Below are 288,358 nucleotides of genomic sequence, written 5' to 3' on the forward strand. Positions count from 1 at the left end.
CTGCCATATATCTGTCTGCCATCACCCATGTTATGGATCCCCTCTGTTTAAACCCACAAGTGCTTCTAACCTTTCTAACCCTTTTCAACTCTTTTGATCTTATAACTGAGTCTGAAGTCTCAACACTTCTCTTGTCCTCTACAGTATATCAACAACTTGCTCACTTGATCCTATGCCATCACCTCTACTTAAACAGTGTGTCCTTATCCTTACTCCAGTATTTGCTCATATATTCAATTCCTCACTAACTTCTGCTACTTTACATGACTCTCGTTCTCCTGTACTTAGCTTCTGCTTTTGATACTGTTGACCATTATATTCTAATGCAAATTCTCAATTCAATTGTTAACTGGGATCAAGCTACATCACAAGGATCAAGCTGAAACCAATCCTCTCCCCCGTTCATCTTAGCGTGGGCTGCCTGAGGGTTCTGTACTTGGTCCTCTGTTGTTCTCCTTCTACACTCTATTTAGGAGACCTAATATTTTAATTTGGCCTTAAATATCACCTGTGTGCTGATGACATCTAGATACATTTAGATACCCCTTCACTAACCACTGACATTCAGACCCAGATAGCAAACTGCCTACTGGCTATCTCCTCCTGGATGAACCAACGCCACCTCAAACTAAACTTGGCCAAAACTAATCTCATGGTCTTCCCACCCAAACCTAACCCATCTCTTCCGTTCACCATTGCTATTATGCATTATACACTATTATACATACATACATACATCAACTTAAGCTGTGCCTGTGTAAGCCTGCATTCTTCATTGCATGAACTTTACAGCACACGTGCTATTTGCGGATGTAAATGTCACTGATCATGTGTCAGAGGGAAAATGGCCGCTGGGTGTAAGCTGCTATTTGTTTGAGGAAAATGTGATTGTGCTGGCAGACAGAGAGGATATATGCATTACAAATGATGCCATTTAGGTGAGGGAGATATGCCTTTATATGGTTTATATACATTGTAGGAAAATGTAGGGTTTACATGTCCTTTAATGCACATTTGATTAACATTTTCAGCCATGTTGCAGCTAAACAAGGTCATCAAACTGCTCATGCCAAGCATAGAAGTAGTAATGTTTGGAAGCTAAGCGGTCAATGAAAAAAACAGCACTTTTCTATTTTTGTTCTGGCACAAACTTTGATTGATTGTAAGTTCAGATATCAAGCCAGAGAATGTACCAGGATCTGTACCAAATTTTCAGCAATACCCCTCAGAGTAAAAGCCAAAAGCCACATCTCAGCTTGAAGTCAGCTATAAGGATGGATCATGAGCTACTAAGCAGGAATAACTTCTCACTTTTCAATGAGCAAATACAAAACATCAGTGCAGTGTATCCATGTCTGTATCTGCAGAGTACAGAAATATGTATCATTTGAGGCCATGGATCTAATGTTCCCTTTAAAAAGATTTCTAATTAGATAAGATACATAAGAATGCACCAAAACACTTGGTCAATAGGCACTTTTTACAAAACTCAGAAAAAGCTCAAATCTTTGGGGCAAACTTAGATATTAGATGAGAGCTCACCACAGAAAAGGTGTATTTATCAAATGGTGAACTGTAACTTTTATCTATTGATTAATACACTTATAAAAATCCCATGGTAATGAATAGAAAGTGAGTGAAGGTCTAATCTAACATTTTGATAAATACACCGGGGCTGTTTTATTATTAAATCAATTTAAAAAAATGGGAGATGGCCTTCCCATAATTCAAAGCTTTCTGGATAATGGATTTCCAGATAAAGGATCCCTTACTTGTACTTTAAAGGCATACAAAACCATTAAATTTTTTGGTGTTACTAACCAGGCAGGTCTATAAAGAAGGGACAGTGTCCCTTTAAGATCATCCGTTCTATAATCCTTTGACAGCATTGGCGGTAAAGCAAAAAAGTGGCCGGACAGTGATAGGGAAACCAAAGAGGAGGAAAGGGAAGATAGGGGGTATAGATTTACATAGGTTCAGTGGGGAATGGAAGATTTCTCAGAACATTCTGCTACTACATGTTTCTAACCAAGACATTAAAGGCTGCACAAGCCTTATTACTAAGAAAGAAACATTAACATATTTTCTTTTACAAAGGGGAAGATATATGTAATTTCCATATTTGATAGGAAGTATGTGTTTTTATGAATTATATTCTGTGAAATATACTTTTCTGAGTAGTATATTTTGCAGCTATGTGATTCATTGCAAATGAAGTTTTATAAGACTCAGACACAAAAACAATATAGTGGCTATTTCAAAAACATACTTGTCTATAAATGTTTTATCATATTATCCTTTTTTTCTTTTTTTTTTCTTATATACTGAAATTATGATTGAGCTTCAATTTTTTTCATCCTTACTGTATGTTTGTACATTTAGGGGCAGATCTATCAAGTGTCGAATTGAAAATTCAAATTTGAATTTTTTTATGGTCAAAACTGTCAAATTCGACTAGGGAGTTATTCAAATTCGATTCAAGTTTTTTTAAAAAAAATTGCATTTGATTCTCTAGATTTATCATACTCAAATTTGACTATTCACCACCTAAAACCTGGCGAATTGTTGTTTAAGTCAATGGGAGAGGTTCAGGGATCAATTTGGAGTTGTTTGCAGCCTTCCTGACATTTCGGAGAAAGAAACTCGAATCGAGTTTTTAAGATTAGAACCGAATTCGACTTGAATTCTATTTGAGTTTTTGGGTCAATTCCATTCATCCGAGTTTAAAAAATTTGATTTTATTAAAAAACTCACCTGAATTCGAAACTCAAGCTTTTTCGGGGAAAAAAGCCCGGAGTGATTCAGGAAAAAAGTCAGAAAAATTTGCATGATTTGGGTTTTTGCTAGATTTATTGGGTTTTTTTCCAATTCAAATTAATTTGAGTTTTTTAAATAATAAATAAGGTCAAAAGTGGGGAACATTTTCTAGAAAATGTAAGTGATAAAGAAATTAGTAGATAATGAGATGCTAAAGTGTCAGCTTAGGGTTCTTTCACACGAGCGTTCTTACCTGCGTTCCCCTGCGGTGGATTTTTCATGTGTTCAACTGCAGGGAGTGCTGGAAGGAACAGAGCTCTGTATTTCTGGTTTGTTTGCACTCACTGAAGTGCAGGCCATCGCCAGAGAAATTCCTCTTTGTGATTATGAATTCTTGTACTCTAGGTAAACTGATGAATATTGGCTGGAGAAATTTCACTTGGCAAAAAGATGTGAATAATTGCCAATACTAAAAGAACATTTGTTTAATACGAAGTTAATTAACCAAAACCTGTTGTACTCTCTTTTTGTAAATTGGCCATGTTGTGGCAGATTTTAATTTTTCATGAATATACTCCAAATTTTGCCTTCCATTGGCAGTGCAGTGATGCACATAAACCCCAGGACAATATGTTTATGTCTCTACTTCTACATCTTGATAATAACGCTAGTTTCATGGCTCCCAATGCCTGCAGATACGATTTTGGGGCCGATTTATTAAACCGCAACTTTTTTGGATTGGGCTTTTTGATGCCAGAAATCCAAAAACGTTGCAGAAAAAAACTCAACTTTTTTGGGGATTTATGTGACAAAACTACAACATTGAAAATACTCCAGCAAAAACCTGTTGAAATCACGTAGAAGTCAATGGCTGTATCCCTTTTACAACTGGAAGATCTTCCTTTGAACCGTGGTTCTAGAGGTTTTCTAGTGTTTTTGACTTTTTGGCTTTTGTGCAACAAAATGAATGAAGTCATAGTTGCTCGACAATTGTCAAAAGTTTAAACTTTTCTGCAGCTTTTCCCGCCTGTGCTTTTATAAATTTCCTGACATTTAGAGAGTGAGTCTAGTCGTGGTTTCGAAAACCTCTAAAACCAATAAAATGAGACTGTTGATAAATAGGCCTCCGCGTATTGGTACTTTTAGGAGCTTTTAAGAAATATTTTATTTGCAGGGGCTGCAGACATAGCCTTAGATTATAAGTGAAAAATGTTTACTTTATGATATTAGCCCGTAAAGGGGTTATTCACCGTCAAGCAACTAGTTGTTTTCTGATAGATCACCAGAAATAAAGACTTTTTCCAATGACTTTCTAATTTCTATGTGTGACCGTTTTTCTAATATTGAAGTGTAACGTCATTTTTCACCTTCTAAAGCAGCTGTAAACTGTTCTAAATGGATACATTTAGTTGATACATTTCTTATCTTTATCCCTGCTGAGCAGAAAAAAAGTTTGGAAGGTGAACAACTACTAGATTAAAAAACAGCTGAAGTCAATGCATGTTACATACAGAACTGTAACTTCATTTTTGTTATTAGAAACTATGAAAGATGTATACAAATAGCATTCCTTACAGTTGCATAACTAGCGGCAGGTGCACATATTTTCTGGTTAGAAAGCGGCTGGTTAGACAGTTGTGGGCATGTATCGGATTTCTCAGAAGCAGTCTACAGCTAATGAGGTTACAGATCATAATGATGTTTGGGAAGTGACTGCCAGAATACAACAGGATTCCTAACAGGTACAGGTCTCAGCTCTATTCATATTACATGAGATATAAAACAGACATTTTGTTTCTATAATTACACAGGTCCACAGAATGTTGCTTATTGAGATAATGTGGTTATAGCATCTCTAACACTGAGCGACATTCAGTTCTGCCCCACTAAGTCATAATTACTAAGCAGGAAACTAAACAAAGAATGGCTGTTCATTTCCATTCAGATTCCTATACTGGCAAATATGCAGATATAATAGATATCATGTATACGATTTCCTGCTGCAAGTGCTAGAGCACTAAGAGGGTGCAAAATCATTTATTTACCAAGAAATTATGGAAGGCCATTCAAGTCGAAAAGCGTCCCTGTTCTTGATGAAGTCAATCAGTTTATGAAATAATGTTGAGTCTGTGCAGGAAAGTGTACTGTAAGTCCTGATGTTAAGGGGTGGGTCATTTTTAGCATATTATAGAGTGGCCAATTATAAGCAAATCAGCCCCTAAGCATTTTTAGGGGCTGATTTAAGACTTGTGCTGTCTTAAATCGGCCCCATATGATGTAGATATGAATATTCTGAGATAATTTGCAATTGGTCTTCATTATTTATTTTTTATAGTCTTTGAATTGTTTGCCTTCTTCTTCTGATGTTTTCAAATTTCTAAACGGGGGTCATGGACCACAGTAGGTAAGAACTATTGCGCTGGGAGGCTACAATTTTATTTTTATTGTTATATACTTTTTATAACTTATGTATCTATTCAGGTACTCTGCTATTTATATATCAGTCTCTCAATCAAACCACTCGCTGGCTGTTATGGTAAATTAGAGCAAAGCAACCAAATAGCTGCTGAAATACCAAACTGAAGAGCTGCTGAACAAAAAGTCAAATAATAAAAAATGAAGACCAATTGCAAATGATCTCAGAATATTTATCTCTACATCATATGGGGCCAATTTAAGACTGAGTCTTAAACCAGCCCCTAAAAGTTACCTCAAAGGTGAACATCCCCCTTAAAGACCATAGCACCTGTGGAAAAGATGATCCTTCAATCAATAATTTTCTGGAGCTTACTGACTGAAAAACAATAGGAAAATATGACTTCCTATAGCCTTTTTTTACTCTGTTTCTCAAATAATATCTAATCTTTTGCTTTCTACTCTGTTTCCTATGTATAAAGATTTCTTACCTTGGTAATCAAGTACGATGGGTTGTATAACATTACTTTGAATTGTTATACAGTTTATCTTCCTTTACAAATGAAAAGCTCCAAAAAAAATATTGAGGGCTTTAAAGTGCCACTGGCTAGAGCAAGAATGTGATCTGGGTACATGAATGTACACAATTCAGACTTCAAACTTTGATGAAAAAGCCAGCTATCTGTGGTGCTCACAGAGGTAGAGGAGGATGACATTTTTGATTGGAGAGGCTGCCAATAGAAGGCTTTTCATTGGAGGAAGTATTATAATATATGAATATCTAGGAGTAGAGCATCTTTATGGGGTGGCTATACTGTATTTTCACTGTTCTATATCTTCCTTGTTTTATTATTTTGGTTTAGATTAATGAATTTCTGGCTAATTCTTTGCAAATCTTTTGACCTGATTTATATTTTTTTCCTGGGAAAAAATTAGTTTCCTCTCACTTTTACACACTAGAGAAAAAAATGTTACCCCTTGTTAATCTGCTCCTTTATGAATTGTCAGGCTTCCGAAAATTTCTACCTTTGCAATCCTTCACTGCGTCCCCTTTCACCCTATGAGGGATAATGTAATTAAATTATTATCCCTCATAGGGTGATATTATTTTATTAGTGGTATTTGGATATTATATCATTAGTGGTATTTGGGTTGATCACAAATTAATCAGGCAGGGCAGATATAATGTACACAAATCCACTTAAGAGAATAAAAGTAAAGCAAACAAATGCATATTTCAGCAAATATGGGACAGATGTATTATATAGATGTATCCTTGCATTTAAAGAGGCTAAGAAAGTTACTCCTAAAAAAGAACAAGTAGGTGTAATTTGCTAATTATTTTCACAAAAAAATTAACTCAACATTGCAGTCATTTTAAAAAAAAGCTTGTTAACCAAACTGGTCTTAACAATTCAGTGGGGTGTTAGAGCTCAGCACATCTCCTGACATCTAACACCATGCAGCAAAGATTAACGTGATGAAACCAGTAGACTATATTGTTAAATGTAATTTTTCATTCTTTTTCCAAAACTGTTATTCCATAATGACTTTTATTACGTTCAGCTTAATGCGCAAAATCCAAAACTACCTGTCCCTGTTGTAAAAGTGTGGAACCCAGACAGACTGGTTTATAATTAGGCTTGGGTTGATACATCATGACCCTGCCTACTGCCATCATTAGCTCATCCTGCAACATCATTGCTCCTCCCCTGATGTCATCAACTACACTCCTGACATCAGCTGCCCCATCCCTGTCTGGACCCTTGTCCAGTGTTGGACTGGAATGCCAGGGGCCCACCAGAAAACCTTAGACCATGGGCCCACTTTCCAAACTATTATTTTTCCTCTCCTCACTTAACCTCTTTATTCTCCTAGTCTTTTATATCTACTTACTATATTAAGCCTAAGAAATAGGGAATGACCTATTGAAATAGGCCAAATGGTTAGAAGCAAGAGGCCCACTGACACCTGGGCACACCGGGAGTTTTCCTGGTATCCTGGTGGGCCAGTCCGACACTGCCCTTGTCAGAGAAAAGGTAACAACCCTAAATGTATCCCCTTTATCACTTTCAAATATTTCTTAGTAATAATCAAGTGGCTGAGGGTTTTCTTACATTGGTTGGATGGAAGAATGTTTTTTGTTGCTAAGGGTGGGGCAAATATGGAGACTTACTCGTCCAACAGGGTTGTACAAACCTTGAACCTTCGCATCGCAGAAAGATGAATATCTCAAGGCTGGGGATCCTTTGTCTGTGCCACGGTAGGTTCATTGTTTTTTTCCTCTGAATCCTGAGATTAACTTCACTATATATATATATATATATATATATATATATATATATATATATATATATATATATATATATATATATATATATATATATATATATATATATATATATATATATATATATATATATATTAATACTAACTCACTAACCTTCACTTTGTGTGACCTTGGCCTCGTGTAGTTGTGGGGCTATCTATTCTTTTACTAATGAAATTTGCTTTGTAGACTTTTTTCCCCTAAGGAATGATTGAAATTAGAAACCGTTAACCTCTCCTTTTTCATTATTTATGCACTAACATCAATCTTTTTCTGCAGTGAAGGGCTTTGTAACTTTCAATATAGTCGCGTGAGTTTAGGGACAAATTACTGATGGAGTCATCATGTAGAAAAACAGCGTATGATCCTTCAGCAGTAATCTGCAGCTAGTGAAAATCAATGTGTGCCGAAAGCATTGATACCAGAACTGCTTACTGTTTACATGGAATAAAATAATGTGAGAATCAAGTTACTCATGGGGAAAAAGAAAAAAGGTGAGCACAGCATATTGGCAGAGTAAGACATTCCGCCCCAAAGGGATATTAAATTGCGACATTAAATGCGAGAAACAAGAATAACTCTATAACCATCTATATACAATAAGTTATTGTATCTAGTATCATTTAAGTCTCATGACTCAGGGCTTCTGCATTATTTATCAGAAGACAGACTGATGACATAGGGTTAATATAGAAAGCAATACTTATAACATAGCAATGGAAAATAAACTTTTAGAAATTACCCACTTTTTTTTTTTTACAAAAAAGGAACACAATGTGCAATTTTTATTATCATTTTTTACACACAGCTTATCTGCTTCTGCAATACTGAAGGTCTATTTGCTCCATTCGGCAGAACTGTATTCAAAAGAGGCCCCTACATACCCATTAAAGCCAGTCCCATGTTGGGATTTCTCAACATAGGAGTACCCTAGTTAATTAGCAGCAAAATGAGCAAGCAAATTCAGAATAGGAGGCTGAGTAGGCACATTGGAGTAAGTTGCAGAGGAGTATGTATGGATGCAATCACAGGGCGCTTTAAATTTGAGTTCTTTGCAGTTGTGCTTGCATTCATAAGCAAGATCTGTCAAATGCTGTCTTTCCACCTTATCATAAGGACACAGCAAACAAAGCAGCAGTGTTCCACTGACACTTCTGCAAGATGAATACTAAAACCCTGAGCTCCTTGTATTTCAGGCACATCTGCCATGTTTCTGTTTATAGATAAGAATATCTTTTGGTTTTGGCTCTAGCTACTATAAACTACAAAATATAAAGACCTAAAACAGGGCATTCCAGTGTTGCAATGAGACATAACCAAGTGAGTTCCAATGTGACACACATACACTAAATAAACATAAGGCAGATATTATATCCTATGTTTTTAATGTTCGACTTATAAAGCACATTCTGTGTATGTGCACAAGTTACTCAACAGCTCTGGTTCACATCTGCATGATTAAATGCTCCTTGCATTGTAAGATTTATGTGCTCCTTTTAGAATTATTGACTTATTAATAGATGGAAGATGGTTTGGGAGACTTATCAGCATATTTTCATTTAATTAATGTCTGATCTAGCTGTACACTGGTTTGCATTTCTAGGCCCAGACTGCATTAACAACACATTCAAATAGAGCAAGCATTAACTATTCTGATGCTGAACCAGCTGAATGTGTAGCTATTTTAGTTACTGAGATTGCCATTCGGTGCTACACGGAATTAAGTTAAAATTAACACTGAATGCCCCAAGGAATAACTTGCATCCTTCAGGTTTATGATAAAGGGACCCATTCGGCTCAAGCAATCATCAAGAAAACCCAACATGAATTTCATTGAATGACACTGGTTTCAAGCCGAAAAAAACAGTCAGTTTCCATACGTTTTACCAAACAGATTTTCTTACGAAGAACAAGATAATTGTTCAAGCTGAAAAGCATGAGCAATCATAAATAGGCCCAAAATGTTTCAGTGGTGTGCAGCCAGGAGAAGCAATAGCAAGGGGCAAAACACAACTTTCAATAGCAATTACATTTACATTATTATTTTTTTTTTATCATCTGAGTAGAGTTTTCCCTTTGAGATATAGGATTTACTAAACAAATACAGGGGTGAACAAATCGGAGTAAAGCAACAGGTAAACAGTCAAGACATGAATGGTAAAAGCAAGACAAAGAAAAAAGCAGGTTAAAGTGGAAAGAAAACTAAAAATCACAATAAAGTATAATTCTAAGCAAAATTTCCAATCAGAATTAATTACGTTAGTGTAATGGTCATGGTGGGCTTGGAACAGGTTTTTTTTTCTTCTAAATTAACATCAAGTATATTTGCGGTGGGTTATTTAATAAAATATTATCTCATTATTTTAATAAAAAAAAAACACGAGCAAACTCCCATAGCCAATTGGTTTGTGGAAAAACCCTAAAAAATCATATGAAAATCGTATTGTATGATTTTTTTGGACCTTTTTCCTCGAATTGTATGATTTTTTACCAGAAAATGATCAGTTTTTCAGGCTAAACCCAACAAAGACCACAATAACTTCTAAATAGGTTAGGGACCTCTGCCATTGATTTATACACAACTTCGGCAGGTCTGAGATGGCGGATTTTCAGATTCGGGATTTTTGCAGCGTCGAGCTTTAATACATCTCAAGTTTAAAAAAGAAAATAAATAAATATTTGCGTTTTGCCCTAAAAAGACCAACCAGATAAATTCAAGGTTTAGTAAATAACCCTCTTAATCTTACTCTTATTTTGACATGTATTTGCATGTTTAGTATAACATTCCAAAAATAACAATAATTGAAAAAGAAAGAAAGAAAATGTAAGAAGGTAAAACCTAAATCAGAGCTAGAGCTGTTTGGTATAACAATAGTATTTCAACAATTAAAGTACACAGTTTTACTTATAGTTCATACCATGTTTCTATATTGAAATTGAATGTTTAAAAAGTGGAGAAAACATTTTTATTTCTATACTGATTTTTCTTTATAATGATTGTCCTAAAATCTCACACAGACTTAACACAGATACACAAACTCATTCTTCTGCTCACTATTTTCTATGGCACATTCTCATTTACTCTTTCAGTGGTTGACTCACATTCCTACTCTTATTTTTACTTATTCACAAATGCATTCTCTTACTCACAATACAAAACCCATTATCTCCCATTTCCAATAACTTCTTAAATACACAGTAAAATATTAAGACTCATATAGCTATTTTAGATGTTGAAGCGGTTTAAACTAGGTGAGACTGCGATCATAAATTGCAGTGCCTTTCTTTGAAACAGTTCTTCAGTTCACTGACCCTTTTCCATTTCATTGGACCAGTGACCACATCGCTGTTATGCTGTTTAAAGCAAATGCAATAAATGAAGGGGTGTTCTTGATAACATGTTTTATTACATTGTTTTATTACATTGTTTTTACACTCAGGCTGATTACTCATAGGTCAAACTTGGGAACCCTTAGTGTAACGGTCTGTTGTCTCTGAGTGTTCATTTGCACAGATTCAATTGGTCATTAGCAATTCTTCACAAGCCAGCTTCATTTAGAGGCAGTTTATTGTGGCACGGTACAGAGGAATTAGTTATATATAGTAACAACAGTTGGCTACATTTTCCTACTCCATTTGTTAATTTGTAATAATAACTATTACAAGTATTAAAATCTAAAAAAAATTCTGTGATATAAATTGATTGCAAAAATATACATATATGTATAGATAGCCTACCAAAGCATATATTTAATATACATTTAACATTTCAGTTTCATGAAAAATAGCTGTGCTGTCATTACTGTTTAAGTTAACATTATACTTATACATTTAAATTCAGTATATTTAAAAATATATACAACTTGGTGTATTAATTAACAAAAATTACAACAGACTAGATGATCCCTATGTGTCTATACTGTTATCACAAATACAGAATACATTCAAAGTAAGGCTAATGTTGCACAGGGCTGAAACTTGGCCTGCTAAAAACACAGTCCGAGAATCAGCTCTTATGCTGTAATTATCCCATTATCCTCCATTGTGTTGGTCCAGGTGCAGGCACATCCAGCAGATTTTGGGGCCGATATGCAAGAGTTTTCATTTTAGCTCCAAAACCCACTGTGTGTGACTCCACCTTGGCCAAAGCCATGATCTCATTTTCTGCACAAAATACTAGGATTGGACATTACATACATAGTATTGTTTTTACAAGTTTCTTTATAAATCAGCTCATAGAGAATATTTACACAGTTGTGCTTTCATATTTTTAATTGAAAGGCAAAGAAGGGTACAAAGTAGGGTACAGGTATGGGACCTGTTATCAAGAATGCTCGAGACCTGGGAATTTCCAGGTAACCGATCCTTCCATAATTTGGATCCTCATACCTTAAGTCTACTAGAATATCATGTAAACGTTAAATAAACCCAATAGACTGGTTTTGCTTCCAATAAGGATTAATTCTATCTTAGTTTGGATCAAGTACAAGACTTTGTTTTAATATTACAGAGAAAAAGGAAATTATACAAAAAAATTGCATTATTTGTATAAAATAGAGTCTATGGGAGACTGCCTTTCTGTATTTCGGAGATTTCTGGATAACGGGTTTCCAGATAAGAGATCCCATACCTGTATTAGGTTTATGTTCATGAGGTTTTGAAAAGTCTCCTTTAGACAGAACTAATTATTGATTGTGATTTGTTAATTATTTAATACACAAAGCAAATATGCATGCTTAATACTGTAATCAATATTAGTGGGGAGTTAGATCACTTATCTTGATATAAATACTAGTATAGCTAAAGATATCTCTCACTGTACAATAATATTGGCAAAGTCTGCGTGTAGTTTAAAATGACACGCCTTTGCTAAGTGCAGTAACAGATAATAATCTGCTGTATTAAAGGTTTTTTAGTGAAATTAATAAGGATCATTTAATATCTTCAGAGCAGGGCGCAAAGCACAAAAATGGGCATAAACTGATGTGTATTTAGCACTTTACTACCTGCTCTGATAGCTTTGCCAAAGTTCTCTGCACCCCATGAATACAGTGCTGGCAGTGTTCGGCATGGCTGTATTTATGAGTGGCGGATAAGGGGAGGTACATAGGTTTCCTATTTCACCCCTGACTTGTGTGTCAGTTAGAAGTGCATGTTAGGGAGAGCTGGTGGGTGCAGGCTGCATCAGGGCCTTGTACTTCCTTGTACTTCCTGTCCTACGGCAGGGAATAAGGCCAGGGCTGCCTTGCCCCTGCCAAAGCTGCATTTTTTTGCACCTCAAGCCAGAGCAGAGTACAGCCAGACCCTTAACAGAATTGCTCTAAATGAACACTAACAGGCATGCTTTTAAACTCCTTAGTGATTTTACACTTCAGTCAGCCTCAGTTCCTGTCAAGAAGCACGGAAGTGACATCATTGTTAACATGGACGTGAAACCCTTCTACAGAAATCAAAAAGATGGAAGGAAGGCAGAGAAAACTCAACACAACTGCTGACTTGTGACTGCATTTATATACTCATACTTTCCTTATATCAGCGTAATTGGTCTAATGCAGGACTCTTATCTAAACTACCCGGATTGTGTTTACTACATTTTGCTCTATCTAGTAGAAGTAAATCTAGAGTAACTGGACTTGCTGAGTAATCATTGAAGATGTTTCACTACTCATCAGAGCAGCTTCTTCAGTTCAACTGACTGGTGTGGGAAGTCCGCGGCATATACACTCTTCCACTAATCCAATCACAATGGTGCAGTTTAACCAGGGTCAGACTGGCCTGCCGGGGCCCTGGGACAGAACCCGGTTAGATAATTTGTTATCACACTCACGGTACTGTGCAGTCTATGAGTGACACACCTGTGGTGGGCCCAACTAAAATCAGAAGTAATCGGGTAAATGATCGGCAGTGGGCCCACTGCCCGCATCTGACTCTCTGTCTCAGCCAATAGATCACGGATCCGTGGCCCATCACCTGACTGCAATTCAATGTAGCTCTCTCTCCAGCCTGCGTCAGAAGAGAACAAAACGGGCAACTCGAAAAACAGCAAAACAGCTGCAGCGTCAAATTACAGATTGGGTTATTTTAATATCCCGCCCACACATTTTGGGTCCTGTAGATGAGGTATGGGAAAAGGATTTCTTTATGCTGGGTTTAACTACACTTGAAAAACGTTGCTAGCTGCTTGCCAGCTTCCACCCCCCCCCCCCCATCACAGCACCAAGAAGACTAGTAAGAACTCCAGCTTTGTTTACTGCTCATTCTGCCTGTTTGTATTTACCTAGGGTTTAATTATTTCCTTGCTGTAATTTACTATTACCTCTGCTAACATTATTGTACAAAACAATAACTGTGTTCATAGGTATCATTTGTAAATCTGGGGGGTATTTTATATATATAAATTTAGTTCCAACGGCACTCTCCTCTCCAAATATCACGGCTGAGTGCTAAGCAGTAATAGTACAATCCAATATAAGAAAGCACTCACAGCTGCTTCCAATAGTTCAACATGAAAAAAGTTTATTCCACACTCACATCTAAACGCGTAGATGTGAGTGTGGAATAAACTTTTTTCACGGTGAACTATTGGAAATAGCTGTGAGTGCTTTTGTTTATTGGATTATATATGTAGTCCATAAAAGGAGCACTCTCAGGTCTTAAAAGAAAAATCAGAGTGTTTATTGTGGGCACAAAAACTGACGTTTCGGCTACGGCACCAGCCTTTCTCAAAGTGATTTAACAGTGCTGAAACAAAGGTTCATATACAGGAAATGACAAAAAAAGGGGCGTGTCAAGCATCGCAGCCTAGGGCGCCTGCCCGGCTTGGCCCGGCTCTGCTATGAATTTTGGGGGTATTTATACATGAATTTTGTATAGAATTGTCATTTGTTTTTACTTTGTATAGTTTTCATTTTATTTTCCCTACTTCTGACTCAAACCACTGCCTGGTTGTTAGGGTAATTTAGACCCTAGCAACCTGATTGGTGCTGACTTTTCAAACTGGAGAGTTGAACAAGATAATTGAATTCTATGTGAATGCTGTGTAGTTACCGTGATAGAATTACCATTGTGTCATGTAACTCAAAGAGGCAGGTGTTACTTTTTTTTACATTTTTACGCTTTGCTCCTTTTCATTCACGAAGAGATAATCGGGTAAAGGAATTTTAAAGAAATCCACATATCATTTTTCCACCAAATGATATATTTCATATTTTCATTATTAGTTTAAAGAAAAAAATAATCACAATAATCTGTATGGCTTCCCTTATACAGTACCAGTGGGTGTCTATTTATCTACAACAATAAAAATCAAAACAATTCAAGATTAAATACTATAAAAATTCCTCACTATTATACACATATATGCATTAAACAGGCAACAGAAAACTTAAGTTGTAGCTGAATCCAAGTCCCAGGTATTGGAGGTGGGAAATTACAAAAGATTGTCTCACTACATGATATTCTGTCCTGAAAAACTCCAAAATCAGTGACATTAGGGCCCACCCATAACCATCTACTGGATGCACTCCTGTATTCAAGGGCAATGGGAGACAGATGTAGTTGTATGTTACTCTTCAAATAGTAAAACAAAGATAGATTGCTTCATAAAATATACTTACATCTTAGTACTGCATGTGTTGCTAAAATCATATGTTTTGGAAGGCATTCTGCTAATTCTGTTATACTGTATGAATTTCAAATATTTCATTTTTTTTTCCAATTAACATAGTGGTGCATTCAAGCAATACAAAGGCTAAGAAAAGTTAGCGGCATAAACTATAAATACATAAACTTACTTCTTACTTTGTTACCTATTTATCTAAAGCATCAACACCCAGGTCATGTCCAAATCTAAAATCTTTACATATTATCAAAACAATCCTATTGGTCAGTGACACTCCTGGGAACAGGGGAATTCATTTTTTTCAAAATTATGTTTGTCTTTTTCTTATTTTTATAAATACCTATAATTTATTATTATAAAATCTCATTCTGCCTTCAGGCCTATATCACTTGCTCCTTAATATTATAGGCTTGAAGGGTTTATTTTGCGGTCTGTATGTTATAAAAAGAGATTGTCATTATTTGTTAAAACTGTGTAATCAGGCAAAGCAGTTCTTAATATGAAGGGGATACTCTCTATGCACTGTATATTAAAAAAGCACAGGAAATAGTTTAGGTAATTGAAAATGTACCTGTGTCTTAAATGTGTCAAATTAATACAGGTATGGGACCTGTTATGCAGAATGCTCTGAACCTGGGATTTTTTAGAAAATGGATCTTTACTTAATTTAGATCTACATTCATTAAGGCTACAAGAAAATCATTTAAACATTAAATAAACCCAACAGGCTGGTTTTGCTTCCAATAAGGATTAATTATATCTTAGTTGGGATCAAATACAAGGTACTGTTTTATTATTACATAGAAAAAGGAAATCATTTTTAAATATTTGTATTATTTCGATAAAATGGAGTCTATGGGAGATGGCTTTTAAAGGGATACTGTCATGGGAAAACATGTTTTTTTCAAAACGCATCCATTAATAGTGCTGCTCCAGCAGAATTCTGCACTGAAATCCATTTTTCAAAAGAGCAAACAGATTTGGTTATATTCAATTTTGAAATCTGACATGAGGCTAGACATATTGTCAGTTTCCCAGCTGCCCCCAGTCATGTGACTTTTGCTCTGATAAACTTTAGTCACACTCTTTACTACTGTACTGCAAGTTGAAGTGATATCAACCTCCCTTCCCTCCCCCCCCCAGCAGTCTAACAACAGAACAACGGGAAGGCAACGAGATAGCAGCTCCCTGGAAGATCTAAGAACAGCACTCAATAGTAAAAGCCAGGTCCCACTGAGACTGATTCAGTTACATTGAGTAGGAGAAATAACAGCCTGCCAGAAAGTAGTTCCATCCTAAGGTGCAGGCACAAGTCACATGACTGGGGCAGCTGGGAAACTGACAATATGTCTAGCCCCATGTCATATTCTTTTGAGAAATGGATTTCAGTGCAGAATTCTGCTGAAGCAGCACTATTAACTGCTGCGTTTTTGGAAAAAAACTTGTTTTCCCATGAGAGTATAAGTAATTCGGAGCTTTCTGGATAACGGATCCCATACCTTTAGACAAGTGTTAAAAATGTCATTGGCAAATTTCCTGCATTGTGCAATCATCTCCTTCTCTGATATATATATATATATATATATATATATATATATACACACATATATGATATATAATTATATATTTACAATTTAATAAGGAATATCTCTCAGTGATTAAAGAAGAGATTAAACACCTTATTATACAATTTTCCTGCTGATTTTCCCTGTTAAATTGCACAAAGACAAAAAAAAACGGCTTCACAAGGAACACGGCCTATAAAACGTATAGTGTTTAAATCCTTTGCTGCATTGCTATTTCACCTGCCAACAAGAATATTTTATTGGCAATATCTGAATGCATTTCGAAGCAGACACATTTTCCTTGGCACATACCTCATGCAGCATAGCAATATATTATATTCCCCTTTTGAACCATTATTTTGAAACAGAAAATTAGGTACAAAAAAAAACATTTGGCCAGCTGACAAGATAATCACACAGACTTGTGCTGTTCTGAGCCTCTCATGTGTGTCGTTGACTGGGTATTGTGGGTCTGTGGAGCGAGTTTCCTTCAATTATTTTCTTAAACCATATACTGTAGAGACCTGTAATAAGAAAACACACGGTCAAGCCAAGCATGTCACGTTGAAGATATCAGCAAAGAGGTGAAACTATTGGTTTCATCATGCAGTTTAGAATTGCTAATGATTAACTATTGAAATGTGACCTGGATAAGAACATATGTTGCCTTCCAACTGTACACTTTGTTTTAAATGTGAGAGTTCTGAATGTCTCTTGTGTCATTAACTGGCATTAAAGCTCATTTATTCATGATTTCCAAAATATTAACCCAAGAAAAAAAAGAGAGAGAGAGAGAGAATTCCAAGCAATGGTATCCAGTATAAGCAGCTTCACTAAACAGAAGTATTGAAAGCAGCACACCAGTACGATGTAAAAAAGAGAAAGGGTATAATATGTAGTATTAATAGATTGGAAAAACAAGTAGGGACCTTCCTTTGGCTCAACAAACTGGTTTCAAGTTTTTTTTTTTATAAACTGCTACAAGGCATTTAATATTAATATATTAATATTAACATAGCCCTGAGCCAAACCTGCTATCAAAGTAGTACGTTAATACTGGGCCCCATGTTTTTCTCCATATTCCCCTGGAATAGAGTGGCAAAGGTGATGTTCTTCAGGCAGCACAAAGGCCCTGTAGATATAATTGAGTTGTTACCTGGCACTAAAAGCAGTTGTGATATAACCCAACTTTATTTTTGAAAAGGTTTCAATTTCCACTTTAGTTAGTATTCGGGCAGAAGTTGTGTTGGTGTCTGTATGTATGGCTTTGGGATGGAGGCTGATGGATGCAGCAGAAAACTCATATCAATAATTACAATGTAATCTATAGACAATGATGTCAAGAACTCTATATACAGGCCAATGCTCAAACCATCGTTTAGCCTGAATCCCATGCAGTTGGCACATACTATAGAAGAACTACACTGATCTGACCACAGGCTGCATGGCATTATTGCTTGAGGCATGTATATATTCTATTTCCCAGTACACAGATGATCTCCCATATGAAGGATATACTGGTCAATAAAAATGTACCTCTGGAGGGAACCATAACCAGAGAGTGATCACATGGAATGAGTGCACAAGTCACAAACAGACTAAAGAATGTCCAGTCAATTAGTGGCGTAGAAAGTAAGCTTTTATCACATTAAATTATTCCATCTTTACAAACTGATGTGTCATATTTAAATATTGTTTTTATGACTGTGTATAGCATGGCTACTGAAATGACTAATAGAAGTGGAACCCTAGTCTTGACATATCCTGCCAATAATTATACCTATAAAATACTGCCAATGAGAAAATTCAGATAAAAATGCTCTTCCATTTATCATCGATTCTTAAGGGCATAATGACATAGCTCAATAAAAAGAAGCTAGAATTGGAAAGCTTTTTTATTGATTTACTAGCCCTTTGGTAATTGCATCACAGCACAGCCGAAGTGATATATTACTCACCTGAGACAAAAATACTGCCCTGTGGGATATTTAGGCCTCTAAATGGATACTTCTAGAAAAACATCTACTTAATGAAATATATAATAGCAGAGGAATGCAGATCATATATCAATGCCACACTGTGGCACTGATATGTGTGTATTTTTCTATTTGAAATGTGTTCTGGATATGTATGTATTAAAAAGGCATAATGGATCATGGTTTTATTTTTTTTTTGCTTTTGTCCCCTCAGCAAACTATTGGTCAGCCTAATATTTATGGAAATAGGGTAAGTGCAATACTTTGTGAACAGAGGAAACATCTAAATCCCACTTCATGAAGTTAAAATGTAGCCAGTCTTATTTTGCTGCTGGTTAGAGATCATGCTGGCTTTTCATCATACTATTAACTTTGTTTCTTGATGGGACCATTACTTGGAACATGGGGGTACATTTATCAAAGAGTGAAGTAAGAGATCACTTCAGTCCACTAGAGTGAAATACTGCCTCTCTCCATTCATTTTTTATGGGATTTTTTAAAGGTTTATTTATCAAAGGGTGAAATCCTAAACTGCAGACATTTAACCCTTTAATATAGCAGATCATTATCTGTTACTGCACTTAGCAAAGGCGTGTCATTTTATACTGCACGCAGACATTGCCAATATTATTGTACAGTGAGCGATATCATTAGCTATACTAGTATTTATATCAAGATAAGTGATCTAACTCCCCACTAATATTGATTACAGTATTAGGCATGAATATTTGCTTTGTGTATTAAATAATTAACTAATTACAATCAATAATTATTTCTGTCTAAAGGAGACTCTTCAAAACATCCTGAACGTAAATCTAATACAGGTATGGGATCTGTTATCCGGAAACCGTTATCCAGAATGTTCCGAATTAAAAAGGCCATCTCTCATAGGCTCTATTTTATCCAAAATATTCCAGATCTTTAAAAATGATTTCCTTTTTCTCTGTATTAATAAAACAGTACCTTGTACTTGATCCAAACTAAGATATAATTAATCCTTATTGTAAGCAAAACTAGGCTATTGGGTTAATTAATGTTTACATGAGTTTTTAGTAGACTTCAAATTATGGAAAAATCCATTATTCAGAAAACCCCAGGTCCCAAGCATTCAGGATAACAGGTCCCATACCTACACTAAGTTTTTCACGGTGGAATCACCCATTTCTCTATATTAGTGGTTCCCAAACTGCGGCCAATCCCCCTGGTGGGGCTCAGGCTGAAGGCCAGTTGAGGACAGATTTAAGGGGGAAATATTCTCCTTGATAGTCCTGGGATTCAAATCTTTAGGTCAGTTATTTGTGCGAGATCTAACAATTATTAATTTCCCTATATATTTTTGGATCTGTGACAGAATAGCTGATACCACAATATTTACATCTAATTTTTACCTTGCTATAAGTTTATTGGCAGCTCAAAGGTGGTCAAACTCAAAAAGGTCAAAACACTGCTCTAGGTGTAACATTTATTCCAACACCTCTAATAAACAGCATTAAGAACTATTTAAGCATGTTGAAAGCTGCCTATATGTTATGGTAACCATTTTACTGCTAATTGTATTATAACAGTTATCAGGAAAATAAAATATGAACAAACACAGGGTAGGAGCAGCCTGTTTTGGGTGTTTGCTGCAAACCTAGCATTCCTAATAAAGAACAAACATTGCCTGCACTGTAAAAACAAAAGGAGCTGCTTTTACAGAATGTGATCAGCTCATTTAGACTAAAGCTGGCCATACACTATAAGATCCTCTCGTTTCGCAAGGTTGCCAAACGAGAGGATCATCCCCGGATATGTCCAACAAAAGGTAGTCATTTTCAGGCTAATCGGATCGTTCAGCCTTATGGCCAAATTATCCAATTACAATGAAGGGCATACCAGTTGATGGCACGAGGAACGTATCAGATAGCCGATGCGGTCCTTGATCAAGCAAGAAAATCAAACCTGCTCGATTGAGATCTGGCCAATGTTTGGTCAGATATCAGTCTGGGAGGCCCGTTGGAGGGCCCCATACACTGGCAGATAAGCTGCCACATTGGTCTAAAGGACCCAAATCGGCCACCTTTAGGGTGGCCATACACATAGCAACCAATCAGATCTTTGATTTTGTTTTCTAGCATGTAATGGTGGCCATAGACGTATAGATCATCTCGTTTGGCAATGTCGGCAAATGAGCGGATCTCTTCCCGATATGCCCACATTGAAGTGGGCAATATTGGGCTGATCCGATCGGCGGTTGGATTGCGGGACCGCATACATGCATAGATGCGGCCGCAATCTGATGGGATTTTTTAACCTGGCCAGTTGAGATCTGCCCGACTTTCGGCCAGATATCGAACAGGGAAGCCGACTTGGTCATTCTGAGGCTTTTATTGACCCGTGTATGGGGGCCTTAAGTGACTGCTCATATCTGATTGGTTTCTATGGGGAACATCAGTGGTGATTTTTGTATCCAATGTTAATAGATACACCCCTTAGACTCACCAAAAACACATGTATCTGGTGAGTTAGTGTTGTGGCAATAACCTCACCATGATAATAAGAGCACTCCAAGTAACCCTTTGAAAAGGTGATTTAAAAGCCCAATTAAGGGAGTGGATATAAGAAATATTTTGTGAATAACCCCTGGAGTACAGTTAAGTCAATAACTAATAACTTTAAGGCTAATGGCACAGCTGTAAATCGGCTAAGATTAGGGCATCCACCAATAGTGAGTGACCGTACAAGAAAGAGACTAGTGGGGAAGGCTGACAAAGAATTGAACTTTGAAAGAGTTACACGCCTCATTGGCATACAACAACTTTTGCTGAATGCTTCACCAGTTGCAGCTTTATGGGAAAGTTGCAAAAAGTAATCCACTGTTAACTAAAACTCACATGACACTTTGCGAGGCACATCAGAGACTCTATGGTCCAATGAGACCAAAAATAAACCTTTTTTCATAAGCCCAACACTGAACATCATCATAAACACGATCTTCACCATGAAGCATGGTGGTGGCAGTATCCTATTGTAGTAACACATCTCTAGAGCAGTCCTGGAAGGCTTGTGAAAGTAAAAGGTGGAGTAAATGCAGCAAAATACATTGAAATAAGGAAGGAAGAACCAATACAGTCTACAAAAAAACCTGAACCTCGGGATACAAATTGTCCTCCAGCAAGACAATGACCCTAAGAACAACACCAAAACTACACAAAGGGCTTTTAAACAAATGCTTAGTCCATAGCCACAGTCCATATCTCAATTCAATAGAGAATTTGTGACTGGACTTAAAAAAGGCTGTTCTCACATGATCCCTATGCAACCAGAGGGAGCTTGAGAAAATCTGCCAACAGCAATGGAGGAAAACGGAAGTGTCCAGATGTGCAAAGCTAGAGACCTATCCACGCTCAATGCTCAAGAGGGGTTTTATACTTATGTAATCATTTATTTCGCATTTTTAATCATAATTAAATCACTTTGCAGAGATCTGTTTTCACTTTGACAAAAAAGAGTCAATTTCTGTTGATCAATATCAAAAAATAAATGTTCTATAGAAAGAAGACATGATTCTAAGGATGTGGATACTTTTATTGACTCTTTGTATCATTAATAAACAAGCACAGTACATTTCTTTTAATGGTGAAACCGCAGTCAACATTTTGTTTTTGTAGTCCCAAAACCTTTCCCAAGAGTGAATCAGACTTGAGAAAGTTAGAAATATGTATGAACACTGATGCTGACAAAAAAGAGAAGATAAAACCCACCATGGTTTCTGCGTATAACCAGCATCTTTGGCTGTCTTTCCACTCACTGCATAGCCATATGAAGAATGAACATTTCTCTTTTACATATATTCATACCACTAGATATGAATATTAAAAAATACTCATGATGCTTTTTAAGTGACTACGCTGGCAAAAAAGCAAATTTTTGGAGAAGATGTGTGTTTACTAGAAGGCTGGGAATTCAGCGGGCACATAATGTACTCTGAAAGCTTGCAGTGTTGTACTCGCCTCATGCTTGACAAATACAAAAAAAGGGTAAAAGGACAAGGCTAAATAATATTTTTTTTTGGCTTCTGTAGGTGGGAAAAGGACCATCTGGGATTAAAAATAAACTTGAGAACTACAAATGTAAACTGCAAACAGTATCATCCAGTGACCCAGCTGGAACAGATATTGATGAGAAGAGGATTCCTTTACTCACCAGGGAATGAACAGTTTTGTAACTCAGATTTATTGTTTTTATCCACAGTACTTACATGTTTACCTAGCATATATTAATGCGGACAAATGAACAGACTTTAAGTTTGCAGTTTTGGTCTCCAGTACTCAAATGGGATATTATTAGAGAGAGGGTCCAGAGAAGGGCAACTAAGCTGGTAAAAGATACGGAAATCTCAGTTATGAGGAAAGACTGGTCAGGATGGGGTTGTTTACTCTGAAGTAAAGGCGTTTAAAGGGAGATATGATAACTATGTATGCATTTATAAGGGGCTTTAGTTACCATACAAAGGGGCATCTATTCCAATTAGGAGAATGGAGGTTCCTAAATATTCGGCAAGGGTTTTTGCAGAGTTATTGAAAACAGCTCTTAAAGGGCACCTATCACAGCCAAACTCAAACACATATTAACAATCTGACCAGTACAACATAAACACGTTTAATCAAACTACATATATAGTTTTTGAAAAAAACTGCAGGTTTTAAAAAATCCCTTACTTTGTCAAATGGGTTCTTTCACTGAGGGAGTCCATACTGAGACTATAACAGAGACTATAATATGCAAATTTCACGAGCATGCTCAGATTGTAACACTGCTTTGAGTATTCTACCCAGAATGCCTTGTTTTAGTAAACTCCTCCACTAGAAGTATCAGGAGATTTCCCTATCTTGTCCCCTGCTGGTGATGTTATTTTGCAAATGAAGGGCACACACTAACCTCCAGCAGGTGGCAGCACTACTGAACACAGAGGTTTGGCTGATTTGAAAATAGCTTAGAAGGGTTGATAAGCAACAAGGAATTTCAACTGAGCATGTGCGAGATTTCAGAGCTGCAGTTGGCTGGGAAGATACAGGTAGGAGGAGCCAGTGAAATCCAAGATGCCTGCCTCAGCTAGAACTGCAGTGGAGATAGGGGAGATCTTGCAGAAGATATAGTGAGCTGATGATTTACATTATACAAACAATTCTAACTGTTTTAAAAATCAGATTTCTTGAACTTTCACATAGTGTATTTACTTGGGAAATGATTGGTGCCCTTTAATACAAAGTTGATCCGGGGACTGGAGGAATCTTTCAAATTAGAGAGGCTTAGGGTTGAATTAGAGAGGGCAGAAGGGTTGAACTTGATGGACGTGTGTCTTCTTTTCAACCTAACTTACTATGCTAATATATAAAGATTAAGGTTTTTCATAGGGTGTACACATAATAGTACAACAAAGTTGTGAAAACTCTGCCAGGATGTGTATTTTACTGTATTATTGTGCACATTTATTTGGAGTTAAAAGAAAAACGTAAGTGCTCAGTGTGACAAATACTGAGTGTGACCAAAAGCCCCTTCTACTGGTCCCATTTTATCCATGGCTAACTGACTAGTACACATTTAAACCAAGATGGTGTTTCTTCTTTGTTCTACTTTCCCGCCAAAAAGCTTTAAACAAAGGAGCTCCCAGGATAGCCCTCCAGAAGAGCTGGAAAACCCCCTCCAAGGTATTTCCCCCTCCCCTAATGATGCAGCAGGGCCCCTGCCAATCAGACCTGCTTGGGTGGGGTTAACCAGAAGCAAGGCCGGCCTCCCAGCCAATCAACCCTAGGGGGTGGGGAAAAGGCCAGATATACCAGAGGGGAGGGCTAGAGAGTTGTTGTTGTTCGTCTGGGGTGTAACCTGGCTGCGGCAGGTCACCCTCCTCTGCGGTTCCTTGGAGTTTATCCTAGCTGAGGCAAGAAGACTCCCTCCAACAGTTTGGATCTCCCTACCTCCCAGAGGACTGTTTATACCTGGATTCCCTTGAGGTATGGTTATTCTGTGGATTCACCCAAAGGCACTTTGCTCCTTACCCCTTTGAAATTGCCCAAAGGAACTCCTTGACTTTGGAGTTGGATTGGCCTGGAGGGCATGTGCATCTTGGAGTGGATTGCTCCAAGGGAGGCTCTTTATTTCGGACCAGGAGTGTTTTGGGACTTGGGGGAGTTCACATGCTAATGCCGTGTTCCTGATCTACTGTTTGTTGTATATCGGAAATAAACCCCTGTGTAAACCCCTCTTAAAGGTGTGGTATTTCCCGGTGTGTGCTAGTTGGTCATACGTCACACGTTACGTGACATTTCTGGTGGCAAGCGGTGCGGATAATGGAAACTAGCACATCAGGGAACTTCGCAAACCTTACAGCTCAGGAGATTACTGAGCTCAGGCTACCAACGCTACAAAGGCTCTGCCACACATGGGGTATTGACACAGTGGGAAAGCGGAGACAGGAACTCATAGAACTTCTCACACACCATTCTCTACCTACCCAGGAAGGTGATGCCCAGGGTGACCCAGAAACCCCGGAGGAGGGTGAAGAAAACTATAATTTGCACCAAGATGCAGCTGGGGAACCTGAGGACAACACCGTTTCCTTGTTTCAGAAACACCTTGCTGCTATTGGTCCAGGGCTGACCCCAGCAGAACGGCTAGAGGTATTGCGCCTAACTATACAGGGAAATCAGCCTAGGAACTTGAGTTCTGGGCCCACAGCAGGGCCAACCATTGCACGACAGCCAGTTGTGAAACTGACTCATGCTGCCTTCCCTGCCTTTGATGAGTCTAAGCAGAGCATAGACAGCTTCCTTCGCTCCTTTGAAGGTTTATGTGAGGACCACCAAGTTCCCCAGGATGAGTGGGTGCTTATTTTGGCTGGTAAACTCACTGGTAAAGCTAGCGAAGTCTATTTGGAAATTCCATACCCCCAGCGAGCAAATTATTGGAAAGTGCGTCAGATTCTCCTCGCCAGCTACGCCATCACTCCAGACTTCTACAGAAGAGCTTTCCGCACCCGGCGTAAAGCCTCCCAAGAAACTCACCAGGATTACGGGAATAAGTTGCAGAGGGATTTCCGCAACTGGGTACGGGGGAATAAAGTTAATTCCCTTGAGGATTTGTTCCAGTTGATGCTAAAAGAACAATTCTTCGAAAACTGCTCCCTTGAAGTGCGACAATGGGTTTGGGACCGTAAGCCTGGTACCTTGGAGGAGGCCACCCAGTTAGCAGATGAGTACCTGGAGAATCGTGTCCAGTCCCAGCCGCTTACCCTACCCCTGAGTCCTACAAACCACTCCTATGAGGCTGATCGTACCCATGCTCTACATGCCAGCCATGTGACAGTCAGGGCCCTTCCAGATTCTAAACCGATTAGGATTCCTCGGGCCTGTTTTATTTGTGGTTGTACTACTCACTTACAGGCAACATGCCCACGCAGACTCCCTAACCTGACCCCAATAAGACTGCCACCTGCCAAATCTGCAAATAATGTATCACAGGGGGTCACTGAGTGTCAAGTGCAGGATGCCCAAGAGACTGGTCCCCATATCTACAGGAAGCAACAAGTGAATATTGATGCATCAGACCTAAAAGAATTTAGAGTGTCAGCAGTCAACTTGTGTGCCCCAAAAAGGTGGGAGAACAACTGTGCACCCAGGAGAGGACACTGGGGTGTTCCACAGACAAGACTGGAACATCAAACAAAACTTATAACCCCTACTCCAATTCATAGTAACAGACACAAAGTCACCAATTCTCCAAACTGCAAAGTCTACATTGGAAACCTTGGCAAGCATGGCCATAAGACTATATTGGAGCAGGCATTGGGATATTATGGCCCTTTACGTAGTGTGTGGGTGGCCAGGAGCCCCCCGGGTTTCGCATTTGTGGAATTTGAACACCACAGAGATGCTGCTGATGCAGTTCAAGAACTAAATAAACGGACTTTGTGTGGGCGTCAAGTTAAGGTGGAATTTGCATCCATAGACAGACAAAGTAGCAATAAGGCTCCTCAATCCCCATGCAAATGGCTCCCAACACAAAGGAGAATATGGACTGAGAGAAACAACTATGTCACCCAAAGATTTCATTGAGCCAGTGGGGCCTTCAAAGTGCAGCCGGGACTCACCCTACAAAGGGGATCCCCAGCAATGCACTTACTCTGGGGGGGAAGAAATGTGACAAATACTGAGTGTGACCAAAAGCCCCTTCTACTGGTCCGATTTTATCCATGGCTAACTGACTAGTACACATTTAAACCAAGATGGTGTTTCTTCTTTGTTCTACTTTCCCGCCAAAAAGCTTTAAACAAAGGAGCTCCCAGGATAGCCCTCCAGAAGAGCTGGACAACCCCCTCCAAGGTATTTCCCCCTCCCCTAATGATGCAGCAGGGCCCCTGCCAATCAGACCTGCTTGGGTGGGGTTAACCAGAAGCAAGGCCGGCCTCCCAGCCAATCAACCCTAGGGGGTGGGGAAAAGGCCAGATATACCAGAGGGGAGGGCTAGAGAGTTGTTGTTGTTCGTCTGGGGTGTAACCTGGCTGCGGCAGGTCACCCTCCTCTGCGGTTCCTTGGAGTTTATCCTAGCTGAGGCAAGAAGACTCCCTCCAACAGTTTGGATCTCCCTACCTCCCAGAGGACTGTTTATACCTGGATCCCCTTGAGGTATGGTTATTCTGTGGATTCACCCAAAGGCACTTTGCTCCTTACCCCTTTGAAATTGCCCAAAGGAACTCCCTGACTTTGGATTTGGATTGGCCTGGAGGGCGTGTGCATCTTGGAGTGGATTGCTCCAAGGGAGGCTCTTTATTTCGGACCAGGAGTGTTTTGGGACTTGGGGGAGTTCACATGCTAATGCCGTGTTCCTGATCTACTGTTTGTTGTATATCGGAAATAAACCCCTGTGTAAACCCCTCTTAAAGGTGTGGTATTTCCCGGTGTGTGCTAGTTGGTCATACGTCACACGTTACGTGACACTCAGTAGCTGGAAAGTTATTATTAATGCATTTCATTTAACGATACATAGTAATCATTTGTAATGATTACTATCATTACTGGCCTATATAATAGTAATAAATATAGGCCAGTTGTAAAAAGACCCAATGACACAGTATTCCTTTATTTGGCTGCACAGCCCCTACATGGTAAAGCTAGTACTGTTCTGCAGTTACTGTGCTGTAACTGGTTGGACGCAATGTTCTGTCTACGCTGTATACTCATGCACACACATTTTGAGGCCAGCCCACACAACAAATAGTGGTGAAAACACAAAATTTCAGGGTAGGACTACACGGACATTTTCAGCGCGATCCGACATGCTGCGACAAATGGCATGTGACGGAAATAAGGTAAGAGATAGAAATGTCAGATGAAGTCTCAACGTTGATCCGACGCGATACGACTGACGGATGCAGACTAGGGATGTAGCGAACGTCGGAAAAAAAGTTCGCGAACATATTCGCGAACTTGCGCAAAAATGCGAGCGGTTCGCGAACGGTTCGCGAACCCCATAGACTTCAATGGGAAGGCGAACTTTAACATCTAGAAAAGACATTTCTGGCCAGAAAAATGATTTTAAAGTTGTTTAAAGGGTGCAACGACCTGGACAGTGGCATGCCAGAGGGGGATCAAGGGCAAAAATGTATCTGAAAAATCTGCCTGTGTGTGCTTGGAAGAGATAGTGTAGGGGGAGAGCTGTTAGTGATTTCAGGGACAGATGATAGTAAGTTTGCTGGCTAGTAATCTGCTTGATACTGCTCTGTATTGGAGGGACAGAAGTCTGCAGGGATTTGAGGGACATTTTAGCTTAGGTAGCTTTGCTGGCTAGTAATCTACTGTTCTCTTTAAACAACAGCCATACGTTGACCTTGTAGGCATTGTTTGCCCAGTTTTTTTGGACGCAGCCACTGAAGCACAGTTGCCAGAAAAAATATGCCATATAAATGCTGAAAATAGTAATTTTTCGCCATACGTTGACCTTGTAGACATTGTTTGCCCAGTTTTTTTGGACGCAGCCACTGAAGCACAGTTGCCAGAAAAAATATGCCATATAAATGCTGAAAATAGTCATTTTTTGCCATACGTTGACCTTGTAGGCATTGTTTGCCCAGTTTTTTTGGTCGCAGCCACTGAAGCACAGTTGCCAGAAAAAATATGCCATATAAATGCTGAAAATAGTCATTTTTTGCCATATACGTTGAGTCAACGTATGGCAAAAAATGACTATTTTCAGCATTTATATGGCATATTTTTTCTGGCCTCTGTGCTTCAGTGGCTGCGGCCAAAAAAACTGGGCAAACAATGCCTACAAGGTTAAAGTCGTTGACCTTGTAGGCATTGTTTGCCCAGTTTTTTTGGCCGCAGCCACTGAAGCACAGAGGCCAGAAAAATATGCCATATAAATGCTGAAAATAGTCATTTTTTTGGTCGCAGCCACTGAAGCACAGTTGACAGAAAAATTATGCCATATAAATGCAGAAAATATAAATTTTTTTGGTTGCAGCCACTGAAGCACAGAGGCCAGAAAAATTATGCCATATAAATGCAGAAAATATGCATTTTTTTGGTTGCAGCCACTGAAGCACAGAGGCCAGAAAAATTATGCCATATAAATGCAGAAAATATGCATTTTTTTGGACGCAGCCACTGAAGCACAGTTGCCAGAAAAAATATGCCATATAAATGCTGAAAATAGTCATTTTTTGCCATACGTTGACCTTGTAGACATTGTTTGCCCAGTTTTTTTGGTTGCAGCCACTGAAGCACAGAGGCCAGAAAAAATTAAACCAGTAGGGTTTGCACCCTAGTTTGTAACGGTGGCGGAGGGAGGAGGAGGAGGACGCTAAAGGACAGCTGTGTGTGGAGTCATGAGGCTTGAAGAGAAGGACAGCTGCATAGAAGTCAGAACAAGTCTTCCGGCGTGCAGTAACCCTCCGAGATCCACCCCTCATTCATTTTAATAAAGGTCAGGTAATCGACACTTTTGTGACCTAGGCGAGTTCTCTTCTCAGTTACAATCCCTCCTGCTGCACTGAAGGTCCTTTCTGAGAGCACACTTGAGGCTGGGCAAGACAAGAGGTTCATGGCAAATTGTGACAGCTCTGGCCACAGATCAAGCCTGCGCACCCAGTAGTCCAGGGGTTCATCGCTCCTCAGAGTGTCGATATCTGCAGTTAATGCCAGGTAGTCCGCTACCTGCCGGTCGAGGCGTTCTTTGAGGGTGGATCCAGAAGGGTTGTGGCGCTGCCTTGGACAGAAAAACATTTGCATGTCTGACGTTACAGACTGGCCAAAGGGCTTTGTCCTTGCAGGTGTGCTCGTGGCAGGATTACTGGCACCTCTGCCCCTGGAATGTTGATGAGTTCCTGAAGTGACATCACCCTTAAAAGCATTGTACAACATGTTTTGCAGGCTGGTTTGTAAATGCCGCATCTTTTCGGACTTGTGGTATGTTGGTAACATTTCTGACACTTTATGCTTGTACCGAGGGTCTAGTAGCGTTGCGACCCAGTACAGGTCCTTCTCCTTAAGCCTCTTGATACGGGGGTCCTTCAACAGGCATGACAGCATGAAAGACCCCATTCTCACAAGGTTGGATGCAGAGCTATCCATCTCCGCTTCCTCATTATCAAGGACTGCATCATCCACGGTCTCCTCCCCCCAGCCACGTACAAGACCAGGGGTCCCCAAAAGGTCACCACTAGCCCCCTGGGAAGCCTGCTCCTGTTGGTCCTCCTCCTCCTCCTCCTCCACAAAGCCACCTTCCTCCTCTGACTCCACTTCTGGCACCTCTCCCTGCGTTGCAGCAGGTGCCTGGGTTCGTTCTGGTGATTCCGACCAGAAATCGTGCGCTTCCAGCTCCTCGTCACGCTGGTCTACAGCCTCATCTGTCACTCGTCGCACGGCACGCTCCAGGAATAAAGCGAAGGGTATTAGGTCGCTGATGGTGCCTTCGGTGCGACTGACCATATTTGTCACCTCTTCAAAAGGTCGCATGAGCCTGCAGGCATCGCGCATAAGCACCCAGTAACGGGGGAAAAAAATCCCCAGCTGTGCAGATCCAGTCCTACCACCCAGTTCAAAAAGGTACTCGTTGACGGCCCTTTGTTGTTGCAGCAGACGTTCCAACATAAGGAGCGTTGAATTCCAGCGAGTCTGGCTGTCAGAAATCAAACGCCTGACTGGCATGTTGTAGCGCTGCTGAATGTCAGCAAGGCGTGCCATGGCTGTGTAGGAACGTCTGAAATGGGCCGACACCTTTCTGGACTGGGTGAGAACGTCCTGGAATCCTGGGTACTTGGAGACAAAACGTTGGACTATTAAATTTAACACATGTGCCATGCAGGGCACATGTGTTAAATTGCCTAGTCTCAACGCTGCCAACAGATTGCTTCCATTGTCACACACCACTTTTCCGATCTGCAGTTGGTGTGGGGTCAGCCACCGATCGGCCTGTGACTGCAGAGATGACAGGAGTACAGATCCGGTATGGTTTTTGCTTTCCAGGCACGTCATCCCCAAGACAGCGTGACAACGGCGTACCTGGCACGTCGAATAGCCTAGGGGGAGCTGGGGGTGCACAGGTGTGGAGGAGGAGAAGGAGGACCCAGCAGCAGAGTAAGAAGAAGAAGAAGACGAGGTAGAGAGCGATGGAGGAGTAGAGCTGGTGGCAGAACCGCGTGCAATCCGTGGCGGTGACACCAACTCCACTGTTGTTGTTGAGCTACCCATTCCCTGCTTCCCAGCCATTACCAAGTTCACCCAGTGGGCAGTGTAGGTGACATACCTGCCCTGACCATGCTTGGAGGACCATGCGTCAGTAGTCATATGGACCTTTGGCCCAACACTAAGTGACAGAGATGCGGTAACTTGGCTCTGCACATGTTGGTACAGGTGTGGTATTCCCTTTTTAGAAAAAAAATTGCGGCTGGGTACCTTCCACTGCGGTGTCCCAATTGCTACAAATTTGCGGAAGGCCTCAGAGTCCACCAGCTGGTATGGTAAAAGCTGGCGGGCTAAGAGTGCAGACAAGCCAGCTGTCAGACGCCGGGCAAGGGGGTGACAGTCAGACATTGGCTTCTTACGCTCAAACATGGCCTTCACAGAAACTTGGCTGGTGGCAGATGACTGGGAATGGGAACAGGTGGTCAAGGTGGAAGGCGGAGTGGAGGGTGGTTCAGACGGGTCAAGGAGAGCAGAGGTAGAGCAGTAAGATGCTGGACCAGAAGGAGTGTGGCTTTTAGTTTGCCTGTTGCCTTTGAGGTGTTGCTCCCAAAGTGCTTTGTGCTTGCCGCTCATGTGCCTTCGCATAGAAGTTGTACCTATGTGGCTGTTGGGCTTACCAAGGCTCAGTTTCTGACTGCACTCATTGCAAATTACAATGCTTTTGTCAGAGGCACACACATTAAAAAAATCCCACACTGCTGACTTTTTGGAAGTGTGCGATCTGGCGGTAACAGTAGAAGTTGGCGGCATTGGCGGCAATGGCGGGTGCGTTGGCCGGCTGAACACAGGTGCCGATACATGTTGTTGCCCTACTGATCCCTGCGGGCTGTCCTCCCTGCTTCTTCTAAGTCTTATTCTCCTACTGCCTCTCTGACTCTCCGTCTCTCCATCTGAACTACCCTCCTCTTGCTCTCTTCTACTAGGCACCCACAAAACATCAATCTCCTCATCATCATTCTCCTCAGATGCATCAATTTCTTCTGACACATCACAGAAGGAAGCAGCAGCGGGGACCTCCTCCTCATCACTCATTATGTCCATCTCTATCGTGTTCTCTGCCAGAATTAAATCTGGTGTAAGGTCCTCATCTCCTTCATCTTCTTCTGGCAATAATGGTTGCGCATTACTCAGTTCAAGAAACTCATGGGAAAATAACTCCTCTGACCCCAGTGAAGAAGGGGCACCGGTGGTGGAGGAAGTGTTACGTGGGGTGGCCATAGCAGTGGAGGATGAGGAGGATGTTGTGGTAAAGTTAGAAACGGTAGAGGATGGGGTGTGCTGTGTAAGCCAGTCAACTACCTCTTCAGCATTTTGGGAGTTCAGGGTCATTGGCTTTTTAAAACTGGGCAATTTGCTAGGGCCACAGGATTGCATAGCAGCACGGCCCCTAGCACGGCCTCTGCGTGGCGGCCTGCCTTTGCCTGGCATTATTTTTAAAAAAACAACAACAACAACAAAAACTCAGTTGGTTTTTCTGGAAACGATAATACACACAGCTAGATGGCGGGTTGAAGAAAACACTGTGCAAATAATGCCTACAAGGTCAACGTATACACTACTACAGCGGTGGATACGGATTACGTAAAATATATTATGGCTGCTTGAAAAAAGTCACTCCGGTGTTTTTTCTGGAGACGGTAATATTATGGATATTTAGACAGAATGTGAACAAGGTCACACAGCTAGATGGCGGGTTGAAGAAAACAGTGTGCAAATAATGCCTACAAGGTCAACGTATACACTACTACAGCGGTGGATACGGATTACGTAAAATATATGAATGCTGCTTGAAAAAAAGTAACTCAAGTGGTTTTTCTAGAGACGATAATATTATCAATATTTAGACAAAATGTGAACAAGCTCACACAGCTAGATGGCGGGTTGAAGAAAACACTGTGCAAATAATGCCTACAAGGTCAACGTATACACTACTACAGCGGTGGATACGGATTACGTAAAATATATTATGGCTGCTTGAAAAAAGTCACTCCGGTGTTTTTTCTGGAGACGGTAATATTATGGATATTTAGACAGAATGTGAACAAGGTCACACAGCTAGATGGCGGGTTGAAGAAAACAGTGTGCAAATAATGCCTACAGGGCAAATAATGCCTAAAAGGTCAACTTATACACTACTACAGCGGTAGTAAAATAAAAAAAAGTAAAATAAAAAAAAAATGAATATTAAAAAAAAAAAATTAAAGTTGGTGCTGCTGAACTACTAGGAGCAGCAGATTAGCACACCAGTCCCACTCCCCAACACTGCTAGACTAATAGCACTGGGCTCTTATAGTAGTAGTAGTAGTAGTAGTAAAACAACAAAAAAATAAATAAAAGCAGTCCTTACAAGGACTACTGTTATTGCAGCAGTCAGCAGATGAGATCAGAAGCAGGACAGCTGCCCACTGCAGCTACATACAGAGCACTGCAGTAGAAGGTAGATTACTAGCCAGCAAAGCTACCTAAGCTTAAATGTCCCTCAAACCCCTGCAGACTTCTGTCCCTCCAATAACAGAGCAGTATCAAAACGATTACTAGCCAGCAAACTTTCAACTGTCCCTGAAATCACTAACAGGCAGCAGCTCTCTCCCTACACTATCTCTTCAGCACACACAGGCAGAGTGAAAAAACGCTGCAGGGCTTCGGTTTTTATAGGGAAGGGGAGTGGTCCAGGGGAGAGCTTCCTGATTGGCTGCCATGTACCTGCTGGTCTGGGGTGAGAGGGCAAAAAAAAGCGCCAACAATGGCGAACCCAAAATGGCGAACGTCGCGCGACGTTCGCGAACTTCCGGCGAGCGCGAACACCCGATGTTCGCGCGAACAAGTTCGCCGGCGAACAGTTCGCGACATCTCTAATGCAGACGCAGTGTCGTGTCAACGCTGCGACTTCAGCCGAATTTCTATCTCTTACCTTATTTCCATCACATGCCATTTGTCGCAGCGTGCCGAAAATGTCCGTGTAGTCCTACCCTTATTCACACCTCTGCACACAGTTTTTAAAAATGCACACACAAATTTAAATTGTGCACACAGGCCTCTGTAGAGGTCGAAACGTCAGTCTCCTTTGTGAATAAAATTTTTTAGTTTTCCTAAGTCCTGAGAGTGCGGACCTTATTCTGTATGATATTGTATCTAATTTTTGGACACTGCACCCAGGCATATTTGAAGTTTGTGACGTGAGTGCCGACTCCTCCATGGACTGTATATATATATATATATATATATATATATATATATATATATATATATATATATATATATATATATATATAGTTGTGAGGGAAGTTTGAGTAGGTGTGTACTCCTGATACAGAAAGAAACTACTTGACTTGGCTTGACTTGGAGGTATTCTCCAATAATTAAAATTCCACTAACCTTAAGGACATCATTATAAGGTAAGTACTATTTTCCCTGTATTGACAGAAACATTTACAGAGGTTGACATTTACCTTGTAGAATTACATTACCTTTTTAAGTCTTGCAGCGCCAGCACCTGAGCGAATAGCGTCCATTAAGGCTTCCCTTGCATTTACAGAGTTAGCTTTAGTGGCAGGAGACACAGTAGCAGATAAATTGAGCACAGGTGGTGGCGGTGGAGGAGGCATTAATGGTGGAGGTGGAATTGATTGCAGCTGATTGTGTACTTTTTCTGCCTCCTTGAAAGACGGTTCTGCATTTCTTACAGACTGAAGCTCATTTAATACAGCAGATGAAGTCTGAAAAACAGGTACATTTATAGAAGCATTAAAATGCATGCATATATTGTTATACAGAGCAATTCATGCTGTATACATAATAATAAAATACATGATTTGTCTCCCTTATGGCTGAACCATAACTTTTTGTTAATATTCATCTAATAAGTTGAAAATAAATTGACCGACTCATTACTATTATGGCTTTGTAACTTCAGTTATGTATTGTGTTAGAGCTTTGGTTGAGCAATAAAGAAGCTACCAGACCCAGGGTCCAGCATGGGATAAAAACCCATATTCTGTTCAAGTATATTTCTGCACAATGTCTTCTTTAAAAGAAGGTCTTTTTCTGAGATGTAGTATAAAATAGCTAAAGGCAAGAATCATTGATTTTGCTAAGTTGTTTATTACTTAGCTAATGTAGACAATCAATCTACATTAGATGGAAACTGTTGGTACTGCAATGATGCCATTTTAGTTTATGGACCAAGTCCATGTTTTATCTACTCAAATGCTCAAAATTGTTTAAGGCATTTACTTCATCGTTGACTTTATTTTAGTAATAATTAACTAAAACTATTCCTCATACACAGCCCCGCTGATTTGGGCCCAGTTAGGCTAGGGCCAGATGAGGCAGATATCAGCTGCTATAATCGACCAGAGAATCCGCTCGTCTGCTGATCAAAGTGCCTGTACCCATAAATATTGCCTTAGCATGGTTGCAGGCAGACACAGTGCATTTTTGTGCTGAAATTTGAGATTTTGCATTTTACACCAAAATCCTCTGCATCTGTCTGCACATGACCGTTGGCAATGTTTCTGGGTGCAGGCACTTCAAAGAAACAGAGTAGTAGTGTAGAGGCAGATTCTCTGCCTTTGTTTCTCCATGGGTCGAGCTACAACGTGTGTGGCCCAAAGTCTTAGAAGGGTTTTGCCTCTGTAACGGATTTGTACTACAGATCAGAAAGTACAATACAGCTGAACCATACAGTCCCCCAGTATGTGGAGTAAGCTGTGCAACTTAAAATCAGCTGAAGACATCTTCTCAGATTTACAACTAAGTGATATGCATATGGAACCAATTAAGGCAGAAGATATGACTGCGTGGGATTTGAGTCTGGTGGACATGAAACGTTGGTACACTTTTCTGTACAATTTGTTAATAAAAAAAACACATGTACATGGAGTTCTGTCAGAACAGCACACTGTACTAGCAATCAGAAACCTATGTGCTATGTAATGGATTCCTGTACCTGTATTTTCCTCAGCTTTTCTTTTCCTTCTCCAGACTGAATGGCTTCCATTAAAGCACTGTGCAATGTTGTGTCTTTCTGGAATGGTTTCTGGACCACTTGACGTAACTTTGCTTTTGGTCCGAACACATCACCGTTGCTAGGATTGTCTGTGTCATCTGTTATTGTTGAAGGTACATCATTTCCTTTATCTTCCTTGATGGCAACAGACCTCAGTGGCTCTTTGTTGGATGTATAGGAATTGGATTGTTCCATTTTACCAGATTTTTCCCTCACAGCTTTTAAAAAGGAATTCGATGAGGATATAGTGTTTAAGCGGCCTTGAGATTCATGTGGAGCAGAATGAAACATGCTGGTTTTTTCAGGATTTCTTTCCAGTATGGTGATAGCTGTAGTTCCAACTCTGCTTTGTATTTCACTGAAACCCTGTTGCTCAGAAACTGAACTCTCTCTTTGAGCATATATTTGTGAATGATCATTAGATTTGTTGTTTTTTTCAGCTGCAGTTTTACTAGGGTTGCTACCAGCTGGAACATAGATACCACTAAACCTTTTCCTCAAGTCTGCTGTTGTTTCTTGTTTAATGGAGTCATTTGTTTCAAAAGATTTACTTCTTGATGGTTCTGTGTACTTAGAGATGGCAGATGCAACATATTGGCTGGATGTTCGTTTCTGAATATTCAAAAATGGCGGGTTTGATTTTACACTGTTTGTATGTTCTATAATAATCATCTTCTCTTGAGACCCAGGTATTGAGTGTAATTGTTTTAGATGCCCATTCTCTCTCTCTGTTATGGTATTAAGTGCCACTCCCTTTAAGGATGGATAATTTAAAGTGTCCATTTGTCCTTGTTGGTTTGGCTTATTGTTCTTTATAGATGGTTGCTCTTTGGTCTCCCCTCCTTTATTAATTACCTGAGATATATAATTTATTTTGCTGTCTGCTTCTTGCTGATTTGGCTTATTACTCTTGACAGATGAAAACTTTTTAGGAAATTGCTCTCTGACTTCTCCTGCCTGACTGTCCATAGAATTTGATCTCCAGAACTCTTTTGCCTTTTCAACAAGTGGTCCCTGTGGTTTATTGCTATGACTATTATTTAGATCCTTCTTAGATATGGAAGTATGAGGGCTTATTAGATTGCCAAAATCATCTATTTTGATAGCACTTGCTGAAAGAGAAGCTCCTCTGTCATACTTTTTTACATCAGGTTTGGGAGGAACAACAGTAAATGTTCTCATACCTGCTTTCGATTCATATGTTTGTTGCCTCCACAATACTGGTTTTGAAGGCTCTGCTCCTTTAGTGGTATTGTTAAGTGAAGCTGGTATTTGTTGTTTTTCAGTTTTATCTTTGTTTTCTATTAATCTTGTTTCAGAAAATTCAGCCTTCTTTGCTGATGCAAATTTGCTCCTTGGCATGGAGGAAGGAATGGTCTCAGTGGGCTTGCTCTCCCTATGGTTATACCCATTTTCAAGCTTGAAGGCAGTGGATGCATTTTGCTCTGGCTTTAATGCTCCTTGCTTAGTATAGTTGGTATGTAGTTCCACTCTTTGTGAATTGGATGTAACCTCATTTTCCATATCTGGAACTCCATCTATAATTGTTACTGGAACTTCAGTATATGTCATCGACTCTTGTTTATGAAAAGGACTTGACTGAGAATGAATATGATTTCTGTAAGCACTGTCCACATCATCCATGTCTGCAGTATACAAAAAAATGGAGCCAGTTAATACAGGTTTTTAAATCAAGACAATTATTATTTTACACCTATTTTAAACAGATAGTATAATTTACATCAAGATGACCAAGATGCTTACTGACAACCTTTATAGTGCTATCATTTAAACCAGACAGTCAGCAGGCACACTGTTTTCATGATACCAACACTAATACCACTACAATTCCCAACTAAGCACGAGGGATCATGCTACATTTTATTTACATTTTACTGGGCAATCTGAAATGCAAGTGCAAAACATATGTTATATGTTAGAATAAACACAGAGACCTTACATTTCAGTCATTAGTATGTGCAGGTACTACAAGTAGTGGATTATGTAGTGGATGGGATTTATTACAAACGTATAGGGGTTATTTATCGAGGGTTGAGCATTTGAAATTTGAGGTTTCTCCTACCTCGAATAAATTCACAACTAGAATGTTTGGATTTACAGATATACATGTGTTTGAAATAAGGAAGAACTGGATAGAACAATGGGATGTATTACAAATTTATAGGGGTTATTTAGCAAAGGTCAAGTTTGTGAGGTTTCTTCTACCTCTAATAAACTCACAACTTGAATGTCTGCTTATTATGAAAAAACCTAAATGTTAAAAAAAAATGATTAAATGCAATCATGGAAAAGCTCAAATACCTCAAATTTCTTGAGTTTATAGGATCAAAAACCTTGAATTTATTGAATTTTCAGATGCAAACCACTGAAAAACCCAGAAAAATCATGAAGGCAAAAAACATCTTCAAATGGTTAAAGGGACTTTTGCCATTGACTTCTACATGACCTTAACAGGTTTTAGCCAGAGTATTTTCAGATTGGGGCTTTCAGCAGCTTTGGGGCATAATAATTCTCGAAAAATTTTAGTTTTTTTTTATCCTGAAAAAATTTAGTTTGTTGGTGAAACTATCCTTGAAAAACTTTTGAGAAAATACAACTCGACCTTTGCTTAATAACCCCCATAATGTATTCTGCATATGGATGCTTCATTAGATAGACAGACAGATTCATAAATAGATAGATAAAATACATGTGTGTGTATTTTCCATTTGCAATTATGATGCTATGATCCTAGTTCCTTAATACATAAATCTGAAATCTTTAAATACCTTCAGAGTCATCATCTAGTTCTTCCAATGTTTTCTGGAACTGGGCCGAAATAAAAATATCTTCATCACCATTTCGAACCGATGTGACATCATCATCGTCATCTCTTCTGCATGGTTAGAAAGTTAAAAAATATTTCAAAACCTTTCTTTACAAAGATAAATAAAGATAACCAAGTAATTTCTGCACATAAAGTATAGTACTACAACAATCTTAAAAACAGCACGTGTATTTACTACTGTATATTGACAATAAATATTTTATAAAAATATATTTATGTTTAGTGCAATAGCAAGAATATGGGCTTCCCCCCCCCCTTTTTCTTAGTAGTTGTACCTTATTTGCTTTTACCCAGTTGAAAAGCTATAAATGTTGCTTTCTGTGGCTCAGCTCACCACTATTGCTGATAAAAACCATGGGCTTTATCTGAGTTCCCTAGAATTTGTCATTGCTGCGTGTAGGTGCAAAAAAGAAAGAATGGGTGGCAAAATTCTTAAAAAAAGATTCGTCTTCATCTAACTAAAGCAGATAATAAATCAGCTTCTTGTCATAAAAATACACATGGCCATTTAAACTCAGAACAGGCATGGGATGTAAACACAGACAGATCCCACAGCATAGTAATTAATATAATTATGTAACTGAAGAACGTACATGTTAGGAGGCAGCTACATGTCCTGGTTTGTTGAGAAAGCAGCTTGAAATAATACTCTTATGAAGAGTGTTATATCCAGAATGCTTAGGACCAGGGGTGCTCCACCAATAAGGCGAGTTGAGGCACTCTCCTCAGGCGGCAGCACCCCCTTGAATTTCCGCTTTTCAACCCAGAAATTCGGCTCTCCTAGTGCAGAGAGCACAATTGCGCTCTCTGCACTAGCGACGTGGAGCGACCCCTCAAGCGTGCTGTGGACCGACCCCCTCTGGGGTGAGTGCCATGGGGAGGGGTGGGGGCAGCACAAGGAAGGTCGCCTCAGGCTGCAAAATGACCAGGATTGCCCCTGCTTAGGACCTGGGGTTTTCCAGATAAGGAATCTTTCTATAATTTGGATCAACATAGTTTGTCTACTAAAAAATAATTTAATCACTAAATAAACCCAATAGGATTGTTTTGCCTCCACTAAGAATTAATTATATCTTAGTTGGGATCAAAAACAATGTACAGGTTGATTATTACAGAGAACAAGGAAATAGTTTTTTAAATTTGTATTATTTGTATAGGGATGTGAAAATCTTAGACACCCTTATACTTTACAGACAGGCACATCCCTAGTAATATGGACACCTCAGTGGGTCCTTGTGGGACCTTGTGCTTATGTAACCCCTGTAGTTCACACAGTGTACACCAGATGGCACTGTGCCAGAGTATAAAAGGTTTAGGAACCATGTGTTCTGGGTCCATTGCTTTAGCCCAACCAAGCAGGCTGGAAGGGAATGGGTAGTGTCGACCCTAGGCGCCTTGACGCTAGTAATTAGACAGCTATACTCGTTTTATAGATCGCTCTAGGAGTGATAGAGAGGTTATTTAGCTGAGCAGCTCAAGGCTCCTCCGAGGAGATTAGAGGGATTAAGATCCCAGGGTACAACACTGAGTGTTGAGATAGGGATGTCAGGAGTTTCCCTAGTCTGTCACTGGAAGATATCCTGAAAACTGGGCAATACCCATCACATGCTGTCAACTCCGAGGAGATTAGAGGGATTAAGATCCCAGGGTACAACACTGAGTGTTGAGATAGGGATGTCAGGAGTTTCCCTAGTCTGTCACTGGAAGATATCCTGAAAACTGGGCAATACCCATCACATGCTGTCAACTTACTCTCTGCTGTATATTCCCTAGCCTGTGGGGATTCAGCCTATATGTGCTGTGAGTATATGCTTCCTTTATGCTGCTGTGTATGTTCTATACTCCATTGTGGATCAATGTGCTAAATGATCTATGTGCTATTGTTCAATAAACACAGTTCTTGGTTCAAACGTTAAAGAACTACTGGCGCCCATCATTGTGCTATCGCACCCCGTTACAGTTACACTATACCCTTGCCTCCACCGCGTTGCGAGGGCTTACCACTGAGAAAGAGAGCTCATCTGTGGTCTCAGCCACAAAGGAAAGTAGCTAAAACTGCCCTGGCACAATTCAGTTTACTATAGCGCTACATTTGTTTAAAATGTAGTCTATGGGAGATAGCCGTCCTGTAATTTGGAGCTTTCTGCATAAGGGTGGTGGCATACGCTGCTGCTACTAATCTCTCCAAAATGCCTTAACACGCCTAGAATGTGAATCGCAGGCAGGATGGCACAGCTTTCCAAAGTCAGCCAAAGTTTCCTTGCAAGGCAACTTCGGGTGGCTTCGGAAAACAGAGCGATCCGAGTACCATCTGGCGATTCACATTTTAGCCAGCAGGAAGTCATTTTGGGGAGATTAGTTGACTGAAGAAGAGGAGATTTGTCACTGGGCAACTTATCTCCCCGAATCGCATCATGTGTCACTACCCTAACGGGTTTCCAGATAACAGATCCCATACCTGTATTAACATCAGACCAGTTACGTTATCTGGCCATTTGAACTGTACAGTATGTACAGTATGTACAGTATGCACAGTACATATGTACATTATATTTATGCCTTTCTGGTTCTGGCTCTGTAAAGAACATAGCAGAAGCAGCCAAAGACCTGGAATGGAACTTATTTCTGCTATATTGTTTGAAGAGTCAGAACCAGAGAACAGAAAGGGATAGACAAGCACTGCTTTCCATTGCAACTCCATGTACACATAACATTAAACTAACATTTAATGAATGTAAATTGGAAAGTTGCTTAGAATGAAACAGACACATTGCCTTTAAATATACAGAAGGAACACTAACTACGTCACATAATGCCTCAGATATTTCTAGCAATAATACTGTAAACCCATGTATTCATGGGTGCTAATTTTAATATGGTCTCACAAGATAATATAGGTGAATAAATTAATTTAATCTTGAGTCATGTAAATTAAATCAACACCTGCGCAAATATTTTCCAGGTGTAAATATTCTGGATTTGTTAAGAAATAATATAAATACATTTTACATTTATGAGTAATCAAATGACACTTTTGAATGGTTCAAATGGCTCCAATATTTCATCATTGTTCTGACTACCTGTGCTAAATGTATATAAAGGTGTGTTGGGACTGCATTGTACATTCCTTAACTGTGCACAGACATCTTTTCCACTTCAGGGTGTAAATCCATCTGCTGTAAATCACAGACAGATTTCTACCTGTCCCTGTTTTGTACCCCCCTCCAGGATGTTACTGCCACAAGTCATACAAATTCAATACCAGTAATGGAGAATCTCTAGGGTCAATTGCTTTGACAGCAGAGCCCATGGGAAGTCTACAGAAGCAGTGGGAATTCATGTAACTAGTCAAGAACTGAACATTATCATTTGCAGGTGTATAGGTTACTGATATTTTGCAGAAATTACTAATTAAAAACCCTTACTAGGTTTATTCTGATCCATATTATTATTCCCATGCTTTGAATGAAACTTTGTAACTTGTCTGTGCAAATGAGCAAAAACTTACTTACTCCTCAGTTTGCATGCCTGCAAAATGTAACTATAAGAATCTTTTTGGCTTCAGTATACAATAAAGGAATGGTTTAACATTCCAGCTTGTACATATCTTGACTTAAGATAGAACCACAGAAAAGCATGTTTTCCTTCTTAGAAGAACAGTTCTATGCAGTAATTATTTTTGACAGCTCAGCTTTAGTCTTTTCTGAGAAACGTTTCATTCTAAGGGGTGATCAGGTATTACAGCTTCACTGCTTCCCACCTCTGTTTACCATTGTCTATTCATCATTTATTTGGTATGTCATTATTATATGGTTTGTTATACCTTGCTTGTTGTCACAGCTAGATTTTGCTGGTTAAGGAACACTGTTATATACTGGATTTGAAAGGTGGGGAAGGAGGCCAACATACCTTCCCTTTGGTTACACAAATCCAAACCTTTACTTATGTAAATCTTTGACAGGGCGATGATCCATCATGCGTCGCTTGATTTCTCCTCCCTGGCTATCTCCTATAGAACACAGGGAGGAGAAATTGAGCACCGCACAATGGATCGTCGCCCTGTAGTCGTTATTGAAGAGGAGCGCATGCAGAGAATCGGTAAGTAATTTCTTAATAAAGGCTTTGTGATTTAAAAGTTAAAACTGTCTTGGTGGTTTTTTTTTTCGTTAAAAAGAAACGTCCTTTAAGAGTCAGATACATCGCACAGTGTACACTTTCCAAGTATCACTGATTATATAGTTTGTACCAATCAGTGGATTAGACTTTCAAGGCATATTTTCAAAGGGAGTTAAGCTCCTAGTGATCTGTGCTGGATAATCCGATAAAGGGTCAGATTCAATTCAGTGAGAAAAAGGTTTATCACGTGAAAACTCATGGACGAGCTTCAATTCGGGATGCAATTCTATTCAGAAAAACATCTCATGGTTAATCAGGTGAAAACTCTATTGAAGTCTATGGAAATAACTGGAACTGAATTTAGAGAATTTTTTTACTAGTCAAATTGAATCTCATCAATGAGTTTTCACATGATAAACATGAGATAACTTTTTCTCACTGAATTGAATCTGACCCTAAATCCGGGTTTTCATCTGATAATCCAAAAAAATCAAATCACAGTGAAAATTCGATTGTAGAATATGAATTGAGGCTCAGTTTTAGTGCTCTGATTTTTTCAAGATACATCGATTTATGAGTTTGGTTACCTGTTAGTTTTAGTAAAGTATGAACACACTGGACATAATTAGAACTATAAAGCAAATGCATTAAGGAATGTAGATCTATTATAAAAAAGCTTTCTTTGAGACATGAAGTTTCAAACAAATAAAACAAATTATGCAAATGTACATTTAAAAGCATACAAATTCAAAAATAAACATATTATTAGTGACTAAATGCTGTGGGACAACTGAATTTTCATTTCACAAATGGTTAGGCAATTATACTGTACTGAACTAAAAATAAGATGTATCCAGTTAAAAGCAAGAACGATTTCAGGTAACTACCAGCTAATTTAGCAAGTTTAAAATGGCTTGATAATATGCTGTGTTTAGTGGTGCATACCTTGGGAATGTTCCAAGCTTGGATTTATGCCACTGTTTATGGTCTACTCAATGCCAGATAAATGAACCTTTTTTTGGACTAGATTGAAGTGTCCATGCATAAAGATTATTGTACCATGCATGGGGCAGAAACAATACAAACTTTGGAGCTGCATCATTTAGCAACTATTGGTCTCAAAATAATAGTGAAAGTTTATTTGGAAAGAGATGCTAGGAAGATGGTACTGGTTAGACAATACTCAAGAATTCTCTTGAGGAAAACTGTTACCACTGGATATCTTCGAGACTACCATTTTAAGTAACAATGTGATATTTGTAATAAATGTGATAGATGATGTGGACCAGCTGGTTTAACAGGAATTTGGGGACAGAAGAAATTACATGGGATAACAGACACAGTGACACACAAAGGATAATTTGTAGTCCGACAGGATTTTGGGAAACATTAGAGACTTACAGGACATAAAGGGGCAGATTTATTAAGGTTCAAGTAGTGATTTCCACAAAAATGTGAGTTTTCGAGTTGTTTATTGAAAAAAATGTAAACATTTTTGAGATTTATTATACCCCAAACCCTGAAAATAGCGTGAATCCAAAAAATACACCATCTAAAATCTGTCAAGGTCATGTAGGATCCAAAATTGTAGAAAAAGAAACAGACCAGGATTCAGCAGCGCTTAGTCTGCAATCACCCTTTATCTGTGTTTTAATCACAACATGTTTCTGAAGCTAGTACCTTTTTCAAGTTGAAATATTGGGGCAAATTCACTAACCAGCTGAAAATTCGCCATCGCTGGCTTCACGCACATCGCAACACTTAGCCAGGAGTAAATTTGCCTGGACAACGCTAATTCACAAAGATCCAAAGTTGCGCACAGGGTACCAAACGCTGGTGAAGTTGCGCTAGCGAAAATACGCTCAGCATTTCGAAGTTACACTAGCGTTGGCTAATTTGCATACGGCGTGCAGTTAAATTACAATGGCCATATATGCTGCAGCAAATACATTACACTACACAAGGCCAGGGAACCTTAATAAAATTATTTAGAGGTATTATATTGCCCTACACATGAGCCCACAGTTTAGGTGCCATGTGTTAAATGTAGGGGGGAATGAGGGTACCCCAAAAAACTTTTTCGATCTTTTTCAGCCTATCACACTCTAAAAAGGAAAAGGCACCAGCGTTTTTTGGGACTTAGAAAAATTTTCCTCTTCCACACCAAAAGGACCGCTCCGAGCTTACCCTCCTTCTGGCTGCTCCAATCCCTCCTTGTAAGGTGCTCTGTCCGCAACGTCCCCACCGCCAAATTTCAATTCAGAGCCAAAAGAATGAACGGCACTCCATTTGAGGAGGAAGCAAGTTTTATTACAGGCTCCTACAAGGATCAAAAAGCCCTACACATTTCGGGATACAATCCCTTAATCTTGCCTATGATTAAGGGATTGTATCCCGAAACGCGTACGGCTTTTTGATCCTTGTAGGAGCCTGCAATAAAACTTGCTTCCTCCTCGAATGGAGTGCCGTCCATTCTTTTGGCTCTGATTAGAAAAATTTTCAATTTTTTTTTGAGGAACTCCTATCTACTGTATTGCACTTCGCTTGGTCTGAGGTGGCGAAGGCAAGTCTGGTGATAGAGGTAACGGTCAGTAAATCAAAAACTTAGTGAATTTGCAAAGTAACGCTCTTTGGCCAGAGCGAAAATTAGCCTGGTGCGAAGTTGCACCAGAGTCTCCTTGGCGATATTACGCCCAGTTAGTAAATCAGCAAAGTGCCGAAATGAAGTCGCACTGGTGAATTTTCGCCAGCGTTAGCCACTTCGCCCTTTAGTAAATTTCCCCCATGGACTAGCTCCCGAAACATGTCGTGATAAAACACTAATAAAGGGTGATTGCAGACTAAGCACTGCTGATTCCTTGTCTGTTTCTATTTCTTCAATTTTGGAAAGCTACACACGGTGTTACTTACAGTTTCAGTAATGGCAAAAGTGACTGATTTACTTGATGCAATTCACTTCTACTCACCCTCTTCTCCCTCTCCATGAAATGGTTTTGAATTACACACACCAATAAAATGTCAGTTGTCCATATTTGATTCCTTTGGCTTTCCAAAAGACATTACTCATTAACCAGTTTATTGATCCTTAGATTTTATCCTTGCAAACTATTTTGCTTTATTTCTTGACGTATGTGCTAAACTGCCAAGGACTTTGGTTTCTTTTCAAACCAATGATATAACATGTTCCTATATTTTGGCATAAGACGAAAGTTAGCTTTATGCATTCCACTGTGGGAAGAGGACTCTGCCCTGTTCACTGCTGGGCAATCTGTATAATGGTTCCTTTAGTTCCTGTTAATTCTACATCCTCCTCTGGATTAAATACACAGATACACAATACACTAGTTTTTCAAGGAGATATATTTATACATTTATAAGCAGTGTCTATAGGCAGCACTGCATTTACAATCATAAAGGAGTCCTTGTGTGTTTTAAAATCGCTGTTCTCATTTGTATGATAGTGACATTTAAACACCATCTGAAGCTGGCAACAATGCTACTTCGAGAGAATTTCAATACTTTTCCTCATATTATGGTGCATTTTTACAAATAACGGCAAAATATTAAATTTGCCATATTTTTGCCAAAATTAAAAACCTGCCATGACATCAGCAATTTACTAAAAGGCAATTGTGCCAAGTTTTGTTTTGTTATATACTTCACATTGGCAAACATCCAGTGGCAGTTTAATATGTGAGTCCCAAGGGCTACATTTTCCAGAGGCCCCCCTTATAGGCTACTCCCACTCCCATACCCCAGATGCATGCAGATCCAGCTCAGGTGCACTTATGCATGGGTTTGCAAGCATCTGGGCGCACATATGCGCCTTGCCTGCTTTCTACCTTTTCTCAGTCCCAGGTTAACCTCCAACCCAGTGCAAGTAAAAATAAATATTAAAAGTTTCAGAAGAATTTTAATAAAAAGGCTAGACAGGCCGCTGATCACTTTGGACCCCTAGGCTATAGTATAGGTAAGCCTTTGCATTAATCTGCAACTGCAAACAGTCTTTATACCAGGTGTAATTATGCAACTGTGAAACTTCAAAAAATGTATCAAGACAGTTTTTTCGCCTGAAGTAATCTAGACAAGTCCAGGCTGGTGAACTACAATTAAAAATATACATCAGCCCCACCTCATCATCTATATCATATTCTCCATTCTAATATCCTACGTACATCATTGCTTTATGGTGTAAATTTGATACTGTATTTCCCCACACAATCAAAAGTATTTACGCCAGCAATATTTCAACACATTATGCACATGCAATAGTGTAATAATGATTTTCAAAATATGCCTGCCATATTCATGTCAATTTTGGTAAAGTAAGACACTTATGAGCATGATTAAATTTTAGGAGAAAACATTTTTCACCTAATCCAGTTTTTCCCATAGACTTCACGTGATAAACCATAGAATAATGTTTTGGCATTTAACTCAGTCTGGCTCAATATAAGTCATGGTGGACCTTAAGGTAACACAAGGGGTTTGCACTGCTGCCTCACAATGCAGTTGTCTTATGTTTCGTTTCCATAGTCCAGGAAGTTGGCTTTTTTCAAACCCTTGTGTGTGCCACTGGTTGAGAAATTAGCCTGGAAGTTCTTCTGGTATATGAATTTATCTGAGCAATTAAACATTTTCTGAAAAGAGATGAATACTAGTATGATGGATACCAATAACTGTACTTTTAAAAAGCATCTCCAGACTTTTCTTATAACAATCAGACATTAAAGGGGTAGATAGTATCAAAATGTGAGTTTTTAGATAATAAAAAATAAAAACTCACCCATGTTCTATTCGTTCCAATGGAATTTGTAGAACTGTATTTATCAGATGGTGAGTTATAACTTTCACCAATTGATAAATAAAATTCAAAAAAAGCTTACGGCTCATTTTCTTTTTGTGTTTTTCTTTTTTTCTTTATTTTATTTTTCTGTATCTTTTCCCCTGCAAAGCAATATATTGTACCATGCATCTGTGTGTTGTGCATTATGATGTTTTTTATAAACAGTCCTACGGGAAAAGTGAGAATTGGTCAAAATAAAAAGAGAGTTGACAAAAAAAAAGCTCCTAGGAATGAATAGAATGCATGTGGGTTTTTATTTCATAAAAAGTTTTCATAAATCTGCCCCTAAATCTTCTGTGCATGAAAAACCTGTTTTTTATTGGTAAAAATATCCCTTGCACATGAGTAAAGGGTGAAAATTATAATGCACTTTAAGCAAAGTTAAGTATGAATTGGTCACTGGGCTCCCAATGTATTTGCCTTTCAGCTGGAGGTTTCCACTGTGACAAAGCATTAAACAAAAGGAACAAATGAACGAAATAGCTGAGATTTCTCTTGTTTAAGAATTTGTTTTGCTAAGGAATCTACAACTGTACTCAGCGTATTTATTTTTCCTTGAGCACAGCTTTATCCTTTCCTGACCTGCTTAAAAAAAACACTATAATTGGGCCTTTCGGCTAGCGTTTGGCAAAGCATTGCTAGCACATGATGTGGTATGTTCAGTACTTTAGAAATCGTACTTTATTTGTTTAGTTTCCTACCTACAGTTAATTAGCACTTCATAGTTAACCTCAAAAGAAAAAAGAACAAACTTTGAAATGCTGAAATATTCAGATTTATGTAGCTATAGGTCAAGAGCAAGAGCATGTTGTGCAGGTTAAGATGATATGATGTTCACTTCCTTTGCACAGTAAGCTTTTTCGGTTGTAATAAATAATACCAGAAACTTTACAGCTGTTTATCGCTGATATGTGTGGCCTGAACATGGCCCAGTAAGGACACGAAGTTCATGAGCACTATATTCTTCTAACAGAAAATTACTACATTTCTGTGATGCAAAATACAACCAAATGAGTTGCCATTTTCTGCCTAATGTTTGACGTTATTAGTAATAATTGGTTTTTTAGTTGCTAAAATAAGCTATTGAAAGTTCAAAATATAGGAAACCTTGTTTGCTAAAATATTCAATCAATTGCACTGGTGAAAAATCTACAGCATCAAGTCAGCAATTGTTTTTGAAGTCCCCTACACAAGGCCCCCTACCCTGCTCCCCTGAGCCTGACCTCATAAGTGCCAAATAGTGGGATTGGCAACCACCATTTATTGCCTTCTCACACTGGAATCTGATGTGGTTCTGGCTTGCAGTGCACATACTTGCAAAAGCCTTCCCACTTATCAGCGTGGTCTTTACCTAACTGTAGATGAGCAGCAATTTTTTTGTATAGTAGTAGCTTTCTCCTTAAAACCCAGTAATGCATACTAATATTGTTCAATGTTTTCTGGATGGAGAACTTATATACACTAACATTTACCAATGCAAGATAGGTCTTTAATTCTTAAGACTTTAGCCTGGGGTTCTTTAAGATCTCCTGGAGTATTACACGCCGTGCTCTTGGTGTAATCTCTGTTGGTCATCCACTCTTTGGGAGGGTAATATTGACATTTAATTACTATTATTTGTACACAATAGGCCTGACAGTGGACTGGTGGAGTCCAGACTCTTTAGAAATATTTTTGTAACCTTTTCCAGCCTGGTGAGGATGAATAAGTGTTTTTCAGAGATCATACAAAATCTCCTAAAATCAATCCATGACACACACACCTGTGCTGACAAGATCAGATTTGAATAGTGAAGATTTATTTTTCCCAGATTTTACCCAGATTTATTTTCTTTAAACAAAACAGGGACTCCAACACTCACATCTGATTATTATCCCATTAATGATAATCTAGATGCTCAAATACTTTTGCCAAACACAAATATGTAACTTTGGATCATTTTGCTCAGTAAATACATGTACAAGTAACATGATTTAGACTCATTTGTATAATTGGGTTCTCATTATCTAGAAATTGTGTTTTAAAGATTTTTGTCTACTATGCAATTGGTTATAATAATCATTGACTGTGTTATTTTCTTGCTAAGGCCATTTTTACCCCTCCCCATCTCTTTCTGTTTGTATCCGGTTTTAAATATGTATAAAGAAAAATACATTTGCCTACTCGTCTTTCAATATCAGACGTTACGTTTACTATTTCAGCCTTATAAGGAGTATCATCAGTTATTTACAAAACTAATTTTGTTGGTTTTGTTTAGAAAGTACCTATTTGAAACTGACATTGTTTATTGTTTAAAGGGATACTGTCATGGGAATTTTTTTTTTAAAAAAAATGAATCAGTTAATAGTGCTGCTCCAGCAGAATTCTGCACTGAAATCCATTTCTCAAAAGAGCAAACATATTTTTTTATATTCAATTTTGAAATCTGACATGCCCCAAGTCATGTGACTTGTGCTTTGATAAACTTCAATCACTCTTTACTGCTGTACTGCAAGTTAGAGTGATATCACCCCCTCCCTTTTTCCCCCCAGCAGCCTAACAAAAGAACAATGTGAAGGTAACCAGATAGCAGCTCCCTAACACAAGATAACAGCTGCCTGGTAGATCTAAGAACAGCACTCAATAGTAAAAACCCATGTCCCACTGAGACACATTCAGTTACATTGAGAAGGAAAAACAGCAGCCTGCCAGAAAGCATTTCTCTCCTAAAGTGCAGGCACAAGTCACATGACCAGGGGCAGCTGGGAAATTGACAAAATGTCTAGCCCCATGTCAGATTTCAAAATTGAATATAAAAAATCTGTTTGTTCTTTTGAGAAATGGATTTCAGTGCAGAATTCTGCTTGAGTAGCACTTTGAATACATAAAGTTTTACCAATGCCACAACCTAAAAGTCGTATCATAAATAGTGACCCCAACTAACAGTCAGTTAGGAATTACTTTATTTTCAAATAAATCAGTTACTGGTATACACACATCTAATCATGTGACCAATTCATCTCATCATGAAATAATGTATGGATTTGAGGACTATGATAAATTAATTCAGATTGCACCATTCATCTAATTCATGATTCCTTTAAAAAAGGAACTGTAGTTCAAAATAAGCATCACTTTAATAAAATTTAGAATATTGGGGTGGTTATGTAATTAAAGGCACTAAGTTTGCCCAGGGGGAGTAACCTATAGCAACCAATCATCAGGTAGAATTTCCTGGTCACAAGTTTAAAAGCAAACATCTCATTGGTTGCTATGGGTTACTGCTCCTGGGCAAATCTAGTGCCTTTTATTACATATGGGGCACAGAGTCCAATGTCCAGCTGTGGCAGAGAATTATTTGAAAGTCTCTCTTTTTTTATTTTGTAAATAGCTAATGTTTTTTCACACAGATCAAGCTCTTACATACCTTGTGTCGCTGCTGTAATGTAAAAAATTTGTACTGCACCACTAAACTAGCATTGCTGGATTCTCAGTTATCAGATCCAATAAGTAATTTTACTAATTATCACAGCTTTAGTCCATGTAGTCCATGTGCCTGAAGGCCTTGTCTTTGTGCTTAAAAAACATGGTCAAAGACAAGAAAAAATTATTGGCAGTCACTCAAAAATGACTACCAGAATGTATAGCATTTTTACAAGAAATTACCCCTCCCTCTTCTTTCATAAGATGAACAGTGTATGTTGTGCAGTAGATGCAACAATAAAGTATGCTATATCTTTAAACTGTATATTGGTCTATTTTGCAGGTAGAAGGCTCTCAATATCACTTCATTTAAAAACATCATTATTAAACCTTTTACTACTGAAATGTATGTTTTTACATGACATCCTGCAGAGCACTGTGTGAGCTGCTTGATGTCAAAGCAAAGTCTCAAAATCAGTTTATAGAACCTTACCTTGTCTGCATATTGCTTGATTTATTATTCTTGTGAATGTCTGTTCTCACAGATTCCTTTGCATTTTCCTGATTCAAGAGGCTTTCTCTGCTTTGGGTGCTATCACTTGGCAAATCCAGAGATGCACTGTCTGAAAGTGAGCTCACCACCCCTGAATCTTCTGTATAGCTACGTATGGATCCTGCTTCATCAGCTTCCATTGAGTCAACCGTTAAGATTTCCACAGAAGAAACACTGTTGAACCGCTTCAAACTTATATCACCTAAGAAAATTAAAAGAAAAGTTATATAATACAAAAGGAAAAACATATCTTATGTGACAACAGGAGACATAACATAGGTTCAAAATGTCCACTTTGGATTGGCTAGTATATATCACTGATTCCTGGTGGTAATATTTTAATTTCTGTAGGCTTTGCATATGGGCATTTTAGCTATTCGTTTTAACATACTTTTAATTATCCAGAAGACCAGAAAAGTATCCAAAAACTTGGAATTATAGTAGAGGAGTTTACAGAATGACAAGTCAATTAATCATTTGGCTAAGTGCAAAGTATTATTTTATTTATGACCACATTTGATTGATTCAAGGGATACTGTGGTGGGAAAAAATGTTTTTTCAAAACTACAAAATGCACCAGTTAATAGTGCTGCTCCAGCAGCATTCAGCAATGAAATCCATTTCTCAAAAGAGCAAACAGATTTTTTTATATTTAATCTTGAAATCTGACATGGGGCTAGACATATTGTCCATTTCCCAGCTGTCCCCAGTCATGTGATTTGTGCTCTGATAAACTTCAGTCACTCTTTACTGCTGTACTGCAAGTTGGAGCGATATCACCCTTTCCTGGGAAGGTTAGAAGCTCCCTAACACAAGCTAACAGCTGCATGGTAGAGCTAAGAACAACACTATAGTAAAATCCAGGTCCCACTGCAAGACTAAGACTGTGCACATTCTCAGTGCGGTCTGGGCTGCTTAGGGATCATCATAAACAAAGCTGCTTGAGTTCTGCATGGTTGGGAAGTAAGGCGGGGGCTCCCCCTGCTGTTCATAAGTATGATTGTTTCCCTGCTCAGCAGTTAGGGACCATCTGACAATTCCTATCCACAGCAGTAAATGAAGGGAGAATTTCACTGCATACAGTCAGGTTTCTTATAAAAATGTTACACATTTTTTAATTAAAGTATATTGGAGATAGGTTTCTTTTTCATTAAACAAAGTAAAAATGGGAATTTATTTTTTTGCCTTTACATGCCCTTTAAAAATGACATATACATTCATAGAGCCCCATTCCGAGTCCAGTACAAATCACTAGTACTGTCAGTACATATTATTATTATTATTATTAATAACAACAAAGCATGACTTAAAACTACAATCTACAGTTGCACACACCTAAGATTATAGATTTATCAGTCTTAGATATGGGCTTAGATTTGGAAAGTTCTACAAGTTCTGACATAATTAGTGGGACTCAAGAAAGATACCCTCTCACCCCACTCCTTTTTGTTATATGGTCTTATTACTTTTCTATTATAAAGAAACAATTCTTATAATTTTTTTAATTATAATTCTTGGATATATCAAGAGGAAACAATGATTTTACTTCAGGATGTCCAATTAAAGTATACTTTGCCCCAAATCACACTTCTACACATTATTCTATTTTAGACATTGCCTAAAAAATTAAAACATGATGACTAAACTCTAAAACTCTTCCACAAACACTTGGAAATGAAAAAAACATTATGTATAAAAAATGCTAAATATGCTTCAGTATATGAACAAATTCCATGTCCATTAAAATACTGAAGAAAGATGTGATTAACACCATTAGCATTGGTGAATTGACAGCAGCTCTATACAGAACTTCTGCATTATACACTAGAGATTTAGCAATACTACAGTTCAAACAACATTGGTTCAAATAACATAATTTTGAGAATATGTAAAATTAAAGGGGAACTCTGGCTTCCAAACCAAAATTTGAAACCAGAAACACCTAATATAACCATCACAGTTACCAGTTTCTTCAAAAAGTATGAATAAATATAATTTTTTTATGCTGAAATCCAGCTAACAGTTCTTCTCTTTCTGCATCATTTGAAATCCTGGCAGGGTAGGAGGGACTAAACACTGATGTCACAAATTGTAACAACTTCTCCACATCTTACAGACAGCATGCAGGAACTACATAGCCGACAATGCATTGCATTGTGATTTTCCGTTTCTTTGAAATCACGTGTGCAGGGAATTGTGGGGTTTGGAGAAGGCAGGCTAAGGACAGATGGCAGTTGATACAAAGTAACAGTAGTCAGCCAGCTCAGCAAAGTAGTCAGACAGATCAGCAGGAGAGCAGGGGGCTGCATATTTTAAACCATTAAAAATCATGAAAAGTCTGCATATTTTTAATTGATGTATATTGCAAAGTTGCTTGAAATTATGTTTACTTTTCAAAAAGCTTAAATTATATTTTTGTGGCATTCAACATTTGGTCAGAGCTCATATTAGCTCATAAAATTGCAGATACATGAAAACATATTTATCAGCCATTCAACCACAGTTCTATTAATATGAAGGTTGTTCACCCTACATTGTACCCTAGTTGACCTTTAGGCTGGGCTAGGCTTACACCTTATCTTGGATAGAAAATAGCTGTTTTTTTCCAGAATCTTAGTCAAGCCTGTGTAGTAGAAGATAAAAGTAAGCAGTGAAAACTAGAGCATCTAAAAGATGCTGGATGCCTTTTTTTTTTGTCTGAAATTATTCTAAAAGAAATCTCTCTGGGGCTCACAAAAAGTCACTCCTGCAGAATAATTTTTACTTTCTAACTAAGTTTCTAAGTTTGGCTTGAAGGAACTCAAATTTGAAGGTTTAGAGGAATTGTATGCAGTACTATTCTGTAAAATAGCTTATATATTGTAAAGCAGTACACAGAAGTGTATAGTAGGTATTTAACAAAGAAAATAACAAATTAAAGGAAAATTAAAAAACATATTTAAAGGAGAACTAAAGCCTAAAAATGAATATGGCTTAAAATGTCATATTTTATATAATGACCTTATTTCTAAAGTTTCAGCTTGTCAATAGCAGCAATGTTCCAGGATTTCAAACCTGTCACAAGGGGTCACCATCTTGGAAAGTGTCTGCAACACTCACATGCTCAGTTGTCTCTGAGCAGCTGTTGAGAAGCTAAGCTTAAGGGTCTTCGCAAATTATAATGCAGAAAATGAGGTTTGTCTGTTATATGAGTTGATGCTACAGGGCAGATTATTAAATTCCGATGTTAGTTGCACTGGTTTCTGTGCTTCCATGCAGTAATTATCTGTATTTATTACTAATCAGCCTTATATTACAACATTTGTAGCGATCCTTTTCCGTCTTCCTCTTATCTTCGCGTGGCTTTAACTAGAAATTCGGCTATTTCGTTCAACTGTGCATGCGTTTGCCATGGGAAATTTTGAAGATAGAAGACGCCAGAAGAGGATCGCTCCGTGGTGCTCATTGGTATAACCCCGGGCCGGTGCAGTTTTCTGCTGATAGGAGCACCAGCCCAGGGTTTCAGGTAAGTATATACAACCACTTGGGGGTGCCTAACATTTTGCAACCCCTAGTGTATGAAGCCTTTCCTTCTCCTTTAAGTTTGGCTTCTCTTTAAAGGAAAACTATACCCCCCAAACAATGTAGGTCTCTATAAAAAGATATTGCATAAAACAGCTCATATGTAAAATCCTGCTTCATGTAAATAAACCATTTTCATAATAATATACTTTTCTAGTAGTATGTGCCATTGGGTAATCATAAATAGAAAATTGCCATTTTAAAAAATAAGGGCCGCCCCCTGGGATCGTAGGATTCACTGTACTCACAAACAAACCAACAAACCATACATGTTAGGTCACATGAGCCAATTAACAGACAGAGTTGTGTCTTTTGCTTCCACATTTCTTCCTGTTACAGTTAGTGTTGTAGTATTTCTGGTCAGCTGATCTCTGAGGCAGCACACAGACCATCACGAAATGGTGGCTCAAGGCAAGAGATGTAAAAGGGCAATATTTACTTAAATATATATTCCAGTTTGGTAAGATTCTTTAATATGACACTTAATATGTTGTTTAAGTGTTCATTTTGGGGGTATAGTTTTCCTTTAAGAGATAGATATACTTTAGGGATTAGTTGAAACCATATGAAGTACCTTCCTAAAGACAAGTTAACCCCAAAATCTTCATCATTCATTGAATTTGCACGACTAAAGATGCATAGTGTGGTGGAAATGTGGTTATGTGGTAAGTGTGTATAAAGTCATGCTATCAGTTTTCAAGTAGGACTAGGTGCCCACGGGGCTACATAAAGGCACTTAACCTGTTTCTTTTACTGCATCCTTATTGTTATCCTTAATCACCACTATTACTCACAGTTGCAGATTGCTTGCATAGGGCAGAAACTCTTTTTCCCTTGAAGATCATTATCATCAGCCTAATTTATTTATGCCAGAGAAAATGTTATGTGTGCTATAAAGTGTACAGAGTGTGTAAAGTACAGACACGCAAGGTTGTTAGAAAAAATGTTAAATTCTTTTTCTGGCTGTTTGAAGGTAAAGTAATGTCAATTTTGGGCAGATGAAAGCAACATGATTTCACAAGAGATTGAATGTGGGTTGCAAAGGAGATCAGAGTCAAAAATCATTTATAAATACAATTCCTACCAATGCACTGAAAGGGGTTTGCATGGGTTTCTCTACCAGTAATTAAAAAACAGATTTATTACTATTACTACATATAGCTGAATGGACATTGTTAACTGTAACTCAAAACAGGAAAAACTGCAGCACCTCTTGTTTGAAAAATGTGAAAAATTTATTACAGTTGGTCAGTAACAGGACAAGTTTATCGCTGGACAGAGGGAGAGAGCAGCCCACACACGTCTGAGTCGCGTGACGTCATCACACAGCGCCAATTCAACTCACAGCAGCAGCCGCAATACAGGCAATACCAGAGAGGGAGAGGACAACATCGCAGGCCAAAACGCTGGGGGACCAGACCGCTTAACTACAGCAGTGAGGAGCTGTCAGGGGGCGAGTCAAGCACAGAGGCTTTTTTAGGAGAAGGCCCCCAGGACCACCGAGGCACCAGAGAAGAGGGGGCAAAAGGCACCAACGTTCTAAGAAACAGCCAAGCACAGAGACAGCAGCCTGGACGCACAGCACGCCAACAACCAAAACATTAGTACATAATATTTCCTCTTTTCCCCTTTCTGAACAGCAAATAACATTACTAAACAAAGGTTTATCATTTTGCCCAACCAATCGGTGTGATTCTTTCACCTTAGACATTGACATGGAGAGGTTTTTTAGAAGCCTAAGACTCAAGTCCTTCTTTAATACACCCAGGCCATTTGAATCCACCTATTGCAATACTGGGTTAGGACACTCTCAACTTAGTTTGAAAAAACTTGGCCTACGAAATAAAAGCACATTTGTTCCCCTACCAGGTGATAATGCTGTTGAAACATACATTAAGCTGGTCAAAAATGATATTGATTTGGTCAAAAAAAACAATATTGATACCATTCCTGCTAATATAAGGTATAATATGTCTAGGAATGAACAACGAGAATTACGTACTTTGATGAGCAAACCAGACATAATATTTAAACCAGCAGACAAAGGGGGCGCCCTAGTGGTAATGGATAAGGACCAATACATACAGGAGATTCTAAACCAGCTAAGTAACGAGGAGGTATATAAAAAAGTCAGCAAGGACCTCCTCCCTGAGATACAGAAACGCATAGCACAAATCATTGACCAAGGGGTAGAGGATGGCATAATTGAGACAGACACAAAAAAATTTCTGATAAAGGAACACCCTATGACACCAGTTTTTTACACGCTGCCCAAAATACATAAAGATCCCGCTCATCCACCGGGTAGGCCCATAGTGGCAGGCACAGATTCAGTATTTTCCCCTCTAGCAACCTATCTAGATAGGGTTTTACAGCCACTGGTGGTCAACACTAGATCATATCTAAAGGACAACATGCAACTGCTTAATCAACTGCATAATATCATTCTACCAAACACGGAGGTTCAATTGGTAAGTTTGGATGTAGGCAGTCTGTATACTTCAATATCACATGAGATGGGGATACAAGCAGTAAGTGACAGTCTCCAATATACTGATCACAGTGAGTCGGAACGATCTTTTCTGATTGATCTTTTAAAAATAGTGTTATATGAGAACTACTTTCTGTTTGGAGACTCATACTATATGCAATGCCGGGGCACAGCCATGGGGAGTAATGTGGCGCCAACCTATGCCAATCTGTACATGGCAAGCTTCGAGGAACAGTATGTATATCCAAATGTTTTGTTTTCTTCACACTGTATTTTCTATCGTCGCTATATAGACGATATCTTTATGATTTGGAATGGTGATAGGGACACCTTACGAGAATTTCACAACTGCCTCAATACAGCGGTACCCACAATCCGATTTACACTCGTCAAAAATGTGTCTCTTTCCTAGATTTGAACATATACATTGACAACAACCGTCTGGAGACAGACTGGTATAAAAAACCAACTGACCGTAACACATTACTACACTATAAAAGTTGTCACCCTCCAGCTCTTAAGAAATCTTTACCTAAGACACAATTAGCTCGAATCAAAAGGATTGTATCAGATCCAGAGCTATTACCCCTAAGAGCAGCTGAAATGATCGAACGCTTCAGTGATAGAGGATACCCCAAAGAGGCCCTCACTGAGAGCGATGAACACATGAAAAATATCCCAAGAGAAACTTTGCTTGAAAACAAAAACATACCCAAAACACAAAAGAGATTGGCTTTTGTAAGCCAATATACATCGGCCAGTAAACATATAGCCATGGTTTTACGCAAACACTGGCATATACTACAAAAATGCTCCCCAGACATTGAGGAGTTCACTTCTCCTCCACTGATGGCTTACAGGAGAGGGAGGAATATCAGAGACACCTTAGTAAAAGCAGATATTGGCCCAACTAAAAAAACAGGCCAGCAATACCTAGCTGATATTAAACCGGGAACTTTCCCTTGCTTAAATTGTGCACAGTGCAACAGTGTGACCAAAGGACAAAGCTTCACACATCCCCACACTGGGAAAAGATTCAGTATTAAGCAATTTTTTACATGTGAATCTACATATGTCATCTACTTAATCAAATGCCCATGTGGACTAGGATATGTGGGAGAAACAACCCAGAAAGTGAAAGACAGAATCTCAAAACATAAATCAACCATAAGATGCGAAGACCTGGAACTCCCTATACCTGCACACTTCCATACAGCAAAACATACACCAAGTCAGCTGAGATTTCAGATTATTGATGGTGTCCCCAAATTAAGAAGAGGGGGCGATCGGTTAAAAGTCCTCAAAAGAAAAGAAATGTACTGGATAAATAAATTGGGTACGCTTTGGCCCAAGGGCCTTAATAGGGAATATACACCTATGTGCTTTATTTAAGTTATAATACCCTTTCTATTCCACCTAGGTCAGACAACACCTTCTTTTGTTCTGATTGGTTTTAACCTTTTACTGTATGTTTACAATTTTCTGAACATGATTTTTGTCTTTTAAGGTTATCAACATTTATGAAGAATGGGTACATGATCCCGGACTGCATCGAGGAGATTCTATTTGATTCCATTTGGAACCATCCTCTCCGGGTAAAAGGTACTGCAGTCTCTATAACCTTATATATTGTTTTACTTTTATCACTAAGTGTCACTATTAAATTTCTGTCTTATAAGTACAACTAAATACCTAGTATGGAATTGGACTGACAAGACACACGGAAAATGCATAACGCTTGGACTTTACTGGACTTTCATGATGTCCTCACTTGATGGGTTAAACTTAATTGGGGGTGGGTCCTGATATTGTGCACTCCCCCAGTGTGGGGGATAAATGTTTGTATCACACACTATCAGGCAGGCTTGAGAAAGGGCAAGACAAGGCCCGAAACGTTGCCTGTTACTGACCAACTGTAATAAATTTTTCACATTTTTCAAAAAAAAAGCCTGTTACTGACCAACTGTAATAAATTTTTCACATTTTTCAAACAAGAGGTGCTGCAGTTTTTCCTGTTTTGCTGTATAATTGGCCTAAGGCAAGGGCCTATACACTGCTTTGCACTCTGCCCGAAAGGAACCTATACGAGGTGGTTGAAGCACACACACCTGTATACTTGGATTGTTAACTGTAACTAACATCATGAAGGACCAGGAATGATGGTGTAAACACATTAAATTTGATTCTCGACTCGTTGAGTTTTAGGTAGCACTGTGACTCCCAGGAGCAGATAGCAAAATGGAAATATTAAAAAATTATTTTTGCCATTGCAACACCTCCATGCATCAGAACAAGGATATTGTCTGAAGATAAAATCCTTTTTGAAATAATGCATTAAACTGCAGGCTTTAATATGACAAGGGTTTAATATTTTAAAAGAATGTGAAGACTAGACACAGGAAGTATAGATGAAAATATGCAGCAAAGATGTATTCTTTGCACACAATACTGTGTGCCCTCATATTTTACGGTCTATTTAAAGTAAATATAGTAAGATAAACCATATATTCAGCTTTCTACACAAAACAATAAGAATGTAGATCTGGAGGTGCCTCAGTCCTCATTTTTATACTGTTTATTTAGCTTCTCTGATACCCCATTGGAAGCTTTACCGATAAGGGAATCTAAAGTATTAAAGGTTCCTTTGTGCTCTACTATGCAAGAATAAACAAAGACATATTATTTATAATACAGAAGGGAGTGCTACGTCATGGTATTCAACTTAAATACAAACTTGAAACTCAACATATAAACCAATGTCACACCTTGTACCATAATCTGTGTACTTTAGTGTTCCAAAGATCTTAATCTTTAGTTTATATTCTACAGTTAAACTAACCTCTGAAACAAGAATTTTTAAAGCAATTATTTCCTCCAAATGTGCCATTTGACAGATAGGCAGCATGATACAAAAAGAGCCCTGAGAAGTTTGCAAAAGTAGTTAGAAAACAAACTTTATTTGGCCCTGTACCTAGTTACTGTTTGGAGAACAAAATCAGTGGCAGCAGAAGCTCATTATTTTGCTTCGCGTACACCAGTATATAGCTGTCTCAATATTGATTATGCCTCGTTGAATGAGAGTGGATAGATATAGTGCAGGCATAATGGAACCTTTTATTAGGTTTGTCCAACAAGATCAATCCTTCCTTGTTTCATCTGCACATACTGGGCCATACTCAAGATGAAAAACCTCCTAATTCAGTGCCAGATTTCCCTATAGACTTCAGTGGAATTTTCAGTTGATAAACCATGCATTTTATTCATTATATAAAAGATACCCTCAATACCTGATGGTAGTTTGCACTGCAAGTCTGCAGCAAATAATGACATGTATTTGTTAACCAGATAATTCATTTTATAGCATTTATGTGTTTATGGGGAGGGGGCAGGGAGTTATGTGAAGGATGTATAATCTCTGCAAAGCACTGCAGAAGAAGATAGAACTATGTAAATAAATAAGACTATTTATGGGCGACAGCAAAAGGTGCAACAGACTTGTGCCCATAGAATCACAGGCTAATCCCTATTTTAACGCTGAAAGCTGGAAGTGATGCATTCCATTCCCCACTAAGAAAAATTTAGTTGCAACTTGCATTGATTAACAAATGTATTTAAAGTATTGAAAACATTTGCGGAGCATGTAATGCTGCACTCGGCCACACTGATGTTGGAATTATGGGAAAAATGCTGTATTGTGGGTAAAAATGTACAGCTTTGAATTTGAATTCACTGTCTGCATTTGGCAGCGATGTATTCATGAGGGATAGGAAGGGGGAGGCACATAGGTTTTACCCATCCCATGCCAGACCTAACTTGTATATCATTCCCTAGGGCAATTATGGTAATAGGAACGCAACTGAATAAAGTAGCAACAAGAGCAATATCATATGTCTACAGCTGAATAAGGCAGCATAGGATTAAAGACATACAAAGGTAAGAATTACATTGGTGTACAATGCTGTATTATTCTAGATAAGTTCCAAGCAATAAAAAACACTATACATGCATTTTGCTCTCTGTTAGAGCATTATCAAAGGCTGAATCAGCTTAACACTGTGCAACATGACCAACTTTTTGTTCCATTGCTGCAAATTGTGTCCTGCAACATGTTGTACTGTATAAGATATACCGCATCATAAAAATCGACTTTACCTATACATCATTCTAGTCTCTTAAACAGTTCCTAAAGATTTTAATATCACTATTCTAATGATACTGTAAGGGACTATTTTTCTCCAAGGTCAACCCAGATATATTAACTAGTTGTTTAATGACCATGCCTATTTCAATGTACCAGTTACCAGAAATGTATCTTCTTGTAATATTCTGTTCCCTCAAAACACTTTATTGTTACTGATTAAAGGGATACTGTCATGGGAAAAAAAAAATTTTCAAAATGAATCAGTTAATAGTGCTGCGCCAGCAGAATTCTGCGCTGAAATCCATTTCTCAAAAGAGCAAACAGATTTTTTTATATTCAATTTTGAAATCTGTAGAGAGGGGCTAGACATATTGTCAATTTCCCAGCTGCTCCAAGTCATGTGACTTGTGCTCTGATAAACTTCAATCACTCTTTACTGCTGTACTGTAAGTTAGACTGATATCACCCCCTCCCAGTCCCTTTTCCCCCCCAGCAGCCTAACAAAAGAACAATGGGAAGGTAACCAGATAGCAGCTCCCTAACACAAGATAACAGCTGCCTGGTAGATCTAAGAACAGCATTCAATAGTAAAAACCCATGTCCCACTGAGACACATTCAGTTACATTGAGAAGGAAAAACAGCAGCCTGCCAGAAAGCATTTCTCTTCTAAAGTGCAGGCACAAGTCACATGACTGGGGGCAGCTGGGAAATTGACAAAATGTCTAGGCCCATGTCAGATTTCAAAATTGAATATAAAAAAATCTGTTTGCTCTTTTGAGAAATGGATTTCAGTGCAGAATTCTGCTGGAGTAGCACTATTAACTGTTGCGTTTTGAAAAAAACATGTTTTCCGATGACAGGATCGCTTTAAGGTTCATTTACAAAGATATGAATATAAATATAGCCTGCCCTGATGCCTTGTGCACAATTGAGAGCAAACTCCAAAGTACAAGGAACATGGGTGAATTATTTCTAGGATTTCCTTGTAAGGCTGCACCTACACACACAACTCACTTGGGTCCAGTGGATCCCACACTAGTGCTCTCAAAGTAATACCATCCTCACTACGAATACAAAAGGTGTCATAATTTGCAAGGCCTTCCCGTAATTTTGATCTTTATGGATATAGAGTCTCTGAATAAAGGACCTCATTACTGAATAATGAATAGAATTTAAACCTTTTGACTATATGACAAGCATATTTGATTTATGATCTATTTGGTTACCATATTGGTCCATGTTTTCTATCAAGTTAACAAAAGTAACATAATTATGCCTATTAGAAAAAAACCATATACTGGTATATGATCTATTATCCAGAATGCTTGGGACCTGTTTTTTTCCAAATCTGGGATCTTTGCCTAATTTGGTCATCATACCTTAGGTCTGCTAAAAATCATTTAAACATTAAATAAACCCAATAGGATTGTGAATCCACCACTATGGATATGCACATATATGGATTCATGCAGTTAAGTTAGGACCAAGTACAGGTCCTGTTTTATTTATCAGGTACTGATACAGAGAAAAACAAAAATTATTTTTAAACATTCTAAGATTTTTCTGGTTAAAATGGATTCTATGGATATATATATATATATATATATATATATATATATATATACTGTATATATTTTTTGTATATATAAATATAGCATATATTTATTCCATGATTTGTTCTTGATTCTATTATTTCAAAGCTGCTGGTGCGGGGGTGTACTTCAACAAAAGTACATCAGTGTTCTTTTTAGAGAAAACTTTTCAGCTGAGTATTTGCTGTGAAAAGCCTGGGTAAGAAAAGTTTTATCCCTATTAGCTGAGCATTGTAGACATTCACATTGCTGACATTAATTTCCTGACCCTCCTGCCCAACAGGAAAGTGTCATCAGCCTGTTGCCTTGCTTGAACTGTGGAAAATTAGGCAAAGGTACAAAACCACAGGATACGGCTTGCTTGTTGCTAAGTAGCAATCAACAAATTCTTTTAAAACGAGGACCATTGTATAAAGGTTTGAGCACTTTCGTCCCATTTACTTGGGAACAAGTTTTACTGAGTTGTACAACCATTTAAACTGTACTATAAAATGTGTTCATGTCTAAGCTTGTCTTTTGTACTGCAATCAACTACTGAACAAAAGCATTTTTACCTAGTCTGCTGTGTTTTTTGTCCACAATCCAAAAAGAATCTCCTAACTTGGGAAGGGAAAGGATTAATATTCCTTTATTTAAAGGAGACATTTTATATAACCTTCATATTCAGATATATTCGATTCGAATTTGAAAAAAAATTAGAAAATTCGAATATCGAAATTTATCATGTACTGTCTCTTTAAAAAATCGACTTCGACCATTCGCCATCTAAAACCTGCCGAAATGCTGTTTAAGCCTATGGGGGACCTCCTAGAACCTATTTGGAGTCAATTGGTGGACTTTGAAAAATCTAATTTTTTTGGGGGAAAAACTTTGAATCGAATTCGATCGAATGTGCTATTCCTTATATTTGTATGATTCGAATTCAGCTGAATACGGACCTATTCGATCGAAGTTTTTTCAATTCAAAATTTGACCCTTGATAAATATGCCCCTAATAGTAATGTAATAGTAACATTTTCTTTTATTTAAAGTACAACAGTATGCTCCTGTGTTCCACAGCAAATAGGCATCAATCACAAATGTACATTCCCAGCTGCACATAATCTATAGTCCATAATACATTGGCTAGATATAATGCTTATCATGATCCTGTTAGTGATAACTGGCTCACCTAATAAAAGGATGGGAAGAGGGGAACTCAGCAAAATATATTTATACATCAAACCTTTACAGTACAAATAAATATTTGTCTTTAACCATATTTTTCACCCTAGGGATGGTTTCAGGGTTTAAAATCTAGGCATGCATCAGAAGCACATTAATTATGACAGGACAACAGTAAATTAAGTGAGCATACAATGAAATGCCACATATAATTATTTAGGGATTTCTTTAAATGGAGGTCCAGTCACCTCCTTGTGTATATATATATATATATATATATATATATATATATATAAATAATATTATATATATATATATAACCATTATATTATTGCATGTATGGTGAGGTCCTTAAACTTTCAGTGCTAAGTGGCTGCAATATGGTAATCCGAGTCCCACATACAGCAGAATTCATTTCAGACCAAAAGACCCTTAATAAATCTAGACAACAAAAGTGGAGACGTTGGGCGTTTATAAAATTAACTTATTATAGTACTTAATAATCAGCAACTTATCCATGCATAAAACTGGATTAAAACATACACAAGATACTTACCATACAGTAAACAGGAACAGAAGAGCCATTAATCCCTGGATTTGCTTTGGAATTACAACTTCATGAACTTCATAAATAGCATCAATAATCCTTCCTCGGATCTTAAAAATAACACCTTTACAAAGTACTTAAAAGCCTAATGCGACAGAATTTCTAGTGTTCTCCTGTTTCCCAGGTCTCAAAATGAAATGCTGTTCTCTTTTCAAAGAAAGAACATAGCATAATTGTAGACTTTAACAACCTTTTAGATTATAAGAAATATCTTACCTGAAAGTGCTTATATAATGTTAAAATTTTCTGGATTTCTGCTGTTACTGTAGCTGGGCGAGGGGAGGGGTGTTTAAACACTGACTCCAGCTCGATACAAAGTTTCCTTGTTACATATAGAAGAGTGTAGGAAGGCTTAGACAACTTTCATTAGGCCATATTGCTTTATGACTGCACTTTGTACTTAATGAGATATGAGGTGACCTTTGGCCATTTACACCTGCAATTTGTCTTTACAACATGATACAGTTAGCTGGAGATTTTATATCTTACCTTTTGCACAATAGATAACCCATTATAGGTATAGTGCAGAGAGGTTATGGTATTTTAGTAAGGCTTTTCTGCTTTTCTGCTTTTCTGGCTATTAACACAAATCAGGTATTTGACTAGGGGCAGATTTATAATGGATCAAACTGGGGTATCCAAAAGAATTTCTGGTGGGTCAATCTGTTTTGTAATTGACTTTCATGACTTTTTCAGGTCAAGAAAGTATTAATGAACTGATACTTTTATCAAAACGAATACAGGAGGCAATTCATCAGAGTGTGTTCAACTGCTTTAAACAGCCAAACACATTCATTTTCAAGGGGTGTCAGTACCCCAGCACTGCTTTATAAATAAAGTTGTTTAATTTTGTTAAATGGCATATCAATGCCCTTCTTCTCACCCTGATATTTAGGTCTATGTTTTTCCAACGGTGTGGTAAACCCAAGGCCAAAACTCTTATTTGCTAATTTGTATACTGCCACAACTATACTAGGCAAGCTAATTTAACTGCTGCAAAAGTCTTTCATGTATCTGTAATAAATAAAATGATATCGCAGGCAGCCCTATAGTCATTTGGTAGATGCAGATATTTGCGTACCATTCTGGAGATCAAAGACTTGCAACTATAGGTGCTCAGAACACAGTAAATTAGCCCTTTTGTTTCTCCTGTATGATGCACACAAGGTTGTGCTTGACAGCAAATTGTCTTCTAGCAGGTAGGAACAGCTGAAGCTTCAAGGTGCATCCAAACTTAGTACTTATCAATTCAAGGTGCTCAACAGTGTACTGCACTCTACACCATGAGCTGATTTCTGGAAATTTTGTGAAAACCACACGTTTAACAAAGATTTGCAGTTTGCAGACTTTGTTTACCAGGACATATTTATATTTTTTTTTCTTTACCTTAGAGTGTGAGGCATTGGTGCTAAGATATTATTGCAAGGACAAAAATTTCAAAAACAACAAATAGAAGTCAACAATTATAATATGTGGTATTATAAATATGTGGGATATCTATGATATGATTAAGATTTTCTTGGGCAATTGAAATATATATTGAATATGTGGAGGAGTCGGTTCGGGATTCGTCCTTTTTCAGCAGGATTCGGATTCTGCCCGGCCAAACCAAATCCGACTCCTAATTTGCATATGCAAATTAGGGGCAGAAAATCACGTGACTTTGTCACAAAACAAGGAAGTAAAACTTTTTTTCCCCTTCTGTTGTCAGGGGCCTGAAGGCTCAGCCAGGAGTAGCGGACCAAGGAGGAAGCACCAGTTCAACAGTTCAAGGTACAAATAGGGATAAGGCAGAAGAGAAGTCGATATCAGGCAAATAGGTCGGTACAGGCAGCGAAGGTTCAATAAACGGTATCAGGCAAGGGTCAAACACAGGATCAAGAATACTAGAATACTAGGAAACGCACCCAGGAACACACAAAGGTAGAACCTATTATAGGGCAAAGACTAGAGTGTTCTGGCGCCAAAAATGGACGTGATGACATCATGACGCTGGCATTTTTGCGCTGGTGTACAATCCGGCGCTGGCGTTTCTTCGTGACGCTGTAGTTCTTGCGCAATCGTTTTTGTGCTGGCGCTGACGAACCACGAGGACGCCACCATCTTGCGGAAGGCGAGTCTTCTTCCTTACATCTGTTTGGCATTCCGGGATTCGGCCGAATCCAAAATAGTGGATTCGGTGCATCCCTAGTGTTTAGCAGCCAGCATGTAGGTATGTGAATAATACAACAAGTCCCTCTACCTACAGGTTAATATTAGTACTGATAATCGTATCTCGTAATGAAAGAGAGTTGAATGAAATACTGCATATACAGAGGAATGCTGAGGCTTTTCTATTCTAGTAATCTGGGAAAAAGAGTTTCACGTAACATGATTACTTTGCATGCCTTTTAGACTTGTAACATCCCATTTTGGACAGTAGAAGAGACACCCTGTCAGACACTAAAAAATGTAAGATGTTATTTGTTTCCTATGATGCAGAAAAAAATAACAGTAATATTACAAATCTTGTCAAGATGTACAATTTTGTCTTGTTAAAATATAATCACATGGAAAGAATTTCCCTCCAAACACTGCTATGGTGCATAGTAAAACCTAATAATAGCAGCTTTCATAAAATAACACATTTTCCTTTACAGTGCTACAGAAACTATTGTTGAAGAAGCATTGAATAAGACTACAAAGAGTGATTCAGGGCCAGGATAATCTTGCATAGTGATAAAAAAATGATCTTTTAAATAAGCTGAAAAACAGTAAAGTAACTAGGGGGCACAGGGCCCAGGTTCAGACCATGCAGACGGGCCCCCCACCCCCCTCTGGAAGAGATTTTTTTCAGCAGATTTGTGTTTGCATAAGGGGGTACAGACCCCTCCGCCATTGCTGAAAAAGTATCATACAAATGTATAAGGAGAGGTAATTCCCAATGAGATTTATCTGTTCTTGATATGGATATACTGGCAATTGTGAGTCAGCTATCTAAATGGGGTTTAGAATCGACTAGTTCTGTCTAGTTTGGAATTTTAGCAGCTATCTGGTCACTATGGTCCAAATTACCCCAGCAAGGTGTTTGAATAGATAAATAAAAAAAAAGTATCAATAACATTGTACCATCAGAGAATAATGGTGCATCACTTTTGGGGTCATTGAGATACAAAAAGGAGATGAAAAATCCAAAAACCATAACAAATTTAAGACCATTTCAAAAGTTGTTAAGAATAGGACATTCCATAACATACTAAAATTTACCTGAAAGGTGAGCATCCCGTTTAAGGGTTATTAAGACAGGCTTGTCTTTGAATTATTATCGGGAATCCACTGATGACATAACTGCATCACATAAAGCCCTTTGGAATTCTGATTGCTTGCAATGATCCTTACATGCCCTATAGCAGCTTCCTACTGACAGTTTCTAAAAATTAACCTATCTTACCAAACCTACATACACATATCATAAATGCCCTTTTACATCTTTTCCCTTTTAATGTTCTGTGTGCTCCCTTTAGAGATCATCTGAGAACTAAAGGTTCTGACTGTAACAGAAAGTGTCCATTCACTGGCTGATGTAACTTAGCATGTATGTGTGTCCTTGGTTTGTGTGTAAGCACATTCCCTTGTGTAAACCAGAGGGTGGAGCTTAGTACTTAAAATGGCAGTTTTTTATTTGAGGTAATCGAATGACATTTTTTTTAATGGAATTTTCTTTGTCAATATTTGAAACAGTGCCTTGCATATGGACTGTTTATATGATTTATTTTTTATAGAGATGTGCAATGTTTAGGAGTAGTTTTCCTTTAAAGGAGAACTAAAGCCTAACTAAAGAAGTAGGCTAGAAATGTTATACATTATGTTTTGGGCTTCTGTACCAACCCAAGGCCCCACAGTCCTTTAGCCCTTTTATCTGTGCTTCCAAAGATGGCCCAGAAGTTTTCCATCTTCATTTCTGCTGATTCACTGCACATGCTCTGTGACTTATCTGAGCATAGGGACACACAATATATAGTACACATAGAATATAAATGTCACAATATAAGGTTGAGTAGTAATTAATATAGATAATTACTACATGGCAGCACAGAAACAAGTGCAACTAGCATCATAATTTAATAATCAGCCCTGTAGCATATACTACAGGCCAACCTCGTTTTCTTCTTGATGATTTGCGATAACCCCTAACCTTAGCTTCTCAAAGAACACGGAGCATGTGACTGTCGCAGACACTTTCCAAGACGGTGACCCCTGTGACAAGTTGGAAGTCCTGGATCATTGCTGCTATTGAAAAGCTGAAACCTTAGGCTGGTGCAATACGTTCAGTATATACAATATGGCATTTTTAGACATATTCATTTTTAGGGTTTAGTTCTCCTTTAAAGGAAGTACCATGCGTCTTGAATGGCTGATTATCACCAGAAAAGTGTGTGACAAGGGCTAGTGAACTGTATTTTGCTATATTCCTTGTGTATTTGTCTAAATGAAATATTAAAAGTGAAGTATACTATTCTACATTTATTCTCCGCTAGCTGCTTTGTAAGTGTAACAAATTTAACTTGTCTATATTGCCATTTGGTCACCCTGTTTATGGTTCATCCACAATTTGCCCCACTTTGTAGTGAGATTTTTTTTAAACAGAAGTAATCAAAAGCTGTGGGTTTTGTAGTTTGCACAAGGTCATTGTTCCCTAAAAGTTGTGTGTGTTTGCATGTGCACAAAGAATATAATACCAGCAAATACAATGAACTGGACACAAGGCACTGAAAAGTGTATATGACCAGACAAAGTTTTAGCATATGCTAATGATATGAAGCACATTAGAGTGATAACTTTCTATTTAGGGAAAATTCATGATGGAAAGTGACTGGCTATAAAATTGTTTCCTTTTTTTAAACCTTTCCAAAGTGATGAATCTTTGATTTATAATCTGTATAGAAGTCTATAGTGCATGGGAAAAACTAATGCTAAAGTCTAGTCTGTTGTTCAATATAAATGCATCGATATTATAGTTGTTGCAATAAGCATTCAACCAAGGAATTCAGATTTCTAAATAAACATTTCATTTCTGTGTGCAAATATATTTATTAGTAATTTAGATGAAAACGTTTGTTGATAAATGAAGCAAGCACTCCTATTAGTATTCACAACCATATATTATGCATGTGCTTATCAAACAATACTGGGTTTTCCTGAATGTAAAATGCAATTGCATCAACCAAAAAAAGTATTTTTTACTGTAAATATATATAATCATTATATAATCATAGAAGCAGTCTTGTTTTCAGATATATTGGTTGAAATGTATAACATGTGGTCAAACTGCATAAAAAATAGTAGTGACTGTACTGCAGCGAGTTTGAAAGAATTCCCTGGACGTTAAGAAAATGCAGTTTAGCCTATACGATGAGAAAAAAAAGTCAGAGAGCCAGAAAGTAAAGGTCGGGAATAGAAGAAAGGTGGAGATCAGGTGAATCTTCTGAAATGTAAATACCACAAGGGAATAGTCTGTTCAGAAGCTCTTGGCATGTGAAGGGAATGATGCACAGCAATAAACTGAAGAGAACAGAGAAAGAGACAGAATGAGTAAGCTTAACTGGAAGGATCAGAGCAGGTCAGCATTTCCACCCAGGCAAAAACCATATATAAAAACCAAAAAAAAAAACAAACAAGAAACATCACATCAAAAGACTGTTAACTGGTCTTTAGCTTTTTGCTCAGTGCATTCCAAAACACAAGTGCAATGAGTAACAGGAAGTGAGACAAATGGATCAACCTCACACAGGCATGCAAGAAAGGAAGAGACGGTCATACGTCAGCTATAAGTCACTGATTGAGAAACACAAGGAAGCTGGGTGCAACCTGATCCGCTGCAAGGTTCACACTGTCTTAGCAACTGGACAGAAAATCTAGCGGAGAGAAAGGATGTCATAAGATGTTTTGTCCTGTGGCTTTCTACAGAGTTGGTGGCACTCTGTCATCCTGTGTGTTCGAGGGATTGTGGCTACAGTAACAGTACATTTTGTTCTCATTCAAAAGCCAGAAAAGCCATTGTTACAGCAATAAATAAGAGAGTGCTCATACAGATTTCTAAGCTTCACATGCTCTTTATAAAAAAATTTTTTTAATTCAACACAACTAAGAAAATACCTGCTATATTTCACCCATACATTTGATAGAGTTCATTTCAATAAATCCCATAACTATAGGGACAGCCAACACTTTGATTTGTCCGGATCCACACATGATAAGTTTTATTATTTTATAGTAAAGTATTAGAGAGTTGTGTGTTTGAATACTACATTATACTGTACACTTGGATGCCCATGGCCTCTTTGTATACTTATAGTTCTGTAGTATAGGAATAGTGTTGTGCCCAAAAGTTCAGCCAGCTATGGAAAGACAAGGAGTGATATAATGACAGCTGCATGTGAGTGGTCATAGAGTTAGTCAGACTTTGAGGAGCTTCAGACAGTTTGTCAGCTTCTCTCTGGTTGGTAAGATTTCATTGTTGACCAGTTCATAGTGTCAATTGATTACAAGGTCACAAAACCTGTACTGTTTCCATAAGAAAAGTCTGCTCACACTAAGGGGCAGATTTAAGTTAAAAAATTCAAAATTCTATTTAAATTTCAATTTTTGGATATTTCGACCATCGAATAGGCTACTTCGACTTCGACCTTCGATTCGAAGTAAAATCGTTTCGACTATTCGACCATTTGACCATTCGATAATCGAAGTACTGTCTCTTTAAAAAAAACTTCAACTTCAATACTTCGCCAACTTAAACCTTCCAAAGTGGTATGTTAGCCTATGGGGACCTTCCAGAGCATATTTCTACTTTTTTGTATTCAAAGGAAAATCGTACGATAAAAGCGTTCGAATGGTATGATTTGAAGTACAATTGTACTACGATTGGAATACGATCGTACGATGCAAAAAATCCTACGAATTCGACTTCGAATTTCGTAGTATTCAATTTGATGGTCGAATTTCGAAGTATTTACCACTTCGAAATTCAACCCTTGATAAATCTGCCACTAAGGCTTTTTCTCATTTTCCCATGAGTGATCATACACACTTGTGATCATACATACGTCTAACAACTTCCAAGAGAGCCAATGTTCCCATACATTACACACAGAGCCGGCACTGAATGCAAAGTAACTCTGAAACAAGTGCATCAATAGTTGATTTGTGTGTTAATGCCATTAATATGGTTGTTCCACATTGGTGCATGGGATTCATGAAACACATATGCTAAAAAGTGTATGTATTTTTGCATCACATTCAAACTGCTTTTACGCAAAAAATGCAGCATTGTGGGTAAAAAAATCCAATTTGCATCCAAAAATTGCATTACAATTTGGTAAATGAGGTTAAATAAGTCCAGCAAATTAAAATGGAGACTATTGAGGTAAAGGGCATGCATATGTGCTATGAAATCTCTATAGTTCTGTTGTCTTAAAGGGCCAGTAACATCAAAAAATTAAATTAAAATATAAGTAATAAAATATAATGCAGTGTTGCCCTGCACTGGTAAAACTGGTGTGTTTGCTTCAGAAATACTACTATTGATTATATAAATCAGCTGTGTAGCCATGGGGGCAGCTATTCAAAGGAGAAAAGGCTCAAGTTACACAGCAGATAACAGATAGACTCTGTAGAACATAATGGTGTTATCTGTTATCCACTATTTAACCTATTCATATAGCCTTTTTTCAAATTCCACAATTGTTACACAGCAGCTTGTTTATACCTGACAATATTTAAGTACACAAATAAATGAAACAAATAAATGTGAATAACACATTTAAAATGGGTTAAAGGGGTTAAATGGGTTTCTTGATACCACAGCACTGCCTAGATAACATAAGAGTTTTGATTCTCCCATAAGGCATCATGGGCGGAGACATGCAAATCACTCCTTTGCGTCCGTTTGGCCAACTATGCATCCAGAACCGCTGGTTTATAGCACAGATACAGCCTAATGGTTCAGAGCCATATATGCAAACTCGCAGACAGCCTGTTTCGATCTTGTTAGATCTCATCAGTGCAAGATATTGGAACATGGCATCTGAGAGGTAGGAATGTCTCCGCCCATGATGCCTTATGGGAGAATCAAAACTCTAATTTTTGGTATCTAGGCAGTGCTGTGTGTATGGCATGAGACAAGTAAATACCTTCTGATTCCAGAAGGCATCACTTTGCATATAATTGCTATAATTGCATATCATTTTTGGCTCCTTTCAGACCATCTCACCTTAACCAGGATTGGTTCCCCATTATATATATATATATACTGTATATATATAGCCTGAATACCTGTTGCAAAAAATACTTTTCCCTGACAAAAATTGCAGAATGACTAATCTTGGCATATGTGTTTGAAAAAAACATTTTCATAAAGTCTATTGCTATATAAAAAAGTCACAAATAAATACTAGACTGCAAAAAAGATTGACTGCAAAAATGTATACTATTTAGGGATGCACCGAATCCAGGATTCGGTTCGGGATACGGCCAGGATTCGGCTTTTTTCAGCAGGCTTCGGATTCAGCCGAATCCTTCTGCCCGGCCAACCCGAATCCTAATTTGCATATGCAAATTAGGGACGGGGAGGGAAATTGTGTGACTTTTTGTCACAAAACAATTAAGTAAAAAATGTTTTCCCCTTCCCATTCCCTGATCTGCATGTGCAAAGTAGGATTCAGATTCGGTTCGGTATTCGGCCGAATCTTTCATGAAGGATTCGGGAGTTTGACTGAATCCAAAATAGTGGATTCAGTGCATCCCTAATACTATTAAAGTATTTCTAGTATTCATTCAGCCTGTTTCAGTATGAGCTATCAGATGCTGCACTACAGTTTTGTTGGTGTAATACTATAGCTTGAAATGAGACAGCCAAACCAGCTCACCAAGTAAGGAAACACTTGAAGCCAAGACTCCCAAGTATATATAATTTATACATAGCACTTTCAGTTCACAGATGAATACTTACATCAGTACTGAAATGTTTCTCCAGATATGTTAAAGAATAATCTTTTTATTGCTACAGGAAAACACTTGGACACAGATTATGTTATTGTATGCTTCTGTTCCTTACCTACAGCCATTCACACCAAAATGTATCAGTTTGTTAAAGGGGTGGTTCACCTTTAGGACAACTTTTAGTATGTAATAGAATGTCTAATTCTAAGCAAGTGGTCTTAATTTTTTTCATTTTTTATAGATTTTGAATTATTTCCCTTCTTCTTCTGACTCTTTCAAGCTTTCCAGGTTTTAAATGGGGTCACTGACCCCATCTAAAATCAAACACTCTTAAAGGCTGCAATTGTTATTGCTACTTTTTATTACTCGTCTTTTGTTCGAGACCTCTCATATTAAAATTCCAGTCTTTTATACAAATCAGTGCATATTTGCAAGGGTATTGTCGACCCTAGCAACCAGATTGCCGAAATTGCAAACTGGTCAGTTGCTGAAAAAACACGAAATAACTCAAAAACCACAAATAAACAAAACAAAAACAATTGCTCTCTACATCATACTAAAAATTAATTTAAAGGCGAAAAATCCCTTTAAAGGAGAATTTAACTGTTAACTTAAAAAAACCCTACCCTGTGTAGACCCTCCTTCCTCCCAGCTTAGCTGCCCCCCCTCCTCGTGGAAATGACCCTAACTTTTTACTTAACCCTCGGTGCAGATTCAGGGATGGCAGTTCATGGCAGCCATCTTCTGGGTCTTCGTGTCTTCTTCCGGTGCTTCAGTAATTTCCGTCCATTTTGGCGCATGCGCCGTTTCGCTGGTCTCAGAATACCGAAGACCCGGAAGATGGCTGCTATGAACTGCGATCCCTGAATCTGCACTGAGGGGTAAGTAAAAAGTTCTGGGCATTTCCCTGGAGGGGGCAGCTAGGCTGGGGGGGAGAAGGGAGGGGGTCTACGTAGGGTAGGGGGGGGTAGGTTTTTTTTTCGTTAACGGTTGAATTCTCCTTTAAAAGAGAAGGAATATCATGTGCAACTTGGGGGTGTTAGGCACTCCAAGTGATTGTACTTGGCACCCTGGGCCGGTGCTCCTATTAGCAGAAAACTCCACCGGCCTGGCAATCCTCTTCCTGCTTATTCTTTCTTCTCGTGGATGCTAATGTGCAGTAGAGCAAAAAGGCGAATCTTAAAGAAAAAGCCGGCTATTTTGTTCTACTGAGCATACGTCTGCCCCCGGGAAATGTGTGAAGAAGCAGGAAGAGGAACACTCCATGGTGTTCCTCTCCATGGTGACCACTCCATGGTGCAAGTTGAAGAACCCCAGGCCGGTGAATTTGGGTGCACTGGCCCGGGGTGTCAGGTAAGTAAATACAATCATTTTGTATTTGCCACTTTGGGGGTGCCTAACTGTTGGCACTCCCTAGTGGCAAATCACTTTCCTTCTCCTTTAAAGATAATACATACATACATGCACATAGTCATTGTTTTATTTTTAACTTCTTTAATTAGACCATGCCTTCAACTTATTATATTGAAATATTTAAAAGCTCATGTTAATGCCATATAAATGTTTTTCAGTTAGGCATGGTGCTTTAAAATACGGAAAGTTCCATATCCCAGGATACCAATAAGCAATCCCATTCATATATCAAAATTAACATGAATATGTACATTTCATTTGCCATTATTACGTATTCCTTCAGATAATAAGCAAATGGATAATGTTTTTTTTTTCAAGAGAAAGTAGATATTACCTTAAGAAAGAAACCACAATTACCTATAGAAAAATTAATCCCAGTTAAAAAAGCAAGAGCATTAAACTGTAAGGAAAAGAAATTAAAGTGCCAAAAATAAGGTTTGAAATGAAAGAGGTAATTTAAAGATCACTTGAATTCTTGTGTTAAATGATCATAGAAGCCACTGGTTATCTATAATATATATATATATATATATATATATATATATATATATATATATATATATATATATATATATATATATCTCTTAATAACCCCAGTGATCTCTTAATAACCCCAGTGTGAAACTGTGTAAGGGATAGATAAATGGTCAGGCAGACCATAGCGAAAAAGTAGCTAATATAAAAGTGAAAGTGGAGCTGATAGGAGTAGATATGGTTTGACTTATACACCTACGTTTCGCAGGTACAGGTACAAACTTGGGCTGTTCTGTTACGACTACTCCATTTTCAGTGACAGGCGGGTCCAGATTACCATAATCAGGAGGAGGGTAAGGTGGGGGTGGGGGGATCACTAAAAGAGGTGGACTTCGTGTGGTGCCTCTTGGGGGCTTTTGTGGAACCTGTCGTCCATTACCTATGTAAAGAGTAATAAATGGGTTATTTATTAAAATTCGCACATCCCAAGCAGTTGACTGCTTTAGACACATGGAAATGTAGCCCCCTAAAAAACCCTATAAAGATGTCATTATGGGTCAAGTTGTTTAATTCAAGTTCAATTTTAGATTTTCCCCACAGACTTCAGAGGTATTTTCACATTATGAATAAATACTGTATGTGTATCATGAAATATATTTTCCTCCTCAAACTGGCCCATATGGTCAGATCTTATTTTAGGGTTTATCTCATGAAAACTCAATAGAGGGAAATTTTAAATTGATTTAGGAAATATGTGTTTCTTATGGAGTTGAATCTGAAAAGTCATCTAATTGAGAGCAAAGAAATTATTGCTTGGTTGTTTGATGTTTGCTTTTTCTATTAATCATAGAAACGAAGAACTACAGCTATATTAAGGGACAAATGTAATAAAATTCAAAATGGCGTTTTTTTCTGCAGTTTAAGAAAACTGCAGCAAAAAAATATAAAATTATTTTGAATCTGAGTTTTACAAACTCGAATTTTCGAAACATCTTGAACAATTAAATGAAAACATCAATGGCAAATGAAACCTGATGAGTTTATTAAAGTCAAAGGAAGGTGTATTTTAGTCTTTAAGCTAATTTATTTTTTTAAGATCTTTATACAGTTACCCTTTTTTTTTTTTTTTACACAAATGTACCGTAGATAACTGAAATGACAATGACAAAATGCTTTTTACTCACCACAAACTAACATGATCAAGTTTTTCTGATTCAAGTTTGTTTGTGAAAATGCTAGCAATCACGAAAAACTCATTTAAAGGGGATCCGTCACCCAAAAAAATTATTCAAAATCCTATTTTATCACATTAGTCAAGCAAAATTAACTTAAATTACACTATATAAATTATTTGAATTTTGCTTCCTTCAGTCTGAGATTTCAAAATTATAGCAAGAAGGCAGCAGTCATTTTGTGCACACTGTTATTAAGGCAAGCCTTGAATCATCTCAGAATCTTGTTTGCGCACCAGAATGTGGGACCTGATGTCCATCCCCATGCCCTGGTTACATAATTAAATGGTAAAGAGAACGGGGGAATATGTGGAGAGCAATGACTTCTAGGAAGTGCTGAATGGAAAGTGAAAGTAATTGTCTGCCCTGCCGAGTGGCAGACAATATTTGATTGACAGCTGAGATTTTTAAATGAGTTTACAACAGCTATGAATGCTTTAATAAAAACTAGAAATTGGATTTCATGTTTAATTTGAAAAATACTTTTATTATACAGATTTTTGTGTCTGGGTGACAGGTCCACTTTAAGTTTAAAAACGGTTTGTTCGGTGAATAAATCAGCCTGCATTACAAATATTTAGATTTTTTAAATCGTTTTTACATTCCTTGTGCAGTAAGCAGTTCAAAAACACATATATTTTTCAAAAATCAATACCCTTTATGAGAAAATAAAGGTAGTTTAAGGAAAGTCCTTTTAGCAGGGAAGTAATTTGTGGCATTTGATCATACCTCTAAGTAGCTGTGGTAAAAATGCATCACACAACCCTAAAGGTTATGTTCTGTGATTTGAAAAAAACTTTGACAGCAGAAAAGGTATCCAGCCACCTGCCTGCAGGTCATTCTCCGGGTATTATTTTGAATTTGATCCTCCCTTTGCTCTTATAACAGCTCTATGAGTGTTTAGTTGGGTTAAGGTCAGGGCCCTGTGTACGTCAGTTAAGTTCTATCATGCCCATCTCAGCAAACTCACTCTGTTTAGATCTCACTTTGTTTATAAGGGCATTTTTGTGCTGAAACAGGAAACACCTTTCCCCAGACTTTCCATAAGGAAAGAAAAATGTAATAATCAAGATTGTTATTGTATGCTGTAGCATTAATGTTTTATTTCAATGGAAGAAGGGGTCCTGGCCTAAATAATAGAACCACACACCCCCACTCCAGACCAGACCATTAGTTCTTCTCCACCAAAAACCATCAGCATCATGCATTCAGACAGGTAATGTACTCTTGGCAAATGCAAACACTGATATTGTCATCAGTGAAATGCCATTGATGAATCCAGAAGTCAAGTTTACACTTCTCTAGAATCTACTGCAGCAGATGAATGGCATTGCACATGGTGATGTTCAAACCCTTGGTAGCCACTGAAAAAAAGGTTGAATCAATTCCTGTGTATGTATCATTATTTAAACTCTTTAATCAGTCACCTACATTGCACTAGAGTTTTGGGTAATCTCAAGGTAATGGCACACCAACTACATGTTATTTGTTTGCTACCTGCCATGGATTTCTATCCATCTGAAAGGAAAGCAAAACAGGTAGACAGTAACTGATAATCACCCCAAAGCACACTGCTGGGTACCACAGGTTTTAATGATGATATGAGTTTATAGACATGTTTGAGCAACACAGCCCATTTTTGTTTTTTGCAATATTAAGTAAAAGATAGCTGTAGTGGGATCATCTATAGACCTTTTTTTTTACACTGTAGGATATATTTATAATATGTTGTAGTATGAAAAGATAAATTACTACAGAATTCCACATAGAACCCACAGTTGCATTTGTATAAAAACTTGGAGCTCTCCTTTGGAAAAAGTTGTAATGAACTGGCAGTTCAGTTTTTGAGACATATGTCCCTATTTACTTACCTTACCACAGTATGCGAAGTACAATGTTGAGCACTGTTGTAATGTATATTACTCACAATGCATGATTCCATTGTTACTACAGGCTCCAGAAGGAGATGCACCATGACCTAACTGTGCCCCATCTCAGCATAAGTTGGCATCTATTTATAGACAGCCCCCTCTGTAATGTCAGAGATGGGGGGCAAGAAGGGCGTGGGTATATAAATAGAAGCAGACCCACAGGCTGGGTCAGGTGCGGGATTTGAGTGGCAGGTTAGGGTCAGTGAGGGTCAACAATTTGTCAACCCGCACATCACTAACGTATGCATCAAATTGTTTAAATGCACTGTGGACCTCATCAATTGATATAGGCTGCTGTAGGAACCCTAGTGCTACTGCCTGGTTTGGAGGTGGCTGTATATATTAGAAAAATCAGGAATGACAACGCAGATGAATAATTTACATTTTTATTTGGAGAAATTGATTTAATCCTAATGCTTGCAACAGAAAGATACCATCATTTCCTTCATATGTGTGCATACAATAAATACTTTACAGATGAGAGTCTCCAAAATATAAGAGATTTGCAATATAACTCTTTTACAGAGTAGAGGAAACTACAAATATAAACCCAAGAGAAAATATTTCTATTTAATATTGATTGTTAGGTGGCAGATTTATGCGGCATAGGAACTGCTGTTTTCTTGGAATGGAAATACTACATCTGCTTATAAAGCACAAATAGATAATATTTCAGCTAAGGATAGCCTGGATAATGTGATTTAATATCCAGATAATTATTATCTGAATCTACACGGCAAACTTTTGTTTCTATTTGCAGAAGCTCCCTTTAACTAAGTAGGTCAGGGTTGTTTAGGGCCATGGAGCTGTACATATTCTATCAGTTACAACAATAAATATACTGACTTGTTTCCTGCTGACTCTTTTTTTGTGTTCAATTGGAACAAAACATAACAGCTGTATATTTGGCAAAGATTTGAGAAGTCTTGAAGCATGTACTAGTCTCTGAAATTGTTTATAATTCTGACTAACTGGTTCCTTTATATCAAGCTCAGAATGAACAAAAAGTAAATTCTAATTTCTTATATATTGTATTTTTCAATACAGACAAAATTGTTTAGTTAAATAGACTGTGGCTGAGGATTTTGGCCACTGGTGTGTTCAACCTTCAAGTCAACAAAGGGATTATATTGGTTTTGGGCCCAGCAAAATGCCAGTGGGTTTGTACTGAATACACTGACCAAAGTAGTCCCTAGCTGACAGGACCTTCTGCCCTGCCAAAGAAATATCTAAACAAACCCAACTCATATGTTGATTAGTTGATTGTCTGCCAGTTCATTCAAATGCCGGATAAGTACTCAGTTTTGGTTGGTAAAAATAAATAATGGGAGGACAGTGGATTTAAATAGTGCCAAGTAAATACATTGCAAACTATAACATTGCAAACATACCACCATGGGGAATAAGCAGATTATAAGCTCATCTTTACTTCTAGAGAACAGGTTGAATGAAGCCCTATATGATTATACTACATATCTGTATTGTTTATTAGACTTCTGGCTGTAGCTTTTGCACCATTTACCTGCAAAATGGTGAACTTGATCTAGAGCAGTGATCCCCAACCAGTAGCTCGCGAGCAACATGTTGCTCTCCAATCTCTTGGATGTTGCTCCCAGTGGCCTCAAAGCAGGTGCTTGTTTTTGAATTCCAGGCTTGGAGCCAAGTTTTATTGCATTAAAACCAGGTGTACTGCCAAACAGAGCCTCAATGTAAGTTGACAATCCACATAGGGGCTACTAAATGACCAATCACAGCCCTTATTTGGAACTCCAGGAACATTTTTCATGCTAGTGTTGCTCCCCAACTCCTTTTACTTATGAATGTTGCTCACGGGTTGTAAAGGTTGGGGATCCCTGATCTAGAGGAAGGACCATCAGGCAGCTCATGTGTGGGAGTCTACACTACTGAAAATCCTGCTTTTTCCCAACTAAAAGGTAACTTCATTTCTTTCCCTAATTTTTTATCTGGATTTCAGTATTATGGATGTTGAACAAAGATTTTACAGTCTTCACCACCCTCTTATGCGCTGCAGTTTATTTCTGATTTATGCAAATAACAGTTGGCCATCCTGGGTCTCAGTAGGGATCTATAGTCATTACACATATACCAATAAGTCTTCATTTTGTATGATACTCCTGGTATGTGTATGGCAAGCTTAAGACATGGATCAATGGTGCACTGGGAGACACAGGTGTGAAACCTACAAATGTGGGGGGTCCGTGTGTGTTGGTGGCCGGGGGTGCAGGGTTCCCAAGATAAGTCCCTGTGAAACAGTCTTCAACATTGCAGATAGGTTTATTTGGACTATCTGGTTGCCCCAGGCAGTAGGTAGCAGTCACACCTATTCCCACCATTTTTAGGTACTTGCCCTCCTGTTGCAGATCTGATTGGAGAAATAGCTATCTTGTACTGAAAGAGTCAAACTTCCATTAATAAACTTGCATTATATGCTACCCCAAGGAAAACAATCCCTAAAACAAAATGGTTCTCTTTTCTCAGGCCAGATATTAGTTTGATTGCAGCTCTGGTAGACAGGCTTGGATTTGTAGAAAGATCACAAAGTCCTGGCCTATTGTGGCACAATTTCAGTGGAGGCATGCCACCCTGCTGCATCTGCATTTGCTTGTTAAATCTGGTACATCGGGGATTAAATACGTGGTACAATTTTACAGTTATTTGAAACTGCTGGACGTCCAGACCCCAGTGGTTCAAAACAAATGAACAAGGTAGATGGGGGAATAAAGAGGACGAGATGCTAGTGTCATCCACTTTCAAAATCACTTCACCAATTTTCTTCTATAATCCTGAATATTATTGTGTAGATTGGTAGAGCTGTTAAACTAATTTTACAAAATGTATATAAATATGGTATTGTTACCAAGCCTTATGTAAAACTGGGTTTCATATTTCCCGGGACGCTGCAAGTTACCACTGAAACTTTGTAAAATGGTTCGTTATTCCAATGTGAAAAGAAAAATCTGTCTAAAGACATGTAAGAAATGGCCCAAGTACAGGGATGCACTCTGTTTTACTTAAACAATCTCTCGGTTGCTCACACCATATTTTTGTAACTGAAATTATTACACAGAAAATGTTCACATATACCTAAAGATAAACATTAGTAAAATAACAAACATTCATTTAGAATCTTGTTAGTTTAGGAAATGTCCACCCAGAATCACTAGAGAAACCAATGCATTTTAATTAGGCATGCAGTTACAGCAACCATATAACATATCATGCATTTCTGTGTGCAAGTTTCTTAATACTCACCTGTGGAGCTTTTTCCGTTCTCCTCCTTTTCTTCATTCTTATCATTTGGCATCGGGGCAGTTGGCGGTGGTGGAGCTCTCCGTTTTTTTTTCTGCTGCTCATTTTGAATGCCAGGAAGAAGCTAAAATCAAAAGTATAATGAGAAAGGGAAGTGAAATTGAATGACTATAACACCGTGTTTATCAAAGGCATCTAAAATTTGATGAATTTTGCAATTTCCTACCAACATTTTTAGCGCAATTCCGATTTACATCAAAACACAAGCACAATTGTGTGAATCTGTATGAATCGGTCCCTATTGTGTTACATTCTTCCAATGGCAACCTTAAAGCATGCAGTAAGGATAAGGCATCTATACAAGTTGCAACAAGTTGCAACTTCTCCTGTGTCCCATATCTAGAGTGTTTGAATGATGGTAGTGGGCGACAATGTGCCTCCTCCATCCACATCTTTTAAGGGATTGCCTATTGCAAGCAGCGTTCAAATCAAGTCACAGTCCCCAGGTCTGTTTTGGAGTGCAGAGGCCTGCAGCTATTTGCACAATGTCCCATGCAATAGGCAAACTGCAAAAAAAGGCAGATTGTGTCAATTATTTTGCACACTGTATTGATAGCTAAGCAAAGCTTCCAAACAGCAAACATGCCTTTACAGAGGTAAATTCTATTCTACAAAGTTAAAACAATCCAAACAGTTTAGATTGTAAGCTCTTGTGAGAAGGACCTTCTGATCCAGTTTATTATGTAACCCTTGTTTTTTAAATTCTTTTAAGACCTCTGTTTATTATAAATGAATTTTAAATGTAACTTGTGGGGGCTATTGTATGAATATAATATATTCGACCGAAGCTCATTTATTAACTCAGGGAGCATTTGCACCAGTGCAATAACAACCAATGAAACATAAAACACACTATAGGGTAGTGCTAATAATATGAATTTATCATACCAGAATAGAGGGGGTTAAGACATCCCCCTTGTTAAGAATAACAACCAATGAATGATTTACTATCATTATATAACTTAAAGTCAACTCATCAAAGGTAACTGGTAAATGCTGTGACTGGTTACTATAGTGTTAGCAAACGAGCCTCACTATTATATTACAAGGCAGTGATAATTTAGTCTAGGGGCTGTGAGACCTGCTAACAAGAAACACATTTGATTTGTAGTGTACACTGTCTCTCTTGCTTTCCCACCTTCAGTGAATAGATGTCATGTTTTCATTTCATGCTTGCATGGAAAAGCTAATTATTTTTATTACTTGGCAAAAACTATAGCAAAAATCAATGCAAATCAGCTCTTTTACAAAACATCAAGCTTTGTTGGAAGTTACTGTAAACTGGAATAAAAAAATGTAGTATAAAAATTCCCTTTTATACAACATTAGCTCATTGGATCTTAGTCAATTAGCTTTGAAGCTGCGACTCTCTGGCTCCACAGTAAAAAGTGTGACCTACAATGACATTACTAATTCTATGCATAAGCAACGTATCAGTATTGCTGGAATTCATTGGCTCAACATGCCTATGCCTATCCACAAGAACTTCATGATTCACAGCCTCTGGAAGGCAGGCAGAGACACTCTCAGAAGTTGGCTGCAACCTGATAACAGTATACATGTGCAGTCAAAACAAAAACTGAAATGAATATGTTTTCACCCTGGCCTTGAAAAACCCCAGATTTAAATCCTGACAGAGCTGAATTACTTACATGGTAGGATGAATTTGTAGGACTGAATGTGAGAAGACATTAGTCAGTAAGACTATCTTAAATGTATGTAGCTTTTAAATAATAGGAAATGCACATAGAAATATCTTTTCCCTTCTCTCTCTCTCTCTCTCTCTCTCTCTCTCTCTCTCTCTCTCTCTCTCTCTCTCTCTCTCTCTCTCTCTCTCTCTCTCTCTCTCTCTCTCTCTCTCTCTCTCTCTCTCTCTCTCTCTCTCTCTCTCTCTCTCTCTCTCTCTCTCTCTCTCTCTCTCTCTCTCTCTCTCTCTCTCTCTATATATATATATATTTGTATATTCCATAAGACACTAACATATAGTGCTATAGAGATGCTTAAATATTGCTGTATATATCCCTAAATGTGATCTGTTTTTCATGCAAGTCGAGATGATAAAAACCCAAACAGATGAGGCAAAAATATTATACTTTTTTTAAAACTATCCAAAGTTACATTTTTGTGTGGCAAAGGCAAAAGAATGTAATCCTTTTTTTCAGAAATTAATACTCCCCTTGTGCAGCGATACTTGCAACAACATGTTTCCAATAACTGTTGATCAGTCCTGCACATTGACTTGAAGACATTTTAGACCATTTCATATGACAGAACAGCTTTTGTGCAGGGATATCGGTGGGCTTCCTCACATTAACTGCCAACTTCAGGTCTTTTACAATATCTATAGGATTACAGTAAGTACTATGACTCGCCTTGTCCAAGAAGTTTACTTTTTTTCTGCTTTAACCATAGATTGTCCTTGTCTTGTCCTTGTTTTGAGTGTCATTTCTTCAAGAGAACATTTTCCTGCAGAATTTGCTGGTACAATTCCGAATCTTTAGTTCCATTAATGATGGTAAGCCGTCCTGGTCAAGAGGCAGCAATGAAGTTCCATGCCGTGATACTTTTAGTCATTAAACTGGGGTACTTTGAGCTCTCCTGGAGTATAACACAATTCTATTTGATTCCAAATTCTTTATATATGGTTTTGTAACCTTTTCTAACCTGGTGAATGTGTGATCTCCTTTGTTGAAGCCATGACACATTTCCACAAATCTATGTTGTTAAAGGGGTTGTTCACCTTTGAGATAACTTTTAGTATGATGTAGAGAGCTATATTCTAAACCAATTTGCAATTGGTTTTTATTTTTTATTATATAAGGTTTTTGAGTTATTTAGTTTTTTAATTCAGCAACAGCATTTTAAGCAATCTGGTTGCTAGGGTGCAAATTCCCCTAGCAACCATGCATTGATTTGAATAAGACACTAGAATATGGATAGCAGAGGGGTTAAATAGAAAGATGAGGAATACCAAGTAGCAAAAACAATACATTTGTAGCCTTACAGAGCATTTGTTTTTTAGTGACGCCCATTTGAAAGCTGCAAAGAGTCAGAAGAAAAAGGAAAATAACTATAAAACTATAAAAAATAAATAATGAAAACCAATTAGAATTGTCCGTTCTATAACATACTAAATATTACCTTAAATGTGAGCCACCCCTTTAAGAGAAGACTTTAATAGGGAAGAACCAGATTTCAGTTCTATAAGAAAGGCAGTTCGGGCCAATGAAACACTTGATTAGCATGGCATTCATGGAAAAACTTGACCCTTCAAATGAACTGAGAATCCTAGAAGTTCTTTTGCACACAAATATGTAACTTATAGAACATTTTCCAAAATAAATAAATGAACAAACATCATGTTTGTGTATGTTAAATTGGATGTTATTATCTCGTTTAAGAATTGCAAAAAAAAAACAACAGATCAGATCATATTTATGCAAAAATATTAATCATGCCAAAGGGTTCGCAAACATTCAATTACCTCTGTAAGCAGACATTGTACAGTATATGAACAGTTCTTTATTATTAAAAGAGATTTTTACAGATTGTTACAAGATATACTCTAAAACAACCATTTTCTTCATATAAAATATATTTGTAATTGTCATTAAAATAAATGCATAGTAGACAACTAGTGAGGTAGTAAATTGTGATCCCATGCAGAGTGCTGAGAGAGAGTGTATCTGGATTTGCAGAAATGCAGTTTAACATGGTAAACTACATATATTTTTAATGACTATAAATTGCAAATACGTTATATGACATTATTTAAAAGTATATCTTATATAGCTGAACATCCCTTTTAAGAATCCTGATTAATCACAACAAATATGCTTTCAATAAGACTTAGAGGCTCATCTACAACCACAGTGTGATGTGCAAAATTGGAAGCAAATCACCATGCTGTTTACCTGCAATGCAGCATAGTAGTAATGTCCACTGCAACTTGCTAATGATGCACCAATATGGAAACAATCTAACATCCATTCTGGAAAATCATCTGCAAGCTCAGGTGCATGTTATTCTTTTTGCATGTGTGTGTCAGTGATGTTATTTCCAGTGTGCTGGTTACTGAGGCCTACAAGTTCCCTATGTGATTATAGGTTCCCTAGTGTATTTACTAGAATCTAGATCTTAGACCATCTACCTGTGGGGCTCAGTACTCGTATTTCAGTACTATAGATGTGGCTTCTTTGTCTACCCTTGAGGGCAATCCGGGAACTCTATGCTATAAGATCTAATATAATAGTTAAGATTTACTTCAACAGAGAAAGGAAGCAATTATAGGCAGAATATCACATAAACCCTAAGATCTTTGAGTGTCTTCTGGGTTTCAGAGGCTTCACTTGACAAATGAGTAGTGCTATATACTGTAAGAACAGAAAATAAAATTTTACAGGTCGGCCTATGGATTCATAATTTACTACTCAACCAACAATCTTCTAGGTTAATAAGCTTTCCACAGATTTCTATAAATAAGCTCCTTAAGTTCATTACATTTATTTAGTTTGGAATAGGAAGCAAAATCTACAAAAACAAAAGGGCAGGTGGTTGTAATAAGACCAATGTAAATGCAATAATTTTTGACAAGACCACTGAATATTTAAATTGCTGTGCACATTTGCATCATACAGACTTATCAAATCCCTCACATACTACACATATCGCTATATCTCGATTCCAAATGCTAAAAAGCAAGGTAAGATGGACCATGTGATTTATTTGTTCTTTACTTGGAGTACTTTGTTTCACCTTATACATTACTCCCATTTGTATTTGGGGCCCTTTTAGGGTAAGGCCACACGAGGAGATTCGGGGATATTTTGTCGCCTGACGATTAATCGCCTCGTCTTCTGAGCGTCAATCTCCTCAAACTGCCTCAGTGTGTTTTCCCATAAGTTACAATGAAAAGTCGCCTGCGCTAAAGCACATGCGGCAATGCATTTCAATAGTCACCCAAAGTTGCTTCAAGTATTGATTGAAGTACAGCACCACAAATTTTTTCTTATAGATAAAAATGCCTTTATTGGAACACTGGCAGGACCTGGATAAGCGACGTTTCAGGCTACACAGAGCCTTTTTTCAAGCTTACCAGACACTTCAACAACACAGCTTTTTATAGAGAAACATATTGCGCCATCTACTGGCTTCTTGTTACAAATTAGTTACAATTTTCAACAGGTTTGCTACAATGTCACAAGTAGATATCCAGTTAACTCTTAAATGGATAAATCATCACAAGTTTGCCCAAGTTTTAAAAATCTGTAAGACACAAATTTTAAAAAACACATTTTTTAAAAACAATTACACCCGGAAAATAGCTTGTAAATCGTATTCCCTGTTTAGTCCCTGGGGTGTGAGGGTTTCTAATCTCAATAGTCGCCCAAAGTTGCCTCGCCAGGCGACAAAATCTCCCCGAATCTCCTCATGTGGACTAACCCTTATAGGAAACGGCATACTAAAGTCTATAATCTCTTCATCTTAGCCAAGCTGCTGACTGAATAACATATATTTCCAATTTTTTACTTTTTAAATGCAACATATGAGGGGTTATTTATTATTTTAATTTGGTGTCCTTATATTGACCCATACACTTTTCTGTGCCCAATTTCTTAAAAAGAGCATAGTTTTGAAAAGTGATTTCACACACCAAAAGGGAACATCAGCTGGGGTACCATCTCTTTTTCTCTCCTCTAAAGATAACAGATAAATGTGGGTGGTCAATGACTTTTGAGAATATTCCAACTCTTAAAACAGAAGGCACATGATAGGGGAAAGAAAAAGAAGAAGTTAGTTGTTTTCACCACTGTGCACCCTTGAAAGTAGTGGGCCTCTATTGCTTGAATATCTTTATGTATATCTTTATTTATATAGCGCTATAAGCATGTATTTTACAAAACATTAACAAAACAAAGATTGCATAGACTTCAAAAGAAGTATAGCCATGTTTGGTAGGAAGAGGTCCCTACAATGCTTACAAGATTATTGTCCCTACACCTATCTTGTACATAAAAGGAGTGGTTAAGGCAGGACTCACACTCTTTTTGTTTTCTTAATTACTGGGATTGAGAGAGTTGAACTAAAAGGAATGACACCCCACCCCCAGGCTTGGGAACCCTGCAAATCTAATTTATTCTCATAATTTAATGTCTTGCATTTTACACTGGCTTTTCATAGAATGCGGTACTGAAATTGCAAGCAGGCTCATGCCAATGCTGTAAATCATTTGTGCATTAATTACTGCAGCCTTACTTAGCATTCTTCTTGTGTCAATGCAAAATAAACAAAGCATTTCCCCACATTCAACCTCTGTATTTAGAATGAGGACTTCATAAACTTTGTTTTGCCCCCCAGCAAATATTTGTTAAAGTCGCTTTTATCTGGCTAAACTGAATCAGCTTTCACACTGGTCTTATTTTGTTGATATCCTAGAACAATTGAACAATTCATTCATATAAATCAAATTCTATATTTCACACAATATAGTTTCCCAATTTTGTTTTTATAATAAATTATTTGCAACCAATCTGGCAACCAATCAATCAATTTCTTTATGATATTTCTCAACGACTTTGTGTCAAAGATAGTTAAAATAATGCATTTGCTCTTTACCACAATTCCTTTAGACCCACAAAAAATGCAGTCAGTATCCTTGGACTTAAAAGTTGTGTCTGAAAAAGCATGGCAATCCTTCATGCCAAGCATAGACAGGATCTTCTGTTTCAACTATAAAAACACTCTCAGAGCTTAGTTATTGCAGTAGAATGATGTAAAAAGTAAAAATCATTTCAGTACAACATTCATGCAAATGGAAATGACTGATCATTCTTTTTTTTTTATTTCCTCAGGGTTATTTTATCTCTTTCTTGATATACATAAATGGCATTTAAAGCTATCAAAACAATATTGATATAAAAATATGTTCCTATAAATGATAAACTGAGAAGTGTCACTGAGTACATTTGTACATTTGCCTTAAAAAGGCAATTAAGGTAATTTTTCTGCATATTTTCAGGTACTTTGGTTGCACATCTCTGAATTAATATTTTGAACCCAAGGCACTGCTTTTTCAAAAGACTTATCTCTACTCGTCTCTAAATACAAATAATTTGTTTACATCTTTCCCCCAAAATAAACTGTACAGGTATAAAGTAGTCTCTGAAAACAGACTCAACTAGAAATAATTTTTTACATATTTTCCCCAAAATAAACTTTACAGGTATAAAGTATCATAAATTGTAAAAATTATGAACACTCCTTTGCTATATTTCAGGATTCAGCAGATCACAATGATGGATTCTATTAACTTCTGCAGATGAAAATGTACAATAACAAGTCACAAAAACTGGGTGTAGCAAAATCAACACTGAAAATTTTGTCAAGTTGCTTTTTTTCTTATAGTTGTATGTTTATCTGAAGTTAGCAAATCAGGCTCTACCTAGTGCCGCAAGTCTTAAGGTGGCCATAGACGCAAAGATCCTATCGTACGAATCGAGGATTCATACAATTTTCGGACCGTGTGTGGAGAGTCCCAACATTTTTTGTCCGGCGGAGATCGGTGGTTTGGTCGATCAGACAGGTTTGATTTAGTCCCATTGCGCCCATTTGTCCCATTGCGCCCATTGCGCTCTCATCGTAATCCGATCATTCAGCCATACGGCTGAACGTTCAGATTACCCCCGATATAGCCATGCCCGTTAGTGGTATATCGGGGAAAGATCGGCTTGTTTAGAGATGTCGCCAAACGAGCGGATCTTTGTGTCTATGGACACTTTTACCTGCCATGAAAAACAGTGTTTTATTTTTATAAACAGCATCTATTTCTCAAGTCCTTGCTTTAAAAATGAAGAGACAAATTCTACTTAAGGAAGTCATCCAGTGTGGGCTAGTATAGGGTGCTGTTTGTCCCAAATACATTCTGTATACAAAACTATCCCTTATACACAGAATTAATGTCTCTCATGGTATATAAGTATTTGTGACCATACACAGATAAAAAAATATACAAAATACTTATTCCTATTAAAGAATGAAAACAAAATCTGGTTTGTGCACAAAAGGATGTCATTATATTATGAACTCCATTCTGTACATTTTAACAAGCAATCTGTCACACAAATTTATAACCTCCATGTAACGGACACACTTATGTTACATAGCTACATAGTTACATAGTTAATTGGGTTGAAAAAAGACAAAGTCCATCAAGTTCAACCCCTCCAAATGAAAACCCAGCAAACATACACACACCCCTCCCTACTTTTTATTAAATTCTATATACCCATACCTATAATAACTATAGAGCTTAGTATCACAATAGCCTTTGATATTATGTCTGTCCAAAAAATCATCCAAGCCATTCTTAAAGGCATTAACAGAATCAGCCATCACAACATCACCCGGCAGTGCATTCCACATCCTCACTGTCCTGACTGTGAAGAACCCCCTACGTTGCTTCAAATGAAAGTTATTTTCTTCTAGTCTGAAGGGGTGGCCTCTGGTACGGTGATCCACTTTATGGGTAAAAAGGTCCCCTGCTATTTGTCTATATGTTCTCTAATGTACTTGTAAAGTGTAATCATGTCCCCTCGCAAGCGCCTTTTTTCCAGAGAAAACAACCCCAACCTTGACAGTCTACCCTCATAATTTAAGTCTTCCATCCCCCTAACCAATTTAGTTGCACGTCTCTGCACTCTCTCCAGCTCATTTATATCCCTCTTAAGGACTGTGCAAAGTTACTTACAGAATGAATTATGTAAAAAAACTTGGACATAATATATAAGAGTGTAACTAACTAGTGCATGTGAAGCTAGATTTGAATGACAAAATAGATATTTGTGACAGAAAGTAAGATTTTATAGTACAGGATTCATTCTTTCCACAAAATGAAAGCTCAGTTTCACAAAACAGATACAATATCCATTCTGTGAAGCAATACTGTCAGTCACATTACCGAACCAATAAGAACAAAGCTGATTGCCATATAACAAACAAGATGAAAAGTTGCCAGCTCCGCTCCACATGGTTGCATCATTCCTTAAAAGGGCTGCTGTTAAACACTACAGGTTCCTAATTGGAAGTTCTTACAAATGGCTGAGAAATATAATGATTGTAGAGAAAGAAAAGAATGCAAAACATAAATATGATACTTTTAGGTGACATGGCTATTCTTATTGTAGTAATCTGCTCGTGTGGGCATTTTGGTTAAGGACATTCCTGCTGTTTTGCATTGTCTTACGATTCATTCCTGTTCCTGTTTCCCTCTTCCTGTCTAAGTTGAGAGCAATAATGGGACAGGCCACACCTACCTGCCATGTTGTAATAAATGTACCAGAATCAGGGGTGTAACTAGAGAGAATGTAGACCCTGCAACTGCAGGGGGGGGGGCAGGAGGTATAGGGCCCCAGGAGTACCTAATTTCAATAAATATTGGTAAAACAGGTCACCCTCTAAACATTTTGGGGGCCTGAAAAATAATTTGCTGTGGGGCCCAGTAATATCTAGTTACACCACTCCAAAAGTCCAGAAGTTACTGTGCTTGTCTGGCTGCTTTGCCTGAACTAACACAGCAGAGTCTCTTAATAATGTGTTTAGCAATAGTTCAACTACTGCATAATAGGTTTAACCAGAGATGTGGGACTGATCATGTGCACACACATTCTGTATAGTATGATATGTAGCAGGCCCAGACTGGCAATCTGTGGGTTCTGGCAAATGCCAGAGGGACTGCTGCTGGGGATGCCATAGAAAGTCACTATTTAGTGGGCTGGTGGGGGGCTGTATGGGCCTCTCTGTAATTGGAATGCCAGGGCCTATTTTGATTCCCAGTCCAGACCTGATGTGTAGGCTATATGAGCAGCCACTCCTGAGTACTGTGTGCAAACAAAGGGGGTCATTTAGGCAGGGGCTATTTTAGGGGATCATAATTGATTTATATAAGAGCTGCACAATGCTTTACATTTATTTATACCAGGGGTCTTATGATGCTGCCCCCTTACCTGCCCAGTGCTTACCTCTTTCACATCAGAGCGGGTCAAGGGGGGCACACATGAATTCAGTGCGAATTACCACATTTCACCACAAGCAAATTAATTCGCCGGCAAAAAATCTGCCGCGTCAAATTATTTGGATGCCCCATTTGGATGCATTTGGACTAAATAGTTGCATGAAGAATAATTGTATCTCACATCAAAATTATTTTGACACCCATTGTGTTTCGCAAATTTTTTGCCGCTCCGTGAATTTCGCAGCACAGATTCGCCCATCATTAATTAGGGAGATTGTATAATTAATACTGTAAAATCTGAACTGCGAAGTTCCTTGCCCAACAGCAATCCAGGTGCATGTCATACAATAATATGTCATACAATAATATAATCAGAAAAATAGTAATTTCAAGAATTTTTCAACAAGACTGTGCTGCTGAACTTCATCCGCCAGTGGGTCACTCAGCTGCTTTACTGAGCCACATATGCCAGATTAATCCATATGGGAAAACTTCACCCATGGGTAGTCTCTGCTCATTTACAAACTGTTACACTGCTTTTGACAAAGCTGCCATAGTGATGAAATGGAAGTTATGTAAACCAAAGAACTGCTTATAATGCCTACTCATTCTATACAGACTGTGTGTGAATTCCCATTGTCTGGAGTGGAGAGGTTGCCAAATAAGCAGATCTTGCCCCATTATGGCCACTGGGTGATGTTCGTCTGATCCGATCGGCAGCTTTTATTGGCCCGTGTACGTCCACCTTTAGTCAGCCACTCCAGTAATGCCACGGATAGCAACAAGGATAGGAGGAGTGGCATAATGACCCGGGCTTAACACAGGCAGGACCCCTATTGGAGGGGTTAGGGGAAAGGGGAGTGGTTAAGCCTAAGGGTGGGCACTGGTGGACATTTTAGTGCCAATGTAATTGAGGAGTGCCACCATTTGATAGCAGGGAGAGAAGAGAGGTTTCCCACCAGCCCTCCCTGAGAAGAGATTTACAGGAGTGGTCAAGAGGGTTGAGTGGTATTTGGTTAGATCTGGACGAAGTGGGGGTTATGGCAAATCTAACCTAGTTGAGATATTAGTCACAGCAGAAGTGGCGGGCCCTTGTCAGTCTGCTGGGTACTAAAACTGTGCCGCTAGGAAAAGCATACTCATGACGTTATGGTTTAACCCCTACGGTGGGTGACCATCGGGGGAAATCAGAGGCAGGCAATATATTCAGCATTAATGGCGGGCTCCAGTTAGGGGAGGCTCTAAAGGATTTCGATGCTGTCGGCGTATCTTCTGAGCAGGATGTTGCGGTTAGAGTATATTGCTTGGGTCAAGGAAATGGCAGACTGACGTAGGCTTAGGGGGATATTGGTTTAGACAATGTCAATGTTATATTCTGATGTTATGAATGTATAATAAGATTTGGTTATGTCTGTATAGTACAGTGTATAGTACGATGTGTGGGCCTTATAAACAGTTTCTTAGTCACATAGTTAGCTGTAGTGTACCTACTACATAACTTCCATTTCATCACTATGGCAGCAATGTAGCAGTGTAACAGTTTGTGAGTGAGCAGAGCCTATCCATGTGTGAATGTTTCCCATATGGATTAATCTGGAGTTCAGCAGCACAGTCTTGTTGCAAACATCTGAACTCACACTAAGGAAAATACTATATATGTCTTATGAGTGGCTGCTCATAAGACCTACACATCATACTATGCAGAATATGTGTGCACATGATCAGTCCCACATCTGTGGCTAAAACTATTATGTAGTAGTTGTACTACAGCTAACTATGTGACATCTCATAAGACCCACTCATTATGCTACAGAATATGTGGCATATGATCAGTCTAGGGTAGCCACCTTTTTGGTTGGGGTGAAGTAGGGGGTAGTGCAGGTTACATCAGGGGGCAGGACTGATTATGTGGCAATCAGTTATTGTCATTTACTTCAGTGTCCTGTTTGGATTTCCTAATTTGGAAATTAGTGGCAGCCCTTACAAAAACTAGGATGTCCGGGTGAAATCCGGTCAGGTGGCAACCCTAGATCAGTCCCATAAATTGGTGTGTGCTCCCTTTGCCTAGACACTGTATTAAACACAAAACTGCAGGAAGTGAGACACATTGCTGAAAATGTTGGCGGCTATTCGTGATCACGCACTTGTTCTGACACAGTGGACACAACTTCCCACATGTCCACAATTCGGTACTAATTCTGGGGAAAGATGCTGATAATTTTTCTTTGCTGTATTCATAAATGACCCTTCATATTTTTTGTTTCTCTATAACAGGACTTAAACTGCGAGGCATTATTGCAAATATACTGGCAGCTTGTGTAGATTTAAATTCTTGTATTCCATAAACGGAACTGGTTGCTACTACTGAAGCATCAAAACACTGCTCTTGCTTCAGTCATCTATATATTAAAGCTTCAGATGTAAGATTATAACAAGCATATGAGGTCATTGTGAAAAAGGGATAAACCCCTCTGTTCTGTATTAATTATGACATTAAAATGACCTATTATTTAGCCATTATGTAGTTACAACGTATTTTTGTAATCATTCCAAGAGATTAATTAACGTGACTTGAATGCCAAGGGACTTACATACCGTTGTCTCTGCTGGATTTTTACTTTTCTGCATTGTACATTCACCATAGAGATTTCTAACTTTATCATCATTTTCACAAACAGCTAAATGGCATTTCTAAAAACTAACAAATCTAAAATGCAGGGGCTCAGGGTGCGTATATATAATATACATCTGCATGGAGCTTGTAGTGTTGGTAAAATGTCCCTGACCACTTCTCTGCTCTATCTATCTTGGCTGACTATATGGTTTTTCAGAAATAAGTGCATGGGACACAATGACAAGTGGGTCCTGCACTTAACACCTAGCCTTGAATTCCATTATTTAGGGCCCTGGGTACATTTGAGTTGTCATGGTCATGCAAATCTTGTCATCTGTGATGCATTTATGGTGCCACAAAAATGCAAACAATTGGATAACAGAAGCCATGACTGACTGAAAGTCATGGTACTACACTCATGTCTAAAAGGGACATGTCTAAAAGGGACATGATTTACAGTACAATATATGTGTTTAGCATTATTTTTAAGGAAAAAGAGTGAGTCTTCTTCAGTGTGATTAAGTGATAAAAAGAGGAAAGTATTTGTACTATAATACTGCAGCATTAAAAATGTTCCAAAAAATCAAAAAGAAAAAAAAATCATTCTCTTGTTCAGCAGAAATTACTTATTAACTTCCACTGGGAAAATAATATATTTGATGAAGATGTGAAATTCTGAACAGTATGTTACATAGCTATATGCCAAGACATGTAGATCGACTCTTAAAATAGCTGCAACAAATATGTCCCATGACTTACTGGACAACTGCTATTTTGAGAGTTCAATGTGAGGATAATGCATATAAAATATGGACTCCTACTACATGGATATCAGGAAAGGTTTATCCTTTTTTCTTATGAGTACTGTTTTTACAGTATAATTACAAATTAGTAAGCTTGGATCTGTTACTTTCTTTATCCTTAATACATTTTTTCACAATTAGGAAACAGCAGAAAAACTAATTCTGGTACAGTATTTTCCAAATTGTGATAAAGTGCAAATGTGCTATCAGTAAAAAAACACATTTTGTGAACTAGGTGCAACCTGGAAACCAGATGTAAAATAATCAGGTGTAATACAATTCTCAGGTCTCAAACGTTTAAACTCACCAGGTAGGAGAAGAGGTCTAGGTGCACCTCCCTTCAGCTAGGGATAAAACCACATTGTAGTAGAGCAGGCACTCAAAGATCAATCTTCCAGACAGAATTGTAAAACGATTAGTAATTTATTAGGTACATCAGGATACAGCCTTATGCATTTTGTATGTCATAGACATTTAATCATAGGCTTTATAATTGGCAAAATAATCAGGAGCCAAATATAATCAGACTGCTCAATCATCTGATTTCCTTAAGTAAATCAAAGAAAGTGAAATACAGCTTTAATATAGAATAAGTGCCCCAATCAGGTATACTCACAGGATATCATAGTAAAACAGCTTATTGGAATGGTATCCTCATACCTTATGCATTTCACATATTCCACCATACTACTATGCCTAAGAACTTTTCCCAAAGCTGTATCTGTATTAAGTTGTGTAAGTTGTAAATTCTCCTCCAGCTTATATGTATTCTAGCCCTTCAGTAAGTATTATGGCACAGTACACTTGTACTATGGCAAGTATTTAAAGTATAAAAATGTTAAGTTATACAACCCTTCAAGGTGCAAACAAGACCTTCCTGCTGTGAGTCAGTAAAAGACTTTACCTGGTCTTTCAATATCAGTCATCAGTTTGCAATGCACTACTGTCAAACAGCAGGAACACTCTTTAACAAAAATAAAAGCAGAGATTTTAACCTATTTACACTGCTGTGAAACCATTTAATGAAGGAGTGTGTGCTTGGCCCTTTGTTTTCTAATTTGTTCATAGCCATGTTAAGATTGGCACTGCAAGTACTATCTCTATTTTTGCTGATGATACAAAATTTTGCAAAACTATAAGTTCCTTACATGATGTTGCCACTTTGCAGAGATGTTTGACTAAACTGGAGGCCTGGGCAGCAAACTGGCAAAGGTTCAATCTTGAAAAATGTAGAAAAATGGAAATGCTAGTTATATACTAAATGGTAGTATACTGGGAGCTTCCTCCATTAAAGGGGGCCTGTCACTAGTGAAAAATATTCCAAATCCTATTTTATCACTTTAGTCAAGCAGAATAAACTTTAATTACCCTATATAAAGTATTTGAATCTTGTTTACGTCAGTTTGGAAGCTCATATAGCATATTATAGCAAGCATGCAGGAGCCATTTTGTGGACACATCACATCATATCAAAATCTTGTTTGTGCACCAGAATGGGGGACCTGATGTCCATCCCCATGAACTGGTTAGTCATTTAAATGGTAAGGAGAAAGGGGGAATGTCTATGTCAGGAGAGCAGTGACATCTAGTAAGTGCTGAATGGAAAGTGAAAGTAACTGCCTGCCCCACCTCCATGCCTAAGGCACAGCTATGAATTAAAAGTACTTTTATTTTACAGCTTTTTATGTCTGGGTGACAGGTCCACTTTAAGAAGGATTTGGAGATTTTTCTGTACAGCCGACTCTAGGCAGTATTGTCTTCTTAAAAAAAATAAAGCATCCTTATACAAAAAACAGGCATTGACTCAAGGGATGAAAATAGTTTTTTCCCTCTTTATTGATATTTGGTAAGGCCAAGGCCAATATGCAGTGCAGTTTTGGGCTCCAGTCCTTAAGAAGGATTTTAATGAGCTAGAGAGAGTGCAGAGATGTGCAACTAGACTGGTACAAGGAATGAACAATAAAAACTATGAGGAAAGTCAAAAGCACCATCAAGATTTGATTGTAATGAAGACAACATTAATGCCTTTAAAATTGGCTTGGAAAGCTTTTTGAAGAAGCACACTATCCATGTCTATATTAATCTCAAGATCTCAAGCATATGAAGTTTGAAAATATGATGACCTAAAAATAAGGGTCTAGAAAACTGTATATGGGCAAATTCTCAATCAGGAATCAGCTTTAATTACTTTACTGCAGTTAGAATTAACATAAAAAGATGTGCTGTAGCAAAATATCCTAGAAAGGTTTATAAGAACATACAGTACATGGTTTAAAGCCATTGCATCAATCATGTCTGAAGTTTTTCCTCCAGCACAATACAAGAAATAAAGGTTGAAGGTTCATTTCCCTGCCGTCAGAACTGTTCCAATTCTGCAAGCTACTGCTCAAATGCCAAGGTCACTGGCAGTTAAAAATTAATACAAGGCTAATCTACATCTTTGCAAGTTTAACTGGATGTGTCATTTAGGAAGTTACCCATAAACAAGACAAGGCAGTTAAAATACCAAAATAGCTGAGATTTCCTATGTCCACACAGTCCCACTATTTTCTATCCAAAAGAGGAAGTCTGTCTGCACAAAATCCTTTCACATGCTTCAAATGTCCTATCTGCAAAAGTTATTTTGACAACTAAACGTACATCCTCTTCTACTTCAGAAACAATAAGTGCTGTGTTTTTACCCCTTATTAATATGTTAAAACAAGGTGTAAAATCTAAAGATCTAAAGTGAGGTCACTATATTAATTAGATTACGTGAGAAGAATCTTTGTCAATAGGTGAAAAGCATAGGACTGCTGGCTAATGTTATACAGTAAATACTGCTTATTATTTGATCTGTTTTAGATATTAAGCTCAATATTGAAATCAGTTAATGTCTGGTGTAAGCTTAGGAGGCCCCAAACAAAGCTTAGGAGGTCACAAACAAAGCCATGCTACCTCACATCACCTGTTAGCCTCAGAACTTTTTGTGTTGTATCAATCCTCTGAAATGCTTTAACTTAGCATATTTCTCTATGTACACGGTAAGCTTGTTCTTTAAAATTGTACTGTGTATGCTCTTGATATCCTTTCTTCCAGTTGCACAGCTCATAAATTCTCAGAATCAGGCTGACCAAAACCCCCTTTTAATTTTCCATTAATTATGCACAGTAATGAATGCAGTTGTCTGTCCAGAGTCAATTAAAATCTGCCCTTTGACATTAAGACAGATTACTAAGAGGGAGATACTGAAGAGATACTGAAGAGTTGGTTATTTCAGAGACAGTACAGACTTTTTAATTGATCACAACTTATTCCCTTATGATGTTCTGTATCACAATAAGTCTCCATTAATATTCTGATATGATCAGCCTAGGTGTAATAAAATCAACATCTGATATAATCCTTCAGCCATGGTTGTACTGGGCCAGTGGGAAACCAGAAAAAAAACCCTCTCCCTGCTCAGCAAATCATCTATCTGCCGCTGGTTGCAGCAAAAACACAATCCACATGTGCGTGGGAGGCCAAGATTGGGCTTAGGGTTGGGGCTTGCAGGGGGCCCTGAAACATCAGCCCTGGTTGGTCCCAGTCCAACCATTCGAATGGAAGCTCTGCTCGCACTCCCTGGCCTAGGCGTTGATTGCCCGGTGCATGGTGACAAAGGGATCGGCACCCTCCAACTGCAAGTAGGTAAGAAATCACTGGCACTCAAAGGGCAGGTGCAAGCAGGGACAGTCCCTTGCGTTTTATTAGCAGAAAATGCGACGTTTCTGGGTCAGGCCCCTTTATCAAGCATCAAAACGCAAGGGACTGTCCCTGCTTGCACCTGCCCTTTGAGTGCCAGAGATTTCTTACCTACCACAGTCCAACCAAGCCATCAGCTGTACTCTACACTGATCTCTATGGAGGATAATATATATATATTTATGGTGCACGCAAACAAACCATACATTTTAGGTCACATGAGCCAATTAACGGACAAAGGGCTGTCTCTTGCTACTACGTACTTCTTCCTGTTATAGTTAGAGCTGCAGTATTTCTGGTCAGGTGATCTCTGAGGCAACACGCAGACCATCATGAAATGGTGGTTCAAGGTAATAGATGTAAAAGGGCAATATTTTCCAGTTGGGTAAGGCTTTAATAAGCCACTTAAAGGGTTCATTCACCTTTAAATGAACTTTTACTATGGTGTAGAGAATGATTTTCTGAGACGATTTACAATTGGTTTTCATTTTTATTATTTGTGATTTTTGAGTTATTTAATGTTTTTTTCAGCAGCTCTCCAGTTTGCAAGTTTTGTAATCTGGTTGCTAGGGCCCAAATTACCCGAGCAACCATGCATTGATTTGAATAAGAAACTGGAATATGAATAGGAGAGGCCCTGAATAAATAATAAATGTGGCAATAACATTACATTTGGAGCCTTACAGAGCATTTGTTTTTTAGATGGGGTCATTAATCCCATTTTGAAAGCTGGAAAAGGTCAGATGAAAAAGGCAAATAATTGAAAAACTATAAAAAATAAATAATAAATAATGAAGGCCAATTGAAAAGTTAAGAACTGGCCATTCTATAACATACTAAAAGTTAACTTGAAGGTTAACCACCCCTTTAATATGAGATAAACTGTTGCTTAAGTATTCATTTTGGGGAAAAATGTTTGCTTTAAATATTACATATCATGCCCATGTAATCATGGGTTGTAGTACAGATATATCCCTGTTTTGACTGTTCTTTGATCACATTTTATTTGAACAAAATATTTTTATAAATAGAAAAAAAAATGTCTTTTCAGATCTAAGGGAGCTCAGTAAAGAAACCAAAGTAAGGTATGATATATGGACTCTTATTTACAGTTTAATTGTTTTAATTTCTTAGATTGGATAGCTCTCTTGGTAGATGATGAATGCAATTACCGAGTGCCCGAGGCCACTGATCAATACAATTAAACATATATAATCTTTTTTCTTTTTTTTCTGTCTGGCTTTTAAAAATTGGCAGTGGCCCCAGTATTGCATTCACATGATATCATAGTGTATAAAAAGAAATTACATCAATTTTGGCCGATGGCACTGTCTGACCATATCAGGGAGTTTTAAAGACTGTATTTTATTGATCAAACAGCTTCTGAAAAAAATGCAGATTGCCAAAACTCACAAACACTTGATCAAACATGCCAAAAGGAAATACAATAGAACAAAGAGAACATCTACACTTTTTAAATAAGCTACACTTGATTACTGAAACTGGCAGCTCTCTAAACACCACAGAAATTATAAAATCACTAAATTACTTGCAAAGGTTTACATATACAGGAAATCGGAAATGAATGTGCAAAGCCTGAGTCTGCTGTAGCACAACTGTATTTTAAAGAAAACATTAAGAGGAAAAAATAATCAAGAATCTACCAACCTTGAAAAAAAAACTCATGCGTCAGTAAAAATATTCACTTGTCTAACTCTTGCAGGATTTTCCTGTTAGCAACAGTAGCACATAAATAAAATGACCCAAACAAATGTAATCTCTTTTTAAGGAAGAATATAAGAAGCCAATAAGGAATTGACGTTCATCCTTGTGCACGAAAAAAAATTATTTTTACTATTGAGTGCTGTTCTTAGATCTACCAGGCAGCTGTTGTGTTAGGGAGCTGTTATCTGGTTACCTTTTCATTATTCTGTTGTTAGGCTTCAACTTGCAGTACAGCAGTAAAGAGTGAATGAAGTTTATCAGAGTCACATGACTGGGGGCAGCTGGGAAACTGACAATATGTCTAGCCCCATGTCAGATTTCAAAATTAATTATAAAAAATCTGTTTGCTCTTTTGAGAAATGGATTTCAGTGCAGAATTTTGCAGGAACAGTACTTTTAACTGATGCGTTTTGAAAAAAAATGTTTTTTCCCATGACAGTATCCCTTTAAGGAAAAGTACAAGTCAAGCTTTATTGCTACATTTTTCCCCTCGAATTGCTATGGCACTGTTAGGAAGAGCAACTCGGTTGCCTCTCATCCTCCTTTATGGGAACTGCTGTGTTTATTGGTACAGATGCATGGTTGTCACCCCATCTACATGCCCCAAGCACAACAATTTCCTGAAAGAAGGGCCTAATGGGAAATGTAATACAAATGCCGATTGTATAAAAGAATATGATCTTGCAATTTAATATTATTCATGATTCAAAATAACAACTTTTCCCATTGTGGATATCTGTAGACGTGTTTTGTAAAGGTGAATGTTCAATTGATCTGGTAACTCTACCTTTAACTGTCTATATTTCCCTGACTTGGACTGAACACTTCACGTGCAATAGAGCTGCATTATGATAAAAAGACATCCAAAGAATTGTGTGAGACCTCTGTGCATGTTGGGATCATAAAAATCCCTTGGACGTCAGATTCTGCCTTTAGGCCTATAATTAGACAGGCCTAGACTGGCTTGAAAAATAGCAGCTTGTAACTTTTCTTAGGACAGTGAAGATGTTCATGACATAGGTTAGAAAATTCTTAAAAAAAGCTGATTTTGTATATTATGATGTGAAGTATATATTTGTGCGGAATTTTTAATCTAATAAAGAGAATTAGATAAATGGGACTTGTAAATTACATTGACCACAAATTACTAAAAACTGCACCAACCCTAGGTACTTCTGTAGAAGCGCCATGTCGAAATCTTCTTCTGTATCTGTATGGTTCCAGGCTGGGCCAGGGCTAGATTTATATAGCGGGCACCCCTAGACCCACTGATATCGGTCACTCCCGTCCCTTCCCTTTTATTCACGCAATTTCGGAACCGGAGCAATGGGGATTAGCACACAGGAAATAAAAACGATTGTATCTCCTGAGTTACCCCAGTGTTTCTGAACCAATGTGGGTGTTGTTGCTCAGCATGCCACCCCCCTAAAATCCTGCCGCCCTAGGCCCGGGCCTTGGTGGACTCTCCACAAATCCAGGCATGCATGTGTAGTAGTGAAAAGCCGTCTTTTTTCTTCAAAGTTTGATTTTGGCTTTACTCTACTGTGCATGTGCACAGTACAGAAACTTAAAGAATATTCTTAAGCAAATATAAGACAGTGATGTGGCATTTGTAGCCTAGTAGCCCCTGGCTGATGCATTTTTCAGCAAACTGGAATGCTGACCCAGGGTCTCAGGTAAGTTATTATAATCAGTGGGGTGCTTAACATTTTGACCTCCACCCCCAATGATTATACCTTTGGTATTCCTTTAAGTCCTTGCCAAGATGCTGTGCTCTGCAATGTCAAATATCAAAACACAGAAAGCATAAGCCAAAATTAAACTGCTTGCTAACAGTATGCAAGAAAGGTAAGCAGAATAAAGGACAAGGAAAGTTAAACTAAAGAAGTAGCTAGAAATGTTGTATGTTATGTTTTGGGCTTCTGTACCAATCCCAAGCAACGACAGTCCTTTAGCAGTTAAGATCTGTGTCTCCAAAGATGCCCCAGTAGGTCCCCATCTTCCTTTCTACTGATTCACTGCACATGCTCTGTGCTGCTGTCACTTACTGAGCTTAGGGACCCACTCACAATATACAGTACACATAGAATATAAATGTCACAATATAAGGCTGATAAGTAATTAATACAGATAATTTCTACACGGCAGCTCAGAAACCAGTGTAATTAGCATCAGAATTTAATAATCAGCCCCGTAGCATCAGCTTATATTACAGGCCAACCTCTTTTTCTGCTGGATAATTTGTGTCGACCCCTAAGCTTAGCTTCTCAACAGCTGCTCAGAGCCCACAGAGCATGTGAGTGTCACAGACTCTTTCCAAGATGGTGCCCCATGTGACAAGTTTAAAGTCCTGGATCATTGCTGCAGTTGAGTGTCACGATGAGCGCTCGGCGCTCCCTACCTTACTCCCGGCGCAGCGGATCCAAGATGGCGGCGCCCAGGACTACTCGTGGGCGTAAGGACGCCGGCGCCGGAGCGCCAGCGCGGTGATGTCACGCGCTGTGGCGCCAAATTCAAACTTAAAAGGACGCCGGAAACCCGAGTTCGATGCCCGAGTATAGCTCGATATTATATTGTGTTCCTGGGTCTCCCTGCTTGCCTGTTTTTCCTGTTATTGATCTTCTGCCTGTTCCTGACATTTGAACCTTGCTGCCTGCCATCTCGAACCCTTGCCTGGACTTGACCTCTCTATTGGATTTCCCTTGAATTGTACTTTGCCTGGACTCACTGGAAAAGGACTTCCTCCTTGATCCTTACTACACCCCCCTGTGGGTGCCGCAGGCCCCCGCTGACATTGAGAGCTGAAACTTTTGGCTGGTGCAATAAGTTCAGTATATAAAATATGGCATTTTTGGTCCTATTCATTTTTAGGGTTTCCTTCTCCTTTAAGGATAGCATAAAAATGGTATAGCGTTAATACGTCTTATGCACTTTAAAGTAAATGTAAAGTAGATGCATGTTGGCAGTTTCACCACAATGGAGTATACATCCCTATAGGCTACATGGGTACAATACTTTCACAAGCTGTTTATATAGAAGGCACAGATGTATAGCATTTTGCCTAAATGTATTCAGTAGAACATATTGACAAATACTGGATATTAAAGATCACTACAGTTAGTTTATAGAAGGGAAGAAAAGTGTATGGGCTGGTTAAGTCTTAAAGAAGAAGTAAACCCCTTATTAAAAAAACCCTACCCCCCACCCTACATAGACCCCCCTCCCTCCTCCCCCCAACCTAGCTGCTAGCAAATGCCCCTAACTTTTTACTTATCCCTCGGTGCAGATTCACGGCATCAGAGTTAAGGGCACCATCTCCTTTCTGTTCGGTCTTCATTGGGTCTTCTTTTGGCTCTTCAGCAATTTTCATGATTTTCGACTCATGCGCAGTTGACAAATACTGCTCCAACTGCGCATGCGCCGATACGGAACTTAATTCCTGATGAAGACCAAAGACAAGAAGATGGCTGCTGTGAACTCCAATGCCGTGAATCTGCACCGAGGGGTAAGTAAAAAGTTAGGGGCATTTGCCCGGGGTACCAGCTAGGTTGGGTGGAGGAGGGAGGGGGGTCTATGTAGGGTAGGGGGGTAGGGTTTTTTTTTATAAGGGGCTTACTTCTTCTTTAACTCCAGACTCCAGTCTCTACAGCCATGACAATAAAAATAGATGAACAACCAGCAGCTCCAAGCAGGTGTTACTGGAGTTGCAGGATGGTGCCCATTTCCAGCTCCAGCAAGAAGAATAAGGGCTATTTACTAACACAGAATACAATCTGAATGTATAAATCAACATTTTAAAGTAGCTGAAGACACGCATAAAAAACCTTTAATCATTATACATTGTTTATACATTTTCATGGTATTATTTTCTAAAGCTCTCACCTGCTCTGGTGTTTTTTGATCCATGTTTTTTTCAACCACCGCTTCGAAGGGTGTTGGCTTTGGTGGGGGAGGAGCTCTGCGTTTCTTTACCTCTGGTTTAGCACCAATTGATGAGATGTTATATAGGGACACTGAGGCACCCAGTGTAACAGGGCGAGTGTTCACTGCAGGTGAACTTGGGGCTGTTGAACATCCCTGTAATGACATAAGACATTTTTTTAAAAAAAAAAATTGGAAACAGAAGCAATTAAATGACCTTATTCTCTAATGATACATTGGGGTCATTTATGACCATAGTTTTGCAAAAATGTATGCAGTCATTGAGCCAATCAATAGTGTTCATTAAAGGTAATTGTGTCCAAAGCCACTCCTGGCACTTCTGCATAGCTGCGCCTACAGCAGGATGCATCAATAAAAGCAGCGTATTTGCACTTAAAGAATCATGCACAGACATTATTTTAACACTGCACACCATGATGCATTTCCACCTATTTAAATATACAATCTGTGCTTTAGCCAATTACTTTTTTCACTGTAACCTTTACTGAGACTTTCACTGATGGTACAGGTTCCCAAAACAACTCTAACTAGTAGTTTACAGGAAAAAACATTGTCATCCATTACGTTAATTACGAGTTGTTCATCTTTAAATTAACTTTAAGGGCTCTTACACATGAGCGTTCCGACCTGCGCTCCCCTGCGTTCCGTTTTTTGGCGTTCAGCCGCAGGGGAGCGCAGGAATAGACGCAAGTCATTATTTGAAATAGGGCTGTACTCACTCAGGCGCGTGTAGGCGCCGAACGCAGGTTCAGACGCAACATGCTGCATTTTTCCTGCGTTCGGCGCCTACACGTGCCTGAGTGAGTACAGCCCCATTTCAAATAATGACTTGCATCTATTCCTGCGCTCCCCTGCGGCTGAACGCCAAAAAACGGAACGCAGGGGAGCGCAGGTCGGAATGCTCATGTGTAAGAGCCCTAAGTATGATGTAAAGAGTGATATCCTGAGACAATTTGCACTTGTTTTCACTTTTTATTATTTGTGGTTCTTGAGTTGAGTTGCATTCAAACACCATGTCCCCATTTTTGTCTTAAGGGTTCCTCCATGTGATTAAAATCTGGGGTCAGCTATTTCTGTGAAATATTTCATTAAAAAAACTGAGAAAATATATTTCAAACATGAGTTTTTTTGTCTGAAGCATAAACCATAGATGCATTCAACTTTTTCTCTCTTTCTTTTTTATTGTCACATCTTTAGCTGTACAGACAGTATCATACAAGTTTAAAAGTATAAACTTAGCGTGCTGTGCAAAACTCCCTGTCCTACATTTATTACAGTGGGTGGACAGCAAAGACAATGTTCATTCGTGTAACTAGTTTTGTTTTTAGCAATGTGTTTACTTAGGCACTAGCAATACATGGCTGAGCCAAAATAAAAACGCTGATGGGAGTTCTCGTATGTCATCCAGTACAGAAACAAATGTTCTCTAGCTACTCCCAGACGTAGTTTTCGTTTGGAATCATGATAATATTCTGTGACATACCTAAACCTCAATATGCTTTTGCTCTAGGTGATATTGTAAAACAAATAAGATATTATTACGCTGACTTCTTTATAATGCAATGTTCCCAATTCAAGGATCTATTTATTAGTCCAGCCCAAAGATGAGAGTTTTTTTGTCTGTGTTACATTATGAGTAATGGAAGAGCAAAACAATCAAGAACAATTTGTACAACTTAAAAAGCGAACGTTTTAGTCTAAACAGTAGCAACTGTATTCAACCCATTACAATCCTTCTACTTCTCAGTTTAGCCAGGCTATTATAAATTATAAGGATATCAGAAATCACCAAGGAGTTCCATGACCATATAAAAGCACAAGGCCGAGGGCCTTGGTGTTAAAGGGGTTGTTGACCTTTAAATTAAACTTGTATGATGTACAGAGTGATATTCTGAGACAAACTACAGTTGGCTTTCATGTTTTATTAATTGTGGCTTTTGAGTTATTTAGCTTTTTATTCAGCAGCTCTCCAGTTTTCAGCAATTTGGTTGCTATGGTCCAACCATGCAATGAGCCCTGAGCAATATGTTGGCAGTCTAAAAATACATGGTAATGGTAATAATAGTAATAAGAGACTGGTATATGAATTAGAAAGAGGCTGAATAAAAAGATTTGTAATAAAAATTAGCAATTACATTTGCATTTGTAGTACTACAGAGCATTTGTTGTTAAGATGAGTTCAGTACTCCCCATTTGAAAGCGGAAAAGAGTCAGAAGAAGGCAAATAATTCAAAAACTATAAAAAAAAGAAAAAATTAAGACTGAATAAAAATTTGCATAGCATAGCCATTCTATAACATACTAAAAGTTAACTTAAAGGTGAACTGCCCCTTTAGTTTAATATTTACAAGAAGGGGTGCATCATTTTTTATAATAAACAATTGAGTCATATAACACACATTACTTTACTAACCACTGATTATAACTGATGACATCATAAAGCACTGTTTACAAGAATATAAGATATTCATGGCTCTTCTGTATATCTATATATATTTCCCAGATACTCAGCAGAAGAGCTAAAGAAAGTCACATGCACCCAGTGATTTTATAACATATGGTGATGTGACCAATGTCCCTCAGCACAAACTATACATATAACCCTGTGGAAGCCAGCAGTGGAAATTGGCTTGAATGCAAGAGTAGTCTGTTTTGGTCCTATGCAGTAGGTTGCTCTGTGTAAGAGTTAACTTTTGCAGCTGTACAAAGTGCCTTGACATAACAAACTGCCAAGGAAGGGTGTGAATAAACTGCTGCATGATTACATACAGATTTGTTACTCAGTACTATAATGTGTCTTATGTGACCTTTACTCAGAGGTTCTGTAGTTCTTTTTTTTAGGTGATTTACCTTTGGTGAGAAAATACCACAAACATATGTCTCTCTAGTCACAGTCAGAGAAAGCTTTACTTGACTGCACATGTTAGGGCAGAGTTGATGAACATAATCTTTAGAGGATTAGTTTACACAGTTAAATAAGAATTATCTTGGTATACCAGATGAATATATTAATTTTACCTGTATTTTTCTTATTTCTGTGCTGAAATAATGACGTATTCAGACACAAGAAGAAGAGTTTTATTTTTATAGTTGATCTTAGTATTTATATATTATATATATATAATACACAAAAGCCATGAATATCCTGTAAATTATATCCTTATAAACGGTGAGTAGTGATGTCATCAGTTATAAACGGTGAGTAGTGATGTCATTTCTGTCACATGACTCACTAAAATTTGTGTATTATAATAAATAAAGTACCCCCAGTTGTAAAATATAAGGATATTAGAAGTTACCTCGGAGTTCCATGACCTGTATAAAAACACTCGGCCTTCGGCCTCGTGTTTTTATATGGTCATGAAACTCCTCGGTAACTAATAATATCCTTATATTTTACAAGAGGGGGTACTTTATTCACTATATATATATATATATATATATATATATATATATATATATATATATATATATATATATATATATATATACACACACACACACACACACACACACACACACACAGAGTTTGAAGATTAGCGCGGTCGCCGGTCACTCCTAGAAAAAGGCAAAAAAGCCATGGTGCTGCCACAAAAAGCAATATCAGCATAAAGAACAACACGCAATTATGGGACTTAATTTATGTGCAAAGCTTTAATGCTGCAAGTCGACGTTTCGGTCCTGCACAGAGGAATTTTGTCTTGATAAAGTTCCTCTGTGCAGGACCGAAACGTTGACTTACACCATTTAAGCTTTGCACATAAATTAAGTCCCATGTGTTGGGACATTATATTGTGTTCTTTATGCTGATATATAAATATATATATATATATATATATATAAATATATATATATATATATATACTATATATATATATATATATACTGTATATATATATATATATATATATCTATATATACTGTATATATATATCTATATATATATATATATATATATATATATATATATATATATATATATATATATATATATATACACACATACTATACGGATGTTAGTGCTTTAAGGAGATTCCTTAGCATTCACATTACTCTGGAAGAAACAAGTAGTGCCAAGGCAGAGGTTGCCAAATGAGTTTATCTTTTCCCACTATGTCCATGACAGTACAGGTCATCAGGGTGAGGTCTGCATCAAAGAACCAATTCCAACCTCGTCCCAACAGGATTTTCTAAACCTGCCCAACCAACATCTACCGATTTTCAGCCAGCTATTGGTCAGACAGACCTGTAGTAGGGCTCCATACATGGGCAGATAAGCTGCCGACTAGGTCTGAATCAGCATCTTAAAGGAGAAGGAAAAGCTACCAAGGCAGTTTATGGCCAATAGATTAGCCAAAATAATGCAAGGTAGGAAACTATATTTATTCTGTAGAATGCTTTACCATACCTGAGTAAACAGCTCTAGAAGCTCTCTCTGTTTGGTATAGAATAGCAGCTGCCATATTAGCTGATGACATAACTTCCTGCCTGAGTCTCTGCCCGCTCGCTATTAGCTCTGGGCTCAGTTTACAGGGGGAGGAAGGAGGAGGGAGAGGGAGAGATTAGCAAACTGAGCATGCTCAAGACCTGCCCTGGAGGTTTAAGCTCAAAGAAGGAACTGATACAGAAGCCCATGTCTACATAATAGAAGGAAACAAATGTGGTGTTTCTTTTGACAGAGGACTGAGAGCAGCATTACTTTGAGGCTTGACTGGTATATTATATAGACCTTTTCTTTGCCTTTAAATCTGCCTGTAAATGACCACCTTTAATTCACCTGTGCAGACAGCAGTGCTAACAAATGAAACATGAACAAATAGATGCGTGTAGTCAGTATTCCTGTGAAAAAGTAAAACAAACATGCAAATGAACTCTTGATCTACCAAAGAATTATATTATGAATCAAATGTATCAAGTTTACTTAAAATGTTTTGCTGGTTATGTAAAAAAAAATAGCTTTTAAACAAACAGAAATGTTAGGATCAAATAAGGAGAATCAAAGACTTTTCTGACCTGTTACAAAGGTTATCATGGTGTATTTTTCTTCAGTACTAAGTACAACCAGTACTTTGTGTGCTTTATTTTCTTTCTAAAGTTCCGCTGATCTTCTCTTATAAGAATTTAATGGAACGCTTAACAATGTTGTAGTTACACTGTGGTAACGTCATTAAAGTAATTCTGAAAGATTTTTGGCAGTGTCATTAGCATTCAAACTAAAACTAAATACTGTTAAGGTCATTGCTGCTTTTTTACTCATATTCATATAAAAAAAACAATTGCTCTACATGTTTTTGTTGGAGATGTTCTACAGCAAACTGCACAGAATATTGTAATAATAATAATATTAATATTATAATAATCCTCATTCAGATAAGAATATTAGGTCAGTCATGCATTTACAAAATTAGGTTGATGGAAATTATTGGATTTTTTTTTACCGTTTTTGCTAGTGTAACAGTAATTATAATGGTAGACCTGTCCCAGAGAACTGGGGATAAGTGGTATCAAAACATGACAGGTTTGATGTTGTTCAGATCCTTATTTTCAATACAAAAAACTTCTCTGCAGGCACTAGAATATTTTAGATCAGGGATCCCCAACCTTAAGAACCCGTGAGCAACATTCAGAAGTAAAAGGAGTTAGGAAGCAACACTAGCACGACAAATGTTCCTGGGGTGCCAAATACGGGCTGTGATTGGCCATTTGATAGCCCCTATGTGGATTGTCAACCTACATTGAGGCTCTGTTTGGCAGTACACCTGGTTGTTATGCAACCCAAACTTGCTTCCAAGCCTGGAATTAAAAAATAAGCACCTGCTTTGAAGCCATTGGGAGCAACATCCAAGGGGTTGGAGAGCAACATGTTGCTCACTAGCTACTGGTTGGGGATCCCTGCTTTAGATAAAGAAATCTCAAAAAGAAGTGAATTGGTGAGACTTTGTTCATCTCCACTGCAAAACAACATGTTAATTTGAGTAATTTAAAAGAAAAAAAAAGACTGCAGAAGGAAGATGATAAAGGTTTCCAGCACTGCAGGTGTTAATGGAAATCGCCAAATGCAGTAAACTGAGTTTAATTGCATGCTTCTTTAGTAATGGAAGCAGATTTCCCTGAGCATTAAATGCAAGCAATAAAATCCATGTGACTCCTGACCTATGACAAAATTGAACTCAATCCTTTAGAAGTAATAGCACAGTGCAATTAACAGTGATAACACCCATGGCGCCTTAGCTCATCTGTTAACAAGAAGTATAGTAATGAGTCTGTTCTTTTCCAAAGCTTGAAGAAAACTGCATTCTATTACTATGATATCATAGAGGGCTGATTAAAGTAGATTTGCAGGAAATCATTATATATTATTATTGTTACATAGTAATACATTTAACATCATGACAAATTGCATGCATACTACTATGTGGTCTATAGCACATAGTAAGTTTGGAATTTATGTGTAATGTTTCTGTAATAACTAGAAAAGAAGCCTACAATAGAGCATGAAAAAATGATAGATAAGTATTAATAGGGTATAATTAAATTTCTATTTTTATATAATTGTAGCCGAGGGACACAGCATTGCAGAATATATCTGATGTTACAGGTTTAAAAAAATAGACTATTTTAGTAATAAGAAAGCATATCGATTAACAATGTTTTTATTTTTCATTGGGACAAAAAGCAAGGTGTCTCTAGTAGTACTACGGTAAGCACATTTTTCACCAGGTTTCGCTGAGAAAAAACACCCATAGACTGTTTGTATTGTGTGCAGAAATAGTCACTGAAAACTGCCAATTGATAATATATACAATTTATAAGCACACACCTTTAGTACTTTATGTCTAAAGATAACTATAGCCTTTGATAACATACTTATAAAACACAAGAGCCATGAATATCCTGTAAATTATATCCTTATAAATGGTGCTTAGTGATGTCATTTCTGTCACATGAATGAAACTTGTATATTTTAATAAAGTACCCCCTATTGCAAAATATGAGGATATTAAAACGTCACCTTGTGCTTTTACAGTATATGGACGTGGATTGCTCTGTAACTTATAATATCCTTATATTTTACAATAGGGGGTCATTTATTCACTATATATCCAATCCCCTCTTAAAGACATTAATAGAATCTGCCATCACGACATCACCAAATCTTAGTTGCACATCTCTGCAAACTTTCCAACTGATTAATGCCCTCCTTAGGACTGAGGCCCAAAACCGTACTGAATGCTCAAGGTGTTGTCTTTCCAGGGATTTAAAAAGTGGTAAAATTATGTATTTATCTCTTGACACAGTCCTTTATTTGCTTTATTAGCCACTGACTAACGTTGCATAGCCTGTTATAAACAAAATTTCCCAAATTTTTCTCAATTACAGATGCCCCTGACTCACACTCTACCATTTAGTGTATTATTAGCATTTATGTTATAGTGCATAACCACGCATTATCCACATTAAACACCATCAATCAATTTTTTGCCCAATTCAGTCAAATCACTCTGAAAAAGCAGAAACATTCTGCATGGGTCTTCTAGTTCTGCACAATTAAGGATCATCAGCAGAAATAGAGATGCTGTTACAATGCCCACCTCAAGGTCATTAATGAGCAAGTTAAAAAGCAATGGACCAAGGACAGACCTTTGGGATACTAAACTAACAACAGTGGTCCACTAAGAAAGTGTTACACTTACCATCACAGTCTGTAATCTAGCCTTCTGTCAGTTCTCTATCCAAACACAAATATTATGTTCAAGGTAGGGATGCACCGAATCCAGGATTCGGTTCGGGATTCGGCCAGGATTCGGCCTTTTTCAGCAGGATTCGGATTCGGCCAAATCCTTCTGCCCAGCTGAACCGAATCCGAATCCTAATTTGCATATGCAAATTAGGGGCGGGAGGGAAATTGCATGACTTTTTGTCAGAAAACAAGGAAGTAAAAAATGTCCACCCCTAATTTGCATATGCAAATTACGGTTCGGATTCGGTTCGGTATTCGGCCGAATCTTTCACGAAGGATTTGGGGGTTCGGCCGAATCCAAAAAAGTGGATTCGGTGCATCCCTAGTTCAAGGCCAATATTCCTAAATTTAATTGATAAAGGGACCAATTTGTTATCAAGTTATTTTTCATAACTTAACACAACACAGTTTTTCATAAATATGCTAGTGATTGAGAAAAAATAATGAATATGTTTACTTCTAAGTATTGTGGTTTGAAATGTATTCCAGTATCTAATCCTTTAAACCACCCTTTAAAAATGTCAAGCTAACAGGCTAAAAGATTTCAGGCTGTAAATGGGATTCTTTTTTTTAATAATGGCACAACATTAGAAATTCTCCAATCTCTTAGCACCATACCAGATACTTAACAATCCTGGGAAATTAACTAAAGTGGTTTGGAAATCACAGTGCCAAGCTATTTTAGTACCCTGGGGTAATGTCATTTTATGTTTACATGTTCTAGTCTCTTCATTTCCTCCTGAGTCAACTAGCCATCAGTACTTATACTGATTGATATAACTAGGGATGCACCGAATCCAGGATTCAGTTCGGGATTCAGGCTTTTTCAGCAGGATTCGGATTCGGCCGAATCCTTTTGCCAGGCCGAACCGAATCCGAATCCTAATTTGCATATGCATCAGAACTAACGTCAGTGATAAATTCATCTCAGTTTGACTTTTGCTAATTCTTATGACAGCATCAAGCAACAATGTTAATCCATCACATTTATAAAGAGACTAGAGTGATCAACAGTTTTAAATAGTGAGTTGCTCATAATCTAACTTTAGACAGGTGTAGTACACTACCTCATCCAGGACCTCACTATTAGCACAGGAATTACTATATCTATAAATCTAAAAAATAACAACCCTAAAAAATAATTAGAATAATTCTTCTTGATATTTTGGATAAGTATTCAAAATTTTATTTGCTTTATGCTACTAACATTTACTCTAATTCATGCACTAACTGATTAGATCCTGTATTCTGACACCAGTTTGTACATGCAGTGAACACTGACAGCAGAAACTTGTTTGCAGATATCTTAGGAAAATGGCTATGCTGCAAAGGCCCCAAATATCTTAGCTAGGGCTGTCACCTTTGTCCATTCCACTTACTTGCCTAATCTATTTTTTCTATTTCTGTATGAAATCTTTAACTACGTGCACAGATATCACATACAAAAGCAGTTTTACTGAGATTTTTTCACATGATGTCATCTTGATATATGACCCCTCAGGACGTCTTAACTACAGTACCTAAGATATATTATATATGATAGATGATACTGAGCATGTCTAAGGTGGGATAAAATAATCTAAATCCTTTGAGTGAAGGGTCAACAATGATGTAAACTATGCTTTTTGGTTCCATGAACTGTACTTGGTCACCAGAGATCCATAAATAATTCATCACCAACAGTACCAGTTGAATTCATATCTAAATTTTTCATAGAACTGATTAAGCTGTCTTTGGTTTGCAACAGGGTTTAACTGGGTTTACGTTGTGGCCGTTCTTATATTCAAATGTTGGTCTGATGCTATCATATGCTATCATAACTATGAATGCCAATACGTTACAACTACATTATTGTGAATAAAAAATCCCACATACTGTGGAGTTTGAAAGTTTATGAACCCTTTTAAATATTTAGTATTTCTGCAGAAATATAAACTAAAGTGTGGCCTGTCCTAAACCTAGGTAAAGAGTACCCAATTAAACAAATCAGTCAGATTCACAAATCCAAGGGGGTTATTTATCAACGGTCAAGTTTTAGAGGATTGTAAGATTTTTTATACCTCAAATTTACTCACAATTCGAATGTTTTCTAAACTCTGCTATTGACTTCTACGTGACCTCAACAGGTTTTAGCTGGAGTATTTTCAGATTCAAGCTAATTCCAGCATTGGGGTATAATAAATATACAGGTATCATTTTTTTAACCCGAGTTTTGCTTGAAAAATGCCCTCAAAAATACAATTTTTTGGGGTAAAAATCAACTTGACCTTTGATAAATAACCCCCTAATTTAGTGGCATAACTAAATGTTCCTGGGCCCTACAGCAAAATTTATTTTAGGACCCCTAACATATCCAGAGGTTGTCCTGTTTTACCAATATATGTTGAAATTGCTAATTTATTAGGGCCTCATGGGGCCACTACAACTCCTGGGCCCCCTGCAGAATCAGGGTCTGCTTCCTCTGTAGTTACGCCGCTGCCCTAATTCTTTTAAAGAGTAACATTTAAAAAATCCTCCTTTCTATGGCTGAAACCTCACTGCGATTTGTCACTACTTTTTAGGAACAAGAGATACAGGCATTATTATTATCCTAATTTATGAATAAATCTTTAAATCTCTGTTTAGCCCTTTCCCTTCTTTACACCTTTTCCCTTTCAAGATAACTTAGCGAACTTCCACCTTGCTGACAAGTGACCTATTATAAATCAGTTAATCAGTCTTTCTTAAGGTTAATTAACCCCCGACCTTTTCCCTCTTTCATATAACAATAAAGATTACTACAAAGCGCAACACATTGCTGATCACAAAGAACGAGTAGCAAATCATAATAAAAACCACAGAGTAAAACATACATTTTTGTTTACCTTATATCCCCAGTGCCAAGAGACAAAAGTAAACGTCGAGACAGGTTATTGAACAGCTGACAATTACATCATTCTTGACCTGGCTGCAAGCGTCTCAATTTTCAAAGCTGTAAAACTTTACAGTATTGTATTATTATATTACCCTGAGTGTAAATTACAATTCCAAGCTCAGTGTAAAAATGTTGCAGCTTATTTGGTTTCTCAATAAAGTACTGACCACATGAAAGGCAGGTTGCAGCCTGGACAAATTGCTCAGAGATTAAATATTGGAAAACTGTAACAGCAGATTAAAATGATCAATAATGCATGACAAGGTTCATAAGGCACAGACTGCAGCCATTAACCACCAGACAAGGCATTCACCATTGCTATGCATACTGCTCTGAAGCTAAAGAGCTTACTGGAGAGGTCTTCTCCAGCAGATCTAAAGAAAATGTCATGTTTAATCTACTCTGTTTACTCTTTGTCTAAAGTGCTTGAGACATTTTTAAGCTTCTGACAGCTATATGTCTATCCTAGGCATTCTTGAATTCCTTTCTCTGTTTATTTCAGCCACGTACTTTCTCTGGAATGCTATACTTATGCATCCACTAGATCTTACACTGTGCATTAAACTGGCACTTTAGGATACTTTTTTCATTTTATTTTTTTCTGTACAATTTACCATTTATATATTTTGGTCCATATTTAGGTCTTAATGCGTGTTCATTATTTATATAATATATGGCATAGTGCAGTTTGACACACATTAGGAAAAGGAATGTATAAAGAATTATTCAAAGCTGTTGTATTAGTACTAATACCAAGCTGCTCCTTTTAGTATACATTCCAGTTGTAAATTTCCTGGTTGTGCTACACCAGAGATATGCCTGAATGTACACTACAATTATACATTTGTATGGACTTGCTGTAGATGATTGAAGTGTATGGAAAGAAACTGGCAGAAGTCTAAATTTAGAAAACCCTATGATTAGTACAACTGTAAAACTATTGTATGCAATTTTACTAGCTATGCAAGTTTCTAAAAAAAGTTTGCATAGATAAATAGGGCAATTCTTTTGCCCATTGCATGTTTGCGGCCCAAATTGCCTCTCTGTGTTCAGAATGAACAGAAAGCATCTGCAGTGGCACTCTTGAGGAATTTCTTGCCTTAAATAAGTAAAGGAAGTATTTTATAAACTCCACAGAAATCACCCATAGAATCATAGGCCCTGGCCTGACAACAGCTATACATGCTGAATTTGTCTGTCAATTATTTTATCTTAAGCCAGAATTCACGGTGCCAAGAACATTTTAAAACCATTTTCATAGTTCACAAGGTTCCTTTTGTAAGATATAGTGGCTGCCTTGAACTTATTTATATCACTGTGCTAACACACTGAAATATATCATGATTATTCAGGTGTAGTACAGGTACTATAAAAATTAGGATAGCCTAGCATTGTTTCTAGGAGAACAAGGTGAATACTACAATTCATTGGCTCCCTCTTGTGGGTTGTTTTTTCTAGAGTGAGTTGGCCTATACAGTAAACTGATATTATTTTTGCATTTTTAGACCAAAAAGATCAACTAAAGCAACTTAGAATACCCTTAATAAGAAATGAGCTAGTCTTGTACAATGAGATATCAGGGTTTGATTCACAATGATTCAAAGAATTGGTGCTCTCCAGGACACTGGTGTGAGTCTTGTATTAAACAGTTTTTCAGCAGCCCATCTGAACCAATTTTGTATTGCTGTGGTAACGTCCTAAACATGTAAATGGCTATAATGACTAGATAGAATAGTAAGAGCTGTTTTTTCCCCAAGCACTACATAATACAGTGTCATGTATTATCCTATACAATACAAAACATATTCCCCCCTGCACAAAATAAATATGACCAAATCTTTTTTGCCCTGTTCAAGATGTACAGCATATGGGAGAAACTGGCAGCTACTCCAGGCTCACTCTTTGACTGGGTACCCTCCAAGGCCTGCCACAGGTTCCTATACAGTATGTTTATACCTATTCATCTATTGCTCATGAAAGGTAGAAGGAGCCTTTAGGTATGTTATTAAACTTATTTATGTAGTTATTTCTTTATTTTTAAAAATAAAATGTATTTATTTTAATTGCATAAAACAGTATTTTAAACCAAACATTTCTAAATTCTCTTTTTTTAATGGGGGTGTTAACATAAATGGTATTTGGCCATTTTGCATTTTAATACTCTTTAATTGTACCATAGCAAAAAATACCCCAATACTTTCGGTAGCAAAACGGCTGTGAGGCGTGGTGTTGCATCTGGGAGACAGGGCCCCTCTCCGAGGACTTGTAGCGTGCACAACTGACAGCAGAATAAACAATCTGAGGCTGGATGAATATCGGGCTGACCCAATAAAGGCAGCGTGACTCTGTGGCGGTAGGACTGGATACATGATCTGTAAAGCTTCTTTTTTATGCTCAAGCAGGACATTTTAGCATCCAGAATCAACAAAGCATCCACACTAAGGGTGTAGCCTGTAATTAAGCAGGTGTTATACTGCGATTGCATCTTTGATATCTCAGTTATTGGATGGAATATAAAAAACTGCCTATGGGTACTTAATTTAGTTGAGCTTGAACTACAATAGTTATATTTATATACTATGTACTGGGATTTTATTTTCTGGAACTTTGGGCCAGGCTTCCATCATACATTTGTAACATGCACATGGGCTTTCGGCCCGACCAAGCCAGAATTTAAATAATCACATTTAACCGCTGGAGTACTGGTTGTGTGTGATAACTTATTGTTACCACTACATGACCGTTGTCCAGCATAAGGTTTCTCGAGTCCCAGGGCATACTTATATCAATGCTAACAAATGCTTAATATTACTGTACATGTCACATTATGGCTTGCTCCTTACTGTGCATAAATAGTATGGATAAGGTGGTTAACCTGTTCATTTAATCTCATATGCATTTCCCCCACATCTGATTCATATATATTGGATTGTTAGGCTAAGCATTAACTTGAGAGGAATCCCTTCTCCCACATGCAATACCCCATGTTTTTAATTTGATTTTAAATGATTTTGTAATGGCATAGTTGTGAATAAATATTGCCTTTTTATTTACATATTTTGATAATTTAGGTATTGTGTTATTTATGGGCATTTGATTGGGGATTAAGTCCCAGATTATTTGTATATACTTTAAAATTGGTCTTCTTGTGGACACCCCAATATTTTGAGTCTCCCATCATAATCTTTGTTAAATTTTCTTAGTAACTTTTGGAGTGACTTCCATTTTTTAATTGCTTTTAAAACATGATAAAGGCAGAGAGCTAGACTGATTTTTCCTGACTCTCTCTAACTCCTTTAAAGTAGACCTGTCACCCAGAAACAAAAATCTGTATAATAAAAGTCCTTATCAAATTAAACATGGAATTCATTTCTATTTTTTATTAAAGAATTCATAGCTGTTGTAAGCCCATTTAAAAATCTCGGCTTTCAATCAAATATTGTCTGCCCCTCCTCTATGCCTAAGGCATAGTGGTCGGGCAGACAATTACATTCACTTTCCATTCAGCACTTCCTAAATGTCACTGCTCGCCACACATTCCCCCAAATCTCTTAACCATTTAATTGTGTAGCCAGGGCATGGGGATGGACATCAGGTACCCCATTCTGGTGCATAAACAAGATTCTGAGATTCTGCAAGGCTTTCCTTAATAACAGTGTCCACAAAATGGCTCCTGCCTACTTGCTATAAATATGAATTCCCAGACTGACGGAAACAATATTCAAATAATATATACAGTGTAATTTAAGTTCATTTTGCTTGACTAATGTGATAAAATAGGATTTTGAATAATTTATTTGGGTGATGGGTCCCCTTTAAAGGAGACCTAAAGTTTAAATCATTGGGGGTTGCAAAATGTTAGACACCCCACCAGTGATTAAAATCTCTTACCTGATACCCTAGGCCAGTACTCCTGTTCGCTAAAAACTGCACCAGCCTAAGATATTTTTGCAGAAGAATCTTGTCGTTATCTTCTTTGGATTCTTCCCTCTTCTTTTCATTAGGTTTTCATTGGGCAGCCGGCTTTTCCACATGCATGCCCTTGCCGAAAAATGTCCCAGGCCAGTGCATTTTCCCCATAACAGAAGCACCAGCCCGTGGTATCAGGTAAGCTATTACAATCAGTGGGGGTGCCTAATATTTGAAAAAGTTTGTGTTATGTGTGTTTAGGAAACCTCATATAAAATTGTGCTGTGGATCTGTAGAAACACATCACTGCAATAAATTATTGGCAGGTGATTATCAGCAAACAGACATGCCCATACACAAGTCATTTCTGCTGAATAAGACTTTTCATGGGAAACAAGTTCTTCCAAAATCACCCACGCCTCCTAAGATTGTCTGCAACACTTATTGGTCCTTTCTGTGGCTAGTTTATGGACAAAAGTGTGTGTGGCTAGCAGTAGTGTTATAGAGATGTTTTTTTCCTAGGCTGTTCTGCTTCTCCCTACGATATGGTTGCATTCAACACACCCTTGTGGAGAATAGTTTGTACACGCCATCCTCAATACAATTCTATTTTATAATTATTGATCTTTTTCCATCATTACATACTGATAAAGTGCTCTTTATTTATGGTACTGGTATAAACCGCCACACCTTCTGAAATGAATGTTATGCTGTGAAAGCCATAAAATAAAGCTTTATTACATGTAAACGTGTCTCATTATGATGTCTATTTCTGCCTCTATTATCATCTTGCTACAGCAGTCAATCACTTTTAAAGGAGCAGTATACCCCTTGTTCAAAAATAGTTAAATGAATAGGGCTTGTGATGAACTTCTCCTATTAAACTCCAATTAATAACTCAACTGGCTTGGCTGATGAAAAGTACCTACATTTTTATCCTTTTTGGGGTTTGCATAGTAACTTTGCTTATATTGTTAATTTGTAGTGGGGCCCTATGCTGTCTGGTACCTCTGGGCCCAGACAGATAGGATTTGGGGTGTAGGTGAGTGGGCATATTTATCACCAGGTGGTCACATGCTGCCCCAGCGCTGTGGCGCTTTCTAAAGTTTTGGGGCACCATCCGTGGGGTCAGAGGACCAGGGTGCATTCAGGCTGGTTTTGAGTTGTGCCTGTTGCAGAGGTGAAGCTAGAGTAGGCCTCTTTGGATTAGCCTGGGAGTATTAGTAACTTTTATAGTCTTCTTTTTATTTTTGCCCACTTAGTACACCTGGTGGACGGAACTACCCCCCAGTTTCGTCACATGCACGGTCAGCCTAATTATCTACCTAAAGTATGGCCTTAAGTTTCAAGAAGAATGTTAGTCACAGAAGGTAGCATAGTGCCAGAAAAGCAACAAGGTTGGCACGGTAGTAGTATTATCCCTGTTTGTTTAGAACTAGAGCGCTGTTTGCATGGAGGTTGTAAGGTGGTATGGTCTCACAATGTCTTAATACATTTCCTTCCATATCCTCCTTTTTCACTCCTTAGAAAAGCTATGGGAGTGCTAGGGTTCAGCATGTGGTGGAATGAGTGGACAGATTTTTTAGGGGTTGGGGAAGACCCAGCAGTCTTGGTACACATACGGTAGGTACCAATGACAAAGTTAGAGGAGGTGGTGAAGTCCTCAAGAACAATTTTAAAAAACTAGGTGTAAAGTTGACGGCGAGGACTTCCAAGGTAATTTTCTCAGAGATATTACCTGTCCTACGAGCAATGCTAAGAAGACAGTGGGAGCTTAGGGGGATTAATGTGTGGCTGAGAGATTGGTGTAGGGAGGAGGGTTTTGGGTTTTTGGAGAACTGGGCTGATTTCTCAGTTGGCTAAAGGTTCTTTGCTAGGGATGGGCTGCACCTCAATGATGATGGTGCAGCTGCTTTGGGGGAGAAGATGGCTAGACGGTTGGAGGAGATTTTAAACTAGGTGTGGGGGGGAGGGTTCAATAAAGGATTCGGTGGAAGACAGGTAAGATGAGATAGTGGGCAAAGGAAGGGAAAATGGGTGAAGCGATTTGGTTGGGGGTACTGTTAAGAATAGGAAGGACCACATGTCATTTTTTCAATATGGTACCAGTATTAAATGTATGTTTGCAAATATAAGGAGTCTGACTGGTTAAATGGGAGAGCTGGAGGTGCTGGCGCTGGAGGGAAAATATAATGTGATTGGTGTGGCCGAAACATGGCTGAATGAGTCACATGACTGGGCAGTTAATATCAGCGGCTATCCTTTGTTTCGGAGGGACAGAGGCAATAGAAAAGGAGGAGTGGTTCTCAACCTTCCTAATGCCACAACCCTTTAATACAGTTCCTCATGTTGTGGTGACCCCCAACCATAAAATTATTTTCATTGCTACTTCATAACTGTAATTTTGCTACTGTTATGATCAAACCTGTACCTGTGTGCCAGCCAGCAGCACCCAAAATATTGCCCCCAATCTGTACCTGTGTGCCAGCCAGCAGCACCCAAAACATTGCCCCCAATCTGTACCTGTGCCAGCCAGCAGCACCTAAAATATTGCCCCCAATCTGTACATGTGCCAGCCAGCAGCACCTAAAATATTGCCCCCAATCTGTACCTGTGTGCCAGCCAGCAGCACCCAAAATATTGCCCCCAATCTGTACCTGTGTGCCAGCCAGCAGCACCCAAAATATTGCCCCCAATCTGTACCTGTGTGCCAGCCAGCAGCACCCAAAATATTGCCCCCAATCTGTACCTGTGGCAGCCAGCAGCACCGAAAATATCGCCCCCAATCTGTACATATGTGCCAGCAGTACCTAAAATATTGCCCCCAACCTGTACCTGTGTGCCAGCTAGCCGCACCAAAAATATTGCCCCCAATCTGTACCTATGCCAACAAGCAGCACCCAGAATATCGCCCCCAATCTATACCTATGCCAGCCAGCAGCACCCAAAATATTGCCCCCAATCTGTAACTGTGCCAGCCACCAGCACCCAAAATATTGCCCACAATCTGTACTTGTGTGTCACCAATGCATGATTGCCCCCATGAAGTCTGTACCTGTTGTGCCAAGTTGCCAACAAACAATGCATTGCCCCCTAAGTCAGCAGCATCAACAAAATTGCCCAGCCCAACCCAGATCACTCTGTACCTCTCTGCTCAGTGTGTACCTCTCTCTCCAATAATACCAGCCGCCACTAGTTTCAGACAAAGAATGCCGGACTGGTTATGCCGCAACCGCACTGCCTGAGGGCTCTCTCCAATGCGCCAGACCAGCACAGCACAGCTCCCTTCCTGTGCAGAGTGATGTCACTACGCCAGCGTGCCGCGGCGCTTACTACAGCGCATTGTTTCGCATCTCTCTCCTCTCTTACTTGAAGTGGAGCAAGTAACTGAGCAGGAGAGAGGGCAGGCTGAGGCGCAATATTTTCCGATGGTTAGGCGACCCCTGTGAAAGGGGAGAAAGGGCAGGCTGAGGCGCAATGGTTTCCGATGGTTAATGACCCCTGTGAAAGGGTCGTTCGACTCCCAAAGGGGTCGCAACCCACAGGTTGAAAACCACTGTTCTAAACTAAGGACTGTTGGGCTTAATGTGGTTGGTTGCACGTGGATAGGAAACTGGCTACAGGATCGGGCACAGAGGGTGGTTGTTAATGGTACATTCTCTACTTGGAGTAAGGTTCTTAGTAGGGTCCCTCAAGACTCGGTCCGCTTTTATTTAACTTGTTTATTAATGACTAGGGGGAGGGTATTGTAAGTAATGTATCAGTGTTTGCAGATGACACTAAACTATCCAGCCCAATAAATTCCATCCAAGATGTGGCATCCTTGCAATAGGATCTTGACAAACTGGCAATCTGGGCAGCTAAGTGGCAAATGAGATTCAATGTTGATAAATGTAAAGTCATGCACCAGGTGTAAAAATATCCAAGCCACTTATACCCTTAATGGGACTGCACTAGGCAAATCCATTATGGAAAAGGACCTTGGAGACCTTGTAGATGATCAACTTGGATGTAGCAAGCAATGTCAGTCAGCAACATCAAGGGCAAATAAGGTCTTGAGCTGTATTAAAAGGGGCATTGATTCACAGCAGGAAGCGGTCATTCTTCCATTCTTTATAGAGCACTTGTAAGGCCCCATCTAGAATATGCCGTACAGTTTTGGTCTCCATCACTCAAACTGGACATTATTGTTTTAGAGAGGGTACAGAGAAGGACAACTAAGCTGGTAAAAAGTATGTAAAATCTTAGCTATGAGGAAAGACTGGTCAAATTGAGGATGTTCACTCTGGAGAAGAGGTGCTTAAGGGGTGATATGATAAATATGTATAAATATATAATGGGATCATATAATAATCTTTTTAATGCTTTATTTACCAGTAGGTCTTTCCAGCTGACATGAGGTCATCCATTCCGTTAAGAAGAAAAGAGGTTCCACCTAAATATTCAGAAGGGGTTTTTTTTTAGAGTGAGAGCTGTGAAGATGTGGAATTCTCTCCCTGAATCAGTTGTACTGGCTGATACATTAGATTGGAGAGGCTTCAAATGGGTTTTTATGCCTTCCTCTGGATGAACTGGCAGTTAGGCAAGTTAAAAAAAAGTTAAAAGTTTGAACTTGATGGACATGTGTCTTTTTTCAAAGTAACTTACTATGTTACTATGTAGATAATTGACTGAACATTCTCAGTGAAGCTCTACAGAGAAAGTAAGTGAAGAATAAGGGGAAGCCTTCCTGTTGTTAAAAGGGAACTATCATGAAAAAGAAAATTTAATGTACACTTCATCATATTGAAATAAGAAACTTTCTAAATACAATCAATTAAAAATTCTGTACCATTTCTGAAATAATCAAGTCTATATTCACTGTTCTTCTCTCAGCATTTGTTTATCCTCATTCTGTCTTCATTCAGGAGTTGGGTGTCAGATGAATGATGCAATATATCTTATAGGGGGGGGCTCCTTTTGTTTAGAAGAGAGCTCGCTCTATTGAAATCACCAGAAATCCTGTCTCTCTACCATCTTGTCTCTCTACATGCAGGATTTGTGCAAAAAGCAAACTTTTGTTAGATTTTGTTTGTTCTGGGATCAGTTATTTGAGTGAGCTCTAATCCATAAGATATATTGGATCATTAATCTGACACCCAACTGCTGCATGAAGAAAGAATGAAGAGAAACATCCTGAGAGAGGAATAGTGAATATAAACTTTAACTTAAATTGATTGTATTTAGAAGGTTTCTTACTTCAGTATGAGGAAGCGTATATTACATTTTCATTTTTGTGATAGTTCCCCTTTAAGCATACCCCTTAAGTGACATCTATACTGTTCTTAGCAAGTATCTTAGAATATTGGAATATCTCGCATCGCCACTGCTCCACACCAGCATCCTTGAGTTAAAATTACAGGTAACAAAATATAAAGTGATCAGACTGCATTGGAGCTGACTGTATGAATGATTACCTACTTTTATTTTGTACAATAGCTGTGTTTACTGCAGAAGGTTTTATGCATTTTTCTTAGTAAAATTATTTAAGGATAGGCTAGCTGTATACTGTTGTTAATATGAGTGCCCAGTAGCACAGTCATAAACACATGACATTTGGAACCTCTTGTCACCCTTTTTGGCAAAGCATATTTTGTATTGCTAATAAAGTACAATGTGGAATGGAATTGCTCTGGTTGATTAAACTGATTTATGATAGAAACATGCCTATGTGAGAGATACGTGCAGTTCAGCACTTGGTTTATGATTTCATTGCTATGATTTATGAGAGCCGCATGGGTCTGAAAATAAACATACCTACTACATTTAGAACTTGCTATGGCTTGTCATGCAGGTTAAAGGCCTTTGAGGATGTTGTTCTGTTGTTAATGTACTTCTGCCCCCTAGTGGAGATAAATGAATTGAACTTGCCTTTTTTATAATGTATTCAAAAGTATACACAATATCTCAATATCACAATCAGTAGGAAGCACACAAAAAATAAGCAGGTCTTACCAGCAATGGATGCTTAAAAAACAAGAGAAAACATTTAAACAGATACAAACAGGGGTCAGAATTCTCCAGCTTTGTTCAGAAAATTTTACATCTTACATCTTATCTATCACCTTTTTAATGTGTATTAATTTTACTAAAACAAAAGCTAATGGCAGAACTGAGCATAATAATAAAAACTGGTTTTCATTATTTATTTTATACATATGTATATATATATATATATATATATTATTTAACTTTTTCAATTATTTGCCTTCCTCATATGCCTCTTTACAGCTTTCAAATGTGAATGTCTGACCCCAGAAGCCAATAACTATTCCCCTGTGTGGCTACCGTTTTATTATTATTGTTACTGTTTATTCCTTATCTTTTTATGCAAGCCCTCTTCTATAAATCTTCCTGTCTCTCATGGGTAGCAACCAGATAGCTGCTGAAATACCAAACAGGAGAGCTGCTGAACAAAAAGCTAAACGAAAAAACCATGCATAATAAAACATGAAAAATAACTGAAAATTGGCTCAGAATATCAATCTCATACTAAAAGTTAATTTAAAGGAACAGTTCAGTGTAAAAATAAAAACTGGGTAAATAGATAGGCTGTGCAAAATAAAACATGTTTTCAATATAATTAGTTAGCAAAAAATGTAATGTATAAAGGCTGGAGTGACTGGATGTGTAACATAATAGCCAGAACACTACTACTACACCTGCTTGGTTTCCATTGATTGGTTAAACCAATCAGAGACTTGATGGGGGGCACATGGGTCATAACTGTTGCTATTGAATCTGAGCTGAATGCGAAGGAGCAATTGCAAACTCACTAAACAGTTATGCAATGTGGCCCCCTTCAAGTCCCTGACTAACTCAGAGTTAGAGAGCTGAAAAGCTGAAAACTAGTGTTCTGTTCTGTTACACATCCAGTCACTCCAGCCTTTATGCATTAAATTTTTGCCTAACTAACTATATTAGAAACATGTTTTATCTATTTACCCAGTTTTTTTCTTTACAATGAACTGTTCCTTTAAAGGTAAGCCACCCATTCAATCGATGTGGTTTCGATTTTGGGAGCTACAGGATGGCCCTTGAATTATAAAAATACTAAATATTGGACAGCTCTAAAATATTATGATGTTTTTAAATACAAAAAATGTATTAATTAGCTTACAATACTGGTTTAGATGTACCCTGTGGACTGCTTCCCTTATAGCCACTCTGCTTCCTGAAAATTTGTTTATAATATGGATTTGCATAAGGTCAAGTATAGTATGTGGGGTGAAGAATTATTGAGGGCATGCAGAGCGCAGCCAAAGGATGGACAGAAGTGCCCTCTGAATGAACACTCTTTATTCTCATGAATGAATGCTCTACTGGGGGTCTCTTTAATTTACCCAATTTGTGTGAGTACCCTCCCACAGGTGGTGGCTGAAGTGTGTCCTTGTCTTTGTTCTGCTTTGTTATATAGCATCACTATTTTTTCCCTTTTCAGTTCCTTACTCTTCCACCTGCTCTGTCCTTTTCATCTATCTATGCTGACCTTTGTCTTTTACTTCTTCTTCCAGCCTTCCTCCTCTGACCTTCACCCTTTTCATTTCATTTTAATGTTTCTTTCTACTACTATGAAAGTCTGCCAGCTATTGCTGGATCATTGACTCATGTCTGTGTTCTAGCCCCTTTGTGCCTGAGTTCCTGATTTGCCTTGTTCCTTGCTCCAGATTTGCCTTCTTGTTCTTGCTTGTTCCTCGGTCCTGTTAATCCCTTGTTCCTGCTACCAAGCCTTTATTCTGATCTCCTGGTTTTGACCCCTGGCCTGTTCCACGGACTTGTATTGCTTGTCACGTTCACCGACCAAAGACCTCTCGCCTGTTTACACAGACTTCCCTCAGCTTGCAGCCTGCCCCTGACCTCTGGCTTGTTATACAGACTTATCTTCAGGTTATATTTTTCATCTTTGTCATCTGTTACTTATTAAAAAAAAGTTCTGAGTGCATTATGTATTTCTGGTTCTTCTAAACATGGAGACATCATGTTACCAAACACTTTCGGTTCTATCTGCCAGACACTTACCTGTAGCCCTGCCTGACAATAAATAAAAAAGAAGATATGCTGCAAATCTATGTTGGCACAAAAAGAGCATGATCCTATAGGGCCATTGTTTCATACACACAGTTTACTTTTGAGGAAACAATAGCAGCAGTACACGTGTAATACTGGAATTGTATAAACACAATGGTGGTTCGGTTGGTATTGTATTATTACCGCATTCATCTTGATTTGTATTAGACGATTAGCAAACACTTATGATATACAATGTTATATATTTACAGAGATGCCATCTCTCAAATGCTTGTTCTAATAACATGTAGATGTTTATCATTTACTGTATACGACATCATTAGAGTTAACTCATAAAATGTACTTATGATGCAAGCTACTTTTTATTACACAGAAATATGTATATTATTATCAGTATTTTGTACCTCAAAGGAATCTCACAGTGTAGTCACAGTAGTGACTTTAAGCAGCTAAAAAAACCAATACACTGCATAGCATAAACTTTATTTAAATGCTGAGTTTTGACACAGTTATAAAGGCTGTACCATAAAAATTGATAATCCATTAAATTCCTAACCAAGATGCCATAGTCATTTGCGCTTGCCTGAAAAACTAGAAAACTTTGCAAACAATGCAAAACGAGTCTACTAATGGCAGTTTTGTTTATTGTAGATAAATGTGGCATGTTTTGGCAAAAACAATAAAAATGTCTCTATATGATAAAGCAATTGCCAGTTCTGAAATTTAGGCAACATTTTTTCCCCCTAAAAATGCAGGAACACACGTTGTGTCAAATTAAATTTTAGTTTCCATGGACAATATTATATTTGTTTTTTACTGAACAGAAGAGAAGTCTGTATTCCCAATTGTAATGACCATTTCAAGCTTCTGTCAAATGAAGAATATGTACAACTAACCATGGTTATGTTATGTGACAAACTCCTATGGAACCAGCAACAAAACATGAAAAAGTGTAACGGAAGGTCTAGTGTTCCTGCGAAACAAACAGCTAAGAATTTGTATATATTTTTACTAGTATAAAACAGATCAGTATAGGCATATAAAATATGTACTCACGTCATGGGTGGTTCCAGTGGTAGATGCTGCTTTAAAAATCTCTTCATATTCTTCATTTTCCATTGATCCTGTGTTTCCCTCGTTCTAAAACACATGATAATTCATTGAATTGTTTTTTTTTTCCATTCCCTAACATTTTTTCTAAGCAACAGGCAAGAGTTTACCACACCCTAACAAAATCAAATGACTAGACAATACAAATAGACTCAAAGCAATGTCCTTGAAAGCTTCAATTTGCAATAGGTAAGTGAGACACACGAGCATGGCAGGAAAGGAAACTGCCAATTCACTTGCTGCCATATGGAATGGTAGGACATGCCTCATTGTACAGGTGGCCATTAAAAATAGGTCTTTAGTTAAACTAAGGTTTCCTATTTTTGGTAGTCATTTAAAGGAGAACCAAACCCCCCTCCAATAAAAAAAAACCATCTACTACAATATATAGCCCCCTTCCTGCTTCCTACCCGCATAGTGCATTGTCTCAGAAAGTGCCTCTGGACAGCATGCTCACTTTTTTATGCAGAGTACTGCAGCAGAGCTCATAGGCGCCGTCTTCCAGGTCTCCAGTCTTCTTCTGTAAAGGATCGCCGTATTGGCGCATGCGCCAATAGGTTCAGAAAATTGCCGAAGGGAAGGAAGTGGATCCGAAGAAGACCGAAGACCAAGAAGATGGCGCCCATGAGCTCTATGGTAATAGATTAGGTTTTTTTTTATTGGGGGGGTTAGTTTTCTTTTAAGTACTGAACCCATTGCATTTTAAAATATTTATTTGTCATCTGCTTAGACCCTACATACCTACAGGTCATTTTGAGGAAAGTCATTGAAATAAAATAAAAAACTGAGTCAAAGATATTAGCATTTTGTTATGAACAAAAAATATGGTAGGGGGTAGGGTAATAAGATAAATCTAGGCCTTCTAGAACAAGCAGGTTAATTATAACTAAAGTTTAAGTATGTAAAGGAAAATTACTTAACAGTAAGCAAGATGTATAGGGTAAAGGATTATACAACAATTCTACCTATTCTCCATCAAGTCTTTTGCAGAAATGAAAAATCTAATTGATTTTGACAAGTTAATTAATATAAATATCTACTATGCAACACCTATCATTTAAATTGCCCTTTAAATGGGCACAACTGAAATTAACATATGTTGCTATTAAGATTGAGATAAATTACATAGCTAAATGACATTGATATTACTAATTGATAATGATATTACTAAGTGCAAGGGTAAACTCTGTCCAGGTCGGGCTGGCCACATCAGTGTGGCAAAAATGAGTATAATGCCTTGGATACTTGTTTTAAGCATTGCCAATGTACATACCAAAAAGCTAACTGAACACCTTTAAAAATGAGTCTAAGGAAATGAATAACAGCAGGGCTAAAAGTGAGCATTGCTGTGGCATTTTACATTACTTACTTACTACACTGAGCGACTGAAATCTAACTTATGTACAACGGTATATTAGATAGAAATCATTCATCGGCACTGCAGCTATTTATATCAGGGTAGTTTTTAGATCCTCATAGTTGTAATATGAACAGGTGTGCATTGAAAGAGAAGGTGCAGCTCTCAGAGTAGTAAAAAGAGCTGGCACTCCTCTCATAAACCATAAATAACAATTCATTGTTTAACTTTGCTAAGTGTGTTACTGAAAAACAACTTCCTTTCTCTTTCAACGCTGGTGTTTAAGCGCTTTCAGATATTCAGATAAACTTGTGAGCTGATATATAATTTATATGAACTGTAAGGGAGAAAACTGATGGCAGTATACTGTTTTTTTATTTGCTGATACACAACATAGATAACTGGTTCAACAGTAGTCACAATACAGCTTATTTCTGAAAAATGGTGCTAAAGTTGATCTGTAAACATCTGTCAGCACGAGTCTTTTAATACAAATGCCTAACTGGGAAATATCAGGGTTGAAATCAAACACCTTGGGTGGATATAAATGCTATCCAAACCTCCAGTGATCAAGGACTGATGAGCTGAAAAGTGTGGGATGTGAGCAGCATTTAAAAAATAGCTGTCCCTGTTGCCTCTTTCCAATTATAACCTCCAATAAACTCTAAGTGGAAGGAAATATAAAAATTAAGACAAATTTACATCAGGCCTAGTAAGCCGCAGCAAGAAATCAGCAGATAGTATTTACTGGTCTCCTGTAAGGACCTAAGGCTGCTGATGGCTCATCTTCCACCTGAATCAACAAACCTAAAGCTGCTCTCTGCACTTATCTCTCTGATACCATTGAGCTCTCGACACAAAAGGAACTGAATTTCTCATAACATGGCTCCTAAACTTGGGTGTGTGGTCTCCTCTTGTCTTACTACAAAGGTAAGATTTGCAGATTTTAGTCTGGACACAGATATAAAAAGTCACATAACATTATATAACAGGCTTTTGTAAATACAATTAATGCTTATTCCTCAGTATATTTTGCATGAGCAAATAGCATACAACATTGCTGGATAAAAGGAAAGGGATTGAGAGGTTTTTCAGAACTTGGTAAAACAGTGCATTTCTGAAAATCTAGTTTATTCACCTTGTTTTTCTTGTGGCTTCGAAAAAAGCCCAGAATACCTTTTTTTTCCTTTTCGGTGTTGTCACTATTAGTCGAAGAATTTCTTTTCTTTTCTGTAAATGAGAAAATTTCCAATAATGCATTGGCTCTGTCAAAGTATAAATACAGTGTAACACACAAAAATGCAGCTTACTGTCAGAGTGAAAAGGCTGATATGAAGAACAGATCACTCACCCGTATGTGTACCTTTACTGTATGTCTCCTGTTATACTGACAGAAACATTAAAAGCATATTCAACCAAGTCAATTGAGAAAAATTCTTGAAATGCAATGCTGGTTGAACTTTAATAGAGAAAACTTGACAGCATAATAACAACTCACATAACAAGGCACTCAGTAATGTTCATTTTAAGGCTAACAATGCATATTTTTATTGTTCAATTAGTTACTTATTGCCTTGTTACTGCAAACTGTCATACTTTGCTCATAGTACTTAAATAAACAATGTGCCTGCCAAAACCCAGTGTAATTATAGAGGGTCCCTAATCAGTGAGCAATTTTAATATATCTTAATAGAAAAGGTAAACTTACCAATGTTTTGTGCCCTAAACTGAATTTTCTGTGGGGTCCAGTAACATCTAGTTATGCCACTGTTGCACATGATGATTTTACCTGTCTACACATATTAGAGGGCTGAATTATTCAGATTTGGGTTACATTTTCATTGTGATATGAAAAGAACGTGGCAAAAAAATATGCTTTTTTTTTTTTTAACAAAGTCAGGCTTTGTACTTGTGGCAGAAGTATAAATACATGAGGCCCTACATGTTCATGGTCAACTCCTCCATTCCACTCAGAGCCACAGCTATTTCATACTCTCATTTCCACTCCCATCTCTCAATATACACCTTTCTTACTTGTTTAGTCCTTTAGAATGCCATACAAATTCTCTCTCATTTAAAATGCTACCAAGACACTTGATCCCTGTTCAATTTTTAAAAAATACAGAAACGTATAACCACTGCTCCTGTTTGCCGAATATGTGACCAAACTGGGCTACTTCAGTTGGAGCACCACCTCTCAATCTTCTTCCGCTTCTTTGTTTTTTCTGTGGCTGTGTGCTGTAGAGTGTAATGTCAGCTTTTTTACTTATGAATTTGGCTTCTCACTCTACTGCACATGCACACCATGCCAGAATGTAGGAAGGATTTAGGAAGAAGTAATAATCCAGGCTGGTGCAATTTTTTTTGAACATCAGCATTTTAGTTCCCCCCCCCCAATGATTATGCCACCCTTCTCCCTTAAGGCTATAAAATCTGTCTACTCATTTCAATGTGACTTTATATTGTACAATATAGGATTAATATTTATTAATATAGTGTTGTTAATATAATAATGGAACTTCCAGTTGGTTAATTACATATTGATGGGGTTATTTATTAAAACTTGAATTTATCTCATCTTTTTTATTAAACCAAACTCAACCAAACCACCATCCATGATTTTATCAATTTATTTATAAATAATTTGAAAAAGTCAGGTCGGGAAAAGACTCGTGCGAGAACTCAAGTCATACCAATTTTTGGAATTTGACGTCCGAATCACTCGGTTTTTTTTAAAATTTCAAATTATCGGACAAACCCAGAGCAGATCACAATATCTTCAAATTGTAAAAGGGACATCTGCCATTGACTTCTACATGACTTCAGCAGGTCTGAGATGGAGGATTTTCAGATTCTGACTTTTAGCAGCTTATAATAAATCTTGACAAATTCGAGTTTTTTTTCTCTAAAAATTAGAGTTTCTGCCCCAAAAACCTCGACAAGAAAAAAATTGCAGTTAGTAAATAACCCCATAAATGTGCTGATTCTTGTACAGTATCTAGTAGAATTACCTGTAAGTCAAAGGCAAGTTTTTTCCTTGAAAGTGTCAAGTGTAGACACTTGACAAAGGAAACACATTGTATAACTTTAGTCCCCAATTTAGAATACTGCAGTCAAGCTTGCCTTGGATTTGTTCCACAACAACACAAATTTATTGATTTTCATTATTAACCACCAGATGGCTGTATTTGCTGTCCTTTAAAAAGACCCCTCAGACTTATAGAGTCTGCCAAGTAAAGCTGGATGAATGATGAATATACAAACCAATACATTTCGTGGAACGTAAATATGGGTAGTCTAAAGCTGTTCTCTAAATACAACTTCCAGGTTTTTGTAGAAAATGTAACATTGAGTTAACATTCAGCAAAACTGTTTAAGACACAAGTTGCACATTCACACACATCTATGCTGCTCTGTGTTCTCTGTATTAGCTGAGACAAACACCCCATATATAATGTTTTTTTAAGCACTGTTTTAATACTATTGTATGAAGATTTAAGTCTTCTCAGAGGGCTAGCCTGTATTTAGATTTTTTGTATAGGTTAGGGGTGCACCGAATCCAGGATTTGGTTCGGTATTTTGCCAGGATTCGGCCATTTTCAGCATGATTCGTATTCAGCCGAATCCTTGTGCCTGGCCGAACCGAATCCGAATCCTTAAAATCATGTGACTTTTCGTCACAAAACAAGGAAGTAAAAATTTTCTCTCCCCCTCACTGATTTGCATATGCAAATTAGGGTCGGACTCGGTTCGGTATTCGGACAAATCTTTCACGAAGGATTCGGGGGTTTGGCCAAATCCAAAAAAGTGAATAGAGGTATGTGAAGCCACATAATGTACCCCTTAAAGCTAGCATATTCTGAGAAACTGTTCATTTAAAAAAATCTGTAAAGATTTCACTTTGCAGAAAAACATATGCAAACTCTGTTACAGAGTTTGGTACCCCTTCAACAAAATTAAATTTGTTTTAGAAATTTAGGTGGGGCTTATTTATTAACAAAGCAGAAACCTTTAGCAGAAACTGGCAGGTAGGTCCATAAAATGTATAGCCCCTGCCACACACACACACACATACACAGCCACCCTCGCTAACATGAGACCTTAACCAGCTGTGCTTTGCTGAGAAAAACACCTATTTTCTTCTAAAACCTAAAATACTTTCCATATGTAATAAAAGGCACTAAATTTGCCCAGGAGCAGTAAACCATAGCAGTAACCCAAAAGCAACCAATAAGAGGTTTGCTTTTTAACAGGCGACCAATCAATGCTTTCTGCTTATTGGTTGCTATGGGTTACATAGTTACATAGTTAAATCGGGTTGAAAAAAGACAAAGTCCATCAAGTCCAACCCCTCCAAATGAAAACCCAGCATCCATACACACACCCCTCCCTACTTTCATATAAATTCTATATACCCATACCTATATTAACTATAGAGTTTAGTATCACAATAGCATTTGATATTATGTCTGTCCAAAAAATCATCCAAGCCATTCTTAAAGGCATTAACTGAATCAGCCATCACAACATCACCCGGCAGTGCATTCCACAACCTCACTGTCCTGACTGTGAAGAACTCCCTACGTTGCATCAAATGAAAGTTCTTTTCTTCTAGTCTAAAGGGGTGGCCTCTGGTACGGTGATCCACTTTATGGGTAAAAAGGTCCCCTGCTATTTGTCTATAATATCCTCTAATGTACTTGTAAAGTGTAATCATGTCCCCTCGCAAACGCCTTTTTTCCAGAGAAAACAATCCCAACCTTGACAGTCTACCCTCATAATTTAAGTCTTCCGTCCGTCTAACCAATTTAGTTGCACGTCTCTGCACTCTCTCCAGCTCATTTATATCCCTCTTAAGGACTGGAGTCCAAAACTGTATTGCATACTCCAGATAAGGCCTTACCAGGGACCTATAAAGAGGCATAATTATGTTTTCATCCCTTGCGTTAATGCCCTTTTTTATGCAAGACAGAACTTTATTTGCTTTAGTAGCCCAGAATTAGACAACGTGTTATCTACAAAGACCCCTAGATCCTTCTCATTTAAGGAAACTCCCATCACACTGCCATTTAGTGTATAACTTGCATTTATATTATTTTTGCCAAAGTGCATAACCTTGCATTTATCAACATTGAACCTCATTTCCCAGTTTGCTGCCCAGTTTTCCAATTTAGACAAATCACTCTGCAAAGTGGCAGCATCCTGCATGGAACCTATAGTTCTGCATAAACAAGTTGAAAAGCAAGGGACCTAGTATAGAGCTCCACTAACAACACTGGTCCAATTAGAAAATGTTCCATTTACCACCACTCTTTGTAGTCTATCTTTTAGCCAGTTCTCTATCCAGGTACAAATACTATGTTCCAGGCCAACATTCCTTAATTTAACCAGTAACCTTTTGTGTGGCACTGTATCAAATGCTTTAGCATAGTCTAAGTAAATCACATCCACTGCCATCCCAGAATCGAGGTCTCTACTTACATTCTCATAAAAAGAAATTAAGTTAGTCTGGCAAGATCTATTACGCATAAAACCATGCTGGCACAAACTCATAGTATTATGATTTGCTATGAAGTCCAGTATCTTATCCTTTATTAACCCTTCGAAAAGCTTTCCTACCACTGACGTCAGACTAACTGGCCTATAGTTTTGAGGCTGAGAACGGGATCCTTTTTTGAATAGAGGCACCACATTAGCAATTCGCCAGTCTCTCGGCACTATGCCAGATCTCAATGAATCCTGAAAAATTAAGTAAAGAGGTTTGGCAATCACAGAGCTAACATGTTCTAGTCTCTTTTGAATTTCTTCATGTGTGAATCATGCATCATTAGTTGTATTACTAGAATTGGTACTATTAAGAAGGAAACCTTCACTTACTGGTTCCTCATTTGTATAGATAGATGAAAAATATGAGTTCAGAATCTGCACTTTTATTTTGTTTTTTGGGTTACTGCTCCTGGGCAAAGTTATTGCTTTTTATCACATAACCCCACTTCTTTGGTACAAAAGCTAGCTAGTTGCCTTATCAATGGGAAATCAAATTAGCCACCCTCAGCAGAGACCCTCACATAGACCTCACAAAGACACAAGCAATAATTAAAGGTACTAAGTTTTGTAAAGCATCAAAACAATGTCGAACCAAACCATGCAGCTATGCACTGACACAAAAGGAGAATGCCCTGCATTAGAGATTGCAACTGAGAATAGAAGGGAAAAATAAGAAGCACAGGCTTTTGGTTTGGCACATATCTCATCGAATATCCAATATAAGAGCAATTACAAGGCAGAGGACATGTGAGGAGGTTTGTGGTATTGCTAACACAAGGAGACCCATTTATTAAATCTCGATTTTTTCTGGTCAATGTTTTTAGGGGGAAACTCAAGTTTTTCATGGAAATACACCTTTTTTGACACGCGTCTTTTTATTTTGACGCACAATGCCATACAAGTCTATGGGTGTAATTTTTTCGGCGCAACAACGCAGAAAATTTGCCCATAGTAATGGGCAGTTACAGTATAGGTCTAAACTCAATACACAGGTTTATGATGGCCTTTCCATAATTCTGAGCTTTTTAGATAAATGGTTTCTGCATAACAGATCCCATACTGTTATTGGTGTATTGGGTAACATAGGGGGTTCAATATATCTGGTTTTGACAGAATTATTCATCAATTTAATGATAAAATTGCACTGAAACCAGGCACTGTTGAAGCATGAATGCATGGATTGCGTCTGCGGTCAGATATATGGGATTCTCTGCCAGCACGTTTGTGCAAGTGCGGAAACACCTGTATCAGCCTCTAGCTCCAATGAACTTCATTGAGAATGCAGAGGGAATATAGATTTGATCATATACTTTTATAGTACATCTTAGTTAGTACATATATTGGCATAAAAGTGGATGTAAAGCATTTCTGCAGCTTTCTTGTCTCTTCCTTAATCCTGATCCCCCTTTAAGTTTAGCAGCCGCTGGCTGAGGGGCAGTATTTCCTGAACAATATGTATATACAGTATTTGCGGGTTAAACCACCCTTGACTCCTGTCTAACAGTTAAGCATTGGACGGGCAGCTCATAAATCACTTGAGAGCAGGATAGTTTGGGAACCACTGATCTAGTTATGATCTATTTATCATGATCACATTAAGGGGTTATTTATTAAAGGTCGAGTTTGTGAGGTTTTTTTATACCGTCTCAATTCACATCTCAATATTTTTCTAATAACCTTTCCTGTTGACAATTGGGGCAAAAGGTCTCACCAACCATTTTACCAGTCAATATATTAACTCCATGGGTATACATTATACCATGTGCATTGTAGGTAAGAGGGGGTTGAAACTTGCTTCAGTTGTAGCTGCTGTAAAAGTTGTCGCTTCTTCTGATGTAGTTGCTGAATACTGCTTCCCACTATGTGTAAAATATATACGAAAAGGGAAGGCCCATCTATATTTTATGTTAGTCTGTTGCAGAATAGTTGTGATGGGTTTAAACGATCGGTGTCTGACAATTGTGGTAAGAACTATATCTGCAAATAGTTGCAACAGGTGCCCATCATGATCCAGGTGGGAAGACTGCCTCAGTGCTTGCATACTATAATTGCATCTTTAGTGGCATAGTAATGTAGTTTAATAATAACATCTCTTGCCTTCTTGTTGGAGACCTCCCCAATGCTCGATGGATTCTATCAACTCCAGTTTGGAGGAAGGAAGTTGCGGCACTAGTTTGCTTAAAAATGTAGTCATTTCACCCTCCAAATTTTTATAAGTTTCAGGCAGACCACAGACTCTAATGTTTCCCTAACATGACCGATTCTTCATATCCTCTACTTTATCTTGCAGTTCCTGTAGTTGGTTAGATATTATAAATACAAAACACACTGACATGAACTCGTCAGCTTTAATTCGATTTTTAGAGTGTTCTGCACTTAAACATGTCAAAGACTCAAAACTCAAGAACTTCCCAGGGAAACAAGGCATGGGCTTTGCAGAATATTAGCGAATATCTTCCCTTTGCCCTTGTTTGTAAGGGACCCAGTGATACTAAGTATGATAAGAAAAGGATTTGTGAGCCTGGCACCTTGTAGGGAAATAGAAAGCTAATGAAGAACTATATTAAAAGGATACAGGAACCTGGCTGGATGGGTAAAAATTTGAATATATCATCTGAGAAGTCATGGGTTATTAATAGTTGTGTGTTGAAACTGTTCTATTACTTTAATGCTAAATTAAATATTGACTATAAAATAATTTTATGTGCAATATTTTTCTTTAGTATCAAATGTAACTGCAGTCCTTTCCTACTAATATGCAACACTTTGGGGCAGATTTATCAAAGGTCGAGGTGAATTTTTGAATGAAAAAAAATTAGAACTTCGAGCTATTTTTTGTGTACTTCGACTAGGGAATAGTCCAAATTCAATTCAAATTTGAAAAGAATTAAAAAATCCGAATATTGAAATTTATCATGTACTGTCTCTTTAAAAATTCGACTTCGACCCTTCACCATCTAAAACCAGCCGAATTGCTGTTTTAGCCTATGGTGGACCTCCTAGAACCTATTTGGAGTCAATTGGTGGACTTTGAAAAATCAAAGTTTTTTTTGGGAAAAACTTTGAATAAAATTTGATCAAATGCACTATTCTTTTGATTCGTACAATTTGAATTCAGCCGAATACGGACCTATTCGGTCATAAACGGACCTACTTGACAAAAAAAAACATTTGACTTAATTTCAGTTGGTCTTTTTGGATTCGAATTTCGACCCTTGATAAATATGCCCTTTCTGTTCTGCATGTTTATGCTGGCTAATTCTGTTGGGTTAATACATTTTTTACTTGAGCATTGCTAGGTTTGATGCTACCCTTGTCAAGGATGGAGAGTTAGCCATAAAAACCTTCAAAAGTGGCTCGCAATATTTGTAGTTGTAAGTGTTATATGTAATGAAAAACTATAAAAATACAAACAAATTAAGAATAAGATTTTATATTTTTTGAGTAAACTGGTTATACTTTTATTTCAATTGAAAATTGTTATCAAGCACATACATTTTTTGAGTCCTTTTTTTTTATTTATTAATGTTTTAATTGAGCATTGCTAGGTGTCATGCTACCTTTGTCAGGGATGGAGAAATAGCCCAAACAAAAAATAAAAGTGACTCACAAGATTTGTAGAACTAGTTGTAATTGTAATATGTCAATGAAAAACTATAAAAACACAAACAAATTAAGTATAAGATTTTATATTTTTGTGTAAATTTGTTATATTTTTATGTTAAATTGAAAATTATCAAGCACATCGCCTTTTTTGAATCCTTTTTGTATTTTTAAACATTTCCAGTGATCAACTTTATAGTTCTGTCACAGCCGGCACCCAATACCAGAACAAATGCCAAGGACCCTGGTCTCGGCTTGGCTTCACCAGTAGTGTGACCACCTTTGGGCTTCAGGAGGAGCCCTCAGCTTAATTGGGTGCCACCTGGACTTAACGAGGGGTACAAGGCAAGGTGTTCTGGCTGGCAAAGGGGCACGACCGGATAGCAAGAGTCTTTGGGCAGAAGCCAAGGACAAGGCGTCTGGTGGAAACGGAACAGACCGGATCAGGACAGGCAGATAACAGAATCGTCAGGCAGGCAAGGGGTCAAAACCAGATAATCAGACAGACTGGATAAGGCAGAAGGATGGTCAGACAGGCTGGGTCGAGGCAGGCGGATATCAGAATCGTCAGGCAGGCAAGGGTCAAACCGGATTGTCAATCAAGGGGTTAAGCAGGAAGAGTTGTCGTAGGCAGGCAAGGGTCAGGATACAGAATGCAGAGTAGTCAGGAACAGGCAGGGTCAAACACGGATAATCAGTCAGGATAGCAAATTCAGGAAGAGGTAGCACAAAGCTCAGGAAACCACAGGATATGATCCTATAACGGGCACTGGCTACAGGTCTGAATGGGCCTTAAATAGGGATCCAATTGGCGCCAAAATGTGCGCAATCACGCCAGCGCACCTGCGCCTTTAAGAGATGGGCAGGCGCGCCGCGCGCGCCCTAGGAATCCAAGATGGTGCCGGCAAGTGCAGGACAGGAGCTGCGCAGTGGGCGTCCATGCCAAGGACGCAGCGTGGACCCCGCTGCCCACTAGACCACCAGGTTAAGTTTCTTACAAGTTCACACTGTTTCAAATCCTTTACAGTAAAGGAGGATATTTTCAACATGAATAAACCTCAGATGCAAATTTGTTTCCCATTTCTTTAATATCAGACAGTTCTCTAGCCAAGTAGAAATATTATGATCCAGGCCAATATTCCTTCTTTTAATCACTACTAATCACATCTTCTGTGTGGTACTGTATCAAATTCTGTAGCAAAATCTAAGTAGATCACATCCACTGCTAAATGAATGTAGGCTTCTGCTCTCCTCCTCATAAGGCAACTGAATTTGTCTGGCAAGATCTGTTGCCTGAATTACAGCCTCTCTTTTTGAATAAAGGCACCACATTAGCAATTTACCAATATCTTTGCCAGACATCAAAACATCCTGGAAGAAGTAAATGAGAACAAAACACTTAAGCTAGTGTTTCTGAAGAGTCCCCCATGCTTACACATAATATCATACACCCACATATATATTTTTTAAATAAACAAAACTATTTCACTGGATATTTTGGGTGTCTAAGAAGACCTCCAAAGCATTAAGGGAATTTGGCAGGGAATTCCACAGCCCCACTTCGCTTATGATGAAAAACCATTAGCAATGCGGTTTTGGCCAAATCCAAGTGCCTTGTCGAACTGAATCTAAATGCATAAAATCACAAAACTTTTCACCATACAAACAAGGATGTAAAACATTTTTTCTTTCACTCTTCCTATCCATAATTTGCAAATGTAAATTAGGGTTCGGATTCAGTTTTCTGTTCAACCAAATCATTCACAATGGATTTGGGATTTAGCTGAATTCATTCCATCCCTAGTATGTATGCATTTGTAAAGAGTTTTCATGTCCCTTTGCAAGCATCTCTTCTCCAGTGAAAACAATTTCAACTTTAGCAGTCTATCCTCATAGTTCCATGGTTCCATTTTTTTACCAGTTTAGCTGCATGAGTAAATTTAGCTCATTAGTAGCATTCCTAGGACTCAATAGACATAGATGTCATAGATGTCTTCTTGTATCCTTACTTTTCCTTGTATTGAGCCAATTATTTCTTATAATACCCCCATTTGATGGAAAGGAAATCTTTACCAACTTTTTCTGCATTCTTCTATGAAGGTTCAGAAATTAGACAAATATATGTATGACAAGGTTTTTTGTGCATTTACAGTAAGTTGTTTGCTGTACTCATATTACGGTATTTCGGTTACAGTATGACAAGGACATTTGTTGTCTTTGTGGCTACGTTGTTGAATCTGCCTCTGGGATGGGGTAAAAGCAGTTTAGTGAAACAGTGTTGTTTCAGTAGTGTTTGTATTGCTGAAATGAATGTCTAGGTTATATCTAAACACTGGTGAATTTTCTTTGTGCATTATTTAAATACATGCAAATAATGCTCAAGTACACAAAATACAATTAAATTAACTAGTGTAAGATAGTCTCACATGACAGACAATGGTAACATGACAAAATATTCAATATTTTCATTTAAAGGTGAGGCATTTACCACTTAAATTATTTATAAGCACATACAAAACACAGTCACACACATACTGTATGTTTACCAGCCATGTCTTTTTGGTAAATAACATTACATGCAACATTAAAATGAATAAACTCGAATTACTTTATGTACAGTTAAATAAGTAAATAACCCTGGCTATTTTTATAAAGCAGTGTAGTTGTTACTTACCCCTACTCCAGCCTCCAAAACTATTATTTTACTTTAGACCATACCTAAACCATTTATTACTAAGGGAAATTGTAATTTCTGGATTAAATCTTCTACCACAGGTAAGAATCTGCACCGGTTACAAGGCAAGCCTTTATGGGTTTATCATATGGAAGCAGGGAAGGGGAACCATCTACTTCCTGTATAAGGTTTATACTGTATACTCAAACTAGACCTTATTTAATATTAACCTGCAACTATACACATAATTTTAAAATATTATAAATATCGCATTATGGTTTTCTAGTTACCAAAGTCACCCATTGCATCTTAGGGGTGACTATAACCAATGCAGTGTCCCCCTACCAACCAGTCATATTTTATTATTCTAATTGCATTGCACTGATCTACTCTAATTGCTAGCACACTGTAATGGGCTACTGCTGCTTAATGGCAAATGTGTACCATTTGCGTGTTGGTAAAAAGCAGTAAAAATGTATGATATTTTAAATGACACAAGAAGGATATCTACATTTAACACATCTGTAGCATGTAATTGCATGAGTATTTTTATTTTAGTTGCTAGCAATTCAGATGCTTTTGTTATTTATTTATTGTCCATACTCTCAAACTGATAAGCACAGCTGAATTTATCATACCAACTATATGCTGCTCTAATGACTTTGACAAATGACACTCACCTTTCTTGCTATTCCAAGCATAAAGCTCCTTGATTCCCAAGACCTTAAGTGACTTTGCCATATCCAGTTCCTCCTTGTTGGTAGTGTCTCTCAATAGAATAACATCCTCAGGCTGAAATTCACACTTCTCGCATATAGCTAATAGAATACTCTGCAAGGGCACTTCAGGATTGACTCTCACTACAGTTTTTTGGGTCCCAAGAAAATTCACAACAAGCCGTACAGTTTTCTTATGGAAAAAAAAGAACAAAAGGCCCAGCCATTAGATTTTGTCCAGTGAGAAGTGACAACTGTCAAATGGTATAAAGTGAATTTAGATGGAGCATAGAATGGTCTTCCTCCTTTCACCTGATAGTTCTCATACATACGTAATGACTCATTACCATTTGGCTACAGTAGGGAGGAACAGGTCAGATGAAAAAGGAGCTTAGCCTTTTTATTCACAAAGCTACCATGTGCTCAATGCTGTAAGCTACAATCACACCTGGAGTAGTTATTTAGCCTTTACGCATTGTTACACTGACAAAAGGCTTAGCAAGAAGATTCAGATGAATACCTCTCAAGTCAGACGCTACCTATTACGGGTTAGCGATTACGTAGATTTTACACAAAGCATGCACAAAAAAAGAAAGCTTAACATGCAAGACATTTCAGCAATTCACTCTCAGAGAATTGTATTACAATGTATAAGGCTGGCTAGCATTGACATACCTAACAAATTACAGTAGGGCGCTTCCAGCTTTCCTTCACATTGTTAGCTCTAAATTTTGAGATCTTATTACTACAGGTTTGGGACCTGTTATCCAGAATGCTCGGGGTCTGGGGTTTTCTCGATAAGGGACGTTTCCATAATTTGGATCTTCATAAGGATTACTTGTATCTTTGATGGGAGCAAGTACAAGGCACTGTTTTGTTTTTATAGAAATAAATTAAATCATTTTTTAAAAATCAGAATTATTTTATTATAAAGGGCTTTATGAGAGATGGCCTTCCAGTAATTTGGAGCTTTCTAAATAAAGGGTTTGCAGATAATTGATCTCATACCTGTACTCATACCTGTACTGTGCTGCAATTTACAATGTGCTTTAATGATTTTCTCTTATGCTTGGAAGTACTCTGTGACATGTGCAGATAAACAATTTTTAAAAATGGGATATTAGAGTAAAATAACTCCATTAACTAGCAACATGGAAGAGAATGACAGCACACATACATACTGTACATCTTACAAACATTAATTTTGCCAGTGAGAAAGTCCTAATATTTCAGCTCTACCATGAGTCCCCATCAGGGCTTATCCTGATATCAGTTGGAGTATATCTGGGGGTATGCTAGGGGATATGCACCTCACTATATTATTTGGTGTTTGGAGGTTCTAGTGTGCTGTTATGTTGCTGATAGTTAAACTGTGAATAAATGTTACTGGACCCCACAGCAAATACATTTTAGGGCCCCCAACATATCAAGAGGTCTTCCTTTTTTACCAATATTTGTTAAAATTGCTCATTAATTAGGGCCCTTCTCTGGATACAAGTACAGGTATGGGACCTGTTATCTGTAATTCTTGGGAACTAGTTTACCGCCGGTTTCTCTGTAGTATGGATCGCCATACCTTAAGTCTACGCAAATATATTTTAACCCAATATGATTGTTTTGCCACAAGTATGGATTCTTGAAGTTTAGTATTAGTAAAGAGAAAATAAGAGATCCCAAAAATGTTCATTATTATGATTTCACTTAAGAGTAACAGATGTTGCAATATAAAAGCAGGAGGAGGCAGACCATGTGTTTGTATGCAGGTCATGACACAGACTTTTTAATTAGTATTTTTCAGTATCTAAGAATGCTGTTCTCAGTCAGAACATAATGCTTCAGTCAAGTTAAGCAGTACAGCAGCTTCTTTTTATGCAGTATAAATGTTAGCTAAAATACAGTACAAAGTAGAAATGATTGTTGGCTCACGCTACTACTTTTTTCCCAATAAAAATTTAATTAAGACAGAAGTAAAAAAATAGCTGGCATCAAGGCAACACTTAGGTAATTAAAGTTTACTGTAGCTTATTATTTCTGATATGAACAATAGGGTTGCCAGGGAAGTAAATTCTGCATTGAAAACACACAGACTGGATTTCACGAGCAAATATTTCTTGACACAACACGGACATACTTACCTCTGGAATCATCGGAGCAGGCTTTTTAACCTTGATTTCTGTAACTTTCTCCTTTAGACATACTGTTTGTACGTCCAGTGTTCCAATGAGAGTATTTGGCCTTAAAGTGAACGGTTGCTGGCACTCTCCAGATTTTGCCTCAATGGTATGATGAGCAGGGTTCAAATGGTACTGACTGCAAATATCCACCAGCAGGTCCATCACTGCTTTACTAGAAAAAAGAGTTTAAAAAAAAAAGATAAATATCAGTGCAGAAAGTAAACAACTTAAGGACAATGCATACATACTTTGAAGCTGATATATGTTGATATATGTTGCAGTTGAAAATTATTTTTGTCCCCCCTACATCCTTGTCCACTGTAGGTTGAATGGAAGCCACCTCCAATTTATCTTTGTAGGCAGCAGTTTCACAGCTCACCTGCTTTGCTTGATGCCATTTACGCAAGCATAAAACCCCAAATGTATTATCGGCCGAATTGTGTAGGGGCCCCAGTCAAAGAATGTATGTGATTATTCTAAATGGTATATTATGTGCAGGCATTCGAAGGCAAAATAGGACAGACCTCTGTCATTCCAGTTATCAAGCCCAGGTGCCAAAAAACAGGGACATGTACATGGGGGGCATGGTACATCTACATGGGCTTAATGCATGTATACAAGAGGATTTAATGCAAAGGTGATTTTTACACCACATTATATGGCCTCTGCTATAATAAAAATATTAAACTGTAGACACACAGACAACATAGTGTACTAAGGGGAATTATATAAAGCCAGACTGACCATTGAACTTTCCCTAACATCAAGGGCCAACTCATTAGTAAACTGAATGTTCAGATTATCTGGCATTTTGTTCTCACGCCTTATAGGTAAATAGAACTGATCTGTCTTTTTTGAGCAGATGGCATATTGGTTACTCCCACCAGCCCTTCTCCCCAGTCAACATGCTGAGAAAGAGCACTGACAGATGACATTTCTAGTATAAACAGACCCGTGAAGGCTGCAGGATGTTCTATTGAAACTGCTCCATACATACTGAGGTGACATACCTGCCCAGAGGGCATATATATATATATTTTATATTTTATTATATTTTTTTTAATATATATGATGTTAATTCAATTGATGGCACGCCCCTTTGGCTAATTGTTCACCTGATGGGAGGGCTTTTATAGCCTTGTTTGTTCCGTGTTAGTTACACTTGAGAAAGGGTATATAATAACCCGAAACATGTCGTGTAGTAGCTTTTAATAAACACAGCCACAGCGTTTTTGCTATTGAACAGTGCTCTCCTCATTCTTTAATTTTTGGCATATATATATATATAGATATATATATATATATATATATATATATATATATATATATATATATATATATATATATATATATATATATATATATATATATATATATATATATACAAAAATCCAATTAGTTCAGCACTCCAGAAAAATGTGCAAAGTCCTGGTGCTACCCCAAGCAGCAATATGTAGAATATCCAAAAATTAGGATGCACACAGGTGTTCCATCAAAAAGTTAAAAAACTTACATTTTATTTAGTACATTTAAAAAAGCAGGTCGACGTTTCGGTCTGTATCTAAGACCATTTTCAAGACCATAAACTGCTTGGTAAAATGTTACAGATATAAATAGTTAAAACAACATAGCACTCATCCACTCACAAGCTGTCCACGATGTCATGTGACAGTTAACTCTAACCTCACCAAATTAGGAGGAGTCTGAATGGAAAAAACTTCTTAATGTCAATTCTGTAAAGGAACCAACATTTTAAAACATGAAGATATGTGGAGCTGAAAATTTGTTAATAATGTTACAACTTTAGATCCATAGCAAATCAAGCTATTATAACTAATGTGTCAAATTGAAAAGCCTGTTAATACAAAAGTAACATTATCGCTGACTCAAAAAACAAAGAAGGGAACAATGTTCATTTAATCCATTAGGCTTCAAAGTGTTTAATTTTTTGATCCAGAATACCTCTCTCTGGAGTAGTATTTTGGATCTATCCCCCCCTCTCCGCAGAGGGGGGATATGATCAATAGCTATATAGTGAAATGTAGGTAGCCTATGTCCCTCCTCTAAGAAATGATTCGCCACTGGTTTAGTGGTGTGGCCATCTCGAAAAGCAGTGCTGATGGCTGAGCGATGTGCATCCATACGCAAACGCAATGTCAAATCCGTCTTGCCAACATAGGGTAAGCCGCATGGACAATTTATCAAATAAATAACATGAGTAGTAGTACATGTGATATGATGCCTAATGTCAAATCTTTTACCTGTCTGCGGGTGTAAAGAACTGGTGCCAGGTGTCATAAACCTGCATGAAGTGCAATTGGGACATTTAAAACAACCAGGTTTGTCATTACGTAACCATGTATCATGTTTCCTTTGATAACAGGCTATTGGGTCACTCTTAACTAGGAGGTCCCTCAGACTACTCCCCCTCTTAAAACTTTTTAACCGTGTTGGGAATTACCTTACTGAGACCACTATCCGCCTGGATAATGTTCCAGTGTTTATTAACTGCTGAAACAGTCAAATGGGACCCTGTAGTATATTTAGTACTATAAACAAAATTCGGCTGGTTGTTTTCCCTGCGTATTGGTGTGTGTATCTGACGTTTGGCTGTCACCAGAGCCTGTTTCAGAACAGCCTCTGGATATCCACGGTCCCTAAACCTCGACCACATATCCCTAATTTGTATATCAGAAACATCCTGACTAGAATTGTTACGAAGTACACGACAAAACTGAGAGATGGGTAGGGATTTTTTCATTGCCGCTGGGTGACAACTGTCATAATGTAGAAGGACGTTTTTGTCCGTGCTCTTGCGATACAGTGTAAACTCGATGTGGTCATCATTTCTCCATAGTTCCACATCTAAAAAATGTAGCCGATCAGTATGTATTTCGTGTGTAAATTTTACTGGACTTTCTAATGAGTTAAGTTCATGAACCATAGAAAGAAACTCTCCCTCCGTGCCACACCACACGATTAAAATATCGTCGATGTAGCGACGGAAGAAGAGGATCTTATCATTATATTTAGGTGTAATGAAATGTTGCTCAAATTGGTGCATGAATAAATTGGCGTATGAGGGCGCCATGGCAGCCCCCATCGCCGTCCCGGCAACCTGTAAAAAGAATTCATGTTGGAAACGAAAATAATTCATGGAAAGGCACATATTTAGAAGTTCTAGCACAAAAGTCACTGGAGGACCCTCATAAAGCTCACATTCTTCCAATGAGCGTTTAACAGCATCAAGCCCCGCCTCATGCGGGATGCAGGTATACAATCCAACCACATCCAAGCTAGCCAACCAGCAAGTAGATGACGTCGGGATATTCAATCTCGGGATATTCAATCTCCTTAAACTCTCTATAATATATATATTATAAACACTTTTAAAGTTTAATGCTAATCATACTGTTTGTGCAATGACATTTTTTGTAACTGCAATTACACATTGGCTCTTAAAAAGGTAGCAATTTAGATATGTTTAAGCCTGGATTAACAAATGTTTTTTGCACTGCTGGTGAATTTCGCCACAAATGCGCAAAAAAGTTTGCTTATCTCTAGTAATAACTGAATAGCTGTCTTGCATATCAGTGGGTTCTACTGTACTTGAAGACATGAAGAGTAATTAATTTATTTAAAGATCCTTTTAGCATTCCAAAAGTGAATCAACATCAATTCAGTGCAGCACAAATCATTGAAGGTCATTTGCAACTACAGCTTGCAGTCTCTCACTCACTTTGATTACTGATATAATTTGCAAATGCATTCAGGTACTTGACACAGGGAACCCTGGTGTACGGCCCCCTCATTACCAAGGCAACTGCAGTCGTGCAAAGATTTGCACTTTGCACAAAAGGTGCATTTGCACTTTTTTACATATAGCATAATAAATATGTTTCTTAGACTTGAGCACTGGAAATGTATCCCCTCTCCGAATATGTTCAGTGCCAGCAATATGTAAAAAAGTGAAAATGCACCTTTTATGCAATTCTGTGCATGACTGCAGTTGCACTGGAAATGAGTTAAAACACATTCTGAGACAAAAATATGGCAACTTTTGTCCAAAATGGTATTTTGTGTTAGCAGAGAGCTTGTGCAGCTTCTTTTGTAAGTAAGGACAGACACACCAACTAACAGTAACTTGTTTGCTTTATAGAACTCAGTATAAACACTTCAACATAAAATGTCTGAAACAGTAATTTTCATAGAGAGCATACACAGGAAGAGGAAGAAGAAAATCACACAGGGTTACAGGTAAAACATGACATCACATTGCTAAGCAACAATAGACCCTCCCTGCATTAAGTAACATGGGGGTCCGTTTACTAAAGCCCATTAAAAATATTCGCACAATATATAGACAGAATTTTTGCCAAATATGTTATCGCCAGTTTACTAACCTGCGGTAAATATAAATTTGCAAATTTTGTAGCGCAAGAATAATTGTTTGCCAGTTATCGCATGCGCTGAAAATAACTAGTGATGGGTGAATTTATTCGACAGGCGCAAATTTGCGTCTTCCCGTTTCGCGTTTCGCCACTGGCGAAAATTTGCCGGCGTCAAAATATATTTGATACCGGACACAATTTTGACGCCGGCGACAATTCCAACTGATATGGGCGTCAGAATTGTCACCAGCATCGGAATTGTTGCCGGCGTCGGAATTGTCGCCGGGGTCAAAAAATTTTTGACGCCGGCACCAAAATTCGCGTTTTGAGAATTTCGCTGGAAATTTGTGAATTTTTCGGCAAAGAAAAACGGGAGAAATTCGCCCATCACTAAAAATAACGCTACATACATATTAAACGTCCGGTTTACTAAACAGTGAAATGTGCTAAAGACAAAATTAACGCCAGAATATTTACAAAATTTTACCGCCACCTATGTAGTGGCGTAAAAGTATTTTTTTGCCAGAAAATTCTCAAGGGACAGGAAATATCCAATAATACTTTTTTTTACCCATCATTCTTTGCTGACAGGAGACAGAGATCTGTAGCTATTGCTGACAGGATGTTTTGGCTTCTGCTTCTATCTGCTGCAACAGCATTAAACTGTGCATTCTATGAAGCAAGAAGAGATTTATATGATTTCTTGTTCATATGATTCTATTGGCAGAAGGGTTTATATGATGCATACATGTTTCATTGGTGTTACCCTGGTAATGTTGTTGGATGGTATTATCATCATGAGAAAAATGGGAGTGTGTGCTGCCACAAGGAAAAATATTCAATATAAGTGGTACCACTCTAAATACCAAAAAATATTATGGTTAAGTAAATAGCAGGGAGATTCACTCACAGTTCATCTCAATCCCAAGGTGCATAATCCAAGACACTAGATCCAAAAGGAAGAGTGTGAGGATCTCCAATAATCAAGAACAAATATTGTTAAAAAAAGTAGAACATTTATTAGGACATAAAACCTAACGCGTTTCATGCCTAAAACGAAACGCGTTAGGTTTTCTGTGCTAATAAATTTTCTACTTTTTTTAACAATATTTGTTCTTGATTATTGGAGATCCTCACACTCTTCCTTTTGGATCTAGTGTCTTGGTATTATCATCAGTCAATAAAGTTTCTAAGTTTTGAAGATGGATTTCTGGCCATAAATGTCACAGTAAACATTGCCATAATAACCGCCATAAAACACGATTATTCTAAAGCATAAATATTCACAAAAACATAATTTGTCGCAATAAAATTCGCAACTCGCTAAAATTACTGCTAACGTAAGCTGGTTCTTTAACGTAGTTACCGCAAGTGATCGCAATGACTTCTGAGCGCATCGCTGTTTAGTAAACTTAGGCGCTGCGAATATTCTGGCGGAAAAATATTCTCAGTGACAAACGCAAAGTCGAATTTACCGCACTTTAGTAAATGGACCCCATGGACTGGAACAATCTCTGTCTGTTGTATTCCAACACTTTGCACACTGCACTGTTCCTAAATTAACCCTACAGTCTGCAGCCTATAAATATTATCTGAAATGTAAACAGGTGTAAACTGGTACTGCAAGTTATTGCAGCTGGAAAAATTATTATATTGCAACTGTAATAACATTTGAATTATAGATCCTGTGTAATTAGCCTACTTAAACAGAAAAAGATAGATAGATAGATAGATAGATAGATAGATAGATAGATAGATAGATAGATAGATAGATATGCTAATTACATGGGGTCTTTCATTCAAAAGTAAATAAATTAAAAGAATATTATGTAAATAATTGGTACTAAGGCTCAGGAAAAAAAATATCATTGCACATTTGCTTTAGAAAAAACACTTTAAAGATAAAATCTTGCCATGTGTGCCAGCTATTCTTAGCATATTCATTAAACAGGCTCCAAGCCTCACCTACATTATTTATTGCGCGATACCTAAACCTAAAGCTTGAAAGTCAGGAATTGGCAGCTCACATAGTAAACTTATCCCAAACACTGTGTACTTCTTGGCACCGAGTCTGCTTCTTCCCTGAAAATTACCAACACCGGCTTCATGTTTTAGTGGAAGTGGTGAGAAGTTTTAAAGAGAGAATGGGGTATCATAAAACAATTTGCTGCCAGCTGCATTCCCTACTAAATATAACTACCCAATCAGTTATCCTATAGTGCATCTAAATATACCATAAGAGATCATTTAAAAAGTATTTTACAGTAATAAGAATCAGCAATGGTTTTTATGCTTTATTATCTCTGTAAAAGGTAAATTAATCTTAAATTTAACTGTTGTTCTATTATGAATTCAGGGCAGTTCTTGGTTCTGGAGGGCATATGAGATATAGGCCTCATAACTTTATCATAATGCTTTGTATTCAGACAGTATACATAGAATAATGAACAGTAAATCATATTCAGCCCCCATGATATATTCCTCAGTATCTTTGCATTGACATTAGCAGAATTCTTGTGAGCATAAATCCCAATATTCCTGTGGGCACTTATGGCACATAAATCTCTGTATTTTTGTAGACACAAAAAGCACATATCTCTGTATTCCTGACTTACAGTATACTAGCACATAATGCCAAGAACTGAGGCATAATGGAACATAATCCTTAGTATTCCTGGTAATTTTGATGGTACATATGGACCCAGAATTCCTGCAACAAAACTGATCTTCAATATACTGTACATTTACTCAGATATATGTAGCCCCCTACCAGGATCTTGGAAACAGTTAGGGTATCCACTTGATCTCCACTTGATATGAGCTACAAAAAACAAGGCCCCTTGGACCCCACACAACTGAATGGTCTGCCACCAGCACAAGGCCTTTTTGCAAATGCCACAGGGCAGAGCTATTGCGGGTTTATCTCACAGGTCTAAAAGTTGCAGGGTCATTTATAACAATGCTGGATCTTACCCTTTGATGGCAGCCGTAAATGAAAGCATTATTTTTTAGGGTGTTGGGAACCACATCAAGAAGACTTCATGATATAAAGCAGTGATCTAATTTGCAGAACACCATGCAGCTTGTTACAGCCATTCTGCAAAGTTAAGTTAACACAAAGTTCGAGTTATTAATTCAAAGCTGCAATCTGTAAAATATGTTTCAGAAGGTCCCGGCTGAAGTGCAATGCTATGCTATCTATGGTGCTGTTCTCACAGTGCCTTAAACTAAGAAGATTTAGCTGCCCCATCACCAACAAGTAGGTGACACAGGACTTGCATCAAGGCTGTATGCAGCCATTTGTGAAATAATAAAACAAATCTTGTGTCATCTGGTGCCCAGAGCAATCACCACTATTTAGAATAGAAATTCTGGAATATTATTATTTATTGTTCTACTCCCACATTCTACTACTTGCCATCTAAATGTTCACCCAGAGCCTGCATGAAAGCTGAAATCAATAGGCCATTTATAAACAGTGGACAAATTTGCCCCTGGGCAACCAGTCAGTGATTAACTTTTTTTCAGCCAGCAGCAGATAGAACAATGAAAACAAACAGTTGATTGGTTGCCTGGCTTCCTGCCCAGGTGAAAGTATGCCCAGTGTTTATAAATGAGTCCTCAACATGACAGCCCATAAAACATGAGTGGAGAAAAAGTTATAGATTTTTACATTTTAAAGGCCAGTTTTCTCAAACTGCTTATTTTTTTACAATATTAAAAATGTGTTGCACAATGAAACATTATTCAAGTTTCCGCTAATTTAAATTACATTGTTTAACTGTTTGCTCCTTTAAAGGGAACTTCCCTTTAAATACACTGCTTCCTCCCTATATTCACATATAATATATAAGCTCATACCCAAACCAAAACCTCTTACAGCTAGTCTTTTATTGTTATTACAAGAAATAGTGAAGGTGTGTCCAGTAAACTGTCATAAGATAATTTATTTTGCAATATTTATGTTCCCTTAAAAAACATGTTACAGACAAAGCCACATAAATTATCAAGAATAATTGTCTTCAGTCACTGGTTCATTCTCTATTCAACCCAACCAACAATGACAAAATAAACCAATTACAAAAAAAGAGAAAAAGAAAGATGGGTCATGGCAACCCACATAAAAAGTTTGTGACAATGGCCTTTAATGGTGAATAGATGATTGTGAACATTTGTATGCTTTTTATCAGGTCAAAATTTAACAATTTAATCAGCTCACCAAGCGCGTCTAGTCTTTTGTTAAAGCACCATATAAATTATTGGTCTGTTACCTTTACAGTTATAGAAGCCATAATGTTTGAAATGCGTATTGTATAAGTGTTAATAAATACATTTTTAATTAATTAATTGTATTAAATATTAATATTGCATGACATTTTTGGATACAGGGCTATCCTTACTTTGCTCATCATGAAAAAACAAGAATTTCTAAATCATGAAGTGGTCAGTATAATGTGAGCAGTAGGTTGAGCCTCACGTTCAGGATAGAAAGTAAATGCAAACATTTAAAAAGTGGTGATTTGAAAATACAACAATCTTCAACAGCCATTTTGCCCACATCTTTGGGTCTAGCACCCTCTTGTGGTTGTCTTATTCTTACTTTCATTATTTTTATTTTCTTAATTTCCAGTATTTCAGTCTCCCTGTGTCTGAATTTACAATGGCATATGACTCAACACATTATAGCATTAAAACACTGGGACAGATTTACAAAACATCAATCCAGAAGTATTTTCAAATAGTGACTTATTAAAACTTTGAGTAGTTAATTGAGTCAATCAATTATTCTCCACATTATGATAAATAGTTAAAAGGAATGTTTTTCTAAATAATAAGCATTTCTTTTTATTTCTAAAAACATTTCTGTTTTTGTATGAGTTTCATCAAATTTGTGGATTTGTTTTTTTTTTTTAAATCGATGACAGGTTGATTGTTTCTTAAAGGAAAACTATACCCCCAAAATGAATACTTAAGCAATAGATAGTTTATATCAAATTGAATGACATATTAAAGAATCTTACCAAACTGTAAAATATATTTACATAAATATTGCCCTTTTACATCTCTTGCCTTGAACCACCATTTTGTGACTCTATCTGTGCTGCCTCAGAGATCACCTGACCAGAAATACTACAACACTAACTGTAACAGGAAGAAGTGAGGAAGCAAAAGGCAGAACTCTGTCTGTTAATTGGCTCATGTGACCTTACATGTGGTTTGTCTGTGTGCAAAGTGAATCGTACGATCTCAGGGGATGGCCCTTATTTTTTTAATGGCAATTTTCTATTTATGATTACCCAATGGCACATACTACTAAAAAAGTATATTATTATGATAATGGTTCATTTACATGAAGCAGGGTTTTACACATGAGCTGTTTTACTCAGTATCTTTTAATAGAGACCTACATTGTTTGGGGGGTATAGTTTTCCTTTAAAGACCTATAAGAGCTCAACAACAACCTCAGGTAGAGCGAGCAAAGTACTATTTCAAGCACAATCGCTATGTTTTTTTCCAACAATGCAGCATTTTTTTGGCCCTGGAAATAGCTGCACTAACTTAACTTTTACCTGATTACCCTGAAAAGATATGTGCAATGCAAACTCTTTTTCCTTTGTGCATAGCTACTTTATGTTTTGCAAACACATTGTGACACAACTGCCAGCTGAAAAAAAATTATACATTTTGTCATGCATGCAGTGGATGTTTAATATCTTACTGAAATCCCAGTTATTTTGTGCAAAAAAATATCACCATTTCAAGCAGGTCTTAAGGACAAGCGATGTTAAGTTAATACTCAAAATTTAATAAACAGTCTAAGCAGCTAAAACACATATTGCATTCATATTTGGAAGGGACAAAGAAAACTATACTTAGTAACAAGGTGTGGCATTGTGTTATGGTAGCACTTTGCTTATATAAGAAGATGAAGAGGCAGGTATCCAAATTAATTGACAGCGTACTGTACTACATACTGCCAGTTATCATGTGGATACCCCTGTCTTAATTGCATTTACAAGAATTTTCACTTTATCTGGAAAACACCTTTTGTCCTCCCACCACTTAATTAGCTGTAGAGACTTTTATCTTGGTGGGGTGCAAAATGACAGGTCTAATTTGGTGAAACATTAATTGTGATTTTAATTTTTTAAGCACTAGGAATAATCTTACATATGCAAAAAACAAGGCACTGGATACGCTTACAGCTGACAAAACCATAGGTAGCAGAATATGTATTTGCTTGAGAGGCTAGGAGAAAAGGATATTCGTACGCATAGACCACTGTGGAATAAGTTGAGGGTCACGTGCTTTTCACATCTACATTTGAACTCATTGATTACTTTAAATTGTAAGCTTCGCGGGGCAGTGACTGATTTACTTTTACCAAAAGAAAATGTCCTATTTTAAGCAATGTTTTAGTTGGGCTTAATTTTGTAATTCTTATAGATGTTACATTATTTGCTTTCCTATTCTGTCTCTTTCTAGGTTTAAAATGGAGGATCTCGACCCCAGCTGTCAAACAGCTTTTTTTAAGATAAAAATGTGTTATTGTTACTTTTTATTCAGTCCTTCTATTATTCATCTTCCAGTCTTTCATTCGAACAGGTGCCTGGTTGCTAGGGTCATTTGGACTCTAGCAACCAGATCAGTGTCGGACTGGGACACCAGGGGCCCGACTAAAAACCTTTGACCAGGGGCCCACCAATTAATCTTAGACCAGGGGCCCACTCTTAGTACTATTTTTCTTTCTCTCCTCACTCAACCTCTATTCTTCTAGTCTATTTTTCTTCCCAGTGGGCCAGTCCGACACTGAACCAGATAGCTGTAGAACTTTTAAACTGAAGAGCTGATGAAAAGCTAATAATTCTAAAAAAAGTTATCTAAAAAAAATAATTTAACGGTGAACTATACAAAAACACAATTATACATCCACAAACATATAGTATGTCTTCTTTTTATATTACAGTAATTTATTTGCTGTCTTACCTTCCATCCACAGTGACTGTTTTTCCTCTGCCATCAGGTAAACATATTGTGAGGTCCATTTTCCTGTGCAGCATATTCTCCTTTATATCTTCAGGGCTTTGATTGTCTGTCCCATCAAATTCTGAAGATGATCTCTGCTCCATTGGTGGTCTTGATATAGAAGCTTGAATTGGTGGAGGGGGTGCTCTTGCCTTTAGTTTTTTTCTACCAAAACATTGCAATGAATAGTTACTATTTCCATGCAGATTTAGTTTATAGATCTTAAACAGTGTTATTACATATGTAGTTTCCAGCAATAGGTTTAGCAATTACAGGTATGGGACCTGTTATCCAGAATGCTGGGGTCTGGGGTTTTACAGGTAACAGATCTTTTCGTTATTTGGATCTTCATCCCTTGTCTTCTAAAAATTATGAAAACTTTGCTTTCAATAAGGATTCATTATATCTTAGTTAAGGATCAAGTACAATCTACTGTTTTATTATTACAGAGGAAAGTGTAATTTCCTCTAATTTTTTTAAAATCTTGATTATTTGGATAAAATGGAGTCTATGGGAGTCAGCTTTTCGGTAATTGAAAGCTTTCAGTAGAACAGTTTTGTGGATAACTGATCCCATATGTGTACTATTAAGATACAAGCAATCTCCCCCCTTACACTTGCCTAACTCTTTAGGCAGTTTGTAAATACATTGCATAAGTTATATATTTTGTAAATCTGCCCCTAAGGTTAATGCAACCTATAAAGAAATGCATTATTAAACATAAATCTAATTAAAAAAACTATCTTAAGGGAAAAGGTTGTACAAGAAATAGTTTTTGCATACTAAACTGAAGGAGCAATCTTAAAAGTGCCTGAATAAAAGCCATTTCTTACTTCTATCCTATTAGCTGCCACCCGTCAGGCTTTCTATTTTAGTTGGCTGAGGGTTTACACTCTTCCATTTTATATTACTATGAAACAGTTAGAACTATATTTAGTAAGCAGTAATTTTAAAATAAATAACACAATCTTTGTTACCAAACAGGCTTGGAGAAGTTCTGTTTCATTATATGACAAGAAGCCACACAAGCCTTTAATCTTGCATCCTTAGGGTAAGTATCATGCTCTATGTAAAGCAAATGGCCAATGACATTTAATGAAAACAATATACTTATATATGTTTGTTCCCCAAAAAAAATAATATGACCTTTATGCTACTTTTCATATAAAGGTTAAAGCTTGACCTTCCAGACCAAGGTCAGACTGGGACATCCGGGCCCACTGGAACTGACTTCAAGGGTTGTGTTGTTGCTGTTTTTCTCACAATTTAAGTATTTTACTATAGTTATGAGGATGGGTACACTAAGATGCCTTCCACGCAGCTTAATTTACTTCTGAATCTCAAGTTGTCCGCTATGTTTTTCCGCAGTACTTTAATCTCACACCTCAGGCCTCACTGTGCATATTTTGTACACAGGTAGATTTGTAAGTGAATAGTGAACCTGGCATAAACTAGATAATACAGACAGAAAATGTGTCAGATACAGAAAATACTGAATTATCCAGCTAACCCTATCATTAATTCAATACATGCACTCCAGGCCTGGCATATCTGTCATACAATCAAACCTATAACTAAGTTCTAGGTAAACGTTAGGCTTTGTGGGGACTAATGTATTTTATCTTGTTATAATAAATGTGATTTTTTTTTTATCTTAGTTACATGAGAAAATGATTTATATAGCTTGGGTTACTTTAGGCTCCACTGGCAAATAATTTTGATAAGGTGCTTACACAAAAAAACCAAGTGGACTATTTATCATACTGTGTAAAAATTGGAGCAAAACATCACTGGTGATGTAGATTTCTACAAGTTAGAAAACAAAAGATCTGATTGGTTGCTGTGGGCACCATCACCGGCGATGTTTTCCTTCAATTTTTACACAGCATGATATTTAGGCCCCAATGTTGTAATATAAGTCACCCTTACTACCAAGAGTAAACACTGAGAATTCTGCATCTTGAAAACTGAAACATATATCTAATATATTGACGAATTGATTTAAGTTACCACCAAACTTGGCATCTTGATTGGACTATATTGAGGTCTACTTCCACCTCGGGGCCTTTGGCAGATCCAAGTTCTGCTAGAATGGAGACTAGGAAAATAGAAAGGGCCATGTGCCCCCTGCACTTATGTATAACTTAAGGACAGGAACTAGTCACTAGATCCCTGGGAAGTACTGATCATAATGGAACTCAAGGCTCACTGAGCCCCTAGGGTGTCAGGTACAACAGCCACAGATCTGGCTGTCAGCCCAAATAAATGTATTACTGTTAGTTTACCAGTTTAATTTAATATTAGACATATGCCAAGAGTACAGTGTATGGTCTCTTCCAGGAGCAAAAACACATAAGGGGAAAACTCAAAAGTCAAAGTCCACACAAAATATTAGGCTACATTAGTTCCAGTATGTATTACTGCAATAACTGGTTTTCTTCATTAACTTGTTTTACTACTTTTGTAATGCAACGTGTCTGTATAATACCAATTAATTCTAAGAATAAGTGAGGGTGTGCAGTCCACTGCATAACATTCTTACATTTGGGAGGCAACTGATGCTTATGAACATGTGTATAAACCTCCACCTCATAATTGCATCTAATTTGGTAATGCAATACACATTGACCTGGCTTGTGCCCTGTACCACTTGCTACTATTTTTGGAAACCAGAACTAACTTTAATAAACATGCATTTAAAGGGCATGTAAAGGCAAAAAAAATAAAATCCCATTTTTACTTTCTTTAATGAAAAAGAAACCTATCTCCAATATACTTTAATTAAAAAATGTGTACCGTTTTTATAAGAAACCTGACTGTATGCCATGAAATTCTCCCTTCATTTACTGCTGTGGATAGGAATTGTCAGATGGTACCTAACTGCTGAGCAGGGAAACAATCATACTTAGAACAGCAGGGGGAGCCCCCACCTTACTTCCCAGCCATGCAGAACTCAAGCAGCTTTGTTTATGTTGATCCCTAAGCAGCCCAGACCACACTGAGCATGTGCACAGTCTTAGTCTTGCAAAGATGTTTAACAAAGTTACAAGATGGTGACCCCCAGTAGCCAACTTTGAAAGCATAAATCATTTGTTTGATTAGGATTGTGGTGCAGTAAGTTCATGTTTATATTTAGTATACAAAATACAGCATTTCTAGCCTTATTCTATTTTAGACTTTACATGCCCTTTAAAGTATATTTATTAAAAGGTAAAATTAAGTTTGTTTACCGTTTGCCAGAGATTTTTTTACGTAAAACATTTATTGAAGGGTGAAAGTGAGAGTTTACTCTTTGATTAATTTGCACTTAAAATACCATACAAATGACTAGAGGGTGGTAGAATTTCCCTGACTTGTGCCAAGCTCCATTTCACCTTTTGATAAATATACCTGATAAAAAGAAAGATTGGTACATAGACTGAAATAAAGCACAATTAAAGGGATGGATAACCTTTATGTTAACTTTTAGTATGTTATCGGATGACTTTTGAGTTGACCTTTATTCTTTTTTTTTAATTATGTGCCTTCTTCTGATTCTTTCCAGCTTTCAAATGGGGTTCATTGACCAATTTCTGTAAGGTGGCTACAAATGTATTGTTATTACTAGCTTTTTATTACGCATCTTCATATGCAGGCTCTCTCTTATTAATATTCCAGTCTCTCATTAAAATCGTGCATGGTTGCTAGGGTAATTCGGACTTTAGCAAACATATTCCTTAAACTATAAAACTGGATAGCTGCTGAATAAAAAGCTAAATAACTCAAAAACCACAAATAATAAAAAGGAAAAACAATTGCAAATTGTCTCAAAATATCACTCTCTATTACTAAAACAAATTTAAATTAAATTTAAATATGAGCGACTACTTTAAGAAGGCTATTCTTGGATATGGTCCCAGTTATGCCTGCTGTATCTGCACTGATCTGATGTTTAGCAGGTTCCAAGAGTCTTCCATTTGTGCTCCCCCATGCATGCATGCTAGGTATGTATTCTAAGCATTCAAAACTAATTGACAACCCTGTGCAGTTGTTTACAGCACTTAAACCAATACAGACTGTGACTTGGATTCCTATGTACCCAAACCCACCAGTAAGAAGAAATGTCACATATTTCCCAAACACAGCACCAATCTATATACACATTTAAAGGGGTTGTTCACCTTCAAACAACTAGTTGTTATCAGATAGATCACCAGAAATAACGACTTTTTCCAATGACTTTCTATTTTCTATGTGTCACGGTTTTTCTAATATTGAAGTATAAAGTGTCATTTCTCTCCTTCTGAAGCAGCTCTGGGAGGGGGGGTCGCCGATCCTGTAAACTATTCTAAATTGATACATTTAGTTGATACATTTCTTATCTTTGTCCCTGCTGAGCAGAATCTCTGGGTTTCATTACAGGCAGCTGTTAGACTTGATACAATAGTTACTAATACTCCAGAGATGCTGCTGAGAAATGTATCAACTCAATGTTGCAAAATTGTAACAGTTCAGAATCTGCAACTGAATTACTGAGCTGACAGACTCAAACACCAGAGACACGAACATTCAACTTTAAACTTAGATTTTGGAAAAAACGTAAAAAATAAATAATGGAAAGTAATTGGAAAAAGTCATTATTTCTAGGGAACAATCTAAAAACAACTAAATTGAAAAAAGTGTTTGGAAGGTGAACAACCCCTTTAATTATAATACAATACAAAACTCTGCTTTAGAATGAAGTGAGAGGCTTCAAGTTGCACAAATCTATGTAACATAGGAGTACATATAGTTTAATAGAAGTGGATGCATTTTAAAATGTGCATGTTTTGTGCAAGATAAAGGAGTGTCTTTATTATTAAAAAGGATTCTATTGTATTATAACAGCATATAGGGGCCCCTGAGATCTTGTTTGTTTCCGTTCACCAATCTAAAGGGTCTCCATCTGACTGCTACCCATCAATGGTAGCCTCTTAAAAGTAATGAAATTTCAAAAACATGTAGGGGAAGCATTATGTTATTTTCAAACTTTATGATTGTAAAATTGCTAAGACACCATTCTAGGTTCACAATAAGCCCCCAGTGGTGGACCTACAGATTTACCTCTAGTCATACTTTTCATAGGTTCACACCTCCCTGCCTGCTTGCATCTCTTGGCGATAGGTGGTACAATGTTCAGGAAAAAAAGCAATAGTGACATCTCCTTTCATGTCTGACTTTTCTTATTTCTAAATCTCAAAGCCAGATCTGTAAGGGGAACACTGAAAATACCTCTTGCCTAAGGATGGATGGCAAATACAGGAGCACAGGTGTGAGGACCCCTATTACATCAGTCCTGCTATGCTATGTGTAGAACATGTTTTAAGAAGGCTTTCATTGCACATCTTGCATTTGAGAAAGGCTCTTTGACTCATTTTAGCCCTTCTTACCCTAACCAATATGATTCTTTTGCTTCATTTAAAAAAAAAAAACAAAAAAAAACGTACCATAGCATTTTATCCTTTTATGATAAGAAAAAAAAAACATTAGGTTTACCAATGCAGTTAACTTGACCTAATAGTTATTTAATAAACATTTAGTTAAATTAGATCTAAATAATAATTAATTTGAATAACGTGTGTAGTTACATTAAAATAAGACTTAAAACTGTGTTTTTCTTCTCTGGAATGTAATCTGCTTAACTTAAATCAAAGACCAATTCACAACATTCTCAAATGCTCAAACATTTTGAAACTTAAAATTAAAATGTTTGCCGTTGTATGTAACCTTCATATCTACTCTAAGCTATTGCACTGTCCTTCATTAGGCAGGCTCGATGGCAGGAAGTCTGATGTCAATAAAGAATATGGCCTTGGCTGCCACCAAGGTTTTATCTCAAATTCATTCAGTTCAGATAAGCTCCTGAAAAAGTATACTTATCTTTGCGACTTTTAATTGTTTTTTTTTACATAAAGTAAATTCAATTTAGGTCTAGAATTCCCTTATGTATGTGGAGATAAGGTTTTAGACTCCAAACAGTATGATGATTAACCAAGGAAAGGCTGAATTCAATGCAGTATATGTTAAAAAATACATTTTGCATTACCTGGAAGTCACTATATATGCCCCAAGTTTAACTCTTGTGGCTCTAGAATTCTCTTGTTTGCAGTGAGTCAAATCTTCCAGAGATGAAGCATCAGATAATGGTTGAAAGACAACATTTTTGCATCCAAAGTCGTTTGCTTGTTGCCACACTACAATGCAGGACATTGTGGCATGCTGTTTAGCAAGTCAAAGTCCTAAGAAGCACTAGCTCTAGTTGTTATTCATTAATATACAGTAGGTATTAAGTGATGTAACAACAGTCCTCCTAATCCCCAGGCAGGACTCTTACATAACTGTGTATGAGTAAGAAGTTTCATCCCAATAATTATAATTATACACGTGTGGAAAGAGAAAAGAATTTTCCCAGCACATTAGTTATCACCAGTATAATGGGCAGCACTGTTGTTTAATAACTAAAATGCTGGCAGAATCCCTATGTTGGTTGGTTACTATTTGCTTTTTGTAGCATGCATAGTTTACTACAGGCATCAGTGCATTTGTAAATATTCATAACTAATGCGTAACTAACCTTGGAAGCTGACTATGAATCTTTGCATGCATGGGAGCAAAGAAACAGTTCAATAGGAGTGTGCTGTTTTACCACAAAGGACAGTGCTCTACTGCTGAATGCTGTATGCCACAACATAGGAATTTGCTGCTCTTTCATGCTTGATTCCCTTGGTGTAAATAGATGCAGTCTGAAGTATATCTATTTGAAGTATATACAGTATATCTATTTGGGATATACTGTATATTGTGCTGCTGTAGCTCTATAAGAGTGTGGTTTTGCATGTTGTTTGCATTAAGTTGTGTGCTCATTTATATAGAAGCCAGCCATCAGGACTTTCCAATAGGTGCAATGATGCACAAGAAAGGACAATAGTTAGTTTTACTTTCTCTTTGGGTTATCATATAATTTGATCTGCAATTGGTTGGAGACGCCACTTAAATGAATGTATTTCATTCCTTGGATACTGTTTGTAGTAACTTTAAAAAAGACCTGACAATATCGCACTTTCTATTTCTCTCTCTCACTCTCTCTCTCTCTCACTCACTCACAAACCCTTGCTTTTCACCCTTGCGCTTGGTCTATTCTCATTGTTGGTCCTCTGAAAATATATAGGAGCTCCATCTCCCTTCTGGTGAAGGTCAAGTGACTGTACACAGACAGTACGTAATACAGTAGGAGACGGAAAAGACCCAGTAAAAACGTGGCTGTAAGGTGACATCACACTGTGGGTGCACACACTGGAATTCCTGAACCTGTCAATGCCCTTGCGATGATGTAGAAAGCTCCAATAGTCTATGAGGATCAGGGACCACTTTTGTAAATGAAAAATGGCTCATTTTCTTAATATGAAGCAACGTGTGAGAAGGTGCAATGACTTCCTGCATTCTCTAGGAAAATGCTTATATACAGACAGTAGTGGAAAGCATAATAAATTATATAATTTAGGTGATCCCACCCGACTTGTTTTAGAAAGATATATATGATATACTGTCCTTGGTAACAACTTCTTGTTTATCTCCTATTTTGCTATATACTTGATACAGATGACAGTTGTTACATGGCCCTGTAATTAAGAATATTATATAGTAAGAACTCAAAAGTGTTTTTTGCTGGTATAATGGCTTCCCAGGATATGAATATTTTAATAGTGGAGGGTATGTACTGGAATATTCTTCCAAGATGCCACACCACCTCTGAGAAAACATCCAGTAGAGCAATATTCATCAAGGAAGGAGAAGGTCTGATAGAAACTATGGTCTATATGCCATGTGGTATGCAAAGCGTTTAATATGATCCCTTGATTTGTTATTTGATATATGCCTCTAACTGTATCACTGGTGAAATCGTTTGTTTAAGACTTGGTTCAACTCCAACATTTAGCACAATATCTCATAGAGGTTTTTTAAAATTAAATTAAAATAGGTTTTCATTGATTACATTTGAAGCTATAGGCTTCCTAATCTTCCCACATCCTTTGCGGGAAACAGAATATCCCAAGGCCTTACCTACAGCATTACTTTTTAAAGGCACTAAAGCTTAAATCATGTTGCAAAGTGACTGTAAGTTTTCCAGACCTCCAGGTATGTGCATCCTATTATGTTAGCATGTCATTGTGAAGCAACTAAGTCTAGAAAAATAAACTACATCCAGTGAATCGAACTTTTGCAAAAAACAATATATATTGACCTAGAGAAAGGAAAACAAAATCCTGATCTCTTCAAAAGGGTTATAAGGGAGGTAATAATGTACTGTAGTTTCTGACCCACCAAGTCATACACAATAACAGCTTATTTAAAACTGAAACTGCAAGCAGAGGTAATAGTACCTCCATAGAGGAGAAAATAAAACAAAAGTGTTGGCTTTGTTAGCTCTCATCTCTGTTGTAGGAAACATTTTTTAGGTGCTAAGTAGTCTTTACATTTACACCATGGAAAAATGATTTGCAAATATTTTTTTTCTTTATCTACTTTAAAAAGTGGGGATTGATGTCCTACAGTATCTAGTACAATATGCTTCACAGTTACTTATCAATACAATGTAAATAAACATGTATATGAGATGTCACGTTTTTCGTGGGACAGTCCCAATTTTGATAGCTCAACTCACAGTCCCAGGTTGTTACTGAAATGTCCTGACTTTCTATTTGATCTCCTGCACTGAACAGCCAAAAAAAGATACAACTTTTCTAAAACTTAATTGGCTTTTGGCAGAGAGCCCAGAATATGTGGCAGGTGCACTTAGATACTTTTGTATCAATTTTAGATAAGCAACAAAATAATTAACAATTTAAGATAAGCAGGTCTCTTGGGAAAACTGTGACTTGCAGTTCAAAGGGCAATTTACCTTCATTAGCAAAACTGTAATAACACATAAAAACCACAAAAATGTCTTCAAACTTTCATAACCTGCCAAATTTTGTAAAATTAATATGGTAATTAGGGGGGTGTTGCCACATAAATGGGAGTGGTCAAAAATGTTTTCCCTCTTTCTATTTCCAAAATGTTGGGAGATATGGAATTATTAGTTTTCATTGGCTGTTACTAAATGTCTAATAGTTAATGCAGTGGGAAATACACCTGCACGGTTACCTTTTAAAAAGAAACTGAGTCACCCAGAATATATATTTTATATAATACAGTAAATATTTTATATAATATATTATTAGACCCAGCCTTCAGCTCTAGATACTAAAAAGAAAAACATGCATTTATTTGTGGCTGCAAAAACTTTTTTTTTGTCTCTTTTTACGTTCATTGTACATTTTATATGCCGGGGAGCTACATGTATATACTTGTCTCTCCTTTTGTGGGTTAAGCTGTACAAGGAGGGGTAGGAGTCTCCCTGTGAGCTGACAGGAACGAAGTGCTATAGAGACAAGCTGGGAGAGAGAGAGGCAACAAGGTGTTGCAAGGTCAGTAGGGAACTCCAGTGACAGAAAAGCACACTCAATTTAGGGTGCGGAAGGAAAGGGGGTCCTTTTAAGGGCTCTGAAGTGCAAAGCGTGCTCTTTTCAGAGAGGGAATCCTTCTTTAGAAACTGCCACATAAGTGGGGATTCCCCTCAGCAGCTCAGAGATCACCATCTTCATTATTTTATGAAGTTGCTCCTTGCTGGCAGGCTGTATGTATTTTGGTTAGGATTTTGCAAACAAATCCTCAACCTTTCATCTGTGTGTATGTAACTGCAGATCAGTGAAGTTCCCAGGGAGGGGTATCACAGCCCAGTCTGTCCTGATCGTGGGTGGAGGCACGCCAACTCATAGTGTTTTACCATATCTAAAAGTCATGTATAGATAGGCCATTGACCTGAATGTCAGATTACTGAAAGGTTCAATGGTCATTCAGAGGTTCATTAAACTAACTTTAGCAAACATACTGACTAAAGACACATTCTTTCTACATATCTCTAAGTAAACTTATAAAGTAAGTATATTGTACGTGGTCAACCATTATCTAACTGCAGTGGCTACTACAGAGATTCCATGATGCTAATTATGAAGTGGTTATTTTTGGAAACTGTGCAATATTTAAAACATATTATAACTGTGGAGCACAGTTTCCACTAACCATAGGAACTATGGGTAATAAAATACATACTTGTACATGTGGATGTATAGGCCTGGGTCACTTTAACTTAGATCATAGAAGACAATGTGGCTGCATCTGTATCAGATGTATTACACATATTCAGGGATGACCAATGTGATAAATATTACAGGTAAACACTAAAAGAACAAGTCTTTGCATCTAAACAACTTTAGCTTTACTCAATTCTAGAAAAGGTTGAAGAAGTTAACTTTATGTTGTGGGTAAGTGTTAGTAAACCTAAAATAAATGTTATACTATATATTCAGCAAACACAAAACCTGACAAATTAATACCTGAAATTGTTATCTAGTTGTAACAATCACTAAATATAATTTCATATGTGGCTCAAAGATAATTGATTCTACAGGTAGGAGCAGATCAACAGAATGTCATACTGTATATGAGTCTGCACACAAAGACCAGAAGCATCAAAATATCTGGCCTTATACTGTACGTAAGAGAAAAATAACACAAAGCTGTGCATTCAATTTTTTTGATAACCAAATCTAACCAGAGCATGCTATTATGCAAAAAAGTCCATAAGCTAGATAAAGTCTTAACTTTCTTCAATGTATTTAGATAATGATTAGATGATTTCATGCCATGAATTAAAGCCTCACTTAGGACTTAGGTAGGAAAATCATGGACCCTAAATTAAATTTATTTTTTTATGAATCTCTAAAAATTCATGGGTTTTCTATATTTCTGTAAAACTCTAAAAAACTATAAAAACTCTAACACAAAAATTTGCCAAGAAAAAGTTGCACAATTTCCCTCCCGTCCCTAATTTGCATATGCAAATTGGGATTCGGATATGGTTCGGCCGGGCAGAAGGATTCGGCCGAATCCGAATCCTGCTGAAAAAGGCTGAATCCTGGCAGAATCCTGAACTGAATCCTGGATTCGGTGCATCCCTATTTTTAATCAATTTGAACTTTTCGTTTTTTCTTTTCACTAGGAATTGTCTAAAAAGTTTTTAAAGTTTTTTTAGCGTATCATTCAGTGTTTTTTTTCCATCCATACTTTTTATGTTTGGATCTTTCAATACCTTTTATGGCATTTGTGGTTTTAGAGATATGACAGGGGACCAGGGAATGTGCATTGATCAATTTTTCTTCTTTTTTTCTATGGTTTTAGAGATAGTGAGTTTATTTGTGGCTTCAAAAACCTCTAAAACCATTAAAATAAGACTGTTGAAAAATAGGCCTCCACAATATCCCAATTTTCTTAATTTGAATGTTGTGAAGCAGTGATGACACAGAATCTAATTAGTGATGAGCTAAAATTTTCACCAAGTTTCACTGCGAAAATGATACCCATAGACTCCAATGCATTTCCGCAAATCTTAAGCATTCGCAAATTTTTTTTGAAACGAAACGGGTCAGATTCAACCATCTCTAATTGTAATATACATATAACTAATGTAGTTATTAGAAAATAATAACATTATTAGAAAAACACTCACATATAGAAAATAGGAAGTAATTGGAAAAAGTGTTGGAATGGGAACAACCCTTTTAATAAATGCATGGATAGGGCTATTGTACTACTTGTGGCATTGATTAAAATGCTGTTATATAGCTCAGATCATTTAGCAATCAATATATATAAGTTCTTTCTGTAAAATATATACTGAGATCAGTAATAAAAGTATCTGGCAAAAACTTGCCAAGATGCATGCTGCCAGATAAGACATCATGTGGCGTGGATCCAGGTAGAACATGGAAATGTAAAATTTATGGTGCCACAGATTTCACAATCTAGAAAAGGCATGCAGCAATAACAATTCGTGGTTAACGCTGAACCAAATAAATTAGTGCTTTCTGGATCAGGAGAAAATATAGTAAGTAATTTCAAGAAAGCAGTGGTTAGCATTGGAAAATTGTGACTCTCTAATGCTTTGTTTGCTCATTTGGTCTACATGGCCCAGCTATTAAAAATGTTATTTGATACCAATGATATTTACAGGGAAAAAACACAAAAAGGATAAAAATATAGTGCCAACCAAATGCCAAAATAATTGAAAAATGTTCAGAAAACCATTTGTTGCAAACAATTCCGATACAAGATGACATGCTTTAAAAATGCTTTGAAAAAGTAAATATTTTCTTGCAATTTTATGAAACAAAGTAGGACAACATATTTGTTTTGCAAGCATTTTTTTTAAAAACAAGAATAACTTATTTGAGCGATTTGGAGTGCACATGCCATTCTGAAAAAGAAAGTAAGTCTTTTGGAGTTGGCAGATAGTGATTGTGGGAGAATGCATGATTTGTCTATAACTAGGACATAGAATATCTATTTATTTAGCATGACCGATCCAAGACAAAGGGTTCCTTGTAAGCAAATCATGAACGGAATCAGTAATGAAAACAGCAGCTAAGGAGAAATGCAGCACATTAACTTAATGGGAAGCTTAATAAAATAGGGCGGCTATTTGTTTTCATTCTCAGCTGTTTCCTTAGTCAGCAGCTGTAACATTCAGAAACGTCACAATAGTCTTTACCGCACATGAAAACAATGCATGCTTTTTTGCCCTAGTTTTGGTATAAAGAGATCTAAGCAATATGAAACAAAAAATGAAGCAGTGCAGCAGTAGTATTAACCTCATAACCTCCTACTGGAATCTAAAGCAGGTTTCGTACTTCAAAATAAAAAGCATCGCAGACGCGAATGCAGCATAATGCTATGAATTGATGTATGTTACGTGCCGATTTACTTGCATGCATATGTTCATCTAGGCCTATCTATTTATAACATTTGCCCACATAAGTCAGTGCTGACAATATGTAATTACATTTTCTAACATTTTTAGAGATCATTGGGTTCTTTCTGTTAATCATGGCTTCACCCATGATCCCTCTGCAACACCATACAGCCATTCATGGGGGCAAATTCACTAACATTCGTAGTTTCGCCAGGCGAAACTTCGCCACGCTTCGCCGCACTTCGCCAGGCGTAGTTTCGCCAGCGCTCCGCAAATTCACTAAAATCCGAAGTTGCGCTCAGGGGTAGCGTAAGGTTGCGAAGTTGCGCTAGCGTTGATTCGCTATGTAAAGCGAAGTTACGCTAGCGAAGGCTAATTTGCATACGGCGCGAAATTCAAATTTCAATGGAGGAATACGTATCAGCACTACAAATGCCTAGAAAACCTTCAAATCAGCAAATATAAATTTTATTTTGCCCTACACATGTGCCCACTGTCTAGATAAGTTGCCATGAGTCAGGAAATGTAGGGGGGAAGGAGGGGAGCCCCAAAAAAAAATTTCGATCTTTTTCAGCCTATCACCCATCATGTAGAAAACACGCCAGCGTTTTTTGGGACTTAGAAAAAATTTTGACTTTTTTTCAAACAATCCCTATCTACTCTATTGCGCTTCGCCAGGTCTGAGGTAGCGAAGGAAGTCTAGCGTAAAAGGTAGCGTTCAGTACACTGCGCAAGTTAGTGAATTTGCGTAGTTACGTCGCTAGAGAAAATTCGCCTGGCGTAAGGGTGCGAAGTAACACTAGCGAAACTACGGCAGCGTTCGTTAGTGAATTTGCGCAGTAACGAAAATGCCAAACGCTAGCGAATTAACGCTAGCGTTCGGCGCTTCGGGGCTTAGTGAATTTGCCCCATGGGGTCAATATGCCTAGACAACAACAGAAAATGCACAAAGAAATGTACAAATGATAAAAGAGCATTGCTGTATTTTAAAGTCAATCTTAAGGATATAGTCTGGGAAAAAATGATATAAGTTGTAGTTTTACACAAGTCACAAAACTGTAATGTGATTGTGTTATTTTTAGGTAGTTTTATACTTGGATATGACATTTGGGAGGGACTATTGGCCCAAGGGTGTTATGGCAATTTCATTTCCAAAGTTAATATAAAGGGAGAACGCATGTGGCTCTTCCTCTTTGGACTTCACCTGTTATCCATTAAAGAAAAAAAACTTACTTCAAACCACAGACTGCACCCGTAGGATAGTCAATATAATCTCTGATGCAAATATCTCCAGGTCATCATTACTCACTCTTATGCTAGACATGCAGAATACTGTACTTTGGCAGAATCTGTTTTCTGTTTTGCCAAGTGATAACATTACAGGCCTTTTCCTAGAAGTGCTTGGAGTTTTATATGCAGACCCCATTGCACACATACAGTTTATGGGAATACGCTCTCCAGGGGTTTTCCCATTACCGCCACTGCTATTTGTGATGGCAATTTTGCCTTTGGCCCATTCGTGCTTCCCCAGACATTTCAGGATACACGAAAGGCAACTATCTAAATAAAATCACTTTATATGCAGATGATATCTGCTTAACACTCACAAAACCACTGAGAAGGCTCCCACATATATTTCAAATACTAGATCAATTCTGCAGAATCTCAGGCCTGAAAGTCAATCTGTCTAAAACTGAAGCCCTTAAAGTAAAGTTTATATCCCACAACTGCAAATGAAGCTTCTAGAATTACATTTTCCATTTCAATGGAGATGGAAGTCAATAGACTGCTTGGGTATCAAGCTTACTCAGTACTCAGTCTTACTCCTCTCTCTATAAAAATAATTACAATGAAACCTCTATTTTAAAGTAACCTGATTTTAAGTTTTCCCACATTTTACATTTTTTTATTTGTGATCCCACCAATTTATAATGCATTTCAATAGTTGCCTTTCCCTAATTTTAAGTAATGTTTTCCCGGATTTTACATCAAAATTGTATCCTGATGTACCCAAAAACGTTTTTTTCCCCTCTATGAATGTTATTATTTGTGAAATAAAGAGATTTAAAATACTAACCAGAAGTATATTTTGCCATGGTTCTGCCTGTAATTGGTCATTCAAATTAGTCTGCCCCTTACGCAGTCCTGCATCAATCACTTTTTGCTTTAGGTTGTAAAGCAAATGTGACAGAGAGGCCTTGCACATGCAACTCATAGTGTAACATTAACTCTGCAATGCTTAACCCTTGTTATTAACACAGTAAATATTGTATTTCAAAGTAAAATTGACTCCTGTGCTAATATCCTTTCAGTAAAAAAAGGAGTTACTTTAACACATTTCCCTGATTTTACTTGTTTCTGGATTTTACATAATTTTTTCCTGGTCTTCTGAAAACTGTAAAATGGGGGTTCTACTGTATAAACCTATGTATCAAAAACTGTTTAACTTATTAACAGATGGGCATAAATTACAAATCTCTTGTTGACCGCATTGCAGCATCTTGTCTAGTAATACTCCCGAAAATTCTTTATTTATGTAGAGACCTTCCAATTCCTATATATAAAAAAAATAATGATATGTTTCAAAGAATGATTCTTAATTTCATTTGGCATAACAAATATCATAAAGTTAACAAATGAACAATGTACAGGGCATATCAAGGAGGCTTAAAGGTACCACTCGGTCAGGAACAGCAGAGTCTATTAAGCGAAGAGTCCAAGCAGCGATGGCTACTGAGGTGTAGATGGAGATTTGTAGAGAAATAGCAAGCGTAGTCGAGGACAGGCAGAGGTCGGTAGGCAGGCTGAAGTTAGACGTAGTCGGAGACAGGCAGAGGTCGGTAGGCAAGAAGAAAATCAGAAGTATCCATGGGCAGGCAGAGTCAAATCAAGAATAATTCATAAGTTCAGGATCACAAAACCAGGAAAATAACCAAGCGCCGTTTACTTCCTTAGACGTCTATTTAAAGGGACGGTTTTAGCGCCAAACATCAGGGCGGAGTGTGATGACGCTGCGCGTCAAATATAGAGTGTCCGTGTCGGCTTAGCCCTCAGCCCCTCCCCTCTTAGCCCTCCTCAGTGCTCTGTGTTCAGCTTGTGAGCTAGAGTTTTCATTTCAGCCTTGAGCACGGAGGAGGGTTTAGAGGGGAGGGGCTGAGCTGAGGAGGGAGGGGCTTAGGGCTAAGGAGGGAGGATCGAGCAAGGGGGGAGATTGCAACTCGGCAAGTATTTGCAGCACGGACGGAGGTGTCACTGCAGCCTCTTGAATCAATAAGTAGAGGCGAGTATGCATTTCTTCCTTAGAAGAGCGCACGCAGCCAGAGCGTCTGTTCTCCTGACGATGTGCTAAAATGTGATCCCAGGGTCTCCCCCACTCATCAATCCTCCTTCCTGTGGTGCTTATACAAATGGCCTGTAGATGTCAATGTGCATACTTCCTGGACAGCTTAAAAGTGAAAGTTACTTTTGTGTAATGGCTGCATGAGAGTCTGTTAATAAAGCACTGTTATACCCTCTCATCCTCGGCTACCCAAAACATAACAGATTGGCGACAGGATGGCTCTTCTACCTCAGCAGCAGCCTGCAGCTTTTCTTCCAAACCCTGGTGAGCCTACCATACCTTTTACTGCTTGGATTCGTATGTTTGAAAATTACATTATTGCCGCTGACCAAGGGCAGATTTCTGCTGCTAGAAAGCGTGCTTAACTTATCCACTGACTGGGAGCAGAGGGACAGCGTATATTCTATACATTACCATTACCTGATGAGACTTAAGAAACTGCACTTACTGCTATAAAGAACTTTTTCGTGCCAAGAGTAAATGTGGTTGCTGAAAGATATAAATTCCGCCAACGTGGACAGTGTAATGGCGAATCCACAGAACAATGTGTAGCAGCTTTGAGAGAGCTGGTTGTTAGCTGTGAGTTTGGGAATCTAACAGATGAAATGCTAAGAGACCAAATAGTGGAAAAAACAAACTCGCCTGCATTAGAGAGAGAGAGACTGTTCCTAGAGCAGGATTTAACCCTTGCAAAGGCTATTACAGTTGCTAGCCAAATTGAAACAGCAGTGGCAGAGGCTAAAACTCTCAGTCAGGGAACTGCTAGGAATGTACAGATTGTGAATTCAACACTGTGGCCTAATAATGCACAGTCACAGGCAAAATACAGTGCTAAGGAAAGGGATTCACCTACACTGCAAATACATGCAGCAAATAGAAATAGAAAATACTGCTTTCGCTGTGGTTCAACACAACACACTGCAAATCATGTTACATGTCCTGCAAAAGCTAAACGGTGCCGCAAATGCACAAAAGTAGGACATTTTGCTAATATCTGCCGTAGTTCTGCTAAATTCATGAAGTCACGACTACAAATGTCACAGTATTAAATGTGGATAAAGCTTTTACATTTATTCCAGACAAGTTTATATGCACTGTCAGTGTCAGTACTGCTTCTGCTGACAAGGGGCACTCCATTAACCTGATGCTTGATACAGGTTCAGCTGTTTCTATACTACCAACGGATATTTTCTTGAAATACTTTGCAAAAGATCCGATTGTTGCACCTGCCCTGAAACTGATCAGTTACTTAAAGGATCCAATCCCTGTGCTTGGTTGCTTGCCAGTGACTGTACAATTTGAATCAAATACTGCAAAATGTGACTTTTACATTGTGAATAAGGGTACTGCTATACTTGGAAGGGATCTCTTTGCTGCATTAAACCAAAAACTAGTTGATGGTCTCATTACTACAGCACCAGTGCCTGCCACACAGCCAGTGTCTAAAATTTCACCACAAAGCAACACTTCACTAGGTTGTGCAAAGAACTTTGTACACAAAGTTAAGTTGAGACCAGATGTAAAACCAGTTAGCCAGAAATTGAGGCATTATCCTACTCTATAAGGGAAACTGTCTCACAGGAACTAAAGAACCTGGTAGAGCAAGATGTGATTGGAAAATCAGAATCCTCTGAATGGGTTTCACCAATTGTTGTAACAATGAAGAAAACTGGAGGTATTCGATTGTGTGTTGATCTCCGTGAACCTAATAAAGCAGTTGTAATGGATAATCATCCCTTGCCACACATAGAGAAAATATTTTCAGAACTCCAAGGAGCAAAATTCTTTTCTACTCTGGATCTTCAGAGTGCTTATCATCAAGTATTACTGCATGAGGAAAGTAGAGACCTCACTGCATTTATCACCCATGATGGTTTGTTTTGGTTCAAGCGTGTACCTTATGGAATGGCTTCAGCACCGAGTTGCTTTCAAAGACTGATGTCTTCTATACTCCATGGCATACCTGGTGTAGAATGCTACTTGGATGATATAATTGTCTATGCTCCAACTATGGATCTTCATGACAAGTACCTAGAAAAGGCTCTGAAATGCATTGATTCTGCAGGACTGAACTGAACCTTTCCAAACATGCCCCCCCCTTTTGCCCCTATGTGCAGGGTTCGGTCTGGGGGGGCACACCGGGACTGCCGTCCAGGGCCCCCTCCCAAAGTCTTGAAGCGGCGTAAAGACCCGAAGTGGCGAAAGACGGCGAAGTTGAAGTCCTGAAGCCACAAGTTCAACACCAATTTTTTTTTAATTCCCCTGCCCACCAATGTATTATTGTAATACTCTATAGGCCCCTGCCACCAATGTTTTTTTAAAAAATATTCTCTGGGGCCCCAATTTTTTTTTAATCTGTAAGGGGGGCCCTGGCGCCAATGTTTTTTTAAAAAATATTCTCTGGGGCACCCACTGGGTACATCACCCCCTGTCCGGAAACATGCAGTCATCCCCTCTGCCTCACCCTTATGTTTTCATGAATGTCAACAAATGGGGGGCTATATGCATGCCTAGTGGCATTGTACTATAGTGAAAGCTTTCTGGAAGGTATCAAAAATATTTAACACAACAATATCTCCTATTCCAGAAGTAGCACTGTTGTACCATATGCAAAACTTCCATGTATCCACAGGAAGCTACTCTCTCAAATACCACATTCAAAATATGCATTACCTTACAGCTAGATCGGAGGACACTCTGGGTGGCCACTCAGCGATATGGTCCCCTTGGGACACTTACACAAACACACTACTACATACACACTTATGGACTGAAGTTATGCCAAATTAAATTATTCTCTTTAAATGGTCCCTTACTAATGGGGACCATTTACGATCAATATTTTTTGAATATTTAAAGTCCATGTACTATTTATTTTTCTTTTGTAACTTTTTTCTTTCCTTTCCCTTTTTCTTAATTTTTTTTTTATTTTTATTTCCTTTTTTCAAATAAATCTTAAAAGAGGGGAAAAAAGATTACACATATATAGCAGTATCCAAAGTATTTGAATTATTCCACCTTCCAGTGTTGTCTATATTAAAAAATATCCATTATTTAATATTACAGGTGTGGGATCCATTATTCGTAACCCCATTATCTAAAAGCTCCAAATTATGGAAGGCTGTTTCCCCTAGACTCCACTGTATTCAAATAATCCAAATTTTTAAAAATGATATTCTTTTTCTCTGTAATAATAAAACTGTGTCTTGTACTTGATCCAAACTAAGATATAATTAATTCTTATTGGAGGCAAAACCAGGGGGGTTTTCATCTGTAAGTTAACTTTTAGTATGTTATAGAATTCTAAGCAACTTTTCAATTGGTCTTCATTATTTATTTTTTTAAGTTTTTCATTATTTGCCGCCTTCTGATTCTTTCCAGCTTTCAAATGGGGAGTTACTAAAAACAAATGCTCTGTAAGGCTAAACATGCATTGTTATTGCTACTTTTTATTATTCATATATTTATTTAGGCCCTCTTGTATTCATATTCCAGTCTCTTCTTCAAATCAATGCATGGTTGCTAGGGTAATTTGGACAATAGCAACCACATTGCTGAAATTGGAGAGCTGATGAATAAAAGCTAAACAAACAAAAACTATAAATAATAAAAAATGAAAACCTAATTTGCCTTCTTCTTCTGACTCTTTCCAGATTTCAAATGGGGTCAGTGGCCCTATCTAAAAAAACAAATGCTCTGTAAGCCTTCTCCTATTCATATTGCAATCGCTTATTCAAATCAATGCATGGTTGCTAGGGTAATTTGGACCCTCGCAACCAGTGCTGAAATTACAAACCGGAGAGCTGCAGAACAAAAGGTTAACTAGAAAACCTCAAATAATATAAAATGAAAGTCAATTGCAAATTGTCTCAGAATATCACTTGATACATCATGTAAAATGTTCATTTAAAGGTGAACTACTTCTTTAATGGCCAGTGGAAAATAAGACAGAATAAGTAAGATGATCAGGGATGTGTGAAATAAGCTGCTGAATGAAATGCATTTTATACATACAACAGATCATCCAGATCCTATACTGCAGGGTACCTCTGCAAATAGTTTAGTATGAACAATGTAAAGGTAGTGCCAGACATGGGAAGCATAGATTCAGATCTAAAAAATATTATTCACTATTCATCACATTCTGTAAAAGTGAGTCTGTTTATTACTCATCCAGAATTCAAGCTGCCTGGTAAAGGGTTATGATAAATGTATAATTTTAAAAATAAAGTGTTAAAGAAGCTAGTCCTAAAGAAAGAAGAGACAAAATACTTTCCTAGATCAATCATAACTTTATAGCAGAACATGAAGCTAAAGATAACAACTTAGTGCACTGTTTTGGATAGTCTGGGTCACACTAACCTATCAGTTTCACCAGTTTGTTCCTGCAAAAGAATGACCTATTTTACACTCTGATTGGTAATTAAGTCAAACATGCATTCCAGGTTGGTGATCTCAGCATTTGAAGTCTTAAGGGAGCCGACACTTGGGCGCTTGATTGCCCCGCAGGAAATCATTTCCGCAGGCAGTTACCTGACAATACCTGCTCCTTCATATTAGTTGGAATTGCTGCATGTAAAACATATTACATGGGTCAAACCTGGGTAATTACTCTAAAATGGCTCCTTCTGCATTTTTAGCCAATTCAGGATTGCCACATCTAGGGGGTTATTTATCAAAGGTCGAGTGTAAGAGTTTTATACCTCGAATGAACTCGAATGAACTCGAATGAACTCACAACTCAGTAACAGTATCTTATTTAAGAAAATACTCAAATGTGTCCTGTCTGACAGGGCCCTAAAGGAGAAGGGGAGACATGGGGTGAGTTCCAAATGTTAGGTACCACTCAGTGATTATAAGTGTTTACCTAAGACCCCGGGCTAATGGTCCTGTTCATTGAAAACTGCACAGGTCCTGGCTACTTCTGAAGGAGAAAGTTTTCATTAACACATAGGGAGCAATCAAATTAAGTACAGTACACACACAGTCAGAGTAGTTGCACTAATGCTATTCAGTAGATAGCTAGTTCTGTTACTGAATGTCCTCCTAATTGTGAATAACATTTTTGGGTCTGATGGTCTTTAAGTTAGGGTGTTTATTGGGTATTTATTAAATATATATATATATATATATATATATATATATATATATATATATATATATATATATATATATATATATATATATATATATATATATATATATATATATATATATATTTTTTTTTTTTTTTTTTTTTATATGTGAATGTTTGATACTGCTGGGTATGTTTAACCTTGGTGGATATAAGTTCATCAAGGCAGACATTGGTCTTGTGGGTTCTGTTTATAATAAACCTTATGAGAAAAAGTAATACAGAAGTGACTGGATCCCACAATAGCAGCTTTTCAGGACCTACCATATTTTGAAGATTATGACCTGCTTCTCAAAGTTACACAGACACTGCTCTATGACCTACCTAGCAACCAGTTGGTATTCTGGCCCTATTGTCAACCTCCTGGAAAAATACTATATTTTCATAACAGTATGCTTTAACACCCAGGGAACATTTGTAAATTAATTACCACTAATTTCTCTAAATGTCATATTAATCACGTGTTGTTTCATACATCAGTTTGTTCAGCACAATGTATCTCTATTTGTTTATATATGTATATATGAGAAAGGCTGGTGTTTCAGTCAAAACATTAGTTGTGCCCACAGTAAAAGTTTTTATTGCATCATAAGACCTGCGAGTACGGCTTCTTCTGACTTCTTCTATCTGGTTCTACCAACTACTGCACCCAGACACGAGAGATTGCACCTTTTTGTGTGCCGGCACCTATCCAATATTATATATATATATATATAGTGAATAAAGTACCCCCTCTTGTAAAATATAAGGATATTATAAGTTACCGAGGAGTTTCATGACTGGGGGTATTTTATTTATTATAATACACAAATTTCAGTGAGTCATGTGACAGAAATGACATCAGAACTCACCGTTTATAACTGATGACATCAGAAGTCACCGTTTATAAGGATATAATTTACAAGATATTCATATATATATATATATATATATATATATATATATATATATATATATTTAGTAGGCGGGTTATCGGCACTCATGAAAATGCAGTATTCAGAGCCTGGGTGCAAACCTCAGTACAATTCAGCATAAACATCAAAAGAAGTCGCACTCACAGGACAGTAAAAGTCCTTAATTGTGTCATGTGAAACAACAGAACACTCTGTAAATGGTGGGGCCATTTTTAAGAACATACAGACAGACTGCAAAGGGATTACAGGTTTAGGCCATTAACATATACACCTATATACTATGTATGTTTTTATTTATAAATGTACTCAGTGCTTTATAAGGCATAAAGGGTATAGATATAAGTTAAAGTGTAAATAAAATACTTAAAGGGGTAGTTCACCTTTAAATTAACATTTAGTATGATGTAGGCTGTGCCATTCTAAGACAATTTGCAGTTGGTCTTTGTTTTCTATGTTTTTTACAGTTATTAAGCTTTTTGTTCAGCTTGGTATTGCAACTGTCTGGTTGATAGGGTCTTATTTACCCTAGCAACCAGGCAGTGTTGTGAATTAGAGATTGGAATATGAATAGATGAGGGACTGAATAGAAACATAAGTTATAAAAAGTTACAATAACAATTAAGTTGTATCTTCACAGAATAATGGTGTTTTGGCTTCTGGGGACAGTGACCACCGTTTGAAGGCTGAAAAGATGATAAAATAATGAAAAACAGTTGCAAAGTTGCTAAGAATATGCCATTCTTTAACATAAAGGTGAACCACCCCAACCTTTTGTAGCCGTAAGCCACATTCAAATGTAAATAAAATTTGAGGGAAGCACAAGCAGGCAAAACATTGCTAGAGGGGCTGTTATTGGCTATTAGTAGCTTCTATGTGGGCTGGCAGCCTACAGGAGGCTTTGTTTGGAAGTACACATACTGTAGTTTGTATGCAACTAAAGTTTGCTTTCAAGCCAAGAATTGAAAAATAAGAACCTTCTTTGAGGCCTCTGGGAGCAACACCCAAGGGATTGGTGAACAACATGTTGGGGAACACTGGGCTAGGTGTTTCAATAATCAGTTGGTATGAGAAGAACTTAAAAACTGATAGGAAGAGGATACATTCAGAAACAAAAATGAGGAGAACAAGTGTATACATTAGAGGTTTATTGTTGCAACAGAAAACCGTGATGCAATCTGTAAGAAAGGGTTTTACATGTGACCCAGCTCTTCACATGTAGTACAAGACGAAACAGCACCACCTTCTTTTTAGAAATTAAAATGCCTTTATTGGAACCCTTTAGGGCATTACAGCAACGTTTCGGGTCACACCTGACCCTTTGTCAAGCTGTTGAAGCTTGACAAAGGGTCAGGTGTGACCCGAAACGTTGCTGTAATGCCCTAAAGGGTTCCAATAAAGGCGTTTTAATTTGTAAAAAGAAGGTGGTGCTGTTTCGTCTTGTACTACTAAGTGTATACCCGTGGAAAAGTGGCCACTGGATAACTTGCACCACAAGAAAGAAAAAGCCAGGAGGCTGTGCTGACTACCTTGTATATACCAGCTCTTCACATGGCCCAGGTGGAGTGTATGAGAAGATGAGATTAGTTATATAGAGTGGTGCAGAAAAATACAAAAAACTACAGGATAACATTTTTATACTTAAAAAACTGAACTAGCCACTTTAAAGGGGTTGTTCGCCATCCAACACTTTTCAGGTCAGTTGTTTTCACCAGAAATAAAGACTTTTTTAAAATTACTTTCTATTTTCCATTTGTGACTGTTTTTCTAATACTGAAGTTTAAAGTTTAATTTTCACCTTCGTATGTCTTTCTGAAGCAGGAGGGACGGGGTCACTATAAACTGTTCTTCATTGATATATTAGTTGATACATTTATTATTCTTCGTAGTTGCTAATGTTCCACAAATGCTGCTGAGAAATGTATCGAATAATGTAGCAAATTGTAACAGTTCAGAATCTGCACCTGAATCACTGAGCTGCCAGACTGAAACACCAGAGACAGGAACATAACATTTTAAAATTAAGATTTTGAAAAAATGGTAAAAAAAAATAAAAGATGGAAAGTAATTGAAAAAAGTCTTTATTTCTGGTGAAAACTGAAAACAATTGAACTGACAAAAAGTGTTTAAAGATAAACAACCCCTTTAAATCAACCTGTCAACATGCCCTGAACTATTATTCATAAGCTTAGGGCCGCATTTACATTGATACACTAGGAGAGATAATTCTCAAATAAGTTGTAGCAGCAGTTTCCATGAAATAAGAATAGCCTGAGTTATGCTACATCCATATTTGAGTGGTGTCTATGTGCATTAAGTAAATAGTTTTAGGTAGTAAAACAGCCTAAAACAAGGAGTGTAATCCCTGTTCTGCCCAAAGCTGATGGCATGGAATTTAAAGCCTCCCTTTAATGCTTCACTAAAAAAATTATTTTGTGAAATCAGTTCTAGCCACTTTACATTCTGTACATTGAATTGTAAACTTATTTTTTTGGGGGGCTCTAAATCTGAAAGCCACTGGCCTGACATTTGGTTTAAAATTAATGATTTTTAGAATGTATTATGGTAGGAAGAAATTTCACATTCCTTACAGTGGTTATGGTTACCAAGCCTAAACAATATGAAGACCTATTTTTGGGCCTTATAAACTATTGTTCAAAAGCTCCTACATTATAGAGATAGGCTGCTTAATAAGGTCAGTTCTACGTTACATTTTAATGGTCATTTTCATGATGCAGTGGAAATAAAAAAATTTTAAACATTTAAAGAAAGCACATATAAGTAAAACCTACAGGCAAGGTATAAAGCTTCATATGAAAAGAATTATGAGGTATATGAAACAAAAGAGAAAACGCAGCCCAGGAAAGAAAACACACAACATATTTATTTAACTCCTGGTGCAACTGTATGTGAAAGAATATAAAAGTACTGTATCACAGGTGTTTAACTTTCCTTAAGAGTAAATAAACCTGAAAGGATTGTGACATTTTGTTTGAGAAGACTAACACTTGTATTAAGAGGTTTTGCACAAGAGGTCAGCAGTTTAATTCCAGCTTAAGCTGACCAATCATAAATACTGTACAACCTGACAGTTCTTATTAACCCTATCAGAATGTGTCACACCTTATAAATGAAATGGAGAGCATTTAACAACATAAGGCAATAAACTAAAGAAACTGAGCAAAAATGCCAAATTTAGAAATGTGATGCTTAATGTAATAAATATTGTGACTATATGGTGTATATGTATATATATATATATATATGTATATATATATATATGTATATATATATATATATATATATATATATATATATATATATATATATATATATATATATATATATATATATATATATATATATATATATTATGGAAACTGGAGCTCCAGTGTAACATATTTCAGTTGATTTAAAGCACATTTTGAGCACTGGGCACCTACTCATGGACAGCAGTCCTGCTTAAAGGATTCTGTTGTGATTTTTACAATGTCGTTTTTATTTCTAAATTACACTGTTTACACTGCAGATAAATCAAATGTCATTCCTGAACCAACAAGTGTATTTTTTTATTATTTGAAATATTGGAGTGTAGGCAGCCACCTCAGGTCATTTTGCCTGGTCATGTGCTTTCAGAAAATAGCCAGCACTTTAGGATGGAACTGCTTTCTGGCAGGCTGTTGTTTCTCCTACTCAATGTACTGTAACTGAATGTGTTGCAATGGGATCTGTCTTTTACTATTGAGTGCTGTTCTTAGATCTACCAGAGAGCTATTTTGTGTAAGGAAAGTTTAACAGTAAAAACATTATAGAAAATTATATAAACATTTCAGACAGTGTCGGACTGGGATGCCAGTGGCCCACCGGAGAACCTTAGGCCATGGGTCCACTTTCCAAACTATTATTCCTCCTCTCCTCGCCCAACCTCTTTATTCTCCAAGTCTTTTATATCTACTTACGATAGTCCCAGTGGGGATAACACTCTGGGGATTCGCTCTTACCCTCATATTTAAGCCAGAACTCATCCAGCCCCTGAGACAGTTTGAAGCTCAGATCAAACTCAGTGTAGTGACACTTACCAGCCCAAATACATCTGCAGGGGTAAAGCCCAATGACTCTTTGATAAGATTCCTGGATAAAACATGAGCCCCGGGAACTCACCCCTCTCCTTCACCCACTTGATTTTCACCGCATTCTTCCTCCTACTTGCCTGACTCTCACCCACCTCAGAGACATTCTGCATAAACAGTTTCTTTCCATCCCAAACACCTCTCCTTACTGATGCCCCTTTACTTCCACTATTTACAGGAGGATTCCCTGCACCCTCTGTGACACAGCTTTTACCAGCTAAGTTCTCTCTTACTGCAGTGTCACATACAGTTTTATTAGTCAGGGGTGCAGCCATGTTAGTACTCCCCGCAGCCATGTTACACTGCACACTTGCACCTGACACACTGGCACCCTCACTGCACTGGGCATGCTCACACCAGCCACACTCACAGCATTTATATTGGCAATAGTATTGGCACTAGTTCTGGGCACTGAAACAGTCTCTGGGGCCTGGGAATCCGCACACAAAGGCTCCACATTGCCACTCCCAGGAATCAAAGTCTCTTTAGAAAAAAAAAAGTCTTTAAGTAACTTTTTCAGTTCCTTCATTTCCTGGAATCTCTCTCGATTATCGCAAACCTCTTTCCAGGGCTGTATGACTCCCAGAACCCTGGTAATGTTATTCTCAATTTCCTCCAATTCATTAGACATTAAAACAATTTTCCTTACGACTTTAGATCTCTCAGTCCCTTTAAAGGAGAAGGAATGGTTAAAACTAAGTAATCCTTATCAGAAAGGTCGATCTAAATATACCAGTAAACCCTCAAAGTAGTGCTGCTCTGAGTCCCCTGTCAAAAGAAACACTGCATTTCTTTCCTTCTGTTGTGTACACATGGGCTTCTGTATCAGACTTCCTGCCTTCATCTTAAACCTCCTTGCCCTGGGCAAGAGCATGCTCAGTTTGCTCCTCTTCCCCCCTTTCTCTGCTGTAATCTGAGCACACAGCTATAAGTGAGTGGGGAGAGATTCAGGCAGGAACTGATGTCTTACCAAGCTAATACTGCAGCTGCTATCCTAAACAAACAGAGAGTTTCTAGAGCTTTTTACTCAGGTATGGTAAAACATTCTACAGAATATAGTGTTATAGCTTGCACTATTGCAACTAATCTATTGACAATAAAATGCCTCTGCAATTTTCCTTCTCCTTTAAGAGCACTCAGTCCAGCCACCATGTTACTAACACTCCCCTCCAAAATGTTCATTTTCGCTTCCAATACTTTAATGTTTCTCAGGGCCCTGATTATTTGGCTCTGATTGGGCCCAGCTCAGCCCACAGTCTCTGGCTTCCCAGCGCCATTTCCAGCTGCCTCCTCTCCCCCATGTTCACACAGGTGCATTGCTCCTACCTGGGCCATTGCAGCAGCAGCAGGATTGGGCTTCTCTCCCAGCATCTTCTCAGCCACCTCCATAGCCACACAGCATGCAGTCTCAGCACTTTCCATGGCTTCCTCACAGCCTGCAGCACTTCATTCTTGGCTTCCAGCATGCCTTGCAGCAGCTTCCTGGCTTGCCTCTGAACTGCAACTCTCAGCAGCAGAACTGCAACTCTCCACAGCAACTTCAGCTTGGTCAACCAGGGTATTCGCTTGCTTGGGAGACTCCATTACAGATGGAACACTGCATGTGGAGGTACCTTCTCCTTCTTTGCTGTCACTCTTAGCCATGACCACCACCTTGTGCACTTGAATGTTCTCAACTACTGCTGCCAAACTGGGAGCAATAGTCTTCTTCTTAGAACCCAAATGGGTCCTTACTCCTTTATCAGCAATGACCTCCGTCTTCTTCCTCATTTTTAGGAGGAGTTTGTGGTGGAAAAGCAGGAACAGGTGGAAAAAGGATTCTCCTGACAGAAATCCAAACAATCTGCAGACAAAATGCTCCCCCCAGACCCAAAATGGGCCTGGGAAAAACTCAGCCTGGAGCTCATACACACCCTTGTGTTAGGGAGCTGCTATCTGGTTACCTTCCAATTGTTCTCTTCTTAGCTTGCTGAGGGGGATAGGGAGGGGTGATATCACTCCAACTTGCAGTAAAGAGTGACTGAAGTTTATCAGAGCACAAGTCACATGGCTGGGGGCAGCTGGGAAACTGACAATATGTCTAGCTCCATGTCAGATTTCAAGATTAAATATAAAAAAAGATCTGTTTGCTCTTTTGAGAAACTGATTTCAGTGCAGAAGTCTGCTGGAGCAGAACTATTAACTGATTTTGGAAAAAAAACATGTTTTCCCATGACAGTATCACTTTAACTTATGTAATGGCCCCTTTTTTTTTTTTATAGATGTAGGTTCCACTGTTCATTTTTATCTTACTCAGGTAGCAGCATTCATTGGCCTAGCACAGTCCAGATATGGTGACTATACAGTGTATATGTATATTTGGCACTTTGGCATAACAAAGTCTTTGCTATAATTTTTTGAATTTTGCTACATAATACTGAGTCCTGACTGAGACCTGTGTCTTCAAGCAATGTTCATTAATGTAGGGTCATAAAGTCTATGTAGGACCTATAGTCCTATCCAGGGGCACTATATTTTTGGAAGGCATCACATAAGGTTGTTGTAGGACAACTGATTACATGCTTAAAACCAAGTTATAGTAACAAAGATGCTTCACCAGCTGAGTCAAGGACTGCAATTCCTGTGCAAAGTTTGTGTCAGGTTTAATAACCTATTTCAACCATAAGCATTTTATATTAAAGTATCTGCTGTTTTAAGGAACATCTCACTTTAATACATTCCCCCCATATTTATATTTTGTATCACATAAGTAATCCAACAATCTGTATATTATAAATAAATACCAATACATTCCCTACAGAACTGTCACTTTTATTTAATTAAAATATAACCAACATGAACAATGTTATTTCCCCCCATTATTTTTTTTATTTAAAGCCATCTGGCTTGAAAATACTAAGACATACTTATCATTCCATTCAGTGTTAAATGATGTTCCCAGACACACACCCAAGATCTATAAATAAAAAGACTTTAAGGATTTTCAAAACCAACTGCAAATAATATGAGTGTATTGGATATTGCTACTGCAGCTGCTGCATTCCATGTGCCATAGCCCTCAGTGTTGTCATTCAAGAAAACATGGTCATCCTTTATGCACACAGATAGAGACTGAATGATTTGTGGACAGGTGTAAAAAATAAAATCTGCATTCAATACAAGGTTCAGGTATAGGATCTGGTATCCAGAAACCCTTTATCCAGAAAGCTCCAAATAAAGAAAGGCCATCTCCGATAGACTCCATTTTATCCAAACAATTCATATTTTTAAAAATGATTTCCTTTTTCTCTGTAATAATAAAACAGTACCTTGTAGTTGATCCCAACTAATCCTTATTAGAAGCAAAACCACCCTATTGGGTTTATCTAATGTTTATACGATTTTCTAATAAACTTAATGTATGAAAATCTAAATTACATAAAGATCTGTTATCTGGAAACCCCCAGGTCCCGAACACTCTGGATAACAGATCCCATACCTGTGCGTACTTCATTTTGAGATCACAGCTGTGACTGATTTATTACAGATGAAATTATGGAATCCTGAAGGATTAACAGCAGTTTGATCTGTTTTATGATTTAATATAGAGGGGAAATTACAAAAAGTACAAAAAGTTTACACCAGTCTTCCCAATAGAATTGCTAGGCTTATTTCCCAATCTGTGCAGATATTCCCCTCTGAAATGCTGCCCATCTTTATTCCCTTAGTAATTTCCTAATGTGCACAAGCCATGGAAACCTAGGGGGAAATTTACTAAAGGGCGAAGTGGCTAATGCTGGAAACCTAGGGGGGAAATTTACTAAAGGGCGAAGTGGCTAACACTGGCGAAAATTGTAATTTGCTAACATATGGCACCTAAACTATACTGTGGGCACATGTGTAGGGCAATATAACACCTCTATTTAATTTTATTAAGGTTCCCTGGCCTTGTGTAGTGTAATGTATTTGCTGCAGCATATACGGCCATTGTACTTTAACTGCACGCCGTATGATAATTAGCTAACACTAGCGTAACTTTGAACCACTGAGCGTAATTTTGCCAGCATTCGTAACCCTGTACACAACTTGGGATCTTCGTGAATTAGCATTGTCCAGACGAATTTACGCCTGGCGAAGTGTTGCGAGGTGTGCAAAGCCATCGCTGGCGAATTTTCGCCGGTTAGTGAATTTGCCCCTAGAGCTTAGCAAGATTGATGAGAATGGAGATGAATGACTTATGACATGCACAATTTACACAAGACCTCCCCTTCAAAGGAAAAAAAAGTTGAGGAAATTCTATGGATTCCTGCTGTGCATACATTACAAACTGAAAATGAGTGCAGAACCCTGTGCAGTCCCTTCAGCAAGCTGCAGTCTGGCCATGGTCTGCAACTCGGATAGATAAATCCAGCAAAAGGGAATGGATATGGGGGATGTCTATGTTCCTCCCACCCCTCATGGATACATTGCTGCAGAACGCAGGCAGAGCAACACCAAAAGATATTACATATTGTATTATTACATAACCCCCTATAAGGGTGCAGCATAAAATACCTATCTATTTGTTACCCCTACAACTGTGAAACGGACTGGAGAGATAAGCATTATTAGCACATTCTCCTCATAACATACCTCCCAACTGTCCTGTTTTTCATGGGACAGTACAGATTTTGATAGCTCAGATGTAGTCCTGATTTCTTACTAAATTGTCCCTCTTCGATCTACTGCACTGACACCAGAAAAAGATACTACGTTTCTAAAACTTAATTAAATAAGAGGCTTTTTTGGCAGAGAGCCTAGAATACTCAGCACATGCACTTAGATACATTAGTTACTATTTGTGATAAGCAAAGATACAATTGTAAATATTTAAGATAAGCCGGTCTATTTGGAAACTGAGACTTGTAGTTTAAAGGACAATTTCACCTTCATTCGTAAAACTTTAATAATACAAAACGTGAACCTAAAACATTTTCGTTGGCGCACTAAGCAGAGCTTTTTGTTCTTTCCAATTTCTAATGTTGGGAGGTATGCTCATAAACTAAATACAGAACGGGCACACTACTTTTATAGACTTCCCCAGAGTAATCCCACCTCCCTCCAGATTGACATTAAGGGACAACCTCCTATCAGAACCTTCTAAAGATGATTCCCGACCCCACACTTCCACCTAGTGAATTAATACCAGTAAATCAACTTTATATTAACCCTTTTCACACATTCATTTACTCAGCAGTAGTAGCACTGTATACTAACACCTATACAAATAGTTTATCCCTCATACAGTCATGCTGTTAAATAATTAACCATAACAATCGGCCCTTTTTCTTGGTGATCGTTACATATATAATATGTACTCAATATGGCCACAGGTTATGATTGTCCATACACTTGTGTGAGATAGCACTGAAGTGGTAAAATCGCTTAATACTCTTCATAATTGAGTTCTTGGAACTGGGTGAACTGACACAAGTTGCCTGCATAAAACACATCTTAAATTTTGGCTTTATAGTCAAGCACTTGGAAGCTGTTCTCCATTCTTTTGTTTATTTTTAGGCACGGAATCAGTAAATTATCAGGCAAAGATTATTCGTTGGACATTTAACTGCTTCTGATTACAGACAACAAACCACTGAAATCCTCTCTGTGCAAACATAATGAAATAATTGCATTACAAGGGAAGGTCTTTATTTCAATATTGCCCTCTGAAAATGCTCTTTATTGAAAAGTCATAAATTATACATATATCCATTATTCAAAACAGAGCACACCCTTATCAGATGCTTATTAGAGGGATTCACTGACATACAAGAAAATTGCACTAAATACAACATATATTAAAACCACAGATAAAGATTCAAAGTATTGGAAATTAAACTGGCTATTTATGATGACTATACAACATTAAAATACTTGACCTGTCCAAGACTTATTCCATTTTACAATACTTTAAAATATATTATAAACAGAATAACTTAATCTTTACAGTTACTCAGTTGCAAAAAGTTTGTTGATAATTCATTAGTGCCCAAAAAGCTCACATAAATTCATTAAAAACTCACCCTCTGTTGGTTAGATCATCCACATGCTAATGCAATTTTGCCACACTCATGAATGGCCAAAACACTGTGGGGGTCAAATATTTGTCACCCCTCTGAATTCACATGCCCTCAGTTGCAATCTCACTGCCGGTTTCCAAATTGTCTCTGGAAGCTCAGCTCAAGAACTATTCCTGGCAGGGTATTCCACAAGATTACTGCCCTTACTGTGAAGCATACCTTCCGAAATTTGAAAAATAGAAAGAGAGACAAAAACACCTGCCCATTTTATGGCCACACCCGCTACATACCAAATCCATTTTACAACATTTGGCAGGTTATGAAAAGTTTGTTATTCTGGGGGGTTTATGATCAGGTTTTATGTGTTATTACAGTTTTGCTAATGAAGGTGAATTTGCCTTTAATTTCAAGTCACAGTTTCCCCAAGAGACCTGCTTGTCTTAAATAGTTACAAATGTATCTTTACTTATCTTAAATCCTTAAGTATCTATGTGCAGGTGCTGTGTATTCTGGGCTCTCTGCCAAAAGCCTCTTATTTAATTACATTTCAGAAACATTGTATCTTTTTCTGGCTGTTCAGTGCAGGGACTGTGGGCAAAGCTGTCAAAAACAGGACAGTTGGAAGGTATGGTGAAGAACCAACTACGCTGCTTCAAATGTAAATGTATATTTATTTTTATTTACATAGCGCTACTTATGAATGCAGCACAATAAATTCATAAAACAAACAGGTGTTGATATTAAAGTGAAAGCTCTGTTCCTCAAGTCTACAGGGGTGGCCTCTGGTTTGCTGATCTTTTCCATGGCAAAACAATTTCCCCTGCTATCTGTCTATAATGCACACTAATGTACTTCCAAATCATAGAAAAATCATGGAACCATATGCACTTGCAAAAAATGTTCTATAGAGGAGACAGCTTAAACCTTGACAGTGTACCCTCATAGTTTAATTCTTCCATCCCTTTTATCAGTTTAGTGTGATTCTGCACTCTCTCCAGCTCATTAAAATATATCAGTCGGGAAAACCTCTAATAGTTGGCAAACCTTAGCATACTGATAGGAGCATCAGTCACATTTTACATCTACCAAATAGTTTGCAAAGTGAGAAAAGAGTATGGACCTCAGCCAACAGACATGGTTTGTGATCTAGGCATTGTGAAGTATAGCCTAAATTCCACATAGAATATTAGCTGAAAATGTTAGTCAGGACATGATCCCCACACTTGTCTCCTTCCAGATTGCAAGCTCTTTTGGGAAGGGCCCTTTTTACCTGCTGTACTTGTATCAGCCCAGGGTCCAACATGCAGGATTAACCCTGCTGTAATCATACTATAGATGTCCCCTCTAGCACCCTCCCACACCCGTTTTGTTCACCCAGCTTTCTCAGTCCACTGTTTCAGGTTTCAACTGCAACTCCTAAACCATAAAAACCCCTCTGTATCAGCCATTTGCAGCATGATTAACCCGTGGTTCTTTGTAGGCCCCTAGCAACGTGCTTAAAACCAGTCAGTAGCAGAGATACTATTCCTGTATAAATAAATAAACAGAAATATTGTATATATTTTTTCTTTGTTCATTGTACAAATGAGTTGTATTATCATAAAACATTGAAGAGGCCACTAAGACCCCTCTGTAGTTTGGGTGGAGTTGCAGTAAAAGTTCTGAGACTAAAACGGACATTGCGGTTTTTAATTTCCTTTTAAAAAGATGGAAGCCTATTTAAGTTACACAAGGCAGCAATCTCCGTTATGCAAGACATCATATAGTAAAAATATAAATCATATACCTGAACGTACAAACTGTTTTCATTGTAACAATAAGTAGAGATGCTAACCAAGCAAATAGTATATTCCTATCCTGCAGCATTCAGCAGATAAATTGTACAGCATATCGTGGCTGCTAAGAGGGTGGAGTAAGAGAACCAGAGGCTACAAACAGATACAACTAATTGAAAGAAAAACATATTGAAAGAAAGAAAGAAACTTCTATTATAACAATTCTAGCTTATACAAGGTTTGTTTCATCAGTATTATGAATGATCTGTAGAATTTTTTCCCTACTGATCTTGACAGCTGTTCTGCTTCTGTCCCCATGCCACAAACCTCTAAAGACTTTTTATAACTCCATGCGAGAAGCCGTTGGAGGAATCTGGCTCCAACACTATGAAAACAAACAATCGTAAAATGGTTTTCCTATTGCAAAAGAAAGATGACAAAATCGGCTTCCTCCTCTGATTGCTAAAGTAAAACAAAGCCTCCTATTATTCTAGTTTATATATAGAATTCATTCACCATCTATAAAGGTCACTTTAATGTTCATTAAAGGGAGAAATACACATAAAAGTTTCTTTAAATTTCCTGTTTGTAATTTTTTTTCTTACATTCAACCCATCATTTGGAAAGAGGGATAGAGAGGTTGTGTACTGAACAGATAGTAGCAATATATGCAAGACTCAAAAGTTCCAATTTGATTAACTATTAATTAACTGCAAGATCCTTTGAGGCTGCAGAAACCAACTTGTTAAATTGTTGTGGCTGGGACAGAAGCTACAATCACTGCAAGTATATTCTGTTGCCACTGGACACAACATAGCTCTACATAAGGCCAATATTTATAGGCAATTAGGTGGAACTACTTTTGGGTTTTGATGTGGTCTATGCAGATCAGGAATGTTGCCACTAATATCCCTAATTTTAATTTGGAAGGATTGTCAGACATGCATATCTTGTTTTCAACTAATTAGATGACAAGCTTAGCAATGGTGTAAGTCTTCTGAGTGAACATTTGTAGTTATACTCACTCAGATTGTTATTGACACAAAGTTAACACACTGTCCCAATTCTATAGGTCAGTCTCTTTGACATTACTCACAGTGACCTATGACACCAGCTATCCTATACTAGCTAAGCATAATATAGCTTTCCCAAACAGTATACTTGTCCACCACGTTCAGTGCTTCAGGTCCCTCAGCTTGGCTTAGTTTTCCTATGTGGTCAAATACAGCCCTGGAGACTTTAATGGTATTTTATCTTGGAGTATCTACTGTAATTCATGTAAAAATTAGTTCTCCATCACAGAACTGAATCTTTTCCTTGCACTGCTGCTTACAAGTAGGGATGTAGCGAACGTCGGAAAAAAAGTTCGCGAACATATTCGCGAACTTGCGCAAAAACGCGAGCGGTTCACGAACGGTTCGCGAACCCCATAGACTTCAATGGGAAGGCGAACTTTAACATCTAAAAAAAAAATTTCTGGCCAGAAAAATGATTTTAAAGTTGTTTAAAGGGTGCAACGACCTGGACAGTGGCATGCCAGAGGGGGATCAAGGGCAAAAATGTATCTGAAAATCTGCCTGTGTGTGCTTGGAAGAGATAGTGTAGGGGGAGAGCTGTTAGTGATTTCAGGGACAGATGATAGTAAGTTTGCTGGCTAGTAATCTGCTTGATACTGCTCTGTATTGGAGGGACAGAAGTCTGCAGGGATTTGAGGGACATTTTAGCTTAGGTAGCTTTGCTGGCTAGTAATCTACTGTTCTCTTTAAACAACTGCCATACGTTGACCTTGTAGGCATTGTTTGCCCAGTTTTTTTGGACGCAGCCACTGAAGCACAGTTGCCAGAAAAAATATGCCATATAAATGCTGAAAATAGTCATTTTTCGCCATACGTTGACCTTGTAGACATTGTTTGCCCAGTTTTTTTGGTTGCAGCCACTGAAGCACAGTTGCCAGAAAAAATATGCCATATAAATGCTGAAAATAGTCATTTTTTGCCATACGTTGACCTTGTAGGCATTGTTTGCCCAGTTTTTTTGGTCGCAGCCACTGAAGCACAGTTGCCAGAAAAAATATGCCATATAAATGCTGAAAATAGTCATTTTTTGCCATATACGTTGAGTCAACGTATGGCAAAAAATGACTATTTTCAGCATTTATATGGCATATTTTTTCTGGCCTCTGTGCTTCAGTGGCTGCGGCCAAAAAAACTGGGCAAACAATGCCTACAAGGTCAACGTCGTTGACCTTGTAGGCATTGTTTGCCCAGTTTTTTTGGCCGCAGCCACTGAAGCACAGAGGCCAGAAAAAATATGCCATATAAATGCTGAAAATAGTCATTTTTTGCCATACGTTGACTCAACGTATATGGCAAAAAATGACTATTTTCAGCATTTATATGGCATATTTTTTCTGGCCTCTGTGCTTCAGTGGCTGCGGCCAAAAAAACTGGGCAAACAATGCCTACAAGGTCAACGTCGTTGACCGTGTAGGCATTGTTTGCCCAGTTTTTTTTGGCCGCAGCCACTGAAGCACAGAGGCCAGAAAAAATATGCCATATAAATGCTGAAAATAGTCCATTTTTTTGGTCGCAGCCACTGAAGCACAGTTGCCAGAAAAATTATGCCATATAAATGCTGAAAATATGCATTTTTTTGGTCGCAGCCACTGAAGCACAGAGGCCAGAAAATTATGCCATATAAATGCTGAAAATATAAATTTTTTGGTTGCAGCCACTGAAGCACAGAGGCCAGAAAAATTATGCCATATAAATGCTGAAAATATGCATTTTTTGGTTGCAGCCACTGAAGCACAGAGGCCAGAAAAATTATGCCATATAAATGCAGAAAATATGCATTTTTTTGGACGCAGCCACTGAAGCACAGTTGCCAGAAAAAATATGCCATATAAATGCTGAAAATAGTCATTTTTTGCCATACGTTGACCTTGTAGATAGAGATGTCGCGAACTGTTCGCCGGCGAACTTGTTCGCGCGAACATCGGGTGTTCGCGCTCGCCGGAAAGTTCGCGAACGTCGCGCGACGTTCGCCATTTTGGGTTCGCCATTGTTGGCGCTTTTTTTTGCCCTCTCACCCCAGACCAGCAGGTACATGGCAAGCCAATCAGGAAGCTCTCCCCTGGACCACTCCCCTTCCCTATAAAAACCGAAGCCCTGCAGCGTTTTTTCACTCTGCCTGTGTGTGCTGAAGAGATAGTGTAGGGAGAGAGCTGCTGCCTGTTAGTGATTTCAGGGACAGTTGAAAGTTTGCTGGCTAGTAATCGTTTTGATACTGCTCTGTTATTGGAGGGACAGAAGTCTGCAGGGGTTTGAGGGACATTAAGCTTAGGTAGCTTTGCTGGCTAGTAATCTACCTTCTACTGCAGTGCTCTGTATGTAGCTGCAGTGGGCAGCTGTCCTGCTTCTGATCTCATCTGCTGACTGCTGCAATAACAGTAGTCCTTGTAAGGACTGCTTTTATTTATTTTTTTGTTGTTTTACTACTACTACTACTACTACTACTATAAGAGCCCAGTGCTATTAGTCTAGCAGTGTTGGGGAGTGGGACTGGTGTGCTAATCTGCTGCTCCTAGTAGTTCAGCAGCACCAACTTTAATTTTTTTTTTTTAATATTCATTTTTTTTTTATTTTACTTTTTTTTATTTTACTACCGCTGTAGTAGTGTATAAGTTGACCTTTTAGGCATTATTTGCCCTGTAGGCATTATTTGCACACTGTTTTCTTCAACCCGCCATCGAGCTGTGTGACCTTGTTCACATTCTGTCTAAATATCCATAATATTACCGTCTCCAGAAAAAACACCGGAGTCACTTTTTTCAAGCAGCCATAATATATTTTACGTAATCCGTATCCACCGCTGTAGTAGTGTATACGTTGGCCTTGTAGGCATTATTTGCACACTGTTTTCTTCAACCCGCCATCGAGCTGTGTGACCTTGTTCCCATTCTGTCTAAATATCCATAATATTACCGTCTCCAGAAAAAACACCGGAGTCACTTTTTTCAAGCAGCATTCATATATTTTACGTAATCCGTATCCACCGCTGTAGTAGTGTATACGTTGACCTTGTAGGCATTATTTGCACACTGTTTTCTTCAACCCGCCATCGAGCTGTGTGAGCTTGTTCACATTTTGTCTAAATATTGATAATATTATCGTCTCTAGAAAAACCACTTGAGTTACTTTTTTTCAAGCAGCATTCATATATTTTACGTAATCCGTATCCACCGCTGTAGTAGTGTATACGTTGACCTTGTAGGCATTATTTGCACAGTGTTTTCTTCAACCCGCCATCGAGCTGTGTGAGCTTGTTCACATTTTGTCTAAATATTGATAATATTATCGTCTCTAGAAAAACCACTTGAGTTACTTTTTTTCAAGCAGCATTCATATATTTTACGTAATCCGTATCCACCGCTGTAGTAGTGTATACGTTGACCTTGTAGGCATTATTTACACACTGTTTTCTTCAACCCGCCATCGAGCTGTGTGAGCTTGTTCACATTTTGTCTAAATATTGATAATATTATCGTCTCTAGAAAAACCACTTGAGTTACTTTTTTTCAAGCAGCATTCATATATTTTACGTAATCCGTATCCACCGCTGTAGTAGTGTATACGTTGACCTTGTAGGCATTATTTGCACACTGTTTTCTTCAACCCGCCATCGAGCTGTGTGACCTTGTTCACATTTTGTCTAAATATTGATAATATTATCGTCTCTAGAAAAACCACTTGAGTTACTTTTTTCAAGCAGCATTCATATATTTTACGTAATCCGTATCCACCGCTGTAGTAGTGTATACGTTGACTTTGTAGGCATTATTTGCACAGTGTTTTCTTCAACCCGCCATCTAGCTGTGTGTATTATCGTTTCCAGAAAAACCAACTGAGTTTTTGTTGTTGTTGTTGTTTTTTTAAAAATAATGCCAGGCAAAGGCAGGCCGCCACGCAGAGGCCGTGCTAGGGGCCGTGCTGCTATGCAATCCTGTGGCCCTAGCAAATTTCCCAGTTTTAAAAAGCCAATGACCCTGAACTCCCAAAATGCTGAAGAGGTAGTTGACTGGCTTACACAGCACACCCCATCCTCTACCGTTTCTAACTTTACCACAACATCCTCCTCATCCTCCACTGCTATGGCCACCCCACGTAACACTTCCTCCACCACCGGTGCCCCTTCTTCACTGGGGTCAGAGGAGTTATTTTCCAATGAGTTTCTTGAACTGAGTAATGCGCAACCATTATTGCCAGAAGAAGATGAAGGAGATGAGGACCTTACACCAGATTTAATTCTGGCAGAGAACACGATAGAGATGGACATAATGAGTGATGAGGAGGAGGTCCCGCTGCTGCTTCCTTCTGTGATGTGTCAGAAGAAATTGATGCATCTGAGGAGAATGATGATGAGGAGATTGATGTTTTGTGGGTGCCTAGTAGAAGAGAGCAAGAGGAGGTAGTTCAGATGGAGAGACGGAGAGTCAGAGAGGCAGTAGGAGAATAAGACTTAGAAGAAGCAGGGAGGACAGCCCGCAGGGATCAGCAGGGCAACAACATGTATCGGCACCTGTGTTCAGCCGGCCAACGCACCCGCCATTGCCGCCAATACCGCCAACTCCGCCAACTTCTACTGTTACCGCCAGATCGCACACTTCCAAAAAGTCAGCAGTGTGGGATTTTTTTAATGGTGTGTGCCTCTGACAAAAGCATTGTAATTTGCAATGAGTGCAGTCAGAAACTGAGCCTTGGTAAGCCCAACAGCCACATAGGTACAACTTCTATGCGAAGGCACATGAGCGGCAAGCACAAAGCACTTTGGGAGCAACACCTCAAAGGCAACAGGCAAACTAAAAGCCACACTCCTTCTGGTCCAGCATCTTACTGCTCTACCTCTGCTCTCCTTGACCCGTCTGAACCACCCTCCACTCCGCCTTCCACCTTGACCACCTGTTCCCATTCCCAGTCATCTGCCACCAGCCAAGTTTCTGTGAAGGCCATGTTTGAGCGTAAGAAGCCAATGTCTGACTGTCACCCCTTGCCCGGCGTCTGACAGCTGGCTTGTCTGCACTCTTAGCCCGCCAGCTTTTACCATACCAGCTGGTGGACTCTGAGGCCTTCCGCAAATTTGTAGCAATTGGGACACCGCAGTGGAAGGTACCCAGCCGCAATTTTTTTTCTAAAAAGGGAATACCACACCTGTACCAACATGTGCAGAGCCAAGTTACCGCATCTCTGTCACTTAGTGTTGGGCCAAAGGTCCATATGACTACTGACGCATGGTCCTCCAAGCATGGTCAGGGCAGGTATGTCACCTACACTGCCCACTGGGTGAACTTGGTAATGGCTGGGAAGCAGGGAATGGGTAGCTCAACAACAACAGTGGAGTTGGTGTCACCGCCACGGATTGCACGCGGTTCTGCCACCACCTCTACTCCTCCATCGCTCTCTACCTCGTCTTCTTCTTCTTCTTACTCTGCTGCTGGGTCCTCCTTCTCCTCCTCCACACCTGTGCACCCCCAGCTCCCCCTAGGCTATTCGACGTGCCAGGTACGCCGTTGTCACGCTGTCTTGGGGATGACGTGCCTGGAAAGCAAAAACCATACCGGATCTGTACTCCTGTCATCTCTGCAGTCACAGGCCGATCGGTGGCTGACCCCACACCAACTGCAGATCGGAAAAGTGGTGTGTGACAATGGAAGCAATCTGTTGGCAGCGTTGAGACTAGGCAATTTAACACATGTGCCCTGCATGGCACATGTGTTAAATTTAATAGTCCAACGTTTTGTCTCCAAGTACCCAGGATTCCAGGACGTTCTCACCCAGTCCAGAAAGGTGTCGGCCCATTTCAGACGTTCCTACACAGCCATGGCACGCCTTGCTGACATTCAGCAGCGCTACAACATGCCAGTCAGGCGTTTGATTTCTGACAGCCAGACTCGCTGGAATTCAACGCTCCTTATGTTGGAACGTCTGCTGCAACAACAAAGGGCCGTCAACGAGTACCTTTTTGAACTGGGTGGTAGGACTGGATCTGCACAGCTGGGGATTTTTTTCCCCCGTTACTGGGTGCTTATGCGCGATGCCTGCAGGCTCATGCGACCTTTTGAAGAGGTGACAAATATGGTCAGTCGCACCGAAGGCACCATCAGCGACCTAATACCCTTCGCTTTCTTCCTGGAGCGTGCCGTGCGACGAGTGACAGATGAGGCTGTAGACCAGCGTGACGAGGAGCTGGAAGCGCACGATTTCTGGTCGGAATCACCAGAACGAACCCAGGCACCTGCTGCAACGCAGGGAGAGGTGCCAGAAGTGGAGTCAGAGGAGGAAGGTGGCTTTGTGGAGGAGGAGGAGGAGGACCAACAGGAGCAGGCTTCCCAGGGGGCTAGTGGTGACCTTTTGGGGACCCCTGGTCTTGTACGTGGCTGGGGGAGGAGACCGTGGATGATGCAGTCCTTGATAATGAGGAAGCGGAGATGGATAGCTCTGCATCCAACCTTGTGAGAATGGGGTCTTTCATGCTGTCATGCCTGTTGAAGGACCCCCGTATCAAGAGGCTTAAGGAGAAGGACCTGTACTGGGTCGCAACGCTACTAGACCCTCGGTACAAGCATAAAGTGTCAGAAATGTTACCAACATACCACAAGTCCGAAAAGATGCGGCATTTACAAACCAGCCTGCAAAACATGTTGTACAATGCTTTTAAGGGTGATGTCACTTCAGGAACTCATCAACATTCCAGGGGCAGAGGTGCCAGTAATCCTGCCACGAGCACACCTGCAAGGACAAAGCCCTTTGGCCAGTCTGTAACGTCAGACATGCAAATGTTTTTCTGTCCAAGGCAGCGCCACAACCCTTCTGGATCCACCCTCAAAGAACGCCTCGACCGGCAGGTAGCGGACTACCTGGCATTAACTGCAGATATCGACACTCTGAGGAGCGATGAACCCCTGGACTACTGGGTGCGCAGGCTTGATCTGTGGCCAGAGCTGTCACAATTTGCCATGAACCTCTTGTCTTGCCCAGCCTCAAGTGTGCTCTCAGAAAGGACCTTCAGTGCAGCAGGAGGGATTGTAACTGAGAAGAGAACTCGCCTAGGTCACAAAAGTGTCGATTACCTGACCTTTATTAAAATGAATGAGGGTGGATCTCGGAGGGTTACTGCACGCCGGAAGACTTGTTCTGACTTCTATGCAGCTGTCCTTCTCTTCAAGCCTCATGACTCCACACACAGCTGTCCTTTAGCGTCCTCCTCCTCCCTCCGCCACCGTTACAAACTAGGGTGCAAACCCTACTGGTTTAATTTTTCTGGCCTCTGTGCTTCAGTGGCTGCAACCAAAAAAACTGGGCAAACAATGTCTACAAGGTCAACGTATGGCAAAAAATGACTATTTTCAGCATTTATATGGCATATTTTTTTCTGGCAACTGTGCTTCAGTGGCTGCGTCCAAAAAAATGCATATTTTCTGCATTTATATGGCATAATTTTTCTGGCAACTGTGCTTCAGTGGCTGCGACCAAAAAATGCATATTTTCTGCATTTATATGGCATAATTTTTCTGGCCTCTGTGCTTCAGTGGCTGCAACCAAAAAAATTTATATTTTCAGCATTTATATGGCATAATTTTTCTGGCCTCTGTGCTTCAGTGGCTGCAACCAAAAAAATTTATATTTTCAGCATTTATATGGCATAATTTTTCTGGCAACTGTGCTTCAGTGGCTGCGACCAAAAAAATTACTATTTTCAGCATTTATATGGCATATTTTTTCTGGCCTCTGTGCTTCAGTGGCTGCGGCCAAAAAACTGGGCAAACAATGCCTACAAGGTCAACGACGTTGACCTTGTAGGCATTGTTTGCCCAGTTTTTTTGGCCGCAGCCACTGAAGCACAGAGGCCAGAAAAAATATGCCATATAAATGCTGAAAATAGTAATTTTTTGCCATACGTTGACTCAACGTATATGGCAAAAAATGACTATTTTCAGCATTTATATGGCATATTTTTTCTGGCAACTGTGCTTCAGTGGCTGCGACCAAAAAAATGCATATTTTCTGCATTTATATGGCATAATTTTTCTGGCCTCTGTGCTTCAGTGGCTGCAACCAAAAAAATTTATATTTTCAGCATTTATATGGCATAATTATTCTGGCAACTGTGCTTCAGTGGCTGCGACCAAAAAAATGCATATTTTCTGCATTTATATGGCATAATTTTTCTGGCCTCTGTGCTTCAGTGGCTGCAACCAAAAAAATTTATATTTTCAGCATTTATATGGCATAATTTTTCTGGCAACTGTGCTTCAGTGGCTGCGTCCAAAAAAACTGGGCAAACAATGTCTACAAGGTCAACGTATGGCGAAAAATTACTATTTTCAGCATTTATATGGCATATTTTTTTCTGGCAACTGTGCTTCAGTGGCTGCGTCCAAAAAAACTGGGCAAACAATGCCTACAAGGTCAACGTATGGCAGTTGTTTAAAGAGAACAGTAGATTACTAGCCAGCAAAGCTACCTAAGCTAAAATGTCCCTCAAATCCCTGCAGACTTCTGTCCCTCCAATACAGAGCAGTATCAAGCAGATTACTAGCCAGCAAGCTTACTATCATCTGTCCCTGAAATCACTAACAGCTCTCCCCTACACTATCTCTTCCAAGCACACACAGGCAGATTTTTCAGATACATTTTTGCCCTTGATCCCCCTCTGGCATGCCACTGTCCAGGTCGTTGCACCCTTTAAACAACTTTAAAATCATTTTTCTGGCCAGAAATGTCTTTTCTAGATGTTAAAGTTCGCCTTCCATTGAAGTCTATGGGGTTCGCGAACCGTTCGCGAACCGCTCGCATTTTTGCGCAAGTTCGCGAATATGTTCGCGAACTTTTTTTCCGACGTTCGCTACATCCCTACTTGTAGACATTGTTTGCCCAGTTTTTTTGGTTGCAGCCACTGAAGCACAGAGGCCAGAAAAAATTAAACCAGTAGGGTTTGCACCCTAGTTTGTAACGGTGGCGGAGGAGGAGGAGGACGCTAAAGGACAGCTGTGTGTGGAGTCATGAGGCTTGAAGAGAAGGACAGCTGCATAGAAGTCAGAACAAGTCTTCCGGCGTGCAGTAACCTCCGAGATCCACCCCTCATTCATTTTAATAAAGGTCAGGTAATCGACACTTTTGTGACCTAGGCGAGTTCTCTTCTCAGTTACAATCCCTCCTTCTGCACTGAAGGTCCTTTCTGAGAGCACACTTGAGGCTGGGCAAGACAAGAGGTTCATGGCAAATTGTGACAGCTCTGGCCACAGATCAAGCCTGCGCACCCAGTAGTCCAGGGGTTCATCGCTCCTCAGAGTGTCGATATCTGCAGTTAATGCCAGGTAGTCCGCTACCTGCCGGTCGAGGCGTTCTTTGAGGGTGGATCCAGAAGGGTTGTGGCGCTGCCTTGGACAGAAAAACATTTGCATGTCTGACGTTACAGACTGGCCAAAGGGCTTTGTCCTTGCAGGTGTGCTCGTGGCAGGATTACTGGCACCTCTGCCCCTGGAATGTTGATGAGTTCCTGAAGTGACATCACCCTTAAAAGCATTGTACAACATGTTTTGCAGGCTGGTTTGTAAATGCCGCATCTTTTCGGACTTGTGGTATGTTGGTAACATTTCTGACACTTTATGCTTGTACCGAGGGTCTAGTAGCGTTGCGACCCAGTACAGGTCCTTTTCTCCTTAAGCCTCTTGATACGGGGGTCCTTCAACAGGCATGACAGCATGAAAGACCCCATTCTCACAAGGTTGGATGCAGAGCTATCCATCTCCGCTTCCTCATTATCAAGGACTGCATCATCCACGGTCTCCTCCCCCCAGCCACGTACAAGACCAGGGGTCCCCAAAAGGTCACCACTAGCCCCCTGGGAAGCCTGCTCCTGTTGGTCCTCCTCCTCCTCCTCCACAAAGCCACCTTCCTCCTCTGACTCCACTTCTGGCACCTCTCCCTGCGTTGCAGCAGGTGCCTGGGTTCGTTCTGGTGATTCCGACCAGAAATCGTGCGCTTCCAGCTCCTCGTCACGCTGGTCTACAGCCTCATCTGTCACTCGTCGCACGGCACGCTCCAGGAATAAAGCGAAGGGTATTAGGTCGCTGATGGTGCCTTCGGTGCGACTGACCATATTTGTCACCTCTTCAAAAGGTCGCATGAGCCTGCAGGCATCGCGCATAAGCACCCAGTAACGGGGGAAAAAAATCCCCAGCTGTGCAGATCCAGTCCTACCACCCAGTTCAAAAAGGTACTCGTTGACGGCCCTTTGTTGTTGCAGCAGACGTTCCAACATAAGGAGCGTTGAATTCCAGCGAGTCTGGCTGTCAGAAATCAAACGCCTGACTGGCATGTTGTAGCGCTGCTGAATGTCAGCAAGGCGTGCCATGGCTGTGTAGGAACGTCTGAAATGGGCCGACACCTTTCTGGACTGGGTGAGAACGTCCTGGAATCCTGGGTACTTGGAGACAAAACGTTGGACTATTAAATTTAACACATGTGCCATGCAGGGCACATGTGTTAAATTGCCTAGTCTCAACGCTGCCAACAGATTGCTTCCATTGTCACACACCACTTTTCCGATCTGCAGTTGGTGTGGGGTCAGCCACCGATCGGCCTGTGACTGCAGAGATGACAGGAGTACAGATCCGGTATGGTTTTTGCTTTCCAGGCACGTCATCCCCAAGACAGCGTGACAACGGCGTACCTGGCACGTCGAATAGCCTAGGGGAGCTGGGGTGCACAGGTGTGGAGGAGGAGAAGGAGGACCCAGCAGCAGAGTAAGAAGAAGAAGAAGACGAGGTAGAGAGCGATGGAGGAGTAGAGGTGGTGGCAGAACCGCGTGCAATCCGTGGCGGTGACACCAACTCCACTGTTGTTGTTGAGCTACCCATTCCCTGCTTCCCAGCCATTACCAAGTTCACCCAGTGGGCAGTGTAGGTGACATACCTGCCCTGACCATGCTTGGAGGACCATGCGTCAGTAGTCATATGGACCTTTGGCCCAACACTAAGTGACAGAGATGCGGTAACTTGGCTCTGCACATGTTGGTACAGGTGTGGTATTCCCTTTTTAGCAAAAAAATTGCGGCTGGGTACCTTCCACTGCGGTGTCCCAATTGCTACAAATTTGCGGAAGGCCTCAGAGTCCACCAGCTGGTATGGTAAAAGCTGGCGGCTAAGAGTGCAGACAAGCCAGCTGTCAGACGCCGGGCAAGGGGGTGACAGTCAGACATTGGCTTCTTACGCTCAAACATGGCCTTCACAGAAACTTGGCTGGTGGCAGATGACTGGGAATGGGAACAGGTGGTCAAGGTGGAAGGCGGAGTGGAGGGTGGTTCAGACGGGTCAAGGAGAGCAGAGGTAGAGCAGTAAGATGCTGGACCAGAAGGAGTGTGGCTTTTAGTTTGCCTGTTGCCTTTGAGGTGTTGCTCCCAAAGTGCTTTGTGCTTGCCGCTCATGTGCCTTCGCATAGAAGTTGTACCTATGTGGCTGTTGGCTTACCAAGGCTCAGTTTCTGACTGCACTCATTGCAAATTACAATGCTTTTGTCAGAGGCACACACATTAAAAAAATCCCACACTGCTGACTTTTTGGAAGTGTGCGATCTGGCGGTAACAGTAGAAGTTGGCGGCATTGGCGGCAATGGCGGGTGCGTTGGCCGGCTGAACACAGGTGCCGATACATGTTGTTGCCCTACTGATCCCTGCGGGCTGTCCTCCCTGCTTCTTCTAAGTCTTATTCTCCTACTGCCTCTCTGACTCTCCGTCTCTCCATCTGAACTACCCTCCTCTTGCTCTCTTCTACTAGGCACCCACAAAACATCAATCTCCTCATCATCATTCTCCTCAGATGCATCAATTTCTTCTGACACATCACAGAAGGAAGCAGCAGCGGGGACCTCCTCCTCATCACTCATTATGTCCATCTCTGTCGTGTTCTCTGCCAGAATTAAATCTGGTGTAAGGTCCTCATCTCCTTCATCTTCTTCTGGCAATAATGGTTGCGCATTACTCAGTTCAAGAAACTCATGGGAAAATAACTCCTCTGACCCCAGTGAAGAAGGGGCACCGGTGGTGGAGGAAGTGTTACGTGGGGTGGCCATAGCAGTGGAGGATGAGGAGGATGTTGTGGTAAAGTTAGAAACGGTAGAGGATGGGTGTGCTGTGTAAGCCAGTCAACTACCTCTTCAGCATTTTGGGAGTTCAGGGTCATTGGCTTTTTAAAACTGGGCAATTTGCTAGGGCCACAGGATTGCATAGCAGCACGGCCCCTAGCACGGCCTCTGCGTGGCGGCCTGCCTTTGCCTGGCATTATTTTTTAAAAAACAACAACAACAACAAAAACTCAGTTGGTTTTTCTGGAAACGATAATACACACAGCTAGATGGCGGGTTGAAGAAAACAGTGTGCAAATAATGCCTACAAGGTCAACGTATACACTACTACAGCGGTGGATACGGATTACGTAAATATATTATGGCTGCTTGAAAAAAGTCACTCCGGTGTTTTTTCTGGAGACGGTAATATTATGGATATTTAGACAGAATGTGAACAAGGTCACACAGCTAGATGGCGGGTTGAAGAAAACACTGTGCAAATAATGCCTACAAGGTCAACGTATACACTACTACAGCGGTGGATACGGATTACGTAAAATATATTATGGCTGCTTGAAAAAAGTCACTCCGGTGTTTTTTCTGGAGACGTAATATTATGGATATTTAGACAGAATGTGAACAAGGTCACACAGCTAGATGGCGGGTTGAAGAAAACACTGTGCAAATAATGCCTACAAGGTCAACGTATACACTACTACAGCGGTGGATACGGATTACGTAAAATATATTATGGCTGCTTGAAAAAAGTCACTCCGGTGTTTTTTCTGGAGACGGTAATATTATGGATATTTAGACAGAATGTGAACAAGGTCACACAGCTAGATGGCGGGTTGAAGAAAACAGTGTGCAAATAATGCCTACAAGGTCAACGTATACACTACTACAGCGGTGGATACGGATTACGTAAAATATATTATGGCTGCTTGAAAAAAGTCACTCCGGTGTTTTTTCTGGAGACGGTAATATTATGGATATTTAGACAGAATGTGAACAAGGTCACACAGCTAGATGGCGGGTTGAAGAAAACAGTGTGCAAATAATGCCTACAAGGTCAACGTATACACTACTACAGCGGTGGATACGGATTACGTAAAATATATTATGGCTGCTTGAAAAAAGTCACTCCGGTGTTTTTTCTGGAGACGGTAATATTATGGATATTTAGACAGAATGTGAACAAGGTCACACAGCTAGATGGCGGGTTGAAGAAAACACTGTGCAAATAATGCCTACAAGGTCAACGTATACACTACTACAGCGGTGGATACGGATTACGTAAAATATATTATGGCTGCTTGAAAAAAGTCACTCCGGTGTTTTTTCTGGAGACGGTAATATTATGGATATTTAGACAGAATGTGAACAAGGTCACACAGCTAGATGGCGGGTTGAAGAAAACAGTGTGCAAATAATGCCTACAAGGTCAACGTATACACTACTACAGCGGTGGATACGGATTACGTAAAATATATTATGGCTGCTTGAAAAAAGTCACTCCGGTGTTTTTTCTGGAGACGGTAATATTATGGATATTTAGACAGAATGTGAACAAGGGCACACAGCTAGATGGCGGGTTGAAGAAAACACTGTGCAAATAATGCCTACAAGGTCAACGTATACACTACTACAGCGGTGGATACGGATTACGTAAAATATATTATGGCTGCTTGAAAAAAGTCACTCCGGTGTTTTTTCTGGAGACGGTAATATTATGGATATTTAGACAGAATGTGAACAAGGTCACACAGCTAGATGGCGGGTTGAAGAAAACAGTGTGCAAATAATGCCTACAAGGTCAACGTATACACTACTACAGCGGTGGATACGGATTACGTAAAATATATTATGGCTGCTTGAAAAAAGTCACTCCGGTGTTTTTTCTGGAGACGGTAATATTATGGATATTTAGACAGAATGTGAACAAGGTCACACAGCTAGATGGCGGGTTGAAGAAAACAGTGTGCAAATAATGCCTACAAGGTCAACGTATACACTACTACAGCGGTGGATACGGATTACGTAAAATATATTATGGCTGCTTGAAAAAAGTCACTCCGGTGTTTTTTCTGGAGACGGTAATATTATGGATATTTAGACAGAATGTGAACAAGGTCACACAGCTAGATGGCGGGTTGAAGAAAACACTGTGCAAATAATGCCTACAAGGTCAACGTATACACTACTACAGCGGTGGATACGGATTACGTAAAATATATTATGGCTGCTTGAAAAAAGTCACTCCGGTGTTTTTTCTGGAGACGGTAATATTATGGATATTTAGACAGAATGTGAACAAGGTCACACAGCTAGATGGCGGGTTGAAGAAAACAGTGTGCAAATAATGCCTACAGGGCAAATAATGCCTAAAAGGTCAACTTATACACTACTACAGCGGTAGTAAAATAAAAAAAAGTAAAATAAAAAAAAAATGAATATTAAAAAAAAAAAATTAAAGTTGGTGCTGCTGAACTACTAGGAGCAGCAGATTAGCACACCAGTCCCACTCCCCAACACTGCTAGACTAATAGCACTGGGCTCTTATAGTAGTAGTAGTAGTAGTAGTAAAACAACAAAAAAATAAATAAAAGCAGTCCTTACAAGGACTACTGTTATTGCAGCAGTCAGCAGATGAGATCAGAAGCAGGACAGCTGCCCACTGCAGCTACATACAGAGCACTGCAGTAGAAGGTAGATTACTAGCCAGCAAAGCTACCTAAGCTAAAATGTCCCTCAAACCCCTGCAGACTTCTGTCCCTCCAATAACAGAGCAGTATCAAAACGATTACTAGCCAGCAAACTTTCAACTGTCCCTGAAATCACTAACAGGCAGCAGCTCTCTCCCTACACTATCTCTTCAGCACACACAGGCAGAGTGAAAAAACGCTGCAGGGCTTCGGTTTTTATAGGGAAGGGGAGTGGTCCAGGGGAGAGCTTCCTGATTGGCTGCCATGTACCTGCTGGTCTGGGTGAGAGGGCAAAAAAAGCGCCAACAATGGCGAACCCAAAATGGCGAACGTCGCGCGACGTTCGCGAACTTCCGGCGAGCGCGAACACCCGATGTTCGCGCGAACAAGTTCGCCGGCGAACAGTTCGCGACATCTCTACTTACAAGCTGGTTGCCTTGATCACTTTCCCCCATAGCATCCTGTGCCTGGGAGAGCCCATAAGTAAAACTGGAAGGACTTTCTATGTACCTGAGCAACCGATTGTGTTTTACACTTGTGTTTTTATGGTAGCTAAGATAATACAGAGAAAGTGGCAGAACAAATAAATGCTGTAACCTTGGGAGGCAGATGGGGATACATAAAAGTCTTCAAGCTGTCGATAAGGCAATCCAGGCAAGGAGCTAGCAAAAGGGTCACGGAAAGCTGCAGATATGAAGCTGTCAGTAAATATTTCCTCAAAGTAACAGCAGAAGGGTTGTACAAAGAGGTTACAAAAAGCATTATACAACAATGCCCAACATCAGTGTGATGATATTGTGGGTAGTATGCTTCTCAATATCTGAGAATCAAAAAGTACATACCAGGCCATGCCCCCATGAGCGATACCTTGCCCACTTGTTTTAGGTCTAAAAGTTTTATGCCAACTAGGAAATCGCTGGTCCTGTGAGAGAAATTGACAGAAAATACCTTGTCATATGGATTCATTAGAAGCACCACATGTAAGAAACTTTACATGTGGCAAATATTCTAAAAAGGCATTATCTCATGATTATCCAGGATTAGTGTTTGTAAAGTGTTTTACACTTGCCCATAGGTAGCAACTTGGTGTGACTATTCACCCATACACCTCCCACACACAGAAATGTCGCACTGGTGTGTTGCCGGTGAGTGGGCTGAAAAGACTCACCTTGCCCTGCTGCCTGTTATAAGGCTCCAGTGGACCCCAAGTGGGTGCGGACCCAGGTTTGATCTCACCTCCCACACTTCCATTAGTTACACCACTGGGTAGCAAGATTTCCCATGGGTGGCAAATCTCCTTGTGTGCTATTGCCCTAAAGGAGAACAAAAACTATCCCTTGACTCTCTTGAACACCCTAACTCCTTGATCCTATTTTGCACCATCAATTGATCTGCAAAGTGTGTCTCTTTGTGCAGTTTCTTAAACCAGGGCTTCTGGTATACAGTGAGATAACCTGCAAGCATAGACTATACTGCAATACTTTTATAGTAGTAGTATACCAGTATTACACCTGATGCAATTGTGCTTGAATCATATGAATTAGACTGGACACAATTGCATTAAGAATGTGTTCAGTTGGCATCACTTCCCACATGTATGCTGCGTCTGTTGACACATCCTGCACTGGGAACCCTGAAACTACCTCTACCTACAGAGGTGGCAGTTGCTCCAGGGTTCTCCTGCTTCAATAGAAACACTTGCATCTATTATGCAACTGCGCAGTAGTAATTTTCCTTTGTGCAAACATTTTGCTGCTTTGTAAAGGAACAATTTCCTTTTAACATACAGTAGCTTTTCCAAATCAGCAAAAATATTTAGGGACCCATCAACCAGTAGACTGTAGGCAGTGTATGCATTAAAACGGAAAAAAACATTTTTCCATCAAAAGAGTAAATATGCCACCGTTAAAAATGTCTTAAAGCAGTATTAAAATTCACTGTTTAATAACTGTAATATTACATTGTGAAATCCAATTTTTTTTTACACGTTTCCCTTGGATTATAAATACTGGTGTGCATTTGTATCAGGAGTCAGTACTCAAAAATCACAATGCAATCCCATCTGAAGCACAAATAAACAGCAGCCATATGTTTGTTTCCTTAACTAGCTATAAAGTGATTTACCTTTTCATACTTTCTTCTGTTTTCTCTAGAGCATTCCCAGGTACATTTCACTTTGCTTAAAATGAGCCACAAATCCAGGAACTGGTTTAGGATTTCTTCTCCCTTAAGAGGGCAAGGGAAAGGAAACTCCCCTCTCATACCATTCCCATTCACTTTTGTTTGTGCCCAACAGACAAAGCTTCCCTTCAGCAGGCTGGCTAGATTATACAGGGACTCGGATCAACAGGCATCCCTTAACTTTCATACAACACGATCCCTATCTTTATTTATATCAGCAGTATTTAAGCTATATTAAACACACATTGAAACTATGCCCTCTCTCTTTTGCACATGTAATCACATACCATGACCAAACAAACACTCAAGGACACATACTGAGCTCATACACAGCTCTGCGAACAGCTATAGCCAAAAGTATCTGGTGGTGGGCACTTTTTATAAGGAGATTGTTCTCTGGATAAACAGTATAGTAACTATTGCCCTGAAGGAGATAGGTGACTAGAAAATTCAGAATAAATAAAATTAATGGGGTCATGAATGTATGTGTTTGGTAAGGAGACTGCCTGCGCTAAAATATGAATCAGGGTCCATGAGTCCTTTATTATTACTACGGGGGTTAAAGCAAGGTGTTCCAGGTTACAACACCAATATACCTTAATCCCAACTCTCTTTAAATTACCCTGCAACCAGAACTGGGCCAAGGCAAATGGGCGCCCTAGGCAAGCCGGGCGACCACCTTTCCCCCTGCACGTTAATGAGTGAGTGCACATGCAAACAAGCAAACAAGTTCAGTGACAACATGGTGAGGGAGAAAGTGAATGATGAGTATGCAAGGACACAGACTAGGGATATGCAACAGAAGAGGTATGTGCCCAGTGCTCTTTCCCACTTTTCCGCCCTAGGCACGTGCCTCTCCAGTCTTCCACTAGTTGTGGCCATTCCAGTACCTGTCTGTTGCAGTATTTTCAGATAGAAAAGGTGGTAACCCTATTCACCAGTGGCTGAACCACCCTACAGCCCCTGGGCCGGAAAAAAGGGTGTGCATCAGACCCCCCTTTAAGATGGTCATACATACACCATTGCTATTCACACGATACCTGCTGTTAGTGGGCTGCATAAATATAGCCCAAATGCATTACAGCTGTCCTGAGTTCAGTTGCACATAGTTGTTCTGGTTTCATTTCACAGATTGAAAACTTATTGGGTGGCTCTCTAGCTTCAATGAAACTGACCCTAATGTTTGTGGTGGGGAAATTAAACCATTATTTGGTTAGGTCCACAAATATAAACTTCGCAAGGATCGATCAAGACTGCAGGTTAACTGCTCAAGCTTAGTGTCCTACGAGACTCGAAACATGTTTTGTTAAACAATAAACACTAAGCTTGAGCATTTAACCTGCAGTCTTGATCGATCCTTGCAAAGTTTATATTTGTGGACCTATTCAGCAGCACACACGGCGGAGGTGCATCACAAGGTTTCGACTTAAAAGTTTTTCGCAGTTTGTTTGAGGTAACAGCACCATTTGTTTTTTGAAGTATTATTTGTTTAGGCATGTTACTAACCAAATAAGTTGGTGTGTATGTAATATGCGAGCTCTGTAATGAAATAAAGTATAATAGGACCAACTGCAGGTATGGGACTTGTTATCCAAAATGCTCAGGACCTGGGGTTTTCCAGATCATGGATATGTTCATAATTTGGGTTTTCATACTTTAAGTCTAATAGAAAATCATGTAAACATTAAATACACCCAATAGGCTGGTTTTGCTCCCAATAAGGATTATTTATATCTTAGTTGGGATCAAGTACAAGGTGTTGTTTTACTATTACAGAGAAAAAGGTAATAATTTTTAAAATTTTAGATTATTAGGATAAAATGGAGTCTATGAGAGACAGCCTTTTTGTAATTCGTTCTGGATAACAGGTTTCTGGTTAACAAATCCCATACCTGTACTGCCACCTGCTAGCAAAATGTCAGCTATTTGAGGATTCTTTTCTAAGTAAGCAGGAAAGAAAATTAGCCTATAAAATCCTGGCTATAGAAACTATTTACTAATTTTAATATCCAGGGGTTCATTTATGAGCTGAAAGTGACAATTTTCTCCACTTTGCTTGCTTGTATTTATTTCCGGGTCACTGTAAAAATTCCTTATGTTCCAGTGAGTTGGTTTGAGATCAAGGATATACCTATACTTACCACCTGCCATGGCAGTATAGGGCTGCCTTGCACCCACATCACTGCATTTTACACCTTTCACTAGAGGCTGCACAAGGTTGAGAGCACAACCTGTACCGAAATTGCAATTGTTCTGGGAATAGGTCCTCAGAGGTGCAATTTTGTGCCCCTAAGAGCTCTAATACTTGTGTCTATGTGATCTTTAAATGGGTCCTATAAAGAAATTAAATTAAAATCAGTATGTTTGAACCAGGTCCCATAATATGGCAAGCAATTAGATTTTAGTAAATGTTACTAATTGGCCACCACAGATTACTACAAAATTTTGCAACTTTTATTACATTGCCGCAATAGATATTTCACTGATGCTTTCAAAGTATTGACAGAATATAATGCATACTGATGTGTAAAAACTACATTGAAATACAGCATATATTGACACTTTAACACAATTATACACTATTTGTAAAGCTGTGTAATGATTTTTTAAGAGTTTGTTGCCAAGTTGATGCCGAGTGATGGTACTTCCATCCAGGACTACATGGACGGTTTCGACGCGATCCGATGCGCTGCGACAAAACGCATGCTCGCTGCATCTGACAGTTGTGTCGCGTCGGATCAACGCTGTGCTATCATCCGATATTTCTATCTCTTACCTTATTTCCGTTGCATGCGATTTGTTGCAGCGCGTCGGATCGCTCAGAAAACGGACGTGTAGTCCTACTCGGAGTTAATTATTTATTTTTTTATAGTTTTTAAATTATTTGCCTTCTTCTTTTAAATCTTTCCAGCTTTCAAATGGGGGTCACTGACCCCATCTAAAAAAAACAAATTCTCTGTAAGGCTACACATATAGTATATTGTTATTGCTACTTTTTATTACTCATGTTTCTATTCGGACCCTCACTATTCCTATTAACGTTTTTCATTGATATCATGCATGGTTGCTAGGGTAATTTGCACCCTAGCAACCATATTGCTGAAATTGCAAACTGGAGAGCTGCTGAATAAAAAGATAAATAACTCAGAAATCACAAAAAACAAAACATGAAAACCACTTGAAAATTGTCTCAGAATATCACTCTTTACATCATACTAAGGCGCCCGTTTACTAAAGCGTGTTAAAAATATTCGCACAATATATAGACAGAATTTTCGCCAAATATGTTATCGCCAGTTTACTAACCTGCGGTAAATATAAATTTGCGAATTTTCTTGCGCAAGAATAATTGTTCACCAGTTATCGCATTCACTGAAAATAACGCTACATACACATTAACGCCCGGTTTACTAAACAGCGAAATGTGCTAACGACAAAATTAACGCCAGAACATTCGCACAATTTTACCGCCTCCTTTGTACTGGCGCTAATAAAAGTGAACAACCCTTTAAGGACAGCAATGGAGCTAAATAAATACTAAGCTCCATTACTAATTTTCTTTTTGTACTGTTGTTGCAATGAGTGGTAAGCCACGGTTGTTGCACTTAGGTATGTAATTATGCCCTATTTAATGGAGTAACAATAGAAACTATTTAGTAAAGCCTTTTTGACCTGTTCCAAACCGTAAACTCCATGTTAGAGAAAGTGTCATACATACAGAAACTGTTAAATGTACAGCTGGCTCACTGAACAAAAAGGCATGTGTGTCTAGAAATATCTTGTAACAATGTTACAAGGTAGGCAAGTGTTTGTCTGTCTACAGGGCATGGTTTTATTTCAATACAATGTTCTTTCCAATGAGCATTATACACAACAACAAACCAGGCCTCACTGTGATTGCTCTCTGTTTATTTCACATGCTTTATATTTAATGCACATTTCATTAGGAATCTCTGGTATGTTTATAGAGTTAATTTTGTCTATGTTTTTAAAACACTGTTCCCATACAAATTAGTTTTTTGCATTGATATATTTTTAAGGGATACATTTAACAAAGAATGTAGTTGAAAGACAGACCTGCTACAAGTTACACTGTCCAATGAATAGTAATAAAGGTTACTTTCTTTTTCCCACCGTCTCCTTGCATCCATGCTGTAGACCCCCCTTCTGTGGCCCCCCAGATGCTGTGTCTGTTTACCATATGTAATATTTAAAAGGTATCACTACAGAGATAAACTGGCCCCTGCATTGTTTAAGACTCAAATTCAGACTAATCCCCTGTATTGTTCACGCCTGTGATCCCCCTGTATTGTTCACACTTGTGACACCTCTATTGTTTATATCCTAAAGCCCTGTACTGTTCACACCTGAGACCCGACTGAAACTGCCCACATTGTTCACCTGTTCACACCTTAAGCTGGCCATAGACGCAAAGATCTGATCGTACGAATCGAGGATTCGTACGATTTTCGAAATGTGTGTGGAGAGTCCCGACATTTTTCGTTTCGGTCGTTTGGTCGATCGGACAGGTTAGAACATTTCTGTCGGCTGCCGATAATATCTCTGCGTGTATTGCCGATCGTACGATTTTCATTGGGAGACTGTCACTATCTTTGGTTGGACATAGATATTGTACGATTGCTGTCAGGGGCAGAACATTGCTGATCTGTTCTTTAACTAATCTGACTGGTAAGACTTTGATCTGAATGGTTAGTGGCGGGTCGGGAGATGGGAAAGTCCGATCGGATCTTTGCAGGGGCGCGCCGCCAATGAGGCGAGCTGAGACGCTCGCCTCAGGCGGCAACGCCGAAGCGGTTTCCAGGGGCGGCAAAAAGCCGCCCCTGCACCTTTAAGAGCCGAATTTCCGGTTTTTAAACCGGAAATTCGGCTTTACTAATGCGAGAGAGCGCAATTGCGCTCTCCGCATTATTGTTCCTGCCTCCCCTCCCGACAAGTAAGTCGGCGAGGGGGGGCGGCATTGCAGGAGCCGCCTCAGGCGGCGCTTAAGTCCGAATCGGCGCTGGATCTTTGCATCTATGGCCAGCTTTATTCAAAATGCTAATGGGGCACCAGCACTGTGTCACTGTATGTAGTACATATTAGACTGATAGCTTTCCTTGTCTCCTGCTCTGTTCTGCCTTCCCTCCCTGTGTGTGCCATTCTCTGCTTGCCCAGTGCTGCTTGTGTGTGCCATTCTCTGCTTACTAAGTGCTGCTTGTGTGTGCCATGACATGGGCAGGGACAAATACCTGCCTTTTTCCCCCAAACTGGCCTAGGAATAACCAACTCGCTCACCATACATTTTATTTGTTGGAGTCTTTTGTCCACAGCTTTATTGCACAACAGATTATTTAACAGTAGATAACACATATATCAATAACAATTATATGAACAACATCATAAACATACAAATATGAACAGTGATATACCATTAACTTTTTAATCCTCTGCAAGGCCCCTGGCAATGGACCCAATTAGGTGCATGCAATCGTTAAGCCACCAGCCGCTTGTGCCTTCTAGCATGATGGGTACGCAGGACTGCATGCTACCCCCAATACAACATACCCTCCCAGAGACCACCGCTCTTAGAGAGGAACACCACCAACCAAGTTCCATTAACCAACTTGGTAAAAACTCCACTTAATTAACTCTCCCCATTGCCAGGGACCCGCCGCCCGGCTGTGACAACGGGCTATTCCCTCTCATCACTTCTTGGTTAGTCAGCCCAATACTCACCATTCCACATCAACTTATCCTGTGCCCCACTACCCAGGCCACAATTGTGACAACTAGCACAAAGGGTAATACAAGGGAGGGAGGGTGGGACTCCTTTTCTTCTTCCAAAATGGATGCCCTCCTTAGCAGTTAGTGCTACACATCACTTTACAACTCCACCCCCCAACTACGTCACTAATCCCATTGCTAATCCCCTGCCAGGCAGTTTTGTCCCGCCCCTGTCATGCACCCTTTGCCAGCATGCACTGTCCTGGGTTTCACTTTCTCTGCTTACTCATTGCTGCTTGTGTGTGCCATTCTCTGCTTGCCCAGTGCAGCTTGTGTGCAATTCTCTGCTTGCCCAGTGCTGCTTGTCTGTGCCATTCTCTGCTTGCCCTACGCTACCTGTGGAATGTAAGCCTGTTAGGGATTTGTTCTTGGGATTTGTTAGCATTTGGAAATTGTTGTTAAGGGCCCCTAAGGTGTTTAATCATGTGTTGGGGGGTTGTTGTATTATCCACAGGGGAGGAGGAGGCATATAGATTTAAGGGTATATTTTAACATGACTTCAATTTTTCACATATGAGTGATGAGGGATTTCCCTGCAGTGAGCACCAACCATTTGGTTTTTTGGTGTGCTACCACCGTTAATGTGGATACGATCTTAAGAGTTCTTGTGGTAACAAAGGCCAGTAAAATTTTGGCCCTCAGTACCACAGAAGTTGGACAGCACTGCTGCAGACCAAAACTATAGTAATTGATGTCACCCTGGCAGCCTTTTTAACAAGCAAAGACTAGAATTAGCATAATTAGGAGCTGCTCTATAGCATGGAGTTTAGAGAGTAGCAAGTGTTAGATGAATAGTAAAGTGTGGGCAGCTCTGTGCTTAACCAGGGACATGGTGAGGTACTTGATGGCATAGTGTATTGACTGCAAATATGCTTAAAGAATAACTTCAAAACACCCATTAAGGTGTTCTTCCACCCAAAAATAGTTTTTTTCGCATGTAATTCTAAAAACTTTCCAATAATTTCAGCGGTTCTAAAGCTATTTGTAAATGTAATTTCAATTTAAAATCAGTGTTTGTTCTAGGGATGCACTAAATCCAGGATTCAGACTTTTTCAGCAGGATTCAGATTCAGCTGAATCCTCGTGACTGACCAAACTGAATCCAAATCCTAATTTGCATATGCAAATTAGGGGAGGGAAATCACATGACTTTTCATCACAAAACAAGGAAGTAAAAAAATTCCCACTTTTTCCTTTCCATCCCCTAATTAGCATATGCAAATTAGGATTTGGTTCGGTATTCGCCGAATCTTTCATGAAGGAGTCAGGGATTCGGCCAAATCCAAAATAGTGGATTTGGTGCATCCCTAGTTTGTTCATCTGTTTCTGTTGTCTGATGCTTAGAAAAACACAAGTCACTTTTCTTGTAAGGTCTATCAATCAGCTTTTGTCTGCTGCATTGCAACACATTGTTTCAGGAGGCAAAACCAGGTGGACAGAGAATGTAAACAATCAGACAGATACAGGTATGGGGCTTGTTGTCCAGAATGCTCGGGACCTGGGCTTTTCCAGATAAGTTGACTTTCCATAATTTGCATCTATAGCTTAAGTCAACTAAAAAATAATTAAACATTAAATAAACCCAATAGGATTGCTTTCCCTTCAAATTTTGAATTATTTGGCTAAAATGGTGTGTATGGGAGATGGCCTCTTTGTAATTTGGAACTTTCCAGATAACTGGTTTCCAGATAACAAATCCTACTCCTGCACTGCTTATAAAAGCAATTATATTTACAAATAACTTTAAATCCATTGGACATTTGCAATGAACGTGTATTGGCAAGTTAAATATTTGAAGGACAGGAAAGAATGACCCCCAATTTGCATGTGGGAGGATGTATTACACAATTGTTCCATGCAACTCCTGTCCTTAGCCTGTGAATATGAGAACCGCAATGTTAAAGACTTGACGGCTAAGATCAGTGAATTAGAAAAGCAAATTTCAGAATTTTCTCAGAATGAACAGTTTCTGTTACGTATGACCAGGGTCAATTCAGAGATCGATAGAGCAGTGCAAGAAACTATTGACAAAAAGAAACAAAAGTATATGAGAGATATGAATGATTACTCCATAGGGACCATTTATAAATGGAGCCGAAAAACGGGGAATATGAGACAGACCTCACAAAGTGATTTCACAGCTTCTGAAAAATCAGCTGATGAGCAGACTAACCCCTCCAACAGTAATAGGATTGATGAACCTTTTTTAGGATTAGGCAACAGAAGAGAATCAGGAGAGGGGGGAAGAGAGCTAAGAAATCGAGACAGATGGGCTTATCCGAGACAGAACCATTGGGAAAGGGGAGAGAACAGGAGGTACAGGGCCCGGAGACATTGAATGTCATAAATCTGAGTGATCATGTTCTCACGGTTACCCAGAATGAAATCCTGTGCAAGGGTTTATCTTTCTCCCCAAGCTTTGATATTAGCTCTTTCTCCCTGTACAAAGACCTCTTTCTTTTCTGCCGCAAACTCCTACTAAAGAAGTATTTCAATAAAGATGATAATGTAAATAATAGAACCACATTTAATCCATTATCTTCCAATCTGGATCCCATGAATCCATATGATTTGATGAATCCATCTTCTCAGTCGATCGATACAAATGAATTATTCAATCAAGCAGTCCTTGATTTAGAAGATCTAATTTCTGAACAAACTGAACCAGCACAGACCTTGAAACCCAAAAGCCGATTCATGCCACCGAAAAATATCTGCCCAGCGGTTAATATTTTTGGTGAATTAGTTATGAGAGACTTCATGAATCTGCCTAAGTCCGGTCAAGATAATCTGACACAAGCTGAACGTTCAGCTATACAACAAATCAGAGACTGGGACGATGTTATCATCAAGCCCTCTGATAAAGGAGGGAATGTAGTCATCTGGCCAAGAGTCATGTATTTGACAGAGGCTCTAAAACAATTGAATGACAACCAATGTTATCATAAATTACATGGAGATCCGACCACTGCATTCAGAGTTATGTATAACACTCTCATTACAGATAGCCATCAGACTGGGCTTATCAGTAAAGGCGAACACAAAGCCCTGCTCAATGTATTTTCTGTCACCCCAACGTTTTATATGCTGCCGAAAGTGCATAAAAACATTTCCAAACCACCTGGCTGACCGATTGTATCGGGTAATGGAAACTTGTGTGAGAAGGCTAGCCAATATATCGATTCAAAAATGAGGAGATTTGTTGTGAACCTTCCCTCCTATATTCAAGATACAGGAGACTTATTACACAAACTCCAACATGTTAAGGCAGATCCAGGTACCCTTTTGGTCAGCTGTGATGTGGAATCATTATACTCTTCCATCTCGCACAAAAATGGCTTATGCGCAGCAAGATTTTTCATGGAAACAGAAAGTGATTGGGACAGGGAATATATTGATTTCATGGCCGATCTAATTGAATTTTGCCTTAGTCATAACTTTTTTGTGTTTCATGAGAAATTCTATTTACAAGTGCGAGGGGTTGCGATGGGTGCTGCATTTGCACCCACCTATGCAAACCTCTTTATGGGCTGGTGGGAGGCTTTTTGGGTTTTTGGTGATAAAATGTCCCGATTTACACCTTTTATTTCATCCTGGTACCGTTACATAGATGATCTGATATTTCTATGGACTAGTAACCAGGAGTTACTCAATGAATTTCTACTGGCACTGAATGATAATAACCTGAATGTCAGATTAACACATACCATCAGTAATCGTAGTATTGATTTTTTGGACATCACTCTAACATTAAATGATGATGGTTCTATCTCTACCGATTTATTTCGGAAAACCACAGCCACCAATTCCATCTTACACTTTGAGAGTCACCATTCAGTATCCACCAAGAAGGGCATTCCAACAGGTGAATTCATTAGGTTGAGACGCAACTGTTCGGATACTACCACTTTTAAGGCACGGTCCAGTGAACTTACCACACGTTTGATAGCTAGGGGTTATTCCTTGACACTGATTCGGAAAGCCTACACAAGGGCCCTTAGGACTCCGAGGGATAGTTTATTCAATAGAACCAGGAATCCTGTCAATCAAGAGTCGCAGACAGTACGTTTTATCAGTACGTACTGTAAACAATGGCCATATATTGATTCCGTACTTAAGAAGCATTGGCACATTTTATTGACAGATCCAGTTCTATCAAATGCACTGGGACCACGACCACTGACATGTTGTCGTAGGGCACCCAACCTTCGTGATCGATTGGTCAATAGCCATTTCCGTAAACAGAGTAATAAAACAACACGAACTGGCACATTCCCATGTGGGAAATGCAAAGCTTGCCGATATATGCACAATGAATCATTGGTCATTGATAGGTTTGGCAAACGACACAACATCACTCAATGCTTTACATGCAATACTGACTGTGTGATCTATATGCTGACCTGTCCCTGTGGGAAAATATATATTGGCAAAACAAACCGTGCCTTGAAGAAAAGGGTACTAGAACATGTGACAAGCATTGACAGGGCATTGGAATGGATCAAATTGGAAAAGAAACTACCACCAGTGAGCAGACATTTTTTGGAATGTCACAACCATAATAGTAAAGGTCTTCTAGTGACAGGATTATCCAAAATATCTCTTGGAATTAGGGGAGGTGATTTGGAATCATCCCTCTTGGCCAAAGAGAGTGAGTGGATTTTCAACATGCATGCCATGGGCCCTGATGGTATGAATGAGAGTATTACCATGAATATTTTTATATAAAAAAATCCTTGATTTTTCCTTGCTCTCTGATATGCAGTCTAGGATGGCCTTTTGTTCTTGATAAGAATATACTAGGAGGTAGTTTTGATACTAGGTTAAATCTACTATGACTAATCATACATAAATATCCATTTCTCTGGTATTTGATACTTGTTACTGTGCTTAAGGGAAATGTAACAAAGTAACGATAAAATTGCCAACTTCTCTCCCTTAAACACTGACAATCCAAGTAGATACTTTGTATTGCAATCAGCACGTTAGCTACAGATAGGCGGATACTGGGACATTGAATGAGCAGTACTCGCTCCTCCCTATGAGCCTCCAGTAGTGTGCGCATTGGCTGATGACTTTTAGACCGATGCGCATTGGCTGATTTGAACGGTAACGGTTTTTCCGTACCTATATATAGATGCACTCCTCTTCGCGCCGCAGATTGCCTTTGACAAAGCTCGCGGGTGCGAGTGAAACGCGCGTCAGGCGCCTCTCAGTTCTTTTAGCTCAATTAGGCAGGTAGCACATTTACTGCAACTAAAGTTCTTCCTGCGTCGCAATTGACCTTACCGCGGACCCGCCAGCAATACTGGGGGGTGTACCGTGGTAGGACGATTAAAAGACAATTTAGTGGTCACACTTGGGCAACGCCGATTAGTTAACCCTTTGGGACAGACTTTTGGCTTTCACACTTCTGTCATATACAGGGTGTTGCGGATACTGTGGAGGTTCAATTATAACATTGCCCACAGTTCTTGCTCATATTATAATTTCTGCACATACTAGTGTGTTAACCCCTTGGGTACCGAGTACCACTATAGTTGTCATTATATACAGGACATGATGCAATCCATCCCACGAATGATATGCTCTTTATGATCTCAATAGGCTGAATATGATCAATTATTAGAGCTGTTTGTGGGGGGTCGATTACTGCATGCAGTTAATGATGTGCTCCTCCTTTTTGTATTTTTAAATTAACCCTTTCACCTTGGTCGATTTTAACTAATTTAATAAAGGTTACGTTTTACGTTTCACTTCCTGTCATGGGACTTACTGAATAATAAATGGGGTGGTGCAAATTGGGGGTCATTCTTTCCTGTCCTTCAAATATTTATCATTAATCCTTGACCCTGCACACCATTTTTGTGCTTTTCTTGTTGGTGGAAGCTGCTATATACTCCAATTTCTGTACATTATTACGGTATTGGCAAGTTACTTAGAATTATATTCTTGTTCAATGTTTTTGGGTGGTGAACCCCTTCAGGTGTTTCTTACTCCATACCTTTGGAAGAAATGTGCAACAACACTTTGCTTATGGCAGATGCTGTTGATGACAGCTGAGGTATTAACAATAAGCCAAGCACTATCCCATACTTATGCATGTAACTGCAGAAAACATGCTACTTTGAAGCAATTATGTTACAATATGTAGACATTCCTTTTATCATTACAATGGTTACATGTATGTAAATCTGTGTCAATAAAACATACAATCAGCAGTCAATGGATATGCTTAGATAACTCTTTTGAATGCGTGCTTCTAAAATCTTGCATGATGCAATAGCCCTGAACATTATCTGCTTGGAGGTACAACAATCCAATATAAACAAATCTGCACTCTGGGAAACCTGTGTGCTTAATCAGACAGGTAATTACTGTACATATTTAATAAAACAAGAGTAAATATCCAAATCCAAACTCCACCTATGAATTCCCTAGGAGGGTAGAAGTAAAATTTGAGTTCTATTTTATTCTATATCCCCTACTGTGATGTAGATGAACATGTAAAAAGCCTAAACATGGGGAGGGGGGAACCTGAAGGCAAGTTACAGTAAAAGTTGTGGATGCATATTTATATGCTTTGCATATTTACAAAGTTAAAGCTCCAATGAGGTAAGTGTTACACCCATGTTTTCCTTTACTCTTATCCTCGCTATAAGCTACAGGAGTATGATCAATTAATAGATTGAACCTGGGACTCACTTTGAAAGAAAACTAATGCTATGCACAAAGTATTGTTTACAAAAAAAAGAATAAAAAAAAGTCATGTTTAATCTATTTAGTATTTGGAGCTATGGGTAATAATAGTAGCAAACACAGATAAACAAGGATGAAATTATTCAATGAAATATTATACAAGACAAAAAAATAATAATGTATTGTTTACGTTCAAATGTTTACACTGCGTCTTTCGATTTTTTGTGTGTATGTGTGCATTTCTAGACCCATATTTTATGGTGTACAGCTGCTATTCAAACATGCAACAAATGACTAGCATTTATAAATAGTAATCTAAAGTTTGCAGTGCAGCTGCTGAGACCAAAGGGTGCTGAGAAACTTGCTCAAAGACTGAACCCTCAGCCCCACATAGTAACAGTTGTTCTAAATCTGACCAAACTAAATTCACAAGCTGCAATGAAAGGGCAACTGTTCCACTGTGTAACTTATTCAATGTACAGTAAAAAAGCTCTAATTTATAATTGCTGAAATTAAAGGTTAATGAAAACCATTTTGGGTTGGTACGGAGAGCTTATAAAGCTTATATATGTGTCAAAAAGACAATCTGCAAGTGCGGAGTGTTCTATTTGTGCTAATATTATATTTAATTACATTTTATGTCCTTAGAAACTAGTAGTAGTAGTAGCGTTGTGCTTTTGCTCCCCTAAAGGTGGCCATACACGGATAGATCCGCTCGTTTGGCGATGTCGCCAAACGAGCGGATCTCCCTCCGATATGCCCACCTTGAGGTGGGCAATATCGGGCTGATCCGATCGTGGGCCCTAGGGCCCAACGATCGGATCCTAGCGTTCGCCAAACGGGCGGTCGGATCGCGGGACCGCATCAAGGAACAGATGCGGCCGCGATCCGACGGGATTTTTAACCCCATCCGATCGAGATCTGGCCGACTTTCGGCCAGATCTCGATCGGGGAAGCCCGTCGGGGGCCCCCATACACGGGCCAATAAGCTGCCGACACGGTCTGTCGGCAGCTTTTATCGGCCCGTGTATGGCCACCTTTAGTGTTCTAGCACTTGGGTCCAAGGTCTTCTTAAATGACCCCTGTAAAACCTTAAGCATAAAAGACTATAAATTAGTGCAACCTTTTACATTAAACACTAGTTTAAACAGTGATTTCACTCTCTATTATATTTAAGAAACCATCACTTAAATTTGAGGCTACTTATGTAGAATAAATAGTGTATGTTGAATCACATAATTACAACAATACAGTTTGTTTAATTTAGGTTTTTAAAATCATATCAGATAACTTCAGTCACCAATCATTTTCAACATAGTACATCAAGAATCTGGTACTGTAGCATGACACAAATAACTGTGCTTGTTTATAATAAATGTAATAAAAATGTCTAACATTTTGTGTAAAATAATATATTTTTTCCACTTTACTATTTCCTTTGCAGCTGTAAGCCCTAGTGGCTGACCTTGCATTGTTCTACTCGTTCAAGCAAGCTACATTTCCTTATCAGAAGCAAGGTGATTGAGGTTTAAGCCAAGAAAAAGTAAAGCTACCCATTTTCTACGAGACTAAAAATAAATGCTTTTTGTGGCAAGTAAATGCTACTGTGCAGATCACCATTGGGAGGCACTTTGGCAAAGAAAAGCTCATTCTTAACAAAATAAAGAGCTTCAGCTTTCATTCTGGATGTTACCTGGGCAACATCCAAAATGTGCAAACAAGTACCCCAAAGACATCCAATCTACATGCTGCTTATGCTTAAAGAAAATCATGCAAGCAAAACATCTTTTCTATAAAGTTTGAATTTTTATATGAAACAGAAACAGGGAGCATTAATACAAAACATGTGCTACCAAGGAGGGCTGCACCCAACTTCACCAACCATCCCTCTGATTGTTGCACCATCTAAATCACTAACAGCAAAAGGGTGTGTAAGTGCAACCAATCAAAGTCTAATCCAAGAAAGAGGCCAGCTGGGTAACACAAAATTATGTAACTTGCTTAATTTATATATAAATTTATATGATAGAGTATTACATATTGTAAGCTTACGGGATCCACAACAGACACTTTTTTTTCCACTTTAAGTCAGTTTATTTATACACAGGGATGACCATTTCAGCATAAATAATACATCCTGCCCAGTGGGCGCTACCTTCACACATTTGATGAGTTTCCTCAGTAAACTGGGCCCATTGTGGACTACCAGTAAAAAAACACATAGGTTGGGGTCACTCCTGTACTCACAATACTTCTTTGGGGGGATTTCTCAGTCCCCTGGCTTTCTCTGTCACTTCAGGCTCTCAAGTCAATTGGTCACAAGCTCCCTCTGTTCCTTGCAGTGGCAGGCAGCACCCCCAGTACATCTGAGGGTTCCTAACACAGGCAGGTATTCTTTCTGCTGTGCCCTGCTCAGAGAGGCCTTCCTAACACTCTCACTAGAATTAAATAACTTTTGTGAGCTCCCCTTTGCAGGCTCTTTTTTTTGGTAATGTTTTGAATTCTCCTTTAAGATAAATTCTACTGACCACAAATTAAATGACTTATAAGCACATGAAATAATTTAACTATTTAGATGAACTACTTATTACAGAATAATATTGGCTATTTATATTGTTCTATTTATAATACTATTATTTATAATACTATTATATAATATAATAATAAAAAAATTATATGAGCTATCGCCTACATAAACATTTTCAGCTGCTTATTAGTCAAAGTCCCAGTGGGATCTCTATAGTTCCTAATACTTAAAGTTCCTAGACCCCCCAGAATTTGCAGGGTATATTTGCTTTATAATTGGGCTGAATGTAATTATACTACAAATCTTTGCATTCTGTACAATAAATATGACATTTTTATATTATTACTCTTTGCACTAATTAATTTAATGAATTCAAATGTTTCATGAAATACCTATACCTTTCACTACAGCAACAATATAAATCAACAGACATATAATATTTATGCAGTATTAACTTTACAGGAGAAACAGCAAAAAGGTTGTTGCTCAAAGAACAGTTGCTGTAAATTCTTACATATGTCTTTGCAACGCTCCTTAGAATATATGCTGAGGATTTTTTTAAAACATTGAATATTGTCAAATGCAATATTATTACTTAGCTAGAATCATTCTTTCTCAAGACCAATATGTTAGCACTTATGTTTCATTAAGAACACATCAAATATACATAATCACTTTACAGCATTAAAGTTGAAGCTGCAAAATAAATCAGCGAGAATGAGAAAAAGAGAAAAAGGAATCAGTTGTGGTACTTACCCAGTAGGTGGTTTGAGTGCAGTCTCCATGGCTACTTTTAGTTAAAAAGAGCAAGTATTATTCCTTATTTTATATCCAAAGTAAACAATCACCATGTTAATCTTTTCTTCACAACCAGTCTGTTCAGTTCCTTAGTGAGAAATTGTACATCCGTTAGCTGAAATTACATAAGACAGAGGAATTAGCAAAAATAATGACTTTTTTAATTAAAGCTATAGGGTCTAGACTGGCTCAGTGGGTAAATAAGTAAGCTTATTTTGGGGGTTTAGAGCATGTTATCAGAATGGGAAGGAAAAATAAGTGAAAATGCACACCAGATATTTGGGTGGCTGAATTCTTGTACAAAAAAAAGTTGCAGCCATCAAAACAAGGCAATCACCCAGACTGTGCTACCCTACAGTTAGTATCTTTTCTCATAATTCCTCTGTATCCTATGCAGTTTGTTTTCCATATGTAAATTGACACCTAATGAGAAAACTATTTATATGTTACGATTCATGGACCTATGCATGAATAAACCATACAGAAGGTACTGCACAAGTGGATGAAAGTTCGACATGTTGGACAAACCAGGCTCTTTACATGAATAACCAGCCTTAGCTATAGGCCACAGCTATATGTTGTCCCAGTGTAATTTTTGTAGTGCAATATTTTGTGTGGTTTCTTCCTTTATTTTATATTATCGTATGGAATTATGAACCTTGCTACAATATTCTTATAGCCCAACCAAAATAAAATAACATCCAATAGTCTACCGAGTAATGTACATTCTTTTATTTTATTGTTATTATTTTATTTATACTGTACATTTCCAGAAATAATAGAATTATTTAGCAAAACAAGTTATTTTAGTACTTAACAAACAATTTTCGTTTCAAACGTTGTGGCATGTACATTATTCACTTCTGTTGATAAATAGATTATTGTAGGTCAGGTCAGGAACTGTAGTGCCAAATGGAAAACAAGAAGGCAAACTGGGGGATCATGGTGTCCACATAAAAGAAGGAAATATCCACAAGCATTCCAAAACAGTTTCCATTGCCAGTTTGTCAGCACATTTGTTGCCAGCACACACACGAACTTTTGTTATAGACTGGAGTCCTGTGTCAGTGCAACGCTATTTAATTTCTTTTAATGTACTAATTCTGTGGCGTGCCTTGTGATTTGCCTGGGTCTGATGCTCTGTGCCTGAACTGATTTTCTTAGCCCTATTAGGTAATGAGATATATAATTCGTTGCTATATTACTCCATTTAGAACTTTTTATAGTGCAAGTGAAAGGGATTTATTGGAGAGTATGGACACTGCAATTAATTCTTCAAAGACTTATAGTACACCTGAAAACCTTACCTGATGCTGGAGCACCACATTTAGGGGCCAATTCACTAAGGGTCGAATATCGAGGGTTAATTAACCCTCGCTATTCGACTAGGAATTAAAATCCTTCGACTTCGAATATCGAAGTCGAAGGATTTAGCGCAGATAGTTCGATCGAAGGATCGAAGGATAATTCCTTCGATCGAACGATTAAATCCTTCGAATCGAATGATTTTAATCCAACGATCGAAGGAATATCCTTCGATCAAAAAAAGTTAGGCAAGCCTATGGGGACCTTCCTCATAGGCTAACATTGACTTCGGTAGCTTTTAGATGGCGAACTAGGGGGTCGAAGTTTTTTTTAAAGAGACAGTACTTCGAATATCGAATGGTCGAATAGTCAAATGATTTTTACTACGAATCCTTCAATTCAAAGTCGTAGTCGAAGGTTGAAGTAGCCCATTCGATGGTCGAAGTAGCCCAAAAAAAACTTCGAAATTCAAAGTTTTTTACCTTCAAATCCTTCACTCGAAGTTAGTGAATCGGCCCCTAAAACCTGCAAATCTGTGAACCCACATAGGAACAGGTTTCACATACATCCTACAGCCCATTAGAGCAATAAAACCTGGCAATGACTGCAGAGTAACTGTCAAAAGAAGAATTCATTCCCAGGGGAAAGATTACTAAGTCTTGCCCTTCATGGTGGTAGTTGACATGTAAGACCCACACGGTGTTGGTTCAGTGAGGAACTGAGAAGGCAGTGAAGCTCAAGTTAGAGAGAAATATACAAGGGAAAAGAATGACAACTCTTTGTGCCTAATTTGTATATCTTTACAACTGGGGAGCAACTTAAAAATGTGTAATTTGTTTTATTTGTCATATCTGCATTGTTGCTGAACTGCAACTCCCTATTGCCTATTAAGCTTTTGTCATTGTTGGCTACAGGTCTACAAATTGGGCATAGGTGGCTTACAGAGTTATAACACATTCATGTCCTAGACTGAATGATAGACATACAGTATTTAATTGCAGCTTTAAAAAAAGACCCCACAGCCCCCATTAGTACAAGTTGTCTGAACCCAATTCCATATACATTCCTCTAGCATCCTCTTTTCCTTATCCAGTTTTATTTGTGGGTCCAATCTCCCATGCTGTTACCTGGCCTGTATTTTTCTGGTCTGGACAGAAATAAGTATGACTGATGTCAATGTTAATAATAGGGAAGATAGATAGAAATATAGAATGATTGGTATGGAAATCCTACTCCCATGCTGGAAGGCTTATGTTGTAACACCTTCACTACTGAATATTCCTGTATTTATCAAACTTTTTCTTATGTTTCTTTTTAGCTTTTCCAAGTTAATTCCTTTACTGTTCTAATTAATTGGCACCTTGGAAGGCTGTTACTTTATATAATCCCCTTGGTGTTAAAAGGCATTTCTATGTGTTACAGTGTATTGTTAGATTTTAGGGCTCACATTGTTGCTGTGCCCTGGTTCTATTTGGAACCTAGTAACTCCCACATTTTCAGTTAACAAATATATAAATAGGTTCCTAAAAACAGATGACTGAGAGATGCCTGTTGGGTCATAAAAATTAGGTCATAATTACTTTCCATTCGTTTTTATGAACACGCGCCTTCTGAATAAAACCAAGAATATGGGAACATCAAACAGCACCACATTCCGCATACAGAATCCATCGAAATAAAGGTGACTGTAGTTGTTTTCTTGCTATAAATATTTTACGTTTCATTGCAACTGTTGTTAAGTGACAGCCGGCTGCCGCCTTACTACATCCCAGCCCTGGGACATAAGCTTAAGGAGTTGAAGGAGGAGAGAGAGAATCTCCTCCATTAACCTGCCCTCAGCAACCTTAGAACAGAGTCAACACAAGCACATGGCAACAAGAGAGATAGCGAGCACAAACACACACACAGCAAGTCCCCCAGCTAGGTTCTAACACACAGGAGAAGGCTGCAAATGTGCAACAGGTATAGATCAGCAGCACAACTTCCCAGCAACAAAGACAGTGCAACTGTGAATCCACTTACCGTCACTGTAAGGAGGAAGAGGCATCTGACAACAAAAGAGTTACTGCTGGAGATCCCTCAGACTACTTTTGTAGGAATCCCCTCAGCTGTCATTCTGTTGGGACTACATGCAGTCTGGTATTGGTGTCAGCCCTGCTGCCCCCTCCCCTCTCTCTCTCTCTCTCTGTTGTATCCTTGTGATGTCAAGGTACTGTGCGTCCCATCCCCCCGCCCCTTGGCAGCAGCTGCAAGCCCTGTATAAGAGCAGCTTACTTTACCAAGCCCTTCCCTAAAGTCTGATCTGCATGCCAACCCATGAGCTGGAGCTGTCAATGAGAAATGGGTGGCCAGGGGAAGGGAGGGAACAAGTGTATTTCTGTCCAAGGGGCAGCATAGTACACAGCAGTGTGTATATATATATATAGTAAGAATTGTAAATGTGATATTCCTTCATGATCAAAACAAGTTCGCCCTGACAAACTGGGCAGCAGATCAGGGGAGGAGCTTTTCCTCATTTACCTGAGTGAAAGTGTGCCTTAGCCGTAACCTGCCTGATATTCAAATAAGTGTAAACTTAGCAATCAATGTTTTTTTACTTGCTAGTACATGACACTGCTGATATTAGCAAAACTGTGAGGTAAGATAAAAAAGTTATAAAGAAACATCATTTAAAATAAAAACACACATTTTCCAATTTAGCATTGTTTATTAAACTTTTATTTACATTGAGTAGATTTTTTTGCTGTAAATTTTGCTGTTAGACATTTTAATATTTACACTGAGCACTGGCACAATTTCCACGGATAGGTGACTTGCAAAACCTGTCATCGAAAAAGCTTAGAATTACGGAAAGGCCATCTCCCATAGACTCAATTTGATCCAAATAATTCTATTTTTTAAAAGTGATTCCTTTTTTCTATGTAAAAATAAAACCGTACCTTGTACTTGAACCAAAATAAGATATAATGAATCTTTATTGGAGATAAAACAAGCCTAAGGGGCAGATTTATCAAGGGTCGAATTTCGAAGTAAAAAATACTTTGAAATTCGACCATAGAATTGATATACTTTGAATTCGAATATCGAAGTATTTTTCACTGAATTTGGCCATCGAACAATCGAAGTAAAATCGTACGATCGAACGATTAAATTGTTCGAATCGAACGATTTTACTTTGATGTGTAAAGACTTAGAAAATGGTTGTAGAAGGTCCCCATAGGCTAACATAGCACTTTGGCAGGTTTAATTTGGTGAAGTATTGAAGTCTAAGTTTTTTTAAAGAGACAGTACTTCGATTATCGAATGGTCGGATATTCAAACTATTTTTACTTTGAATCAAATTCTAAGTAAATTCAAAGTCGTAGTATCCTATTCGATGGTCGAAGTATCCAAAAAATTACTTCAAATTACAAATTTTTTTAATTCGAATTCACTTCGACCCTTGATAAATCTGCCCCTAAGTGTAGTTGAACCAGAACTTGTCCCAGTGATTTCAGTGAAAGAGTTAACTCAACCACCATGAAGTAAGACTGGCAAATCTTTCTGCCACAGCTGGGTGCTTTCCTTTAATGGCTAATTTGCATGTGTGTAGGGCTGTATTGTCCCTATAGGCTGTACTTCTTGAGGGTAATAGTTTGTCAGACAACAGCTCCTAGTTTTAAAGTTTTGTATGTAGTGCTCAGACATCATTCTGGATTTCTTTCCCCATTTGTCCTTGTAAGTAGTACTTGCAGTGTCCCTATCACTCTCTTATGAGCACAATATTGGCACTGTACAAAACTCTATAGCATGCAAAACACGTAAGAATCAGATTTCACTCCATCATTGAACTACGATATTAAGTGGACACAGGATAAGACCTAGGGCTTGTTTCTCAGATGTCATAAAGCTCTACTTTACATAATTTATTATTAAAACAGAGAAGCACACTATTGTGTTATTTTAGTAAATGTTGATATCCACTATTTTTTCTCATCATGGGGGTAATGTAATATGTCTCAAATGGAAAAACTATTCGCAATGCGAAAAGTTATGTCTTTGCGAGAACATATTTTGCTTTGCGCAAATTTAATAAACGCGGAAACTGTTTATCGACCACTTCCGACAGTGGAAGACCGTTTGCGAATTTTAGAGTTTGTGCCAATGCGCAGTAAATGTAATAAAACTTCTTACTGAAAAAGTCGTTATGTTTGCTCCAAAAGATTACGACACCTTCAAGCACTTCTTAAGTGTGCGCAATTACAATTCGCAATGCAATAACAGTTTAAGGAACAATATTACATTTCGAGATGTGGCTTTTTAGTCTTATCAGTGCGAATTGTTTTGCACTTTGCGACTTTAATTACATTCCCCCGCATGTGTTTAAAAAGTGGCAACATATTTCACAGCACTGTGCAATAATGGATACATTTATTGAACATACAGATAGTAACATAGTAAGTTAGGTTGATAAAAGACACCTGCCCACTGAATTCAACCTTTTATGTCTATATAAATCCTGCAGACTGAAGCCTCTACAACAGGGGTCCCCAACCTTTTTTTACCCGTGAGCCACATTCAAAAATAAAGAGTTGGGGAGCAACACAAACATGCAAAAAGTTCCTTGGGTGCCAAATATGGACTGTGATTGGCCATTTGGTAGCCTCTATGTGGACTGGCAGCTTACAGGAGACTCTATTTGACAATACACCTGGTTTTTATGCAACCAAAACTTGCTTGGAGCTTGGAATTCAAAAATAAGCCCCTACTTTGAGGCCACTGAGAGCAACAAACAAGGGGTTGGAGAGCAACATGTTGCTCGCGAGCTACTGGTTGGGGATCACTGCTCTACAATATGCTCTACGATTACCAACTTGTACAAAGAGCTATTTTCAATAACCCTGTATTTTCCCACTTGCTAAAAGCCCTTCTGGAAGCCATCTAATATATCTGCCAGCAGGGTCGCCATCAGGGGGGGGACAGGGGGGACAACCTTCCCTGGCCCGGGCCCCCTTGCGAGCCGAACTCCCGAAGCGTCGAAAATAGCCGAAGTCCTGAAGCGGCGAAAAGACCCGAAGTCACGAAAACAGCCGAAATTGAAGTCCCGAAGCAGCGAAAAGACCCAAAGTCACGAAAGAAGACGAAGTTGAAGTCATGAAGCCATGAGTTCGATTCTACTGAATACCAATTGTGTTTTTTTTTTTTAATCCCCTGGCCACCAATGTATTATTTTAATATTCTATAGGCCCCTGCCACCAATGTTTTTTTTAAAAAATATTTTTTTTAATTGCAAGGGGGGCCCTGGCACCCCTACTTTTTTAAAAAAAAAATTATGGGGGGCCCTGGCGCCAATGTTTTTTTTTAAAACTTATAAGGGGGCCCTGACCATCAATAACTTTTTATAACTTGTGTTTGTGGGGGGGTTACTTTTTTAGCGCTGATGTCTGTGTGGTCTTTTAACTGTGATGTGGAGTGGGCGGGTCTGGGGCAGGGCTTGGTCACCAGGGTGGGCGGTGACATATATTTTTGTACGGGGCCCCGAAAATATTGTTGTATGGGGCCCCGTGATTTCTAATGTCGGCCCTGTCTGCCAGTACCACTGATTAGGGAGAGAATTCTTCAACATCATAGCTCTCACTGCTCTTACTCACTCTTTCCGAATATTCAGATGGAACCTCCTTTTAGAGTTCTGCGCAGGTCCATTTTCTTGGGACCCGTACCCGACCCGTACCCACAACCTGCAATCCGCAACCCGGACCCGCATTCTTACTCACTTGGACCTGTTACCCGACCTGACCAGCAAGTACCTTATCCGCAACCCGGACCCGCGACCCGTTGACCATCAAGAATCAGGAAGTGCTGTCATTGTAAACCGGAAGTGACATCATTGGAAGTAGCCAGAAAAAGGGAGTAAATATCGCTATTGTGAAGGCCCGTGCCCCGACCCGCAACCCGTAAACCCGCAGAACCGTCGACCCACGTCTTTACCCGAACCCGGAACTTCTATCCGCAACTCACAGGGTACCACAGGTACCCAACAGGCTGCAGGACTCTACCTCCTTTCTTCTAATTGGAATGGGTACCCTTGTGTCTGCTGGAAGGACCTACTGATAAATAAAGCATTGGACAGTTTATTATATTATATATTTATGCATAGTTATCATTATATTATATAGTTATGCATAGTTACCATTGTCCACATAATGGCCTCTTCTCCAGCATAAACAACCCCAACTTTACCAGTCCTTCTTCATAACTGAGACTTTCCATACCCCTTACAAGCTGGACTCTCTTTCTCTAATATTACCCAGTTAAAGGGGTTATTTATTTTTATATTAACCGTTTGTATGATGTAGAGAGTGATATTCTCAGACTATTTGCAGTTGGTTTTCACTATTTATTATTGGTTTTTGAATTATTCTGCTTTTTATTCAGCAGCTCTCCAGTTTGCAATTTCAGAAATTCATTACTAGGGTCCAAATTGCCATATCAACAATGCATTGATTTCTATATGAGACTGGAATGTGGCTTTGTAAAGTGGAAGAATGGCCCTCTCCTCCTACGAATCTATGCCCCTTTTAATACAGCTCAAGACCTTATTTGCCCTTGAAGCTGCTGACTGGCATTGCTTGCTACATCCAAGTTTATCATCTTCAAGGACTCCAAGGTCTTCTTCCATAATGGATTTGCCTAGTGCAGTCCCATCAAGGGTATAAGTGGCTTGCATATTTTTCATCCCAGGTGCATAAGCTTGCATTTATCAACATTGAATCTCATCTGCCACTTAGACACTCAGATTGCCAGTTCGTCAAGATCCTGTTGCAAGGATGCCACGCCCGGGATGGAATTAATTGGGCTGCATAGTTTTGTCATCTGCAAACACTGATACATTACTTACAATTCCCTCCCCTCATTAATTAACAATATTTACATACAAAGCAACTGATAAATGCACACGGTAAAGCCCTGCCCAAAAGAGTTTTGGTGCCAAGGTTATGCCATGCTCTGGGATATGGCTACAGAGGGTGAATGGGATGCAAGAGCACCAGGGCATAGGAGTTAGAGGGTGCCCTGTTACAAAAAATGCGATTTTCATTTGATGGCTATCAGACATTCACACCACAAGCAAGCAATGGGGTAATCAAGGAAATACAGATGGATAGAACACAACACTTGTGTTAACTGGTGACTGAATATTTCAGGACGATAAGAAGAAAACAGACAACAAATGGTAGCATGTGCTTCTAACTGCATCACCTGCTGTGTGTCTGTTTTGCCTTACTGCAATATCTCAGATGTGAGATTCAGTTGCTGTGCACCAGTGCTAGGGCTAGCTATTTTGGCAATCCTTTTGAATTCTAGCATACTTACCCTCAATAAGGAAAAGGAGTCATAAAGTTTCTCTTTCATGTATTAAAAATGGTGTCTCTATTGTAGGGATGTAGCGAACTGTTCGCCGGCGAACTAGTTCGCGCGAACTTCGACTGTTCGCGTCCGCCGCAAGTTCGCGAACGTCGCGCGACGTTCGCCAATAGGCGTTCGCGTCAAAATCGGTCGCCCATTCGACCATTCGATCGCTAAAATCGAACGATTTTCGTTCGATTCGAACGAAAATCGTTCGATCGAACGATTAAAATCCTTCGATCGTTCGAATCGAACGATTTTCGGATGATCGAAGTTCGCGAACAGTTCGCGAACAGTTCGCAAATTATGCCGGTGTTCGCGAACGGCGTTCGCGAACACATCGGCGGCGGTTCGCTACATCCCTACTCTATTGTAACCATATCAATTTTAGTCAATTCCATGTTTTTCACCTTTACTTTTTTCTATGTTTTCTGGATTGCCCTCTTTTCCTGTGGAATATTGGGTGCTTTATAAATGTTTTTTTAATGATAATAATTAATGATTGTGTTTGACCTACTGGTTGTGAGACCTAGAAATCTTTTAAGCATTTTACTCAATGGTTCTCAAGGTACATTTCAGTGAATTATTGTACATTAAGAGTCTCTCTATTAATCTGGTTGATCTGTGAAAGTTATTTGTGTACATACTAGTGGTGGTAAAGCATTTTAACTTCAACATAGTTTAGTGTGAACCACTTTTTTTCAGCTCAGTGATGGTGAGCACAAAGCAGCTCTGTTATAACTGGTTGCAATAGGTACAGGGTTCTCCCTAATATACAGATAGAATGATTAGCAGGTTAGTGTGTGTTTAGGGGATGGAGGCCTATGCTTCTCCCCCTCCCCCAGGTCCTTTTATACCAAAATATGAATATGCCCGCAAGCGCTGACAGTGGATCAGAGTGCAAAGTGAGAAAAATGCAGGCCTGCGTCCGATATTCATACTTTGCACCCTGCTTTTAAAAATTAGCTCTGACATGTTTAGCAAGGTTTACCAAGTAAAATTTTACTTGTAAAACTTGAAATCCCTTTTTAACAAGGCGTCAATTATCACAGTGGACACCCCAACACCCAGGCATTAACTGCTGAATACATTTCATAGTCTACTTATGTTTACTTTTATAAGTAGACAATGCACCATTAGCAACCACCCTCTGTACATAATAATTTAGACATTTTTCTATCCATGTGCAAACATTATTACAGAGACCAACAAATATATTATAAAGCTAACGTATGCATGGCACTGTATCAAATTTAGTAGATCATACATTCTGCAACCCCACTTTTAGAGAATCTTCCATGAAACATATTACAAAATCTGGACAACCAATTAGGGGCACTTAATCATACTCTGTTGTTGATTACAATTAGACATGAGAACGGCTTATTTTGATCTGAGTGCCAGCCTGCTGTTGTTTACTGCAACACTGCTGTCTAACTTCCCACTTTCTTCATCATAACAAGCAATCAAATATGTTTGAAATGTGTGCTTCATAATTGCCATGTTTATACTGTAATCCCTTCTCAAATATCAGAATGACATCATCATTTATTTATAAAGAGCCGACAAGATACGCAGTGCTTTACCTTAGTTATAACAAACAGGGCATAAATGGTGGATAACAAACAAGGGTTACAGAGTACAATAGGATTAGAGGGCCCTACAAATTAGAGTTTACAAACTAAAGGTTAGGGTACAATTGAGACATTAGGATTTTAGCAACGATTTGTGATTTTTGATACAGCATTGACTGATTACTTAAGGTACATTGAATATGCTTCTTTAAACAAGTGGGTCTTTAAGGAGAGCTTGAAAGTTTGGAAAGAAAGAGACAGTCTGACAGCTCGAGGCAGAGAGTTTCAGAGATAAGCAGAAGCCCGAAAGAAGTCTTGTAGACGAGAATGGGCAGAAGTGATCAGAGGAGAAGTGAAGCAAAGATCAGAAGCAGAGCAAAGGTTGCATGAAGGAGTGTATTTGGAGATCAGAAATGAAATATAGGGAGGGGCTTCATTATTAACGGCCTTGAATGTGAGTGTTAGTAATTTGAATTTGATTCTAGAGGAGATTGGGAGCCAGTGAAGGGACATGCATATGGGAGCAGCTGATGTTGAGCGGTGAGATAGATGAATGTGTCTAGCAGCCGCATTTAGAACAGATTGGAGTTGTGAAAGGTGACTTGTTGGAATACCTGCGAGGAGTAGGTTACAGTAATCAAGGCAGGAGATGATGAGAGACTGAATCAGTGTTTTAGTTGATTCTGAACTGAGATATGGTCGTATTCGGGTAATGTTGAGCAGTTGAATACGCCAAGATTTTGCAAGTGTTTGAATGTGTGGTGAAATAGACAGATGTGAGTGTAAGATAACTCCTAGGCAGGGTGCCTGTGCGGTGGAATGAAAGGTGGTGTTGTTTACTGTGAGTGATATCTGAGGGACAGGAGAAGATCTTGGAGGAAATATAACGAGTTCTGTTTTTGAAAGGTTCAGTTTCAGGTGGCGCTGTGACATCCAGGAGGAGACAGCAGAGAGACAGTCTGTAACTTGGGAAAGGACAGAATTAGAAAGATCAGGAGAAGATAAGTAGAGTTGGGTGTCATCAGCATAAAGGTGATACTGAAGTCCAAACAACTGAATAAGTTTTCCTAGTGAAGGGTCTAGAACAGAGCCTTGAGGAACTCCGACAGAGAGAGGAAACGTAGTAGAAATAGAGCTAGAGAAGGCAACTTTAAAGGAACGGTCAGACAAATAAGATGTAAACCATGAAAGAGCAGTGTCACGAAAGCCAGCTGAGTATAAAATATCTAGGAGAGAGTATGGTCAACTGTGTCAAAGGCTGCAGAGAGATCTAGAAGGATTAGTATGGAATAGTGACCTTTAGACTTTGCCAGTAGAAGATCATTGGTTAATTTGGTGAATTGAGTGTGTTAGACTAGTGATGGGCGAATATGCGCCGTTTCGCTTCGCCAGAAAATTCGCGAATTTCGCGAAACGGCGAAAAATTCGCGAAACGGCGCCGGCGTCTCGTTTTTCTAAAAAAAATTTGACGCCGGCGAATTTTTTCCGCGAATTTTCGCGGGCGTTTTGCGAATTTATTCGCCTGCCGCGAATCGTGCAAATTCGCCGCGAATTCGCGCCTGGCGAATAAATTCGCCCATCACTATGTTAGACGGAAGCCAGATTGCAGGGGGTCGAGAAGGGAGTTGTGAGAAAGATGATGGATCAGGCATTTGTAAACAAGCCTTTCTAGTAATTTGGATGTGAATGGAAGAAGGGAAACTGGACGATAGTTAGCGGGAGTGCTGGGATCAAGGAAAGGTTATTTGAGGATAGGAGTAATTAGTGCTTGTTTGTATAAGGATGGAAAAGTACCAGTAGAGAGTGAAAGTTTTAATAGATGGGTAAGTGCAGGAGAGAGTGTATCAGTTATTGGATGGAGGAGGCAAGAGGGTATGGGGTCAAAGGAGCAGGTTGTGGGGTTTGAGCAGACTAGAAGTTTACTAACTTCATCTAGTGTTGCAGGGGTGAAGGAGTGCAAAGTGGACGTGAGTGGACTGCACGTTAGTCTGAGATTGTTGTCAGACGGTATTCTTAGCCTAATGAGATCGATTTTTTCATTAAAGAAATTAGCAAGGTCTTGGGCAGTTACATGGCTGAGGGGGTGGGGCATAGGAGTGAGTAAAATGTGGCAAACAGTTGCTGCGGTTTAGAGGACAGAGTGGAGATTAAAGAAGAGAAGTATTGTTCTTTAGCTAATAATAGAGCTTGATTGTAGCAGGAGAGCATGAATTTGAAGTGGATGAAGTCAGGATCAGTTTGTGTCTTTCTCCACTGTCGCTTAGCTGATCTACTACCCCATTCCTTATTGGAATCTCCAGTGTGAACAAACCTTGGCCAGTTTTTCCTCATAGCTAAAATTTTCCATACCTTTTACCTTTTTTAGCTTAGTTGCGCTTCTCTAATTCAATATTGTCCTGTTTGAGCACTGGAGACCAAAACTGTACGGCATATTGTAGATGGGGCCTTACCTGTGCTCTATACAGTGAAAGAATCACCCCCTCCTGCTGTGAATCAATGCCCTTTTTAATACAGCTCAATATCTTGTTTGCCCTTGATGCTAACTGACATTGCTTGCTACAGCCAAGTTTATTATCTACAATAGAGTGAAAAAGACGGCTATTTGTTTCTAAATTCAGCTTTTGCTCCACTTCAAATGCACCTGTCAGAGCCGGAAAAAAGAAGACAGAAGAATCCAAAGAAGATAGTGACAAGGATCTTCTGCAGACATACCTGTGGTTGATGCAGTTTTTAGCAAACAGGAGCACTGGCCCACTGAATCAGGTAAGCAATCTTAAAGTGATACTGACACTAAAAAATTACTTTTTAGGTCATGTTGATGGTTTTTTGCTGAGAGGTTTGTTTTTGTAAGCAATTGTTAGTTGAAGTTACTAAACCTGACTGTTTTGCCAAACTGACTGTGACTGTCCCATCTCAGCCTGTCAGTTAAACTTTCTAATGCTAACGGACTCCTGCTGCACAAATATGGCAGCCCCCCTCATACAGGAATATGGGGCATCAGACTGGTAATGTAAAAGCATTGTGCAAATGCTTTATGGAAAAGTTATACGTCGTTTTCAAAGGCAATTTCATGATGTAAAAAAAGATTTACATTTCTGGTGTCAGTATCTCTTTAAACCACACCCATGTTACCACAATACCATGTCCACATGAATGGTGGTAGCACACCTAAAAACCAAATGATTGGTGCTCACTGAAGTTATCACTCATATGTGAAAAAAAGTTGTCATATTAAGACATACCCTTAAATCCATATGCCTCTTTATATGCCATGTGGATAACACAGCACCCCCAGCACATGAAACACCTTAGGGGGCCCCTAACAATAATTGTCAAATGCTAACAAACCACCAGAACAAATACCAGGCTTATGTTCCACAGGCACAGCAGGGCACACACAGGGAGCATAGGGAAGGAAAAACATGGCACACACAGGCAGAGTATGACACACCCAAGGAGAATAGGGCAGGCATAGCATGGCACAACCAGGGAGCATAGGGTGGGCAGAGTATGGCACACACAAGGTTCATAGGACAGGAAGAGTATAGCATACCCAAGGAGCATAGGGCAGACAGAGTATGACACACACAAGGCAGAACAGAGCAGGAGACAGGGACCACTCTAAAATGTACTACATACAGTGACACAGTGCTGCTGCCCATTCAACAGTTTGTATGAGTGTGAACAATGTGGGCAGTTTAAATCTGGGTCTCAGGTGTGAACAATGCAGGGTTTTCGGGTGTAAACAATGCAGGGGGGGTTAGATATGTGAACAATACAGGGGATTGCAGTCTGAATTTGAGGTTTAAACAATGCAGCAATTAATCTCTGTAGTGATACCTTTTAAATTTTACACATAGTAAGCAGACACAGCAGGCAGACTTTCATGTGTGTGGGGGGGGGGGCAGTTGGACAGCCCTGATATAGATTATATAAATTAATAGTCGTAGAACATTTATTCAAATTTGCCTTTGCCAAGTTAAGTAAGGTAGGTAAGGTAAGCTACCATTCATATAGTATAAAATAATTTTGATATGAACTTTATAAAATACAGTAAGCTGATCTTTACCATCCATTTAAATTAAAATACATGGATAATAAATTTTACTTGTGCATAGGTTTAACTGGCTTGTATTTTAGTCTGTAAAAATTATTTTGAACTTAATGTCAATGTTATTAATAGGAAGGGCATACAATCAATTAAGAAAGTCCAGTATTTTTTTCCCCGCCCTATCAGAAAGGCACTATTTGTTATCTATTGTGTCTACTTTATTCCTATATAATTCTTATACTTCTTCCTTCTTTTTGTCTACAAATACCCCCTGCCCCCTGAGATAAAGGTCTCAAACATACAGTCTTTTCTAAAGAGGTTCTTTGTGTTCAGGATATGGGAACCTCTGACAATGGTATCAGTGAAACAAATGCATTTGATGGCCCATGCTAAATACTGTGCTGCGACAAAGCTAGTAAGAGTTTGCTTATAAATGGCATTCATGTTGTGCATATGCGCTTATTTCCAATTCTTTTGACACAAAGGGGCCTGTGCAATCAACATAAAGACTGAGAACACATTTTGGTCTAATCTATATCACCATCTACATATGTAGAACCTTTGTTAACATCTTTATTTCATCTAAATTACAGTTTCATAGTTTTTATATTTGTGCATACTTTATTTATTATTACATTTTCCCTTAACATTGAACTTTTAGCTATGATTAAGTAACTACTGTGTTGCTTTCAACATGTTTGTCAGGAGAAGGAGACAAAGAATCAAATACCATAGATCAATGCTGGCTTGTAGCCTAGTTACAGTGATAGCATCTGATACCTCTCAGCAAAATAAGGCATTCCCAGATTGTGTGGTGCAGCTCAACTCTTTGACTATAGCTTCTTTGGCAGAAAAATGTACACAACTTGTATTTTATCTGCACACAACTTATAGTAATGACTTATTATTATAATTTTTTCTTTGTAGTGACAGCACCCCTCTAGAGGCTGATGCCATCTCACAGCACAAACATTTAAAAAGTAGTGTATTACTATGGCCATATAAATGAGTTGTTTATCAATATATCTTCTAAAATAGCACTTTATTAACTAAAACGTACATAAGCAGATAAGAAGAAACAAATCCCTATTTTCCTAAAAAAAAATAATATATACATAAATGTGCCCTGCAGTGTGGAGGACACATTATATGGGATTTCGTTTATGTAGCTTATTTATCACATTAGAGAGAGTAGCTGTTGGGATGCTGTGAATCCATTAGTTTATGATTCAGCCAAATCCTGAATCCTTTGTGAAAGATTTGGCTGAATACCAAACCGAATTGGAACCTTAATTTGCATATGTAAATTAGTGGAATGAGAGGGAAATAGAGCCAGGAGCGCAGCACATAGCTAAACATCTTTTTACTTTCTTGGTTGAGTGACAAAAAACCATGGGATTTTTTTTGATTTGCATTCGGTTCAGCCAGGCACTTGAATTTGCCTGAATCCTGTGCTACGCAATATGTTGGCGCTATATAAATACATGTTAATAATAATAATAATCCTGTTGAAAAAGGCAGAATCTGGCCGAATCCCAAACCAAATACTGGATTTGGTGCATTCCTAGTAGCTGTACAGGTTCATTTGAACACGTTCACCATTGGCTTTAGAGCCATGCACTTAGTACAGCATTTGTAATTCTTGAATGTGTCACCAAAAATTTAAATAAAATAAATAAATAACAGATGACTAATGCACTTTTTGGGTCACACAGAGGCCTAACTGACTACATAGTAAAAACCATTCCTCTAACATAGTCTTTAATAAATAACCTGCCCTTTTGAGGTAACTCTGGATAGGATCTACTGCCAAGAGTTCTTATATTCAGGCAGCACTTGAATTTCCTTTCAGCCTACTCTTATGAATTATGAGCAAGTGCATGCATTGAAACATGGAAACCCGGATACTTCCGTAAACCTGAACCTGCCTGTAATTCCAGGGTTCCTTAGATGCTTGTGACATGGGCTAAGTAAATCAGTCATTATAAATTGTGCATGTCAGAAATTACAATATTCCAACACAAATGGAGGGACTATAGAATGCACTACAATTTGCATGCTGTTTACCAGAACAATTGCTATTTTGCATCCATATCGGTGCATCACATACAACTTGCAGTGGATGCTGCTTAGCACAAGAATTCTGGAAAAAAATTTGCTGAACTTCTCACTTTATACTTACAATAATAATCAATTACAGTATCTGAGACTTCTGCTATAGTATAACTTGTTAAATATTGTTCAGAGGTTTGCTCTACCTTAATCCTATGATAACCACCCCCCAAGTGAATAGAGAGCTATGCGATTTCTACTTTAACATTTTAATACATGACCAAAGTGGTTGTACAAAGTTTGCTGAAGGTGTTTCACAATATTTTCCATTCTTGAAAGGTAAAGCTGCTCCTTTCCTCTACTCATGCGCTACTGCTTCCATGCTGCTTCTTGTAAATCGCATGCAGCCAGTGTACCTATTAATACAGGACAACCATGATGCTAGGTAGTGGGAGGTGATGGTGTTGCTATGCAAAATACATTTTTCTTGTTTATATAACAACAATGGAGAAATGCAGATTGCATGCTTATGGCATTCTGCAACTTCTTTGCCAACAATAGTAGAGTCTGCGTTGTTAGCAAGGAAAGGGTTAAACTGTCCAAGCTCTACTATGACAGGGATGAATGCAAATAATGAACAATAAAAGTAATCTAAAATATGCTTGCATTATATCAAATATAAATTAATAGTCACAACTTTTGAATATCATTAATATACTTTAGAAAATGAAAGAACCTTTGATCCAAGATTCGCCTTGACTATACTGCCATCTTGTGATAATAAGTGAGAACTCTCTTCTTGTAAGGTACCTTTGGTCGCAGCTCAGTCTTCTCGTGGGCGCAGGCGCAGGGGTGTGCAGGGTTCTGCGCATCCTTGGCGTCTGTTTCCGGCGCCCGCGTCTTTGCGCGGGCGCGCGTCCGTTCATTCGGGCGCGCGCGCGTCGCGACGGTCGCGGGCGCGCTAAAGTTGACGCACGGCGTCCTGACGCTGCGTCCTTACGTTTGGCGCCAATCTGTCCCTATTTATCCTTGTCGAAAAAAGCAAACAGTGCTTGGTGATTATTTTCCTTGCTCCTGAACCTTTGCTGTTGTACCTCTCTTTGAACTTGATTCCTGGATTTCGACCTCGGCCCGTTTCTGACCACCGCTTGACTTCTGCCTGCCTATCGACCCTGCTTGTTTTGACTACCGCTTGTACTCCGCCTGCCTTCTGACCTCGGCCTGTTTCTGGTTGCTTGAACTCCGCCTGCCCTTCGATCTCTGCCTGTCTACGGATTCTTCTCTACTCTAACACGGCCTGCTACCTCCACCTGTGAGCTCCTGCTGTACACTAAAGCAGTTTTAACTGCTAAGCTCTTCTCCAGTGGCTCCTACCCTCCTGGCACTCCTGACAGAATCACCAAGCCAGAATGGAGCCATCAGAAGAGTTGCCAACTCTAGTCGATCTGTCTCAACAGATTGCTGCTCTGACCCACGTTGTGAGGGATCTTCGGGGAGACTATCAGAATGTCCAAGAACAACTTCAAGACATTCGGATGTCCACTGCTGCCTCGCCTCCTTCCTCTTCAGGACAGTCGGATTCGGGAACTGCAGCTGCTAGTGCATCACATGGGGAACCCAAGGTAGCGATGCCCGACAAGTTTTCTGGCGATCCTAAGACTTTTAGAACTTTTATTAATGGTTGTCGCCTCCTCTTTACCCTCAAGCCCCACTCTCATGCCACAGATCAAATCCGAGTGGGGGTTATGATTTCCCTTTTGCAAGGACAACCACAAGCCTGGGCCCATCGTTTGTTGGAACAGAATAGCCCTCTTCTTGCCTCCACTGATTCCTTTATCCAGGCGTTATCCAAGATCTATGAGGATCCTCATAAAGTAGAGACTGCTGAAGCGGCTATCAGTAATTTACGTCAACTCCGTAGACCTGTGGAAGAATACGTGACGGACTTTCGTTGTTGGGCACCAGACACCTTGTGGAATGACAGGGCCCTCCGGCATCAGTTTCGCAAGGGTTTGTCCGATCAACTCAGGGATGAGTTGGCTAGAGTGGGTCTTCCTGGTTCTTTGGAAGAGTTGATTCTTCTTGCCATCCAGATTGACAGAAGATTAAGGGAGAGACATCAGGAAAGAGGGTCCAGTATGCCAAGTCAGGCATGGGGCCATGAATGGGTGCTTCCTACAGCTCCTCCTCCAGTCCTTGTTTCTCCTTCTTCTGATGGCGAGCCCATGCAAATCGGGGTGGTACGCAAGACCCTGTCCACGGAGGAAAGACTGCGACGAAGACAGCTAAATTTATGTCTATACTGCGGTCTTTCTGGACATTTGTTAAAGAATTGCCCCACTCGACCCAATGGTAATTTCCTCTCACAGCAATCTTCTAATACTCCCTTGGTTCCCTCTCTCCAGTCTTATGTTCTTCTACGTCTCTCTTTGCAGTGGAACCAAAGAAAGATTGAGGTAGATGCCGTAAACCAAGACTTCGCGAGTCAATACAAGATTCCTTTTATTTCCAAGGCCCAGCCAATACCTGTTAAAATGGCTGATGGTAATTTTGTTTCTTCTGGTTCTGTTTCGCAAGAAACTCCATATATTTTTGCTTCTTCTTTAAGAGGTCACTCTGAGTTAATAAAGTTTGATGTGATGGAAAACCTTCTTTTTCCCGTAATTCTTGGCATTCCCTGGTTGAGGGGTCATAATCCAACTATTGACTGGCAGGCTGGAACAGTTTTCTTCAACTCGGATTACTGTCGTTTGAATTGTTTTCCTCCAAAGATGCTGGGTGCAACCATTTCCGATGATGAACTTCTCCAATTTGTCCCACAAGTCTACCATGAATTCGCTGATGTCTTTAACAAGAAAGCGGCTGACTCACTTCCTCCCCATAGGAGTTATGATTGCCCGATCGATCTTCTCCCTGGCGCATCCATCCCTTTTGGAAGAATATATCCTTTATCTGAGCCTGAGTTAGCTACTTTGAAGGACTATATTGATGAGAATCTGGCTAAAGGCTTCATACGTCATTCTTCCTCTCCTGCCGGTGCAGGTATTTTTTTTGTCGAGAAAAAAGACCACTCCCTAAGACCCTGCATTGACTTTCGTGAACTCAACAAGGTGACAATTAAGAATCGTTACCCGTTGCCGCTCATTTCTGATCTTTTTCAAAGACTTGGTCGTGCTACAGTTTTTTCTAAGTTAGACTTGAGGGGTGCTTACAATCTGATTCGAATACGTGAAGGGGACGAATGGAAGACTGCCTTTCGTTCCCGATATGGTCATTTTGAATACACCGTCATGCCCTTTGGCCTTTGTAACGCTCCTGCCACGTTTCAATATTTTATCAACGATATTTTTCATGACTTACTGGATCAATTTGTCATCGTATACCTGGATGATATTCTTGTTTTCTCCAATTCTTTAGAAGATCATCGTTCTCATGTGAGGGAGGTTCTGCTTCGTCTTAGGAAACATCTTCTCTACGCCAAAGCTTCTAAGTGTGAGTTTGAGAGATCTCACATTGAATTTCTAGGATTCCGAGTTTCTAGTCAAGGTTTCAAGATGGACACTAAGAAAGTTGAGGCGATTATTAACTGGCCACCCCCGAATGACCGAAAAGGGGTTCAACGTTTTGTGGGATTCGCAAATTTTTATAGAAGGTTTATCAATAAATTCTCTTCCATCATCAAACCTCTCACAGATCTTACAAGTTGTAAAATTAAATTTTCCTGGTCCCCAATTGCTCAACAAGCCTTTGAACTTCTTAAAAGACTTTTTATTTCTGCTCCCATTTTAGTCCATTCCGATGTTTCCAAACCTTTCGTTCTTGAAGTGGACGCCTCTGAGGTAGCTATTGGAGCAATTCTTTCACAGCGAGCTGGCCCCAAAGACAACTTACATCCGGTAGCGTTCTTCTCTAAGAAGTTAACTCCTACTGAAAGGAACTATGATGTTGGAGATCGTGAGTTGTTGGCGATTAAAGGTGCTTTGGTAGAGTGGCGTCATTTATTGGAAGGAGCTGTCCATCCTTTTATCATTTTCACTGACCATAAGAATCTGGAATACTTAAGATCTGCAAAGCGTTTAAATCCTCGTCAAGCTAGATGGGCACTCTTTTTCTCTCGTTTCCAATTTCATATAACTTACAAACCTGGGGCCAAAAATGCAAAGGCTGATGCCCTGTCCAGAGTTTTTCCGGTGGAGAAGGTGTCCATGGTTCCTGATACAATTCTTCAGTCTGGACATTTTTTACTTCTGCAGTCTTCTTTTATTGATCGTCTAAAGAAGGTTCCTCAAGCTCCAACAGATTATCCTGGTGTTGAAGATATTTTTGCTCAAGATGATTTACTTTTGAAGAACAATAAGTTGGTGGTTCCACCAAATCTTCGGGTGGAGGCCTTGAGAATAGTTCACGATCATCCTTTAGCTGGGCACACTGGTATTCGAAAGACCTTAGAATTGGCCAGACGTCTTTTTTGGTGGCCCTCGTTAATAAAAGAATGCACTGCTTATGTGCGATCGTGTGAGTCCTGTGCTAGATCCAAGTCTTCTTGCAACAAACCTGTGGGTCTTCTCCGTCCCTTACCCCTTCCTGAGAGACCTTGGAGTTCTATTTCCATGGATTTTATCGTTGAACTGCCTCCATCCAATGGGTGTAATACTATTTTTGTGGTTGTCGATCGCCTTACCAAGATGGCACATTTTATCCCTCTTCCCCGGCTCCCCTCTGCTGCCATGACTGCGGATGTGTTCATTAAAGAAATAGTTAAATTACATGGTCTTCCTAAAGAAATTATTTCTGATCGCGGTACCCAATTCACATCTAGGTTTTGGACTGTGTTGTGTAAATCCCTTGGTATCTCTTTGTCTCGTTCTTCAGCCTATCACCCACAGACCAATGGGCAGACCGAGAGGACTAATCAGACGCTGGAGCAATACATTCGTACTTTTTCTTCCTATTTGCAGGACAATTGGGTGTCACTTCTTCCATGTGCTGAGTTCTGTTATAATAATTCTATGCACTCTTCTACTGGCCAGACTCCTTTCTTTTCTAATCTGGGTTTTCATCCTATCATGTTTCCAGATGTCCTTTCTGAGGTGACCCTTCCTGCATTACAAGATCGTTTGGAGTTTCTTAAACAAAATACGTCTTTTTTGAAGGAACAGATAAGTAAGGCTCAACAAAATTTCAAAACTTTCGCAGACAGAAAACGAGGGAAGGATCCTGAATTCAAGAGTGGTGACAAGGTTTGGCTCTCTTCTTTGAATCTTCGGCTCGCTACTCCTTCCAAGAAGTTGGCTCCAAAGTTTCTGGGTCCATTCGTTATCAAGAGGGTCATTAATCCTGTGTCCTTTGAATTAGAACTTCCTGACTCTCTTAAAGTATATCCTGTGTTTCATGCTGCTCTGCTTAAAAAATTTGTGCCTAACATCTTTCCAGGTCGTGTGTCTCCACCTCCTCCAGTTATCTCTTGTCAAGGCGAGGCTGAGTTTGAAGTGGAAAAGATCTTGGACTCCAGAGTTCGTGGCAGAAGGTTGCAGTACCTCGTCAAGTGGAAAGGTTTTCCAAATGAAGAGAATTCCTGGGAACCAAAGAACAATGTTCATGCTCCGAGGTTAACCACAGCCTTTCATAGGAAATATCCTGACAAGCCTGCTTTTGACGTCCTGAGGCCGCCCCTCAGGGGGGGGCAATGTAAGGTACCTTTGGTCGCAGCTCAGTCTTCTCGTGGGCGCAGGCGCAGGGGTGTGCAGGGTTCTGCGCATCCTTGGCGTCTGTTTCCGGCGCCCGCGTCTTTGCGCGGGCGCGCGTCCGTTCATTCGGGCGCGCGCGCGTCGCGACGGTCGCGGGCGCGCTAAAGTTGACGCACGGCGTCCTGACGCTGCGTCCTTACGTTTGGCGCCAATCTGTCCCTATTTATCCTTGTCGAAAAAAGCAAACAGTGCTTGGTGATTATTTTCCTTGCTCCTGAACCTTTGCTGTTGTACCTCTCTTTGAACTTGATTCCTGGATTTCGACCTCGGCCCGTTTCTGACCACCGCTTGACTTCTGCCTGCCTATCGACCCTGCTTGTTTTGACTACCGCTTGTACTCCGCCTGCCTTCTGACCTCGGCCTGTTTCTGGTTGCTTGAACTCCGCCTGCCCTTCGATCTCTGCCTGTCTACGGATTCTTCTCTACTCTAACACGGCCTGCTACCTCCACCTGTGAGCTCCTGCTGTACACTAAAGCAGTTTTAACTGCTAAGCTCTTCTCCAGTGGCTCCTACTCTCCTGGCACTCCTGACACTTCTGCTTTATAAAGAGCAGAATTATTGTTGTCCACCAGAAATAAATACACATGTGTAAAACATTTATGTCACACAATAACTTACTTTGCCTTTTGGTGTCTATATTTCCTGTAAGCTACAGAATATTTCTTAGTAATGATAGAAGTATTCTTAAATCATACTCTGCCAAGAATTAAAGGAGAACTAAAAATTAAAGAAGCAGGCTAAAAATGTTGTAAATTATATGGGTTTCTGTACCAGCCCAAGGCAACCACAACCCTTTAGCAGGGAAGATCTGTGCCTCCAAAGATGCCCCAGTAGCTCCCCATCTTCTTTTCTAATGATTCACTGCACATGCTCTGTGCAGCTGACAGTTACTGAGTTTAGGGACCGACTCAAAATATACAGTACACAGAATACAAATGTCGCAGCATAAGGCTGATTAGTAAATAATACAATGAGTATAATGAGAATAGTGAATGAGTCTGATCCTTGTATATATATATATATATATATATATATATATATATATATATATATATATATATATATATATATATATATATATATATATATATATATATATATTAAGTGTATATGTAGGAGGGTCTGTTAGTTTAAACACTATACACAATATATAGAATAAGAGATATCAGAGATATAGGGGCAGATTTTTTAATGGTCGAGGTGAATTTTCGAATGAAAAGAATTTGAATTTCGTGCTATTTTTTGTGTTCCTGTACTTCGATTAGGGAATAGTCCAAATTCGAATTTGAAGAAAATTAGAATATCGAAATTTATCATGTACTGTCCCTTTAAAAATTCGACTTCGACCAGTCAAACTGCTGTTTTAGCCTATGGGGGACCTCCTAGAACCTATTTGGAGTCAATTTGTGGACTTTGAAAAATCAAAGTTTTTTTTGGGAAGAATTCGGACAAATACGGACCTATTCGATCAAACAAAAATTCGACTTAATTTCGGTTGGTCTTTTTGAATCCGAATTTCGTTTTTTTTTTTTCAATTCGAAATTCGACCCTTGATAAATATGACCCATAGAGTTGACTTAGTTAACTGCTTGGGAAAATGTGCATATGGCGGTTCTTTCAATCCTCATATATTTTTGTACTGGGTAATTTACAAATTTAAAATTTTTATTGAAACTCTGGTATTAATTCTGTATTAATATTTAGTGAGCATTCTGCAGTTTCAGCAGAATCGGTTATCCCACATGTTTGGGACCTGGGGTTTTCTGGATAAGGGGTCTTTCTGTAACTTGGATCATTAACATAAATTAAACCTAACAGGGTTGTTTTGCCCAAAAAAGGATTAAATATATCAAGTACAAGTTTTTATTTTATTACTCATAGCTGCACTGATGGCTCAGCCCAGTCAGTGGCTGACACAGGATACGATTTATAAAGCTTTAATAAAAATTAATGTAAAAAAGCTCCAGGGCCTGATGGCATATAATTATTTGAATAAAATGAAGTCTATGGTAGATGGCCTTCCCATAATTAGGAGATTTCTGGAAAGCACGTTTCCGGATAACGAATTCCCATACCTGTACTGTGTCACCAAGCAGATCTATGAACATATGCAGGTCATGGAACTCCAAGGTAACTTATAATATCCTCATACAGAACAAGGGGTGCTTTATTAAAATATATATGTTTCAGTGAGTCATGTGGCAGAAATTATTATTAACATTATTATTAGCATGTTGATAAAGGGCTTGTATCCGAAACATGTAGGGGCATATTTACCAAGGGTGGAATTTCGAATTGAAAAAACGTCAAAATTCGAATTCAAAAAGACCACTAAAATGAAGTCAAAGTTTTTTTTTTTTGGTCGAATAGGTCCGTTTTCGATCGAATAGGTCCAAATTCGATTTGAAGTTTTCCCCAAAAAAACCTCTGATTTTTCAAAGTCCACCAATTGACTCAAATAGGTTCTAGGTGACCCAGCACTTGCAAGAACATTGCGATTGGCTCAGAGTGCGAGTGTTTATATGTGGGTGTGTGTGTGTATATAGATAGATAGATAGATAGATAGATAGATAGATAGATAGATAGATAGATAGATAGATAGATAGATAGATAGATAGATAGATAGATAGATAAAGAAAGAGAGAGAAAATCAGGCCAATCAAAAGGAGAAAATATCCCCAACTTAAAATGTATCCATAAAAGATCTAGAATGTTAATTCAGATCATAATTCAGATCATACTGTTTAAAAGTACATAGAGACCACATCATACTCTGCTTTACACTGATGGGGGAATGCAATAAAAGTCAGTAACGAAAAACTATTCACAATGCCAAAAGTTAGGTGCAAACAAATTTTGCTGTGCACAACTATAATATAGCTTTTGCAAACCCGGAAACTGAAAGTGCAAATGTTGTGGATTGCACCAATGCGCAATGAATGTAATAAAACTTCTTACTGAAAAAGTTATGTTTGCTCCAAAATATTACATCACCTTCAAAAGCTTCTTAAAAGTGTGCAATTAAAATCACTGCTATTTACTTCTTATAGCATGTTATACATAATTTAGACCAAGAAGTAGACTAGTAGGATAACTAAAAATTTGGAACACTACCTTTTTTACCAAAATACATTAAAGGTCACCAACTTTCCTACCCAATATCACCTTCGCTATACCCTGCACTGAAAAATTGTTAGTGTTATGATTATATAATACACAAAAAGCCATGAATATCTTTATATCATTATAAACGGTGAGTTCTGATGTCATCAGTTATAAACGGTGAGTTCTGATGTAATTTCTGTCACATGACTCACTGAAACTTGTGTATTTTAATAAAGTACCCCATGTTGCAAAATATGAGATTATTAGAAATTACCTCTGAGTTCCATGACCTGTATAAAAACACTCGGCCTTCGCCCTCGTGTTTTTATATGGTCATGAAACTCCTCTGTAACGTATAATATCCTTATAATTTACAAGAGGGGGTACTTTATTCACTATATAATATATGATACATGTATGTAGCTAGATGATAGATAATCAGCAGTTTGTAATATTGAAAAATCACACTAGATGGCACCAGGAGGTAGAGTAAAATTGTGTATATATATATATATATATATATATATATATATATATATATATATATATATATATATATATTAAGGCAATACAGTGATACAGCAAATTAAATAATTCTTGAATTAGGGCTTCATAATACAGTGAAATCAGTTATCCTGAAACCTGTTAATTAGAAAGCTTCGAATTGGATGAAAGGCCATCTCCCATAGACTCTATTTTAATTCAAAATTTTAAAAACGATTACCTTTTTCTCTGTAGTAATAAAACAGTACCTTGTACCTATATAAGTAAATATATAAGTATATAAGTAAGATATAATTAATCCTTATTGGAAGCAAAACAATCATATTGGGTTTATCCAGTGTTTATTAAATTATTTTTTAGTAGACAAAGTATGAAGATCCAAATTAGGGAAAGCCCAGGTCCCTAGTATTCTTGATAATAGGTCCCATACCTGTATATTGAATGAACCAGTCAATTTTATAACAATTGCAAGGATAAAATCAATAGTAATCCAACATCTTAAAATTAGCATTTTAAGGAGCATTCTTAGGTACTTCTTGCCTTAGTGTTTTGAGATGTTGATACTTTGTGACTCTGTGTGTCTGTATTGTTTCAATGCAGTTATTGCTTTTTTACTTGAAATTGGTAGTTTTTTCAATGAAAAATCTAACTGTGGCTTTAGGAAATGGGCAAATAAACATACTGCTAAGACTTACATCCAGAATTCTGTGTTGGAAAACAAGCACAGTATTTCTAAATAAGGGCAGGCTGAGCTCCAATACCAGAATGAGTTGTAGGTTGTAGGGAACAGCTAGAATAAATTTGAACTAAGCACATCAAAAACAAAATGTCATAGAAGTCAGCTGTATTTAAGCTTCTCAAATTTGCTAGGAAAGGAATCCTTCCTGAAAAAATCCTCCAATGTAACTTTGTAAAACCTTTCATCATATTTGAACTTTCCATAATCTTTAACTTACATGTAAAAGTATTATCCATAGGTGATCCTTGCTGAAGACAGGGACAGAGGTAATGTGTAAAATCAATAGTATAGGGGCACATTTACTATTGGTCGAATATCGAGGGTTAATTAACCCTCGATATTCGACTGCCAAAGTAAAATCCTTCGACTTTGAATATCGAAGTCGAAGGATTTACTGCATTTCCTGCGATCGAACGATTGAAGGAAAAATCGTTCGATCAAACGATTTGAGGGATTTTAATCCATCGATCGAACGATTTTCCTTCGATCCCAAATTGCCTAGAAAGCCTATGGGGAGTGATAAAATGTACAATGAATAAACAGTCATAAAATGGGAGATTATGTACTTTGATAAATGACCAATCTCAGGATGAAAATTATATATATATATATATATACTCGAGTATAAGCCGACCCGAGTATAAGCCGAGGTACCTAATTTTACCTACGAAAACTGGGAAAACCTATTGACTCTAGTATAAGCCTAGACACAACCACAGCCCTGTCTCCAAGCAGCGCACATTCTGCCAAAGCGACCCCCCCAGCGATCAACCGGACTTCTTTGCAAGGTTGATGGTGACAGAGAATTGCCAAACGGATTACTGTGTGCATTGTCCCACTACCATGTGCAGAGGGTGCTGTGTGATATTGCCATCACTGTAAATCTTTCGTATAACCAACAGAGGGCGCTGTGTGATATTGCCATCACTGTTAATCTTTCGTATAACCAACAGAGGGCGCTGTGTGATATTGATATCACTGTTAATCGTTCATATAACCAACAGAGGGCGCTGTGTGATATTGCAGTCACTGTTATTCTTTCATATAACCAACAGAGGGCGCTGTGTGATATTGCAGTCACTGTTAATCTTTCATATAACCAACAGAGGGCACTGTGTGATATTGCAGTCACTGTTATTCTTTCATATAATCAACAGATGGCGCTGTGTGATATTGCAGTCACTGTTATTCTTTCATATAACCAACAGAGGGCACAATGTTATTCTTTCATATAACCAACAGAGGGTGCTGTGTGATATTGCAGTCACTGTTATTCTTTCATATAACCAACAGAGGGTGCTGTGTGATATTGCAGTCACTGTTATTCTTTAATATAACCAACAGAGGGCGCTGTGTGATATTGCAGTCACTGTTATTCTTTCATATAACCAACAGAGGGCGCACTGTTATTCTTTCATATAACCAACAGAGGGCGCTGTGTGATATTGCAGTCACTGTTAATCTTTCATATAACCAACAGAGGGCGCACTGTTATTCTTTCATATAACCAACAGATGGCACTGTGTGATTTTGCAGTCACTGTTATTCTTTCATATAACCAACAGAGCACTGTTATTCTTTCATATAACCAACAGAGGGCATTGTGGGATATTGCAGTCTCTTCCCAAGTGAACTGTTGGTATAGGAATGATTAAAAGTGACTGCAATCTCAGCTACTGCCCGCTGACCCCAGTATAAGCCGAGGTAGACTTTTTCAGCACATTTTGGATGCTGAAAAACTCGGCTTATACTCGAGTATATACGGTACAATGTATGTTATGTTGATTGCATGTCATAAAGTACATAGTGTGTAAGAGCTTATGCAAGGCAGACAATTGTCCTAGTGATATAGAATTATTATTATTATTATCAAGTATTTTTAGAGCACCAACATATTGCACAGCACTGATGCTTGATGCATTGAACCAATAATACTTCCTTCTCTAATTAAACATCTCATGAAGGTCTTTAAGTAGTTCTGATTTTACACAGCAAACACATATACGTTGCTTACAATGTCCTCCCCAAGTGGTCAATGAACAAATTGAATAAAAGTGGGCCTAATAAATAACCATGTTGTATCCCACTCAAAACTCTTTTCCAAGTGGAAAATGTACCACCTTCCTTTAGCCAGTTTCCTACCCATGTACAAACAACATTACCATGACCAACAGATCAGTTTAAAAAGCAATGGTTAATGCAGAAAGCAGTGGAAGAATCCAAATAGATCCCCAGTCCATTTATTCCTATTAACTTCTTTACTCATTTTTCCTCTTTTTCCTGAAAAAAGTGAGGATTAGAGCAGTTTCCACAAAATAAATGATAATTATACACAAGTTTCCACAAAAAAATAGATGATTTAGAGGAATTTAAACAGATGTTTATTTCCATGCTTTTTGTTTTTTTTTTTAACAAGCAGGAAGTCCTCCATCTGCCATTTTAGGAGCATAGATGGACATTTTTCACACTTTCTATTCTATTGAAAAGAAATGGCCCACAGGTGAGAAGGCAGGAGGAGGAAGAGTGTGGGGTTGGGAGATAAAGGTGTGGGCTCAGGACTTGTTTGAGGGAGGCCAAGAGGAAGGAGTGGAGGGAGCTACCGCTTAAGCAAGAATTGTTTCTCAGGGGCAGGGGTTAGGTAGGGGGGGACACAGTGGGTGGGGGGGGAGAGAAGGGAGAAGCATCTGGGATTGCAGCCAGGACAGGTGTAGGGTGTGAGAGATTTGAGAAGGAATTCTCTTGCAGGAGGTCACCTGGGGAGGAGAGCCCAGTAGGTAGGGAGGAGGGTGGCCAGGAAGAGGGGTAGGATGATGGGCAACACCCATCAGGTAGTGGGGTAAAGATGAGGGCCCCAGTACCAGCCCCAAACCCAACAGGAGGATAGAGGAGGAAGAAGAGGCAGAGGAGAGATTGGCCTCCAAAAATCCATGTTTCACCAGTGAGGAGAATACAGTGTTAGTGGATGAGGTGCTGCAACAATGGAATTTTTGGTGTGAAGACCCATCGGATCACTGGAGCCAGATGGCAACTATGGCAGCAGGCGGCGGATCGTGTGAGCGCTGTAAGCAGGGCCAGATTTCCTTCCTAGCCCCTCCTATTCTGCACGGTCCTAGTGCCTGCACTACCCCCTCCCCGCGAACTGCGTGTCCCGACCCCAGTGCTTTTTTTTTGCCGCCCTAGGCCTGGGCCTTTGTGGCCCGGCCACGGGTCTGGCTGGAAGTGCTGTGTGCCCTGATAGATATACAGCTTACAAGCGATTCAGCAGCAAGTTTGTGTACTGGGGAGGGCCATTGGTAAACATTATTAGTATTGTTATGCAACCATGCAATTAATTTTTTCCAAAGTATTCTTATATCTATGTCCTATTTATATTTTTCAGAAGAACAAGCTGGACCCCATCACCAGTCCATGGCCAGTTCAGGGGCAGCGCAGAGATCATATTTCATTTAATATGATCCCTTGGGGTATATTTATCAAAGAGTGAAGTTAGAGATCACCACAGTCAACCACTCTTCATTCATTTGTATGGGATTTTTAAAAGCGTATTTATCAATGGATGAAAGTAAAAGTTCATCCTTTGATAAATACACGGAATGGCGGAATTTCACTCTAGAGGGCTGTGGGGAGCTTTAACTTTACTCTTTGATAAATATAGCCCCTTGTGTTTGTAAGTATGGATGGTTAGTAAGGTTGTTGTGTGCCTAGACCAGGTGGGTGTGTGGAGGAGAAGATATGCAGTCCGCACTTGGCCCGCAGATTCTTGGCCCCCCCTAGTGGAGTAAACAGTTTCAAATTGCCCAAGGGGCCCTTCAAGAAACTGTTTCAAGGCTTCCCTAAGCTTGTGTAACATCTGAGTCGGTTCTTATCAGTATTCTGTTTTGTTTTTGCATCCTTGTACCTAGGTGAATTGTCCTTGAAGCTCACCCACTGTTACTCTTTTCTTTTTCCCATATGAGTTAATTGGACACTGAAATCACAGAAAAAGCTAGTAGGTTTGTAAATATGCTGAATATATAATATGCTGAATGACAACTTTTTATTCCAGCTCGTTCAAGAACCTACTAGGAATAACTCTCTTTTGGACCTTGTAATAACTAACAATACTGAACTCATCTCTAACATTTGTGTGGGTGAGCATTTAGGGAATAGTGATCATAACATGGTCTCCTTTGAGATTCTGTTGCAGAAGCAATTCTATAAGGGAGTAACTAAAACACTAAATTTCAGACGTGCAAACTTTGACAGTATAAGGGCATCTCTGCAACATATTAAGTGGGAAATGCTTTTCACAGGGTTAAACACAGAACAAAAATGGGAAGTCTTTAAAATGCTGCTTAATAAATATACTTGTCAGTATATTCCACTTGTAAGCAAGGAACGTCGTTGCAAAGCAAAACCTTTTTGGTTCAATAGAAGCGTTTGTGTTGAGGTGGGTAAGAAAAGACGTGCTTTTAAGGCTTTCAAGTTAGCTGGTACAGCCGAAACATTTATAAGGTACAAGGAGGCCAATAAATCATGCAAAGAAGCTATAAGGCAAGCTAAAATTGCTATAGAAAAGGATATTGCAGCAAGCAGTAAAAAAAATCCCAAATTATTTTTTAAATATGTCAATAGTAAAAAAATGAAGCAGGAAGGGGTGGGACCCTTACTATCAGAGGGGGATCAGCTGGTTGATGAAAACAAAATAAAAGCGCAGATTCTGAACTCGTATTTTTCATCTGTTTACACAAATGAAGAACCAGTAAGTGAAGGTTTCCTTCTTAACACTCCCAATTCTAGTAATACAACTAATGATGCATGGTTCACACAAGAAGAAATTCAAAAGAGACTTGAACAGGTTAAGATTAACAAAGGTCCAGGGCCAGATGGTATTCATCCCAGGGTAATTAGCGAGCTTAGCTCTGTGATTGCCAAACCTCTTTACTTAATTTTTCAGGATTCATTGAGATCTGGTATTGTGCCAAGAGACTGGCGAATTGCTAATGTGGTGCCTCTATTCAAAAAAGGATCCCGTTCTCAGCCTCAAAACTATAGGCCAGTTAGTCTGACGTCAGTATTAGGAAAGCTTTTCGAAGGGTTAATAAAGGATAAGATACTGGACTTCATAGCAAATCATAATACTATGAGTTTGTGCCAGCATGGTTTTATGCGTAATAGATCTTGCCAGACTAACTTAATTTCTTTTTACGAGAATGTAAGTAGAGACCTCGATTCTGGGATGGCAGTGGATGTGATTTACTTAGACTTTGCTAAAGCATTTGATACAGTGCCACACAAAAGGTTACTGGTTAAATTAAGGAATGTTGGCCTGGAACATAGTATTTGTACCTGGATAGCGAACTGGCTAAAAGATAGACTACAAAGAGTGGTGGTAAATGGAACATTTTCTAATTGGACCAGTGTTGTTAGTGGAGTACCGCAGGGCTCTGTACTAGGTCCCTTGCTTTTCAACTTGTTTATTAATGACCTGGAGGTGGGCATTGAAAGTACTGTTTCTATTTTTGCAGATGATACTAAATTGTGCAGAACTATAGGTTCCATGCAGGATGCTGCCACTTTGCAAAGTGATCTGTCTAAACTGGAAAACTGGGCAGCAAACTGGAAAATGAGGTTCAATGTTGATAAATGCAAGGTTATGCACTTTGGCAAAAATAATATAAATGCAAGTTATACACTAAATGGCAATGTGTTGGGAGTTTCCTTAAATGAAAAGGATCTAGGGGTCTTTGTAGATAACACGTTGTCTAATTCTGGGCAGTGTCATTCTGTGGCTACTAAAGCAAATAAAGTTCTGTCTTGCATAAAAAAGGGCATTAACTCAAGGGATGAAAACATAATTATGCCTCTTTATAGGTCCCTGGTAAGGCCTCATCTGGAGTATGCAGTTCAGTTTTGGACTCCAGTCCTTAAGAGGGATATAAATGAGCTGGAGAGAGTGCAGAGACGTGCAACTAAATTGGTTAGAGGGACGGAAGACTTAAATTATGAGGGTAGACTGTCAAGGTTGGGGTTGTTTTCTCTGGAAAAAAGGCGCTTGCGAGGGGACATGATTACACTTTACAAGTACATTAGAGGACATTATAGACAAATGGCAGGGGACCTTTTTACTCATAAAGTGGATCACCGTACCAGAGGCCACCCCTTTAGACTAGAAGAAAAGAACTTTCATTTGAAGCAACGTAGAGGGTTCTTCACAGTCAGGACAGTGAGGTTGTGGAATGCACTGCCGGGTGATGTTGTGATGGCTGATTCAGTTAATGCCTTTAAGAATGGCTTGGATGATTTTTTGGACAGACATAATATTAAAGGCTATTGTGATACTAAACTCTATAGTTAATATAGGTATGGGTATATAGAATTTTAATTAAAAGTAGGGAGGGGTGTGTGTAGGGATGCTGGGTTTTCATTTGGAGGGGTTGAACTTGATGGACTTTGTCTTTTTTCAACCCAATTTAACTATGTAACTATGTAACTATGTAACTATGTAACTTCCTTTTATTCCCTTACCTTCCTTCTCATGAAGTTTCATACCAGAGGGTATATAATGTCTGGTCAATCCTTTGTTCTGTCTTCTGTCTCACTTGAGTACAGGATCCACATAGCTTGTGTATGTTTATTATAGAAATAATAAACTTGGTTAACCCTTTCACCTCAAGTGATCTCTGGTCTTTGGATTTTTCCCAAACAGGTGTTACAACACTGAACACAGTTGTGGTCACACACATCAATGGTCACTGTAGAAGAGGAGGGTGAAAGGAGACAAGACGTCTTATTTGCAATGCAAATGCAGTATGCAAAGTTTAGAATAAGGCAACAACTGGGCATTTTTATTTAATTTGACCACTGTGTGGGGCTCCGTTTAAGGCGATACAAGATCTTGGTGACAGACATTAGTCCTTAGCACCAAGGTTTTCTTGAAATTACAAAAATTAAGCTCAAAGTGTCTGGACTTGCTGCAAAAGCAAAGATATAGAACACCGGTGCTTGAAATTCTATTTAAGTTCAAGCATTGCAATCTTCTTATCTTTCTGAAAAATTATTTCCCAGCAATAGTTTTAATTAAAGTTTTGTTTCTGTAGATGCTGCGACAGTTGCTGCTGCTAGTGGATGTGGGCAGGATCCACTCCAAGGACTCGAACTATCAGCTGTGAAGGGTCATCATGGATTGTATGGAGCTCCGAGTAGGGATGGGCGAATTTTTTCGCCTTGTTTCGCCGCAAAAATGATGCCCATAGACTTGTATGGTGGCGTGCGTCAAAATAATTTTGCGACAATTTTTTTGATGCCCATAGACTTTAAGGGGCATTGGCGACATTTCGCTGCATCTCTGCCACCACCCCCACATGCTGCCCACCCAGCTAGGTCAAGGGGATATGGAGGGGGAGGTTCGACCCTGTCTGTGGGCCCACTTAAAAGCCCTAGTAGGTGTTCTATCTGTATCCCTGCTGTCACTTTCCCTTGTAACATTTAAGTGCATTTGCTATAACATCTTTATTGTGCATTACAAGTTGCCATACCTGTGTGTTAGCCTATGGAAACAAAACACACTTGAGAAGCAAATGTTACATCCAAATTTAAAACATACAAAGTTCTCTTTCTTTGGGAAAATCTGAAACACCTTTATGTATATGTGAATGCTATATGACTGCAGTGATAATACTGACATTGTGTTGTGCTCAAACACTGCAGTTTGCTTATCAAATGTATGCCTGTTATATTTGTATATGTGTTAAAAGGCACATTTGTGTTGTACTGACATGGCAGCCTTCATAGCCCCTCTCCTTTGCTTTTCAAAATGCAAGTCCAAGCCTTATAGGGAAACTGAATGTTTGTGCACTTTGTCTGCAGCCCAGCACTGAGCATAAGGGCAGCTGGATTAATGCTTTTTCACTGGGTACCGCCAGTCCACCTTCTCTTTTGCTTTCCAAAATGCAAGTCCAAGGCCTTAAAGGACAACTGAATGTTGTACTAATATTCCCTTTAATAATGGTTGGCCCACAAGGGACTAGCCCCCATATTCAATAAAAGGCACTAAGTTTGCCCAGGAGCAGTAACCCATAGTAACCAATAGGATCTTTGCTTTTGAACAGGGGAACAATAAATTCTACCTTCTGATTGGTTGCTATGGGTTACTGCTCCTGGGCAAACTTAGTGCATTTTATTACATATGGGGGCTAGTCCCTTGTGGGCCAACCATCATTACTAATTCTGCAGCCCAACACTGGCCTTGTGTATTTGTGGCTGCGAGAAAAAGGCACCAAATATGTTTACAAGTTTTATTGATGTTAAGTATTGCTTGTGATGTTTTATATTTTTACCTAATGTCTACGTTCAGACTGAGCTGTGCCTTGTTATGCTCACTTGACTGTAAGATTGTCACCTGGCTGGTAAAAATGTTGCTTGATGCCAATATTATTCATAGGGCAAAACCACAAAAATATAGGAAGGCCGGTATTTTTTTCCAGAAAAGGTGGCAACCCTTCTTGGCTGTAGAGGTGCATCGAGTCTCATGAAATAAGTGCTTGCCAGCAACCGAGTAACCGTTGCTAAACGTTTGCCCAGACTGGGCTTATGATGTGCTCTAGGCCTAAGGTTTTATTAAAATATGATACCTTTGTCATCAGTACATATTGGTGGATGTTTAAAGTATTGTTTAATATTTATTAATATATTTCATTAAACACTTACACTTCAAAATGTTTCATGTTTTCTTTATATGTGTTAAAGATGAATAGTTTTTCAAACAAATTCTTTGTGAAAGGCAAGAAGGTGTAAAAGATATTGGTAACATACATTGCTCCAGTCAGTAAGTGGCCATTGACTGGAGGAAACACAGGCAATGGGATTTTACACATGCTGGGTAAGAGTCACTTCCCGTTTAAATTGGGGGGGGGGGGTCAAGCGTTGCCATCACTTCCCCTTTATATTGTGTGGAGTGGTCAAACATTCCCATCACTTCCCCTTTAAATTGTGGGGGGCGGGTCGAACATTGCAATCACTTTCCCTTTCAATTGTGGGGGGGGGTCAAACATTGCCACCACTTTTGCTTTCAATTGTGGGGGGGGGGTCAAACATTCCCATCACTTCCCCTAAATTGTGACTCTAAAATTATTTCTAGAGCTTCCCTTGGTAAAAGTCTATATTTTCATTTATTTTAAGGTTAAACTCAAAATGTTTGTGTATTCTAAGCCCTCCATAGAACTCAATGGTTCTTGCCAGGTCAAATCTGGCGTATCTGACTTAAAATGAATACATCTCAATACTTTTCCCAAATTCACAATTTTTTTTAGATATAAACCCCCTGAAAGACTTATACTTTTCTGGAAAACACTCGAACAATTTGTGAAAAAACCCTGAAATTATCGTTGGATGTCGAGAACACTTTAATAAATCTCAAAATTAGCGACATTGAGAGAATATCATGGTTTTTCTGACAAATCATTAGTAAATAACCCTCTCAGAGTCTGTGTTGGCCCAATGTATATTTACTTTTTCCAATAAACATTAAATGAGATAATATTATGGTTACTATTACTCAGGTGTTCTGGGTTGTTAGAGATCATTAGATCCAATAAAGCATCAGTTCTGGTTATCCAGATGGATGAATACACATATACACGTGGGTGTGCAGATTTAAAAACTTTTAATTCAAAGGAGTACCATCCCAGAAACATTTAAAAAAATATTTAATGCCGTTAAAAAAAGACTACATGAAAAAGGCACCAGCTGTGAATATCTGCAGATGAGTAGCAGCAAGACTTGTTAAAGGGAATGAATGAGGGCCACTTCTAATTCCCCAATATAAAACAATGTGGCAATTTTGAAAGCACCTAGCATGCCAAAGAGTTACACTTGGTCATCAAACAAATAAAAGCATGAATAACTGATCCATGGCATGGAGGATCTTGGACACCACTATGCTACAGTATACACAATGGAATTTAAGATGCATTGGATTGTCTATTTCTCAAGCTTCTGTACATTGGTATATACAGTGCTTTGAAGGGATACTGTCATGGGAAAAAACATTTTTTTCAAAATGAATAGGTTAATAGTGCTGCTCCAGTAGAATTTTGAGCTGAAATCCATTTCTCAAAAGAGCAAACAGATTTTTTTAATTTAAATTTTGAAATCTGACATGGGGCTAGACATATTGTCAATTTCCCAACTGCCCCAAGTCATGTGACTTGTGCTCTGATAAACTTCAATCACTCTTTACTGCTGTACTGCAAGTTAGAGTGATATCACCCCCCTCCCTTTTTCCCCCCAGCAGCCAAACAAAAGAACAATGGGAAGGTAACCAGATAACAGCTCCCTAACACAAGCTGACAGCTGCCTGGTAGATCTAAGAACAACACTCAATAGTAAAAACCCATGTCCCACTGAGACACATTCAGTTACATTGAGAAGGAAAAACAGCAGCCTGCCAGAAAGCATTTCTCTCCTAAAGTGCAGACACAAGTCACATGACCAGGTACAGCTGGGAAATTGACAAAATGTCTAGCATCATGTCAGATTTCAATTAAATATAAAAAAAATCTGTTTGCTCTTTTGAGAAATGGATTATAGTGCAGAATTCTGCTGGAGTAGCACTATTAACTGATGTGTTTTGAAAAAAAACATGTTTTCCGATGACAGGATCCCTTTAAGGTCAGTTGTGATGTAATGTGGATATAGTAGAGCTGATACATTTATAGGTCTTAGAGTTATATGGGGTTTAAGGTTCTATTGTTTGGTCGTTTTTTTCCCTTTGCCAACACAGAAAAGTGAACTCGTAAATCCCTTTCACTTCACTGTAATCCCAAGTGTCATAATTCACCAATTACTGCATTGAATTGAATATATACTATTTTTATGTAGCTGTATTGAAGTTGCAAACTCTGCTTGTAAGAAGTTTTAGAGACTGCACCACATGACAGATTTCAATACATTATTATAATTAGTTGATTTGAGAAAATAGCTGGTGAAGTTTAGCACTAGGATTTAATAGGCACACTTGCAGCAACAAAATTAACTTGGTTTACAAAAAAATCTATAAGTGGAAAATTCCTAATTGCATTCCCATATTCCTCACCTTCCAGCTTGCAAGAATAAGCATTTACACATAGGCAAATTTGCAGGGAAGGTGCTAAGTGGGATAAAGTTCATTAAAAAATGCTTCTGGCATCATTCCCAGGACCCGATGTCTTAGGTTGGAGAGCAGCTTGACATTACCATCTGGCAAACTTCAGTGGCAGCAATTGCTGGGTTGCTACAGCTGTAGCTGCACGTATAGTAGACACATAGCCAACAACCAGGCAATCTCGCTCCTGAAATCTGCTAAGAGATCATTTCAAGTAGTTCAACAGCTTAGTAAAAATGTTATTTCTACAGAAAAGTCTTCTTCCAGGACACTGTATTTCAAGGATAACAAAGAGATTATTTTACAAGCATAAAAGGGCCTCATTCATCAGAAATTTTCTAGGTGGAAAGTGCAAGAAATGGCCACAAATAGACCTGCTTTTTGCAGCTTGCCTCAGCTAGTTTTGTGTATGCACCCTGAGGTAGTAACTGTTCCATATTATGTCAAGCTAAAGAAAAAATGCAGTTATACTTTATTTCCTTTAATTTAATGGAGCGGTGAAAATGCATTGATCAGTGATCTTGGTGTAGGCATTAATAATGAAAGGAAAGGCCAAATCACATTTCAACAATTCATTTAAAGCTTTATTAATCCCTCTACCATCCACTGGCAGCCTAACATAATGTGCATTCCTTATTAAATTTGAATGTCTCTGACAACGTGTGTGTCAGTGGTAGTTAAGAACACATATCAATCTTTTGCACGTCAACACTGCTGACACCTGGATTTTTAAAACCAAATGTAGAGGATTTAAATGATTGGATTCCAAATACTTGCACAAACACATTTCTATACAGACAGCAAGTCAAGCTGCATCTCAGTTACTATCAGTCTATGGGAGTTATGGAATAAAAGGAGCAAAGTCTGCTATTACACTTCCTGAGGAAAATGTAAATAATCTACATCAGGAGTGTCCAAACTTTTTGCAACGAGGGCCAGATTTAGTGAAAAATTCAGCCTGACATCCATTCCGAGGTAGCTAGCTTGTGATCAGGATCATTCACTCCTGGAGATGGACCTACGTGATTCCTGATCGGCCGGCAGCATTATTATTAATTTCATAATGGAGGCCGAGGAGCGGTGTAAATTTGAAAACGGGACGCAATTGGCCCGCGGGCCTGACTTTGGACATGCCTGATCTACATCTACGTTATGAATAAGAGTGGGACCTTTTATGTTCCAAACTGCATATTCTTCATGAAAATACTGGGAACTGCTTTAAGTTACCTTTCCAACTGACTGCAGACTCTTGTAAGATCACTGGTAACGGTATGGGATCTATTATCCGGAAACCCATTTTCAAAAAAACTCCAAATTACAGAAGGCCATCTCCCATAGACTCCAGTTTAAGTAAACACTTAATTTTTTTTTATCATCAATAAAACAGTACCTTGTACTTGATCCCAACTAACATATAATATTCCTTACTGGAGGCAAAACTATCTGATTGGGTTTAATTAATTTTGAAATAACCTTTTTTGTAGACTTAAGGTATGGAGATCCAAATTACGGAAAAAACCCTTTATCTAGAAAACCTAAGTCCAGAGCATTCTGGATAACAGATTCCATCCCTGTAATTGTACATCAACTACTTAGTCATGAAAGGGGATTGGTCAGAGGTCAAATCAGTTGTCTAGTCAAAGGAACATAATAAAACAGCTGAGAGGATTGTAAAATCAGACAGAGGGTAATAAAATCAGCTTTTTTCTGCACGTGCAGTTATGATATATTGAATTGGCTTGATTAAGGATTTTGATTTTATCCAATATATATATATATATATATATATATATATATATATATATATATATATATATATATATATATATATATATATATATATATATATATATAATAATGTAAAGTATCATTTAGATTAAATTCTAATTTAGAAAATTAAACTGTAGACTCACAGGGCAACATTTTCATGATGCAAACAACCTTTTCTTCAAATGAAGATATACCAGCGCTAAAAGCTCAGGGGTAGACACAAAAAGGAAATGCAAACACAATATAGTGTAGTAGTTTTGAATCGGATGAAATATATAACCCTTTGTGCAATTACTATACGGTGTGGTTTTGGGGTCTTCCACCAAGGGGTTAAAAAGCCATTCTTCCGTGCTTTTTATAGGTAATGTGGCCACCTCCTGTGTGGGGCAGTGGGTACTTACAGACGTTTATAATTATCACCAGCATGTAATAAAATCCCTTGTCCTACTCTTGATAAGTGTGTGGGGCAGTGGGTACTTACAGACGTTTATAATTATCACCAGCATGTAATAAAATCCTTTGTCCCACTCTTGGTAAGCTCCAGGTTTCTAAAAAGCATATGCTAAAATCGTGTAAAAACTTCTTTAATAGATTAAAAAGATAAAAACATAGATTGCACTCACATGTGTGTGCTTAATATAAGCATAAAAAGCAGTTTGCATTGGGGTTCTCAAGTCCTGCGGTCCATTGTAAGATGTTACACTTTGCCTGGCGTTTGTTGGTAAGACACGCGATCTTGGTCCCCCTCTGATGACGTCACTGCTTAGCCGACGCGTTTCGTCTATTGCGACTTTCTCAAGGCTTGTAGTTTCTTAGTGCGCATATGCGCCTTTTTAAGACGGAACTTAACCATGGATGCGCATGCGCACCTCTCCTTCAGTTGGAACGCACGCGTCTCCATGGCAACCCGCCATTCTACATTACACGATAATGGCATACGCTATTGGGGAGAATTTGTATTGATTTTTCTTGGCGATCTAGAGGGAAAAACGATAGTTTGGCATATCCTTTGGCATATCATTAGTTTGGCATATGTGTGGTATTACAGTCTATGGTTGCCATGGAGATGGTATAACTCAGCGCCTCCAATCGAGGTTAACATGAGCAACCATGGTCCAACTGGAATTCTTGTATATACATATTTTGAGGAAATATTCATTATTACAACACTCCACATCTTGCCTAATCCTAATAATTACGTCCCTGATTGTGTATATGACTCGACCTTAGGCTACTGTTATTGTGTAAATTTGTTATTTTTTCTATTTTTTCTATAGGAATGCTCTTAGGTTTATATCTATATTAAGGCCTTTGGGTACAAAAGTTTCCAACATATGTATCCATTTGCTTTCACATTGCATGGCAACCATGCATTGATTTGAATAGGAGACATGAATATGAATGGGAGAGGGCCTGAATAGAAAGATGAGTAATACAAAGTAGTAATAACAATACATTTGTAGCCGTATAGATCATTTGGTTATTAGATATAAAAGACAAAAAAATTAAAGTCAGTTGAAAATTTGTTAGAATTAGCCATTCTATAAGTTAACGTTACGGTGAACCACCGCTTAAAAGGTAAATAATATGAGTAATACAACTGAAAAACATTTTGAGTGTTGTTACAAAGTTTTTGGTAAAATATAGTTTTATCTACTGTTAATACTTAATTTCATGATTCTCTAGAATATCTATGCTGTGACTCATGTTTTCCTTGCAGTTCTTTCCCGCTGGGCTCAAAGTGGTTAGTGCTTACCAGGAGAGGTAATCGAGGCAGTGGGATTTTGCCTATGCCTAACCTATTTATAGAGCATCCAGTGTTACAAGTGCTGCTTTTCACATAATGGAAATCAAGCTGCTAAATGAAAGATAAATAAAACATCAAACATGGGCCATTCCTGAAAGTTCATGTGCTTGGCGCTAAAGAGGAGTGCATGTTGGCAGCACTATCTTCAAAAGCAGAATTTCAATTAGTTGGTTTATTATAGGGGTTTTGAAGAGGACAGCTTGGCTACAGACATAGGTTATGAATTACGCAGACCAGAGCACTTCAGTTCCTGTGTTTAACTTAATTTCATGTTTCTTGGTATGATTCATATATTAACTCAGTAGGCAATAGCAGCTTGATCTGACACATTTTCTAAATGAAGACTCTGCACACAGTAATACATTTATTTCCATACGCCTTGCGTTCTTTGCCTAATTTCTTTTCAGGTGATGCTGCATATGAGTCATATAAATTAAAAACAAATCAGAACAGCAGCATATGGGGTCATGAAGAACTTATTATACATCATACAACTAATTCAATTGCTCAGGCAAAGTGCTTTACTCAGTGATAACCTACATAAACCAAATCTGGGAGCTGAGCAATTCTGTGGACTCTCGTGTATTCCAGTCTTGGAACCCAACATTTAAACATTTTGTAATTTAATTTCTTAGGACTTACTTCAACTTAAGCCTTTGATGTTAATGTTTATCATAAAAAGGAAAAATAGATATATAAGCTCACAAAACTGTCACAATTAAAAGAAAAATGACTGTAAATTGCCAGTTTTCCATCAAAAGTTAACATTAAAAAATAAAACAAAAAGTAACTTAAACAAAATTACAAAAGCATGTAAAATTAAAGCATTTGGCAACAAATATTCTTGAAAACCTGAATTATTAGTGCTGTAGACAATGCCACTTTTTCAGCCCTGGGGTGGTAATCTACCTTAGGAGTTGTGTGTCAGTGATCCCCAACCAGTGACTCTCAAGCAACATGTTATTCACCAACCACAAAGCAAGTGTTTATTTTTGAATTTATGTCTTGACAGCAAGCTTAATAGCATTAAAACCAAGGGGCCTATTCATCATGCTGTGTAAAACATTGAAGAAAGACATCACTGGTGATATTGCCCATAGCAAACAATCAGATCTTTGCTTTTGTCTTCTTACTTGTAGGTGAATGTTGAAATCGAATTGCTGATTGGTTGCTATGGGCAACATCACCGGCGATGTCTTTCTCCAATGTTTTACATAGTATGATAAATAGACTTCCAAGTGTACTGCCTAACAGAGCCTCCTGTAGGCTGCCAATCCACATATGGGCTAGCAATAGCCAATCACAGGCCATATCTGGCACAGCCAGGAACTGTTTTCATGATTATGTTGCTCTCCAAAAAAATGTTTACATTTCAATCTGGCACACAGGTAACAAAAAGTTTGGGGACCCCTGGTGTGTGTTCAACTGTGGCTATTTTTCTAGATTTGCTAGATGAGATGAGATTTTACTTCCATTCCCAGGGATGACCATCTAAAAAGATTAATTAAAGAAAGAAAAAAAGAGTTTTACTCAAAACTGGATCTTTATAGATTATGATTTTGTTCATTGCAATGGACTGTAGCTTTTGATGTTCTGTTGATCCAGCTACAGAGGAAATAATGGACTCTATCCTAAAATAAATGAGCTACAATTTTATTAATCTAGAACTCCCATAATGCCTCTCAACTACTTTAAGCTAATGTTGACCCAAGGAAGGCCCCTAGAAAAGGGCTGATGTTTAGCATTTCAGTTCCTTAGCTGGAGTGACAGAAGAAGCTAATGTTCTGGGCATGTATCCAGTCTGACACAATTAACTCAAAAGGAACTGAATGTTTTCAATACAATGTGTTTGGCATATGGACTGAGAACAAAAAGTCAAAGGGTTACAGTCTGAATGAGAAATAGCCGTGCCCCTAATGATGGTCGTTCCATAGATATGTTATGTATATTCAGTAGCAAATTATATATATATTATATTAGCCCTTCCCCTAGGAGTACCTGTTTAACATGAAAAATAACAGCCCCTTCATAAATGAAAGCTAGAGAGTTTTGATTTGAGTTTTTGGTCAATTCTGGCAAATGACAGAGGGGCTGCTATAAGATGCCATCCACAGTCACTATTTGTTGGGCATGTGGGGGACTGTTTGTCCCTCTGTGTATTTGCTATGCCTGGGCCCATTTTGAAGCTCAGTCTGGACTTGATTTTACATACAAGAACATCCCATTGATACTGGAAAATAGGTTAGTTTGTGGCCAAAGCTCAATCTGTGGCATGTGCAAAATAGCAAATTTGTGAGTTAGATTTATTTTTAAGATTTGGGATGAAATACCAATAAATAGAACTTTATTAAATGTAATTGTTTTTAACGTAAAATGTGTGTTATACAGATGCTTCTGTTCTTACATTCCTAAGACTGTGACTAAAGTTATTTCCTATCTAAACCTTCTCTTGGGTCTCCAAACACAACTACTCTGTAATCTGTATTCCAGTATTCGCATTAGATTCCATAACAATACTGGTTACTCTGGTTTTGGTTAAGCCACTTGAATTTTCTGGGCTATATCCATTTACTCTCCTTTTATTTTGTTGCCTACCAACACCTTGGATGTTGCTCGCAGTGTCCCTCAAAGCAGGTGCTTATATTTTAATTACTTGTTTGGAGGTAAGTTTTGGTTGCATAAAATCCATGTGTACTGTTAAACAGAGCCTCTTGTAGCTGCCAGTACACATAGGGGCTACCAAATAGCCAATCACATCCCTTGTTTTGCACCACCCAGGAACATTTTTCTTGCTTGTGCTGCTCCTCAACACTTTGTACATCTGAATGTGGCTCACAGATAAAAAAAAGGTTGTGGAACCCTGATTTAGAGTTTATAGGAATATTGTACTTGTCTCACCTGTCAGGTATTGCTGGGATTCAAGCCGGGGACCTTTGGGTTTCTGGCTTGATACCTTAACCATTTGGCCAGGTGAGCAGCCTGTAGGGTTGTTCGCTATGTGTAACTTGGCCTCTGCAGTCTCAGCCCAGCTGCCGCCTGATTGGCCTCTCCAGCCCCAGCTCAGCTGCAGCCTGTTTGGCATCTACAGCCCCAACCCAGCTGCTGCCTAGTTTAATCAGCCAATCAGGGCTGACTCTTCCCTATTTTAGGGCAGCACTTAGACCACTCCTTGCCAGAGCATTGCATGGTTTTCCTAGTACTGTGGCAGCGCCCCTAACTAGGTAGTTCTAGCTCTTGCCCCTTTTCCCTTATTATTCCTCCTTGCCTTTGTCTGCCTGTCCTTGTCTTGTCCTGCTTTACCTTATCTTGTACCTTCCCAGCCTTGACCTTGATCATACCCTGCCTTGCTTGTTCCTGATTTCTGCTTCGACTTCACCTTGTACCGACCTTGCCTCGCCTGTTCCTGATTCTTGCTTTCTGACCCTGCCTTGTACCTTGTCCCTCTCTTGCTATCTTGCTCCAGTCCTCTCTTGCTATCCACTCTAGTCTCCTTCTGCTATCCACTCTAGTCTCCTTCTGCTATCCACTCTAGTCTCCTTCTGCTATCCACTCTAATCTCCTTCTGCTCCTGTCTTGCTATCCACTCCAGTCCTGTCTTGCTATCTGCTCCAGTCTCCCTCTGCACTCTATCCCCAGTTTGATCTGATCTACGCCCGCACCGTCCTGTCCCATCCAGTCTGTTCCTGTTCCACTCCTGCCCCGTCCAGTCGCCCTCTTCTTCCTGCCTAGTCCAGTCCAGTCCTGATCTTCGCCCTCATCAACCTGTTCCTGCTTTCCCTTCCAGTGTTCCCTAGGCACATACAGCTCCTGCCTCAAGGACTCACCCTCTCCCTTCAGTCTCCACAGCGCCCCCTACCTAATCCTTGACATCACCATACTTATGTAAGACAAATAACCAACTCTGCACCAGTGTAGCTTAAAATAACTTTCAAACATTTTCCAAAAGTTTGTATACAAAGGGATTCTACAGAATGTCAGAATCTCTACCTTCAAAGATATACCCATGAAACATTAAAGGGGTGGTTCACCTTTAAGTTAAGTCTTATTATGCTATTTGTTCTGTTATTAACAAGTTTTCAATTTTCAATTTTTTAAAAAGTTATAGTTTTAAGATTTTGTGCCTTCATCTTTTGCTTCTTTCCAGCTTTCAAATGGGGGTCACTAAGCCTGGAAACCAAAAAATTACTGGTTCACAAAGCTACAATTTTATTTTTCTTGTTACTTTTTAAACCATCAATCATTCTGTTGAGGCCCTATTAATTTCAGTCCCTTATTCAAACCACTGCCTGTTTGCTGAGGTAAACTGGACTCTATGCAAACAGATAACCACTAAAATTAAAAACTGGAGAGAGGCTGAACAAAAAGCTGAATAAATCAATAACCAGAAAAAATAAAAAACAAAAAAACCATTTGCAAAATTGTCTTAGAAAGCCACTGTCTACAACATACTAAATTTTAATGTGAACTATCCCATTCATATAAAGGGGTATATTTTCTAAAAAGCAAATTTAGCTCTTGCAACAGTCTGCAAATGAAATTTCTCCACTCTCAATTCAGTTCTTTGGGATTTTAAAGAGAGTTTATCAAAGTTGAGCACTCACTTTCACCCATTGATAAATCAGACTTTATAGATAGAAATGAATAGAGTGGGGAGGGATATCACTGGCAGACTGTTATCACTTTTTTTATTTTTTATTGAAAAAGACAGCACAACATATACAATAAATCTTATTACCGTATTTGCTTACCACTGCCTTGAACTCTCTGATTCACTTTTTTTAACTAACTAATATCAGTAAATATGACTGCTTAACATGGTTATAATTTCTTACAAAATACAAAAAAAACCACTGGAAAAATAGTAAATATAAATGGAAAGTTAGGTCTTAACTTGTAGCTCAACACAGTGCAAGTCATTACTATCAATAATTAAATGCAATGTATACCTGTTTAGCTACTTTCTACTAATAACAGTGATAAATAACCACAAGATTGAATGTGGAATATTGGAGACATAGGGGGAATGTAATTAAAGTCGCAAAGAGAAAAACAATTCACACCAATAAGGATAAAAATGCACATCTCGCAATGTAATATCGTTCCTTAAACTGTTATTGCATTGCGAATTTTAATTGCGCACTCTTAAGAAGTGCTTGAAGGCGTCATAATCTTTTGGAGCAAACATAACTTTTTCAGTAAGAAGTTTTATTACATTTACTGCACATTGGAGCAAACTATAAAATTCGCCAACGGTCTTCCACTGTTGGAAGTGGTCGCTAAACAGTTTCCGGGTTCGCAAAAGCTACAGGTATATTAAATTTGCACAAAGCAAAATTTGTTTGTGCAAAGGCATAACTTTTCATATTGCTAATAGTTTTTCAGTTACCGACTTTTATTACATTCCCCTAATAATTCTTACAAACAGAAAGGCCTCGCACTGGTCATAGAACAAAAACCCAGCATATTTGTTAACAGAACATAAAATTGTCACAGAGACATTTACTTCTTGTTTCTTGGAGCACTGTGACTAATAAACCATATACGGTAGCTTTTGGGGCTGTTTTCCAGAGATGGTTGTAAATAGGTGCCAATCAAAATCAAAATGAATGGATATGAATGAGAAAACGAAATGACTCACTTTCTGAACAAGCTATTTTTGTTCAATTTTATTCATTGAGCATTTAACATACCATCACCACTCAATCAAAGTTTAAAGCAACAACAAAATTGACTTAATCAATATTCATTAGCAGATTTCAGCAGAAAATGTATTTGCAAATTGTGCTATTTATAGTCTGAAATGCTCCTAATTACCATAAGCACCACGGAGAATGCCACAAGCATTTAACTCTATGAATGGTTCTGACACCTGCAAATATGAGGAAAATATTGCTATCTTTAATACATTAAACTAGTAAATCATTTTGTAAATATTAACTACCCCGGTCCATTAAATAAAAAAAAAGTACATGACATTGTCCATAGAATTAGACTTGTACCTTATGTTTTGGGCTTCTGTACCAACCCAAGGTAACCACAGTCTTTTAGCAGTAAAATTCTGCCCCAAAGACGCCCCAGTAGCTTCCCAACTCCTTTTTTTGCTGATTCACTGCACATGCTCTGTGCTGCTGTCACTTACTGAGCTTAAAGACGACTCACAATATGCAGTATATACAGAATAGAAATGTCACAATATAAGGCTGATTAATAATTAATACAAAAAATTACTACACTGCAGCTTAGAAACTAGTGCAACTAGCATCAGAAGTTAATAATCAGCCCTGTAGCATCAACTTATATTACAGACCAACCTCATTTTGTGCTTGATGATTTGCAACGACCCCTAAGCTTAGCTTCTCAACAGCTGCTCAGAGCCCACTGAGCATGTGAATGTCGCAGACACTTTCCAAGATGGTGACCCCATGTGACAAGTTTGATGTTCTGGATCATCGCTGCTATTAAGAAGCTGAAATTTTACGCTGGGGTAATAAATTCAGTATATAAAATATGACATTTTTAGCCATATACATTTTTAGAGTTTAGTTGTCAAGAGGACTGTCTATACAAATAAGATTGGGGAGACACTATGAACCCTAACTTCAGGAATTTTGCCAGAATGCACCACATCTGACATCTTTCCCTAACTAAATTAAGTACTAGGTTGGGATCCATTATCTGGAATTCTATTATCCAGAAAGCTCTGAATTACGGAAAGGCCGTCTACCATGGATTTTATCCAAGCTTTTTAAAATGATTAACTTTTTCTCTGTACTTACAAAACAGTAGCTTGTACTTGATCGAAACTAATATATAATTTAAAAATAAATCCTTCTTGGAAGCAAAACCAGCCTATTGGGTTTATTTAATGTTTACATGATTTTTTAGTAGACTTAAAGGAGAAACAAACCCTTTGCCAAAGAAAAACCACTATCCCCCACCCCACGTTGACCCCCTATGCAAATTTGCAAATTTTTTTGTGAAACTGCGCCAAACATTTGCAGCATAAAAATTCACTGCTACAAAAAGTCAACAACACAGAAATGTTGCCAAGACAAAAAAGTAACCATAAGAAAAAAACCCCCATTGAATTTAATGCATTTGTCAAATTTCCCCCCAAAGTGAAACGGGACTGATTAGCTCTTCACTAGCAGTGCTGTGGTCTGGAACAGGTCATGATAAAGTTTAAGTAAACCTTTAAAATAAGTGCATGTAAAACTGATGTTGCTATTCTAAGCACTTTTGTAATGTACATTCATTATTTATTTTGCTTTTATTCCAAGATATTAAGGGATACATGTATTGTTAATATGAATGAACTTGGTGACAACAGCACCACCTGCTTGTCATTTATTGACCACTCTGACCACCAAGTAGTCAAGGTGGTCAGGAGAAAGAAAGAGGCTGCTCTGATGTACATCTGCTTAGGAAAGATTTGAGAAAGGTTTCTACTTTTTTTGCTTAAGCAGAAGAACACCAGAGCAGCCTCTTTCTTACTCCTGACAACTTCCTTCCAAATTTTGGAAAATGAACATGTTAAATAGGGGGTTTGGCCACAAAATGGGTGTGGTCCCTCTAATTATTTCCAAAATGTTGGGAGGTATGTGCAATGTGTTGTGTTTTGCCAGAAAAAACTCTTTTTTTAGTGCCAGGAAAAAATGCAGAAAAAATCCTGGCCTCCCAGCTTTCCCCTTTCAGAATGCCATGTTTGAAAGAAATTGGGAACACGGGCAGGGCTGTATTTTTGTCTGGTGCTGCTCTAGGCACTGGACCTCAGTGCGCCCTATTGGTACATGAGCATTACAAATGTGGCATAATATGTGGAAGTGATGTAATTTATGTAAACATTGAGTCACTTCTTTAAGATCAATGCCAACAAGCTATCCAGTATCCCCCCCTCTTTTGTCTGTGGTGGGGGGGAGAAGATTTGTTTTTGTGGAAATTTCTTGTTTAGCATATAGGGCTGCCCCAATATGCCCTTAAACATGGGAACCTTTTTTGCAGAGTCAATAACTGCAATCTGGTTGCTAGGGTCCAAATTACCCTGGTAACTATGCAACTATGCACTGATTTGAATAAGAGATTTGAATATGAATAGGAGAGAACTTGAATAGAACGATGAACCCTAACAAGCAATAACAATACATAGAAATAGGCAAATAATTAAAAAAAAAAAATAATAAAGACCAATTGAAGAGTTACTTAGAATTGGGAATTCTATAACATACAAAAAAATTTATGTAATTTAAGACAAGAGTGACATAAAAATAATAAACATTCTCTAATGGCACTGCTAAATATATCCTCTAACACAACTGTCACTGCTTGTGATTTCCATAATATTAACTCCCTTCAAGAAAACACTCTTTTGAATTTTGGAAGTCAAGTCATCTTTCTTTATCAATAAGGCATGCAAACATTGCCTTACAACAGTACTGGTAATAAGCATCCCAGAGGGTTATTTTTATTGACAATGAATTCATTTGTATATAACATATTGCATTCCCTGTCTCTTTTGCTTTTCTGTATCACATCCATTATTTTTTTCATGTGCAAAGGTACTAGGTTGATTACAATACATTGATTTTTAGATCAATAAGCTGAGAAATTGTCCTGAAATGTAGCTTATGGGGGTGTTGTATGAATAAATGCACCTTTCTTATAAAGCAAGCAAGGATGACTGTGAAGACACTAAAGCATGTCTTTCTCATTGGGATGCCTGCAGTTCTTTGTTAAGAGTATAATTCTAACATTTTCCATACAGAAGCAAAAAAAAACTATATTGGTTAGGATGAGAAGGGCTGAAAGGAGTCAAAGAACCCGTCTCAAATGCAAAACAAGCATTGAGAGCATTCTTGAAACAGAAGGTATGTCTCATAACCAACTATGCACCCAGAACTGCTGGTTTTATAGCACAGATGCAGCCATCTTCCGGGTTCAGTTTTCATGATACATATCTAATGTTTGACTTTTTCTTGTCTAAGATAGCTGAACTTGCTCTAAGGTAGTATTCCATACACATCTGTCCTTTACTAATAGGTTTAAGTCTGTAGGATATTTCTAGATTGGGTAATTTGTAATGGAAAAGAAGGAGACTGTTCAAACTCTTTCCACAGTTGCCATCTTGTCATGTGGATCTCCCTGTTGTTTTCATTTATTGCAGTGAGGTACAACATTTCTTCTATATAATTAAGTCAAGAAACGTATTGTGTTAAAGAAAGTGTAGGAGAAATCCAATTCAATGCTATAACCCATCGAGCAGCAGCCCATAATTGTGGCAATAAATAGTTAGCTTCTTTAGTTAAACCTGGGAAGGGGTAATTCAACAAAATATGTTTTGGGCAGTGTATTAGGGGGACCTTTATTTATTAATGAGGCTATTCGGACTATATCTTTCCAGAAATGTTCTACAATTGGGCAAGACTACCAAGAATGTTTATAATCACTCACTCACTTCTCACTCACTTCTCCACAGCCTCTAAAGCACTGTGGGGAAGAGTCAGGGAGTATAGCATTTTTACGTTTTGGGTTGATATACCATCATGAAAATATTTTGTAAGTCATTTCTCTGATTTTTTGCAAATTTATCAAGAAGGGAGAATAAATTAGGGAGACTCGTCAGGGTTTTGGTGAGAGTAAGGCATAAATCATCTGCATAAAGGTTAAGTTTTTGAGATTGATTTCCTTTGATATGTCCCAATATATTACTATTATTTCATATGAGACAAGCTAAGGGCTCAATAGACAAGGAAAACAGTAAGGGCAATAAAGGACAACCCTGATGAGTCCCCCTACGAATTATGATTTGTAATGATTGCCGCCCTAAAAATTTTATGTGTGCTAATGGGTCTCGATATAATACCATTAGGGCATCTAAAAAGCTCCTGAGATGTTGTCTTTAGGGAGGATATGAACTAAATAAGGCCAAGTTATGGAATCAAAGGCTTTCTATATATCTAACATTAATACTAACAGCTGCGATTGTGAGTTATTTGCATGTGAGAAATTACATTGATCTGTTTATGGATGCTATACGCGGTTTGACGTCCAGGGATTAATTTTGTCTGATCTGGTTGTATTAAACGAGGTAGGTACTTGTTAAGCTGTGTGGCCAATATTTTTGAGAACAATTTGACATCTACATTGATAACTGAGATGGGACGGTAATTTTGAGCATCAGTGAAAGTTTTAAGGCAGTGCTATGTGTGTAGCATGAGGCATGTGAATACTTCCATTTTCCTTGGTGCTTGTATGACAGTGGAATTATGGAGTACTGCACAAATCTATATAGGGCTGGGCAATAGTGCTCTGTACTTAGCAGTTCTGATTTGTGTAGCTTCTGCTTGACCTGAATTAAGCAGAATTGTCCATTCCATAAATTACATAATTGTCCGTTCCTCTGTCCCACTTTTTGTACTGTTCTGTAGTTTTTTACTCCTGTCCTGTTTTTTATGGTCCATTGTCCTGTTACAGCCATTGGCATCTTTCTCTTACAGCTTCGAAGCTTCATTCCTCAAGATCACTATGAAAAAAATTCCTTTTCTATATATTATTCCATAACAATTTGTTTTTATTTCTTCTGTCTAGCGAACTCACAGCCAATCACATCTATTGTACCTACCTGATATAAAACAACTGCTTTAGACCCAGTACCTATGCATCATTATAATAATAATAAACTGTATTTCACTGAATAAAGTTGCATCTTCAAAAATGAACACCACTTGCAGCAACTGAAATAATTCCAGCCACGATCATAGAAAATCCAGGGAAATCCTTTCTAGTCTAAACACTCAAAAGTGTTGGAGTCAACTGAATTTATGATATATAATGAATTGATCTTCACAGTCAAAATGTTCAAGGAGACATATGCCTTGTTTTTTTCACTTGGTTGTTGTGTTGCCCATGCTAAATTTCCTCCAGTGAGGGTACTGCAAAACAATTTTAAACCATTAGGCAGGGATGTATTAAGGGTATGACCATAACATTCATACAGACAAAGAGAAGAGCAGGACCAGAACTATGAGTAGGCAGAAGAGGCATGTGCCAAGGGCTTAAGTTTTGTGGGAGGTGCTAGTCCCCAAGACACCTACCTCTTCTGTCTAGTCTCAACCTTAGTTCTGACTTTATGATGTGAATAAATGAAGCATTTTTTTTTTAACGAGTGCGCATGGTGGAGGGGGTGGAGCGAACTGGTAGGAAGGCCTGTAAGGGAGAGCAGACAGAGTGTATCAGGTAGTGAGAACCCGGGGTGGAGGGGAGATTGCATGCGTTTGTGCCGGGCCAAATAGTATTACCTAGGGCACAAAAACTAATTGGCCCAGTTCTGGACAAGTGATCCTCTACAAAATTATTAATATATTAAAGACATTTTCAAAATGTTGTGCTTACAGCTAATAGAAATGTCCTGCTCTTTAAGCAAAGCAGAAATTGTTTGTTCATATACTGCAATATATTCAAACTGATCTACTATGTCAACGTTGTCTCTGGGCATAGGATTCCAGAAAAGGGCATCTTCTAAATCAATTCCAAATTTTCCCATAGTCTTCTATTGAGTTTTCATTAAACAAGTTTGTCTCATGGAGTTGAACCTGGCTCATAATTGGAAAAAAATGTAAGCACATACACTGTAATGGATATAATAATCTATAAATCATGCACCAGTATAGTTGGAAAATTCCGCCAGCTAGTATATAAAATTAGATGATTTTCCACATGGGCAAGATTACCCCAGGCCATAAAGAAGACCTTCTAAACACATTAAGAAATAAAATTGGAGCTGTTCCAAGCTAGAGAATAAAATACTATATACAGTACAGAAACTTGGATAGCTTACCACTTAATAGCACATATGTGAACTCTACACACTACAGTAGATCGGTGTAAAAAATGTCATACCTCCTTTGTTACAGCCACAGCATTTGCTGTTTCTGAAATATGCTATTATATCCACAAAAACATATATCAATACAAAAATCAATCTTTTAGTTAAAAATCACTACTTTGCCAATACACCAAAGAACACGTCCATCATAAGCTATACTGTGAGCTTAGATCAATCAAGACATATTCAATGCATAAAACTTTTTTTGTGCCAAAATCAACTACATCAGACAAAAATTGGTCTGCAGCCACAGAACAGAGGAAAGTAGATGATGCCATTTGCTAACAGAGGAGAGGTGGTTATGTGGTAGTTTGCACCAGTGTGCTGAAAGTGTTTTAAACAGCTGCATAATGAGTACTAAGCCCAATACATTTGGCTTGAAGGGGCACCTCACACAAAAATGCTAAATAATGGATTGCCCTTAGAGATATAAATGCTGCTGAACTTTAGGGGGGTCATGTAAAAAATGTGCAAAGTTAAAGTGGACCTGTCACCCAGACACAAAAATCTGTATAATAAAAGTCCTTTTCAAATTAAACATGAAATCCAATTTCTATTTTTTATTAAAGCATTCATAGCTGTTGTAAGCTCATTTAAAAATCTCAGATGTCAATCAAATATTGTCTGCCCCTCCTCTATGCCATGGGCATAGAGGTGGGGCAGACAATTACTTTCACTTTCCATTCAGCACTTCCTAGATGTCACTGCTCTCCACACATTCCCCCGTTCTCTTTACCATTTAATTGTGTAGTCAGGGCATGGGGATGGACATCGGGTCCCCAATTCTGGTGCACAAACAAGATTCTGAGATGATGCAAGGCTTTCCTTAAAAACAGTGTCCACAAAATGGCTGCTGCATGCTTGCTATCATTTTGAATTCCCAGACTGAAGGAACAACGATTCAAATAATTTATACAGTGTAATTAAAGTTCATTTTGCTTGACTAATGTGATAAAATAGGATTCTGAATAATTTTTTTGGGTGACGGGTCCCCTTTAAGTTTGCACAAATATCCCATAGCCATAAAAGATGTTTATTTAAATCCAATGGTTAATATGTTAAAGATCATCCAACTCATCCAACTGAACATACAATATATTTGCATGTGCAAGTTAGTAACAAGTTAGTTATTACTACTTTCACATGAAGTCTCACTTTTTTTAGTGACTAATAATTTTATTAGTAAACTTTTCCCTTAGCCTTTTTATTTTGAAAACTTTACTTGAAACTTATTTGACTATGATATGTTTTTGTATTGTCTTAAGTGCAAGGATGAAGTTTTGGAAATATTCTTACCTGTACAAGGCTCTGCTTACTCTCCATCCTGCTTTTCCATTTTCTGAACAAGCAAAGTTAGAACCAAAATTCAGGCCTATATACTGTAGATGCCATTCCTTGACAACGCCTTAGCAGCCTTAACAACGGGCAGATTTATCAAAATGTCATAATTTTCCGAACTTCCCTGTATGTATTCACATATAATCCTGCACTGTGTTTGTAGTTAATGAAATGAAGCAAGATAAGTAGTAGTAGTAGTAGATAATAAGGTTTAGATATCAAGGCATGGACCAAGAGATGGTTACAAAGAATTTGGACCTATTTTGCCAGTGTAAAAAGGTCTCAGATGAACACAAAGAGAAAATAAATCTTGTTAAACATAAACTACAGTATGAGACTTTAATAGCTTAATTGAAAACTATGTCACATCCAATTGTCTTCACTGTATCTGTCTTAAAAGGGAAAAACCATCTTCTTCCTTTGAAAATTATCGTTTACAATGGTAGCTTGACACAATCTTACAGGGTACAGCTGGAATACCACATGTGAAACACAACATTCACAGTAAACCGATAAATTAACAAGAGAGGGTAGATATATGATACAGGATGAATGTGTGTTATTTACACATTCATAGTAAAACGAAGAATTTTAAATGAAGACGTTTCTGAGGTCAGTTAGCTATGACAAAGGGTTATGGCAATGCAATAATCAAATTTTGATGTATATATGTGATTAAAACAGCATAAAATTCATACTGCATTAAGAACAAATACCAGTAAAAGATCAGCACTGGATATAGTTTACATTAGCTTTTGTCTACTTTTACTGATTATTAGTGATAGGTGAATAAATTCAGCAAGTATAGTTACCAGCTTGCACACCCTGGTCTCCAAATCGTATATTGACGGTGCCCGGAATTATTCGGGCCTGAGTAGAAAGATGACTAATAAAAAGTACCAATAAAAATAAATCTGTAGCCTTAAAGAGCATTTATTTTATAGATGAGGTCAGTGACCCCCATCTGAAAACTTGAAAGAGTTACAAGATAGCAAATCATTCAAAAACTATGAAAAAATAAATAATGAATACCAATTGAAAAGTTGCTTAGAATTGGTAATTCTATAACATACTAAAAGTTAACTTAAAGGTGAACCACCCACATAATCTTTTCAGATTGCTGTAAATATGTTTTATTCATTAAAGTAATTGTAACTTTAAAGGGGCATTTCACCGTTAAGTTAACGTTTAGTATGTTATAGAATTACCGATTATAAGCAACTTTTCAATGGGTCTTCATTATTTATTTTTAATAGGGTTTGAAATATTTCCCTCTTTCATCTGACTCCTTCCAGCTTTCAAATGGAGGTCACTGACCCCACCTAAAAACAAACACTCTGTAAGGCTACACATTTATTGTTGTTGCTACTTTTTATTACTAATCTATCTATTCAGACTCTCCTCATATTCCAGTCTCTTATTCAAATCAATGCATGGTTGCTAGGGTAATCTGGACTCTAGCAACCAGAATACTTAAATAGTAAACTGGAGAGCTGCTGAATAAAAAGCTAACTCAAAAACCACAAATAATAAAAAATGAAAACCAATTGTAAATTATCTTTGAATATCACTCTCTACGTCATACTAAAAGTTACCTGAAAGGTGAACAACCCCTTAATTATAGATAAATAATATTTCATCTTCCACTGGCTCACCCATAAAAACCTGTTAGAAACATCAGGTGGAAGTCTTTGAATAGGACGATGGAGCATCGTGGCCAGAAGTCATCACTTGACAGAATTATTGTGAAGCAGCTTCAAATTTAGCAATCTTTGCATACCTTCCAAAAATTCAAACTAGTGCCAGCAGGAGAGAAAGACACTGCTGTGACTGCAGATTTCTGACGCTGCTCAACTGCCATGTCCAGTTCAGGACTGAGATCCAGGATGCAAAGCTATTCAGGTTGTACATTGCTCAATCGCCCCTATTAAGAGACTACCAACTTACCATAAAAGTCAAATTTTTCAGCATCCAAAATGTGCTGAAAAAGTCTACCTCGGCTTATACTGGAGTCAGTGGGCAGTAGCTGAGATTGCAGTCACTTTTAATCATTCCTATACCAACAGTTTGCTTGGGGAGAGACTGCAATATCACACAGGGCCCTCTGTTGGTTATATGAAAGAATAACAGTGACTGCAATATCACACAGCGCCATCTTTTGGTTATATGAAAGAATAACAGTGACTGCAATATCACACAGCGCCCTCTGTTGGTTATATGAAGGAATAACAGTGACTGCAATATCACACAGCGCCCTCTGTTGGTTATATGAAAGAATAACAGTGACTGCAATATCACACAGCGCCCTCTGTTGGTTATATGAAAGAATAACAGTGACTGCAATATCACACAGCGCCCTCTGTTGGTTATATGAAAGAATAACAGTGCGCCCTCTGTTGGTTATATGAAAGAATAACAGTGACTGCAATATCACACAGCGCCATCTGTTGGTTATATGAAAGAATAACAGTGACTGCAATATCACACAGCGCCATCTGTTGGTTATATAAAGAATAACAGTGACTGCAATATCACACAGCACCCTCTGTTGGTTATATGAAAGAATAACAGTGCACCCTCTGTTGGTTATATGAAAGATTAACAGTGACTGCAATATCACCCAGCGCCCTCTGTTGGTTACATGAAAGAATAACAGTGACTGCAATATCACACAGCGCCCTCTGTTGGTTATATGAAAGAATAACAGTGATGGCAATATCACACAGCGCCCTCTGTTGATTATGCGAAAGATTAACAGTGATGGCAATATCACACAGCACCCTCTGCACATGGTAGTGGGACAGTCGGACAATGCACACAGTAATACTTTTGGCAATTCTCTGTCACCATCAACTTTGCAAAGAAGTCCGGTTGATCGCTGGGGGTGTCGCTTTGGCGGAATGTGCGCTGCTGGGAGACAGGGCTGTAGTTGTGTCTAGGCTTATACTCGAGTCAATACGTTTTCCCAGTTTTCGTAGGTAAAATTAGGTACCTCGGCTTATACTCGGGTCGGCTTATACTCGAGTATATACGGTATGTTTGTATTTATGGGTGAATCAGAGGAAATAGTTGTGAGGGAGAATTACTACTACTCCTCAAATATTAGAACAGTTTAGAGTAGGATTATGTTCTAAAAATATTTTAATATACCTTTTCTTTTAAATCAAGAAATGAGAAACTTAAACCTCAAAATGTATAATTTTTAAAAAAACAGAAAAAAAACATCAACTGATCAGAGCAGATGTTATATTGATTAAACAACATATTCAGAGAAACTATCATATTCAAAGAAATGTGGAGAATATAAGATGTAATGTAGTTAGAAGGCACTTGAGCTGCTGTGGGTGGATGGAGACGCAGGACAGACATATCATTCTGAAAGCCCTACATCACGATACAGTACATGCTATCAAGCTGACGCATTTACGCTGAAGTGGGAACACTCAATTAACAAAATGTTCGTTTCAAGGCTATAGATGATGACTCACACAGGCTTTGTGGATATGGTTTATAATACCTTTGGGTATAGTGCTCTCAAACAACCTTATGCATTCATCATTTTCAAGTGGACATGCTTAGGACATAATCCCTTACTGAGACTTGATATGATTAGGACTAGTAATAATATTGAATATGTTTATTTTTGTTATTGTTTTTTAGTTAGTAATTATCATTATTTATTCAACAATATTGAACATCCTAAAAAAACATCATAAGCAGCTTTTATTGTTATTTGATACATATAGAACATGTCTTCTTGATTCATAATGTTGGGTGTCTGGCTTTAATCTAAATAAAGAGTTCAAGGGATAGATTTTCATGATTTTATCAGCAATGATATTTTTGTGAGTCTGTGCTAGAATTTCTCCATGTGGTCTATTGCACCGAGACCCTCCTCCACAGGTGTCATTATTATCCACCACATCAACAAATGGGTTTGGAGAAGCTGTCTGGGAACCGTATTTGGAAGAAATTGGCAATTGTATTAGCCAAAGTTCAGAAAAGGGTAATAGATTACTTTGTGGCAATGTGATACCAGTTATTGTCAAAACTTTAAAACTACAGCAAAAATTCAGTAGTGCTATTGTCAGAGTAATGAAAAAGGAAGAAAAAATATTGCTACTCAAAGATATCAATATTTTCTTGTGGGACAGCGCCTAAAGCAAACAGAGAAAGCAAAAACAGAAACAAAATATGGTGTAGTATTTCTGGTTATTCTTGTAACACCCTTGTGCTGAAGATGAAAAAAAGGGTAAGTATTTGGTGGTATAAGTTCCCCTTTAGAAGAGACTTCTTCCTCCTATCCCCAAAGTGTGCGCAGTTATAGTTATTATTTTCAGAGTCCTTTTGGTAAAAATGCCTACTTACAAGATGGTGTAGGTTTATGTCACATGGGATAAACAAAGAAGATCTTCTTAAGGAGGGGGACACTAAAAATAATAATAAAAAAATGGAGAACAAAGGGGAAGAATGCATGTTTATTACTACATATGCCCCGGGCACACAGGCTATAAAGAAAATCATTGCTAAGCATTGGAATGTACTGGAGGGGGATATACAACTAAAGGGCAAACTCCCAAAAAAACTTAGGGTAATATATAATAAAGCAAGAAATTTAGGCCAAATTCTAGTACATAATTATATTTCCACAGAAAGAATGAATAAGAAGAAACAAAAAGAGGAATGGAAAGTTGCACAGTTGAGAGACTGTAAAAGGACAGCAGGAGAGAAACAATTTCGAAAGGCTAACTATTTCTATACTTGTTGTTACACATTGTTATATTGGCTATTGTCAGAGTGAAGGAAAAGATTAACAGAGTTTATGGGCCTTTTAGCAATGATTGTTACTTGAACTTCTACATTGGCTGCTTCTGTTAATTTAGTTATTACCAACATATTCATCAGCATTGTACAACAAGCAAAGGGTATATACTTCAATAAAACCTACATACAAATAGAGACTGTTATAGGAGGTAAAGCCGGTTATTTGTTGCAGCTTACAATCACCTATTCAACATTTCAGTCAGCTATAAATGCACCAAAAACAAAATTAAACCCCTTATGGGTGTAGGGAGCTGAAGAGAGGACTCCTATGCTGCCCCTTTATGAATACAATGCTGAATGCAGACTCCACTCTATTGATGGGGAAAGCACAGGTCTGTGCAAATTGTGGGATATGGTGTGGGAAATGGTGTGTGTGTGTGTGTGTGTTTTTTGAACTTTGCACCCTGCCTTGCACTTCGTGAGGCCCTTTGTATTTTACAATCCAAGAGATCAATACACTCACAAATATAAAACTATATACCAATACTTATACTAAACTTACAGTTGAGTTTAAGATTACAGTAGCTTTGAATGTCATGCTTGCCCAAGTGTCACCTAAGTCAAACTTAAAAGCATAAACATTTGTCTCTGTTTAATGTAATAATTACTCATGCCACTTTTCATCCAAAGATAACCCTCTTTTTGGGGGGGGTAGTTTTTCTTTAGGTGAAAAGCGTCATGCTTTGGTTGATTGTCCTCAAAATTGTGGAGGTGACAATAAGGTTAATTATATTACTGTTAGTAGTCCAAATGCCATTGGTATCACTGGGGACTGTATGTAGCCATCTAAGGAATTATTATGGCCTCCTACCTGCACAAAAGCTCCACAGACTTCTTGAAATTACATAATCATTTTAGTACAATCCATTTCAAAAGTCAAACTGTTAAAAATCATTTGAATGAATTATTATAAATTATAACTTCATACATTAAATTATAATTGCAATATAATTTTGAATCCAACATCTTTAATAGCCGTATTTCTGCCATGGGAATAGTTTATAGATAGCTTAATAATGTAACATAATTTATAAAGGTAATTGCTAGAATTCTTGGATATTTTAAGCATGTTTAATTTCTTGACTTTGATTCATTCTTGGTGGATTCAGTATATTAAAAGTTATTGCTCAGAATAATTTATAGCCCAGTGTAGGCTGAAAAAAACTTGATGCAGAGATGTGGTTGCTTCTTCTGTGAGTAGAGCTTGATCATGATTTAGTTAATGATACAAGGAACCCCCAGATTCATCTATAGTTCATTTACATTTTTATGCTTTACTGTACATCAATGTTTAGATTGGAGTATAGCAACTTGCGAGCAAAAACTGCTGCATAAAATAATGTTATCCTATAAATAACTACCTTTAAATAATATAGTTGAATGTTTTACACAAGTATAGAGATTTTAGTCATTGATTTATATACGACATAATGCTTGAGAATGCATTTTTGTGCCAAAATCTACTCCTAGGTCAACAAGGCGCCTTGCTGTGCTGACACAGTAGCCGGTAGAGGCCAGCAGATAGGCTGAACCAACCCATCTGGCATTAATCTTAGAGAGCACTAGCAACCCAAAGGTGCTGCAGAGTCCTTTACTTTCAACCTATCTACAGGATTCCTTGTGCCCCAAAGTGCTGAGCTCTGAACCTAGAGATGGTCTTTTAATGAACTAGACAGCAACAATTAACAGATTAAAATTAGTGATGATGAACTCTGTCCTTATGTGCTCCTTTCTTGTGTTTCTTAACTATCTCTATTTTATTTGCATGCAGAAGTAGGGTGGAAAAAAAGAAAGCTCTGGTATTACAATAAAACATTTCTGGAATTCAAAACTCTTGCATTCTTGGCATCCCTGCACATTATTCCCCAAATCCAGCACTGCTGCTATTAATGATAATAAAATATGTCTGACAAAATGCATTTTTCGTAAAAATATTTTTAAGGTTTTTAGAAAATATACTGCCATTATTTCATTTTCTTCTTTCATCACCTTTACCTTATATTAAAGGAATTGTTCAGTATAAAAATAAAAACTGGGTAAATAGGCTGTGCAAAGTAAAAAATGTTTCTGATATAGTTAGGCAAAAATGTAATGTATAAAGGCTGGAGTGACTGGATATCTAGCATAACAGAACACTACTTCCTGCTTTTCAGCTCTCCTGGTTTACACTGACTAGTTACCTTGGTGATGACCAAGCATAACCAATCAGTGACTTGAGGGGGAGTCACATGCAATTGCAAACTCACTGAACAGTTATGTCCCATGTGGTCCCCTTTCAAGTTGCTGACTAACTCAGAGTTAGAGAGCTGCAAAGCAGGAAGTAGTGTTCTAGCTATTATATTAGACATCTATTCACTTCAGTCTTTATAGATTAAATTTTTGCCTAACTAACTATATTAGAAACATTTTTTATTTTGCACAGCCTATCTAGTATTTATCCATTTTATTTTTATACTGAACTGTTCCTTTAAATGGTATTTGTTAATTGGTAGAGATATCTGTAGGTTGTCTGTTTATAACATTTTCATAAAAATAAACATATATTGATTTTGTTCTTCCCTCTGTTTCTAATTCTTGTACAGAAAACTATAAAATAATTTTTTTTTATTGAGGCAATTATACTTTTGTAGCTCTAATTGAGCCTTCTAGCCTGCAAATGTATTCCTGCGAGATTCTGCCTGCATAGACAATTAGCTTGTAATGTTCTGTAGACTGGTACCAATTTCTCCCTGTGGACTGAACTTTGACTGTGGTACCCAAGTGCTGCTTAGCAATTCAACATAGCTAGTCAATTAAAGGGAGAGAATTGCCAAAGGGAATAGAATTCTAAAAGTGCTGTACAATTCAAAGTTATGTTTCAAATACAAGCAGTTGATGCCTATTAAATTTTGTTTGAAAGAACAAACCCATAATGGGATTTTAAATCATGTTCTATGGGGACCTGATATATTATTCGTCATGATTATGACACATCATCCTGTAAGTTAATGTTTCCTAAACACAAGCAATTCAGAGAATAACTGATAGACAAGCATAATAATACATTTACATTTGTGCAGTGGCATACATAGGAAATACGTATGTATCAATGCCAAGCAAAAGGAACGGTTACGTATTTTGGCATTGTACATGAGTCAGGATTGTTATCAGCTCGTCTTTAATCTAGGGTGGTTCTCCTGCTGGTGAGAATGCTGTCTATTATTATGGCCCTGGATTTGTGGAAGAAGCGGTCACTCAATAACAGTGTCAACCAAGCATACATTTTTACTAAAACTCCTAACTAGAAGCTGCATGACACAATATATCAGTGGCTTGCTCTGGATATATGAGGTGTCACTCCCATAGTATTTTCTATGCAGCAAACCAGCACCCACTAACATTATACCAGTTTATCCACATTTCTCTCAGCAAACCCCTTCACTAAAATGTAATTAATAACATGTTTAAGCCCCAATATATAAAAATATAAAAAACTATGTAGGCCTATTTATCAAAGGTCGGATTTTTGTGGTTTTAGAGGTTTTTGAAACCACGACTAAACTCACTAACTCTAAAACTACCAATGTCATGACATTTATTAAAAGTTGTGAAAAAGAAAATATATAAACAGAAAATAATGCTGAACTATGCGCTAAAAAATAGGAGTACCTCTAAAAATTCAAATTTCAGACAATTCGTAGCGAAAATCAATCATAAAACTTCTAAAAGTCTGAATTGATTTAAAACGGTCCAACAGGATTAGCGCAGCTTCCATTAACTTCTTTAGGACCTTGAGAACTTTTACACCTGGAGAAGTTTTGTATTAGTGATTTTACACTTAATAAATCTCAATTTTTTTTAAAAAAAAAAAAATAGGAAAACCACAAATTTTAGAGATTCATGGAAAAAACAAACAAAAGTCGATTATTAGTAAATGGGCCCCATAGTGTTAATAATCAAAGAAAATAGATCCAGGCAAATAATATTTAAAACACACCCAGAACAACTATAAAATACATTATAGTACACTGTAATGATGCTCTGTA

The 288,358-nt window shown here is 38.4% G+C and overlaps 1 protein-coding gene across 3 annotated transcripts; it reads right to left on the reverse strand.

Annotated features, from left to right (window-relative positions):
* Nucleotides 1–16,531: 16,531 nt before the first annotated feature.
* cobl.L (cordon-bleu WH2 repeat protein L homeolog) lies at nucleotides 16,532–228,640 on the reverse strand. Of its 3 annotated transcripts, XM_018266224.2 has the most exons (15): nucleotides 228,458–228,640; nucleotides 225,089–225,245; nucleotides 157,078–157,281; nucleotides 145,661–145,871; nucleotides 143,490–143,718; nucleotides 132,124–132,215; nucleotides 129,575–129,658; nucleotides 105,828–106,022; nucleotides 83,015–83,135; nucleotides 76,838–77,017; nucleotides 52,099–52,360; nucleotides 39,183–39,289; nucleotides 36,334–38,039; nucleotides 34,853–35,101; nucleotides 16,533–17,211 (listed from the first exon to the last, which is right to left on the reverse strand). In XM_018266224.2, exons 2-15 carry the CDS (start codon nucleotides 225,115–225,117, stop codon nucleotides 17,182–17,184), a joined length of 3,699 nt encoding a protein of 1,232 aa, XP_018121713.1. In that variant the 5' UTR covers nucleotides 225,118–225,245; nucleotides 228,458–228,640; the 3' UTR covers nucleotides 16,533–17,181.
* Between the last annotated feature and the right edge of the window lie 59,718 nt (nucleotides 228,641–288,358).

This window comes from Xenopus laevis, chromosome 6L (genome assembly GCF_017654675.1).
Source record: "Xenopus laevis strain J_2021 chromosome 6L, Xenopus_laevis_v10.1, whole genome shotgun sequence".
Taxonomy (NCBI): domain Eukaryota; kingdom Metazoa; phylum Chordata; class Amphibia; order Anura; family Pipidae; genus Xenopus; species Xenopus laevis.

Excerpts from the sequence above, each read along its gene's own strand:
- cobl.L (XM_041565255.1), bottom strand. The coding sequence starts at position 163,344 with ATGTCCTGCATTGTAGTGTGGCAACAAGCAAACGACTTTGGATGCAAA. Across the intron at positions 132,216-143,489 it reads TGCTTGGAATAGCAAGAAAG|AAAAGAAAAGAAATTCTTCG; the intron begins GTGAGTGTCATT and ends TCTCATTTACAG. Across the intron at positions 35,102-36,333 it reads AAAAGCTGAGGAAAATACAG|ACTTCATCTGCTGTATTAAA; the intron begins GTACAGGAATCC and ends CCTGTTTTTCAG.